Source organism: Sphaeramia orbicularis, chromosome 6, assembly GCF_902148855.1.
Source record: "Sphaeramia orbicularis chromosome 6, fSphaOr1.1, whole genome shotgun sequence".
In the NCBI taxonomy this organism is placed as follows: Eukaryota; Metazoa; Chordata; class Actinopteri; order Kurtiformes; family Apogonidae; genus Sphaeramia; species Sphaeramia orbicularis.
The window spans coordinates 31,136,926-31,422,851 of record NC_043962.1 but is presented as its reverse complement, the minus strand read 5'-3'; the positions used below and the strand labels follow the sequence as shown (position 1 = coordinate 31,422,851).

The 285,926-nt window shown below is 38.8% G+C and overlaps 20 protein-coding genes and 1 non-coding gene across 37 annotated transcripts in view; 12 read left to right on the top strand and 9 right to left on the bottom strand.

The window, feature by feature from the left end:
* Positions 1-85,509, top strand: part of syt7a (synaptotagmin VIIa) — an 89,658-nt gene extending 4,149 nt beyond the window's left edge. Inside the window, exons 2-9 of one of the 2 annotated variants that reach the window (XM_030135720.1) lie at positions 35,152-35,255; positions 45,062-45,141; positions 67,537-67,639; positions 69,858-70,125; positions 71,182-71,351; positions 72,302-72,416; positions 73,093-73,292; positions 75,020-85,509. In XM_030135720.1, coding sequence (XP_029991580.1) covers positions 35,152-35,255; positions 45,062-45,141; positions 67,537-67,639; positions 69,858-70,125; positions 71,182-71,351; positions 72,302-72,416; positions 73,093-73,292; positions 75,020-75,124 — 1,145 coding nt within the window. In that variant the 3' untranslated portion in view covers positions 75,125-85,509. Of the gene's footprint in view, positions 1-35,151; positions 35,256-45,061; positions 45,142-52,329; positions 53,493-56,645; positions 56,778-67,536; positions 67,640-69,857; positions 70,126-71,181; positions 71,352-72,301; positions 72,417-73,092; positions 73,293-75,019 lie in introns of those variants that run through there. The other variant, XM_030135719.1, reaches the window with a different exon arrangement.
* Positions 85,510-90,794: 5,285 nt separating this feature from the next.
* Positions 90,795-97,454, top strand: saxo4 (stabilizer of axonemal microtubules 4). Its single transcript, XM_030135757.1, has 11 exons — positions 90,795-91,421; positions 91,562-91,676; positions 93,962-94,124; positions 94,279-94,324; positions 94,729-94,832; positions 94,933-94,998; positions 95,079-95,162; positions 95,239-95,304; positions 95,401-95,492; positions 96,427-96,531; positions 96,609-97,454. Exons 1-11 carry the CDS (start codon positions 91,328-91,330, stop codon positions 96,625-96,627), a joined length of 954 nt encoding a protein of 317 aa, XP_029991617.1. The 5' UTR covers positions 90,795-91,327; the 3' UTR covers positions 96,628-97,454.
* Positions 97,455-98,865: 1,411 nt separating this feature from the next.
* Positions 98,866-101,153, bottom strand: lrrc10b (leucine rich repeat containing 10B). The gene has a single exon (XM_030135721.1). It carries the CDS (start codon positions 100,401-100,403, stop codon positions 99,204-99,206), a length of 1,200 nt encoding a protein of 399 aa, XP_029991581.1. The 5' UTR covers positions 100,404-101,153; the 3' UTR covers positions 98,866-99,203.
* A 4,719-nt stretch (positions 101,154-105,872) lies between these two features.
* fads2 (fatty acid desaturase 2) lies at positions 105,873-112,094 on the top strand. Its single transcript, XM_030135956.1, has 13 exons — positions 105,873-106,110; positions 106,633-106,907; positions 106,994-107,104; positions 107,410-107,607; positions 109,664-109,765; positions 109,849-109,974; positions 110,066-110,126; positions 110,206-110,282; positions 110,462-110,559; positions 110,815-110,911; positions 111,012-111,091; positions 111,400-111,525; positions 111,623-112,094. Exons 2-13 carry the CDS (start codon positions 106,698-106,700, stop codon positions 111,672-111,674), a joined length of 1,338 nt encoding a protein of 445 aa, XP_029991816.1. The 5' UTR covers positions 105,873-106,110; positions 106,633-106,697; the 3' UTR covers positions 111,675-112,094.
* On the bottom strand, positions 109,311-131,831 carry eps8l2 (EPS8 signaling adaptor L2). 6 transcript variants are annotated; one of them, XM_030135955.1, is made up of 19 exons: positions 131,723-131,831; positions 126,686-126,750; positions 125,292-125,453; positions 124,768-124,917; positions 123,374-123,453; positions 123,101-123,216; positions 122,537-122,607; positions 122,298-122,424; positions 120,613-120,701; positions 120,450-120,524; positions 119,101-119,249; positions 117,204-117,339; positions 117,093-117,127; positions 116,680-116,785; positions 116,392-116,504; positions 115,061-115,122; positions 114,793-114,967; positions 114,477-114,550; positions 109,311-109,324 (listed from the first exon to the last, which is right to left on the bottom strand). In XM_030135955.1, coding segments are annotated over exons 1-19 (1,881 nt in total). In that variant the 5' UTR covers positions 131,817-131,831; the 3' UTR covers positions 109,311-109,322. The 6 variants fall into 6 exon arrangements, with proteins under 6 accessions (XP_029991815.1, XP_029991810.1, XP_029991811.1 ...); XM_030135950.1 differs by lacking the exon at positions 109,311-109,324 and adding an exon at positions 112,155-113,121 and having other exon boundaries at positions 114,418-114,550; positions 115,061-115,118; positions 116,391-116,504; XM_030135951.1 differs by lacking the exon at positions 109,311-109,324 and adding an exon at positions 112,155-113,121 and having other exon boundaries at positions 114,418-114,550; positions 115,061-115,115; positions 116,391-116,504.
* A 5,235-nt stretch (positions 131,832-137,066) lies between these two features.
* On the bottom strand, positions 137,067-140,993 carry LOC115420591 (transmembrane protein 80-like). The gene is made up of 6 exons (XM_030135948.1): positions 140,965-140,993; positions 140,740-140,756; positions 140,532-140,625; positions 140,354-140,446; positions 138,871-139,072; positions 137,067-137,638 (listed from the first exon to the last, which is right to left on the bottom strand). Exons 1-6 carry the CDS (start codon positions 140,981-140,983, stop codon positions 137,626-137,628), a joined length of 438 nt encoding a protein of 145 aa, XP_029991808.1. The 5' UTR covers positions 140,984-140,993; the 3' UTR covers positions 137,067-137,625.
* A 3,222-nt stretch (positions 140,994-144,215) lies between these two features.
* myrf (myelin regulatory factor) lies at positions 144,216-164,813 on the top strand. Its single transcript, XM_030135947.1, is given in 28 exon segments — positions 144,216-144,875; positions 152,043-152,133; positions 152,272-152,559; positions 153,065-153,126; positions 153,637-153,859; positions 153,980-154,052; positions 154,054-154,078; positions 154,256-154,370; positions 155,154-155,349; positions 155,456-155,532; positions 155,630-155,740; positions 155,846-155,936; positions 157,177-157,377; positions 157,640-157,748; positions 157,957-158,066; positions 158,618-158,778; positions 158,881-158,953; positions 159,046-159,128; positions 159,229-159,297; positions 159,412-159,495; positions 159,715-159,782; positions 159,914-159,988; positions 160,071-160,301; positions 160,472-160,565; positions 161,261-161,317; positions 161,704-161,809; positions 162,440-162,514; positions 162,602-164,813. Coding segments are annotated over 28 exon segments (3,084 nt in total). The 5' UTR covers positions 144,216-144,829; the 3' UTR covers positions 162,692-164,813.
* Positions 164,814-165,948: 1,135 nt separating this feature from the next.
* On the top strand, positions 165,949-168,430 carry tmem258 (transmembrane protein 258). 2 transcript variants are annotated; one of them, XM_030136126.1, is made up of 4 exons: positions 165,949-166,064; positions 166,368-166,477; positions 168,055-168,183; positions 168,280-168,430. In XM_030136126.1, the coding sequence occupies exons 1-3, from the start codon at positions 166,062-166,064 to the stop codon at positions 168,179-168,181; spliced, it is 240 nt and encodes a 79-aa protein (XP_029991986.1). In that variant the 5' UTR covers positions 165,949-166,061; the 3' UTR covers positions 168,182-168,183; positions 168,280-168,430. The 2 variants fall into 2 exon arrangements, with proteins under 2 accessions (XP_029991986.1, XP_029991985.1); XM_030136125.1 differs by having other exon boundaries at positions 165,950-166,064; positions 168,267-168,430.
* An 840-nt stretch (positions 168,431-169,270) lies between these two features.
* tmem138 (transmembrane protein 138) lies at positions 169,271-170,651 on the bottom strand. The gene is made up of 4 exons (XM_030136124.1): positions 170,491-170,651; positions 169,841-170,012; positions 169,612-169,687; positions 169,271-169,505 (listed from the first exon to the last, which is right to left on the bottom strand). The coding sequence occupies exons 1-4, from the start codon at positions 170,616-170,618 to the stop codon at positions 169,393-169,395; spliced, it is 489 nt and encodes a 162-aa protein (XP_029991984.1). The 5' UTR covers positions 170,619-170,651; the 3' UTR covers positions 169,271-169,392.
* A 1,124-nt stretch (positions 170,652-171,775) lies between these two features.
* cracr2b (calcium release activated channel regulator 2B) lies at positions 171,776-182,044 on the top strand. Of its 4 annotated transcripts, none has more exons than XM_030136120.1 (18): positions 171,776-172,041; positions 174,014-174,270; positions 174,354-174,465; positions 174,565-174,712; positions 175,516-175,662; positions 175,779-175,869; positions 176,290-176,385; positions 176,471-176,658; positions 177,333-177,404; positions 177,562-177,616; positions 178,428-178,507; positions 178,599-178,719; positions 180,035-180,158; positions 180,254-180,335; positions 180,459-180,573; positions 180,822-180,929; positions 181,110-181,183; positions 181,744-182,044. In XM_030136120.1, exons 2-18 carry the CDS (start codon positions 174,016-174,018, stop codon positions 181,826-181,828), a joined length of 1,953 nt encoding a protein of 650 aa, XP_029991980.1. In that variant the 5' UTR covers positions 171,776-172,041; positions 174,014-174,015; the 3' UTR covers positions 181,829-182,044. The 4 variants fall into 4 exon arrangements, with proteins under 4 accessions (XP_029991980.1, XP_029991977.1, XP_029991979.1 ...); XM_030136117.1 differs by having other exon boundaries at positions 181,107-181,183; XM_030136119.1 differs by lacking the exon at positions 171,776-172,041 and adding an exon at positions 172,051-172,499 and having other exon boundaries at positions 181,107-181,183.
* A 66-nt stretch (positions 182,045-182,110) lies between these two features.
* cd151 (CD151 molecule) lies at positions 182,111-188,154 on the top strand. Of its 2 annotated transcripts, XM_030136121.1 has the most exons (9): positions 182,111-182,308; positions 183,255-183,339; positions 184,136-184,327; positions 184,958-185,032; positions 185,460-185,480; positions 186,342-186,446; positions 187,274-187,429; positions 187,512-187,598; positions 187,747-188,154. In XM_030136121.1, exons 2-9 carry the CDS (start codon positions 183,256-183,258, stop codon positions 187,804-187,806), a joined length of 780 nt encoding a protein of 259 aa, XP_029991981.1. In that variant the 5' UTR covers positions 182,111-182,308; position 183,255; the 3' UTR covers positions 187,807-188,154. The 2 variants fall into 2 exon arrangements, with proteins under 2 accessions (XP_029991981.1, XP_029991982.1); XM_030136122.1 differs by lacking the exon at positions 185,460-185,480.
* Positions 188,155-188,801: 647 nt separating this feature from the next.
* Positions 188,802-193,432, top strand: gatd1 (glutamine amidotransferase class 1 domain containing 1). Its single transcript, XM_030135800.1, has 7 exons — positions 188,802-188,987; positions 189,234-189,310; positions 191,933-192,038; positions 192,123-192,230; positions 192,317-192,408; positions 192,505-192,598; positions 192,952-193,432. The coding sequence occupies exons 1-7, from the start codon at positions 188,939-188,941 to the stop codon at positions 193,065-193,067; spliced, it is 642 nt and encodes a 213-aa protein (XP_029991660.1). The 5' UTR covers positions 188,802-188,938; the 3' UTR covers positions 193,068-193,432.
* Positions 193,349-196,735, bottom strand: chid1 (chitinase domain containing 1). The gene is made up of 12 exons (XM_030135799.1): positions 196,346-196,735; positions 195,972-196,115; positions 195,571-195,703; positions 195,434-195,478; positions 195,231-195,337; positions 195,080-195,141; positions 194,629-194,718; positions 194,444-194,545; positions 194,200-194,349; positions 194,037-194,117; positions 193,910-193,952; positions 193,349-193,795 (listed from the first exon to the last, which is right to left on the bottom strand). The coding sequence occupies exons 1-12, from the start codon at positions 196,448-196,450 to the stop codon at positions 193,697-193,699; spliced, it is 1,161 nt and encodes a 386-aa protein (XP_029991659.1). The 5' UTR covers positions 196,451-196,735; the 3' UTR covers positions 193,349-193,696.
* An 88-nt stretch (positions 196,736-196,823) lies between these two features.
* ighmbp2 (immunoglobulin mu DNA binding protein 2) lies at positions 196,824-203,005 on the top strand. Its single transcript, XM_030135786.1, has 16 exons — positions 196,824-196,977; positions 197,278-197,360; positions 197,859-198,028; positions 198,116-198,311; positions 198,401-198,498; positions 198,633-198,796; positions 198,889-199,089; positions 199,595-199,742; positions 199,835-200,009; positions 200,118-200,300; positions 200,387-200,505; positions 200,592-200,686; positions 201,138-201,261; positions 201,372-202,208; positions 202,284-202,483; positions 202,628-203,005. Exons 2-16 carry the CDS (start codon positions 197,284-197,286, stop codon positions 202,826-202,828), a joined length of 2,988 nt encoding a protein of 995 aa, XP_029991646.1. The 5' UTR covers positions 196,824-196,977; positions 197,278-197,283; the 3' UTR covers positions 202,829-203,005.
* Positions 203,004-205,856, bottom strand: LOC115420510 (zinc-binding protein A33-like). The gene is made up of 6 exons (XM_030135796.1): positions 205,382-205,856; positions 204,405-204,500; positions 203,982-204,212; positions 203,867-203,889; positions 203,664-203,782; positions 203,004-203,586 (listed from the first exon to the last, which is right to left on the bottom strand). The coding sequence occupies exons 1-6, from the start codon at positions 205,772-205,774 to the stop codon at positions 203,036-203,038; spliced, it is 1,413 nt and encodes a 470-aa protein (XP_029991656.1). The 5' UTR covers positions 205,775-205,856; the 3' UTR covers positions 203,004-203,035.
* A 1,547-nt stretch (positions 205,857-207,403) lies between these two features.
* rapsn (receptor-associated protein of the synapse, 43kD) lies at positions 207,404-213,372 on the bottom strand. The gene is made up of 8 exons (XM_030135797.1): positions 212,794-213,372; positions 211,785-212,123; positions 210,918-211,076; positions 210,209-210,307; positions 209,943-210,065; positions 209,790-209,843; positions 209,479-209,678; positions 207,404-209,262 (listed from the first exon to the last, which is right to left on the bottom strand). The coding sequence occupies exons 1-8, from the start codon at positions 212,983-212,985 to the stop codon at positions 209,190-209,192; spliced, it is 1,239 nt and encodes a 412-aa protein (XP_029991657.1). The 5' UTR covers positions 212,986-213,372; the 3' UTR covers positions 207,404-209,189.
* Positions 213,373-214,368: 996 nt separating this feature from the next.
* Positions 214,369-217,646, bottom strand: kbtbd4 (kelch repeat and BTB (POZ) domain containing 4). 3 transcript variants are annotated; one of them, XM_030135790.1, is made up of 5 exons: positions 217,551-217,646; positions 216,450-216,924; positions 216,215-216,356; positions 215,779-215,885; positions 214,369-215,674 (listed from the first exon to the last, which is right to left on the bottom strand). In XM_030135790.1, exons 2-5 carry the CDS (start codon positions 216,909-216,911, stop codon positions 214,814-214,816), a joined length of 1,572 nt encoding a protein of 523 aa, XP_029991650.1. In that variant the 5' UTR covers positions 216,912-216,924; positions 217,551-217,646; the 3' UTR covers positions 214,369-214,813. The 3 variants fall into 3 exon arrangements, with proteins under 3 accessions (XP_029991650.1, XP_029991652.1, XP_029991651.1); XM_030135792.1 differs by having other exon boundaries at positions 216,450-216,958; positions 217,551-217,578; XM_030135791.1 differs by lacking the exon at positions 217,551-217,646 and adding an exon at positions 217,166-217,535.
* A 586-nt stretch (positions 217,647-218,232) lies between these two features.
* Positions 218,233-219,310, top strand: LOC115420514 (protein FAM180A). The gene is made up of 3 exons (XM_030135801.1): positions 218,233-218,533; positions 218,669-218,742; positions 218,855-219,310. The coding sequence occupies exons 1-3, from the start codon at positions 218,467-218,469 to the stop codon at positions 219,200-219,202; spliced, it is 489 nt and encodes a 162-aa protein (XP_029991661.1). The 5' UTR covers positions 218,233-218,466; the 3' UTR covers positions 219,203-219,310.
* Positions 219,307-225,668, bottom strand: ddb2 (damage-specific DNA binding protein 2). Of its 3 annotated transcripts, none has more exons than XM_030135795.1 (11): positions 225,555-225,668; positions 225,324-225,456; positions 225,125-225,234; positions 223,289-223,480; positions 223,033-223,178; positions 221,794-221,893; positions 221,518-221,695; positions 221,266-221,411; positions 220,829-220,984; positions 219,824-219,869; positions 219,307-219,744 (listed from the first exon to the last, which is right to left on the bottom strand). In XM_030135795.1, exons 2-11 carry the CDS (start codon positions 225,448-225,450, stop codon positions 219,503-219,505), a joined length of 1,443 nt encoding a protein of 480 aa, XP_029991655.1. In that variant the 5' UTR covers positions 225,451-225,456; positions 225,555-225,668; the 3' UTR covers positions 219,307-219,502. The 3 variants fall into 3 exon arrangements, with proteins under 3 accessions (XP_029991655.1, XP_029991653.1, XP_029991654.1); XM_030135793.1 differs by lacking the exon at positions 223,033-223,178 and adding an exon at positions 222,722-222,888; XM_030135794.1 differs by lacking the exon at positions 223,033-223,178 and adding an exon at positions 222,722-222,888 and having other exon boundaries at positions 225,324-225,452; positions 225,555-225,646.
* Positions 225,669-228,028: 2,360 nt separating this feature from the next.
* kif23 (kinesin family member 23) lies at positions 228,029-237,231 on the top strand. Of its 2 annotated transcripts, XM_030135787.1 has the most exons (23): positions 228,029-228,102; positions 228,354-228,420; positions 228,615-228,743; positions 228,829-228,934; positions 229,304-229,440; positions 229,548-229,660; positions 229,766-229,936; positions 230,095-230,139; positions 230,708-230,820; positions 231,066-231,187; positions 231,326-231,428; positions 231,510-231,589; positions 231,673-231,792; positions 231,883-232,042; positions 233,514-233,675; positions 233,778-233,944; positions 234,042-234,215; positions 234,361-234,570; positions 235,626-235,859; positions 235,974-236,062; positions 236,157-236,235; positions 236,588-236,658; positions 236,749-237,231. In XM_030135787.1, exons 1-23 carry the CDS (start codon positions 228,089-228,091, stop codon positions 236,762-236,764), a joined length of 2,682 nt encoding a protein of 893 aa, XP_029991647.1. In that variant the 5' UTR covers positions 228,029-228,088; the 3' UTR covers positions 236,765-237,231. The 2 variants fall into 2 exon arrangements, with proteins under 2 accessions (XP_029991647.1, XP_029991648.1); XM_030135788.1 differs by lacking the exon at positions 230,095-230,139.
* LOC115421724 (Z30 small nucleolar RNA) lies at positions 230,874-230,970 on the top strand. The gene has a single exon (XR_003935739.1). It is a non-coding gene; the product is annotated as a Z30 small nucleolar RNA (small nucleolar RNA).
* Positions 237,232-285,926: the final 48,695 nt, after the last annotated feature.

Here is a 285,926-nt window from a genome sequence, read left to right as displayed (position 1 = left end):
ATTTGTGTCATTCCTGCTCAACTAATGAAGTCTTGGCAGCGACTGGTCATTATGGCTATATCATCGAATAACTCATTTTAACTTTGGCCATAAGCCCATTGACTAGAATTAAAGGGGTGGAGTTTATGACCTATACTGCAGCCAACCACCAAGGTGTGATCAAGATGTTTTGGCTTCGTTGTCATATACACCCATCTGGCTTTTTACGTGTACTATACCACTGAAGATGCTAAAGAAGTGATTTGTGTAACAGAAGAGCTTGCACTAATGGCTCCTTAAACAACAGTAAGAAACACTTTACATCTAATGGGCTGTAATGTTGCAGAGTTAAGGTTTGATTTATGTCTTGTACACTGTGGATTAGTTAAAATGATGAGTGCTCCACCCCAGTTCCTCCTGTATCTTAATTACTGATTATTGTTGATTGGATTTTTAGCACATTGTGTTTCTTTTTTTTTTTTTGCCATCACCAGCAAGTGTGAAAAATCTGTCAGGCAGGCGGCATCATCACCCCATGCACAAGAAGCAGCCCATCTTTACTAGAGAAATGTCTGTGCTGTTCAGAATTTGGACATTCATCTCTGTTCAGGCGTTGCAGCTGATGCCAGACACTGGAGGGTTTCTTTCCAGCCAAAATGCAATATAATTTTCAGCTTCTCAAACAGCAGGGGACCACTTAATGAAGAGCTTTCCAGCTTCTTCTATTGACAACTGTTTTGATAAACTGACTGTAAGACATTTGTTGGCTGAGGTTGATGCTTTTATTGATTGATTATTACACTGACACAGGATGTTTCAGGTACAGGTTAGGAGTTGGAGACATGTTCAGACAGGGAACCTGTGGTCGACTGACCTCATGTGTTATTCATGTAATCACCCTGATCTGTATAACTGACAACAAGAGGTGGGTCAGTGATACAACTTCATGGCATTTCTAAGTCGAGCACTGTGAGCCCAGGACATTTACCCATATTGCACAGTTCAGTCCAGTTCAGAATGATCAAAAGTGTTAAACGTGTACGTCCTCACATAATGAAGGAAGCAGAGCGGAGATTTACTTGTTTGCGTATGTGTATAAATAATTTTTCCTCTGTGTATTTCTTGACATTACGTTATCTTCCTACTTTGTCTGGTCCTGGTGGAGTCTGGAGACAGAGTTTGTGCATCAGGGACAAATTACCCTAAATTTATTTGATGTGTGGTCTTGTTCGCCACATGGCACACAACGCTATCTACAGCTTGAATATGATATATAGTAATAACACCAGGTTCACTGTTGATTTAGGACGGCACTGGCCTCGGACTTGGGCTTGAGTCCAAAGCGCTACCAATCTAAATGACTTAAGTCTGGCATTGGGAACCCATACTAATAGAGCTTCTAAGGTACGATTTCTGCTTTTGCCTTGAGGAAGATAGATGCGCAACTTAAAAAGCATATGCATCCTGTAACTGGTATACATTATTAAAGGAGGAGGAGGAAGGTGATTATAGAAGAAAATTAACTTTGTGCAGGTTTTTCTGTGCCCTCTGAGTGTCCAGCTCTCATTTTTGGCTTTTACAAAAATAATTGCTCCTTCATTGTTTTTTCCCATTGTTGTTGGCACTTTAATATGTAACAGTCAAATACATGCAATACATGCAAATTTCTACTGTGGTGATTAGAGTCTCAATAATCAGACTGAAGATAAAGATGTAATTCAATTTCGTCTGGATGAAAAGACTTTCATTACGTGCCAGGTTTTGACAGCTCTTGGTACTCTACCTGGGTGGCAGATGACCATTCTTGGTACGCATCAAAGGGTTTTAACTGCTAAGGAAATGAAATGGGAAATGGAGGGAATTTGCGGATGGTTTTTAACATGGTGTGAAGTGTAGTGTCAGCATAAGACTGTGAGTTCTTAACCTCTTTGTTATTATTGCCCTGTAGAAATTGATGATGTCCCTCTACTTCATGGCTGTTTTACTAATGTGGGATGAGAAATTATTTGGGGGAATTGCTGTGTCAGTATTGTAATGTCCATGCCTCTTAGAGCTAGATGAATTGAAAGTGCACTGAGAAAAAGGTATTGCTATGGGCTAAGCAGCTGCATTCAACAAGTCTACACTACTCTGATCAAAGTTAAAAGGAACACTACTAGAGATTTTCATTCATGATGTCCTTTAATTTATCTTTTTGTGCTGAATATTGTTTAAAGCACAATGACAGCTGCTTGGTATTCTGTTTTCCTGGGAGCTTGCTGTATTGATATCAGATGCAGAGTACCGTAGATGAAAATGTCATATTTTTACAGCAAAGCCTGAATTAGACATTTGATGCAGTCTGTGAGCATCAGATATGTGAACACAATCACTGCAGAGACCTTTGCATATGTAACATCCGTAAAGTGGCACAGGAATAGCTTAATTGTAGAGAGTGTTTAATCAGCCTGTTTGACATTTAATAGATCACTCAATCATGAGATTAAGTCTATTTAGACTTTCAATGGATAGTCAAACAGTTAACAGCTCCAATATGTTATACAGATGGAGGCTGTAAGCTAAGCCAATGCAAAATGCTCAAGGATCACTGGAGTCAGAGGAACAGGCTACAATGCTGTGAAGGAGGTAATTAGATGCTTTTGTAGGAACACCTGCAAAGAAGTGCAGAATTGGACCTGCTGTTTCACTGTTGCACTGAGGGAGCTCGTCATCTTCCTCAGTGCAACAGGAAGCTCTATCAGCTGATTAGAGAGGTCTAATCACACTTTGAAACGTCAAGTAATCTGCACGATAAAAAAGTATTTGATAAGAAAAGAAATAAAGAAATGATTCTATTTTTATTGATTAACCTTTAGCAAGGATATGGCAAAATGGATAAGAAAAATCATATCCCAGTAAGGTGATTCACAGTGTATGTTTCAGTATGTTTTCTGAAGTGGGTCAAACATTTTAGTTGCTGTCAGTAGGACTGTGCAACTCACACTTCTATTGACAATATTTTTCATCATTTGGATGGTGCTTTGTGCTCTTCCATATGGTTGGAGAAAAAAATTTGCATGAAGGCAACACAAACAATGTGGAGGAGAGCGAAAGTGACACAAAACAAAGAAATTCAGATCATGAATTGTTTGCATAGATGTGCCAAAAATGAAGAGAATGATCAAATGTGGGTATTTTAAACTTTTTCTTAACTAAATATACCATTGTATACTATATATACCATTACCCTCAAAGGAAATTATGTATACTGTGTTTGAAGATTTGCATATTTCCCACCTTTTGTTGTCAAATTATAATTAATGTGTACTTAAGAGGAAGGATGACACCAAAATTTGTAGAATTTTTACTAGATAGTGCAGTTTTGTTTTTTTTTTTACATTGCACATAGAACAAGTTGTGACACAGTGACTATATGAGATAGACTGTCCACCTCTACATGCAGCCTGCATGAAAGATCCTGTTTATGTAACATGAAATTAGATTCTGTGCTGGATATCAGAGGATTTGTAAACAAGCATAATTACTTTTTTGATGTATTGCATTAATTTGGTCTTTTTTATTGGATAAGAAGATTGTTTGTGTGCAATACAGCACATAAAACAGTATTTACAACATACTTGTTGAGTCTATGTAGTGCTGAAGTTATTGTATTCTCCCTCAGGTGACTGGATTGCAAAGGAAGGGGAGGTCTTTCCCTTCCTCTTTCTCTGCCATCTTCTGTCTCTTTTTCCTCTGTGTCTTGGGAAGAGAAAAAGGACTGTGCCGGTTAACATCAGCCAGCCAGGCAAGAGTGATAGAAAGCAAGAGGTAGAAAGGCAGACGATAGAGTGGAGGCGAGCGTGAAAAGATGGAGAGAGCAGGAGAGACAGAGGGAGAGGCAGAAGCAAAGAACAGGCCCTGGAGTGCTAGCCAGTCAAGGTCATACAGAGGAGAGGAGGCCCAGCTTGTATATGTCTATGTGTGTGTGTAGAGAGAGGAAACAGTGGGGATGGGAGGCCTACATAGTAGATGTAGAATAGAACGAGGGGCTGGTGACAGCGGATTGGTTTAGTCTGGGATGGCGGATTTTATGGGGAGGGATAAAGAAAAGAAGCAGAGCAGGGGAAGACAGAAAGCCAGAGATGAAAAGAGCTTGTAATATGGCTTCACTACACTGTCTTAATACTTGATATACTCTTCAGTCCTGTTTTCCTGACAGAAATGGAGCTTAATGAATGTGCAACTTTGAACATGCTTGACTGAAACGCAGATGTAGTGGCAGTACATTTATGATGTTATACACAGAATCATGGTATATATATATATATATATATATACCAGTATATATATTTATATATATATATATATATATATATATATATATATATATATATATATATATATATATATATATATATACATGAACATTTCAGTGTATTTTGTTGCATAACCGTCCAGTACCATCATGTTCATCTGTGTTCTCTCTGCAGTGTGCACTTAATGTGTTATTCCTCCTCACCACTCAGTGACCTCTGCTGTCTTGTTGCAGCTCTTACTGTCAATAGGTGCTGATGCATTTGAAAATTAAATGCGGAAACTTTGCAGGTGTGTCCTACCACCTTCTCCCCCTGTTCTGAAAGCAAAGAGACACCCTGAAAGAGACGCTAATCTCAGCCAAAGACCTTGCTCTAGTTTTGATTAGTAATAGAGAAAGAGAGAGTATTGCATAATGGATAGCCTGGTGCTTGTCATCTTAGGATCAAGTGTTTTGAAAGCGGGATTGTGGTTTGCTGAGAACATTCTTTATTCAGTTATCCCAGCTAGATGCAAGGAGTCACTTGGAAATGTGATCACTGCTGTCTCTTCAAACATATTAGCCCTGTTTGCATCTCACACCCTGGAGAGATTACATGTGTGGTTGTGAGTGTGGTTGTGCAGTTGCCATAGTGTCTGTATTCGAAGCACTAAGGTGCTGATGTGAAAGATCTGAGGAGGCTCCTGCACTTGCCGACATTATCTCTCCGGACCAAAGGTGTGTGGAGTGGTGATAAGGTATGATGACTTTTTGTTAGAAGGAGGTCAAGAGTTCACCTGTGGGGACCCTGAGGTCACTCCCAGCTCTTACTATTACACTATTAGACACAGGCTTAATGCATTCTTGTTCGATCTGCAGTGTGTCAATTGATGTAATTTTAATTTGAAGAAAAATGGCCTTTTACCAATTTGTCATTCTAAAACGCAATCAGCACCACTAATCCTCACATTAAACCTCTAGTGGTCATACAGTCATATTCAGTTTAAGACTCCCAGCAAATTCTTGGCAAATTATCCTGTTGACAGACATCATTACCAATTCAAAGCATAATTAATCTTTCCACACGATGATTTTACACAGATGAAGAGTAATAGCTTCCATAATAATGGCTTCTAAGCATTTTGCCAGCTGTAAATTGTAATTTTAAACAAGCCCTGTGGATCTGACCTGCATTATGTGCCACTGTACTTTTACATTTATCTGACAGCTGATGCAAACAGACAGGAAATGAGGGGAAAGAGAAGGGAATGTAACGAAGGTCTCTGATTGAAATTGCACAGGGATTCAATTTAGAACTGTGTGATTTGTCCAGAATCTCCTTATACTGGCCATTTTGTGGCAATGCATATCATGATATAGCCCATTTTCTTATTGATTTTTAAATTTTTTTTAAATGAAAAGCATATTGCTTATTAAATTTTGAATTATGTACTCAACAAATAAAAGGTCTCAATGCAAAATAAATGTAGGCTTAGAATGCCATTATGGTGAAAAGATATCAAAACAAAATCTGTAATATTCTCGTACAACAGAGCTGTTTGTGTTGTAGCAGCAAACAAAAATTAGTCTGTTATATTCCAATTTTTCAACAAAAAGAACACCCAGTTTAGGCACAAGCTCTTTTTTTTGTCTTGGCTGTTTGGGTGCAATGCATGCCCTGTGAAAGAACATAAATTGTTGTCCAAATGGTGCAAAGTTTTGCAATAAAAAGTGTGATTTCCAAAAAAAAGTTAATAAATGATAGAGTATAATGAGCCATTAGATGTTCTTCTTTCTTTAATATAGAATAGAATAGAATAGAATAGAATAGAATAGAATAGAATAGAATAGACAATACAAGCAAAAACACTTTCACAGTCACAGTCTGTCTGTTATCGTGGTGCAAAAATAAAAGAAAACAAATTGCTATAAAATCAGATGTGTAATGAATCAATTCCTGATTTAAACCTATGAGAAAAGAAAAAAGAATAAGAACAATACAATCAATAAATACATTGACAGTAAAAACACAGTACAACAAAGATAAAATTACTGAGTAATGATATAAAAAGTTCAAATAATTCCACTTAAAGTACCATATGAATGAGGCTCAAGACCTGTTAAACAAAGCTGATACATTATTTAGCAGTGCTATGGAAGCTGGGAGGAAAGACTTAATTTTGTATTTGCCTGCTCTGAAATGTTTCTTTAGTACTTTCTGGTTTCTTCAACTCTCACCCAGGAAAGAAAAATAAGCCTTGAAACAATATAATATTGATTTGACTTTTTTTTTTACAATAATTATTGACATAATTGACAATTGACACAATTAAAATGAATTTTTTTAAATATATATATTATTGATATTTTTACATGTTCTCCCTGTTTCTGTGTGGGTTCTCTCAGGGTACTCCGGCTTCCTCCCACCATCCAAAGACATGCACTGATAGGTTAATGGGTTAATCTAAATTGCCCATAGGTGTGAATGTGAGAGTGATTGATTGTTTTTCTGTATATGTCAGCCCTGCGATGAACTGGTGACATGTCCAGGGTGTACCCCACCTTCACCCATAAGTACCTGGGATAGGCTCCAGCGACCCTAGTGAGGATAAAGAGGGTTCAGATAAAGAATGAATGAATGAATGAATAATAATATTGATATTTGTTGTCAAGAAAAATAATGGTTCCATTTATAAGGCCAGTTTCAGATAAGTCTGAATTCTGATTTCTTGTTTTAAAAAATACAACAATATAGTGAAATAACCAAAACTGGAAAAAAGATGTAGTATGTCATGACTATTAGAAAGTGGCCATGATATACATTTTCTGGAATATCATACACTGACACAGTGCTAGCCTATTTAAAAGATGGTATAGGAAGATGTGTTAAAAAAAAAAAAAAAAAAATTGAAAATGTAGGTGTTGTCTAGAAAAATTAATATTTGAACAGAAGGTGTATCTCGCTTCTTCCCCCAGTACAACGTGTTCCACAACTTGGTGTGTGTGCTGGAGCATTAGTTTGTGTGTTGCTGCACCGTCTCTTGGTATTTAGCAAAAAGCGTGTGATTTTGTGTGAGCCACCCTGTATCTGGCAAGGTAGTCAGACTGACAGATTGGGCTGTGTGAGTGCCATCTCCTCAGCTTGGCTGCCTGTGTGTTTCTCCTTCTCCCTCTGTCTCATCTCCCTATTACCCTGCTTCAGTGGTGACCAGCAGGGCAAGGGATATTTTCCTTCATTCGCCTTATCTAACCTGCTCTATAGGTAGGCCCTCTCCTCGGATTAAGTCTAGTCACTGTTCCATAACTGTATGCTACAATACCTGATGGATCAGCCGTCCACGTCTGTCTCCCCTGTACTTAAGCCAAGACGGTAGCTTGAGTCAGTGTGAGGTTAAAATGCCGGGGATGGTTTAAACTCTATGTGTCCTTGCATTACTCTGTTCCATTAGAGCAGTTCTCACTTCGTGGCTGCATCAGGACCAGAAATACACCAATATATAGAGAACATGAAAGAAGACACAGTTGTTCCTGTAGAATTAAACACAGGGTGGATGGGTCAGGAACGGTTCACAAGACTTTTATTCATTCATTCATTCATTTTCTGAACCCGCTTTATCCTCACTAGGGTCACGGGGGTCGCTTGGAGCCTATCTCAGCTACATAGGGGCGAAGGCGGGGTACACCCTGGACAAAGTCGCAAGTTCATCGCAGGGCTGACAAACAATCACTCTCACATTCACACTTATGGGCAATTAAGATTAACCAATTAACCTATTAGTGCATGTCTTTGGATGGTGGGAGGAAGCTGGAGTACCCGAAGAGAACCCACGCAGACACGGGGAGAACATGCAAACTCCACACAGAAAGGTCCCGCCCCCGTCGACTGGTGTTGGAATCGAACCCAGGACCTTCTTGCTGTGAGGCATGAGTGCTAACCACTGCACCACCGTGTCGCCCTCACAAGCGGGTCGGTGCCGGAGCCCCCGTGTATCTGGCGGCTGTGCTGGAATATCTCACCTCTGAGATCCTGGATTTGGCAGGAAACGTTGCCCGCGACAACAAGAAGACCCACATCACAAGACTTTTAATGCTGTTAAAAATGCAATAACTAATGTAAAAAAAAATTATCGATGCATTAGCACATTACACATTACTTAATCAGAGTAAAGCACTCTTTTATCCCACCTCCATATACTGTAATGCAGGTATATTGGTCTATAACTGGACTTTCTATCTGTCATCATTATCTGTCATCTGACACATAAGTGGAAAACCTTTCAATATATTTCCAGTAAACCCGCTTAAGTTGATTGGTTGTGTTTGGAAAGGTTTCTTTTGCTCTTCTATCTGTTGTCTGTCTTGTCCATTTATCATCATTTGTTTTCAGCTGCCATTATATTATATTTTTTCGACATGTTGTTCACAGATTCAGCGTGCCTCTTTATGAAACTATTTGACTGTGACAGATCTAGAAAAGTTGAGATATGATGCCAAGAGGCATTCACTGGGTGGCAATGGAAGTCATTTTCTGGGAATCCCTGTTCTCCTGTACTATATACTGTATGTAAATGGAATCTGGGATGTCACCGATACCAAAAATTCAGGTATCGATACCGATACCACTAAAAGTGCATGATACCAAAGTCGATACCATGGTTAAGAAAAAAAAAAAAAAAAAAATCATAAGAACTAGGGCTGCATGATTAATCGATTTTAAATCGAAATCAGAATTTTTAATTAGGATGATTTTAAAAAAAATGGAAATTGTGAAATTGATTTCATCTCTCTCGTGCCTCCGGGCTACCGTGGGCTCTTCCTCCTATCTGTGAGAGCGGTCTTTCACAGAAGTCTGTGTAATGACCACGGACGTTAAATCTGTTAGTGAGCCCACAGTAGTGATACCAATGTAAGCCATGGCTTAACGCACGGATCCCGTAATTGAAATTTAACTGTATGGGGATCACTCATCTTACGTTGTCCCGGATCCATACAGTACTGTCTTCTTCTGATCCGGGTCCGGGTTTCGGGGTCAGCAGCCTCAGCAGAGGAGCCCAGACAGCCCTCTGCCCCACACACATCCACCAGCTCTGGGGATAGAATCCCTCCAGCGTGTCCTGGGTCGGTCTCTTCCATGCACAGGTCTCCCAATTTAAATAGAACCGCATGGGGATCACTCATATTCCATGCCATATTGGTCCACACACACACGACTGATGCCGGTCTCTGTCTTACATTGGTATCGCTTCTGGGCCCAGATACCCCAAAAAGGGAAAAAAAAAACAAAACTTTTTTTTTTAAATAATAAATTTAGTTCTCTTACTTGCTAAATTTTTCATTCACAAATGTAAGTTCTGTAACACAAAACCAAATATTGTTTATTTTTTGAAAGATGTGAACTTCATTTAAAGCTGTTAGATAAATCTGGAAGCAAAAAGGCTATAAAAACCATCAGTATTTGCTCTGATTTGGACATTGTATTGTAGTGTATTCCCCCTGGCAAACTTGCTGTTATTTTCTTGTTGTATACATTGTTTGTATACTCTACTTCATTCAATAAAGATTTATTGAAGAAAAAACAAAAACTTCTGTAGGTTCATCATGTGATACCATCACAGATTTGAGGTAGGGAGCAGTGGCTTGCATTATGGGCTGCTCACGAAAACGACATACTGACTTCTGTTGTCTTTTGTAGTTTTACGCAAAAATCGAAATCAAAAATCGAGTTTTTAGAGGAAAAAAAAATCAGTATTTAATTTTTTGCCAAAATTGTGCAGCTCTAATAAGAACCCATAAACTTAAATAAGAAATACTTCAAGTATTTGCATATAAATTAATATTTCTATTGCCTCTAACTGTCTCATCTGTCTGCATTGTCAGTCACAGTTTCCTGCTTTGAATGCACAGACATGATTGGCTGAGTGGTATCACATGGGATGGTTCTACAAGCATGCAATTGGTCTGTGTGTTCCCTCATCTACTCTACTGTAAGCTGCGCTGGAAGTGGAATAGAAGTGCTCCACCACTGGCTGTAGGTCCCACTATTTGTGACTACTGGTATAGTTTCTTGTTGTCAACATTTTATATCGCTGGTGGTCCGAACGGGCCGGGCTGTAAAAACTGCATCGGGCCATCGGACCAGTGCCAATGTTGAGCCCTGATGGTATCTCATGTCAAATTTTTGATGCTGAATAAACAGAACTCAACTTGAATTCTTTAAACAGATCTGGGTGCCTGTCTCGAAGGTGCTTTGCTAGTTTCGTGGTATCCCCACCCCTCTTCATTTGAATTCCACGGTGGCGGTCTTTACACAGTGGCTTATATGTGTCAGTAACCTCGTCGTGGTCGTCAACCTGAAATACTGCCACACGACTTTTGGCCCCTTTTTTGTCCATTAGACCAGGCAGAGTTTTAACTGTGGCTGTTGCCATTCTTTCATGAGTTGGTGTACCTGTTGCATGTGTACTGCCCCCATCAATTCCGAAAGAGTAGTAGCCTACTGATGGTATTGATTCTTAAAAAAAATGAGTATCGACTTTTTTTTTTTCATCATAGTATCGAATGGTATCCTTGTATCAGTTCTCATGACATCCCTAATGGATTCAACCAGACATGACTGAAACTATTACTTTTTACAACATATGCTGCATAAACGCACAACCCTCTCATATTACCTTACTTAGTCTGTTTGTAGAAGCTGTGTTTTAAGAACTCAAAAGCAAAGGGGCGAACTATGCTTTCAATATGCTAAGTCAATAAAACTAAGCTGACATTGATATTAAGTTCTACCGTGGGATATGTCATCTGACTTTATGGCTCCTGTTGAAAGTGCTGGACAACAAACTGGATTGACTAGTGCTCTGGTTTTAATTTCCCCTATGTTACATCATTTATGAAGTCAAGCAAACCTTACACACTGTTACCCATAAAGTTGGAATAATTTTGTTTTCAGACACATTCCTCTTTTTAGTCTTATTTATACACATCAGTAACCTTTGACTTTTCACCTCTGACCACGTGTAATGATTATATACAGAGTCTCAAGAATAAATCACATTATCAGTCATTTCATGAGAATAGATTTAAAAAAAATATTTCAGCTTCATCTGTAACTGTGTAGTAATCAAAACCTTAATTAAAAATGATCAAATTAAAATGTTTTTATATAATATGTATTCCTGATAGTAGAATAAGACCTACACCTACAGTATATAAAAGCAAAGTTATGCAAACAAACAAAATGAAACAGTGATACTTTGAACTAATAAACTTGGCTCTAAAGCTAACAGTTACTGAAACCATATATTGTATTTTAACCAGTACTTTACAGCATGTTATTTCACTCAAAATGTTGTTAGATTTCCAGTTCTGAAAGGTGTTCCTCTCAGATTTCATGACTGTCTTGCATTCTAGCATTTTACTGAAAACAATATATTCAGATGTAACCACAGTTTGATTCTTTAATTGAATTTTGTATTTTTTTTTCCCTCAGTAACTTGTAAAGAACTACAGTTACATTTATTTTGTCACTGGTCATGGATAAGATTCAACAGAATGATTGTGTGTGTCTGCATCTGTGGAGACTGAACACAAACTATTTGCACACACATGCTGTATAGACAGTAATACAAATGTAGATCTTCCGCTGTATCAGTATGCTCTAATTTTGCTCTATTCACGATCCTAATCAGTTTTTTTTTTTTTTTTTTTGTGGCAAATTGAGAAAGATAACATTTCAGTGGAAGCATTTACACAGTCATTACAGTTCACATCTGCTTTAGGTGTATGCAGCCATTTGGGTAAATAATGCATTTTAAATTGGGCACTTCTCATGCCTGCTATGCCCCACCAGAGTTGTATATGGAGAATGGGATGGAGGGAGCACAGGGGAGAGGAGGAGGAGCAGGAGGAGGAGCAGCCAGAACAGGGAGAGTAATGAGCCTAGGCAAGGGGGGACATATAACGTGGGAAAATATGACAAACACAAAAGAAACGCATAGTCCCACATCTTTAAACCCAAATATGGATTCACATAACGAGATGATTGAAAACCTGGAGGGTGACTGATCCCATGGAATAAGAGGGATAGGTTCATCAGATGAATATTTGGCTGACAAATTACCTGATAGGAGCACAAAACCTGTCCAGAATTAACATAGATCAGATTAGTGATATCAACAGCTGGGAGACTCGTGTTATTGTTCCATTTCCCTCCCGCTCCATCCCCAGAAATGCTTTGGATTACTGTTTTCGGTGCTCCTCTTGATTCCCCACCAGTCATCTAAGTTTTGCAGTCGCACGCTTATCATCCTGTGTTTGTCTTGGCAGCAGCGTGAATTGGTGCAGCTGGAAGAGCACAATGAATTGGATGCAAGTAATTGTGCATGCATGGGAGTGAGCTGAGAGAGCTCAGCCTTGGACTCAGTAGAGCTGAGACACACCAGATTGGGCTGGCTCGTCCAAGCAGTACATTTCTGATTGGTCTGGGCTACAAAGCTAAAATGTGCCTTTTGTGCCACTGGTCCATGCTGAAATCTTTCTCTCTTTCTCTTTTTTTCTCTTCACTCTCACACTAATGAACAGCAGTGCTTTTCTACATTACAGATCATATTTCATGAACGCAACATTCATTGATTAATGCCAACCGCCTTGAGACCCTTCTTAGTGATTATGGCTCTCAGGACTGGGAGGGGCCGTTGATACTCTTAATGAGTCATAAAAAGCGAGGAATTATACACTTGAATAGTCCTGATGTTGGGTGATATTTCAATATTTGGTCACTCACTCTTGGAGTCTATTTGCCCACAGAGTTGGCATATTCTCAAATGCCCTCAGACATGCATTTGCACATGTAAACAGAGAATTCTTGACTTTCCAGTCCCGTGGTGTGTTCATGCACTCAGGATATTTGGGTACAGGCAGGATCCAGCTGCACAGCCGCGAAAAACAAACACACAGGTCAAACAGAGAGCTCCCACAATGCACTGTGATTCAGCTCAGCTCACTCAACCACCAAAATAACCATGTTGATTACATAATCAAAACAAGAAGCTCGAATGCCAAAAACCACTATATGATAATTGTCATGCTATCATCCAGTGTGCATCCTGCCTGTGGTGATATTCCTTCCTGGGTGGTAATATTTGTGAGCTGCTATATAAGGCTGATTATGCTAAATTATGTTGTCTTATATATGATTACCCACTAGATAACAACAGTGACGGTCAGCACCCTCTTAACAAGATGATGGAAGTCTTGTTAATTGAGCTATCATAGAGAGATAATACATGCATAAGGCGTCATAGTATCATCCTCTCATACCATCTTTCCCTGGGGTATATCTGTTCCTCCCTGGTCTCTGAGTCCATTGCCCTCTAAAACACACTGCTTAATTACAGAGTAACAGGGGGAGGAGGTGAGGACAAAGTGGGAGAAAAGAGCAAAAGCCAGAAATAGGGAAGAGGCTTTAAGCGAGTAGCTAGAGGAAGTAAAATGAACAGCTGTGAGAGACTAATTCCAGATTGGGATAATGTTCATAATTAGGATTGTTTTAGAAGTAGCATTGCTTAAAATTACGGTTAATATTTGATGATCGCTGCACTCCCAAGATCCCCTACTGAACAGGCTCTGACTCTGAGGCAAACGCACAATGACTGCACATCAGACATGGCTGAGGGTTGACAGGCATGTGGCTCCCAGCCTCTTCTCACAATTTTCCTCCTTCTTAAAGCGCCTGACAAACCTCATTAAAGACTGTTCACGCAGCCTCTATTGACATGAGACATACCGAGAAAAGGCCATGTATAAAACATGAATCCCCCCAAGGTTACTGTATATGACGGAGCCTGTACGGGGATCTATAGTACTTCGTGCTGCATAAGCTTCCGCCTATAGTGTAAACCTAGTGGCATATATGATAAATGTATGGCATTTACTGTCAGTCCCTGTTGTACGGATGGAAGTGTCTGAGGTGTAAAAAATGACAGGCAGAGTTTTAATAACAGTGGAAATATTTTCATTCTGTGCTGACAGGTTTTGCACACGCCACTGTTTCAGTCAAATCCCATGCAGAGCCACATTCACCCCCTCTCCTTTACTCCTCTGAAATATTAATATAATGTAATAGGCTATTTGTATTAAATATTTAATTCTGTCCCATATTTGCATCTCATAAACGCTTGGTCAGTATTACTTTAGATCACCTTTGAAACTTGTAGGACTGGGGAAAAATTTGAATAGCAGAGCAGCAGCAGCAGAGAATGGTCGTCTGCACTGAAAGGCTTGGGGATGTTTAGGAAAAAAGCTTCCCGTGTCCTTTCGACTGTTCCATTTTCTTCTTCCTCTACTTCTAAACACAGCACACTTCCATCTGTCTCTCTCTGTTTATTACCCAATGTTTGCAGCAGCACTTTGTGTAATGTACTCCAGACAGGTTTGACAGCCTGGACATAGACCATAAAATACCTCCTGTTAGAGTATCATCTACCGAGAGATCACAAGCACAGGTACTTCGACTCTGGTAGGTTTAGGAGTAGAAAGAACAGAAAAAAAATGACTAGAAGATGCAAGGGCTGCAGGGAGTGAGTGGCAGGTGAAACCACTGAGAGATGGAAATGAGAGCTGAAGGATGAGTTATTTTAAAATGATTACTTCTCGAGGATGCACCACATGGCAAAGCTGTGGATAATTCCTCATAAAAAGTCGTTTAGTCTACATTTCTGAGATTATTCTTTCATGTAAGTTATACTGAGATTTTTATAGAACATTTACACCACTGAAAGGGTGTAAAGTTGAATATAAAAACCATGCAGTGAATGTTCTGTTTTTTCTGAGTTTCCTTTCCTCAGTTTCTATGGTGAAGTTTATTAGTGGGTATATGGGGCCACATGACCTTTGTGGGGCTGACCTGAGATTGTTAATGTGCAGTGGCAGTGAAGGAGAGCAACATAAGTGGTTGCATATTGTATTGTTGGTTCAGTGGTTTGAAACATGTGAGCAAGGTTGGTGGCTGTGATTTTGTAGCATTAGAATGAAGTATTCTCGTCCAGGTGGCCACAAAGGTCTGCAAGCGTCCTTGAGATGTAAATTTCATCATCTGTCTGTTCTCTGTGGTTTATACTAACTGTCCAGCTGCTGCCCAAAACTTCTGTCAGTGTAGACTCTTTTTGGTCAAAGAAACAAGGCAACGAATGTGACATGTTGTCATATGCAGGCACCCAGTGTAGTGGAAACGTGCATTTCTTAACGATGCCTTTAGAATTCAATGCACTACTTCAGTGCTACTTTGAAATGCATGCAGCTGAAGCCACTTTGTCATTCAAAGAAAGGAATCAACTATGTTTTAGTGACAGAACAGTTATCTAAGTTGCATTTGAGTCTAGTGGGAATTCATTTTAACTGTAAACAAAATGCCTTTACATATCAGGGATGTGACAAATAAATATCATGAAAATACAAAGGACTTTGCCAGCAAATATTTTGCATCAGAACTATTTTATTGGTTTGGATGCAAATTGATGACAATTGTAACACTTTTTCACTATAAACTCTGAATAGATTTGTATCTTCAAAAACAGGTAGATTCATTACATTGTCTGTGGCTCTAATGTCTTATAATACTTACACTTGTCTGTATGCAGCACCCTGGTAAAAAACGACACTGTGGCTCCTCTATTATGGACTTATGATATAATGTTCAAATTACACAAGCCACTCACCACCCTGATAGCCCAGTTATTTGGTGATGCTACTCCACATGTTGCCCTTCAGTTTATTTCCTGACAACAAAATGCATCTTGGATGATCGCACCACAAGTACGCAGATCTTAATTCAGGTGTAATTGCATCCAAATAGCTTTGAGGATCTCGTGGGATGCAGTTGCTCTTGGTGCATTCAGAGTTAGTCAGTGATGCATGTGAGTACATACTCAATGCAGTGTGAAACAAGTGGCTCCTTGACTACATGCCAAGGGCTGTGGGGTCAGCTTCAACACCGCAGAAGCATATAGCATGACAAGTTGTTTGTTTATGGCAGGCAACTAGCACAATGTTTTGAAGTAATTTCATGATGGGAGGTACCAAAGAGTTCTGTGGCTGAGCACAAATGGAGTTTAATGTTGAGCAGTGGTTTTGAAAAGACAAAACCTAATGTGAGCCAGGAAGAAATGTAGTCACTTTAGACACTTTCTGATGCCAAGTGTGATTTGCAGTAGGAACTCATAGCAGTGTAGACACATTCTGGATACAGTGGGTCTGAAAAGGGCATAAAACACATCTGACAGGAATATTGGCCACCAGCCACAACAATAAGGCCAAGTATGGTTGGGTAGAATCATTGCCAGCTGAAAAAGGTTATTATAATATGCAACATAAAACACTGTTTGTTCTAATCAACCCACTTGGCAATCATCACTGTCAGTAACGATGTGCAAAAAGATTCACAGTTGTTTTGAGGGAGGAAAATTAGTGATATGAGTAATGAGTAATCCGTGTCTAGTCCTTTTTGGCTTTGCAGAGGAAAGCAGGCTAATGAAAAGCCTTGAGCATCTGTAGGCCTGCATACCCATGCTCACTCACTGCCTTCCTCCAGCCAGGCTGCACATCCACAGCCAGCCACACTTGTGGTCTCCTTTTCCCCCTCCCCAGCCTTCAGCCTGCCAGCACCCAACTAGCACAGCCTGGAGGTAGGGCATACTGGCAGTCCTCTCTGTTAGATTTTTTTTACTTGGTCTGGACTAATCCTATTTTGGGTGCTGCTTTTTGAGCAAAGGTTTGCACAGTCTCTCAAGCCCAGATGCGGGAATGGAGTGACACTTCAGACCCCTCCCCCACACATTATTACATCATCTGTTTATGACCACTCAACCATCCAACCATACATCACCCAGAAACGCTGTGGAAGTGGCACTTGTCATTTCACCAGTCACTGGAGACAAGGGTACGAGGGTCTAGAAAGGAAGCACAATTGCACGTTGCTGTGTGCCACGCTCCCCCATGTTTCTCCTTAGTTTTTTCCCTTGTCTTGGGTTCCATTTTCCACAACTGTCAGCCTACACAGAAATCCTCCAGAACAACCTGGTGAATCACCCTGCATCCCTGTCTTAACACAGCACACATTATAACAAATACACAAATAAGCATGAACACACAGACATACACATACTTTCCCATAAAACATACATTTCTATGCATCATTTGTGTTATGTATGGTGTTGTGCTTACTTTGTTATATGTTATGAGCATTAGTTAACTCTAAGAGATTATGCCAGAGTCTTCCACTGGCTTGTGAATGGCTGCTCATTTTAAAATAGATGCGGTGTGTTTAGTCACAAAATGTCCCTAAAGCGCTTAAGGGTTTCATACTGTAATATTTATATCTCTTTTCTGTCTTAATTTCATTATTTCGCTCTGTGCACAGTACCATGGATGTGAAGGTTTGGACAAATCTATGATCCAAGCTATTCACTCATCTGTGCCCAGTCCAAATGAGGCTAAATAGAATTTAACCACATGCATAAACAGAGATATTTGTGGAATAATATGTTGAGGACAGCATTTCATTAACACAGCTAAATCCTCTAAATCGGTTACTGATCTTACAGGATAGTTGGAGACAGTTCCTGGATAGCTTTGTGTTCTCAAGAGCTTCACAATTGGCTTAAAGGTCAGGTTGCATACAAATCACACAACCGCCCTGTTTGTCCTTTTAGTCATTTAACAGATCTGGTTGAGACGCGGGGCTGAGAAGCTGCCTCAACAGCGTTCGTTATTCTTCGCCTACCCCATCTGGCCCATTACACATGACGAGAGTTATGCCTCTTTTGAGGAGAGTTAATAAATCAAGCTACGATCGGGTTAGTTCTGCTGTTTTGTTTTCCATTACAATCATAATAAATAATGCCTGTAATGCCAGTGAGAGTGTTCTTGGCACAGTAGTTTGGATGTGCACAGGTCAGTAATGTAAGCTCTCGAGAGGGCACAGAGCAAAATGAGAAAATGATGGAAAACAACACATTTAATCACATGTTTGTACTTTGGAGACTTTGATGCTCATTATTTCCCTGACAAAGAGGCGTGAGAACAGATTCCTAGTAATAATTTAAATCTCTTCTCTTTTAACTCACTTCCTCTATTATTTCCCCCCTCAACTACTCCTGAAATAGTTAGCCAAATAACAAGCTTGTTATGATGGTAGGGTGATAATGTCAAGTAGGTGTGAGAGCTCCGTGTGTGTCACTCTGCTTAATGGCAGCAACCAAACCATTTATTCAGCACTGCCGCCAGCCAGATGGAAAACTTTACTGCATTGGTTGCCGGGACAAACACTGACATCCTGCATGATATCGCAGGTACTTTAACCATTACTGCTCTGAGATAATATTGACAGCAGCAATGACCCTGCTGTGTGTGTGCTGTGTGTACATCGAAAACAGTTACTATTAGTATGTGTGTTCATAAGAAGTAAGACATGCTATTAGAGTATGAAGCTAAGCTAAAATGTCCTCAGGTGCTGTGTAATTGAGTTAATGCAGGAGGAAAATTACAGACTGCTCCCTGCAGAAGCGTAGGCCACAAGGACCTGTAGCTGTGGAAAACTATATTTCCCATGAGCCCTTGACTGTTTCCTGCTGTGAATGAGCAGCTGCATGGTGTCGTCAATAAGTCTCAGTCTGCTGGGTACTACCCAGCTGTAAATTGTTGACAGTTATACAAGCAAACACATGAATGAGCAGAGGAGTAACAGACAGAGGTGGCCGGCAAAGATGACCCTGTGCTCAGGAAGAACAACTTGTGTTGATATAAAACTGCCTGTCTGCAAAATGAAAACATCACTAAAGAAAGTATGCCACACATTAAATTCCATCATTAATTATTAAATGTACTTTTTGGAAGAAATCCACTTTTGATCCAGAAGTATGATATACACTAAGATGTACAGTAGATGTTATAGGATGCTTTTCATTACTTTAATTTACCCTTGCTTTGACATTGGCTGATTCTAATGAGAGTTATTTTCTGTGGTGTCTGTCCAGCTGGAGTCTAAAAGCAGAGGGGTATTTAAATCTTCTCCTGACATAGAGCCAATGCAGTGGTGTCCCTGGGGCCTCCACTCAGTCCACTGCACTCAACAGGACAGATCACTCCACCGTGTGCAGCTTTGCCGTTAATGCACAGATGCTGACAAAAAAGGTCACCTGGGGAAAAAGGTGGCCACAAGAGAGATGCGTTTCTTTTCCGTCCAATGAAATAGTAACCACTGAACAAATATAATGCACCCACTGCCTGCAGTCTATTCTCCTTCTGCAGTGCTATGATAATATAAATTACAGATCGGCAGCCTGTTGCACAAAAACAACACCAGTCACATTATCTCCTTTTAAGTAACCTTTCACTGTCCCTCGTTTACCTGTCACAGCTGTACTTCCTCCGCTTGTCAGTTCTCCTGACACTGCTTCTGAGAACATTGTGGTCACATGTGAGGGAGACAGAGCAGTCAGCTGATGTTAGAGCCCTGCGCAAAACTGTTTTCTTCATCCTGTTTCTGCCCTGCTGGATTTTTGACCATTACCAGCCCCTTCCACAATGTGTGTATCCACTTCCACCTACAGAGTCAGTCTTGCATTCAACAGGGAAAACTTGTTTTACTGTGTAGCAATAAAATGATGCAAACCTGTCAGTAACAAAATTACTTTCCAGTGTAGATGCCTTCATCACACACCTATGAATTACAGTGTCTCTAGTGGATTATGTACCCCTTTTTGAGATGAAAATTATTTAAGATTTTTTTTTAGATTTTGTTTTAGAACTTGTATTGGTGGTTATTTTGCTGTTGCACTTCCTTGTATTTTTTAAACAGTCAATATGTGTAATTATACATGTTTATGTAGAGGTCGATCGATAGTTTGGTGCTAGGACTGGGTGATATTGCTAAAAAAATAACCTTGATTATCATTTCAGTTACTTCCATGATTCATGATTTTAACTGATTTTTTTCTGTTCATATGAACTTGAGACAAAACGTGACATGACACATATAACTGGAGCAACTTATTCATTATATATGTGTCATAGCAAGCAAACAAGTTGCATTTTGCATTCGTGATGAGCAAGAAATGTCTGTAGAGGAAGAGTATTGATTCTGCGATTTAAGATGTTATTCAGAGTTTTCAGAAAGTAAAAACAAAACTAATTTGATATAATGCCCAGCCAAGACAAAAGCTGACTGCCAATTATTCAGCCAATATTATCTCTGCCCAAAAATGTTGACAATGAAAATGCATTATGCATATCTTAGATTAATTATCTTTACCTTATTTGAAACTGGATTGAAATTAACTTGAAATCAAAGTAAACACCTAAATATATAAATCTAAATCACTGAACCAGTCACAAACATGAAGAACATGAAGCTTACCAAAACAAATCTATAGGTTAACCCATTTTATTCTTTTTTCTAAAAGTAAGTGTTTCTTTTCTATTGCGATTGCTCCTCTGCATTTTGATTTTGGCTGTCAAAAATATTGTACCATTATGCATAACTGAAAACTTTATCAGTTCTTTTGCAGCACAGTTTCCAACTCCATCTGTCAAATATAGGGAAAGTTCGAATGAGTCACCACTTAAGGAGCTGCAGCCTATGTGGATTTTTGTGGTGCCAGAGTGTGTTGCAGTGTCTCGGCTTGGCAAATTGACACAAATATTAGGGCTATGCCATACTTTCAGGATCACAAAGTATATATATAGCATAAATCCTGGGATCCACAGTTTATTTTTAGACCACCTGCTCTCACCTGCAGCAAGGTTAAAACCACCTGCTCCTGTGAGATTTGTGTCCCCAATCCTATTGTAGCCAATGGTATGAGTTATTCTGAAGAAAGAGAGTACCACTTAGGCACAGACATCTATAGGCAGACATACAGACTAAAGGAAAGACAGACAGGTGGCATCAGGTTATGTGAGGTTTGTCTTGTAGTGGCTTTTTATGTAGTCTAAAGGGAGATTACTCGGGCTGGGTTGTGGCCGAGTCAATACTCACACCTCTCGCTGGAGGCTATGGTTTGCTGTGTTCTGGGTTTTTACTGCCTGGTGTGTCCAGACAGGTAATAAAACGCTTTTTACAAGCAGTCCTTAATTGAATGAAAAAGGCAAAGGTAGGGGCCTCCAGGTAGCCATGAATCTAAATTAATTCATTTATGACAAACTGGAGTCTGGATGACATTTTCACATGAACTCAGTGTGTGTGTGTGTGTGTGTGTGTGCGTGTGCGTGTGTGTGTGTGTGTGTGTGTGTGTGTGCGCACGCGTGTGTGTGTTCTGGTTGTAAATAATCACGTAAACGTCTTAAACTAAGCTCATTGTGCAGTTGCATGGTGTTTGATGAGATTTTATAAAAACCGTAGCGGAGATGCTGAGACTAGGCTGCTTCACTGTCATTTGACTGTCATTTAGCTGTCATTCAATTAAAGTTGCACTTGTCCTGCCAATACTTTAATTACACCCTCAATAATTGTTTTCCCTTTTTTATGCTGTGAGAATATTTAAGCTAATATCTCATTTGAAGGGGCACAGAATGGGCCAAGATTCAAAAGAAGTAAGCACAGACACACACTTATAAACACTCACATATAAACACACATACAATAAATGCATGCAACTCTGCCCTGTATCCTTAGGCAAATACAATTGACTTTGACTTGGATTAGATTTTATAATGCCACCCACATAATACATCTAGAGCATCAGAGACCTCTTTGTCTTGGTTGATGTCACCAGCAGTGAGCTGATGATGTGGGCAGATGGGGACTGTAGGCCTGTATGCATATGCACAAGCTTCACAAATTGCTCCTCAATAGCATTACAGTTGAGTCCCTCTTCCCTCACTCCCACTCTGCTTTTTCCTGCACTTTCTTGGTTTCCTAACATCCCTAAAGCGCATGTGTTCCCACTCATGTCACTGCGCTTAAGCTGTGTCAAGTGGAAGAATATATGTGTATTAGTGAATGTGTTGGCATTTTTGAGGTTTTTTGTGCATGCACTCTTTAAAACACAACTTTCAACACAGATGCTAAAGGGGATGCAGTGATAAAGTACAAGTTACTGAGGAGCAGAAAAGCCACTGAGAGTGAACATTGAGAGGGTGTATGAAGAGAAAAAGAGATGTGTCAAATAGAGTGATGTGCACAATATACAGAACATGACAATTACCATTCTGAGCATTGATGCCTATTGGAAAAACACTGAAAGTAGAAAATATGACCTTTGCAGCATTCACTAATTGGAGTACTAATGGACATGATGATTTGGCGGTAAAGCAGGAGAAATGAGGGAAGATGGGCAGTAAAAAAATTCAATGAAATGTTGTTTTATTGCAACTGTACGCCTGTTTTTAACAGATAAATTAGGCTATATATAGGCAATTTAATGCCACTGAACCTGGAATAATGTTAGTCAAGGTTGACTTAGTTTACGGCTCGCAAGCTCATTACAGAGATGGACAGTAGTCTACATCCAGAGTATCAACAGTCACCATGTGGACTTAAGTCAATAAAGTCAAGGACATCAGCGGGACCAGTGAGTAATAGGTTGTCTGTAACCGACTGAAGCAGCTATCACCTCTTAAAGCTGTGGGGCCACAAAGGAGATGATCAGTCAGCTTGATCGGGTTTCCGGCATATATAACGGTCATTTGTCTCGCACTGGTAGGTTTGTTGCAAAGTGGAAGAAGAAAGGTTAAAGGGGAAGGTTGTTCTGCTATGACGATTATGGGTCCTCTATAACAAGTGATATACTGACCATAAATCTGAAGGGTTTTTTTAAACCCAAGCTTGTCATTTTCCATACGTCGCAGTCAAAGTTCGAGGTTGCTTACAAACAGCGGTAGCCGCTGAAATGACATCCAAGCTGGCAGATGATGAGCCACCTTTTAAAGTACAGCGTTAAAGCCATTCTCTGATGTATGACTGTAATCAGTTATTACTGTAGGTTTGACGTGAGGGAGGGGTGCTTACAGATTGGAAAACAAGTTGGGTGGTTTGAAGGTTAGGAAGGTAAATAGCTGTGGTAAATGCGTAGAGTCCTTCTCGTGGCTTTAATATGAAAGACATCCATTTCAATCAGGCCAGTTAATTCAGACGTTCTGAGGCAGAGCTGAAGGAGCGAATTATAGAAACTGTGATAGATTATGTGATAGATCATTCATACTGTGTAAAATCCTTATCAGCAGGAGAACAAGGAACCAAAATGTTATCTTTATCACTCATTCAATCAGAATTAAAATGAGATTATTTTCATTGACCTCCTACTGAGAATATTACAGTCTGATGTGTTGATTTCAGTCTCTGAAAGCTTGCATTTCACAATATTTGTAAAATGTACATAGTTTCCAAAAGGGTGTTATTACGGCTCATACTTGTCACATAAATATGTCTAAAGTGAAAGGTGCCCTGGTTCTTTTCTTTAAATGGAAAGCCAAAAGAAATGTTTATATTCTGTGAAATTACAACATATTAAAATTTATAGAAAATTAATATTGCATTTTAAGATATTCAGTATCAGTGATCAGATTAGTCAATTTCAGAGATGATCCATCCATATGCTTCTTTTGGGAGAAGAAACATGTAAATTTTGATGTGTTTTAGAAAATGAATACCCTGTCTATTCACATAGAATGAGGAAATGTTTTCTGCTTGAATTTACTGACATTATTCCATGGTTCTGATGTCAAAACTCACCACTAACAGATATCTGTTGAAAGATACCATGTTGTGAAAGAAAAAAATGTTTCTTACTGTTGCTGTCATGTCATCTGTCTCATGATCTTTTCAGATGTCACTTTTTTGAAGGATTTATGTTTGCTGTTTCAGTGACTATCCATGCTCTATTGCAACATGAGCTTTCTAAATTTGCAACCAAAACAATTTCTGTCATTTCTTTTGTTTAGACATTACAGATTATACTTGATTTGCATGGGCTTAAGGTCACAGACGAGCTGTGGTTTTACAAATTAACAGACGTTCACAGGTAATGGACCCATGCAAATAGGGCCTAATATGGATATTTTTCTTAACAGGCATTTTCCCCTTACAGTATTTTCACAGCAGAAATATAATTAACTGCTCTTCCTTTTGAACAGTGTAACTGGGAGAGAAAAGACTGCACTAACAGGTGACAGGCTTTAGTCTGTTATGAAGCTGTAGCCTTGACATGTTAAGTGACAAAAAGTTACTGCAGGTAATCGGGACATGTTCATACATACAAAGCAACAACAATCATATGCAAACTGGGGTGTGATACCATCGATTTCCATTTATACATAGATACACACAGTCAGCCACCTTTTTAATATACAGTTTGGAAATTATTCCCTGATATACTGTATAACTAATTGATTATTAATGTAAATTAATCACATCTTATAAATCTTCACTTTGGAAGGCATTTAAAACACATTGACATTAACATATGTAGGAAAAGCCCAAAGAATATCAAATATGTGTATTAGTGGAGATAAGGCATAAGTTGAAATCATTAAGAGAGGAAATTTAACTTCGATATTTTGTTAATATCTATAAAAAAATAGTAATGAAAATTTTTTATTAACAAATGTTCTTTTATCAGTATGCTTCTGTCTGTCCACTGATGTAACAATTTATACACGAAGCACATGAGCATTTCTTAATAATACACACACAAAAAAAAACATGGACTAAAAATATCATGCCCCTCACATGAGCAATATTTTTGCGGTTATCTCTCTTTTCTGTTTTTCTCTTGGAAGAAAAATAAAAATAAATAAATTAAAAAATCACCAGGGTGTAAGAATGCTGTAATTCCATGTGGAAAAGACATAATGTAATTTAATGGGGAAGCTTAGCAGCATTGTGCTGTACATTGCCATAAAACTCAGATTAGTACTCATTATGGACAAGCTTTTACGGCACTTTTGAATAAGAGCAGAGTAAGCATAAGCTTGTCAGACGCTATGTTGAGCCAAAATAACAGCATGGGCTGGATGTGTCCTCCTGGTCTACAGGTCACAGACAGACATAAGACATCATTCAGACAGAGCTGATTTTGTAGACACATCATGTAACACTCTGCAAGTATGACAAATAAATAAAATATTCAGTAATCACAATATGCAGCCAAAAGCTACTGAGTCTTTTTACTGGGATGAGGCTGCTGGTAGTTCTTTCATAGAATTACTATTATTGGATTGATAAGAAAACAGTGCTTCACACATTGATTTGCTTTTCACATCATTTGTGTTGATGCTGTAGTTAATGGTACTTAAATAATATCATTTTCTGCATCCATATGTATTATTAATATATCGGTGATATATTTCGAGGTACTGTGCTATAAAAATTCATGGCTATTGCACTGTGCACCATTGCTTAGCAAAAGTGTTGAAAAAAATCACCCTTCAGTGCAGTTTTTTTCTCTCCCAGACATATTGTTCAAAAGGAAGAACGGTTTATTTATTTATTGGAGCGTGACCTTTTTCCCCTTAATTACTCCCTTACATAGGAGAGGAAAGCTTATTTATTGAAACTGAGACTTACCAACTCCATTTAAGAAAGGTAGCATTCACACAACCAAAAACAACCTTCTGTTTTGCTTCTTTAAGGATCATTGTAACTGATCACATTAACTGTGCAATAATGTACTGTGGAACTGTGATATTTTCTGAGATGGTTATCCTACTGCGAAAATCTCACACTGCTGCAACACTAATTAAGGGCTCATGAATATACATACATTGTTTATTTACCCAAAAATCAGAACAAAGAAATCTCAAACTAGTATTTAAAATATTCTCATAGCCACAGTTCACTTGCTCTCCAAGTGTCCAGATCTTGTAAGTTTTATGGATGATTCACCCATGCACTGTCAGAGGTGCTAATAAGAAGATAGGTGCTATGCCATGATAGGTGACACCAGGCGAGTGTCATATGACATCTTACTGGTCCGACTCAAGCCTGTCACTGGGCTGAGATGGATTTTATCCCTCATCCAAGAGCAGACAGGACGTGGGTGGCAGTCCTCTTACTCTCCCTGTGAAACGGCCTCTGTGACAGCACAGCAGTGCAGCAGCTGAGCCACAGGGAGCACATAGGGACAGAACAGGCAAAGCTCTCTGTAGCCTACAGGGGATGCAATAGACACTCAGTCTCACCACAGGTGCTCTCCACCTGTCAAAATCTCACCAGTTGCTCTTCACATCCCTGTGAGTTGCAGCACATGGGGTCGTACGGTCCACTGTGGGGCAGGATTCACATGTGGTTAAAGGACCATATCACTGTTTTTTTCATTGTGCATCTACTTAACAGTGCCAATATTTTTAAGCTGACACATTGACTTTAAAAACCATTACATATTTTAATGGAACATTATTTGCAATCTAAATTAGGAACTCTCTTCTTTTTAGTGTTAATGGTTTGGTGGTAACAATTACCATATTTTGTATGCACACGATATACAGGCTGGAATCCATGGATTCCCTCTTTTTTCAGTATTAGGCTTAGGCTTTTGATGTGTTGAAGTGTTGGTGGTTAGCACTGACATATAAGATGTGAAAGTTCTTGGAGTACAAAGTATCAAAAATAAAGCATAAGCACGCCTCAGTGAATCTTCCCCCTGAGAGCTGATTAAGTCCAACCACATTTAGACCATTTTGAAGATAGGAAGCTTTTAGATAATGAGCTGACCATGACTTGACATGCCCCTGAGCTTTAAAACACCCAAATTGTATGAGCCACTATATAAACCAGGTATTAGAGATCTAAAATAAGAACTATTCTGCAGCTGTAAATCAATTTATCAAGGGATTAATGACAATGATATAATAGTATTCTGCAACATTTTAGGAACATACACACAGCAGTAGTATCTTTGTCCAAATAGCTTTGCTTACATTGATTTCTGAATGAAATAGAAATCTGTCAAGCATCATTTATATTTTTAATAACACATCTGTCTCAAGCAAAAGTCCATTTAGCCTTGCAAAGTGGGTGGTTTTACACCACAGCTAAAAGGCTAAAATGTGTCGAAACACCTTTTAGTATTTTGTAAATGCTGGAGCCACCTCTGGAGCCCACTTTCACCGAAATGTCACCTCATCAGTTTATATCACAATGATATTATTCACTTGGAAGCATTGTTATTTACTGCATCCATAATCTGCCTCTTGAATCAATTTTACAGTTGTCCCACACAAATTACTTTCTGCGCCTGAACAAAGTCAGAATATTTAGCTCCAAAGACTCTCAATGTATATGCTGTTTACCTCCTTCCTTTCTTTTGTCTTGAGAAATACCTAGAAAACAAAAGCAATAAACTGCGGTGTTGAATTGAGCCATGAAGGTAGATAGAAGCAATTTAAAGCCTCTGTGTCACACTATCTCACAAAAAGTAAATAACATATTTCTGTGTCACACAGATTCTGCCACTGAGGGACAGACAGTAAAGACATCTGAGTGACATCTGAGGATTAGCCTAACAGCAGCTGTAGCCATAAAGAAGGCAGAACTGGGGCTTCATGACAAGGAGGGGCCACTTTGAAGTGGCGATTAGGCTGTGAGCTTTGCACCCAGAGCTTTTGAGGCACTGCCCTCTCCACCTCACTCTGAGCATAAAGATGTGGTGTGGCAGCTTTGCTGACTGGACACTGCTCCAGTTCCGCCTGTCCAATTAGCAATTTCTTCTACCCCTGAGGACTGGTCCCTTTCTGCTTGGCTTAACTCACTGCATGTGGGCCAGATCACCTACATGCACTGTACCACAATGTGCAGGAGGCTAATGCATGTTGTACTCAATGCTGCTATGCACTCAGAGGGCTCTGAACTTTGCTATCTGATGTTTACTGCAACTTCTGTCTGCTTTTCCTTTTAATGTCCACATTTAACCTGCGGCCTGTCTTTTGTAGTCCTCTTCAGTAAAAGTAAGCTCATTTAAACCACCATGGCCACCAGTCAGTACTCCAACACATTGTGCCATTTATTCTGTCTTTTATGTGCATATAAAACTGATAGCCACTGAAATCAAAAACAAACAAATGACTTTCAAGTTCAAGAGTGCTCCAACTTCTAACGGCTGCTGATCAAAGGGTTCAATGGCTTGTTTTGCTCGCTTGTCAGTTTTACAGAGTGGGACCATTTTAGATGTGCCTCATCAACCCTCAATTTTAAATGCTTTTCAATCTCTAACTAGTTAAAATAATGTTGGTATTGCAATATGCTCATGGCAGCATTAAGTGTATCTGTTTCCTATTCACCACAAATACTGTTTTATCTTTCACCTTCACAACATGTCACCTGTGAGACAAATCAGGTAAAACACTGTTTTCTTGACATGGAAAAATAGATTGAATTTCTCCACTGCTGTGATAGTTGTATGCGGACCAGGCTTCTCTTACTCTAATGATGCTTCTGTTTCTCCACAGCTGTCCTGCATTAGATTTGCATATCTCCCTAATACCTAAACACATTGCATATGCCCCTTTTATATCTTCGTTCTGCTGGCATATTGAATCTCTGAAGCTTCCAAAAAAGTTATATTCCATTAAATGTGAAACAGAATTCTGCTGCCCATTACCTAGTGCACATAGTGACCTCTTTGGATGCTGCATTTTATTTGGGAGGATTTTTCCTCCCTCAGCTCTCATGATTGACACAGATCATAAACCATACCACCCTCCACACCACCCCTGACCTTCAGAAAGAACACAGGAAGTAGAAGTCCTGCATCAGCCTCTGGCTTTCACAGATTCACTAGACTCTCCAAGCCCTTCAAAATCACATCATCCATCAGTGTGCCTCTTAGCACTATACAGCTACAGTCATGGATGCCCTTATCTGGAAACCATTTCAGCTGTCCATGCTTTAAAATCCATAGCTACCACTGCTGTTATTGTGGAATCTAATGGACTCAACTTTATTGACCTCTATATAAATATACAGCAGCAGAGTGTATGCCGTGTCTCTATTTCTAGACGTCTATGAATAGAGATATTCATCATTCAGGGGCTAGCTGTATTTCACTGACCCTCTCATGGCCAGGAGGGCTGTGGATGGCCTCTTGCAGTTACCAGTTTCTTTGACTGTTGATAAATAAATGTAGGACACTTGTAACAACTATTGTGCTTATTATATCTTACCCATCATGATCAGTCAGGTCGGATTGAGTCGTTTCCAGTTTAGGCACCTGCTGATATCAAGATATAAAATCATTGTGTGAGATGGTTAAGGTGTTGAGGATACTAATCCCTAAAGTCATGGGTGCAAGGGCAAGTATCTGATAGTCAACAGGAGAGTGGAGAGTTTAATTCAGTTGTGTCCTTACCACAAGTGACTTCTACCTGTTGGTGTAATTGGGTCTATATAACAGACAGAATGAGGTTTAGAAAACCTTATGTCAAACTGAGCAAAGCTGAGTTTCAGAAAGAGGCTGGGGTTATATCAGGGGATCTGATGCTTCAGGTAAGCTGGGGACTAGAGCAGGACAGACAGTGGAGATTGAAGACTGAATCAGGTAAGTAGGGAACCAGAAGAGGGGAGGGCTGCTCATAGTGAAGGACCGGAGTTTGTTCTGAAAAAGTCAGCTGAGTTGTAGCTGATCTGGCAATCAGAGGGCCGGATAAGGCAGAACAAGACTGAACAAAACTAGAAGATGTAGCCTGAAGGTTGGTCAAGCAGGTGGGCAGCTGATGCACAGTTCAGAAAAGTAACAAATTAAACACAATAGGCATGAGACTGGCAGATGGCTAGTCGAGCAGGCAGGATGCTGGTCCAGAGGCAAGTGTTGTGGAGCGCATATGGCAGGTTAGCAGCAATTGGTGCACATGTAACATGTGATAATGGATGAACAAAGCGGTTTTTGAACAGACAGGGGGATGGTCATTACAGAGGTAGGAATGGGAATCAAGAATTACTCACACAAATTGTGGAACTGTATCCTTGTAAGAATCTCCAACACGTTTTATTGCTTTCAGCGTGTTTTTTTCTGACTAAAGCTTGGTAACTCTGTACATTGCACACAGATTATGCAATGGCCCTGCCTCCTCCTTGTGTCAAAGCAGGTGTCAATGTTTATAACTTCGACAAGAGGATGAAGTAGACCACTGCTCCTGGTCATGAGAACAGAAAAAAGTGAGAGTGAATTACGGCAACAATAATCAGGTAAACTTGTGGTCTCTCCTCTCAACTGGATGTCAGCAGATAACAGTAACATTAGGGTGATGTGCTGCCTGCAGTACATTTCTGTCTAATCAGTCTGTTTGCTAACAGTTTGGCAAGACCTATCTGACTTTGTGCCCGATTAGAGACTAAAATACAGCTTATTTATTTTGTTTAATAAAGGTCACAACATTTCGGAATTTGTATGCATTTGTGCAAAATGAAATTTATGTCAACTTGCTCAAATTCATCATCAGCTTGCATAAAATCAATCACTTTAAAGCATATAGTGCCAATCGTACCTTTCATTATTATGTTTACATTGCATTCCCAAAGCTAACTGGATGGTATTGGGAGGATTGGGCCAATTACCAGGCTAGTAATGAATACTTAAACTATTGAGACCCAGAGAGAAAGAAATACTATGGCATTGATGCTGCCTTCATATACTCTTTCACACAAGTATCTGATTGGGAATTACTAAAGTGATCAATGAAGAGTCAACTGATAAGCAAAGTCAATAACAGCATTGGTACCAATAGGGTCTTATTGATTTTCATCGTTATACACAAGTGAGATGCTCACTGGAACAAAGTGGTGAGAAGTGGACAAGAAGTAGGTCAGAATAAAAGCAGGTCAGCAGCTCAGAAGGACATTCAGGATCCATCATACCAGGTGAGGATCAGGTTAAGAGAAGTTTGAGTGTTGGTTTGGTGCTAAGAGAACCACCCGGACCAGAACGAGAGGAGGCAACAGACAGGGGACATAGGTGAAAGGTCAGCAGGCAGAATACAGACAGACAAACCAGGTCAGGAGCAGACAGAAGACAGGTCGGGATACAGCAACTGGTCGCTGATCAGACTGACAACAGGCAACAGTCCGAGGGCAAGAGTTCAGCGATGGGAAAATACTGGCAGAGAATAATCAGGTTGGAGTTTGACACACTGGCATAAAACGACCTGGCAAAGGTGAGAGGCTGGTTTAGATGTTGATGACTGATGAGATGCAGGTGAGAGAAACAGGTGGAGCTGGTTTCTGGAAAGAGAACTGCAGACCGAGGGGAGTGGTTAGGGGGTGGGCATTCCCAATCTCTGGACTCACAGACTTTGAGGAGTGTGTTCCTGCTGTGCATGAGGACTTAGGGCTGTCCCACTCTCAAAATGTCAAGTGCATGAGGACACTTATGCAGCCTTTTACAAAGTCCACACAATTTCAGACGTTCCTGAGGGACTTACCCATAGGTCACCTTTGTATGAATGTGCTTTTCCTACTCCAAACCGAGCATGAATGGCGAACAGAAATGAAAAAGGATGTGTACCTGTAAGTGACGTAGCATTGAACTACTCACTATTGTGGTCATTTGTTGCATGTTTATAGAGACGTTGGGGCAATTTATCAACTTGAGTCACTGGATTCTGACAACAGCCTAAATCATAAAACTGACACTATGGTTTGTTTCGTGCTTAACAAAAGTTCCAAATGCAGCCTGCATCCCAGTGCACTTTGACACAGACCCAGGATTTCTTTCTTGACAAAAACATTCACAATCAAGCTAAGTGGTACCATAACAGTGGTCATCAAGTCATTGTGTAAATCTAGGGTTTCTGACAACATTTATGACCGTGGATATGTCTAGATGAGCGGCACATTTCTCACAAGAACCAGCTTTCATTTTAAATATACATAAGGACTTTAATAATACAAACAATACAGTTGCTGCAGCCAAAACAAGGAAGAATAGAGACAACAAACTGCCCAGAGTGTGAATGTAAGTGAGTATTCCTCTCAGCATCACATCTTTTAGGCATGAGTGGATCTGACTGTAATAAATGTGTGTATTCCATTAAATTAATGAGGTGCTCAGGTGCATTTTTATGGCATGTAAGACAGTTTAAGCCTTATTCTGTAAAGAGTCCAAGAGTGAGTGTAGATTAAATACCAAAAGTGATTTCCTACCTCTAGGTTTACGTCTAATCCCCTGAGGTCAATGAGTCCAAGACGTTTGTGCTTTAAGTGCCTGTCAGTCTCTGTTATTATTATTATTATTATTATTATTATTATTATTATTATTATTATTATTATTATTATAATATACACTGAGTTTTTGTTGTTTTTTTTTACACATGGGATCTTGTAAGAGAAATGGTTGACAAGAAGCAGTAGGCAGTGCCTGCATACATTATAATTTGTTATCTACTATCCTTAACAATGTGATGTTCAAGATAACATAACAAGTGGAGAAGCAATCAACTATCAATAATCAACGATTTTTGAATAATGTTTTTGACTGATTAGAAGTGTTAATCATTCATAACCCTGAAAAAAAAAATATCAAGCTTTAATTTTTTGAGCAGCCCCAGTTGTTTGTATTATCACTCACCGCACATTTGGATACAACGCTGTGTTCATGGCTTTCTTAACTAACTAAAATGTATAAGCAGTGACTTTCAAACACATACATAAAAATTTGAACAGCGGTCAACGGCAAGAGGCAAATAATTTTTTCATGCAGTTTGAATTGTGTTACTGTTTACACATATGATGTTTTTCTATTTAATATGTAACTTTACAAATCAAGAAAGGCGCACTTCATGGAAAGATAGCAAAGTAACATCTGCCATTATGTGAAACAGCTCAGTGGACTGCATTTATGGCCACATGTGACATAGATCACCAACACCAAAAGTGCATCGTGTGTAAATATTGACATAATTCAATGGGGTCAAACACTTTTTTTTTTTTTTCCAATGGAGTCCAATGGAGTACAACAGGAAGGGGTGGGACTTTGCCTTTTTCTTGAAGATGTATCTTTCTTTTCCTTTTTCTATTTAAATCTTGATGTGTTGTGTCCAGGCAGTATGTACTGTTCCGATTGTTCCTCCTCTCAGCCTTTTCAGCCTCTCAAGAAGTCAAACACTTCAGTATTATCACTTCATATGGGTGACGTCAATTCTGCGAGGGTTTAGTGATTATTAGACCCTAGGGTGGAGTCAGCAGGTAACACAGGGAACAGAGATTAATCATGACAGTTGCTTTAGTACCTCAATGGGAAGAAAGGCTGTAGGAATTATACTTAAATCTCTCTGTGCCTCTTAGCTCATGTACAAACCTCTGCAGACTCATCTTGAAGATAAAACCAAACACACTTTAGAAATGTAAAAAAGGTTTTTAATAGGAAATTACATTGTTATCCATAACACAACTAACTGCAGATGTTTGTGCTTATCTAACCTAATCACAAAATGCCTACACAACCCATATGCTTATATATAAGTTCACCATTGCAGGGATTGAGACTCAGCACATTTCAAAGTTTACTCACCTCCATCTCCGTGTGAAGTCTCCATCGATGCCTTGGCTTTCATTTTCAGAACATGTGCACAGTTTAATTCTTTTTTGGCACAGTCACACACCAGTATCTGTGATCTCATTGGATTTTTAAGGATTGCTGAGCAGCCAAATTTCTAATAATAAAAAATATGCGTCATCATATTTTTGCCAATAGAGTGTGCTCTTATATACGTGCTTGCTCTTTTCTGACTGCCAGTGGCCTCAGGTGGTACATTGACTTCAAAACAGCAGTGGAAGCTGAGGAAAGTCTGTGGAATACAATGCTGTCCCTATTCTGATTTTTTTTCTTATGAAGCAAGTTTGCTCACCGCTGTTCCTTCTTCTCGAGCTAGGCTCTTCCCAGAGGACATGGTGAGGTGGAGAATAAAGCAAAGACATGATGGAGGAGTGAGATGAAAAGGCCAGTTGTGACAAGTAAAGGAAGGGAAAGAGACAGCAATTGGGGAGAAGACAAACCCAGTTGTTGAAAAGAAAGCATGGGTGTTTGTCAGTCTTTGTCACTCAGCGGTGTGAAAATGCATTCTGACACCCGTTTATCGCTGTATATTTAGGAATCAGAATTGTTCGAAGGAAATCATGAATTTGAATACATTAGCATCTTTCCCACTGTGCAAATATCAAAGCTCAATGAGGCTTTATATCCTTGTCCTCAAAGTGAAGGCCATTGAATTGTGCAAATGTGGAGAACTTGTGATCTAAAACAGAGTGCTGTATCTACTAGGCTAGGACTAGATCTACTTATTTAGCATCATACTCAGCATGTGCACAGACGAGGACTCACAGGTGCATATGTGAAATTTCTCCACCTTTCTCATACACAAACACAAGCAGCAATAGATGATGTTTTTTTATGACTCTCTTCCAGAACCACCTCTCTCACTGGGCATCTACTGATACCCATTAATCATGAGCTCTCTTGTATTGTCAGCTCAGCCTCCCCGCCCCCCCACCCTCCCCCCTCTTCCCTTCACTTTCAGCCTGTCAGTTAACAAGCTGTGACACCATGACAGTGATGTGTGTGCAGCTGAGTGATGCCTGGCTGCAGCTCTTATTGGAAAGGTATTGAAATGCTCCGGCACGAAGAGGGTAGTGATGAGATTGTATTTCTCAGCTTCTTATGACAGAATGTAAAAATGGCAGCTCAGGCTGGCTATTCAATTAAAGGGACCTGTTTTGTTTGGGCTTACCCCTTTTGACAATGTGATTTACTGTGGCATGTATTCTGTACAATCACCGCCATAGCAAAAATCATGTTTTTTTGTTTTTTTTTACACATCATATATAAAATAAATTCATGCATGCAAAAAAAACAACCATCACTCACACTGTATTTTTTCTCTTTCTGCTTCCCTGTATATGTGTGTGTTTGTGTGCACAGGCTCAGTGTCCCTCAGTGTGTTCCTGGTCTCCTTAGCAGTGACAGTGTGTGCTGTTTGGCTGGTGGCTCTTTGTGGCGTCTGTGGTTGGTGTCAACGCAAGCTGGTGAGTTTACACACACACACTAACACACACATTAACAGATATACTGTAGCTTCCAGTCACATTTGTCACCATCATAACATGCTTTATTAATCTGAGAGCCTTAATAATTACTATCTGCTGTGAGTTTACTAGAAAAAGACACAACAATCCATGCAAATATTGTGAAAATTTGCGCAAATATTATCAGGATTCTTGCTGAACTGAGAATTTCTGTTACAAGACGCATTACTGTAGAGAAAGTGAGGCCACTGTGAAATCAGTGACCACAGTCCAGACTAATTCATCTCCCAGACAGAAGCAGTACAACATGAATAAATTGTGCTGATACAGCATCAGTAGAAGTCCACTCTTTGAGGAGAAACAGAACACAGATCAAGCACACTGACCTCTGATAGAGGGCATGTCATTGTGATTATGGGGTATGAAATGTGATTGATTAAAGGGAGGGAACCACTCATTAGGCAGACAGAGCTCTACAGCTGAGGGCTACTTCACTTGACTGATTTTTTTTAGATTTGCATGCCTTTAAAGTAATTGATTTCTGATTCATCCTGTACTTGTACAACCAAGGAACACCAGTCACCTGTTTCAAGTTTAATGTTGTGGCACAAACTCGGACTTATTGTAAGTCGCCGCTGCACTGCTGTGGAATAGCCGCTGCGCTGCTGTGAAATGTCCTGGATGGCAGGGTTTGGCGTTAGAGTAGAATGTGTTCACCACGTGCCTTTCAACACAGGGCCATTTACTAGACACACTGGTAAGGTGACTACGTAGATTACTCAGTGATATCATTACAATGTATATGAACCGGGGGTAAATGGTCTGTGCTGAAATGGGACTGTGGTACAACATGGTCCCTCCATTGTTTGCTTCACTGGAACATCCTGTTATATTTGATATTCCACTTTAAAGTAAATGGAGCAGTGAATGACTGCGAGTTTCCTGCTGTGGATGTAGGTAGTTCTGCTGCCAGCACCTTGGGAAGTCCCTGAGGTCCTCTCTGGAATAGTGCTGTAAATGGATCTTATTTCCATCCTGTGACAGAGCTTCGCTGCAGCCACAGAGCTGGGATGACTTGGGATACGGTGGCAATCTATTGGCCTTATGACGCTGCTGAGACCAAAGTCAGTCATATCCTCATAGATATGTTGATCTGCTGTTTTTGCCTTATTTTCCCGTCACGGCTCACTCATCTCTGTGGGGTTGGGAGTGTCACAGAGTGTCATTAAGATGTTAATTAGGGCTTATGTAGTTTTAGACCACTTACTTTGGGGAAAATGTCAGTTACCCACTGGTGTGAAGCCACATTAAACACTGCTGCTTAATGTACAAAATAATAAAGTGTGACTGAGATAAGTGGCAGCCATTCCTGCGATAATGAATGTGTTAATAGTGCTTTGGCTCAGGTTGGAGCCAAACTTTTGCTTAAATCCAGTGACAAGAAAAAGTATGTGAACCCTTTCAAATATTCATTGGCCAAGCTGATGCAGTTCTGTGAGGAAGAGGGGTCTGAAATGTCCCTGGACATTGTGCAGATCTGATCAACAGCTACCAAATATGCTTTTTTAAGGTTATTGCTGCCAAACGAGGTTCAAACAGTTGTTAAATTCAAGGGTTCACTTACTTTTTCTGGCAGTACTGTGAGTGTAAAATAGGTGTGCACCATAAAGACTTGAAATATCATTGCTATCATTTCTAATTTATTCTTATTATTTGTCTGGCGGGCGACACGGTGGTGCAGTGGATAGCACTGTCGCCTCACAGCAAGAAGGTCCTGGGTTCGATTTCAACCAGGGACCTTTCTGTGTGGAGTTTGCATGTTCTCCCCCTGTTTGCGTGGGTTCTCTTCGGGTACTTCCTCCCACCATCCAAACACATGCACTGGTAGGGGGTGTGTATTGGCAAGAATCTGGCGATACGATACAAATCACAATACTAGGATCACAATACGATATGTCATGATATATCAAGATATATCATGATACCGTTAAAAAGGCAACTTTCTATTCGTTTTGTTTCTTTTTTAAAAGATTATTTCCTGGAAGAATGGAATTACACAAGAAATATGCACAAATACTAAACATGTTTTTATTTGATCACAACAGGATCTAATGCTATATCACAAAATGTTCCTGCGTTAAAACTTAAATGATGTTTTACAGACATTACAGTTTAAGATCCTGTTCAAATGTTCATATTCTGTTAGTTCAGAACTAACATCAGAACATTATTTTTGTGCAGTCCCAACAAAGGAACTAAAATTATTTAATAATAGTGTTAAATAATAATAAATAAAATACCAACAAAAAAGAAAAACAAAAAAACAAAAATGAACCTCCACAATATCTGCATTTGAATAAATACCTAAAAATATTGATACAGTACTTTTTAATGTCGGTACAGTATTGTGAAATGAAATATCACGATACATTGCAGAACAGATATTTTCTTACACCCCTATGCACTGGTAGGTTAAATTGTCTATAGGTGTGAATGTGAGAGTGACAGGTTGTTCATCTCTATATGTCGGTGACTCGTCCAGGGTGTACCCCGCCTTCACTCATAGGTGGCTGGGATGGGCTCCAGCACCCACCACAACCTTAGTGAGGATAAAGCAGGTTTAGAGGATGAATGAATGAATGATTGTGGGGTAATAAGTCACGCACATTCTCTTTGTCTATACTGGTGACATAGGCTGCGTTCAGACAGCAGGTCTTAATGCACAATTTGGATTTTTTGGTGAAATACTATTTTTTTGTGTGCTCATTCATATTACACACTAAATGCGACTTCTATCAGTTTTGAATATAAACTGAATGCGACCGTGAAGTGACCCGCATGCGCAAAAGAGGTCCTGACATAATATGTGACTATGCAGGCATGCACTGTGCTTACGTAACTAACACTCCTGGGATGCAGAATTATGTCGTTTGTCCCATTTCACTGATGTAAAGGTCAGATAAATGCGACCTGGCTGTTCAGACTGAAGTTGCACTGCAAAATATCAGATTCATATTGGATTTAGGACCACATATAAAAGTGGCCTGGGTTGGATTAAAAAAATTGGATTTGTGCTGTTGAAACTTTCTCTAACAGCTCGGATACAGGTCACATATGGGCAAAAAAATCGGATTTGGGCCACATTTGCCTGCAGTCTGAATGTAGCCTTAAATGCAGAATAGACCGATTTTTGACCAATTTATGCAGAAAACTGGGAAATGTCAAAGGGTTCACATACTTTTTCTTGCCATTACTGTGTATTGAAAATGTCTCGTCATTTGATTTCAGATTTCAGTACCTAAGGAGTGCTTCTCCTCAGCAGTAGTGCCTTCAGCATGTATGCATGATTTTTATAAACCTTTGTTAAGGATATTGTGTTAACAAACAACTTACATTTGTGGAAACCAGGTTTAGTTTTGTAAAACTGATTTGTGTGAAAAGGATTGACCCACTGTGTTCATAACATGCTGTGGTAAATACAGTAGGATACTTCGAGGTAAATAGATGCTTTTATTATATAAAATGCGAAAGAGCTGAAAAAATTATTTATACTTTTATTTTTGTTAAACTGAGAAGTTTTATTTTGCACAACATTGTTCAGAAGACAAAGGCAGCAATCAGTATTGGCACCGATCTTATTAGTAATAATAATTTCGTCACATTTTGTCATCATCTTCAATGGTGTACTAATTTCTATACTGTATGTGACTAATAATGACTGAAGCTCCTCAGCTATACAATCTAAAAAAGTCATGTTATAGAAAGTGTTTCTCCTCAGTTCCCTTGATGTGTTTATTTGAGTTGTTTTTCATGGTAGCATTTTATTCCCTGAACACTTGATTAAAATATACATAAAGTGTAATTTGCATAAACAAGGTTACTTTCAACTCATACATGAAGGTTCTCATTATAGATGCATGATATACTGTATATTCAAGCATGCAGGGTTTCTCAACACAAAAAAAACCCTTTTCATTAAGTAAAATATATGCAGTAAATGCTCTTTTTTAAGCAGAGTTACCACAGGGAAGTCCATGTCTAAAACTTTCATTTTTGATATTTCCGAGTGTAGTCTTTGACAGTGTCAGCTTTCATAAGAACAAATGTTTGCCTGAAGCTTCACGTGTCAGTTGCGAGTGGGCCCATGCCAGTTTTGGTTATGATTCATAGGTTAATAGACAAGACATTTGGGTGAGTGTTGCTTTCGGTGTTTTAGCTTTGGCAACCAGTGCAATGGATTTTATTTTAAAAGTCCTCATGTGCAGTCATCCTGAAGCCTTCCTCCTGCTTGGCTTTCTGTTATCTGAGCCCCCTGGAAATACTGCGTACTGAATGCTATCAACTCTTTCTGCTGTCTGCTAAGTATGTTTGCTTACTGCTGTTTATAGATGTGTCAGCATGAAATTTCAGAATATGTGATGAACCAATAAAAATGAATTCACACTTTCACTGACAGGTTTTTACAGCAGATGATCTGCTATGTTTCAACTGTGATTTTGTACAGATTTGTTTCTTTTTTACTGTCTATTATAATAATGCTTTCTGCAGTGAATAATTCTAAACATAGGTGGTAACAATAACAACAATAAAACCAGCCAAAATATGATAAGTCACATGGTTATTTAGCTCTTGGGACTGAGGACTTTCAGCAGGTTGGCATGTTCGGGTTGGGTGGGATTTTCAGATACCGTATTAGAGGTGGTGCTGCTAACATCTGTTTGAGCAGCAGTTGCTGTTTGGCATTCAGAATCCCTCTGCCTGTTCCTGTGAGCCCTGTGCTGTTTGATCCGTGACATAGTTGTGAGTAGAGCTGAGATTGGACCTGACCAGATTCACAGCCTGATTCAGTCCCTGTTGGACTTTTATCAACAACTGTCAGCATTTTGGTTGCATTAACTGCGAATTAGGAGTTTGAACTCAGAGAATGACAGTAATTACGCCAATCAGAGGAGGGAAAAGATGTGGAAGTCAATAATTAAAGAAATTCAGAGAAAGTTGTCACCGTTATGAGTACTATTATAAAGGAATGTAAAAACTGGATATGATGTTGCTTTAGCACCATGACCTGTCACGTTTAAGTGACAAACAGATTTGTCATTATGTCTTGTTGTTATTTATGTACATTTAAACATCTGTATGCTTCTTGATGTTGTTGAAAACTACAGAAAAACACAGGTGAAAAAATTGTTTTGACATGCTAAAAACTAATGATTACTTGATAATTTAGCAGCGGACAACCGTTTTAATAGTGCACTCCTCTCTAATTATGGTGTGATGTGGGTAATATTGAGCGAGCATGTAGGCTCTTGCTGCCTGCTAATTCACAGCAAACAAACACAGCTGGGTGTTGGAAGGCAGTGCACTGCCAACTGAGACAGAGAGAGTGGTAGTTTCACTCTGTCTCCTCATGTCTGGATTCTTCAAGAAAACCCTGAGCATCACCCAAGGCAGCTTTTTCTCACTCATCTCCTCCACCAGTCTACAGTTATGTCATTTTGAACATGCTCAGCTGGGGGTTTGACTGAAAAAGTGCTGGCGGATCGTTATTTATTATTTATTTTTTTTAATTTCTTTGTCCAAGTCGCGGCTTGCTGCAGTTTGAGTATGTCTCATAATTGGTTCATCATATTGGCGGGACACGAGGCTCAGAGCCAGACACTGCTGAATACTGTAATTGTGTGAAACCCTTTGTTGTGTGACGGCTGGTTATATTAGACTTAAGTATTTTCAAGGGTATTTGAGTGGGGGTTGAGAGGGAAATTGCTGGCTCTTTTTATTAGTTCGTTTTAACCGTCCTTTGGGGTATTTAGCTGATTTTCTTTATTGTCTCTAGCCTGATGCCCTGTTGAGCATTGGCATATCCATCACCATGGATCCCTGCAGCCCCTGCACCTATGAACAAAAAAGTGTTTGTTATCCACTCTTGTGAATGAGCTGAAGGAGAGGTGATGGATCTGAAGAAGTGTACATCTTTGTGTGTGGGAGTGTGTCTTTTGTGCACACAGTCACACATAGAAATGAGGACTGCAGGGCTCGATGTCCATTGAGGAGTCCTTCCTTGTTTTCACATCCAATCCAGTTGGGACCTACTGTCACTCATTGTTTTTCTCAGTTCACTATTCACACCTGTCCTTCCCAACCCCCCATCTCCTTGTCTCACCAGACATCCTGCACTGTCCTTGTTTTCTCTCCTTCTACTTGCCTATGTTTTTTTTTTTTTTTTTTTTAATTTAAATTTGATTTCTATTTTCAGCTCTCATCCCTGTTTCTGTGTTGGACTCTTGCTCGTCCTCTATGTCTTCCCACCTTCCTGAAAATTTTACGAAATCATTGAATGATACATGAGTTTCCTTTGATTGTTTGTCTGACAGAAATTCAGACAGTTTACTCTCCCAGAAATTGCCATGCAAGAGAACAGTGTTTTATGTTGTTTGTGTGCTAATGTTCCTTTTCTGAGGAAAAATAATCTACTGCTGAGCATGTTTTGAATATGATAGGTCATACTGTGTATTCATCAAGTATGTCGTGCAATGATAACAGCATTGTACAAAGAAATGCCTTAAGCAAACAATGAAATATCAAGAATGATGTCTAAGCTGAGAACATATTGTCAGTAAACAGACGTCCATGTTTTAAAAGAGACTTTACCTGGAAGTCAGAATATAAATCAGCAACACACATCCCTTAAGCTGTTGTTTAACTAGACATTTCTGTCAAATCTGTGTTTATTCATTTCCTGATCTTTCTATCTCAGGTGAATGCTGATTATACAATAGATCAGCAGCTTTGGTTCTTTGTGTGTGATAGATATCACTTTTGCTGGGTATTATTATTGTGGGCTTTATCATTTTAGCTCAGCAGTGTTATTGTCAACTCTGGTTTGTAACAGGTCCAACAATGTCCAAAGCCACAAAATCAAACATGTGGTCTACAGTTTGAAATGATATCTCTATTGTTTAGGCTATGTGGAGTCTCTGTTTGCCTGAAGCTCAGCACTGTGGCATAATTTGCATTTCTATAAGCTCCTGCTATTTATAACACTTGCACAATAATATAGATCTGAGTCAGTTGAGAGTCTGTCAGAAATTCAGAAATATCCTCTGGCTGAGTCTCCTTATTTTCATCTTAGAGCTTTGCTTATCTTTGTATTAACAAGGCCAGATTTTAATATTAGTTGTTTTATAAGCAAGCCATATGCTGCTCAGCTCAGGTTTCTGCTTACATCAGACAAGTGATTAAACAGGTTTTTTACAGGCACTTCTGAAAAAAAATTGTAGTGCTCATACCCATAAGGTTTTGATCCAGCTGCTACTAATAAATGTCAGGTGTTACGTACTGACTGTTCATTGGGCTCATTAATCTAGTTCTTGACTGGCCTTAAATGGTGAACTGAGGCCAGTCCACGTACCCACATAGATTAACTTCTGATCTTATCAGGCTTCAATTAAAAATGGGGAGGGGTTGGTGTTCTCCTATAGTTGGCTGTCTAAAGATGGTTGACAAATTAAAGGAAAAGTCAGTGGGAGTGTTCTCTTACAGGATGACATTTTCCCCAACTATAGGGCACGAGGGGCCACTGAATGGTAATGAAAATTATGTGACTCATAGGCTGTGGCCGTCATAGTCACCAAATTTTAACCTAGGGGAATACCTATGGGAGATATTGGACCATCATCATCAAAACACTGCATGAGGTGTTCCTCCCTCTAGTAGAGTGTACACACTAAAGCTGTTCTGGAGGCATGGACCAACATCTTACTGAGACTCACTGGGCTGAATCCACAACAAGCTGACTGTACCTGCTAATTATGTACTATTTGTGTCTGCAATCTGCTTTATTTTAAAGACCTATTCACAAAACATTTTGCACAAATGATTGATGTTGATAATGATTTACTGGAGTAAACATGCCCATATACTTTGCACCTCAGTGCCATTTGCCATATTTTTGTAGTTAAATTTCAGATGTTACAGATGTGTCACTGCATTTCAGCACATGGGTTAGCACATAGGGAAAACTGCAGAAACTGCAAAAACTCTCAAATTGTGCTTTGTAATGAGTTAAAACATGCACACACAGATCTCTCCACAATCACAAACTGCTGCTATGATATTTTGCATCTATAATACATTCTACTGAAATGTCCATACACTCCAACTATTAATGTAATTCAGTCTGAAACAAGTTTGATTAATATCTTACTCCTGATTTTTTTTTTTTTTTTTTTCTCAGTCAATGATTGGATCTTAGCAGAAACATTAGTGTGTGTCATGGCATTTCCATACTCAGACATTTACACATGGTGCAGCAGCTGTAACCACATTAACGCCACATCAGTCAGGATCTGACAGTTATTAATGTTGTGTGTTCTGCAACTGTTACGCCGTGGGATTGTAGGATAATGAGGTTATATGTATATGCACTAACACTGTGATCATCTGTGCTTTTATTATGCATGTCCATCCAATATCTAACTTAAGATTTCACACTTGACATCATTAAACATTCATTCAGTATCATTCATGGTTTACACATCTGGCAGCAGAGTCTGCAGAGAATTCCACCCATTGTCTGTCCTTTGTAAATTACATGCTATATTTTTGTTGTATTTGCACAATTATTGCTTTTCCACAATGTCTTTTTCCACCTACATACAAACAAGCCAATGTGAGATTTGTTTCCTGAACTTAGTTTTCTATGTTCTCAATTTGTTACAATAGGATAAACACAAAAATGCTGTTTTGAATATTATTTGTTGTGTGCTATTAATCTCTTTTATATGTTGTATTTAATGAGCTAATTTGTATTACTATAGTTGTTCTTCGTGATAATAGGGGAAGAAACAGAGAAGAAACTTTTTTATAAAATACATTTGAAAATTAGCAAAACCAAACCCAATGTGAGCCAAAAACTTTGAATATCTAGATATGATATGATTTGTCACTTTCAGGTCAGGAAGTAGAACTCCGGTTGTATCTGAAAAGACATGATATGAAGGCTTCTGACATGAGTGAAGTAGAAACATGGATGCTGCTTAGCCCCATGCATAATCAGAGTCCAACCTGGGATCTCCAATTTGTAGATCCATGCTCAGCCCCCCACAAACAAGCCTGCGACAGGATCTTGCGCTACAGCCAAGCTGAGATCCAATTTTACAGGCCAAGCCATGGTGGCAGCTCAGTGTGTTTTCCTCCTACTCGTTTTCTGCAATGGAGAATCCTACCCTGTCCTCGATGTATCAGAGCATCACTTTCAGGGAAGAATGCATGTTTTTTTTGGGCAAAGGGCAGCTTTAAACTGATCCTCCTCTGTCCCACTTGTAGCGAAGTGTCAATAGAGATTACCTGCATTGTGACACATGTGAAACACCTTTAACTGTAATGAGCTTTTCCAGTAGAATGCGCCCAGCAGACCTCACTTTTCCAAGCCTTTAAATTGCTATTATTTCCATGGTTACAGCAGGTCATGCTCTAGCTATTTAAAATCAGGCTGGTGCAGGACTTTCTAGAGGCTTCTCTCCAGTACCCAGCGGATTACCTTAAAGAGGCAATTGCCATGTAAATTTCAGGGTGGTGCGAATGATAATCATAGGCAGAAATGGCTCTCCAGAGCAGATTTGATTTGACTTTGATGAGTGTAATCAGGAGACCATCAGGTAAAGACTGATGGCACAGTGTTCCTGAGATAATATGAGAGGCATTTACACTTGAAATTAGTATAGCAAAAACAGCTTCAAAGGACAAGTCTAAGCTAACCTTTTGTTGCTCTGCTTTCTCTGCTGTCGCCTCTCTCTGCTTGGCTAAAGGGGAAGAGGAATAAGCCAGGAGTGGAAACAGCAGACACTCCAGACTCGGCACGTGGGCGAGGGGAGAAGAAAGCCATCAAGTAAGTGCCTGGTAACTAGTTGGGGTAGAATAATCTGGTAATAAAGACTCAGATTTGAGTCCTTTGGAAACATACGCCATAAAAACAAGGCAGAAAATGTAGCCTGTTGTTTATCTTGAAGAGTACACGTTCTGCAAGACAATGTTCTCCCAGACAATAAATGAAAGGTTAGTGATTTAATCAGGATATGATTAAATCTGCATTATCTTACCTGTAAATCTTTTGGCTGGAGAAGTGTCCTCCACCTATCTTACGGGTTGTGAGATAGGTCTCCCTAAGTGCTGGCCTTTAGCCACTCCTCTGTACTTAAAACAGTCCGGTCTTACATAAAGAAAGAGGGACTTGTGCTCTATTTAGAAAGCGATTTTGTAGTGAAATTATCGGAGGGTAAATGTTTGGCAGGATTGTGATCTAACATTTCTTACAGGGATCAAACTAAGATTAAGGTATTTTCTGCTCTTGATGAAACAAGACTATAGGTCAGCATCAGAAAATGTCAGCTTTGTAATGCTAAGCATAATATGTTATTCCACAAAATGCCTCTGTTAACCTACTCATTTTTTCTTCTATAGCCTGCTGTTGTCTCAGCTATTTTGGCAATGCCCATGTTTACTTTTGTTTTGTGTACTGACAATATAAGCACTACAGATTTGTGAATGTATTCTGACATGGGTCCCGCAGTCTGTTAATTTTTGCATTTTCTTTCTCACTGGCCACAGCAGCATCGGTGTGCTCTGTTTATCATTTCAGCTTCCAACTCCTCTCTGTGCATTGCTTTTCTCTCCTGCTCTGTCCCTGTGCTACAGCTACGACCACTGCGTGTGACTTGTATGACATTAGTGATTCTGCTCACCTTTTCCTCCTCTTCTTTGACTGTGTGCGATTTATCTCTCTGCCTTGTGTCTTATGCACTCATGTGTTTTTCACTGCTCACGCCAAGGATGGAGGCCAGACTTCTTAATGTTTACTCAAATGTGTTTGATCAGTGGTGCTGTGCTAGATGATCAGAATGTAATCTCATGCTGTTTGTATTCATCAGATTATGATTATTCCTCTTTTCTTGCTGCCTCTCTATCTATCTGTGTCTTTGCTACAGCACATGGCTTTATAACAAGTTTTTGTGAATGCCTTTTTCCCCCAGGCTGGCCCTTTTTTTTTATTTTATTTCTAAATCAAACCTATGGTGTTTATTAGAAAAATAAAAGACATTAATCTGGGCCTGTTTTGGCTCCAACTCTCATTAATACAGCCTCTTCCTCAATCCAAGCCCTGGCATCATCACTGGTTGGTTGGTGCCGAGGCTATCCATAGTTGTGTTGCTCTGACCTGTCTCTCTCTTTGGCCACAGTGATCTAGACAGAGACTTTTGGAATAACAATGACAGCAGCACAGTGCAGCAGAGGTGGAGCTCCTATCCTCCCAAGGAGTTCGTACTAAACATTTCTCCCTATGCCCCATATGGAGATCCTCGCCTCACACTCAAGTGAGTCTTGGTCTAAGGCTGGTAAGAGACTTCCCACCGAGCAGGGCTGTAATGAGGCAGGGGCACCCCCACTTCCCTTCCCTTCCCTTCCCTTCCCTTCTCTTCCCTTCCCTTCCCTTCCCTTCCCTTCCCTTCCCTTCCCTTCCCTTCCCTTCCCTTCCCTTCCCTTCCCTTCCCTTCCCTTCCCTTCCCTTCCCTTCCCTTCCCTTCCCTTCCCCCTTCCTTTTCTTTCCTTTTTGTCTTTTCCCTCTTATCCCCACCATCCGTTTCCTTGCTGCACACTCACCAAATTGGACATTTGGACATGGATGTTATAATGGCTGACAGCTAATTAAATCCACCTAGTTTCATAATCTTGAGCATTATTTACTCCTCGGGACAAAATTTTCTCATGAGTTAGTTTAGATACTTAGCCAAAGGCTTTCTGAAAAATCCATTCCACAAATGCCATAGTGATGGAATATATATACACGGAGTGCACATTTCTGCACTTATTATTGTTGTATAATGCGATTTTCATCAACAATACTAATAACGACAACAACAATAACAACCCACCCAATGTTAGCACACCGGAGGGCACAAATGGTTACTAATGATTACTCATAATCTGCTTGGGAAATGTGAGTGTAGGAAATGTCACACACGCACATTACCGCATCCCCACGACAGTCATTGGACTATTAATGCAGCGGCAAAACAGCAGAGCCATGTATGTCCCTCAGGCTAATTTCTGCTGTTACTGTTCACGTCCTGTCACCTTTTAATGAATACACAGGCACATGTTCAACTCAGTTGCCCCCCTACTCCCTACAGCCCTGCTGGTCCCACTAACTTCTGACCTCTAACCTCTCACCTCTCTCCCATGGGCTGTAACCATGGAGACGGACAACCCTCGTAGCTCTCCTCTCCAAAAGATATACTTTAACCCTCATTCTCTGTTATCTGTTTTCCTCCCCGTCCTTTCAACTTGCTGTTGTTCTTGTTCTCGTGGAGGGTTGACCGTTAAACCAGGTTGCAGTGTGGTGCCAGTGTTCACCTGTGGTTTACATCCATCTGTGGCTTCTCTTTGACCCCCATCAGACTAATAACTAATGTGCCCTGTACTAACACTGTAGCACTTGAACTGTGTCATCATTTTGAGAGATAAGGTGTTTTACTTGATGCATTAAAAGTCATTTTTTCACTCACTTGGTACTTGAATCCAATAAAGCACTAGCAAGGTCAAACCCATCTCCCTCTGGGCACTGAGGGGGCTAAAAGCTTAGACATTCTGCTACCAGGCATCTGTCTGATAAACTGTCTAATAACTGGTCATCTTTAATAGACCTAGCTGTTGAGGACTGTGAGTTAAATTGCCTGGAGAAAGGAGGCAGCAGCGTGCTTATGAACGCAGTGGATATATGGATTACTGTCTGAAAACTCTGCCTCAAGATGATGGCTGCTGATCTCGAGAAAAAGGCTTTAGACCTGAGTGCTTCTGTCTTGAGAAGTTCATTTTTCACAAAACCCTTTCGATTGTAATTTATTGTCTATAAACCTGTTTTTTTTTCAGTAGGTCCTTTCTTCACATTTTTCTGTCCAGCAGTAGGAAATAGATTTCCCTCCGGTAAACAACTTATATTATCAGTTATGTTAGAACTTGTAAAGAAAAGCCTTAAAATAAAACACATTTTAACTAGAAGACATGGGGCTTGACCTCCTGATCAGTACCATATCATTAAGGCCAACAGACAGCTGGGGAATCACTTTTTGTTTGAGACGCTCTTGAGATCAGCAGCTTTCAATTTCTCAAATGACACCGGGCCTCATTTATCAAACAGGTTACCTACCCTGTACAATCAATCTCCACGTTTAAGGATTTATTGGATTTGAGATTCAACACTATAATTTTTCAGTGTTAACTCAATGTCAACAACAGTCTTGACAAATTCCTTGGAAAAATGGTTATAGTGTTTGACAGGCTATTTTCCAAATTAAACTATGGTGGATTAAATATAGTGCATGTTACACTTTATTTTATTTATCTAATGACCCAGATATGAAAAAGTAAAGGTATATTTCTTTATAAATCACTTTTGACTCGAAATCCTGCTAGAGTCAGATACCTCTTGTAAATGTTCTGGGGAATTTATGGCCCCTTTAATTTACGTGCTCCTACCTTTAATAAAGCGTAGAGACATTCACCTTGTGCTCAGCTCGATAAATGAGGCCTGTGTATCCTGTGCTGACCGTTGCTCCGGCAGTGTCATCCATGCTGTTGTTGTGATTGATGACTTATCTGAATGCACCACCAGGTCAATTGGTCAGAGTTAGATGTGAAAGGTGACCTTCAAGGGACGTGATGACAGTGTAGCATTCCCAAAATCTGCACTTACACACCAGACTACCATGTCTCCTGTGCCTTGTGTTTTGATTCTCCTGAAGCAAGAGCACTATGCATATTAATGAAATGTACTCATGTCACCAGAGGGCACTACTGTGCTTTATTTTTGATCATCACTGCTTTCAGACTACACATGACATTTCAAACCCAAAAGCAGTTTTTAAGTGGAAATTCTGACCACAGCTCCTAAGTTTCAGCACTAATTAATTTCTGTACTTTTATCTTTTATTAAAGCCAGCATGATTAGACTTCGTTTTTGATTTTTCGGTCCAGGTATTTTACTACCTCCTGTAATTATTTTTACTGTTATTGACTTTAAATGGTTATCAAATGAGAATCTTAAAGTATTATGTCTAAAAATAGAAAGTAATCAGTGTTTTGCAGGAAAAGATGCATTTATATTTAACCCAATGTCACTTTGGATGACTTTCGAAACGAATCGATTATTTTCTCATGAGGCACTCCAGTTCCCATTGCTTTAAGTTGCTATTGAATTGCAAATCTAAAGTCCCAAATGCCTAAATGAATGAGACAATGAACGCTAAATGACCAGTATCAACACAATGTTGCTACTAGTGAATGCTGGCAGCTGTAGAATCCACCCCCCCAGGCCCTCAGGAGTGACTTCTTGCTGGTTTTCCACCCTCCACAGGCTCCTCTTCCTCCCTGCTTTCCTCTCCCCACTCCTCTTTTTTCTCCCCACACTGGACTCCAGATCTTTTCATCTACATGCTTCTCAGTTGGCCTGGAAAACTAAACCTCCCCCTATGCACACTCTACTGATCTGTCTCACCTCTTTAGCCATGTGGTTGCTCAGTCTGTTTTCCTGTGTGTGTGTTGTGTCTGTTCTTCTCACACTCTTTGGTCTTTTTCTCCTCTGCCTGTTGTTATTCTCTTTCTCTACACCCTCTATCTACCGTGGGATCTGCACACACTGTCTCTTTCTCTTAGTGGGGCAGTGTCAGGGGGTCAGAAGGGGGCAGCAACTGGGCATGGGGATGAAGGGGGGGGTCCTTATCGCAGTGACAGCGTGAAGAGCATGGTGACAGAGGGAGTGAAGGCCGGGAGGTGGCAGACCGTCCAGGGCCACATGCAGTCCGGAGGATTGAGACCCAACAAGTGAGTTCAGATCCTGGCATCAAAAAGCAAACATTTAAGTCACAATTAGGCCTGTCACAATCATTACATAATTGCAAACAACAATATCACATAACAATAATTGTTTCCATCCAACAGAGAAGTTGAGTGAAATTTGCAAAAAGGCTTTATTGCAACTTCATGTTTGTTACCGCTGTTTGTTCTCTTTTAAAGACATCTTGCTGTACTTTCTTTTACTACGACTCAAGGGCACCTGAGTGGAGAATTATTGGTAGTATTAATCTATGTTCCAGTGTTCAGTGCAAATAAACCACTTGTTCTTTTGTATTGTGTGGTCGCTTGTGTCTTGTATTATACTGTATGGGTAAGTTTAATAATACACATTGTATTATTAATCTTGTAATACACATAGTATTATTAAACTTACCCATACAATATAATACTGGCTTAAAATTAACAAGAAAAAAAGATTGTTAATTCAAAACACTGTTATTTATATAACGGTTTATTGATAAAATCACTTTGTGCTGACCAATAAAATTTGTTTTCATTTACATCACAATAAGACCATGCACTGTAAATAACACAAAACACTGACTGAATCATAATGAATAACAAAAATCATTATATTTCCACATGCCATGCTTTTACACTCAGATAACTGAGTCATCTAACCTCAGAATAATTACCATTAGTTTGGTGGCAACTGCAAGTTTAGTTTATTTATTGCACATTATATTGCCACTGCAATATTGAACAATGTTATCGCACACTGCAGAGTTTCCTCATATTGTGTCGGCAGACCATCACTGTTTTTAGTGTCAAAATGTGTGTAAGTTTTTATTTCCGCAGCAGCTATGATTAGATGAATGAATCAGTTCTGAATAGAAACACAGAGGAAGGTCGGGCACAGCTTGGTGAAAACTTGAGCTAAAGTGTCAAGGTGAGCGTGTGGGCACATACTGAGGTGTGACGAAATGTGAACTCTTGCTGTGAGTTTATAACAATAGTTTCCCAAGCTGTATCACACTGACTCAAACCTTGAGCTGACACGGCCAGCCCAGCTGCACAGTATAGCAGACTGTTGGAATCTGCAGGAAAGTATGATTTATTTATGGGAGCAACTGGACTGCCTGCGAGTGTACTTTCAAAAATGTAACACCGAAATAGTCTCATTTTCTCACACTGACTGAAAGAATGCGTCATACCCTGCCAACCTTCTTCCTGATTACAATTTAGGCGAAAACTATGTTGGGCACTAACTACATGTATCCCACAGCCATGACGTATGCCATGATTTAGGGTCTATATTCAGCCTGTTGTAAACAAGGTAGTTAATTTTCAACTCCGCGATTTCTTGCACCTTCCTTTAGCACCTCATGCCTGTGATTTCTTCCTCCACAACACATTTACGTTCATCACTACCTCACTGCTCATTCCCTCCTTCTCTCCTCTCCTCTCCTCTTCTCATCTTTCTTTTTGCCCCCTGTCTATAATTGGAATCTATTTTCAGGCCGCTATAAGTGTCTGTGTCTCTTGTGTTTGTGTCTCGCACCCCATTTTCTGTCTCTCCTCCATCATCACCCTCTGCTCTTATCATTTCCATCTCACTATCTCCATCTTTGTGTCGCTGTATAAAGCCACACCTCTTATTCTCCTTTTCTTATGTATTTGCCCACAATCTGTCTCATTTCTACAAACCTTCCATTACCTTTTTGATCCTTTTCTGTGACAGCTAAACATGAAAGATATCATGCTAAAAGCATTATGTAAAATTGTGTTAGGTGAAGTGATGCAAAGCGGCGTAAGCTGCACTTAACTGATGTGAATAGCTCTCTCATGACCCAGTTCTGGAAGTCTGGGTTACACAGCGTTCCATGAGAGCGAAGGATATATTTAGTGAGAGGCAAAAATAAGAAAAAAATCATCACATGGAATACTGTAAACCCTCAAACAGTTTATGATGAATGCAAAAGCGATGACATTATAGTGGCATTGTGGAATGTGTCAAATGGTACATTTTTAAGAAATGTACTAGTTACACATCATTTATGAAGGGGAGGAGTGGAAAATGAGAGGGTGACAGAGGGAGGGAGTCATGCTGTAGGACTTGGTTGGCTGTTGGGATGTCTCTAGAGGGGCAGCATGTATTTAAAAGACGAAAAAGACTTAGAGTGAAACGAGGAGAGGCTGTCAGACATGGAAAAAGTTAACTGACGAAATGAGGATCTCTCATCAGACCAAAAAACCCTCACCAGGAAGGCCCGGAAGCTGCAAAACCGTGACCCCCACGCCTCGGCTCGGTCATGTGGCACATAGCCGCTCTACGCCTGTGCGGACAGTGCACATCCGACCTCTGCCCACACGAAACACACCCTCACGCAAACCACAAACTCAGACCGCACAGACACGCAAACTGCCTCCACATTTGACGCAGACGCACAGGGCGAGCTCACTGTGGGCATACTGCTGCTCCACACAGCCTTATGAGCACTACACTGCACACAGCGACCACTCAGGCTGCACCTTCTACTGCTATTTTTGCTATTGCTGTTACTGCTGCTGCCTCACGTTGATCTCTTTCTCTCTCCTCCTCCTCCTGTCTCCACCTCCCAACACTCCTCCCTCTACCTCTTTGCCGTCAAATACCACCCTTTCCACTTCCTCTCCCACCTCGCAATCATCTACTTCCTGTGTGGATGAACGTCATTGTATCAACCTGACTTCTGCTGCTGTGTCTCCCTCCTGCCCTGTGCCACCTTGTCTCATCTCTGATGATACTTCCCCTCTCTTCTATCCTGAAATCTCCACTTCTCAACAACTCACCTCTTCTTGCCACGGCTCCTCTCCCATATCTACTGTGTCTTCTCCTCCTTCCTCTTCTGCAACCACTGACTCCTTCCTCTCTCACCATCACCCTATTCTCTGCCGGCCGTGGCCTTCCTCACGTTCTCTTACCTCCCTACTCCTCTGCCCTCCCAGCTTTGGGGATCCAGTCTTATCCTATGCATCCACTTTGGAGCACATCCCCTCTCGGCCGCGGACGCTGCTTCGCCAGCAGAGTCTTCAGCAGCCTCTCATCCACCCTTCAGGTCCGGGTCTGGGCCATCCCCCCACCACATCTCAGAGTTTGGGACAGTTACACACTGCACCTGGCCAGCCTGTGGCAGGTGGGGGTGCTGGGAGAGGAGAGGGAGGTGGCAACAGTGGTGAGGGTGGGGGTACACGAGGCGGCCCCCAGGGTGTACGGGGCAGCCCAGCGGGAGCAGGTGCCTCTCGTTATAGGGGAGGAGGAACAGGAGGGCGCTCACGTGCCAATCCTGGCAGCTGGGATTACATGATGGACCAGATGAAGAGCCGTGGCCTGGACGTCAAGTCCTTCCTGTGAGTCTCCAACACTCCTTCGTACCTTTTTTCATCGTAGTCTTTTGTAATGCTTGCTTAGATTTTTGTAAAGTGTGTATCTGTGAAGTGTAGTATCCGCTCTATTTGTCTTTTATCTCTTGTTTTAATGTGTACTGATGTTTATTCAATAACCTTTATTTAACCAGGTAGGTCAATTGAGAACCAGTTCTCATCTACAATGATGACCTGTCTTAGAATCAAACTGTTTATGATATGTAAAGGTTTAAGTAATAACTAATGAATGATAACTAATCTGCTTTACCTTTGCTTATGTGAAATACCTCTTCCTTGGCTGTTTTTTGCTTTTACATCTGATATCCAGGGAAGGATATTAGTTTGATCAATAAGTAAGCACACAGTGTGGATGGTTTTTGTGTATGAGTGTTTCCAAAGCATGTTCTGGGTTTTTTGCACAATATTTAGTTATTACTTGTGTAGTAACATGTAGTAAATCCTGCTGTTTACAAGGTTAGACTGAAACTAGATGATGGGTAGATTATGACAGCTTAAAAATCTAATAAAAATGTTAATTAGGATGTGGTTATAAATGTATATAACCTGTCTTATAGTAGACAGTATGGGAGATGGATCAGCATTTTAGGCACTGATATTAAATAAGATCAATTTTTTTATTAGCTGTCTGATATGTTTATGTTCCTTTAAAATCTCAATTAATGCTGAATTAATGAGCACACAGTTAACATTACCATATGTGATCCATAGTACTCTTTCCATGATGAGTTTCTAGTTTTCAAACCTCATTGTTTAGTAGCCTGTTTAAAATGTGCTATTTCCTAGTCTCAAAGTGAAGGACATCATGCACATGAAATATGGCAAGGAAGTTAGGACATATTGTGGGCTATTTCTATCGCATTCTGTGATAAATTGTTCAATGTTTACGCTGAATGCTCTGCTAAACAGTAACATCTGTTTGGATGGCATTCAGCCTGTCTGCTGCAATTGTCTTTACAGGACAAAGCTAGTTGTGCTAGCTTATAATATTCATGAGATGGTGTCATGAAATGTCACAAGATATTTTATATTCACACCGCCCCACTCAATTACATGTTGTTATTTCTGAGCCATCCTTATAAATGATTGTTAAATATAAAACTTAGGAGACACACCAGTAGGCATAATCCATATTTCATGAGTATTTGGAACTAAAGTGACACCTTCTTTTTCTGGTATCACTGTAACTTTTATGCTAATAGCGAGGCTGTGTCTGCTGCTTGTGGTGCTAGGTTGCTGACATGTGTGTCAGCATGTGTTCATCACACAATCCACGTGTCAGTGTGCATCAGTATAAGAGCGAGGGTTAAGCAGCTGTGTGTAGATTTGTGTTAACCCTGAAGCATTGATCTTGTGTCACCAGTGCCATTACTTCCACAACATATTGTTACTTCAGGCCAGAAGACGATGGAGGTAGATGAGGGAAAGGACAGTGCCAAGGTACAACATGTGTTAAATGTCCCTTCACACGGAATTGCTTTAAAGGACCCGGGAACCATCACTTCTACTTTTTTATGTTCGTTAAAGCTTATCAGAGCATTTGACTATGACACGGCTAATGATTAAATGCCGCTGGCTAACAGTGATAGCGATGTAACATGTACAACCATCAAGGTCATGGAGAATCCTGCTCATAATTGTCAGCTATAGCACTCATCACTATAAATGTGATATTGAGGTCAGCGTTGTTGTATTTCGCTCTTTGCAACAGCAACACCTCATATGATTGATGACGGAGTGGTAACATAATAGACCTGACCCACTCTTCAAGCCAGTTAATTTCAATTTTGGCCAGATTCCCTGTCAGGGTGAATCATTGCTCACTGAATGTGTTGATGTCACTGACACAGATACGTAACCTTTTGAGCCATTTGATCAAATGGATCACTTCGAAGATTGGACTATATGCTTTTTGGCTGAAAATCAATACTTTATCCCTGTGTCATTAATGTCTGATCCCACTTTTGCTACAGGTTCTTTAACGTCCAGCTCATTGATTGAAGTGTTTTACCAGTATTCTTGTGTGTAAATGCCCATACTAAAGGGTGATGGGAGGAGAGTGATCCAATAAAAGCTGTACTTAACAGTATCGCTATGAGCTCCATACCATCATATTCTGTAACAGGGAGGTTATTTAACACAGCTTTATGGTGCGGCAAGAAAAGCTTTCATGAGCTTGTAAGGAAGATGAAATTGTGCAGTTTGGGGTGCTATCTTTTCACAGCTTGGCACCATATTTTCTTAGCAGAGGTAGGTGGCACAGTCAGACGCTTAAGCTATAGGAAAATAGGTGTGGGTGACAGGAAGGAGGGCATGATGAGGAGCTGAGCATTAAGAGTAGAGGATAGGGATGGAGAGGGGGAAAGGGGGAGGATTTGGAGAGCAGAATAGAGGAGATGAAATGAAGAGAGTGCAACAGAGAGTGAGGGAGCAGTGACCCAGAAAGCAGCGACACACACTGAGCACCTCAAGATACTGTGTCACTCAAATAGAAACAATTAGTCCAGATCTCCTTAATGAGGCTTAATTAAATCTTAACTCTGGAGAAAGATGGCAGGGTTGTTGGATGGGAAAGGTGAGTCTGGAGGGAAAGCAGAAGGCAGGTTGAATAAGTAGATAAATTGCCGTGTGTGTGCGTGCATGCAGATCTGTACATACCTTCTACATGTGTGGATGTGGAAGCCGGTGAATATCACATCCATTAACAATCACTGACTAATCACCTTAATTATTTGTTGTCTGTACAATTGTGAACACAGCCTGCACCTGTTGTCAGCACCACTTCATTAAAACATTACATTATTATTAATTCGGCCTTTCACTTAAAGCTTTCTCTTGAATATCCTTCCCTGGACAAAGTGTTTACTGCTGGGATGTCATGTATTCTTTATGACTCTCCTTATGACTGTTTTCTCTGTAACTGCCTCATATGTTTACTCTCTGACCGCCACCGCCGCCTCAACGCTCATGTCCTCGCTCTCACCTTAAATGACCTCTCTTTTCTTCTCTTCCCCCCTGCACCACACCTTCTTTATGTTCGATTCCCCTATCTCTCGCATCTTTTCTCGCCTCTCTCTCGAATCTCTGTTTCTGTCATATTTTGTTTGTTGGGGGAGCCAGTGAAGGGAAGCTGGTGGTCCTGGCTTTGGCCATTGGTGTGGCCGAGCAAGATGACTTTGCCAATATCCCTGACCTGCAGGAAACAGCGCAGGCAGCACCACCAGCCAATCAGGAACCCCCTCCTGAGAAGAGGTACCAGATGAAGTGTGAGAGCGCTTGTTGTGCGTGCGAGAGAGAATCGGGTCGCAAATGAAAGAATGCGAGGGATATGAATTCGAAGAAAAACAAGATGATGATTTCAGAATCCGGGCAGAGGAGAGTAGTTTTGTTTTGGAGTGTTTTCGTTGAGTCACAGCTCTTAAGAGCACTGAGCCGCAGACACGTTACCTGAAATAGCAGCATAGCTCTGTTTCTGAAATAAAAACGAGACTTGACTGTGGCACCAGATGTAGAAAAAAACGCTTGTAATGAGTAAAGAGATAAAGCACTTTGGATGTTAGCTGTAAAGCGGTAATGAGCTCATAAATCACGTTGGCGATATGCTCGCCTCCATCCACTCTAGTCCTTTTATTCTGCTTTTAGGGGTAAAACTTTGGCCAATCAAATAAAACAGTAGTTTCTCATGCCAGTGGTCTTTTCTTTTAACCATGATAATTATCTCCCCTATCACAATGTCATTCTTCTCCAGCATTTTCATCTCTATTTGTTTGTCTTTTCACTTCTGCCTTACAGAGACCTCCCATTGGTAATTGTTGTATTTTCTTTGTCTTTCCATGCTTTTATTATCCCACTTCTTTCTGCTCCTGTGTTCTTTTTTTTCTCCTGCTCATTAGCTTCCTTCAATCACCCTCTGCTGCTCTGAGAGTCCCGTCTCTGTAGCTCCACTGAGGGCCCAGAGAGCCTCCTCATTATTCCACAACATGTTAGTCACTTACATAAACATGCTGCTAAAAATAAACCTTTTCCTTGCCAGCCACCTTACACACTATAAGCCAAAATATTTCCACTGATCTATAAGGATGCACCACTCTCACTCGTATCTCCCTATCTCCCAAAATAATTGGTTTTGCATTCTGTTTTGAAACTGGAGGGATTTTTTCCTCCCATCGTACAGTTTAAGACTAACAAATGAGCACTGTGGCTTTGTCGTGTAAAACAAACAGCCTCCCTGAGCTTGAGTTGTTCATTTCAGCCACGGACGACGGATTGGATTTGTTTCCACAAACATGTAAGACCACAGAGCCAGAGTTACACCCTCCATTTGGTCCAGCCCTAGGCAGATACGACACACTTGATTTCCTCTGCAGTCCAATTAGGCCGTTTTAACCTCACTTTGATTCTGTGACAAATTGGAGACAATTTAGAGATACATAATGTGACACACACCTTAAAACAAAATGGCAGGGGAGGGTGAACAAATTGTGATTTACTCGTCACAGCAATTATTTCTCATTCACAAGTGTTTCATCAATTTGACACATGATTTAAAACTAGAGCTCTATTACAATACAGATGGTAACTGTTTTCCTATCGAGCCTGCACAGCTGCAGTTTGAGGCTGCACATGTGGGCAATTGAAAACATTTTAGTCATTTTTGTTGAGAAGTAAGCTTTGAACAAAGAGTCTCCCAAGTAGAACTGTGATGATTAATCAGGTAATCAGTGAGTTGACTGAACAAAATTTCACAACTGTTTTGGTAAATTCTATTCTATCATTATTGTCTACTCATTTTGGCCAATTTCCAACCCAGAAGTCCAAAGTTTGGGAGGCTGGATTTCTTGAAGGTGATGATTTGATGTGTTTCTTTAGCATATCGAATAGAGAATAGGATATCTTTGGATTTTGTATAATTTTAACACATATCCTATGACATGTTTAACTCATAAAGATCCAAACATCCACTGCCAACCAAAAGTATCTACTGATCTAAAATGTTTAATACCTGTTGATCCATTAATCCTATCAATACATGTAAATAATTGGTGTAAAATGCAGTTTGTTGTCTTTTCGTGGTCATCAGATATGACCCGTGTGGACGTTCAGAGGCTCCTGAGTGAACATAGAAACACTGCCATCTTTTGTAATATTGATTCATCAGTAAAATCCATTGAGTTTGATAAATGCCAGTAGATGGAGACACTTGTTTTCATATTCAATTAATATATTTTGTTGTAATGTTAGAATTTACTCTGAGTTCTTATAAACATCAGCATGATTAGTGAATTAAATATAGAAAATTTTCACTGAAAAATGCAAAATACAGAGGATAACATTATAATAAACGGTGACAAATTACTCAAGAATGGTTAAATAGGGAGAAAAACTGATTTGGGAACTGCCACAAAAGTAGCTCTGGGTCTCTATGAGTTAATGTTAGGATGCTAGTTAAATTGCTGTTGCTATAGAATAAATGGCTGATCAGTTAATTGTCAAAATAAATAGATTAAAAATTAGAAAATATTTTTAATACATAGACCATTTAATGCTTGGCTGATCATACAGCTTTAATCTGGGAAAATAAGCACCTCCACCTTTTTTTAATTGACAAAATTAACCTCCACAGCTACACATCAACAGCTAGTATAAGATATTTGTCTGCTGGTTTGTCTGCCTCATTTTAGTCTCTTGCCTCGAAGCATTCTTTGGCCTTTTCCAAAAATCAACATGGCGCCATAAGCATGAAAGTACAAATTTGGCTTTTGTGCACATCAAAAGTATTCATTTTGTCATCATCATTGTTCAGGATTAGTGTGGTGCTTGCAGAGCAACAGGAGATCAATTTGACCTGTAAATTGCTGCACACATTACATCTGGCTTTTCCAGCTTTTGTGTTCTCTTGGATACCTCCTTAAAGGTTTCTGAAATCTGCTAATAAAGGGTAGAACAAGCAGGAACCAAAGGCTGCTCAGTCCAGCACATGGGCAACAGCTGATTAACAGCGATTGAGTGCATTGTGGTATTTTCAAGATTACCATGAGTTTCATTTCATTTCTTTCAGTCAAAACAGCATGACTGGCAGCTTACAGTGTCTGAAAATGGAAACAATAGAGAAGGAAGTCAAGGAAAAAAGGGCTTTGAATGTCTCTTAGTGAGCTTGTGCCGGTCCCTCTCCTGTACCGTAAACTAATTCCACTTGAGCCACTTCTGGTTTTATTTATTTCACGATAAATTACAAAGGTATAAAGAATGATTTAGCCACACTTTAATTAGATGCTAAATATAGAAACTTCATCCACAGTGTATTAGCAATGCAAGGTGTAAGCTTGCTGGGAGTATATCATTCCCTGTGGTGTTAGTGCTGACTTCACAGATGTCTGACCATGATTTAATCAATCACACTCGTGGCATATTCCTCATTCTGAACGGGACTCTTGAGCTTGGCTTTCAGGTCAGAGACAAAGCTGTGCTTTCATCTATCTCCTGCTCTTCACACCCCCATGTTATGGCCTCATCATCACAGTGTGTATATTTACACCAAACACGTCCCTTATGTATTCATCAGTCATCTTCATTCCTGCATCCTTCATTTTAAAAGTCATGAATTTATACACTTGATTGGTCATATGAGCAACATGTCATCGGTGAGTTATTACAGCTAAACACTAAGCCTCTAATTTGGGTGGTTTATGTGACGTTAACATCAAAATGAAATATCAGTACTCATGATGAAAAGCAAAGTGCCCTTCATTAGTGAAATAACACTATACCTGGCTGTACATTTCAGTGATCTAAAGAATCTAGGGAATGTGGGAATGTGTTTAAAAAGTAATAACAGTCTCATTTACCTTATAGTGACTTTAAATGCATCACTGTAGACTGACCATAGTCGAAGGCAGGCCACACAAACACATTGTCATCCCCACTGGCCATGAGAAGGTGTTATAGTGCGTGATATTCATTACGTTCCTTCACTGACCTTGTGTGTGCGATCACTGGATAAAAGCGTGGTCATTTGTTTATGAAGTGAAGCAGGAGCAGGCTGACAGTTTGCTCCAGACTTGTCGGTACTGATGGAGTGATAGAGACTTTTCAAATCAAGGTTACACACTTTATGCGTCCTATTCAGGGGGAGACAGGGAGGGAATGTGGTACGATAGAATAGCAGAAAAACTGGCTCAGATTACAAAATTGTGGGTTGGTTTGATTCTGGGGCCACACATGCTGAGATGTTTATATCCCAAGCATCCATAGGTTGGATGTTAGACAGCTTAATTAGGATGTTTGAATGGCTTCTTAATGCCTCATTGGTTTTCACTGAAACAATTCAGTTGCGATTCAGTGAACCTATACTGTAGGTTCTCCTCGAGTGTTGCTATAAAGGGAAGCCATGATCCCAAGAGCTTTGAATCTAGATCTCTGTCTGAGCAGCAGGCAGATAACCCAATGAGGGTGGAGGTTTAGAGGAGGCGGGATATATAGTATCCCTGTGCCGCATTAACATTCAATCCACTTACTTGCCTGTGGTCTTTCAATTATTCATCCTCGCATGTTACATCATTTTTGTTTGAGCCAGTGGAGTTGTTTCTTGTTTTAGAATACATCTTCCAGATATTAATAGACATGGATGTATATTTCTCTGCCTCAAAGATGTGATGCACTCAGTGAGACACTGTCAGTGAGTGTCTGTTAATTGCCAAGTGGGCTATATAATATTGCTTCATAATTTATGAGCTTATTACATTGCTTAACCTGACATGAGAGGCAAAGACAAACACAGCAGATGGCGGTTATGACCTTTTACGGAAATCAATATAAATGTGTTTTTATTTAACGTCATAACTGTGTGTTTGTGCTTTAACTGCATTAGTCTGAGGAGGAGGAGTTCACAGTATGTGGTTTGAGGTTGGTGTATTCAACTACAATATATCTATAAATATGTGATCACTGTTAGATAATGCTATTTTTTAATCATGTAATTTCTTCAGCTTATAACACGTCATTTTTTAACGTATAAATTTCAGGTTGTATGTTATAGTCATAAAAAGCCTTCCTGTTTATTTCTGTGTGTGACTAATAAAAGTTGAAGAATTTGTTAACTTGAGGTCATGTGCAGACAACTATAAAAAGAGTGGTCAAGTAGGTCATGTAAATAATAGAATACGCTGCTTTTATAAGGTTTTATGATGCTGCAGAGGATATTAGTTGCATGTGTGTTTGTTCATAAACATGTAAATTGATTATGTTATGCTCTGCTAGTCTGACATAGTTCTCCTCTTGTGACAGGGGCTTTACAGGCCCGACTAATCAGCAGTCTTCAGGGGATCTGCTTAAGACCGTCCCTGAGGCTGTGGTTCCCTGTGGCCACCGACATCAGATGCATTCAGTTACATGTTAACACAGAGGGGAAGTAGATAGCACAAAGGCAGAAAAAAGGAATCACAGTAAGAGCAGAAGGGAGTGCTTTATATCCATCCATCCATATGTCAGGGGAGAATGAGAGAAAAAACACATAGTGCAAATCCATCCATCCTTCTAGAAGAGTAGTTATTGTGCTGTGCACATCATGCATTACGTGAGGCTGATGGCAGCACTTTAGCCAGCAGGTACATGCTGGTACACATGCTCATCTCATACATCCCAATAGATGGATGCTGGCTGGGGAGACGAGCTATTAGGAGCATTAACCTGGGATTCCTGTGTCAGAACAGAGCAGGTGGCACATCTGCAGCAGCCTCCACCTCAGAGGCAATCTTTGGATTTAATCAGGGTTCAAAACATTTGGAAGATGTGTGTTTGCAATTTTAATGGACTTTTGGCATGTTTTAATGATTTCAAATTGGTTAAATTCCCTGGAATGATATTGTTATTATTTTAATTGAGCTCTGAGATATGAATTCTAAATTGCAGAGAGGTTTGGGGGGTCATAAAGGGAGGTGGAGTTTTGAACTGCATAGACAATAAGATCTGCTTTGGATGTGGAAGTACAGTAATCATGTAGTTTCTTTACTTACACATATTTTAGGATTTGACTTGATACAGTTGATGAAAGCCCTGATGAAAAGTACCTGCGCGTAGGATGTCGTATTTGTTACATAATCACCTTATTGGAATTATTTGAGCCAGCTGCAATTATTTTGGATAATTGTGATAATTATCTCCGCTCAGCTGTATAAAAGCAACTGGATGAAATAGAGTTGTAATATTTTTTCACTATTTCCACATTATTCTACACCATTTGGTGAGATAGTTTGATTGGCACTCTTAATGAGAATGATCGTCTTCTTGTTGCACCCCCTTCCACATGGGGCTCAAGTTATTATACTGATAATCAACATTAGTTGTAGTTTCTTTATGTATTTCAGTAATATACTTTATATGTTTAATCTGCCCTGTGCAACATTATTTACAAAGATCTGTTGCCCATAAAGTTGGATAACAATATTTTTACCTCTTCTCATGAAATGATTGTGACAATATGATTTATTCTTGATAGATAAAGTGTAACTGGGACTCATTATACTTGGTCAAAGGTGATTACTGTAGTGTATAAGTAGGAATAAAAAGAGGAATGTGTGAAAACAAAATTATTCCAACTTTATGGTCAACAGTATATGGTTTGCTTGGCCTCATAAATGATGTAACATAGGGAAAATTACCAAGTTCATCCAGTACCAGTCCAGCACTATCAACAAGAACCATAAAGTCGGATGACTTATCCCACTGTGGAACTTGATACCGATGTTATCTTAGTTTTATGGACTTAGCATACTGAAAGCAGAGGAGTTCACCCTTTAGCATTTGTGTTCTTAAAAACTACTTCTAAAAACAGAATAATGATTGCACTAGGTCAAAGATAATCACTGATGTGTATAAATAGGAATAAAAATGGGAATGTCTCTGAAAACAACAGTATTCCCACTTTATGGACAACATTGTAATCTAGTGGTATAAAATGAACAAAATAAAAGATAATAAAATTTTTCATTACAATTATTAATATGACAATTCATCAACTTCTAGAATTTCATCATCATGACAGCCCTACCTGTCAATGTTGTCTTATACTTATTTTATGTAGCTTTTAATAGAACAAAAATAGAAATAAAGCAGTACTTAAAACATCATGACCAACGTATGGCAGCCGCTGAATTGCCCTGTTGTTGTTGGGGTTTTTTTCTGTTTCCATTTGGAGTTCAGTGAAACAAGCAGATACACAGAAGGCAACGTTTAGCACCCTCCCTGTTGCCTCTTCCTGAAGTGGGATTTCAGTAAATGATGCTGTTTTGGATTCATTTCCAGTTCCAGCGTACAGGAAGTAACTAGTTAACAACGAAAGCATCCATATTTATGTGCTGCAGCAGAATCTGTGTTTGTAGCCCGAGAAGTGAAGCAGCTGAGATGACTGTAGTGCGACGTACATGTGTTTCATGTGGATGATGAGTTATGTAAGCAGCAGCATGCTTCAGTGTTTCAGTGTATGATGCTGGGAAGTATGTTGTGGCCCCCGAAAAATGATAGATCTAGTGGATGGCTTTGAAATTGAGCATAAACATTGAAATACATCACTTCATGGTCATGGGCGAGCATGTTTGTTTGAGTGTGACATGTTTGCAGTGGGGTGGGGAGTCTGAGTGTCTGAAAAAAGGGTTGGGTTGGGCTTTCTTTCTCGCGTCTCTCTCCAGCCTAGAAGTGGAGTGTCTTTACCCCCCCTTCCCCCTCTTCGAGCTGCTGGCCCTCGGTCAGGTAACAAAACAGGATAGTATCACAGGACGGTGAAACCCAAAGTGGCCCCGCCTGCCTCCATATGTCTGTTCATGTGAATGTGTGTGTCTGCGAGGCTCTCACCCGTACCTGTCATATATCCTAAACCTTATCTTCTTTGTTCTCACTGTGTTTGCCTGTTTGCTGCACCCCTCTAAACACACCCTTCCCTGTGCCCACCCCCCACAACCTCCGGTCACACGTACCCTAAACCCCCACCCCCCCATATGTATGGTCTATGTTTCTAGAGCCGTTGCCATGCCAACAGCCCACTTTCTGTGCCTTAGATGTGGGAGAATCTGAACTCTAGTCCACTCTGCCTCCCACTGGATACTGTAGACAACTGCAGGCTTTAAAGCACCAATTCCCATCTCAACCCTCAAGGGGCCAGACAGAAAAAGCACTGGCACAAAAATCTAGCAGTTGTAGTGTTACCATCTGCCACAATTAATATTGCTTTTTTAGAAATCAAATAAACTGAAACAAAAATGTATTTTGAATTCAGCATGTACTGTATGATCTGGAGGAAATATTTTATTCTGTGCGATAAACCTGCAGCTCCAGCTGCAGTGTAAACAGCCTGGAGGCAGTGCAGAAGCAGAAGACCACCTCAGGTGCTGTAGAGCAGGGCTGGTAGAAAGGCCATTCCCCTGGCTGCGCTAGCTCTTTACCTGAGAATGCACTGAATCCCTGAATGAAGCATGAAGGAGAATGAATAATTGAAGGCGTTAACTCACCCATCGATAGTTGGGAGGTGGAGGAGGAGGGAGGTGCCCTGCTTCAAAACAATAAGTCTCTCTCCTTGCTTTAAACATCTTTTTATCTGATCCTCAGATCTCGGTTTAATGTTTTCCCCAGCCTTTTCCTCTCCTCTCAAACTCACTGCCTGCAGTTTAGAGTCTGTGCAAAACCAAACAGGCCCCTGAAAATGCAATTACCTCCCTTGGAAACTAATATAACTAACACCAATTGATGAATATTCCCTTCCCATTCTTGAAATGGTTAACATCCCTCCTTCCCCCCGTCTCGCTCTGGTTCCTTTGCTGGTTCAAGTGGTTGTCTGTTTGCTTGTCTTGTTTGCTTGCTTTTTCTGTCTGTCTATTTGTCAGTATATTTTATCCCAGTTCTGTCCTTGTCTTCTGCAAAAATGTACACATTATTGCATTCAACACCAATTCTCATCCAAATTTGCAGTTTAGAGTGCCCAGCAAGTACAAAGCGTACAACATACAGGACATTCTCCCAGTGAAAGCACTGAGGAGAATGCTGGCCAGACAGACAGACTTTCTATGGGCTCCTTGTTTCCTGCCTCTCCAAGGCATTGCCTTCACTCTCTGAGTGACACCTACTTGCATATGTCATATATGCACATGTAGCCAATGCCAGTATATGCTTTGGCCCTTGTGTCCCCAATCCACACTTTTAGAGTGTTGCTAAATGGTTGGAAAATCAGATTAGATTGAAACCTTTAAACCTTCTGGAGTTGAAAGATCATTTCTATCAATGCCCTCTTTTGTAACACTCTAAATGTGCACTTCCTATGTTCCTACTATTTGTCTCTTTTTGTGTTTCAAATGATACTCTACTTTTGTATGGTATGTTTCATCTATTATTTATTTGGAGCTCTCCATATAAAGAACAATTGCTCTTGCTCTCTTTCTCTTGGTGATCAACTGTATTTATTGTCTTTTTCTTTTCTTCTCTGTGCTCTTTTTCTCCCTTTAGCATGTTTGCCCCTTTGTCTCTGGTTAGAGATATTGTTTGTGCATAGCTCTTTATTTTTGTCTCTTATTCTTTATTCTTTGATACTTATCAGACTGACCAAACTAAGCCTCTCTTGTGTTTCCAGGCTTTCCTTCCTTCATTCCCTATCTTTTCTTGCAGCTCTGTTTTTCTCTCTAATGTGCTGGTGTTTGTAACAATCTCACTCTCTGTTTGGTTTGGTTTTCGTAACCTCACTGTTCATGCTATTAATACTTGCTATCTCTTCTAATACAGCTAAATAATTTATAGCCTGCTTATCTATTTCTTATTTTCCTTTTGAACCTTCTATCTTATCTAGAGTCTTTATAATTTTTGTTCACTGTTTGTCTGCAACTTCAACATCCTCTCTACATCATTTCTTTTCCGTTTCTCTGTTGTTCTTTTTCTTCGCTGTTTACTGTTTATTTATTGCCTAACATTATTTAAGTGTTCATTCTCTCCATGTGCCTTGAACAGTCATCTATGGAGTGTGTCCAATGTGTTACTGCATCATTTAATGTTGTTACATTGGCTTGGACTGTAGCTCTTTCTCGCTCTTGTTTCTTTCTCATGCTTTCTTCAATGTCATAGTATTTGTTCTCTTTTTAATTTCTTTCTTCTTTTGCTATTTTCGTTTCTTTACATTTTGTGATATTTCTTGTTTTTAAGATGTATGAACATAGAGGTTTTTCTCCCAGACTGTTTATCCCAGTGTTTTTAATGATCCTCATGTGAAGGAACTAAACTTAACACCTATTAACATTTGTACCTACGTACCAGCTCTGCCATGGGAGATCTCTGTTTTTATTTGATTTTTTTTTGCTTTTTGGATTGTTGATGCAGAATCCTAATAACTGAGAGATTTAAACACATAAACAGTTTATGAAACTGTTCAGCACCTGTAACATCAGCTGTCGTCTTAATTGTCTGTTCCTCTTTGTGTTGCTATATATGTCTGTCTTCTGTTTATAGTAATGTCATGTTGCTATACATGTCATTATACATGTGTGTCTTGTTTATGTCTTTCAAAAAGACTAAGGGTTGATCATGAATTATGTTGGGTTTGGAATGAATTATAATTTAGTGCTTCTCTTTTGTGTTCTCTCTGAAAATGTGTTTGTTTTCTGGGTGGAGGTAACTTTCTTGTTAGAAATATGGATGTTTGCCACACTGGACATATGTATAGTCATCTCAGACTCCAAGTTTCATCAAACATAACTCACCACATCAAATGCCTTCAGATGTAGCGGCTGTTAATCTTTCAAATCTTTGGCAGAATGTATTTGGCTTCGTTCATGGTAGTTAGAGAAAGCACAATCCACTTTGAAGTGACATCTATCCAGAGCAAACCTGGACTCAATTATCAGATAGGCAGTTTGTAGAACCAACCAGGCGGATGTTGGACTCCCTCTGTGCTCATACATTCTCTCTTTCTGGAGATGAGTTAGCTTCTCAGCTCATTTCTGCACTGGTTTTCCTCTGGTTCAACCTGTGCTTTTGCTTACAGGGGCAACAAGCCAGCTAACAGCCCCAAAGGTCAGCCCCCCGATGCTGACGGCCACTCCTCTGTTACTGACCTGGCTAATTCCCTCACTGGAGACATGGTGATGGTAAGACAATGTCCCACAACATATCGATCATTGTCACTGCTGCTGCTGAGTCAAAATGCACACCACAGAAATATATGATATGAACATTTCAGTCCACATGCATTTGTTATCTTTGGGCTTTTTTTTTTAAATATTTTGGATGGCTTTGGGCATGAATCAGCAGAACTTTTCTCCAATGCATGCCAGTGTCTTTAACTGGCACTCAACTGAAGTAACGGACACTGAAGGAAAATAATCATTATAAAATGTTCATTTACAGATTTATTCATTATTTACTCCTTATTCAATATCCAATATAGTCAAAGATACCTGATTTCCCACTGCATATTTTTTTCGGGGGGGCGGTATCAGCTGATTAAGCAACTACTCTGAGATGACATTAGTGCTACAGGAGTCACATACATGGATATTATTTTATATGTTACATATTTTACACAACAATCTGCTGAAGGTTTATTGCAAGATGAGAAGGCAACCATTGGACTAGCACAAGAATTATAAACACCATTCCTGTACTACTGCAATAAAATTTTCCACATTATATTCTGGTTTTTTTTTCCTTTATTAGTGCAGTGCAGACAGTGCAGAGAGACAGGAAAGATGGAGAGAGAATGAGGTGAAAGACAAACCCAGATCTCTGCAATAAAGCCTTGGGCTATGTGGGATGCACGCTACCAGATGAGCCACTGGGGTGCCCTAGTGTTTTATATAAATGAACGAAAAGTAGAACATGTTGAAATAGAGGAAAATAATAACATTTAATATCTCAGCAAACTATCATTTGTATGTAATTGTTAAAAACAGCCTGAAAGAAGCGCTGAAGTGTTGTCACATGACAGTACTCTGTGATATATATGAAGTACCCTTTGATTAGTTACAAGGAAAGAGAAGGTGTGTTAGATACATGATTGTATTTAGATGTGTTTGTTGCCTCTAATCCATAGTTCTTACATCATGTCATCTATTTTGACACCTTAGGTTTAGCCATTATGATTCAGTCCAGAGGGCGCATCCTCAATGATTCATGAGTTTGTTTAAGATCATAAGTTAAATACTTGTGAGATATGAATGAATAAACTTTACTTCTATAAACTGAGCCTCAACCTCATCTTCACAAAGAAGCTTTTTTTTTGCTGGTACAGATCCCTGGCTCCTAAATCTAAAGGAAATGAGAAAATCACAATAAAGCCAACAGCATGGGAATAAGTTCAAGTGTCCACATACTTTTGGCCATGTAGCGTAAGGTGTAATTGCTAGTCTTCAGGTACGTCTACTGCTGCTGAGTCATCCTCTATGCAAATGCCAGAGTAATTTGAGGCTGTGCATGGTTATATGAGACCCATAATAGAAAAAAAAAACCCACACTGGCAAGTTCCTACAGTGGCAATCAAGCGAAACAAGCCATCCAAGGTGACTCACACTGTTTGATAAATTAGATTTGGAATATTTCACACTTGCTCTGCCTGTCAGTTTTAAAGCTCTTATTGGCAAATGCTTGAGTGAGCGAATCTTTGCCACTTATGAACGTAGCCCGGGTCAAAAAAATAAAAAATAAATCAACAATTTCAGGTAATCCACAGAGAAAGTGTTTGCATTTTCAAGTGTCAGAAGAATCTTGTGCACAAAGGGGTCTTATGAACTGCTTGTTGTCTTATCTCCTTCAAATTCCTCAAATGCTCCCTTCAAATCTGTGCTATTGTTGCAGAAGGAGGAAAAAATGAATGGCAGAGACAGAAGGTAAAGCCACAGGGAAAAAAGAAAGAAATATAAAGACAGCTGAATGCCAACCTTGAGCTGTGCTGTGCTGTCCATGCCATCTATTTCTCTTTTGCTCTCTCTCTCTGACCACTGCTTTCTATCTGATAGTGGCCTTTTAGTGCACAGCAGTGATAAAGCAGTCAGAGTGGTTGTGAGGGAGACTGGGTGGTCTAAAGCTCCCCTATCTTTAATCTGAGCACCTCCTGGCTCTTAAGAACATTAGTAAGGAAATTAAACTCTCTCAGTCTTCTTAATGTCATACCAATCGCAGCGGCTTGCAAACGGCGTGACAAAAATGCTCAAAGCTCAGAATTCTCCTCCTATAACAGCTTTACTCAGTCAAGGTCTCTGTGCACGTGCTAAAGGCAGAGATGTGTGTGCCCTTGGATTGAACTTTTTTGTGTGACTGGATGTGTTTGTGTTACTTATATTTACATGATTACATTTTTCAATCCCGCAGCTGTCTCCAGGATCGGAGGATGATGATGGTGAAGGGCCCATCAGTGAGAAGCTGGGTCGGATCCAGTTCAGTATAGGCTACAGTTTCCAAAACACGACCCTCACCGTTAAAGTGCTCAGGGGTCAGGACCTCCCGGCCAAGGACTTCTCCGGAACTTCCGACCCCTTTGTCAAAATCTACCTGTTGCCTGACAAAAAGCACAAACTGGAGACCAAGGTCAAGAGGAAGAACCTCAATCCCCACTGGAATGAAACCTTCCTGTTTGAAGGTCTGTTTTCTCATCAGCTGATAACTGCTGTATTTTGTCATGCTGTCCAATCCTTTTAAACAGTCCTCAATACTTTGACATTTTGGTAAATATATTTGCTCTGTTCTTGCCTCAAGGGTAGACAAGATCAATAAGCTCTCCTGGTCAAGTAATAATGGACTACATAATGGCATGTGTAACCTGAAGTTGCCATTTATACATTCAGAATGTAGTACAGACTAAATAAATGAGATATAACTTTGTAACTGGTGTAATTCACAGGTACTGTTCAGCAGATTTTGGCAGATTTTTAGCTTGCCAGACTTGCTGTTTCAGTGTCTGTCTCTGATATTTGTGCAAAGCTTAGCTAACTGACTGCAGGCATTAGCTGCATACTTAATAAACAAGCAGGGAGAAATATTTTCTCATCAAATGTTGTTGCAAAAGACCAATAAGCATTTTCACCAAATGTCAAACTGCTCTTTTAATCAATGATGGTAACAGCAAAGGTATTTCTGCTAAAACGTTGTGAGGAATTGTAACAGCATGTGAGGTTTGAGAACATTTTTTGCATTGATAAAACCTGCAGGTCACACTGCTACAGAAATTACACACAGGCTTTGTTAGAAAATGATATTGTAGTAGTAGTTCAACTGTGGCTGTTCAGTGCCAGCTACACAGAGAGCAGCCAAGTGTCCCTGCCCTGTATGATCGAAATGTGTTCCATTATGATCATTGTGCTCAGATGACAGCACAGTGGTGAAAAAGTCAAAATAAATTTCTAAAAGCTCCAACTCTTGCCAGAATTAGAACAATAGACTTTGCTGTGGAAAACTGAATGACATAGGTCTTTGTGACTAGAACATAATGATCCCTCTCATCTGAGGGAGAGTTGGCTGGTCCTGCAGCTCTGAAATGCACTTTGACCTTTGCCAAATTCATCCCTTTTAGCATGGTACAGATTACACCGCTGCCCTCTCTGCACTGTCAAGAATTTGTTTCTCACTTGTGCAGTGTTTCAGTGTCCTGTAGCTGTCTGTAACTCACCCTGGTGTTATCTGTCCGTCTCCGTTTTAGGCTTCCCTTATGAGAAGGTCAGAGAGCGCACACTTTACCTTCAAGTGTTGGACTACGACCGCTTCAGTAGGAATGACCCCATTGGAGAGGTGTCAATCCCCCTTAATAAGGTGGAACTGGGCCAGATAAAGACCTTCTGGAAGGAGCTCAAACCCTGCAGTGATGGCAGTGTAAGAGAGCAGTATCAACTCTTTCATCGAGCCAAATTATGACAAACCAGTTATTTTTATTCTACAGGTCTTTTGCTGATGCTTTAGCAGCCTTAAAAACCTTAAAATAGCCCTTTACACCTAATGCAACTCACATTTGGACATCACCTGTGTTCAGCCTCTGCACAACCAGGCATTGAGACCACTATGCATTTATAACAATCTGAAAAAGGTCTTGATGTCCTCATTAAATCAAATTAGATTTGTATATATTTCTTGGAATGCATATCACCTATGCATCAATTAGTGAGTGGTGTTGTCAAAACCATCGAAACTGAGGGCAGACTGTATCAAGGCCAAGCCAAGACCAAGACCAGACTAGATACTCTGAAGGCAGTTTACAGAAACCAGGCTTTTCAAACATTACAGATTGATATGGTATAAGGGGCAGTAAGTAGGTAAAATTAAGCAAACTTGTAGCAAGATGTATCAAGAACTGACAAAAATAATTTACACCTGAAATAAAAGTATGAAAGATTATTTTCAAACCACAGTAATAATGTTAGCAATTAGAGCAGAAAATGCACTGGGAATTTAGTCACATCCCTACAGCTGTGGTCTGGGTCAGAGGTCCTAAATGCTTTTCAGCAGTTATGAGTCTTCACTCTGCTGGTATGAGTCGTTGCTCCACAGGTGGGCTTCCAGGAGACTCACACAAAATATCTAAAGCAAATGGCACTCTGCTACCCATTTCACTGGCATTTTAAAAGTCTGAAATGTGCGCTGTAAAATAAATATAACATGCAGAAACCCACTATAAGAAAAATCTTCCTAAAACAAGTTAGATGCATGATTTTAGTATGTGAATCACAACGTTGTCTAGTGAGCTGTAGGCTCACCTAACTTGTGAGTGATGTGAAGTTTGATAAAATCTGATGATTTACACTCCATTGTGTTTCTACGTTCCTCAGGGGAGACGAGGAGACCTGCTGGTGTCTCTCTGCTATAATCCCACAGCCAACACCATCACTGTGAACATCATCAAAGCACGCAATCTCAAAGCCATGGATATTGGGGGCACCTCAGGTAGAGATTCCTCCTTGTTTGTTTAGTCTTTACTTTATCTAACCCTTGCTCACCAGCCTGAAGCCCTTCTAATAACACTGGAAGCCTCGTGGCTCCACGTACAGCTCCGACTCAGTGTTCAAACATTCACTGCCCTGTTCGTGCAGAGGACGGCTGCTGTCTGGCCCCCAAGCTGCTCGCTGCACAGATAGCTGCAACAGCAAGGTGACATTACGTCAAGCCGCCCTCCCTGACCTCTCTCTTTTTTCTTCCTCCTTTTTCTGTATATCTATGAGGATCTACAGCCACCCAGCCAAATGTGTGTCAGCTCAGTCTGGTTCAAGTTGTTAAATTATCAGGTCTCATTGTGAGGCACTTTCTAAGGCATATTTTGTAAACCTACCACTTCTTGTACTTGGAAGAGCTGTGTCTGTTAGTATTACAGAATATGATAATGCTCCAGAACTGGTTGTACAAATCCCAGGCCCTATTTCCATAAATACTTCCTCATCTGTATATTTCCTAGCTCAGGGGATAAGTTGACCTTGAGCTCAAACTAGGTATCTGCTTCCCTGCTGCCTTCCGTGACTTTCACAATTAAGAGGGTAATTGCAAACATGACCCTGAGAATCACCTTTCATGGGGGTCTGCATCCTCCTTCTCCTGTAAACTCCTGCTCTCTTTGTCCACATTGTAGATCCCTATGTGAAGGTGTGGCTGATGCACAAGGACAAACGTGTAGAGAAGAAAAAGACGGTTGTGATGAAGCGCTGTCTGAACCCCATCTTCAACGAGTCCTTCCCTTTTGATGTGCCCGCCCATGTGCTGAGAGAGACCACCATCATCATCACTGTCATGGACAAGGACAGACTCAGCCGCAACGATGTTATTGGCAAGGTAACAGTTGATATTGCAGCAGGTTGCCCTGTTTGGGTTATTGAAGTCCATTTCATTAAAAAAAAATCATGCCATGAGGTCCATGGGATTGTATTTTTGTTTAGCTCTGGTTGAGCTGGTCATAAAATAGGACGTGGATGTGAAGATGTGGGCCTGTAACCCAGTTTGTTACTGTTTGGTAAAGGTGTGAAGTAAGATGTCAGATGTGATTGCCTAAATTTCATCTTGCCAACCTAATTAGATGTGCAGTGATTAACTGATTAACTACAAACTATTAATAATTAATGATAGGCCTGCAAGATTAGAAGAAAGTCTGCAATGTGCAATGACAGCTCAGTTAAAACCAGTTTTATTTATAGAGCAATAAGTCATAATATTAAATTATCTCAAGGCACTTGACAAAGTAAGGTCAAGACCTCACCATATTATACAGAGAAAAACCCAACAATTCCCGCAAGAGCAGCGACTTTATAACAGTGGGAAACAGTGGGAACAGACAGAATCAGGCTGAGGGTGGGCGGCCGCTGACAGTCAGAAACAGAGCAGACTGTGGACAACACAGTCAGACAGCATGCAGGTTGGAGGCCATTAAGTGCACTTCAGGAACATGCACCTCCAGAGCCGGAGATATCTGCAGAAAAACAACTCAGAGAGAGGACAGAGAGGAAAAATTACACAAATTACAGCATTGTTAACACTGCTGTGACAAACGAACCTCACAATAGTCACTAAATCTGACACCAATTACTCTGAGGGTAGTTGATGACGAGTAAGTGAGTATGAGGACATGACGTGTAAATAATATGTTTTATGTTTTTCATTGCGATTCAAACAGTCTTTTGCGATGTGTTCATAATGCATTCACATGTAATAATGATCTATGTCATATCTTTTTGTAACCTGAACACCTTCAAGTTTTGGATTTCTGGCTAACACATAAGCCAATCTAAACATACGACTTAGGTTAAAACAGACAATTTCTGCAATTTTCCTATACTTCTTTGACAAAATCATTTTTTTAAAAAAATGTGCAGGTTGATCAGCGCTGACACTTGAAGCATCTTTGGATTTAATAACCATAGGTGTAACAATTTCTTATGCCAGGTAAGTCCATAAAAAACAGTGACAACAGTTCAGCAGACTCTTCCTAATTGGTAATAATATGAAATATGTTCTCATGAGATATAGGACATATTCCATTTAACAGGAATTATGACTGGAAATGTACTGTAAGTAGTAGTAGTAGTAGAAAGACATTTAATACAGAGGAACGCTCAGAAGACTGGATGTATTACACAGGAAGCATTCAATGGAACGAGTTTGGAGAATGAAATGAGATTGAAGAATCTCGCTCCATTGTACAAACCCTATGCAGTGCAAATTTTTATTACTCAGTCATTGTGTAAGATGGAGGATAGAATGAGTGTAATTCTCCACAATTGTCTGAATAGAGTAAGAGCCTAACCTAAGGAAAACAAAGCAGCTGATGCATGTATGCACTTTGCTAAAGGAGACAGATGCAGGCAAAGGTGCAGTCAGCTGCACATCATGACTTGTGCCTGACCTCAGAAGTAAGAGTTAAGTTAGATTAAGACCTTTAGAAAGAAATATTTTAAATGTTAAACAGTAGGAGTCACAGGAAAGTGTTGCCAAACCAGCCAGTGTAGAGAACTGTCTTTATCTTTTTGTTCCTCTTCTCATTTGTTATAATTTCTCTCCCGTCTCAGATCTACCTATCGTGGAAGAGTGGACCGGCGGAGGTGAAGCACTGGAAAGACATGCTCGCTCGGCCGCGCACTAATGTCGCCCAGTGGCATGCTCTCAAGGCCTGATCGCACCACCCAGCTTCCTCCATGGCCCCTTCCTGTCTCCTTTTTCCCTCGTCCTCCCCCCACTTCTCGCTCCCGTCCTTATGCACAAGACTGACTTGCTGCCAGGCTGCGAAACACGGGTACAATTAGCCATCTGCTCTCTTAAACCTTTAAATTCTTCTCTTTCTTCCTTTCTTTCAAAACCTCGACTCCTCTCTTTTGCTCCCCCTCATACAGCTGTGTCTTAATTTCTTTGTCTCACCTCTTTGCCGATGGTCCCCCTGTTTCTGACTGTCTGTATGTCTGTCTGTCCTTATGCACTTTGCCTGTGGAGGTCTGATTTTTAGTGTCTTTGTTGACCCCTTTGGTTCAGAACTGCAATGCAGCCCTTGACAATTTTAAGGTGCCAGTCCCGTGGGATCACAGAGAAACTAAGTAAGGCGTAACTTATCTCATGTAATCCTATTATATGGCTATTCCAGGTACACAATACTATACATATGTACTGTATGTACATATACATATGAATATATTAGGTATATAGATTGGCAGAATTCCCCTTATACATACGACTAATATATAGTATGTTATTCATGGCCTGTCTGCTGTTTCCCATCTTTACTTAGTTTCTATTTTTTGGCTTGTCCTTGTCATTTGTCTCAAGTGTACTATATCCTCTGACCCATTTCAGTCCATTTCAGTGGTTTAATGTTCAGCTGAAGTTGTCTAAAGCAATCAATACTCAGTTTGTGATGAAACGAGCTGAACTCAGATGAAGTTGTTGATACTGCTGTCTTTTTCCCTCCTCTTTTTTCCTCTCTATACTCTTCTTTCTCTCTTTTTTCCTTATTGTTCCCTCCTTCTCTTCCTCTGGCACAATATTAGTGAATCCCTCCTTTCTGGAACCCTTCTTGTCGTCTGTGTGCTGTGGGTGCTGTGCTGTAGCTCCAACAAAAATAGAGATTATTAAAAAAAAATACGAACTGAACTTTCCGAAGCTGGGAAAGTGGGAACACAGAAACTGTATGAAATGGATCGCTCCTGATTTTTCCAGACAAAAAGCCTTGACGTGGAGAGAGAAAAAAGAAGATGAAAAAAAAAAAAATCCCCCATGATACGATGATGTCATTTTTCACAGCATCACCAACTGAGGAAACCAAATGAAAATCTTCTTCCAACAATTTTGAGATGAAAAAAGAAGCAAGTTTGTGCTGTTGGTGCACTTGCATTTGGTAGCTTGTGCACACCTCTGTGTATTTATTGATGCTTTGAATTCTCGGTGCTGCCCTGTGCTGTTGTTTTGCCCTGTTGTGCTGATGGGGGTCGATCTCTGAGACCTCCCCACCAGCTCTGACTGTATGCTGTTGCAGCGTTATGTGAGTTTGCTGCTGCTGTGCGCGTGCATGTGTGTGTGATCACAGGAGCAACACAATTCAGACTCGGCAGAAATCTTCTCTTTTCTCTTTCTCATCTTGCGCTCTTCTTGCTCTTCTTACTGCCATTGTTTCCCCATCCTCCTTTACTGCCCTGCCTTCTGAACGAGGGCATGGGGAAGTTCTCTCTGCACTTTTTGAAAATGTAATAACAATAATAATGGTGATGACAGTTTTGATGATGATTATAGTACTGAAGAAAATTAAGGGAGGAGTATCTGAAAGGGTGAGCAGCTGTAGGGGAGAAGCTACGTCTGCTCTGTGATGAGGAGAGGACATAGAGGATGGATGTAGGGCTCTCATCCTCCTTTTGTTCCTCTTTTTTTCTCCTTTTCTACCTGTGTATCGATATGTATGTGTCTGAGTATGTGTTGCGTGTGTTTCTATGTAGGCAGCCAGACTCCTGATAGCAAGCTGCTTGTGTCTAAAATGTCAGGATGGAGAGATCACACTCGTCTACTTGTCGCATGCAGGTCAGCCATTACAACAGTGTTATGCACAATGGGCCTCATGTAAGAACATTTTCAAATTTTTATGCAGTGTTATTCTGTCCTTTTTTCCGGTACAAGTGTTCAGAGTCTGAGTCACTCTACTTAATTGTGTAAACTTGTCACAGCTGGGTTAAAGCAGTGCATATCAAAGTACAGACTTTTTGCTGACAGGCAGCAGACAGATCCAGTGAAATGACTTTATTAACGAACAGGCTTTTAGGCAGTGGAAACAAATGGAACAAATGGAAGGAAGAACTTCTCCTGTGAGTTTTTACAAATCTTCTCTTTGAAAGGAATCAAAAAAAATTTAAAACAGTTGTTTCACGTGGTTGAGAAACCACAACATTGAAATAAGCGTTTGTTTCGCTGGGAACAAGGACTCTGCAATATGAAAATATATATCATGTGGCGATGGCAAATCCTATTTGGTATTGTGCATTATGGTTTATAATATTGTGTCACTTATGACAATCTTAATGTCGATGTTTTTCAACTTTTGGATGTCAATTTATGTTATTCCACTCAGATACAGCCAAGAGATTTGCAAGGAGGCCAGTCCCTACAAAACATAACAAGTACTTCTGAACAGGAATTGTTTACGTGTAAGTTACAAATAAAAAGACAGAAATGAAATCCATTGAAGTGTAAAATGCTTATTCTCAACCATTTTCTTAACTGAGTTAGCAAAGTTAAGTTGTCATGATATAACATTACATACGCTGTGATACAGGATTTTGGTCATGTATCCTATTGGAAACTGATTGAAGATAAGAGATGTGGCTGCAACAGTTATAAGACAAGTCTCACAGGTAAAAAAAAATATGATGAAATAACTGACAAAAGATCTAAAATCACATGTTGAAGTCAATTAAACTCCACCTCTCCATGAGGAGAAGTGAGGAGAGATTTGATCCTCAGCATAAAGTTTGTAAGATGGCTTATTCTGCTCCATTTTACACGTATTTTCATTGACAATTAGCCTAAGTTACGGTAGAATAGAAGGAGGTATTTAACACAGCTAAGCTTCAAATTCTGCTGTTAGAAATCAGATGACAGACGGTAATGAGAAGACTATTATAACATTAATGTCAGTCTACAGCTGCCAATGCTGTGCTATGGAGCACTGTAAATTATTGGATGAACTAACAAAAACATAGTGAATGCAACAAATTACTGTAAATTATTCATAGTTTAAGGAGGCATTTGAGAACAAATCCGATCATGTAAATGTTTCTTGCACGAGGCCCAGTGTTTGAATGAACAGCAAGCATGATCAGAGATCTTATTGAGTTTTCTGCTTCTGTAGATGATGGCAAACAATAGGTGGATATCTGAAAACAGTAAGACCTTTAACTTTACACTGACAAAAGGTAAGATATCAAAGCTTTCTCTGAGTGTTTGTGGCTGTTCACAGAAGCTATGAATGGCTGTGTATCACAGACAGTGGGTGTGATGTTAGATGATGGCCTGATCTGCGACTGTGAGATACTGTAAAAGCAGATTAGACATTATCTCTTTCCTGAGTGCTTGAGAGCACCACACAGTGTAGTGGTAGCTGCCCTGCCTGTCAGGAACATTCAGCTCAGCTCAATATTTCTGTAATGTAAATAAAACAGTCATAGAGCAGCATCGTGAATACTGTCAGCCATTAGGAGCTGCTCACACAGACGTCTACTCATTCTTAGTAATCTGCAATTGTCTCTGTGTGTTTTTTACTTTAACAATAGTATGTGAGGCGTTGTCTTGTCAGATTTTACTGCAGAAACTTCAGTTTATTTAAATATGAGATGACATGTCTCAACGTAATCACTTGCTTTTTGGAGGAGGCGTTGCTTCAGTTAACACAGTGTTTGTAGTTCCTACTGACGCTGGCCCCCATTAAAATCTGTGCCTAAACTGCTGTGTCCTGCAGCAGAGTTTATTTTTCTTCATGCAATAATGCGATTGTTTCTCATGCTTTTGTGTTTCTTTTGATTTTTAACACGAGACGGGTGAGGAATTGTGTTATTGCAGCCTAATTTGCACCAGGTTAGTCCTCTGTGGGCCAGTCTGGGCAGTACACTGTGTGCTTTTTGGGCAGTGTGTTTCGTGTGAGACTCGGTGCTGGCTGCTTTGATGCACTGATCCAGTCCAGCACCCTTCAGAACAATTGGCCAGCCGTGGAACAGGGCCCACTGTTTTGACAGCCACTGCCTGCAGTGTCACAGCACATTACACTCCCATTAGGTGGTCAGAAAGGAGCAAGATCTCCTTTCTCAGACCAGGGAAACACAGTCTTTTCAGAACACTTACTAAATGTTATTCAAAACACGGAGTGCTCTCATTAGTAACCGTGAGTATGATGGACAGGGATAAAGGTTCATCTGTCAAAATGAGGAAACTAATCAGATCGCACCGCTGCTGAAGCTGTGATTTCCAGACATGGTTTAAATGCGCAGGTGTGCAGGTGATGAGTCAACACAATACCTCTGCCATTTCCTTTCACTGAGATTACATGTTGCTCAAAGAGATAAATTACGATGCTACAGGGGTTTACAAAGCTTAGTCATCAGTGACCCTGTAAAGCGGATGATATAGCTTTATTTTTAGTAACATGCAGCACTGTGTGTGATGCTGCCCAGTCCTCGAAAGTAGACTGGAGGCGAAAAGGCTGCAGGGTTGGACTTTTAAAACCACTCAGTGCTTTTATTGCAGTTACACTTTTCTTTTAAGTGCAATTTAAATACACCCTACATATTATTTACAAAAAGTGTCATGAAACAATAAATCAGTAATAATTTTCTGATTAAGGACCTGACATTCATATGCAACACTTACTTGAGTTGTTCAGCCTTTAGCGTAAATAATAAAGACTATTCACAGCTAGAAACGTGGAAAAAAGTTTAAATACTGCCTCCACTTAAGTAGGATTTAGTTTGAAGGTCATATTTATCTTAGCAAACATGATGAATCAAGATATGTAATCCATCACAAGAATATCCAGAAACTTTCACACTCCATAAAATGACCACGAGCCCCAAACATTATGTTCTTTCATTGCCAGCAGTCAAACAGCAGTACCATTACAATGGATGGTAAGCTCTGAGCCAAACCATATAAAAGAGAAAGCAATTTCCAAATCCAACTTTTATTACACTGCCACCTGTCTCACACCTCTAAAGTTATTGCATTTTGTTGGCACAAACACTGTCAGCAATGACCTTCACAAGTGCAGTATAATGGTGCTGTAGATGCTCCCAGTCGAGATTTTTTCAGACTAACTCCATTTCGTCAACTTGCTCTGCTCAAGTACAGAGTCTTTCATCAATGCTTTGTTTCCTGACAGAGCCACCTGGTAGGTGCAGGTGTGGATATTTACTGTCTGATTACTAAAGTTTAATTCAAGATGTCAGACACAGCCAACACTGCCTTCAACTCTGCCACAGGATAAAGACTAAAAAAAAAAAAAAAAAAAGTACCCAATTTATTTGATATTCCTTTAATATCTGTTCAGTCTGGAGGCTATGAGAACACTTCTTAGTTTAATTATAATTCATTGGCTTTTCTGCAAGTCTTTAACATTACGTACAGCCAATTTGGGTTTGAGCCCAGTTATTTTAGCGAAATATGTATCAAATGGTTTGTTCCAATATTCATTCTAAATTTCTAATGCATTTAATTCCCAGATGATAAATCCTATTTGTTGAAGCCCCTGCTTTTCCACTGACACCAGGGTTTAGCATTCATGCCTTAGAGTAAAATATGTTAACGTTAAATTTTCATGATATCTAATGTACTATATTCATGTCTCTCAGGTAACATAAAAAATTCATTTTCACACTTCAATTTATCTAACTACCTGCAAAACTAATGACATTCCCATCAGCCAGAGCTGTATTTTGCATTTAGTGCTAATTAGCAAATGTTAATATGCTAACATGCCATATACAGACATTATATAAAAGACTAATATGGATTGAAAATGGAGGATTAAAATGAAGACATTAGAGTACAAGATAATTTATGAAACTTTTATCTTAAATGAGGTATAAGATAAATTATTGTTCCAAGCATGTTAGCATTCTAATATTAGCATTTAGCTCGTAGCAACACTGCCTGAGTATGAACTCCCAAAGCAGCCCAGCATGGTTGTATATTTAGCCTTGATATCAACCAGTATAGCCTACATATATATACTCAAGGAGAAGATCCCCTAATTTATCATCGTCACTGCCGCCTCCTCTTTTATGTTTACTTTGTAAATAACTGAAAGCTTTATTGGCTGAAGAGGTCACATCTATTAGCTAAGGGATTAGCAAGATATTCTTCTGAGTCCAATTATATTGTTTTTGTCCTTGTCATACTCTTAGTCCTTCCTTATTCTTCCACACTGATGGATATGGCTTTCTTAAGAAGAGCTTCAATGACTCACTCTGTTGGAAAGGTGCCTGCTTTGCTGTAATTTGTGCAATATTAAATTAAAGGTTCACTGTGCTTTATGTCATGAAAAACTTGAGGTGTGTGTGTGGATTAAGGTCAGGCTGCAATAATCTCATCCTGGAGGGACTGTAGTGCATGTTTTATTCTGCTGAATCACATTATGATGGCTGAGTCAGCCCAGGAGTCTTCTGGGTCACCTTTGTCATTTGTCCAGTCAGTCCCTGTGTGAGTGTCGCCCTGTGCAGACAGACCTTGCCTCCCCTAACTCACCCTTTCAATTGTTTTAAGCATCTGGTGAAAACCGATGTGACTTCTCCCAATCAGGGTTTAGGTAAGCATTATCTGAATGGTAACAAAATGAACATGAAAAACAATAATGAGTAATATTATCTTTTTCTTATGTTCACATTTGACTGTTGGTCAGTGTGTATGTATGTGTGTGCTTGTGTTCTTGTGTTTGGTTTATTTCTTTACAAAAACGTGATAAGAAAATCCTTCTGTTTTTGAGAACTTTATGTAAATATTGTTGTTGAAAATTAACATTTGTTGTACGCCGAGTTTTCATTTGTCACTTGAAATGATGAAGAAAACAATGATATTCATGATAAAAGTGGTGATGTTGATGATGCTGAAGCTCATTATACCTGCCCTTCTTGAATAAGGGCTTTTGATGTCCGCTGTATTTTTGTTGAAGATGTTGTGAGGTTGGGGCAAGAGAAACAAAGGGAAGGAGTGATACCCAACACACCCCAGGCCCACTGTAGCAACACTGCCACATATCTTTCACCCCACACCTTCAGGAAACAGACTGAGTGATATATTTATGTGGCACAAATTGTGAAGGCATTATTGTAGCCTGCGTTGTTTATGCCATAAATCATTTTTATATTTTTATTGCAAAAGTAACAGAATGTGTGAGAGGAGCGTTCACCTCCTTATGGACCCCGATCGTCCCCAGTCGCTTGGCATTGCTTCTCACCCTGCCTGCTCAAAGGCTTGGGGATTTACTGTAATGCCATTGTGTTAGATGGGATTGGCCCTGTACTGACACTGATGATGGCTTCCTCATTGAATTTGGAGTCATTATTGCTCAGCTGGAGGCTGTACATGTGAAGGGGAATGTATGGGAAGAACTGGATCTCAGCAGAAGGACTACACTGTCCATTTGACTCTGTGAAGATAATTTTCATGCTTTTGATCAAGCCTCTTACTTGGGGTTAGACTCATGATTAAGCACAACTGACTGCTATGAACTCGGCACATAATATACTTCTCTCTTGCTCAGTCAGATATTTGTAAGAACTTGCAAACTGCAGAACACCCGGCACGAAAAACCCAGATTAGCACAGGAGCCAAACTATAAACCACCATATGTCAGACTAAGTGAGAATAAGGGTTTTTAATCAAAAAAAAATGGGTGGAGAATATGGAATATCAATCTTTCCAAATGTCCAAAAAGTGCCCCGTGCCTTCTAAATATTTTCTGCCCAAATCTGCCAAAAATCCACAGGGCTGTAGTCCAGTTATTTTCATATACTTCCCCATTTTTCATATGCTGTAGACTAACATATCTGGCTGGGGCTGAGTACAGTGCAGGGACAGAGCTTATCAGGTTCATTTTACTTTTAGGACTGTCTCCAGCAGACTGGGACATGATATGGGGCAGCAGATACTCCCAGCAGCCGTCTGCAGGAAGGACAGTGGATACAGTCCTGTCTTCATATGTAATACCATCCTTTTTTGGGGAGTCAGAAAATAACCATGCATGCATGCACACAAGCTGTCATTTATTGATGCACTGAAAATAAATTTTGACTCCTTTCTCTGAGCCTGGATCCGTCGGTATATGTGTATTTTTCTTTCCTTGCCGGTTGTAAATAGACTTTGTGATTCAGTTAGAGCATTCTCTAACTCCTGCCATAATGTGGACATTTCTGATCAGGTAGGTAACAAGCAATACGACTAACTGATCTAACGCCATATTCACCGAAATATGACTTATCTAAGATGATGTGATACCTTGCATTTGGGATGTCGAGGGTAACACTCCTGTTTCTTCCTCCTTTTTCAACTTGCCATGACCCACCTCTTCAACAAAGAGTGCTCTAACTTAAAACACACAATTGTGATGTGTACAATCTAATTTATTGTATTTATTTATGTATTTTTGCCAACTTTGTATAGTGTATAAATATCTATAAATATATGAAAAAGACAGTACTGTATAGATTTTAGCTGCCTGGTAAGGTTAATAGTATATACTTGGTAGACTAAAAGAAAAAGCGTAGAGCTGTTCAAAAGCCAGTTATTGAGAAAATGCTTTCTGTAAAATCTGGTGCCACTGGCTTTTTTTTTATATTCTAGGTTTCGTTTCTGGTTTATTTTTTTAATTGGCCAGTGGGATCCAAAGTGTGTGTCGTTCTTCTTTTTGTCTGTTTGTTTGTTAATTGGTTTGTTTGTTGTTTTTTCTTGACCAAGACACAGCGAGGTTCTGGCAGCCAGGAGAGTGCATTGGAACGCAGACTGGGACCCTGTGCAGTAGTGTGTGTTAGGTGTGTGTCCGTCCATGGTAGTGATAGTGCTCTCTGTGCAGTGCCTCCCTCCGCCCTTCCCTCCTCCCTTCCCTCCTCCTCCTCCTCCTCTTTCTGATGTAGTTTGTCATGTGACGACGCAGTACGTGTTAAGGTGCAGGACGACTGTGTTAGCTGAAGCTGGCAGATGCCCGTGCTCTCTCTCTCTCTCTCTCTCCTCATGCCTACTCTGCTTCTTCATTACAAGGCTTCATTTTAATCCTCCACCAAGTATAGATTTCCACTTCCTCTGCTCGATTGTTCATTTACTCTCCCATTCAGCTGGTAATGCCTCACCACCAGAGTCTAATTTCCCTGTAATCCATGCTTTCTCATCTATCGGTGATTCTTTGTCCATTAGCAGCCACCACATTACTTTAGATCACCTTGTTTTCCCTGCGGAGCTCTGTGGACCAGCGAAGGATTTAGCACAAAGGAGAGGGCAGCCATGCACCTCATCCATGGTCATGCCTTCATGTTTGACCTCTGAGATGTTGTGAGCTGTGTTCTCGCCTCATAAACACTGAGTAGACGGGCAGCTGTCATCACGGCGCACAGAAACACAAAGCAGCCATATTCAGAAGATGAGCACAGACCTGTGACTTCCTCTATGTTGTGGTGGCTTCACTGTCACCCTGTTTGTAGCAAGAACAAGAGAATAGCCTTAAAGATTGGACCAACTACAAAAAAAAGTAGTGGGATTTGTGAATTTGTAGTGGACTATTATTACCTTCCCTTTCCCACACCAAATTTATTACTCGGTATTCAGATGTGTTGCTTGGTTGCTCTGTACATATCTGTGTAGTACTTCTGTTGATGTCCCTGTGTTAGGATAGTAACGGGTTCTTACTGGGCTGCCTCCACAGACGTCCTCATCCTCCTGTCCTGTCTCATTTCCTCAAAAAAACTTCAAACATTCCACCTTAACCAAGTAAGAAACATGTCAAATTTGATTCTACATAAACTGGGCGTTATACTGCAGAAGGGCTGAACTACAGACATTTCTGCTGGAGCCATGGTAATAATGAAGACATCTTGTCTGTGTTCACGTCCCTCTGAGACATTACGACCCTCACACAAGTCTCCCTGCTCCTCTGAACCTGCCCTCACACTGACCTCACCTGGCTCTGAGAGGTCATTGGGTCACCGACTGGTTTGAGGAGCCTTTGACCTCTGGGGATGGGGGGGTCAACGGGGGTGTGGTGGATGGTGAGGTGGTAGAGCCCTGGGAGGCAGCAGAGAGGCCTGTCCCTGTGGTCACATCCCGGTTCAGGAGGGAAAGGAGTGAGAACGTCTTTGAGGTCATGCCCAGTAGCACTTTGGTTTTGCGTTCCATGTTTTTTTAGCCTCTCCTGTTTTTTGGCCGAGCAGACTGTGATCTTATTGGTTGATTTTCTCGTTCTCCTCCACCCATCAGTGTTACAGAGTGTGTTGGGTGGGCGGAGCCATGGAGCTGAGCTCTGATTTTGTTCCATATTAAAGAATCATTTTTACTATAGTTGTGTGGAGAGATTTATTTATTATTCTCTTCGTTTTATTATTAAGGTCACTTATGCAACTGGTGATGTATGAAACAGCCAGACATTACACCCATTACTATAGTGTGTTACTGAGGAAAAAACACACATATTCAGAATAGAATAGAATAGAATAGAATAACTGTTGTGAAAGCACAAGATGCAGGAGAAAGGGTCAGACGGAAACTGATGATTTGCTGTGGCAATCCCCTAAAGGGAGCAACCAAAAGTAGTGGTAGAATAGAATTAGAATTGAATAGAGTACTATGTTGTCATTACATGTTATCAGTACAATGAAATTGCTTGTCTCACATAAAAAACTGTTCCATACACATCAACACACACACATTTACACATTCACTATCAATCAGTAGCTTATTATCATACATGTTAGCAATATTTTGGCTGTTTTAGTCATTATAAAGTACTTATTAATGCTTTATGCTGTATGAACATTTCTACAACTGTAAGGTCATTCCTAATTCCTAATTACCGAATATTGATTGTATGGGAAAGTCTTCTGAGATGGTGGTACTGATGGAAGTATATTATCAGAATTCATGAACAACAACTTTCTTCATTAAGCAATATTTAGGAAGTTAAAAAGGGAAAGCTAATGGTTGATGGTATATATGCAACAAACTAGGTCATTTAATTATATTAAGATTTATTTGAATTAAACAAGTATAGAAATGTAGAAATGTTGGGCCAAAAACAGTTAAACTTTATTTTCAGTGAAAATTGGCAGCTACAGTTCCAGTGCATTACAGGGTAGTTTGTTAGGAATGAGGTCAGGTGACTGGGAAGGCCATTCTATGACTGAAAACACTCTTGCTTACAATAATAATAATAATAACAATAATAATAATATTAATAAGTGGTGCCAGGGACAACAAACCTCACCCCTCACACGTATTGTATCTTATTTTGGCATCGATCCAGCTGATGTCATCATGTCTATGTGTGTGGTGATGTCAGTTTATCAATTGGCTCTATATATGTGCCAAGTTTGAAGTAAATTTAAACAAAATTGATGTTTTTATAGATGTGAAATTTTTCCCATTATAAGTAAATGGGAGAAGAAAAAAGATTTTATAAATTCATAAAAAAAATTGAACTTTGACCTACTTTTCCCCAAATGTAATCAAATCTATTCTGGGTCACTGGTGATCTATAATCCCAATTTGGTATAAATTCAACCAATTGTTTTGTTGCCACAGACATGTGACATTTTGGCCATTGTAAATAAATGAGATTGGAAAAAATTCACAAGAAATTTAAACTTTGACCTACTTTTCCCAAAATACAATGACATCTATTCTTGGTCACTGGCAAACTATAAACCAAATTTGTTATGAATTCAACAAATAGTTTTGCTGCTAGAGTGTTAACAACAAACAAACAAACAAACCGAACCAAAAACAATACCCCTTGCCTCTTCTTCGAGGGGCGTCGTAATAATAATACATTTTATTTAAAAGTATCTTTCATGGAACCCAAGGACACTGTACAGCAGGGGTCACCAAACCTGGTCCTCAAGATCTGCTATCCTGCATGTTTCCCTCTTCCAGTACACCTGACGGTTGTTATCAGGCTTCTGCAGAGCTTGATGATATGCTTATCATTTTGAATCAGGTGTGTTGGAAGAGGGATACATCTAAAACATGCAGGATAGTAGATCTCGAGGATCAGGGTTGGTGACCCCTTCTGTACAGCACAGGATAAAAAAACAATAAATAGAAAACAAAGGACAATAAATAAAATACAAGGAAAAAACAAGTGCAAGTAATGTATTATGAGTAAGATGTAAGGGAATTATTATGGTGGGCAATCTTGAACAGGTGAGTCTTGAATCTGGACTTGAAGGTGGAGAGGGAGTCACTATTTCGGATGGATGGTGGCAGAGAGCTGGGGCACAGAACGACTAAGGGCTCTGTTCCCCAATCCTTAAATAGCTGGTTTCAGGTGTATTTTGGTACCTTAAAATAAATTGTTGAAAATAAAGTGACTATTGGGCCACTCCTGATACCTCTTTAAAGCATCATCTCGCTGCCTGAATCCTCTCTAATGGGATTTATTGTTCTTCTTTTCAATCATAATTGAGTAGCCTGACATTGAAAAAGAGGATTTTAATTTGTCCATCATGTTCTAGTGTCATGTTTACGGGGAAAACAGCTAATTGATAAATAGGGTAAATAATCAAGACGTAATGAAAATAAAGTTTTGATGAAGTCCTTTCTTTCTGGTAACATGATTTCCTCAGCTTCAAGACTGTGCACATACTTGACATTATCTTTAGAAAATCTGTGGCTGTGCTTGAATTACACTCACATGCACACACGCTATAATTATACTACAGTATAAATAATTATAATCCATAATGACACCATCCTAATTTTCCATGTGCTGTGGTTTGCTGATAGACACAGTTATTTGCAAAGGTTGTTTTGCCTTTGAGAGCAATTAAAAATGTATGGTGGAAAGCATCTGCTTTGCGAGACACATTAGTCAGAATGAAGGTAAATTAATCACACAGCTACATGCTTCAATATGAAAGAATCATTTGTTCTATTTTCAAGCATGAAGACAGTTTCTCATGTACTTTAATTAGCTCTTGCACAGATACAGTTTGGTCGACTTCTGACATTTTATAGTTAGAATAGCTCAAGAGCTGTGCTTCAGTTTCAATCCATCAGCAGCATAATTCTTAACATTCATAGGCATTATTTGCAACAACAACATGAGTCAAATAGATTGTTTTTGTTTAATCTGCCTCTCACTAGCTACAGAATAGCCTGTCGAGCACATGTCAGGAGATGTACGCCTTTAGACTTTAATGTCTTTATTTTATGCCTGAATCCCCCTCTCCTCATCACAGTCTGCCTCCTTAGCATTACACGCACCAGAGCTGACTGAAACTCAAAATGGGAAAAGATGACAATGCAATTTAGTCCAAACCATCCGTACCAGATTTGCCTATTAAGTACAGAAGTCAAAAAGGAAGAAGGAGAGAGATAAGGCTCAGAACAGTGAGGCGGTGAAGCAGAGAGAGCACCTCTGAGACCTGACACACAAAGAAGGGTCTTAGCGCCTGAGCTGTCTCTTTATGTCTCTAAATATTAATTCCATGGTATTCTATGGCAGACATAGAAACAGGTTATTGAACTGACAGAGAAACCGCCGAGGAGAGTATCAGCTGCAGAGTTAGGCAGGAAGCAGGCACACAGACAAGCATCGAGCAAGCCAAGCTCCTGCAGACAAGGGCCGAGGTTTCATCCCTCCCTGAACTATAACAGACGGCTGCAGGCAAGCAGAGTGCATCATCTCAACGGGAGCCCCTTGCTTGCATCACCTATATCTATTTTTAGAACCACTGCACCCACCTTTTTTTTTTTGTCTTTTTTAGCTCCCTGCACAGTTAAAGTGTGATTTCAAGTGCAAACTGTTGAAGAGAGAGCAGTATTTCTTTATTTTCACTAATTTTTTAAAAGGGTGCTGCATTATAACTGATTCCAGTTATGCTGTATATGAATTATACAGATGCAGAAAGAAACACAGAGATGAACAAATACACATAGAGTCTGCAGGTTTTCATTTCAGACAAACTGGCAGCAGAAGTTCTCACTGATCAGCTCTTCCTTTGTGACTGAAGTTGCTGAAATGAGTGAAATCATCTGGTGTAATCTTTGACTGGAATGAAAATAGGCGATTGGTCTGCTCCTGCTGTATGTGAATTTATAATTAGAAATGCCAATAATGTGCACATTGTGTTTAAGAGAAAAGAAGCAGGAAATGAGAATGTCAGTTTCAATGATGCAGGCGTTTCCCTGTAGTTATTTTTCCGAGAAGATAATGAACAGTCCCAGGCTTGGCACGACAGCATGTCAAGCAAGAAAGGCTGTGGAACTGCAATACAGGCAACAGCTTGGTAAAGATAGGCACCGCCGACTGCCAGCGTTGGACAGATGGAGGAAAGAAGGGGAGCAAAAAGTGATGTGACAGAGGTGAAGATGCAGTGTGAGTCCAAGGAAATGAGATGAAAAGAGAAGGGGTAGGAAGTGAGAATTAAAGGAAAGGTGTGGAAATGATGTGACTATTATGAATTGTCAGTTTTGGTAATGTACTGAACCAAAGGGTGAACAGGCAGATGGAAAAACTCCAGTTGCATTATTCCACCGAGGAGAGTCCTTTTATACAGTAATTCAGGCTCCCACCAGATAATGAAACAGTGAAGAGAAATCATACTGTGTCTTCAGTGTTCATACTATTGAAGCTTTTAGATAAAATCAATCACTTTTAACCCTGTAATTTTATCTAAAAGACCTCTTTTTAGGAAGTTAATTAATATGAAAGTGTTTAAAGTCTGTGAGTAGAGAGGTGACAGTGACATCCACCTGTTTTTCTGGTATCCTAAATACACCATGACATAAATATGCTCAACTAAATATATGTGTACAGATTTATAGATAGTATGGAGGCATTTTACTCCAGCTAAATTCACAGGATGATGACTACCATCCTTGGCTGGACATTTTTATCAAGATGTCATACAAATTTCAAGCCATCCATCATTTTTACATAACCCTACATCTTTTCTGGGCTTGTCTGGAGTCAGAGTCACTGTAGCATCACAGTGCCATCCAGTGGCTACAAAGAGAAACTGTTCAGTCAAAAAAAAAGAAAAAAAAAAAAAGAGGCTGGTTCAATATAATAGCCATGCACTTAAATATATGAGATAGACATTCCATTCCACAAGTAAATTCCACAGTATCATTGATTGAGAAGGATAACAACTAAATATTGGTATTGATTAATGTTGAACAAAGTGCATATTTTATATTCATGTGCTTCTAATAAAGAATATTTGGTGGAATAATTAGACATAATCATAATTGTATGACAAATTACAGTGATTGTCTTTGAACTTGAAATATGTTTTCATGAGCATTAAACTTAATTTATCATTTTCCCAAAGTTTGCTGATGTCTCTGCACTCTCAGAAAATCAGTTAAATGTTGCTTAAAACACAGACACCAAAAGTTAAAATTATAAAGGTTGAAGCACAGACCTGATGTACAGTAGTAACATAAATGAAATACTGTCCTAAAGTGGTGTTAACTAGAACTAAAATATCTCTGAGCAAGTGCAGGCATATTTTTGTCAAATGCATGTCAGTTAAATGCGGGATAAAATGTAGCAGGAAAAGGAAACACACACATAATACAGTGGTGATAATTTAATGATTTGAACTACTGTTAAAAAGACAAAGCACAGGCCTGAGATGCAGTTAAAACATTAACCGGTGTTCAGTGTAAGGCTATTTTTCATTAGAGTCATTGTTCGGCTGTAATGCTCTGCCCTGGTGCTGAATCTCCTAGCAACAGTCACCTGTTTACCAATGAAAACACTGCAAGATGGAGAGAAAGGTGAACAAACAATCTGGAGTTGCAGGTGCATTTGGAGAGTAAGTGAAGCGTCTGCTGTGGGAGCTTTCTCGATTAATTTACATCAACTATAAATAAAAATAGCTATAAATGTAAGGCAGTGTTACTCAGAGCGTTTCTTTCCACTCAAATAGCATTTGATAAAGGGAGCATTCTTTTCGCTTATCTTATTATTTTTTTTTCCCAAAGACTGTAATCACTTTTTCAAAAAGCAATACTGTCACAGCTAAAACAAAAGAGTTACACCTTGTTTGTTGCTTTTATTTGTGGTTACAGCACAGTCCACATGCCCTACGGATTTTGCTATCCATCACTGTTGTCACTGAAGGTTTCCATTACAGCAGTCACAGATGGCTGAGCAGGGGAGGATAGTCATGCCAATTGTTGGAGCAACAGGCAACAGGGGACGACTAACCAGCAACACACTCAAACTCCACAACATTTGTAAGAAGGTTTCCTCTGGTGTGGGTACAAGATAAGAGGGAAAAGTTTGTTTCAAATATAATAACATGTTCATAAATACATTATCTTGATTAGGAGTCACATTCTATTAAGTAATAACAAAAAAACTTTGTTAAACGCAGGCAAGATGAGATTAACTCCTCCACTCCATCCCTCCAAGTCAGGCTTTACGTCAAACCAACGACCTGTTTTAAGTTACCGACCCAGTTTGGACCTCATTGACAACCCTCACTTTGGGTAAGTGGCAATTCAGAAATAGTGGAAGAAATGCTGAGACTATTTGTTAAAGCACAAGTACTGTGAACATAATGCACCACAAGTAAAGATTCTATAGACTATTGAAAAAAAAAGACAATGTAATTGTATCAGCAGTAAAATTTTGAAACATGTGACTCATGACATTATTTAGTAACAGAGTATACATACAGTTTCCACATCTCTATAGACACTGAAGTGCACTTGCTATTGCGGTAAGTAATACAGTGACATTTGATGACATTTTTGGTCAATGAAAGGTACTATTAAACTTCTGAACTAATGGCATTCTTGTGAGTCAGTGCAATTCATGCTAAAATGCGTAAACTAAATATTGACCTTACAATGAAACAATAACTTTAAGCGATTACATAATGCACCATGTTATAAAATTTTCATCATTAAAAGCACAGCTCATGTATTTTTCAAGAGCCCCCAAATTATGTAATAATCAATGACAAAACTCAGGGAACTTTATTACAAATTGTGTGGAGCCTGTTAATTGCAAAATATGAATATTATTGCATAATAAAATTAAAATTCATTACATTTTGCAGTGCTCTTATATACTGTCGCGGAAAAAATTGCAATTGGTTATGCAATCAAGTACTAACTCCTGTGTGTATCATGTGACTAAAACAGACAGAAAAGAAAACATGGAATGCCTAAAAGCACTGTTTTTGTCAGTACAATGCCATAGCTATTGATGTAAGAACTTAAGTGATTTTGGTTATTATAAAAAAAAACATGGAAAATAGCTAGATATCAGCTCTGAAATTAAACTCTTATGAGCTATTTTTGTTGTTATCATTATATTTGTCCAAACAAATGTACCTGCAGTTGTATCAGGCATAAAAATGAACAAGAAATTGAAGAAAACAAGGGTGATCTAGTAATTTTTCCGCACCTCTACTGTAAAACACCAGTGTGCAGTAAATAGTATGTTTATTTACAAAGTATAATACATGTTTTGATAAACACGACTATTGTGTTTAAGTTTAGGCTACTTCTATGTCACTCCTTCATATACTGTGGGGCAGTCAACTCTTTATTCAGAAAGTCAGACCTGTTTTCAGCTTGGTGACATTGCATTTTCCACCTAATCCACAAGGGGAACTTAGAGTAAGAGGGGAGTGGAGTAGAGAGTTTATTTAGCTTAAGAAGGAGGCAAATTTTTACAACACTTAATCTGTTCATTTATCTCAATCAGGAAGTGTGAAAGTAAAGTAGTAGTAGAAGTAAAAAGCTACTTACATTCTACCCCTGCAGCGCATCTGAGGACTGATTCTCTTGGAGCTAAGCTTTGGTACATGCTGACACATCTTCAAAATGAGTCCTCTTTATTACCTCTAATCTTCCCTGTCCATACATATACAGTAGTTGTGGACACTTTATGCAAAGGCGTTTTCATTTGAGCCTGCTGACTAGCCTTCTGCTCTGGTAGAAAGAACGGGAGCTGAGGTACTAATTAGAAATAGAATTTTCAATGCACAGTGAATAGTAAAATAAACGAATTATAAAAAAAACAAAAACAAAATAAAAAGTACACGTATGGAATAGATTTTATGTGTCCAGCCTGAGGAGGTGCAACAAAGCAGCCTGTACACGCCCGCAGTACAAAGCAAAAATGATTAAAATCACCTTTGTACATTCATCACCAGTGGACAGGGTTTTTTATTGATATTTTTTACCTCCACCTCAATACAACAGAAATGAATAATGTATGTGTTCTTGACGCTCATTACATAGAAAAATCTGATAGGAAAAAAGTAATCAGTACTGATTCTTCCAATGCCCCTGTTAATCCTGATAATAAACAGACCTGCTGTGAATATTTTTCCAAACAGTCCATAAAATAGATTTAGTGTTCACAGTTGTGGCTATTTTTATTTGTTTTGAAGCAGTTTTCCCTTTAGATGAAAGTTGAGAGGGTGCTGGAAGCAAGGGCAGATGATGGGGGAGTGACATGCAACAAAGGTCAGCCCAGTTACTTCTATTAATACTGTGAGCATCATGAATGAAACCCAGAGAGAGAAATCCCACAAACGGGAATTAAAGCCAGAGTTATCAGCAAGACTAGATAGCTCAAAGGTGAAAACAGTATATTTTATTTGAATGAAATAATCCTTTAATTACTTTAATCTTAACATAGGTTTCCATTCTTCTGCCTCATGTATTTCAATTATAAGTGAATATGTTGAGTGTATGGAAATTATAGTCTTCTGTGGTGGAATGTCAGATGTTTTGTGTTATGTTTGCATTTACAGACTCCTGTTATCTGACAGTTACATGTCTCAGACCAAACTGCATTACAGGCCTCAGATCCATTCTGATGGCTCAGAATATTTAGCAAAGGTCAATAACAAACCCACAGTGAGTGGCTTCCATCAATCAGGGACTCACCCAAAAGCAGCATCTTTGGAGGAGAAGGTAACCATTAATGACACAAACACAATGCATCATCATCATCATCATCATCATCATCATCATCATCATCATCATCATCATCATCATCATCATCATCATCATCATCATCATCCTCTATATGTAAGTTATATGTATTTACTATATCCTTCCTTTATAGACAGAACACCAAAGAGTATTCATTCCACATCCTCTCACCCCAACAGGTAAGAATAAAAGAAATAAAAACTGCAAAATCTTATCCAAACAATTATTATATTACATGAGAATAAGTGAATAACACACAGTTTACTGAAAGTGAATTACATGTGGCTCTCATAAATCAGCAAACTAATTTTATAGTTCATTGTGACTTTGTGTTAATTAGGGCCACTGGAAAAAAAACAGAATATTAAGGTCCAATGATTTTTAATTATTATTCTGAGGAAAAGACAGAGTTCCGAGATAAAAGTCAGAATTCTGACTTTTTCCTCAGAATTTTGACTTTTTTCTCAGAATAATAATAGAAAATATATATATTGGATTTTAATTGTTATTCAATTTTTTTCCTGTGGCCATAATCTTCTTGCACAGGGTTAATGGTATTTTTACACCTGTGAATTTTCTGTAGTGTCTCACCAGAACCATGTGACTCTGGGTCCAAAACAAGAAACGGGCTTTACTAAGGAAAAAGATCGTCAGTTTTACACTTTTCTGGATAAAACAAGCAGCATGGTTGGTTTGGTTTGATAGTTTTAAAATAAATAAGATGTTCACAGTTTCACTCTTTTCTTCTAAATTGTTTTTGTCTTTTCTACCACTCGCTGATGTTCAGGTGGAACCTCCCTGCACTCAGGACTCAGTAATGAAAAGTCACTTCTTGCCTCCATCGTCTCGTCAGGTTTGACCACTGTTTATCTAAGTGTTCTTTTTAAAAAACAAAACGCTGTTGTCATTTTATTTTCTGTGCTCGTATTTCAGGGAACTGTGGTGATACCAAGTGTGCGAGGCCATTCGTGTCGAGAAACAGGATTCTCCCGCTCCACTGCTCCTTTGGCCTGTCCGGTGAGTACAGACACCCCTCCCAGCTGTAGTATGTTTGAATACAACATCAACATCAGTCTCTCTGCTCTTCTGTCAGACCTCGCCCCTGCCCTCACCATGGACTAAAACTGCTGCACCAACTCTGAGGACCACTGGGAAAAAGGTACCTATGACTACACATTTCTGTATTAAAGTTTCTCCTTTGTGTTTGTACAGTCTGGACTCTTGTGATTTTTTTTGTCTGTGCATGTGTTTTCAGGAGCCCTCGGGGTTTCTTCATAATGCTCCAAACAATATTTTTCCTGTTACACCTTTTGGATCTTCACACTTTTTTACCCATTATCAGAACACGTAAGTGTATCAAACACTGAGATTATAGATTAGATCGTTTCAACTTTGAGGTTAAGCTGTTATGTTCCATAGACATTAACTATAAAGACCCAGTGCTACTTTTGTGGCAGTTCCCACAAAAATCTGTTTAACCTTTCTAAAGTGATTTATGACCATTTATTGTAATATTATCCTCTTTATTTTGTGTTTTTTCAGTGAAAATCAGGTATTTTCTCATATTTAATTCACTGATCATGAAGATGTTCATAAAAGCTCAGATTAAAGTTGAGGGTTATTATATTAAAAAGAGAGAAAACTGAAGAAATAGTGACTTTGGCTAGTGGCTTTGTATTACAGTTTAAACATTGTCACTGTCAAACATTGTGAATCCTTCATTTAACCCATAAAGACCCAGTGCTACTTTTGTGGTAGTTCCCAAATGAAGTTTTCTCTCTGTTTAAACTTTCTTAAATGATTTATTACCATTTATTATATTATCCTCTGAATTTTGCATTTTCACTGTAAATCATGTATTTTCCAGTATTTAATTACCTATGTTGAATTTAGATGTTCATAAATGCTCAGAGTAAATTTAGAGGTTATTATATCAGAACTTTTCAATAAAATATATCATTAACTGAACATAAACCAAGCGTCTCCATCCACTGTCATTGATCAAACTCCATGGGTTTTTATTGGTGAATCAATGTTGTAGAAGATGACAGGGTTTTCACCTTCACTACAGAGCCTCTGAACGTCCAAATGGGTCATATCTGATGACCCTGAAAAGATCACGAACTGTATTTACATCAGTTATTTATATGTATTGATAGGATTAGTGGTTCAACAGGTATTAGACAGTTATATCAGTAGATGCTTTTGGTTGACAGTGGATGTTTGGGTCTTTATGGGTTAAGCAGACAGGCCTCCAGTTAAAATATCTCATTATTTTTAGGTTTAGCCCTCATGTTGACCTCAGACAGTTAAGATCCAGCTACACTGGTGCAGGGATTATCAGCGCTAAAATGGATAACAGCTACAATCGTCGAGACATGGACAGGTATTCATATGTTTGACACATGCAGAATTATTATGTTAATGCTTCCTTTGACTTACATGATTGTTTTTATTTCCCAGGTTTATTTTCAGGGAATAAACCTTCACATACCCACAGAATAATGATGCTTGCATGGTTCCTCTACAAAAATAAACTCTGCAGTTTCTTGCCACCACATTAGTTTTGGTATTTCCTTTCTTGTAGAACAGACAGCCATTTTTAGGAGAACAAAACTGTGGAAGTGTTAGTCAGAAGTGTTGCAGTATTATATCCTTATAATCTGCAAAAGCTTCATCGCACTGTTGTCTGTTGCTTTACAAAAAGCCTGTCAAAAAGAGGCTAATTTTCAGCTCTTTGTGAAGTCTTTTTTGTTTGAGATGAAAAGCTGCCAGTCAGACGGCAAGTTGTGTGAAAGCCAAAGAGGGAGTGAAGAAGATGATGCATCGTTTTCAACCTACAGCTTCACTGTCACTGACCTACAGAGAATGAGAGGAGTGTAAACTAATGAACAAAAAAATTATACTCAGACAGAGTGTGGCACCCGTTCCCATGGACATCTGTGGTGTGTCACACTGTTCTGCCACCCACAGCTGCTGAATGATGGGCAGAGCACACACTAAGGAGGATCCTGTTTCCACTGGCTTCACTTTGTGTCATATAGTTCCAGGCAGAGGAGTTCTCAGAGGTTTAACATACTCAATATGTTAAACACACAGACTACATGTATGTCAAAACAAGAGATCCATAAAACCAGAATGCCTCTGAAGATTGACTGTTGTTTGCAAAGTCTAGCAAATAAATCATTTTTGTTTATCCACCTATGCTTTAAGCTTCCTGATGTCAACATTTCTTTTTCTTTTTCAATATTATCTTAGAGTAAGTAAGTAAAACTAAAGCATATAATTGGAAATACACGATAATCAACAATCGATGATGACTGAATAGATTACTTTAAAGCTGATCAACAGATAAGTAAACAGGAGCAAGAAAGAAAGAAAGAAAGAAAGAAAGAAAAATTCCTGGCTTACTGTCTGGATAATTATTCAAAACTGGTCTAAAATTTTTTAAAATAAAGTATCTGCCTTAGAGATTAAATGTTCTAAATCTTACATACTTTAATAAGATGCATTGTAAAACAAATGATAAAAGTGCTGTTTTGCTTATGTTTTCAATGAATATGATTAAGTGTTTTTACACATATATATGGGTTTATGTACATTTATACAATAATTCATAAATCTTTCTCAAGGAAAAACCTGACAAGTGAATGTATTGTAATGTTCAAACAGTGTTTTGAAGTAGATCTAGTAGCTCTGAGACAAACATTCCTTTTGAATAAAACCGATTCTCTCATTAATTCTCAGATATTCACATTTTTACCAAAGACTGTATCTTAGAAACTAGAGCCAACCAGCATTTTGACTTAATTTTTCTTTGTTAGTGTCTCAAACTTAGTAAAGTTTCACTGCATTTTACTTGCAGACCAGTGTAATGAATATGTGCATCACTATATTACTAATATGAACATAAATAGATCTGACATCTTTTGCCATATATATATAAAATGGTGAGTTCTACATGCAAAATCTAATTTTAGGAGAGACATCATCAGTTTCAGTCTGTTCTGAAACTGTTTCCAACGTGCAGACTCGAAACACTCTGCCACATGACTACGAGCATAAATATTTCAGCATTGGGATAAATATTTCACTCTTTCAATGAGATGTGAGAAAAAGATACGTGAAGGGAAAGAGGATTGGATTACACACAAGCCCCACATGAATAATGACTGCAGAGATGAGAGGAGAACATGGGCCGGGTGTGCTTCATGTTAGAGGTAGAAAAGGTGGAAGTCGCAGACAAAATGAAGTATACACAGGTTGTGAGATCCATGTAGGAATCTCTGACCTCCATGCAGCTTCTTTTTTTTTTAATGAAAACCTACTGCTTGGTGTTAGTCAGTATATTTCATCTTCAGAGTTTCCCTATGGACTCTCCTTTTATGGTGAGGCACCCCAGCTATTCATCCCTCAAATAATCTTCCTCGTCTCCCTCTATTTCTTGGCACTGACACTCACAGCACTGCTTACACAACAGTGACAAGGAGCGGGAGTTGTGTTTAGCATGTCATAAATATTTTGTAAATCTAAATCCAATACACACATTTACATGGTCTGTAAAAATAGCAATAAACTGAGCTAAGGTTCACTGGCGTATAACAGACGCTCACCATGATGTGTGAGAGAATGGAAATACTACAGAGGGTCAGTCACTAAAGGGTAGCTGCTGGTTCCCAATTAAATCATATTTCTCAAAGAATGATTGACACTGACTTCATCAGCTGAGTTAGTATTTAATAATGGAAGACGTGGTCTCCTGTGCACAAACAGAAAACAACTCTCTTGTTAAATCAGCCATACACACTGCACACACACAGACACACACTCCACCTGAGTCTTGCTTATTTGCTAATTTGCAGGTTATTGAGATGTCACAGATACTGTCAGTCCATAATATCATAATGCCCGGCTCATCCATTTTCACAGTTCACAAAAAATTATAAATAAGCAGCACAGATTTTTTTTGACTAGCTAATTTATCTGTAGATTATCTCTCATCTGCCTCCACCTGCCTGCCGATCATGTGGAGGTATGAGGCTAATTGTCATGCCACCTTCATGCTGTCTCCCCATCCTCGTACTCATAATCCAACTGAGCCCTCTCATACTCCAGCTCCTCTCCCTCATACTCAAATACCTCTCCCTCACATATCATCTCCTCTGTTTCATATTCAACACCCTCCTCATCATATTCAAGCTCAGCACCATCATACTCCATTAGAGGAGCATCCGCATCCACCTCCACAACCACCTCCTCCTCTTCTTTTGGAAGCTGGTTTTCCTCCTTCAGTTCTGCATCCTCTATAGTTACTGCAGCTTCATTTGCTGCTTTGCTTGAGTTGCTGTTCTTTAAGATGCCATGAATCACTGGCTCCTCTCCTGCCATAGCCAGCTCCTCGGCCTCCTGCTCTGCTGCTTTTCGCCGTCTCTCATTCCTGGCTTCACGTTGCTCCAAGAACTCTGCAGCGCCTTCCCCAACCACCAACACTTCCTCGCCCACCTTAGGAGGCGCATCCACTGGGTTATGGTCATAAGAGAACAGGCGCAAGGCTTTGAGACGCTTCAGGCTGGGAAACTCTGATATCTTATTACGGTCCAGGTCTAGTATCTCCAAACCCTGCATCCGCAGCAGGACTTTGGGGAAGGTCTCAAAGCGGTTCCCATAGAGCCATAATCCCCTCAAAGCCTCCATGCGCCACAGGTCTGGAGGCAGTGTCTTCAGCCGGTTGTCTCCTATCTGAAGAGACTTCAGGTAGGGCAGGTCATAGAGCTCTCGTGGAAATCTTTGGAAGTAGTTGCTCTCCACCCACAGGCATCGCAGGTTCTGCAGGTTACTCACCTCAGGAGGGAGGTTCATCAGCCGATTGCTGCCCAGGTACAGGCGAGTGAGGTTAGTGAGCTGACAGACGGCTGGAGGAACGTCCTCCATCTTGTTGAAGTCGAGGGCGAGGGTCCGCAGACCATGCAGCTGGGAGAGGCTGTCTGGCAAAGTGCGCAGGCTGTTTCCACAGACGTACAGCTTCTCCAAATGCATCAGACCATAAACACGGGAGGGTAACCGCTTAAATTTACGATAGCTCAAGTCCAAGACAGGATCTCCACTCTCCAGTAATTCCTCCACCCCCAACGGAAGCTCATCCTCAACCTCTTCCTCTTCTTTCTTCTTCTCTGCAAATTCTGCCTCCTCATCATCTTTCTCCTCCTTCTCCTTCTCCTCCTCTTCTTCTCCCTCTCCCTTGCTGGAGGAGCTGCCCATGCTATGCCCTTCACCCCCTGACTTCTGTGTGAGTCAGGACAGAGTCATTTGATGGCGTAGTCTTTGTGACAAGTTAACCCTCAGCCAGGGAGCTGCTGTTGTTTGGAGCTGTTGTTTTGTGGTTTAAACCACTGGGAGCCCCATCGGCTGCAAAGATCATAGTCCAAGCCACTTAATACTCCTGCAGCCATGCCACAACAGTTTATCAGGTGTCTCTTTGTCCTTTCATTGATTAATTAATCAATCAGAAAACTCAACAAGGAAACATCTACCAAACTGTGGAGTAATAGTAATGATAATAGTAGTAATAGTAATAATAATAGTAGTAATAATAGTAGTAATAGTAGTAATAATAGTGCTGCTGATAGTCGAGGTCAACACAGTACAGCTGAATTTTGGGCTGAAATTGAATTCTTTCTGTCCTTACCCTGTCCTCTCCTCTTTGACCCCCTCCAGGCTTTGAGGTCACCTGTTCACATTCTCCAATATCTTTGTCAGAACAGGAAAAAAAGTGGCAGTTTAGGATATTGAACTGTCCTTCTTCCAGCCGTTTGCCGGTGGATAAGCCCACAATGTGTGCGCTGCTCAGTGACCTGGCCAGCAGCCAAGAAAAACAGTTAATGGAAGCCTCTCCACTAGTTAATGCAGCTGCTCCCCATTACAGGCCGAGGCTCCAGAGTTATAATCCGAGCTGGAGAAATAATTGAACATTTTGGAAAATTGTTGCGCTGACACTGCTCCTGATGTTGGCTGGTTGTCTCCATCAGTGTGAAGGTTTACATTCAACTGCTGCTTCCCTCCCTCCCTCCCTCCCTCCCTCTGTAACTGGAACAGGGGCATTGACATCACATGGTCAAGTGAGTGAGTCTGTGTCGTGAATGTGAGTGTGTATGTGGGTGTGCTCAAAATAGTCTGTTAAACAACTTTTCCTGAACACAAAGTAAGAAGAAATGTTCTATACTTTAAACTCTATACACTTAAAAAAGTTTTCAGAGCTCATAGCCACTATATAAATATAAAATAAATATGTTAAATCAATACAAGATCAGTAACATCACAAGGTCTCCTGGACCTCCAAAGATGGTAATTCCAGTGTTGACATTAGACATTAGCTTTAACAGTTTTTATAGACCAATGAAAAGCTTTGACTTCTGCTTTGACACAGAACAGACACAAAATAACACAACTAACCTGTAAAACCATACCATTCCTTGTAGTCTAACACCTCTGTACAATATGAAAATGCATGAACTTTACTTATGTATCTTCAGTTTATGATAGTTTATACTTGAATTCTAGCATATTCCTTTCTTTTTATTTTATTGGAAAGCAGGTGCAGATCAACATGCCTGTCGCTGCAGACAAGAAATATAAACATACACACATACATGTGCCAAGACATTAACCAAGATATAAAAAACAAAAATAACAATAAATAAATAAATAAATAAATAACAATAGATATATGTATAAACACATTCACACGTATACATGTGTGCACCCTTGTACACTCTATATTTATGTTTCAGATACTCCTTTATTCCAAACACCATCAGACTGTACAACAGCAGGTTGGCTTGAATTACATCCTGCTCTGAGCAGTGTTTTTGCATCTGTCAACGTCACTTGCACATTTATAAAAGTCACCTACTGCATACTTGCTACTTTATCATTATTCTTGCTATTTTTGTCACTTTTAGTCACTTGAACAAATTTGTCTATATATGTATGTATATATGTGTGTGTGTGTGTGTGTGTGTGTGTATATATATATATATATATATATATATATATATATATACACACACACATTTTTTCCCCCTTTTTTATTTTTCTATTGTATTTGATGCATATTGTCTTGTGCTGCTCTGTACACATGAATTTCTCCCTTGGGGGATCAATAAAGTACATCTTATCTTATCTCATCTTATCTTATCTTATCTTATCTTATACACGTACATAACTTTAGTTTTGTTTATTTTGAATGTGTAACAACACAAAAATAATCCTACTTAGTCCTTATAAATGAAACAGATTATAAGAAAACAAAACAAAACAAAAAACCCAAACAAAAACCAAAAACATATACATATACATGAAAACAAAGTATGACTTCATTTGCATATTTGAAAAGGAGTGGGAGGAAGTATAATTTATTTAATCCCACAGTGGAGTGTCGTGGACATGTGAAACAGATAATCTGAGAATCAGTAGTGCATCATTACTGTGTACAATTGGCAGACACAAGTCATAACTAAAACAATAAAAGATAAAAGAAAAATAACACAGAACACCTGCATATTTTATAGCCTCTTTACCCTAACCAACCCCATCTCACAGATCTTTCTATAAATGTCATGACATGCTGGATATTTCAAATAAATACATAAAAATACAAAACAATAATAAATAGTTCAATCATAGCTTGAGCTACATTGAGTGCCTCCTTCCTAGCTTTGAGCACACACTGGCCTGCTCCATTCATCTTGGCAAAAGAGAGCTCCAGAGATAACATCTCTTTTACAGAGTAAGTCCATTGATGCACAGAGAGTGAGTGTATTGGTTGCCACCTATTCTAGCATATTTCAAATAAAATATTTTATGTATTAAATACAGATAAATTTAATTGATAGAGAGATAGGGGGTAAGCCATGACTTTTTTTTGTGGCGTTTGCATGTTCTGTTCATGTTTGCAGTTTTCTCCAGGTCCTCTTATTTCCACATCATCAAAAGATGTATCCTAGGTTAAGTCTCCTGTCTGTCTAGAGATGGCGTAGTGCTATACTGGCCACTTACAGGTCCTAATGTGGTGCCCTCTAGGCTGTAGAATGGGTTACATCCAGAGAATGAAATTCCAACAAGGAAAGTAAAGGTCAACTTGAATTTTTACTGAACTTTACAGGACTGCCTGAAGCTAAGATCTGAGTTGGTGCTTGCACAGTGTGCATTTGTAATTCATACCCATAAACCGACCAGTTAATCTTGTCCTGTTGTTCTTAGAAAAACGGTTCATGGGATCGTTATGCATACAGGATGTCTTTCTGACTCACTCTGACAAAACCAAGCATTCACAGTCATAGAAAGTGTGGTATCATGAACGTGGTATCATGAGGAGGAGCTAGCACCATGTGGCCTACCACAAGCATGGACAAGTCTAGTTCTGCCGCTTATTCCAGATAAGAACAAACTGGTATGAGAAATTTAAAAAATTAGCAACACAACAGCTGCAGCTGAAGGAGGGAAAGAAGTCTGGCTGAGTTCAATTGTGACATTAATGCTGTGCTTTTCATGGAGTGCATCGATTCACACCCTTTGTTGCACCATGCTTTTTCACAGTTTGAGCACATAAACATAAAAGGATTGTGGTTACACAACAGAGATGAGCAGGTAGCATTAGCATGATATGCTGTCATCCTGAAAAAGATGGTAGAATACATGAGGAATACATGATCAATTTAAGTCCAACTACCAATCTAAATAATATGATCTAAATATAATCTAAATAATATGCCTGAAGTAATTCATCATGTACTAGTGAAGATGAACTAATGATACACTCCTATTGTAATATATATAATTTACTCTTACTCTGCACCTTCAGCCAAAATTAGTCTAAACAAGCTGTTACTTCTACTGCTGGGCTGTTATACTGCCCAATTACTGCACACTCTCTTGTCTGACTGTTCACTCTCTGTATTCACACCTGATTTTTTAATTGCCTCCCTTCTGCAACCTCTAACTTATAACCTTTGGTGGAAATTGTATGTGTGTTCAGGCTGTAATTCCAGCCAATTATTAGCACTGATTATATGTTGATATAAATTATCTGCTTGCGATATACTTTTAGATATTATCCCTTAAGTTTAGCTGATAATGCTTCTGTAGCTACATTAGTGAATCTCCAGGACTTTTACACCTGATGGAGTATTTTCATTTGGATTTGAACCAAACAATCTTAATAATTTATCCAACACTGTAGCAGCAAAATATACTCAAACATTAATGGTTGCAGGACTTAGGATAGACTGATTCTTATAAAATTATTTAGCTGCCAGTTAAAATGAAACCACAGTACTGTGTGCATATATTGTAAAAGCAAAATATTCATATTGGAGGTTGGTTGGAGATTCTACTCTTGTCTGCCTTTGTTGAACACTTACTTTAATAAGTAAGTTGTCTAATTGGCATTGTTTTGTTGGTTCTGATACTGAAAAAAAGATTGGAAAACCTACTAGGGTCAGATGATGTGTGACGCTTCTTTCAGCCTGATGTGCTGTGGCAGAAGAAGCAGACAAACAGGGAGACGGGTGCATGCTGCTTGAGGATAATCCTGTCTGATATGCTGAGGGCCAAAAGAGCTGATTTGCAAATTTCTGCATCTCATTGAAACGACCCTGAAATGACACAATGGACTGTACGTAACAGACAGACAAGAGACCTCGGGGGGTAAATGGACATGACTGCTGAGGTGAATGTTTTGAATGTAGATGAAGCACTCTGTGACCCTACCAGCATGGGAAACATATGGAAAACAACAAACATGCAAAAACTGACACCAATAAATGTTGATATTAGCTGTAACTTCTTCACTGCTCACCAAAAGCGCCTTAATGAATAATTCAAGATCATTTTTGGATCATATCATACCATTGCTTTCTACATAATGACAATGTAACACAAAACAGGGACGATATCCTCTGTTACTTCCTCGGGGTTAAGTAAGGACAAGGATGGCACATTAAAGGAACATGTGTCCGCCATCTGCTGGAGGAGAAGGGTACTACAGTAGACTTTTTTCTTTTTCTTTTTTTTTTAACTGATAAATAAATATCAGGGTGATTTTCCAGTCTCTGTATTTTCAGCTGTGGTAAGATATGACATCACCTGAACTGCTGTGGTATTTTTATTTTTGCCTTTTTGATACAAACTTTATGGAGACTGGTTTGAGAAATGTGTTTTCATATTTCATAATTTCAGATAGATAGATAGATAGATAGATAGATAGATAGATAGATAGATAGATAGATAGATAGATAGAGAGGTGAATATATGAGTAGATATAATAAATAATAAAAGATACACTTTTTCCTTTGTATTATTCAACAACACAGCTGTAATACTGTAAACTGTATATAATTGAGCTACCCCTTTATGTTTACAGATTTTTAGATATAGGCTACATTATATTTATATCTATATTTACATTTATATATGTTTATCTTGTGTGTTGCGAATGGAATTTCTATTTTACTGATGGCTGCAGGTACAAAATTACATTTCAGTGTGCATTGCAACTGTAATATCAAAAGATATATAGATCGATAGATAACATTATATCCTCCAAACTAGCAACAGGTACATTACCCGAAGCTGTACTGAAATGACAGAGGAAACCCTGCAATGGGATGGTCTAAAACCGACGCGCTCCCGTTGACTCTTTCCGTATGAGCGCACAGACGACGCACCATTCAGATGGGCTGTTTATTGAGCCAATTGCAAATTTGCCAGTGGTCCAGGCTATACTGTACGCCGATTGGCCCAGAAACCCTCGAATGATCGGCTCGGAATTTGTAAAGACTGACTCAGTGACAGATTAGGGGAAAAGATGTTTGCTATAAAACATGGATTTGGACGGAACGGGAGATAAAGTGTGTCGATGTGTGAATGTGACCGGAGCTCGGGGACAATAACCAAAATTCTGAAGATTGTAAGTCTTAAATGTTTTTGCATCTTCCTCCAGCGGGCCTGCAGCCTGACTCCTGTTATCTGCTGTAATTGTTGACTTAATATTCCGATTTTTTTTTTTTAAGGCTGGCATTGGATTGTTACAGCTTGATGTGCGTCTTTCGTGCGTTATTTCATGCGTTTATTTGATCATTTATGGCTACGTGCTTATAAATTGCAACGCTACATACATCAAAAATCACTAAATTATCTGAAATCATGTGTTCTCTAAAGGCCTTATATTGGATTTATGAGTAACATGGGTACAGAAGAATGATCCAGACTCTTTAAAGGCCGGTTCTGTTTAGAACAATAGCGAGTTGTCGGATTTCACAATGAATAATTTGTGAAGATGTTGCCCTGCTCTTTGTTTTACTTCTCTTGTGTTACAATCACCTGGGTGGTTAAAGTATAGACAGCAACAGGTTAAAAACAGAGCTCTTCCTCTGCAGGTCTGCTCCTCTGTCTGCTCCTCTGGTGCTAAACTGACTCTTTTTACACCCAGGTGTCAAACTTTGTGGCTGGCTGGCCCTAAAGTGCGCAGGTGGATCCAGGCCAGAGACGGTGAGGATGGGCGGTGGAGGCCAGCTGACAGAGCCAGGAGAGCCCGGCACTGGAGGATCTGGTCGAGTTTTCACATGGGAAGAGGTGCAGAGACACAGTCACCGGAACGATCAATGGCTGGTGATCGATCGAAAGGTTTACAACGTCACTCAGTGGGCCAAGAGGCATCCAGGAGGCTTTCGGGTCATCAGTCACTATGCTGGGGAGGATGCAACAGTAAGTATGCATTTTATAATCTGTAACTGATTTTGCATTATTTATGACTAGATTACAAGCAGGATCTCCAATTTCTTTGTTTCTAGGAAGCATTTAAAGCTTTTCACCATGATGGCAAGTTTGCACAGAAGTTTCTGAGGCCTCTGCAAATTGGAGAACTGGCTGCCACAGAGCCCAGCCAGGACCACAACAAAAATGTAAGATGCATCTGAGATTTTTAGAGTGAAGCCTTATTTTCATCCAGCAGCTTTGGTTTCACTAGGTCACAGAGACACTTGTACCCAAACACCTGAGGACACAGTGCATTTAACTGATTTATTCATGAGTCTTACAGTGTTCAGGTACATCCCAGTTTGCAGTCACTCGTATTTCTTTAGCTCTTAGTTAACTCAACCTACTCTAATGATGTTTTCCTCTTCTTAATTCTCTCACTTGCAGCCCATAAAACTGTCTGTCACAGCTGTGGATCACTGTTTCCTCTCTTCCTGTTCTCTGCTCTCAGGCAGCAATCGTACAAGATTTCCACACTTTACGTGCACAAGCAGAGGATGACGGTCTGTTTCGAGTTCGGCCCATGTTCTTCTGCTTCTATCTCGGTCACATCCTGCTGCTGGAGGCCCTCGGATGGCTGACCGTCTGGGTGTGGGGGACCAGCTGGATGTTGACACTGCTGTGTTCAATCATTCTGGCCACTGCTCAGGTGACTGAAGCCTCAGTTACTGTTGTTTCAATACTACACTGTTGCCCATACAGTTGGAATAATTTTGTTTTCAGACAAATTCTTGTATTTATTCTATTAATACACATCTGTAAGAAAACAAACAAACAAAAAAAAAAGGATCTGAAACATGCTAAAATCAAATATAAGGAAAAGTTGAGCAGAGGGTACACTTGCCCTGCTTGGGAGGGAGTTAAATCTATCATGGACATGTGGTCCAAACAGTGTCCCATCTCTCTTGACCTCGAACTTGTTGATTTAAATATTTTTTATAATCATTTTAATATTCATGATTTTAATAGAAAACTGTCAGTATATAAAAACACACACAATAGCCAGGGATACACATCAGCAGCAATTTAGTTTTTAAACTTTTTAGGAGAGTGAAAGAGAGGATTGGTGGTCATCCTCTAAAGAGCTGTGCAAAACCATTGGTTGGAATTTTTTCCTCCATCTTCAGGAAGTCTCCTCATCTTCATAAGGTTCCTCACCTCTGGAAGGACTCCACAGTTGTACCGGTGCCAAAGACTGTGCGGCCCAAATCTCTCAATGATTTTGACCTGTAGCACTTACTACCCTGGTCATCAAGGTCTTTTAAAAAATTGTTAAAAATGAGATTATGGGACTGGCGACATGTCCTGGGTGTGGCCATAAGTAGCTGGGATAGGCTCCAGTGACCCCCGTGACCCTAGTGAGGATAAAGTGGGTTCAGAAAATGATTGAATGAATGAGATTATGGGTTTGATGCAGGACAAACTGGATACACTACAGTTTGCATATAGAGCTGGGGGTGGGGGGGTTGAAGATGCTGTATGCACCCTCTTCAGCATTGTACAGAGCCATCTGGACAGTGTGAGGAATTTTGCATGTTTGCTTTTTATTGACTTTTCCTCTGCTTTTAATTGCATACAACCTCACATGTTGTCACATGATGTTCTTTTATCGCTCCCCCCAGGGGTGCGTTCTCTCACCACTTTTATTTGTTTTATACACAAATGAGTGTCAGAGTCATCAGAGGGACGGATTCATCATTAGGTTTGCAGATGATTCTGTAACTGTGTCGCTGCTGAACAATGATGATACTGAGCATGGCCATGTGGTCAGTGCTTTTAGCGATTGGTGTGATTGTTCTTTCTTAGACATCGATGTCTCTAAAACAAAAAAATGATAACAGATTTTAGAGGGAAGCCTTCTTCTCTCCCCCTGCCCTTATCCATGGCCAGCCTGTGGAAGTTGTGGAAAATTACAAATATTTGGGGACAATTCTTGACCCCAAGCTAACATTTGATGCCCACATTGATACTGTTAGCACAAAGGCCCACCAGTGGATGCACTTTTATCAGAAGCTCCAAAGTTTTAATGTTGACTCTGTTTTTATGAAAATGTTTTGCTCTTGTTTTATTGAGTCTGTTCTAATGTTTTCTGTAATCTGCTAGTTTGGATCACTGTTAAAAATAAAAAAAACACCTGGAACACATTGTACGGGTGGACAGCAAGATTGCAGGCATAAACCTCCAGGAGCTTTCCTCCCTCTACAGAGTGAGAGGCAGACAGTAGTCATCCTCTGTCTGCTGAATACAAAATGCTGCCATCAGGACACAGATACAGTCTGCCCAGGTGCAGGATAAATAGACTGAAGAACTCATTCATACCTGTGTCCATTAGCCTTTTTAATAGTATTACATAACACTCTGTCCCTCTATGTGTTTTTTTTTTTTTTTTTTCATTTATTTGTGTGTGTGTGTAGATTATTAGATTGTGTTTTTTTATGTTTGATGTGCTGTTGGCTGTAAAATGAATTGCCCTTTGAGGATAATAAGTACACCTTGATCTTGAGTAATGACCTTTGACTAGTTACAATGATTTCATACTGAGTCCCTGTTACACTTAATCTATCAAGGTTAAATCACATTGTCACAATCATTTCATGAGAAGGGGTAAAAACATTTTATTAACCTTATGGGCAGCAGTGTATAATGTTATTGATATTCTTAAATAAATCTCAATATGTTTTTTTTTGCCCTATGTTCATCTCCAGATTCAGTCTTCATGGCTGCAACATGATTTTGGCCACAAGTCTGTCTTCAAGACGACTCACGGGAATCACATTATGCAGATGTTTATTATGGGCCACTTAAAGGTAATACATGTTTAAAAGATAGTACAGTCAAATGCTAGATTTAGTATGATATTTTAATACAGAAACTAATAACTATTTTTTAGGGAGCGTCTACCAACTGGTGGAATCATCGTCATTTCCAGCATCATGCTAAACCCAATGTCTTCAGTAAAGACCCTGATGTTAACATGCTGCATGTCTTTGTGGTTGGTGCCATTCAACCAGTGGAGGTCAGGAACAAAAAACTGAGATTTCAGGTTAATTAAATAGTGTGTAAACCTTTAACCCAGTCCTGCTAATCTGAACTCTGCTCTGTTACAGTATGGCATAAAAAAGATCAAATACATGCCCTATCATCGCCAGCACCAGTACTTCTTTTTTGGTATGTTTTTCATAGAGTTATTCAGAAATAGTAAAGCCATTAAAATATTACACTAGTGATCCTTTTATTTTTGTTGTAGTTGGAGCACCGTTGGTCCTTCCAGTTTACTTCCAACTTCAGATGATGCACTCTATGATTTACCGCCATCACTGGGTGGTAAGATTATCTTATCTTATCTTATCTTATCTTATCTTATCTTATCTTATCTTATCTTATCTTATCTTATCTTATCTTATCTTATCTTTAATCAGTCAGTAAAAATGTGGCATAAGTACATAGATGGGTTTCAGGTAATTATGTCTCTTGAAATGTAATGATTATATTTATCTTTACAGGAGCTAGTTTTGGCCATGACTTTCTATCTTCGGTACTTCTGCTGTTATTTACCCCTGTATGGTCTGTTTGGCACATTGGCACTCATCACTTTTGTCAGGTAAAAAAAAAACAGTGAAAGAGAATTAACTGAAAAACATTTTTTGCAACTAATTTAGTAAAATACATCTGCTTGATATTGCCTAAACATTAGATTTTAAGTGATTATGCATTTAAAATATAAGTTGATGCATTAAAGAAATATAAAAAGCTGTATGATAGTTATACAACAGTCAAATGATCACAAACATTCTGTCATATTTATACTTCATCAGCAAATTATTTAGTAATTCCACAAACTGGTGTACTTTTACAGGTTTCTGGAGAGTCACTGGTTTGTGTGGGTGACTCAGATGAATCATCTGCCAATGGACATAGATCATGAGGCGCACCAGGACTGGCTGACCATGCAGGTGCCTGTTTCACCTTAGTTTCATCAAATCACCTGCTGTGAAACTGAGTCACCTGTAGATGCTGCTGTTGTATTAACTCATCTGTACTTGTATGTTTTAGTTACATGCCACCTGTAATATTGAACAGTCCTCATTCAATGACTGGTTTAGTGGACACCTCAACTTCCAAATTGAACACCAGTAAGTCGTATCATTTACTCTTGGAAATTCTGTCCGAAACTCTGTATATTCAGCCAAATCTATGGCTGTCACAGTGATTACATTTGTCTTACCATTAAGAAATATTTTACTTATTTTTCCTGTTTATTTTAAGAAGTTGATTGTGCAAATGATTTGTTTTCCACTTAAATTTACTACACAATAGATAGAGAGGACAAGTATTTTTTATTGTTTTGTTTTTTTTTTCTGTGGGAACTATATTTGAAACTCCCACGACATATTCAAGCTGTTATCTAATCATCACCTTCTGTTCCTTCCTCCTGCTTAAGTTTGTTTCCCACAATGCCTCGCCACAACTACTATCTGGTGGCCCCGCTGGTTCAGGCGCTGTGTGAGAAACATGGGATTCCTTACCAGGTAAAGACGATGAGGCAGGGCCTGGCTGATGTGCTAAGGTAAGTGCAGAAAAACAATTGTAATATACATGTGTAACTCACTGTTAAGTCAGCTGTTGATAATCTCATGTTATTTTTGTATTTTTGTCTTTTTCAGGTCACTGAAAAACTCAGGGGAGCTTTGGCTTGACGCATATCTTCATAAATGAATAATTCCTGCACTGTGCATGAGATGAATGTTTTTCTCTTTCTCTACAACATGAATTGATTTGATCTATTTGGTTAAACAAAACAATTCATAGGTAATGATCATTTCTTATCATTGGTGTTAATATTGAGTCTTAGTGTCGTTTTTAGATGCTGTGAAACCTTTTTAAATTGCCTTACAGCATCATAAAGTTGTGTTATTAGTACAACTGTGAAACTGATTGTGAGATTTATAAAGTGACAATTTTTTCTCCCTTTTTCTATTGTGTGATACACTTTGAACAAAACATGAATATGTTTCCTCTGCAGCTGAGGGTTACAAAGTTCTACAATTATAATTTCTCTTTTAGACTCAAAATTGTCTTCTTTCACTGGAATTCTTTTTACATCTCATGATACAATAAAGAAGCTGTGCTGATTTTTTTCTGCACCTGTTGAGTCATTAATCAAGTGGAAAAACAAGAAAAATGTACATAAAAACATATCAAAGACTTACCAAGTTTATGGATTCATGTCCTTGTTAAACACTGTGTCCCTTAATATTTACAGTCCCTTTTCATACAAGGTCAACATACTCTCCAACATACTGTATGTTCATCATTTTTCTTGCATATCTTCGCAGTTAACACAGCAAAATACCATGCTGCAAAAAAAGTTACAATAATGACAGCATCTCACTATTGACAAGGACTTCATGCAGAATTATTTTAATTTTCTCAGTGGTGCGAGATTGCCAGAATGACCAAAATTCATAAAATTCTGATCAAAGTCACTGGGATTCTTTAATTACTGTCTACTAATGATGTGATACTAACTGTGATATTAAGCATGGTATTTCTGATAGCTGCGAGGAGGACACAGGGCATGTTTTATCATCAGTGGACCTGTAAACAGTTGTATGAAAATAATTGGCTATATATGAGAAAATGTGTTTTTAAGATTCTGGCACAGATTTGAATTGCAATAACTAACATCTAGTTTTTACCAAGCCAGTTAGTAAACAGCTGCTATATTGACAGAGTATAAACATCAACTACACTGTATGTACTGTACATAACATCTGGTACATGCATGTTGTGCATACACATGCACAGACACACATTCATACACACCATCCTGTACATATATTCATGTTTCTCCTTACATACATGTTTAAACAACAAATTAGAATGAAACAATGAAAATAAAAGCAAAAAATTAGACAAAACACTGAATATATGAAGTGATATAAAATAAATATAAAATTAATATTTGTACAACATCAATTACAGTGCACTACTGTAATTAACAGTAGTTTGATTTATGAAGTTGCTGCAGTTTGAAAGCAAGGATGAAAGAAAGCGTTGGGATGCATCGTTCTAGTCGACAGGTTCAGTCCTTGCTGCCAGAGTTGATCCTCTCTTGTCTTCGCCTCATGATCTCTTGCAGCTCTGAGTCCCCGTTGTTCTTCTGTAAATTAAAAATGAGAACTCATCTTTAAATTCCTTTCTTTGCTATCAGATAGTATGAAACTTTATTATTTATGTTCACACTTAGAATATTAAATTATGTAGAATCAAAGCGTATCTGCTAAATGGTAGGTACAGTAATATTTTTTATAGGGGTGGGGCTCTTTTGGAGCATGGGTGGGGAATGGGGGGTGGGGGTTGTTCTTGTTTGCATTGACTCATGTCTGTAACATATTTAGTTTGTACAGTTACAATAAAAAGACTGAGCAAAAAAAAATATTAAATTTTCACATCATGCTCCCTTGTGAGTGTCAATGTGACTGCAGTGTCAAAAAACACTCTTTAGACGTCACCTTCACTGGAACAGAACAGTACTGTTTTGATTCATGTCTCGGCGTGTGAGAAGAATAATTCCCACAAGGTGCTTCAGTTTTGATGAAACTGTGAGTGACTATTTGCAAACCTTTAGTTCTTACTACATCTGTCCTAAGTTATATGGGAGGCACGGTGGTGTAGTGGTTAGCACTGCCGTTCTATGGTGTGTTTGGCTATGGGGGTTTCCTGTATGTCCTCCACTTTCCCCCACTTTTACAAACAGGTACGTATAGGTTAATTCTACTGTTGGTGCCCCTGACCATGGTGCTGATGAAGATCTTGAGTTGGTCCCCGAGCATGTTCAATGGCAGCTCATTGCTCCTAATGTGCTAAGTGTTAATGCTAATATTAGGTACTGTGTGTGTATTAGGATTTCCCTATGGGGATAGTAAAGCAATTTAACCTTAACCTTCAAAAAAAGATGGCATTCAAAAATGTACTGTTTACCTTATAAGACAATGATGTTAATACAAGCAACATTTGTGTAGCTGATGGCCCTTGTGTTTTAGTCCACTTCATTTTTTTGATGTGAATTGTACTCCAAGAACATGGAAAACATTCCTACCTGAATATCTAAGATAAACATAGCTTTTATTGACTTTTAACTGATCTATATTTCAGCACTGGTCTGAAAACATGGCAGTTTGAGCTGCTGACTAATACTCAAGGACTTAAAGGTGTGCGTCTGTTGTCATGGCTTTGATACTGTGGCATTGATTACAGATGGGCCTTTTGACCATATTGTTTGCATCCTCTTTCAGATGCATTTTTCATCACATAGGGTGTGTCTAATAGCTGACAGCTGACACCAGCTCTTAACCTACATGTATTCATTCTGATATAGTTTTTTTTTTGCATGAATAAGCCACCATTGTCGAGTGTTTAAGCAGTTTGTGTGCACACAGACAGATACGTGACTGACCTCCAGCTGTTCTTTCTGCACAGTGATCTGAGAAAAGACTCGACCGCCTTCATCTCCACACACTGCCTTCAGTTCTTCTTTGTTGAGGGAAAACAGCTGAGCTCCAGTCAGGATCCCCAAACATTCAACCGTCCTGCACAACCATCACCATAAACACTTCATTCCTCTTTGATATGTACAAAAATAAATGTGGTATTTATTTCTATCATTCTATGGGATTTATGTATATCATTTAAATGAACAGAACTACATAAAAAAACAGTTCAAACCAAATGAAAAGCCCCATTTTCAAGTGTTTCTTAGAAGTGTTTCCAGGTTTTAATATTAACATGAGGTCAAAGGTGCAGAGTAGATGTTTTTGCTTATAAAACTTACGGTTTTGAGAGACCTTTTGAGCTCAGCCAAGCAGTGACCTGCTCAGGATTTGAGTCGTATGTGAGTGGTATTTGGGGGCCATTTCCACTTCGGTCCACACGAAATTTTTTGGTGTTGGGCTGAGTTTTGCTCTCAGTGATTTTCTTCAACAACTCGTCATTGACTTTCTCCATCTCTGCAGCACAGATACAGCAGCAGAAGTCATCAGGACAAAACTAAATACTTTTTAAAGGGGCTTCTAAAAGCCTATTTGTAAAACTTAACTCACTTTGGCCAGGAGTCAGGGAACCAGGAGGTGACGGCCTGTAATGCTGCTGCTGCTGCTGCTGCGCACACACACACACACACACACACACACACACACACACACAGGTCATGAGAAAACAAACACAGCTAGTATTATTCCAAAAACAGGTTTGTCTTTCACCTCTTTCTAGCTGATACATTTTTGCCCAGGAGCCAAAAGCAAAATATGTATGTGAAACTATCTCACACCAGGAAGAGCAGCCATAACATGAGCCTGTGCAGGGCATTGGTGAACGTGCATGAAGCCTGAACGCTTGGGAGGGAGGGTTCAGAACACATGCAGAAAGTTAACTGATCTAGGTTCAATCATTATATGATATAAGTCCAAAATTTCAACTGTTTATATTACAATTACCGTCTAATTTTCAGTGTAAATTTTTAGAAAGAGTAAAAAGAGCATTTAGATTAAAATGTTAAATAATTTTAATGTGAAAACACTTCTATGTGCTATAAAATAGCTTGTTTATTCATCTTGTTACTTATTTATCTATGGAAGATACCTTTATTATGACTTACTGAAACACTGTAGTAAATGTGTTATCTGTCAGTGAATCTTATGTGCAATTATCGTTTAGTTCTTTACTCATTGCTTTTTTCCCGGAAGCAACAAACACTATTATCTAGACAGTAATAAAGAAACCTTGACCTATCTCATAACCTTAAACTTAGTCATTGTCTATATTTCTCATAATGTATTCTAATAACCTTTTTCTTGGGCTTTTTCAATTAAAGTGAATATTATAGTGATACTGATAGACAGTATAAATAAAAGGATAAAATGTCACCACAGTGTAGCAGTGGACAAATAAGAACCTAAACAAATACTAAACATGGCTGCAGAACTAGGAACTGTTTTTCCTCCAGCGTACATGTGAGTACATCTAAATAAAAGGCTCTCACCTACATCCAAGCTGCATAGAGGAGAAAAACTATCTGCAGTTGAGGAACTCCAACAGCATTTGTCATATAGAAGAACTTATTTCACTCTAAATATAGACCAATGCATTTCAGCTAGTGAGGTCATGACCCTGTCGATGGCCGCTGTTGGAGTTTGTGACCTGCATGTACATCTGAGCTCCTGTTCTCACAGTTTTCCACTATAACTTAAATAATCTTATTTGGTTTGATATAAAGACAACAAAAGGTCTTAGAAATTAAAAAAAAAAAAAAAAAAATGTTAAAGAAATTATATTAAAATGCTGTATTTTTCCCTTAAGGATTCAGGAGGCATAATAGTAAAGTATTGGAAAAAAGGAAAGCTCTGCTGGTACTATTACAGTGCAGCAGCTCACCTGGTTGTAGATGCCTTCTGGCTCATCTACGACATCCAGTATGTTGAATGGTACATAACCAGTCTGCCCACTGCGATTCCTTAGTTTCCACCACTGTTTGTCATCCTCAATCACCTGTGAGACACATTTCACACCTCAATACCCAGAAGTGAATCCTGTAATTAAACCCCAGTTGCTGAGCCATCACCACAAACTATTGACCTAGATACAGCACCTACATTTAACCTCACAGTGGGTTGGGAACAGTCTGCATCATCCCTTACAGGAGAGAGACATATGTTGTTTTTACCTCAAGGACTTCATCTTGCAGCACTGACAACTCGTTGGCATTTCTTGCTACAAAGTGGTAGAGAATTTTGGCATATTTCCGAGTGTGGGGCATTCCATTGTATGATCTGTTAAGGCAAACATTATCCTCTTATTATATATTTTTTATGCTGTTTATGCACTGTGGCCCATAAAGTTGAAATAATTTTGATTTCAAACACATTGCTCTTTTTATTCCTATTTTAATCCCTTTTGACCAGGCACAATGACACATACTGAGTCCTAGTTACACTTTATCTGTCAAGAATAAATTGCATTGCCGCAATCATTTTATGGGAAGATGTAAAAATGTTTTATTCCAACTTTATTGGCAACAGTGTAGCATTCTGTGCTGTGTGGAAAAAACAGCAAAGTGGGAACAGATTTCATACTTACCCATTTGGAGAGCTTGAAGAATGAGTTCCATAATACTGTGAAAACAAAAAGTATTACATTTTGTATATATAGTAAATGTAATGGTGAACATATTTGCAGACAGAACCTTACACTCTCCCTCTGCTTCCCTGTCTCGGGTCCCTCTGTTTCCCATGGGGCAGTCCTGAACAGATCTGCCGGGGGCTCCCAGCCATTACGAAACTTGGGGAAGTAAGGAGGAGCACACTGATCCTTAGGCCACTCTGCTCTGCAGGAGGAGGAACAACAGAAAGGTCAAAATGATGACCTCTAAGACAGTGGTTTTCTGAAGGCGTCTTCAACTTCACAAAACATTGTCCTATAAATTGAAGAAATGTGCTTGTAAGTACCATTTTTTAAAGAATTATTACTGTTGTGGAAATATTGAAGTAGGAGATGGAAGAGAGTTGAACACTTTAAGTGTTTGTTATTGTCCTTTACTGCTTACAGAAACAGAGAAGAAGAATGTTGTTAGCTCAGTTGTTTGTGCTGCTGCTGCTAATAAATGACCAGAAAGCAGACAAACATGCCAGTTTTACTGTTGTGATGCTGATTTCCACCAAAGCGTAAGACAGTCTCCATTAGTCTCTGAAGTGGTTATGAGAAATGAGGAAAGAAATATGAATGCTACAGTGCTGTTTCATTTTTAAGAGTATATAGGGACCATTAGCACCAATAAAAACAAACTTAAGTTAGCTCTGGCCCAAAGAAACTCATTTACATAAATCAGGTAAATTTTTGATGAACACAACAAACTGCTCCTGCTGATGTTTAGTGGGTCCTTTGGAGATGTAGTTGGCATGGATAAATATTATCAAAAGTACTGGGCTTAAGTATTATGATGTGTTTCTTCCATGAAAATGATCATTTGTTCAGAGCTCTCTCCCAGTGATTTGAATAAGGATCCACAAGTTACACTATTTTACAGTTGAAGTACTTCCTCAAGCTTTACACGGATTCATCAGTACTATGCTAGTCTTATTACTATTCATTTTCTGAAACTGTTTAACATAAGACCAATTATTTCAAGTTCTAATGATTTCCTTTGTGGCTCTTTTTGAGTTTTTTTTAAATATATATTTTTTACCTATTGAATTTTTTTGCAGGAATTTTTTTTTTAAACTTAAATCAAGGTTTGGATGATAGGGGGAAAAAACCAAACTCCCAAATATACTTTTTTTTGAGCACGTTTAGAGCTGATTACAGGATTTTTTTTTTCTGCTTAATTTGCAGTAGCATTGTTTATGCCATACAATGTCATTTATTTCTGTCCAGACTTTATTTTAGACCAATTTCTCGAATTAAAGATGGGAGACTTGGAACACTGCATAAAGTCCTCTCCAGAACATCCCTAAGATTCTCCATTCAAGTCCGGACTCTGTGTTGGCCAATCCACTTGTGATACTAATGTCTTACAGCAGGGGTGGCCAACCCTGGTCCTGGAGAGCCACTATCCTGCATGTTTTAGATGTTTCCCTCTTCCAGCACACCTGACGGTCGTTATCAGGCTTCTGCAGAGTTTGATGATAGGCTTATCATTTGAATCAGGTGTGTTGGAAGAGGGACACATCTAAAACATGCAGGATAGTGGCTCTCCAGGACCAGGGTTGGCCACCCCTGTCTTACAGTCTCTAAACCACTCTTTAACAATGTGAGCCGGGAGAATCCTGGCATTGTCCAGTCTTTCTGTTCTCTTGTAAAGTGATGGTTGTTTTAAAAATGAGAAGCTCGTCACTGCATCAGTTAGAGTTAAAAAACTTGTTGCCACTGAAACATATTTATTCACATACTGGTTAAATCCAGATGTGAACCTTTGTTTGGACTTTCTCTGGTTTTTAAAGGCACCCACGAAAAATGTGTTATTTGGAAAATTGGGCATAAACAAAAAAAAGATGTGACTTATGGGGGTCACTGGCCCCTACAGGCTTTAAAAGCCACACTTGAAGTCCACTATTTGTACAGACAGAAGCCCTGTGAAATGTTCTTGTACCTGGGTTTTGTCCATCCGTCACCCAACAGCTCAAAGATGGTCATCTCTTTGGGCGTCAAATGTCCTCGCAGGAAGTCCACAGTGTCTTTGGACAGGTGAGGGGAGATTATCGAACGTGCCAGTTCAGGAGTGCCATAGCTCTGTAGTACCTGTGGACATACAATCGCAGAAAAAATTATTAGACCATAAAAAGTCATCAAAAACAATGGTTATGCAATCAAGTACTAACTCCTGTGTGTATCATGTGACTAAAACAGACAGAAAAGAAAACATGGAATGCCTAAAAGCACTGTTTTTGGCCGTACAATGCCATAGCTATTGACGTAAGAACTTAAGTGATTTTGGTTATTATCAAGAAAACATGGAAAATGTCTAGATATCAGCTCTGAAATTAAACTCTTATGAGGTATTTTTGTTGTTATCATCACATTTGTCCAAACAAATGTACCTTTAATTTTACCAGGCATTAAAATGAACAAGAAATGGAAGAAAACAAGGGTGGTCTAATAATTTTTTCTGCAACTGTATTTAGAAGTTTATGCAGAAATAGACAAACACTCTATTAACCTCACAGTGACTCACATTAGAGACAAATACAGAAGATATCCATTACAAAACAACTACATAAATAACTAATGCAGTTTGTGGACATGTGAAGAAAAAACCAAACCTGAACATCTATAATTGAATCCATTTCTTCTAAAACAGTTTTCTTTCATTCATAATAACATGTAAGGGATGTAGCATTTATAATTTGTATATTAAAATATTGATTTAACCCAGTAAGTGATTTCAATACTTGTCAGTTTTAGAAAAGATATTGGCTGTAGAGCCTCTCTTTAGTGTTATCTCAAACTTATCAAATAAATCTGTGCGAAGGTCATTGTTCCATGTCCACTTCAGCCTAATCACTGCTCTGTGTCTCTATTCAGCTGTATCAAAGGTGTGGCTGAGGATTGTGGCTTGGGAAACCAGCATTATGTAACCACGACTCCACCTGTGTCTCAACTGAAAGATGTGTTGCTTCAGTGTGGTAAGAGTTGAAGGTAAATGGGGTGTAGTGTCAAGAAATAAAGAAAAATAAAATAAAATAAAATAAAAACAGTAATAGGAATGTCACTGACAATAATCCAAATAATAAACATTTGTCATATCTGAAATTTAGAGTATCTAATCAAATATGGCTTCAGGGTAAGTCAACATTAAAGGTATCCTATGACACAGACAATGAACTGATGCTCATTTTCACTGTTGACATTTATAAAAATTCTCTTTCAGATGATGGCATCTCCTCTCCTCATTTATCCATTCACATACTTTGCAGACATCATATTTCCTGTTCTACTTACCAGCTCCAGAGGGCCAAAGAGGAAATGCACCAGCTCAGATGCATTTGGATTCTGTATGTGTTTCTTCAGTTTGGCCTGCAGGGGGCGCAGTGACAGACACGAGTGAGAGGATGATACAGAAAGGGCAGCTAAATGGGGAAGGTTAGGAGCTGTGATATCTCACCAAGAGGTTGAAGGCCAGCTTCAGTTTCTGCAGGCTATCAATGAACTCTTCTTCAGAGGGGGGCTTGGCGCGCAGGGTCAGCATGCCCTCTGCAAAGAACCAGAGCAGAGCAGAAACAATGACCACACGCAGACTCCTGGGTTACTACACAGCTTTACACAAACGACACAGGCTTCATTTTCTGGCCAGGGCTCAAAGTCACATCATATATTGGAAATTACATATATTTATATTTTTAAAATATGCATTAAAAGAAAACAGTCACCATAGCCAGAAAGTTACAGAAAAAAAAAAAACAAAAAACAAAAAAAAAACGTAAATCAAGGTTTCTCAACCAAAAAGTCCCTTAGTTCTCATAAAATGTTTGACTTTTCTAATTTTTATAAAATCAAATTAACTTAAACTTAAAGCTTCAATAGGCAATATTTTTCACATTAGTCTGCACTTTTCAGCATATTATACATTAAGTGGCCAGAGAGGAAAAAAGACTTCTGTGCCTTCACCTGGCTCTGTTTTCAAACTTTACAAAATCTAACCCAAGATGTGTTTTCCTTTACTTACACTGCTCTTTTATTAACTCACTTACACATTTATACCGCTGAATCCCTGGTACAAGAAAGGTCATTGTACGGGAATGCTTACTTTTATCTGATGACAATAACTTTTGACTTTTGACTGCAGAAACGGGGGAGTGAAAACATGATTGACAGTGATAAGAACCAATCACTGTTTCTGCGATATAGACTTTGTAGCTCATCAAAGAAGCACCATGGCAGCTCAACTATCACTGAGATTTCCTCTCTTGATTTCTGCAAAATGAAGCTTTAAGTTTTTTAAATTATTATTATTATTTATTAATATCAATGAATCAGTCTGAGAGATATTTGCCTTGTCTATGTTGTAAGTGACCCCAAAGTTGAGAAAGTGATTCTCTACATAGAGAGAATACACCACTCTGTCTGCGTAGTCAGGGACAACACATGTTTACCGTAGATTAGCTTTTCATCATAACAAAGGATGTGATAGTCCCTGACCAAGCACACAGAAAACATGTTTTAGAGTCATGTCATCTCACTGCACAAGGAACAATGTGTGAAAGTGTGTAAAAACACAGCATCACACCACTGCCACTGCTGGGCAATACAGCATTACTCAGCATCATGTATTAGTAATATTATTACTTTACATAGTAACAACCATCTGTATTTACTTCAGTTTACAAATAAGACTACTGTCTTAGTCTCTGTAAAAAACTGCATAGATTTGACTCATCTCATCTACTTTCTGTTTTTATTATCATGTAAAATTTAACGTTAGTTTTCCTTGTCTGATTTTTGTAGTTTTTTTTTCTTTTTCAGCCAATAACAATAACAAATGACATAAAAACTCAATACCTTTGTGTGATACATCAAACAGAACCACTACCAATTTTGTGGCTGTATTAAGAATCTAATGACTCAAAAGAACACTCTGAGGGAAGTAATAATATTACCTCAGTGATACCATGTGAGTAATGAGCATTGTATTAGTTAACAAGGAGACCCAAATAGGCCTTTACTACCACATATACATCTCTGGATTAGAGTCCCGGCCACAGGACACAAAGAGACACAAAGGCAGAGTGAGCAATATGAACATATTGTCACTGCAATCCTTCCACCACATCAGAAGAAAGGGAGACAGACCTGCTGGTCCTTTCTTCTTATTCTTCTTACTCTTGTTGCGCTGGTTGAGCTGGGCATAGGCCTCTGCTGCCTTTTGTAGGCGCGCCACAAAGATCTCTATGTCATCCAGGGCACAGTTAAGGATTTGCTGAGAGAGAGAAATGCTGTTGTTCAGTACTAGAACATGAGCATGTCATCATGAGACGGTGAATGAAACCATGTAATACCACGGCAAGTGTTAATGTGGAAAAAACACTCACCACATCCTTCTCAATGCGCTGGGCCAGGTTTTCGTGGGACTCAGTGTCATTTTGTCCAGACACTCGTCTCTCTGTATTCAAATACAAGCATTAATAAGCACATTTCCAATTTGACAATGTGTCACATTGGACCATTCACACACATTTACACACAGGTTGTACAGTCACTAGAGCAACATGGGGTTCCTTAACAGGGATGAAATCACATTCCAGTTAGTGGACGATACCACTCTACATGCAATGAATGTGTGCTACCCTGTGTACACAGCAAAGGGTTTCTGCCCCACTTATTGAGTTGTCTACACCTCAAAGTCTGCTTCTTTTCTAAACTACTAATACTACATAATCTCTCACAATGTTTGCTTTACTTGTTCTATCGTAATTCATTGATTTTATCTTGAACTCTGACTGAGCATATGCATCATTTATATTGATTTTTCCTGTTTTTTATTGACTTATTGGCTTTTATTTTTGGCTATATTCTTTTGCTTATGTCTTGTAAAGTCCTTTGGTCAGTTCATGTTGTTTTAGATATGCTATAGCAATAAATGTGACTTGAATTACCCTGTTGTTGTGATGTGCTTGTAGCTGCCACACGTCCTTTCGGAGCAGGAGCTGGCGACGGGCCCTTAGGGGGGAGGATGGTTTCTCTGTGACGCTTCATTTTTTCCTGGTTTACCCTGGACAAGACACCAACAAAACCTTAAATACCCCTACGTCAAATTCGCCAACCACTAAGTCACCTTCTTAAATGTGTACTTAACTACAGAAACGTTTGATTGTGTATATGTGTCTGCATGCATCTGTGCATAGAGCAGCAGCAGAAAATATTCTTACTTCAGTGTCTGAAGCCTCATTTTCTTTCCATGCTTGTTGTCCCCAATGGCACTGTCAATGTCTGCATGAACCATCTCAGCCTGGAGAAGAAGGGCAACGAGTCAAAAATAAATCAAAAGCAGCTTTTACAAATGCAATCATGGTCCAGATTCACTGCTAATCATGTCAGTTTTCCTAACTTGTAAATTTCCTGCACTAATTTTAAAATCTTCATAAAAGTGTATTGACAAATACTGTAAACCTACTGGTGTATGAGTGTGTGTGTGAATGGGTGAATGTGAGGCTTTGTAAAGCGCTTCGGGCAGCATAAAAGTATGAAAAAGCACTATATAAGTACCAACCATTTACCATATATGCATTATTGCCCATAATGTTGGAATAATTTTGTATTCAGACACCTTCTTCTGTTTTATTCCTACATATATACACATCAATAATCACCTTTGACCAGGTGTAATGATTACATACTGAGTCTCAGTTACAATTTATCTGTCAAGAATAAATCACAATGTCACAATAATTTCATGAGAAGAAGTATAAAAATATTTCATTCCACATTTATGGGCAAAAGTGTACATGGATGCTGTAGAATTGTAAAATCCTGTTCTAATTTTTCATTTTAGGTTTGCAATCAAGGTCTAACTGAAGTAACTGCATGAGATAGACCTTTTTTTTACTTTGAGCATCTGCTCCACAAAACTGGTTGCTGCAAAACTAATGAAGTAACAAACCAAACTTTTAATAATTACAGGCATTAGAATGGTCAGCTTCATAAACATGAACATTTCATTTAACACCTTTTATTGGTAGTTTAATATTGTCACCAAAGGTTTTGTCAACTAGAAATGGCTTTTCTAATGCTCACTTTAGAAATGCAAAATAACAAAATGGAATACATATGTACACATATGTATGGAATATGTATACCAAGTAGGTGGTGGTGAAACAAAATGCTTCAATATTTCAGATGAATCATCTGTTCTACACATTTTTCTTCACACTTCATCCTGAATGTCACATAAAATAATCTGAAAGTGCTGTGTTGTTATATGTAGGGCATGATCCACCCACTTTAGTTAATGATTGCAAACTGAAGTAGAATGACCTTTTTCTTTTGACTCAAAGCCACTTAGTATGAACAATAATCAGACAGTGTCTTTGGAGTGACAACTATAATATGACACTCCATCAAATATATAAGCCTAGTCTTCAGAATTGTTTGTGAGCAAGGTTACAAAAAGTGCAAAAGAACTCACACGAACACCTCTAACAGCTCTGATATCTGACCTAACGCACCTTAGATTTATGAATGGCATAAAACAAACCCAATCACGCACAGACAGTAACACATGCAAACTGAGCCGCCTGTTTGTGGCTTTCCAGTCAAAACCCACCTCCACCTCGTCACAGTGAAAGAAGTGAATGTCGGGTTTGTGTTGCTCTTTGTCTTGACACACGAGTAGCAGCACTGAGGGATAGCGTGTCTGATTCAGCACCGTCTGACACAGGTGGATGGTCGGGAGAGGAAAGTTCTCCAGTTCCTCCTGTGGAAGCACAACAGGATCAAAGTAAGAAGGTAGAACATGTAGGCAGAAATGTGAAAAACCCACTGTTTCATTGAGAAAAAGCAGGGAATCTTCAAAAATATATATGAGGGAGACAGGAAAATGTGGATAGGGACAATAATCATCATGTATAGCTATAAGCAGGTTCAAAATATTCCAAATAGATTTTTAGTTATATTGTATATACCAAAAAAATCTAAAACTGTATTTATGTGTCAATAAAAAATGTCAGTATTGCGATTGTGGCATGGTGACAAATCCTTAATTCAGAAGTTTTCAACTGTGACTATAACAGAAATGTATTCCTCTAATGATGTTACGATGAAACTGTGTGTACAGGTGAGGAGTTGTACCTGTGTGTCACAGTCCAGCAGCCTGACCGACTTGTCGGTGACCTGTAGGAGCATCTCCTGGGTCCAGATCTTGTCTTTTGAATCAAGGAGGACAAGTTTCTTGATGGCATCGTCCACCGTTGCAATGGACTCTGTCTTGTCCATAATAAACGTGGAGAGATGCTAAGGAGAAGCAGCCAGATATTAACCAAAGGCTGAATGGAAACTAGTAAAAGGAAGGTATGGCTTGGAAAGTGTTTACCTATAATTCAAAGTATTAAAGAATACTAGTGAACTCTGTATTAAATACGTCTGTTGGCTGTTGTATATTTTGCAGTGACCATTTCTTGTTTTATCAAATTGCACTATTACCGCGGTCATAACTCTGCCAACGTGGCTGTTATTGGTGATAACATGTTTGATAGTGGGTATGCAATAACACAGATCCTGTGAAAACACAGGGCATAGTTCATTACAATCAATTTCCCAGAGTATGTTTGTGAATTAATGCTCTTAATAATAAACTCACAGGGCTGAAATAAAGTGAGTTTATCAAGATAATCAAGATTGCCTTTTATTTTTTTGGGAAAAAACAACATGCTGTAACATACATGTCATATTCTGTGCTTTTATCTTGTTTTCCTCAAGTTTACTGCCATTTTTAAAGAATCTATAAGACTATTTCTAAGTATATTTTCAAGAGTAAGATCTCTTATTTGTAATCTCGACTTGCATTTAAGTATTTTTGTATATTTTTGCTTTCTTATTTTTAATAAAAACAAACATGACCAGTACCACACTGTTGCCCATAAAGTTGGAAAAATGTTGTTTTAAGACAATTTCCTGTTTTTATTCCTATTTATACACATCTGTAATCACCTTCGACCAGGAGTCCCAGTTACACTATATCTATCATGAATAAATCACATTGTCACAATCATTTCATGAGAAGAGGTAGAACTATTTTATTCCAACGTCATGGACAACAGTGTATTTTCAGGTTAAACTGATGGGATCACCTCAAATCTACACTTGACAGACAGGTAAACAGGTAACAACAGAAAACAGTAAAGATTAAAAATTACACAAAAAACACAAAATGTGTATCATTTTACTCTATTTATATATTATCAACATAATTCAGTTAATGATAAAACAAAGTATGATAAAATGATACTACATAGTATGGTATAGTGGTCTTGTAAACTTTATAACAGTATACCAATGAAGTTCATAACATTATTATTTGTATTTAACTTATTTCCAGAGTAACATTTAGAGTTAAATGCATCTCCCAGGCTTATCTATATAATCTGTCTGTCATTAAATAACATTCTATTTTTTTCTTAACTTCCAAAACACCGTTAATGCATAAAACTCACAAAACCCACATAACCCACAAATACAGCTCTTACCTCGACATGGTACTGTGACGTCTCATGCATAATAAAATTGGAGTTGGAGTATTTTTTCCTCTGTTCTGTTGATAAAAAAACAAAAATATGAAAAGTTAGCAAGGGAAAACCTTCTCATGATGCCTCTGTGTGTATATATATATATATATATATATATATATATATATATATATATATATATATATATATATATATATATATATAGGCAGCAGTGGCACCAACCTGAGGTCCACATGTTGAATGTATCAGTGAACAGATGAAAGCAGACTCCTAATGTACGAGCTAAAAAGATCAGCAGGGCAATAAGGAAGTGACAGGGACATGTAATATATCTGCAGTGTTTTATAGGACAACTGAATCCTTTTCATAGTATATTTAACAGTAAAGGTTAAAATAGTAGGGGAAAAGCTTTAGGGCACACAGAGTGTTTGTATTATTACATATTTGAAATAATTTTATTTAAACTGCGTCCTTCCAGGGGGCATGTCAATAGTAACGTACCTACCTGAGAGGTTAATTATTAAATATCATATCAAAGACTCTCTGTGACTTGATTTGCCCTCTCTTACATCTTGGTGAGGCTGACATTAAACCTGATTTGATCCACACAGAGATTTACCACAGGGTCAAAGATTATTGGCAACATAATGTGAATTGTCATATGTAGCATTGTATTCTGCAACAAAGTTTTAAATCACTGCAAACCTTTAGTGTTTGTATTTTACTTGATTAGTAATATGCAAACTATACATTAGTATAAATTCCTGTTATAACTTCCACAGTTATCTGTATCTAAATTACCCTTCTCAGTCTGCAAATGCAAATATATGCAGTTTACTGTATAATAATCTGAAGTTTTCATGTTTGAAAGCCCCCAAAACTTAAGCTTGTATAATGACTTAAACAATAAAAAACTGTGTTTTTTGATCAACTGACGATAAAAATTTTGAAGCTCGAACTGAGCAAATTTTATATACATTTTTCTAACATGATATAAGTTCAATTCAGTTGTTCAGTTCAGTTTGATTGCACTGATATTCATTTTTACATGCAAATGCTGTAGCTCCCTTTGTGACATCCCATTTTCAGAGCAGCATAATGTGTGCCAGTAGTTGAGACCATTGTTTTTAAACCGTTAAATGAGTGTGCCAGTGTGCTCACTGACCTATTTACCAGGTGAATAGTCGACAGGCAACAAGTACGGTTAAATGAGAACATGTTCCGATCAACTCCACTTCCAGTTCTCATATCAAGTCTCTCTCTGTCCCAAACCTTTTGAAGCCACACAGGATTTGTATCTTGGCTTTTCCATATACACATATGTACACATACAACACAAAGCCAGTACTGTTTGTGTTACACTTTAGGATGTGTGTCACAGCTCAACAGAACACTCCTTGTTTGATATCCACTTACAGATGATTTATTATTTCCAAGACCAAACAGTTCCCATTTTTCATAGTTTATATCATCAAAAGGTATTTAAATGAATTATTTTGTACCAATGTACGCATCATCACTGTCTAAATGATGCATTTGTTTGTCTGTCCTGTTCCTGCCATTTCCTCTAAGTTGATTCCTTCCTGCTCAGCTCCCCACAGGTGAAACACAAGCGTCATGTGCTGTCCTGAAAGTGGAGCTCACTTCATGTCTTATTAATGACTGACTTTTATGCCAATCAATTCACAGTGCTGCGACAGCTTGCAATAAGAGCCACTTAGTAGGCAGATGGGCAGATCCTCAGGACTCTCTAGAGTCAATGACCAGTGATAAACATGGCTGCCTGGCAGATGATCAAACCCATACAAGGCCCAGATCAATCAGACAACCCAACCTCCCAAATAACTGCTTCATCAGATTGCAAATGAGCTTGGATGTTTAACCTGGCATGACCCCAAAGCTAAAAACAGCAACCTTCGTTACAGTGACCTACAAATTTTAAACTATAAAACAGAAAAAGGGTATAAAAATTCTACACGACAAGTCCAACAACCCATATGACTCTAACAATAAGTAATTGTCTTGGCAGCAGCTCATGACCTGTTGTTTGTCTCTCTCTCTGAGTGCAGGGCACCCTTTGGATACGGAAGTATGCTGCTCTGTTCATAAACATTTGACCATATGTCATCAGATAATATTACACCCACACAATAAAGAATCAGATTCTAAGATAAACAGAGATGGTTATTAAATGGAATTATACTAAATACAGGAATACAGACATACATCATGTGATTGTCAAAAACAATTGAAGCTATGATGTCAGTAGATGACATATAAACAGACTTTTACAACTATGTAGCAGTTATCAAGCATTGCTACCTATTGAATCAATCTCAGAAATAGTTTACCTGGCAGAGACATGCTGCTCAATGAGAAACCTTCCAACAGATTCAGAAGCCACTGGATACTGTAAAGACCAAAGACGATGAGCCTAAAGTGACGCCTCTGCCCTGTCCTAAGGCTGCTGATAACAGATCAGATGGGAGGACCTGTCCTAGATTTGCATCACTTGCTGCTTCACTTATGAATGCTGTGGAGTTTTGCATAAATGTGTAGGAGCTGAGACTTCCTCTATTTGTTTATTCATCAAGTAGCGAACAGGGGTCGTATATCCATCCAAATATCTACAGCTGTCATGGATGATGAACTGCATTGTGTGTTACAGAGACACACCGATTAACTGGGTCACCTGTTTAATCAGCACTGATTGGTCAAAATCAGCACCACCTTGATTTTTTTAGGGTTAGTTTTATGTTTGGTTCCAAAGTTATTTTTTATTTACATGTCCGCACTTATACATTTTTGTTTTAAAGACATAGCTTTCACTACATTTACACCTTCTTGTAATATATGTAGATGGAATGAAACAGATACTTTTGGAAACAATGAGGCAAACACCTCTATTCGTTGCCTGACTGTGTCCGTCCCTGAACCCTTGCATCTCTGTCACATGAACCTTGCAGGAAGAAAACAAGACATCCTCCTTGACTACAAGCTGTTAGTTCAACATGGTTCCTGAATTACAGGTGACTTGTTGTCGCTGCTAGCTGCTGTTAAATTCTGCATTTTACTACTAACTACATCCACTGCAGGCATGCTGCTATATCAGCAATTTGCAACAATTAGGGAGTACAGTGGCATTATCAGCTCCGCCAGTCATGTGATGTGTTTCAGACATATTAGAGAGAATGGAATGTAAATTGGCTTGAGAGTCTGGTTTCGACCAGCTCTATATGTAAAGTGTCACGAGATAACTTTTGTTATGATTTGGTGCTATATAATTAAATTTGATTGATTGATTGATTGATAGAGAAAATGTCTGAAATTCTGATGTTTACATTGATAAAATGAAAATGTATTGATTATTGCCGATTATCCAGTTTCTAAAGAAGACAGTTAATGATCCATTTCTGATAATACTGACAAAATAATTGGCTATACACTTCTAGGCTATCATTATTCCAGCCTTTAAAATTCCACTGTTGTTCGATGTCTACTTTTGTGCCTCTCCACTTAGACAGGCAGGCTGCTATAATCCTGCAGCGAGGAGGTGGTGACCATCTGCCACACACGATGAGAGAAGCCAGTGAAACCCAGCATTGCCTCATCACACATACAGTGGGATACTTCAAGGGATGGGCTCAGTCACTGTGTCTCCTGCAGATACTTGGATAACTTAAAGTGCAAAAATGTTTCACAGATGACAAGGTGCACAGTCAGATACTTTGGGAACATCTTGCATCGCTAGAATACCATCATCTGTTATTTGAGGTGGTTCTAAATTTAGAACAGTACTGACATGCATAAAAAAGCAGCTTGTAATGTCATACTTCGATTTGAGTTTCTATCTGAACCTCTGATATGCTGCACAATGTCTATGTTGTGGAAGGAGGTGCTGGCAGTAACCAGTGAGCTAATGTCTGAGGCAGCACAGGGTGGACCAGAGCTGAAATAGAGTGGTAGAGTCCACCTTTCCCTTTCCACTTTTCAATGGTGTCTTTATTTACAGTACCTGCAAGACATGGGCATCCCCACCCTGTTCCAACCACACATTAAAAACAGGCACACCCTGCTAATGTAACCTGCATTTCAGTCATACAAACACACCCTATCACAAGTATGTAGAAGCAAAAATATAGTGTGGTGTCATGCCAGTGTCATTACAGTCTCAAATTGATGCACAAGAAATATATTATATGAGCACAAGAAGAGACAGTCCAGACGCACAAAAAGTTAATGCTCCTTTTAGTTGCCCTGCCTCCCTCCTGTGTCCCTCACGGCCCCTCTGCAGGACCTTGGCCCCCTGTTATCAGTGTGTATACTAGAGAGAGCACTGTGTTAATCCTCTGAGGCTGGGCAACTGCAGTAACATTCAGCAGAGTGAGTGTGCTGGATTTCCTGTTAAATTCATTTGCATAGTAAAATTGAATTTTGTTGTGATTTGATCTCGCAGCTCTGTCACCTTTAAGCTTGTAATGAAAATGAGGGATAAGGCTCGCATTAATGCACATATTCTGCTCCACATAAGATGTCAAAATGGATGAAACTTACATCACTTTTTAAATAAGGTAAACACTGTTGTTATCAGTAAAGTAGAGGAAGCATTTATGGTATCTGGGCAGTGTGTGGCACTGATTCACATTTATGATGTAATGAAGGATAATGAGACACTGTGCAGCAGTTTTGTATTTATGTTATTTTATAGTTTCTAGTAACAGACCTCTGTAGAGGAGGATAATGACATTTGGGTTCCATAGGGAATACTCCTACTAAAAGCAGAATTAATTGTTATTGGTTATGTATATAAACATTAGTAAGAAAGTACAGAAATAATGACATTCTTCATAACTATTCAGCATGCACAGCCTCCTAAATTATATGCTTGAAATAACTTGTTGACTCATGCCACAATAATAACAGGTAGTTACATTTGAAGGGCATGTAAAGGCAACATCCTGAAAACAGGCCAACAATAAAATATGATCACAACACCAACAGTGAACGTCCTCTAGACACTTCCACACAGTCACTTACCATACAGGGCCTTGGCGCTGAGCTTGCTGTCCGATCTGGCCACTCCACTGCAATGACAAGAAGGGGAGATGGGGTTACGCTGCGCTCTCTTCATCTTCTCCCCTTCACCTCTGGATGTCAGTGTTACAAACCCCCTGAAATTCTCACACTGTCGTTTCTCATCAACGCAAGTGCACAAAAACAAAAGTGATCTACGGAGAATTTGCGAGCAGCCTGGCAAGGACAGGGTGAGATTAGCCTGAGATTCTGAACATATGGACAAACCAGGGAGAGCGAGGGAGAGTGGAAAAGGGAGAGGGGGAGGTGGACGTAGGTGTGGGGCCTGGAGAGAGGCTGGAGCCAGGAACCCAGGCAAAGCAAACAATTCTCAACAGAGCTGCTCTGTGCCCAAGGTCCCTGACCCACACCACCTTCCACATACTGGGTTAGTGATTCTCTCACCTGCGTGACAGCAAACTAGGACAAAATTTACCAACACACAGAAAGATAAATATGTGAATGGAAGCAGGAGTGTAGGTGACACTCACTTGGATTGCCTCGAAAGAGGTCCCAGGACACTCATGGTTTACGACATCCACCTGAAAAAAGACAAAAAAAGGAGAGTTGCTAAAGAAAAAACAGCCACCATCTTTAAAACTCTAAGCTCTAATATGCAGTCCACTGTGTTTAGACATAAACAGATGCAGGTAGTAGAAACAGTATAGTAGTGAAGGAGTAGCCAGCCTGCTCTTCCACTGTGGAGAGCCAGGTGTTGGGCCTGTATGTCTGGTAGTCTCGAGAGGACTGATCTGAGACAATGGCAGACAGCAGGCTGATATGCACTGTGTAATTAGATCCATTCAGTTGATGACTATATCTGTAGCTGCAATTAATTAACTTAGTTTGACTTTACACTCAGCCATTATAACCATTTGATAATTACTGTGGCATCAAAGAAGACAAAGCATTGCAAAAGTGAAATGCAGCTAAATCTGAGTGGGAAAGCAGAGATGAAACACTCCCACATCTTTCATTCTAAGCTGAAAAACTTGTCAGTCAAGGCATGCACAGATGAGGTTATGTAACACTAAACACATACTGTATCACTACATGCTCAGTTGTGGACTATAATGAGCTCTTACACAACAGAGGGGGCTTTTGTTAAGTTCACTTTACAGTGACTTATGGAATTTCACTGCTGTGGTCAAATGAAATGATTGATAAGTGACAAGTTAAAAGCTAAAGAGTATTATATTTAACGTTTGTAAACCTAATCACCTTTCACCTTATGTGACTTTGAGACACAAAGGAGCCATGTATCTCTTTAAGCAAGCCGTTCAGTGTGTATAATTTATTGGAGCGCTCAGGATCCTGTATCACCACCAAGCATTTTAAGTGTTCTGCAAAAACAAACCAGCAGAAGGTAAGAAACAACCAAGTGTTGGCAATGTGGTGCTGGGCGAGCTTCTCACAACAGCTGTGATTTTTTTCCCCCTTCAAGTAAAATTTACCACTTCTACATGACAGTATTATGACAGTCATTTCTACACACCCTGCCTCACCCCCTTTAAGGTGTGTAAAACGGTTTTACACAAAGCAGTTTTACTCAAACTGCTTCTGCATATTGAACAGTGCTTCAACACTGTTCAAATCAAATCAAATTTTATTTATATAGTGCCAAATCATAACAAAAGTTATCTCATGACGCTTTACATATCGAGTTGGTCAAAACCAGACTCTAAACTGTTGCAGCCTCTCACAACAAGTCATAAACATAATAGGTCTCAGCGAATAATCTGAGATCTTCTGAAACATTAAGAGGCTGGACAATGACTACAACTTTCACAGCCAGAGCTGAATTTAATACCAGGCTGCATTAGTTCTCATTTGTTCCAACAGGGCCATACTGTATGTAACTTTATACCACCTGCTATAATTATCGGTTCCAACTAAATCTTACAGAGAAATGCAAATAAGGCAAAAACAGTATTTACTTTAGTCCAGTCAATCTGCACAAAAGGTAGACTTCCTCTTTCTGTTCTTATCTGCCTGGTCATCTTTTCTCCATGTGCTATTGTTCACGGTTTTGGCTATGATCCAGGTTTCAGGAGGGTGGTGAAGCCACAGCAGGACAGGCGTGGTGTCATGTGTTGTCAGCCTCATGGCAATAGGCCCTCTGCACACCTCTCCTAACTCAGGCTCAGGTGGATATTGTTCAGTAATGGCAACTCCCATTTTAGCGGTAATTATATGGTATTACAGCCTTAACGACACAATAAAAAAGCAGAAACTGAAGGATGCTTATCTTGGGCTTTCTTAAAGTTATGTGTCAGAAGAAAATCTAGGCTTTTTCAGAATTACTGATAAGATCCATGTGTTTTGGTTTTCTCCTAGAGGAATGAGGTTGGACAAGTGTCATACACACTGTGTTTTCTGTGACAACAAATCACTTCAGTGGAATGAAAGCAGCATTGATTACTTCAGTGCATGATCTCATATTCAGTCACAAAGTATCAGTCATATATCCTGTGTTGTTGCTTTTTCACATGGTGAAACTCCTTTTCCAACATACCATGAAAATGAGAGAATCATGAGAAGAGAAGTCTTTCTGAGCTTGTGCACAATCTAACTGACTTGACACCTGTAGATGAATACAACAACACATGTGGTAAATTCCTACAGCAGCTACAGCACCAAAACTACCTTAAGTGGCTGACTGAAAACCTTGTGCTCATACAAGCAACACATGAAGCACTTTACAAACTTTAGCAAAGAATAAGAAATGCTGACAACAAATTACTACTAGCAAATAAATAAATAAAAATAAATAAATAAATACATTCAGCATTTTTTCCTCAGTATTGTTTTCTTCCACCAAATCTTGCACGCACTGCTGTTAGGTGTAAGGTGACATAAATGATGGATTAAATAAGTCTGATAACTGTCACTTTTCAGTATTGTCACATTAGTTTCATTCTGTAATACAAAAATAACAAAGATTTGTAGGTATTGCTTACATAATGCCAAAAAACTTTTCTTTGACATAAGTAATCTGGACTTCGCCCTGAGCTCTGAGTAAGCACTTCTGTAGGAGATAACGGTTATCTGATTTTATGTATTTCATGCAATTCAGTCGTATGCCTGATTCACACTTCACAGGTTTATATTGAATTTACAGGTGCAGTTTGGAGTAATGTGCATGCTGCCTGTGTCTAAATCAGGGCACAGTGTCCTGAGAGCCAGCACAAAAAGAAATCAGGTCAGATTTCACCTGCAAGTTCCTTGTTTGTTAATACAAGTTTAATCTCACCCTCCTAACATGCTCACACAAACTCTTACTAAATTGACAGTGCTCTAACCACTTCTTACATATGTTGACAGTTGTTGATGTACTGCATAGCATGAGGTTGCTCCTAAAACTCTAGACCACAAATGAAAGCACAGAGGTAAATGTTGTAATTGAGGTTGTGGGTGACACAAGATGCAGTAACATGTACTTATCTGCACTTTCAACTTTAAAACTGAATATTACTCTGCAAGGAATGACACCAAAGGATGATGCTATGTCAGCTCTCCATCTATGACGCATCAGTGTATATTTTAATAATAATAAAAAAACAACAACTTCTGCCTGTACTCCTGCATGTTCTAGTGATGGGTTCAATGCAGAGGGTCAATTTCAGTGTGTGTTGCATGTTCATAAATAAACTATATACTGACAAAGTAAAGATTCTTCTTCTTGATCACAAATATTAATAATGTGCTATTAATATGAATATAGCCTTGAACACATTTACTAATTTCATAATAGCACCAACACACTTCATCATCAGCATCTACAAACACTTGGAACTGTTTACCTGAGATTGTGCTCAAGTTGAAAACAAAGGTGGGAACACTCAAATAACTTAAACCCCCACGTTAATAGTTTATAAGCATTATGTAAACGGTCATTAATGGTTTATAGCCCATTACAATAACTGTGTTTAAAGTACTTACTAATGGACTGTTTATCAGCCCTGCGTAAAGTGTTGGCACACAGGTATACACAGTTATGAGGTGTTATGGTGTAAGAGAAGAGGAAAAGAACAGCACACTAAAGACATAGGTTATAATAACTCACAACCGTTTTGTTTCCGGACGTGATGCTCAAGGTTGTAAACGTGGGTCAGATCCTGGAGCATCAGCCTGCCATCTCAGTCTGCGGCCGATAGGGACAATAAACTCCGCTAAAAAAAAATAGTAAAGTGGATATTTGTGCGTCTGGCTCAGAAAGAGAACCGATGAATCTCCAAATCTGTCCAACACAGACCAAAGTGTTTGTTGCTGGTTTCCAGACACAGGCACCGAGGAGGCAACGTGCAGGTGAGCAGATGATAGGTGACTCTACAGGTAACTCAGTCTGCAGGGGGCGGAGCTTCACCAACTCTTCACCACGGAGGCTTCTCGCGGTCTGGCCCACGCCACGGTGAGAGTTCACACACATGCATCTCACATACATGCATCTCAGACACCTCATCCACTTGCTGTGTGTGGGGTGAGCAAAACCCCAAACTGATGCAGCCTGATTTGCAAACACAGACTAATGCTCGTGCCACAGTCAAATCTCCAGATTATCTCACCACCAGGAAGCGTGTCCTGTAGGATCATCTAAAACTAATGCAAAGCACACTTCATATATGGCAATTAAAGGGGGTTTCAAAAATACTGTGCATAGGTTAGTCCCCCAGAGACAGATTCATCTATTTCTACAGGTTTCACTTTGTGCAGCTAAGTAGTGAGTGGTTTAAAGTAGATGGACTCAACAGGGTGAAATAAAGAAGAGCAGCGGTGTGGAACACTGCCCAGGTCTCAGTGACACAGGCTGCTAAGAATGACCACCCTTTGTCCAGCTGCAAAGAAAACCATTAGGATCATGCAGGTGCCCACTTCTGGTTATATTACTGTTTAAGAACAGCAATACAACTGTAATGTCTTAACAAAAAGAAACAGCAACAATTTGTCTAAAGAGGAAAAAAAAAAACCATGGAGTGTTGTCTGCACATGACTGGACCAGCAGAAACTGGTAAATATTCATGTTTCAGTGTTTGCTTGTTTGGCTGTTACTCAAGCATAGCTACTCTGAAATGTGATTTGTTGTGAAACGGGTTACTGTGGATACCTTTCTAATGGGTTTGATCATTAACTGAGGCTGTCACTGCTGAGAAATCACCCATTTGAAGAATGTGGGGACGTTTGGAGATTGTTACAAAACTGAACCATTTCTAAGCTCTTCACCTGAATACATAATCAATGGAGAGAGAAAAAAAACAAAACATATAAAAATAACGCTGAAAGTGTGAAAATAAAGTACAACGATTTTTATTATGGAATGTCATTTATAGATGACATTTAAGGTAAATGTCAGTTATAAATGATTTTGTTTATTTCTTTTTAAATTCAAGTGTGACCACACAGTCAGAGTCTTTAATCCATTTTACACATAAGAATGTCTCGAGTACCAAAATAAATGTTGTCACTATTTTTTTTTTACCAAAACAATTCTGCCCTCTACTGGTGAAAATACAAAAATTATGAAACTGTACAAAAATAATAAATATAAAAATATGGACTCAAAAATTTGTTTTGAACTTTACATATTACAAAAAGATACTGAAGAAAGCATGACACAGTTAGACACACACAAAAAAGCTTGACTTCAGCAAAGAAAAGTCACTCAGTTATCTGTGTTGTACTGATAAACTGTTGCTTTAAGAAACACCAGATTGGTTTAAAATTATAATTCTAAGTCTGTTTTTGCAGTCCTTATAAACAGTATTTACAAACACGTAAACTGTCCTGAGACAAGGTCCTTTATGCCTCCTGGTCATAGTAAGAAAGTGCAGGAAAATTGTGAATCCAGCAGTAACATCCAGTCGGCCTCTTCATGAATAGACGCTAAAGCATAAAAGGAGAGCAGTATAAACATTTGTTATTACATTAAACTGTAACTTAAAAAGATGAAATACATGAAATATGAAACTGTTTTAATTTAACCCTCAAAGACCTAAACAGCTGGCAGTGACCAACAGCATCTACCGATCTATAATGTTTAAAAATGACCAAGTGTTACAATGAACCACTAATCCTATCAATACATTAAAATAATTTAGGTGAAATAAATAAATCAGTGTCTCAGCTTTTCAGAGGGATCAGATATGACCTATTTTGATGTTAACAGACTCCATAGTGAACATGGAAACAGCTTCATGTTCTCCAACATTGACTGATTATAAAACCCATGTAGTTTGACACATGACAGTGGTTGTAGACACTTGTTTTTATATTCAGTTAATGATATATTTTGCTGAAAAAGTCATATTCTCTTCAGTTTTCAATATTTTGATATAATCACCTTTGCATTTACTTTGAGCTTGTGCAAATACCTACATCATCTGCAGCTGTATGAAAATACCTGATTTTTACTGAAAAATGCAAAATGCAGAGGATGATATAATAAATGGTGATGAATCATTTTGGAAAGGTTAAATGTAGAGAAAGAGTCATTTGGAAATCATCACAAAAGCAGTTCTAGGTCTTCAAGGATTAAACAATGTGGAGCTGTAAAAAAAAAAAAAAAAAAAAGTTTTGAAAAGCTTGAGCAGATTCAGAAGTCTACAATTGCCTTGATTTGTTAATGTACTTCTCTAATTAAGCACCTGAATAAACTATATCACCCTTTTCGGATTAAGAGAATGGATAATGTCTTGAATCTATCTTGAGAGGAAAATTTGAGGATGTGACGGCATTGTACGAGGTATACAGTATCACCTGAATGAAAGCCACTTGTATCAATAATTCAGACAAGTCCTAAAGGAAACCAGGGCTTATTTCATTCATGAACAAAAGCAAAGGCAAAGGGACAGAGCAGTGCGTCAGGCCTTTTACGACATAGGTAAAAGATGCTAATTATGCCTGCGTATCTTGTCAATCAAAATAAATGAAGCTTCAAATGTAGGACAGTCTCTTCATATGATAATGAAGCTTGGTATCTGCATTAGACAGCAGACATGTTAATTTACTGACCAGTCTATCATTTATGCAAACATACATACATATACATGTCACAGCTTTCTCAACTATAACAGTCAATAAGGTTCAATACAAAAAATAATGAAAGTGAAACTGACCTGGCTAGTCGAGCTAAAGTGCTGCAAGCCAAGACTCCACTTAAGCCGTACATAACAAGTAAGATACTGCTGAGGATTACATCTCCCCACATTACATAGGTCTGCCACACCAGGAAATAAACAGCCAGCACAATGGTGGTCCCTGTTGCGATGAGATTAGCAAAAAGATAGCCCTCGCTTTCTGTCAGGTTGCCCTTCACACCTGCAGACATGCAACAGAGACAAGAGGTCAAAGACAATGGAACAGTTTAATTTTAATGTTGACCCTCAATGACCTAAAAGTGACCAAAAGCATCTACTGATCTTAAATATTTAATACATTTTGGTCCACTAATCCTAATCCTAATCAATACATTTACACAATTAAAGTAAAATGCAGTTTCTCAGCTTTTTAGTGGCTTCTGATATGACCTATTTGGATGTTCAGATGGATTTGGATGGATCTGTAGAGAACATGGAAACACCATCATCTTCTGAAAGATTGATTTACCAATAAAACCCATGTTTGATAAATGACAGTGATTGGAGATGCTAAGTTTTACATTCAGTTAATGATATATTTTGCTGAAAAAGTAACTGTTTCTTCTTTGTTTTGATATAATCACCTTTTAATTTAGTCTGAGCCTGTATAAACATCTACATCATCAGTAAATTAATATTAATGCCGTGGCCATAGATGGCTGGATAGTCAACTGGAGTGTTGGCTTGCAACTGACGGGTCATTGATTCTATTCCCTGGACTGGCAGAGAGTTGTTGGCTGATGTGCCCTTGAGCAAGGCATTTAACACTCCCATTTTGCTCCCCGGGCCCCTGATATGGTGAGCCCACTGCTCCTAGCATGCAGTGTGTGTGAAATGCATGATCTAGTGATGGGTTAAAGGCAGAAGACAAATTTTGGTGTGTGGTGCATGTTGATGTGCGTGAACCCCTACTGACAAAAAACAACAATTCTATTCTATTCTATTCTATTCTATTCTATTCTATTCTATTCTATTCTATTCTATTCTATTCTATTCTAAGTAGCAAAACCACCATAAAAAAGCTTTTATCTTTAATGTCACTGTCTTTAAGAGCTTCTAAAAAGGATGCAAGTAAAAATTTCTTGGCTCATAAAGTAAACTGAAAATGGCTATTCATAATGATCTGAAAATTAAAAGCAGAAAACAAATGTAAAGCAGTGTGATAAAGAAAGAAAGGATTGCTGTTTGGTTGTCTTAAAACTCTGCATACGCATTAATTTGTCCAATCATCAGAAATTTGAAAACAACTGACACTTTGTATAGCTTTTTTTTTAATGTAAAACACTGAATTGCCTCTGTGTATGAAATATATCTAAATAAACTGGCCCTCCTTTGCCTTTCAACTGTAATGACAGGCACGTATCAAACACAATCCCTTATGATTGTGTAGCTTTTTAAACTTAACAAACCCTTGTCAGATTATAGGATAAGATCATGACTATTCCTTGTTCATTTATCTCACCACAGCAGAAGTGGATGCACTCCAGAGCAGCCATGAGGAACAGCAGACCGACATCACAGGCCAGAAGATCATCAGGATAAGACAGCACCAAACCTGTCACCAACACACACATTCACAGCCTCCATACAGGCACAGGTGTTGTATCATAGGAGTTTGAGGTTATACGTTCAACACTCACTTTTTTTAATGATCAAACCCAGAGTGAACAGGAAATAAAACACGAAGTATCCTACTGTCAGACTCAACAGGAGCTGGAAAGAGACGGACGGCAGCTGGACGTAAAGTTAAGGCATACAAACGAAAAGAGACGTCTCTGGTAAAATTCTAGCAAATGTGTTCTTTTTATTTTGTGTCTCAGATGTGTATAGAAATAGAAAAAAGGATACCACACTGCCCGACCTTCCTAGAGAGAGAGAGAGAAAGATGGAGAGTTTAACTTATTGTGCGTTATTCTTACTCTACGCGCATAAATATACAGAAACAAATTAAACAGAGAGAAAAGGACATATTTTTTTACATTACATTTTCTGTCAATTAAAAGAACAAAAGTATTTTTTTTTTGCTACAGACTCCATTGTTTCTGCAGGAACCATAGCAACGCGTACACCTACCTGGTCCGAGCATCGCCATTTTGATTTTTTCCTCTTCTTGTTCATTTCTGATCATAAAGGCAGACGTCTTCCCCTACTGGCCGGAAGAGGAACTGCAGCACATGTGCACACTTCTTCAGAAATAGTGGGAGTGAATGATGTGGGATGAGTACAAAATTACTCATTTTCACAGTTTAGTCAATGTGTATCGCAAAATTTGCCCATACTGTAATTATGGACAGAAACTAGTCTCAGAGTGGCTACAAATGTGTGACTTCTGCATGATCTACATCTGATAACTAAGATAATAATTAATGTGTAAACTGTTTGTGGGTCATTTATGGTGCTCAAAAATGCATTTACGATATGAAATACCAACCTATAGAAATCATATTCAAGCATATCATAAAAGAACACATAAAACAAAAACACATGAATATTTTATGCACAGATTTTTAATGTGAGCTTCACATATATGTCAATATCACTATAAGGTGCCTGTCAGACTTCAAATTATCAAAAAAAAAAAAAAAAAAAGATTTCCACTTAACTTTATGTTCAATGTGTTAAGTAGACTGTAGGCTGTTAGAAAAGCATGTTGGTCAAGCTTCCACATTTTTATACATTTTTTGTAAGCAGACAAAGTATAAGCAGACTTCAAAATATAAAACAAATATGTCCACCCTGTCACTGACAAATAACCTACATGTAAAAATAAGTGACAAGGTGGACAGTTTTGGCTAAAGTTAGTATTTAATGACCACATGTTAGACCTTGAGTTGGCAAAGTAGGTCATCTTTGGAGAGGACTGTGTAATGTTCAACAATTATATTTAGAATTTCTGACTTTAGTATTAAATGATATTTTGTGGTGACAGGGTGGACATGCTAAGCTTGACCACATCTAAATACAAACACAAATTATGACAATTTTCAAATGTAAATGTAAATACTAAATGGTCTTGTAAACTGTTTCCACCTCCAATGAAGACACTCAAAATGATGATGATGACATCAGTGATTGCAACAACCAGATTATTAAAGGGACGATTCCCCCAAAGGGTGAACAGCAATTTCAAGGACATGTGTAAAATGTTAAATATTATTATGAAAATAAAGTATAAATTATTAAAATGACTTGTTTTATTGACAAACTTGTTGAGTATAATGACAACATCTAAAAAGTATTTATTTTTTGCGTTTAAACACTTGTCAGTCTCATTAAAGTTAGAAGGGCAGTGTGAGGGATATGTACACATCATGTAGGCTACATTCCTTCAAAGAAAATTGTATAAAATAATCAAATCACGTTTCAAGAGGTTTAAAATTGCATTGATGTGTGTTTGTCCATTCATAACAAAAACAAACAAACAAACAAACAAACAAACAAAAACAGAACTTGACCCAAACCTTAATCCTCCAAATTACACACAAATACTTGTGCTGATTTTCAAATCTAATTTTGCTGCTTTAGATCAGGTAATAGATATTTGGACTATTTTGAGATTATTTTCTCTTTAAATTAATATTGCCCAGTGTAAGCTTACACATTCTTATTGAAAACAGCTAACAAAAAAATATGCCCAAAATATCTAGGGGACAGTTGAGGTTAAAGTTCCTATCACTAGCACTTGCTACGTTTTGTTTTCTATGTTTTGAGTGTGTTTAAGAAAGTAAGAATAAAGCATGCTGATGGTATGGGACACAAGTTTTTTGACATGTATAGGTTTATTTTGTTATATTTGTAAGTATATGGTTTATTTTGATGAGAAAACAAAATCAGCATCACTGTGGTGAAGAAATACATGGACTAATTTAACAACACACCAGGCAGTAACTTACCGACGTTCATCATCTACACTAGAATTTAAGGCCCTCACTGCCATGATATGCATTGCATGTATTTTACACCTGGTCAGATGCCCCCTAGTGGCCAGAAAGTGAACACCACTTTAAATTATGATCAAATGTACACCACATCTTTTATGGTGATAAGAAATAAAATACACACTAAAAACAAAAATAAACAGAAAAGTAATGTTTTAAGTATAGAGGAAATTGGCTGACTTTACATTTATCCATGTCATATCTCATATTACAAGTTAATCATCACTTTTAAGATGTTTTTTTTCCCCCCAAAACTAGAACTTAAGATGTACTTTTGTATCCAAATAGGCAAAAGATCCCAGTAATGCAACTGTGTGAACTGTTTTTTGTCCACACAACATGACTAAAGTAGCTACACAAACACAGTGCATACACACAAAGTTGAGATATGAGATAAGAAATGTAGAATATCGAAATGAACTGTTCTAACATAGCCAGCTGTTTCATTGTCCCCTGCAGCCTCTCTTTCTTGCTTGTCCTCCAAAACAATCTGCATAGTGTGGCTGAAATAACGGAGGCGTTGTTAGGGTTGAATGGAGGAAAAGCAGAAGTGGTGGAGGGGTGCAGAGGGAGATGCTCCAGCTGTGGGGGGACAAGACAACACAACAGCATCTCACATGTGGGTGAGGGGGGGTGGGCGTCAAGGCTGTGGGGGCTGCACACAGTGGCATTGTTATATGGGATGGTGGGGGGAGAATACAGCTGATAAGGAGAAATGGATCATTCCCTCAAATCCTCCCCTTGGGAAGCTGTGACAGAAAGCATTCCTGTGGCTGTATGCTGCTGGGGAATCCAAAAAGACCCATGAGGTTTTTTTTTAAAGTGACCATATATATCCCATCATGCATCAGCTATTGTTCAAACTGTACTTTGTGACGCCAGATCAAATAAAATCCATGAGTTTTCCAATGCACTCTCCTCTAGACCAGACCACATCCAATGTGTTTTTATTTATTTTTTATTTTTTCACTAATTTGTACTCATTTATATATAAAACTGCTTTCAGTCAGACCATTTAAAAAATCACAAATCTCACAGTTGCCACAGAAAAAAACCCCCACACAGTTATTAAAAAAAAAAGAAGTTCCAGTAGGGGTTAATAAAATGGAAAAACCCTTGAAAATGGAGGCGTCATGAAATAGATGACATATGAGAAGACAGAATCTGTTAAATTTAAAGCCTCTTTTTTAGACTTTTTTCAGGAAGAAGCATTGTTTTGGAGATGTAGAAGCAGTTTTTGTGGTTCGAATATGTTTAAAATGTATGTTTATGTATTTGATAAAACAGTCTTTGTGTAAGTGATAAACTGCGGGAGTCGCTGAGTTGAAATTAGGCCACAAGTTAAGGGTTCTCTAAATCATGTATTGAGCATCGTCGGCACATGCGTCCTGACAGAAACATGAAGTTCTTGTCCGAGGATCTTGCAGCAGCCTGGCGCACATCCCTCACCTGCCTCAGCTCCTCTCCTCCGATCTGAACACACATCCTGTGAGAGAGGGAGAGGCTAAGGAGGAAGAGAACCAACGAAAGGGAATCAACTTTTACGCACACTTCTTTAAAGACTTATTTATTGTGTTTTCCCCGTCGATTTTTGTGTTGTTTTTTTTACGCAGCCTCATGATTTTTTTCCCCACGAAGGCAAACCAAAGATTATTATGTTGTTTAAGGGAACTGGAGTGAAGGTGCGCAACAAGGGAAATTCTCCAACGTTCCTCTTTTATGGATATTTGTTGGCACATTAATTAAAAATCTACCAAGACTTTAATTGAAACGTGGTTTTTCACATCAGTGGAGGCGTTTGGCCATTAAAAAAAAACGTCAATCCAGTGCCAAGATCCTGAGCAGAGAAAGGAGTTATCCGTAAAAGGTGGATTTATGTAACTAAAACAACGAATTTAATCTGGATTCCGTTATGTATCTGTGAAAGTTTCCCCGATCCGAATTGATTTTGTTCGGAAAAGGGGAGACTTTAATGGATTTTTTATGTGGGACCCGCTAGGATGGACGTGGTAGATGAAACAGAAGCGTTACAGAGGTTTTTTGAAGGTAAGAAAGTCTCAGTTATTATAAATATAAATGTTAACACAGGTCATTATCAAATTTATTTAAGAGACCAATGATAGAAGTGTAGTTAAAGTTTTAGACTATTTGCAAAGAAAAAAATATAAAGTTATTTTTTATTTATACTTAATATACAGGGAACGCATGATATAATTGAAGTGCCAAAAACCGAATATCATGCATCATTTATGACAGGTGGTTGACATCACTAATAATAACTAGATTATGTCTGTTTCAATTGTGACTTTGGTTGAGTATTTCTTAAATTACTGCGTGCATTGCATTCTATTTTGTGTGTGAAGTTTTCGTTGGTTTCTCGTCTTAAAAGCAGAAATTGGGAGAAGGCACGGGTTAACGGGTGTAAGGAGCAAAAGTGCTGGTGATGGGTAACAGATCAAGTGAAAATGGGGAATCCTAAGGAAAAAAACGAGGTGGAAGAGGGTGGGGTTGCGGGTTGGAAGGGTGTAGGAATTCAAGTTAAGATAAATGGTGTGTTTTGCAAGGGTATACTGTGGCACAGTGTGTGCTTGTGACAGCCATGAGTGATGTGATTTCCACCAGTGATGTGGATGGGATCTTTATGAGGCACTAAACAAAACAAAATTCAGCCCAGAAAAGCATTTTATGTTTAACTCTGTGAAAATGAGTTTCTAAATCACCTTAAAAATGACAATGTGAGTTAAAGTCGTTGAAATTTAACTTAAAAGGTTATTTTTTACATTTGATGAAGGAGTTTACTGGCATCTCTTCTATTTTATTCTTACAATCTAACTGTCTAGCCCTAACCATGGGTGTACTTGGACTTTAATTAGTTCAGTGGATCAATTTTGATTTGAGAAAATTCCTGACCCTTGTTTCTTTATATTCCTGCAGTAAATGTTACATACAATAGGGAGTCACACTGTTACTATGTGAGGTATTTCACTTGTGATTTGCAGCGTGGAACAGAATTACCATTATGCTGTTATTGTTAGGTATTCAGCAGAAGCCAAGTGCATATAATAAGCTTTTATGTATAATAAGCTATCTGTTGAGAGGCTTAACACTTTATTTTAATATACACAGTGTTGACTTAAATATACACAGCCATCCATGACTGTCAGAGGTTCCCTGCCATTCTGACAGGAATTTAGTGTGTTTACATTCTTGCATTGGGAGTAAGAGAGATCTTCTGACTTTGGCTTTATTTCAGCCACTCTGCTAAAATGTCAACTTGTCCACAAGAAGTACAGGGTGCTGCCTCAGATGCTTTGTGCTGTAGTAGAGTAATTTGCGGCTGAACACATTCGATTTATATCTTTCAGTGTGTCAAACTATGGGGAGTAACAGATTTTCACATCATGGATAGAGGCATTGAAATAATTGACTTTAAATTGGCGACAAACATTACACACACATAAAAAACACTTTTCTCTGTAATGGATTTTGGCACTGGCAAACTGTGTTTTAATAGGATTAGTGAAATATGTATACATTCACACTAATGCACAGTGTACATTCCTGGCATAGCCCTGGTGGCTGTTAAAACACAACAAGGTGAGACTGGTGTTTCTCCTCAGTATTTGGCTCTCACCCTCTCTGACTCCATTAGAGTGACAGTGAGCAGACAGGGTGAGGAGGTGAGATAGCGCAGAGTCAGACTGGCCTGTTGAGAGAAACCCAGCTAAACCACCAACCCCCTCCCCAAAACTTGACCTTCTCCTCTCTGACTCACTTAGACAACAAACAGTCACTCACTCGTATTCACGCATGCACACATAATAGACACTGGCACTTATGGCTTTTGTGTTGAGTTACTTGAACTAGTGTCTCTTCCTAAATCAGCCAAACTTTTGCTGGGATTAAAATCTTCTTGTATAAGATTTTAGAGATTAGTGAAGGATAACGGGCACTCAGAGCTGCTTCTGGCTTTGTAATAAACCAGAGGACTGTTGTTACAAGAAAGAAAAAAATAACAAAAATAATAGAAAGCCTGGACCTCCACTCTTCATCTATTATGTTTTAATAAACCTAAAACTACTGCTACTAAATTTCCTCTTTTTTGACATTTTGTCCTATTGCTTATTTTATGTATTTGTTTACCATTCTAAATGGGTCTTGTGTGGCGGGGTTAAAGAAACTGAAAAAGAATTTTTCATGGATCTGCTCCAGAATTTTGGAGCTTTGTCATCGGCAGTTTTTGGTGTAGTCATCACGTAACTTCCTCAAAGGGCATAATAACAGTTTGGTAGAACTGCAACTGCCAAAAATAGTTTCAGACATATTCACACTCTACGTATCTGAACCCTCAGGTTGATTTATCACAATGTTGCCCCAACCTGCTTCAAAAAAAAAAAAAGAACAATTCGTCACTAGCATTACTGCATTATTTCAAAATTCCTATTAAGTCTTGCTGTACTCCCACGTTAAGTATGAATCACGAATGGGATCTTCAAGAACCTGAGTGAAACAGGCCAGAGTTTGGCTCAGTCCTCTGATTTACTGGTGTAAAGTTGAATTAGTGTATGGAGAGTATTGTTTTTGAGCAGCCAGGCATAAAGTTCTTACAAGTAGATTTTATTTGTCATTGTTGTTTCTCACTCCCATCCCTGTTTGCTGCCAACTGAGTAATCCTCATTCAGAGAAAGTTGTTTATAGTTGAGGGGGACTGTATATGACCTGTTACGTGTGTTATTAATTCTGACATCCATATTAAATGAGCTATTATACATTTGTATATAAGCAAAACCATAATACTTATTGGTGTTTTGTTCTGGAGACAGATCAATTACTCTTTTCAGTTGACTGTTGGTAGAGGCAGAACACAGTGCTGATACTGGTTTATCGCAGGCTTCTAAACTGGAAATTCCGGGGGGAAAGTAGTTTGTTTATTTCCTGTATCAGTTTATGGATTAATTACTTCAAGTTTGATTTTCATTGATTCAGGTTCATTTGTTTTGCTGTTTATTACTAATTTCAGATGTGCATAATGTATTTTCAGCATCAACATTTTTCGGAGGAGGGATAGGGATGATATCAGCCTCAACTATTTTTTATATCAGCTGTTGGTTGACCTCTTTTTCTATTAATTCACTCCATGAACCTACTCTGGTGTTTCCTTGATTCTGAGTCCTAAACATCTTATTTAGATTTTTCCTTGCGGTTTTTTTTTTTTTTTTTTTTTTTGTGCTTTCTGTAGTCCCCCCCTCCCTTCTTCATCTTCGCTCTTTGTGTCTTTTTCAGCCATGCTTTGTTATTCACTCTCGACCTAGCTCTAAAAGTCGACCTCACATTTGCAGTGTTTCGTTTTTTTTCCAGCCTTACTTCATGTCCCAGCCCCGGCCTTGTCACTCCTGTAATCTCCTGAGCCAGGTCTGTCGGTGCGACCAGTGCTTGTGTGCGACAAGGGCTGTGTGTGGTAGCCTGGTACAGCCCTTTCTCATGACTGGGGGAATAATCCTCATTATAACACTCTCACAGCCTTTCTCACACACTGACACACACATATACACAATATGCATTTGCACATAGGTATGCACACTCAGACACACACACACACTCAAACTTGTAACCCTGATCTGCAACTCTCAGGTCTGCAGAAGAAAGTCTTTTAGCCTCAGTAAGGAAACATGTGAAAAATAGAGAGGAATTGTCTTTCTCATCTTTTATTTCAGGTGCTTTCATCTCAAGGATATCAACATGCTTTGGCTACGTGCAGGTACTCTGCCCGTCTGTCTGCTCTTCTTCACTCTATTTGTAGTTTGTCAGACTCTACCTGATGAGGGGCTTTCTCTTTGTACTTGTTTCTAAATGGATCTTTGTTACCATTGTCTGTGCCTTGTAAACAGATAGAGTTCTAAATATCAAGAATATGCTGCTAACATTTCCTTCCAATTTCCGCTTATGATTTTTAATTTTTGTCTTTAACTTTGTGTTATTTGTATTCTGTTAATGCGATGCTTGCGTTCCTTGACTATGCAGCATTTTCTAAGACAGGAAGTATTTGCAAATTATTACGTAAGGACATTGCTAAAATATAATATGTTGTTTTCAACTGTTTTTGTCAGGATTCAACTTAAATACATAGTAAAGACAAGACAGATAAAATGAGAATATAGTTAAATCCAGGTTTCTTTGAAGAAGTTCCACCAAACTGGTAGATTAGTATTATATTATTATTGTGGGAAGCAACTTCAGTATAGTATGCCAAATGTTTCAGCAACTTCAATCTTCTCACACTTTTATAATCGTTGATTTTTTGTGTAACTGGTAAAAGGTATGTGTGTTCAATCGTAAAAGTATCTATCTACTGTGTGTACTGTATGTGTCTGAGTGTTGTGGGTGTGCAGGAAAGTTCATTCTGGTCTCACTGTTTGATAATCAGATGGACTTTGTTCCTCCTTAGTGAGTTAGTCTGTGTCTAATTATTAACACACACATATGTACACAGAAAATCTCAATTGGAGGCAAAAACTTGTGTGACTTCAATTTTTGTGTTACTTTAAAGTACTCGGTTTGGATAACATTTTAACTCTCTGAGAAGTAGATGAGATTTTACTCTGTCATTTAAAAAGAAAAATCTAAACTTGATTGAAAAATACAAGTTAAACCACATTTAATTCAAACAATTGGTCTTCTGTTTGTGTTCATTTTAGATTATTACTCTGCTGACAACCCAGGCATTGAAATGGTGGCATAACACACACTCTCATACACAAACATATACACAAACACACACACACACACACACGCACACACACCTACACACACACACACACACACACACACACACACGTGTGTGTATTAATGCGCACATACACACACACACTGCCCTCTCAGCCCCTAATCTCTCAAAAGGCCAGTCTGTATCGAAGTTAGACTGACAATCATTTCACTGTTCCTTGTTAAACACAGCTGGATGGAGAAAACATAGCGGACAGGGAAATTTACACATCCAGTTCACAGCAACTCAAACTTCACTTATTCTGTACATTTGTGGTTACAATAACTTGAGAAAATAAAATGATATTATTTCTTAACCACTATTTATTGTGTCAAAGCTCCACAACAGGTAAAAGAAATAGATTTTAGATCAGCTCTTCATTATCATCTTACACCAAAGCACCAAACTTAGAAGAATCTAAATAAAGCAGTGTCACTAAAAAGTAGGTTCACAGTCTCCACACTGAGATTTTAAACTTGTCTCCCGTTTTACAACAAATATAATTTCAAGTTGTTTTGTTTCTGACTTGTATGTTGTTTAGGATTTGTCCACTTTCTTTGCACAGCCCTCCCTCCCTGCAGTTTTAATTTCCCAACAGATTGCCACTCTGGATTTGGTATTCATGATATATTTTATTTCTCTGATACTATATTTCCTCTAACTATTGTTCCAGCCTTAACATAGTGCTGTAATGTTGTACATTTAATTTAATCTAATTTAATCTAATGGCTGTCAGTAATGAACCGCACATTACTAATATGATGTACTTCTTCAAAATTCTGCTGCGTTTTCCATATATCTAATTCTACATTTGTGACTTGGGCATACAGGGTCAAATGTTATATTATCTGTAAATATAGTAAATCAAATGTGAATGGGCCACAGTCTTACTTCTCTTTGACCCAAAAAATCGTCTTGATTCTACCTCTGTTTCACATTTGCTCCTCCAGTATCTTTGTCAGTTCTTTCCTCAGTTATTCCATCCTTGGACATTTTCTGTCTTTCTTACCCCAGCCCTCCTCACTCTCTGTCAACCTACCCTCCCCTATCCCTCCATCTCTCTATTTTTCGTTATCAGGCCTGCCAGCTTAAATTTACTGCCTTTTTGGGTGGGGTGCACATCTGGAGCTTATTTAAAGGGAACTATCCTGCTTTTCTCCCTTTGCGCTGGCATGTATTAAGAGACATTAACCATCTGTTTCTATCCAGTAAAGAATACTAGTCAGTGTAAACATGTTCAAATTGAAGATTTATTTAGTTAAACAATAAACCTTGTGGTAATCTTGGTCAAACTGGTTAGGAATTTTGTGATTGATGGTTGTAGATGTTGTTGTGTTGAATGGTAATGTGTGTTACTGTGACGTTGATGTTTCTGTTGGGTTTCAGATGGAGAGAGCAGCGTTAGTGGATGACAAAAAGAGGGAAAAAGGGATTTTTTCCTAATGCTAACAGAATTCCTCACATTCCCAACTGAGTAGCTGCTTAATCTATCAGAGAGAGAGTGTGTGTGTGTTTATGTATGTGTAAAACCAAGAGAAGGAATGGGGGGGTGGGGTGGGGGGTGACGGGGGGGCGGATGATTTGCCCACCCACTGTATACCAGGTCCTTATCCTCTACTTCACCCACTCTGTCCCACTCCCCCACTCTTCTTCCACTAGGTCCAACCAAATCTCCATCTCCGGTTCAGGACAACTAGTGACAGAGAAGCAACACTGAAGCTTAGCTTATATAAAGTGATTTACTCTTTTCTAAATATATGCATAAGAAAGTGCTTGTTCTACATTTTGGTGTTTTGAAGATTAAGTGGGGTCATGTGTTTGGGATTTATGAGGCTTTGGCTATCAAAGGGTGAAAATGACCCTGGGGTGAAATGAGGGGACGACAGGAAAATCTAATGAGATTTTTTTTTTTACGTTATATCATTATGTTAAAATTTTAATTCATCCAGCTTTTACATTGTGTTTATCTTTATAATCACATAGCCCACAAAGTTAATATAAAAAAGTAAGTACTGTTTTATATTAACTTTTTTGAAAGAATAGTTGAGGTAAAAGATGTGGACTGTGTAACCATTTAAGGACACTGAATCACCAGACACATTCTGTAATCTTACCTACTAACACATACTTAAAATGTTGGTCATTCATAACCTTAATATGAGGTTTCCTTTTCACGTGGCCTTCTAATCACATGCCCAGGAGAAGATCATGGAAAATAATTAAAAGTATTGATGTAGACTAATCAAGTTAACTGGAATAAAGAAAGATTAGGGAAGCAAGTAGAGTTTGTTTCAGGTTCTTTGATAAGTTGCAGGGAATTGTTACAACATAAGTTTATGTTGAAACTAAAGCTGATGTGGCAGAGTATAGAGTTGCTGAAAGATTCCCATTGCTAATTCCCAGATGCTCTCCGTCTCCCTTCTGTGATCCCAACCCTCCCTCTCCCACAGGTCATGATATTACCAGTTCTCTGGAGCCAGCCAACATCGACACCAGTATTCTGGAAGAGTACATCAGCAAGGAGGACGATAGCACTGACATGTCAGTAGGGACTCGAAGCCAACCCAGCAACGTCAAAACAACACGCACCAACCAAATCAGATCATGTCGTTACAGAAGAATTTGTCTTTTCTGATAAGGCTAATAGGCTAATCCCTTTTTTCGTTCTTTTTTTCCCAGCTGTTTCTCAGAGGTCCACAGCACCCCAGGACCAAATTACTCATCTCCCCAGACAGGAGTGCCTTCCTCTGTGGGGTTGGTGTGTGGTGTGAGTCCCCCTATTCCACTCCGGCAAGGAGCCCCTCCATCTGGGCCCCCTAACTGTCAGAACGCCTACCCCCCAGGTCCATCTCTGGGCCTCCGACACAACTACCCCTGCTTGGGACAACAGCAGCAACATCAACAACAACACCAGCATCAGCAGCAGGCTCACGTCAAACCTGAACACAGAGGCCACTACGCTCCAGGGTGAGACCAATACAAAGGAGTACTCATATGCAAGTACCAGAAAGATAAAACACAACCTAGCAAATGTGTAAAAGTGACATAAAGATGTTGGGGAGACATTCAATTAAATTTGTAACAGAAGTTGCAATATTTTTTGCATGCAAGGAAACCAGACACACACCCTCCTAAAGGGCCCATTATGCAATCAATACTTGATTAAACAACTTTTGTACAAATAAAGCATTAGCTTTTCATGAGTGGGAGGGAGACTGATAACAGACAGAGCCAAGAGTCAAATTACATCCTGAAAAAAATCCTGACGCACACAATCTTGTGCAAAGAACGTCTACACTAACACAAATCCCAAAGGAGTTTTTCTTCAGGAAATATGATGGCACTTTAGAAAGAACGTAGAAGAAAGGGCTCACCAACTTTAAACATGGTGCTTTCAAGGATTCCTTTCAATTCTTTACTCTGATATACCTTTATTTGTTAAAATGTAACCTAAATTTTTCTGTTTTTTTAGGACACTACCTGAGTCCCCCCCAGACTCCAGCTCAGAGCCGTACTCTCCGCAGCAGGTGAATGGTGAGTAACGTTCTTTTTCCTTAAATCAATATTGGTTACTCATCACTTTATTGTATTTCAACAAAGTAAAAAAAAAAAAAAAACAGGGCATTAACTAATATATAAAGTATAAGAGCAAAATAAAATAACCTAGGCTTTTTTTTTTTTGCATTTGCTGTACAGAGACTGACAGGAGATATATCTGTGATGTATTTTAACATTTTAGCAAAAAAGTGAACCAAAATAGTTTTCAAAATCATAATTTAGGTCTTGCTGCTCACACACCTGTGTACGTTGTGTCCATTAGTAAAAAGGTGTGGAAAGTGTTATCTGATGGGCAGTCCTCCAGTCTGAAACAATGGAAAATACCTTTGGACAAGGTTGGAGGAGAGTAGAACTCAGCGCAGTCTCACAAAATGAAATGCAAACCATATGGATTCATTATTATGAGCAACGAAAAGTAGCATTCAGTGTGGGCTCATATGTTTTTATATTTAAGAAAAAATTAATTGTTATGTAAATGTCTTTTAGATCCTCACATGATCAGGACCATGACACCAGAGAACATGTGTCACATGACTCCAACGCCGCCCCTCCCACCGCATGGGCACTATCCCAGCATGCATCGGGACATGTATCTGAAGCCTGAGCCCATGATCTCACAGTATCCTATTGGTCCAGCTACAAGTGGAAGTGGAGACATGCAGCAGACTCAGATGCTCCATCAGCTACTGCAGCATCCTCAGGGGCAGGAGTAAGTCATGAAGTCATACAAGAGAGAGGAAGGGAGGGAGGGTTGTGTGTCCACTTTGCAGGGAATAAGAGTAGTAAGTCACATGTGCAACTGCTGACTGTGTTTTATTTTGTGACACAGCGGGGATCCCTGTTCACAGGCCAAGAAGAGGAAACACTCTGACTCTCCAACAGCACCCTCAATTCCAAATCCTCACAGGTCTCATCAAACAAGAACCAGGTAGGCAGGCATCCTTCTCCTCCTGTCTTTCCTTCACCTCATCTACCTCGCGCTCACCTGGTCTTACCTAGTCTTTAACGCTCACACGTTCAAGACTTCTACAGAACAGATGTGGATATTCTTATCAGTCCTCAGTCTGAGCCATTAACTGTTTATTTCTCACTGTTTATGTAACAGGTTTAATGCAGGATGCAGACAACGCCTACTTGGATCCAAACTATCAGTGCATCAAATGGCAACCTCACCAGCAGAACAAGTGGACCCCACTTTATGACGCAAACTGCAAAGAGCTGTGGGTGGAATTTATTTCAGCGTACTCATTAATCTTGCGGTCTTTATTTTGGAACAAAGAAGAACTAAAAGCACTCTATGAGATATAGAAAGAAAGGAGTTATAATTGGTTAAATGGATAATCAACAAAGTATAAAAGGGGAGTGGGAATGGAATAGCAGGGTTGCAGAGGTCTAAAATTCCTCCGAGGTGAGCTGTGCGGGGACCGTGACGAGTGCAGGGTTTCGGCTTCGAAAGACAACATAAGGAGGGGGTAAAGGGAAAATTAGTGTAACCCTTCTAGGCTTTTGCAATGCCCAATAAAAAAAGAAGTATAACTAGGGAGGAAGGTTAAAATGAACTCACAAGACTTCCAGATATGTTATCATCACAACTGTTTGCGGTTTAATAGGACAGGGTGTTTCATTGATTTTAAGTTGGAGTAAGTCTTTCCAAAATTTTATCCTCAGTAAAGTAAAACAATGTACTGAGATGTCCAAAGGTCTCTACAGTGATCTCTGACAGCTTCTCATAAATAAATATGAATAATAACATAATAAATATTTGACCCCATCTAAACAAGTTTCTATTATGTAGGTATCAGTCTAGTCAAACTACCTCGTGAGCGAAATTGTTCTTTCCTGCTGTATTAATTGCATTATTACTTGTTCTCCAGCTGCGTGAGGAAATAAAATATGTAAAATCAGTGTTCACCTAGTGACAAATGGGACCAAAATCCCAATGATGTAATTCCTCTGTGGGGTGCACTTTTTTTACATTAATACTTTTCTTTTCTTGTCCTTAGTCCAATGCCAACCTACCGTGTTGATGCAGACAAAGGGTTCAACTTCTCCTTAGCTGATGATGCGTTTGTTTGCCAGAAGAAAAACCATTTCCAGGTCACAGTATACATAGGCATGCTGGGTGATCCTAAATACATCAAAACGAGTGATGGCCTGCAACCCATTGATTGTTTCTATCTGAAGCTCAATGGAGTGAAGGTGAGTTAAAGCAATATGGTGAATATAATTTATAAATTACCATACTGTTTGTTGGCTCAGCAGTACATTTAGTGTAATATATTATTATTTATCTCTGCATTGCAAGGTGGAGGCTATGAACCAGTCGATCAGTGTTGAGCAATCACAGTCTGACCGCAGCAAGAGACCCTTTAAGCCAGTGCTGTGAGTTTTTCATTAATGAAGAATCAGTATAAAGATGTAGCTGATATGTAAGGATGTAATTTTTTTGCATGATGTCTTTATGATTTGTCTCTCTCAGGGTTACTTTGCCCCCAGAGCAGGTCACCAAAGTCACAGTGGGACGACTCCACTTCAGTGAAACCACAGCAAATAATATGAGGAAGAAGGGCAAACCAAACCCTGACCAGAGGTAAAAGATATCCCATCATACCAAAACAAATCTGTTAAGTATTCATGCAGGTTTGTTTGTCTTAATCAGTACCCCCACCTGCTTCTGATGGTTTTCTTCTTGCAGGTATTTCATGCTTGTGGTGGCGCTGCAAGCTCAGTCCCACAGTCAGAGCTACACTGTGGCTGCTCATGTATCTGAGAGGATCATCGTCAGGGTAACGTCTGGCCATGTCTGTCTGCCTCCTACAACAATCATATTCAGTGTGAATGTGGCACTTTTCTTTTGAGCTATTGAATACATTTTTCTTCAAATGAAATTCACTGTGTTAACCCAAAGTGTTTTTCATTTCTTGTTTTTGATTTCTTTAAAGAGGTACTACACCTCTTTAAATCACAGTAGTTTAGCTATAAACTTAATGATAAGACTGTACAGTCATGAAACATCAATAATGATGCTAATACTAAAGTTTCTTAACAGATTCATGGGTTGAAAAATTCTCATGATACCACTTCCTGTTTCAAATCATCCTGAACCTTTCAAAGCCAATTCTGAAACAGAATTGATTGTTTGGGATTATGTAATGTAACTTTCCACTTTCCAGTATTAACACTTTTTAGCTAATGTTGTTTATAATGTCCTTTCAGCTAAGATACGCGTCTAAATAATTTTATTTTGTATTGCAATGATCCTCTGCATGCTCAACAAGTACCATAATAGCTTTGAGTGCAAAGCCTCATATTTCTTATTTACCCAGAGTATGGAATTACAATGTATAGTCCTAGATAATTACATGAGCAATGAAAGCACATGCACACAAAATTCTTTGTATTGACCCATAAAGACCCAAGCATTCACTGGTGACCAAAAGTACCTGTTGAACCATGAATCCTATCAATCCATGTAAATAATTGGTGTAAAATACTGTTTGTCATCTTTTCATGGTCATCAGATATGACCCACTTGGATGTTCAGAGGCTCCGTAGTTACCGTGGAAACACTGTCATCTTCTACAACATTAATTCACCAGTAAAACTCATGGAGTTGGATCAGTGACAGTGGATGGACACACTGGGTTTATGTTAAGTTAATGATAGATTTTACTGAAAAAGTTCTAAATTTAATATAAGTAATTAAATACTGGAAAATACATGATTTACAGCGAAAATGCAAAATATGGAGGATAATATTGTAATAAATGGTAACAAATCATTTAGGAAAGTTTAAATAGAGAGCAAAATTTATTTAGGTACTACCACAAAAGTAGCACTGGGTCTTTATGGGTTAAATCAAGGATTCACAATGTTTGACATTGACAATGTTTTAAACTGTAATACAGAGCCTACCCTTGGCGTCTTGTACCTGTATTAAAACAAAGCTGTATTTTTTTTGCTCATATTAATTTAATACCTGAACAACAGTACGTTTGTACCTTCTCCCTTTTTTCGTCACTTCAGGCATCCAACCCAGGCCAATTTGAGAGTGACAATGAGGTATTGTGGCAGCGTGGCCAGGTCCCAGACTCCGTCTACCACCATGGGAGAGTTGGCATCAACACTGACCGACCAGATGAGGCTCTGGTGGTTCATGGCAACCTGAAAGTCATGGGCTCAGTGGTGCATCCTTCGGACATCAGGGCCAAAGAAAATGTTCAGGAGGTCAGGGTTACCCTCAGTTTGTATATACATGGGTGTATGCTGGGGTTTGTGTGGCCCATCTGTATTGTCAATCCATATGACTCCTGTTCTTGTCATCATGAATCATCCAAATGTCCATATTAAGCTCAGCTTCCTGACTGTAATTTAACTTTGAGTGAGTCTTTTGTCTACCCATAATTCCTGGTGGAAGCATTTTCATTGCATCATATTGTCATACCACTAGCATCTACATGGGTGTCACTGTCACTCTGTCTGTGTGTAGGTGGACACAACAGACAATTTGAAACGGATTTCTCAGATGAGGCTGGTCCATTATCAATACAAGCCTGAGTTTGCTGCCACCGTGGGCATAGAAAACACTGCAGAGACTGGTAATAAACAGAGCAACCTCATAAATAACCTCAGTTCAACATTAAATGTTTAGCTCCATCATCTCATTTCTTTGTACGCTGTATATCATATTATCATCTTGATGTCTTAATATTGAATCTGTCTTGCTGTCTGTGTTTCCTTTGTTGCTATATGTGACACTACCTTTGCTGCTCTTTTTGACTGATCACCTGTAATCTTGTCCAACAGGAGTGATTGCCCAAGAAGTTCAGCAAATCTTGCCTGAAGCAGTGAAGGAAGGTGGTGATGTGATCTGTGCTAATGGAGAAACCATTCCCAACCTGTTAGTTGTAAACAAGGTAATAAACACAAAAATACATCAAAGTTATTATAGTTAAAGATGAAGATTTGCAGTGTAAAAAATGATCTGAACTGAAAACTGCAAAAACAATGGTTAATGGGAAAAGTACATAGAAATGAACAAAATAGAACAATAATTAAATTAAATTGCAGGAATTAATTATAATGATGGATGATAATGGTTCGTAAAATAAAACGACTTTGCAAATATAGGACCTATAAAATCAGGTGTCATTGGAATTCATGCATTCTTCCATCCAACAATTTTTCAGTTTATGTAAATCAAAGCTTTTCTCATGATGCCTGAAAAATAAAACATCCTAAATCTAACTAAACTAAGCTAAATCTGGCAAATGCATCAAAATAAAACTGAAACTAATTATGCACTCTTATATCCAACTAAAAAACTAAAATGAAAAACGAAACTGAATGACTAAATAAATTTAAAAATCAGTCAAAACTTTAATATATAATGTTGTCATATATAAGTGGAGCACACACAATGTCCATACACATAAGCAGCTCTGATTCCTCCTTCTGTTTCTAAAAGGAACGTATCTTCATGGAGAATGTGGGAGCTGTGAAGGAGCTATGTAAGCTTACAGACAACCTAGAGACTCGTATAGACGAACTGGAGCGCTGGAGCCGCAAACTGGCCAAGCTCCGCCGTCTTGACAGCATGAAGAGCACTGTGAGTGGAGGCACTGTCAGGTGAGACAAATGACCAGAAAAGGCCACAAAATTAGATTAGGCTGACTGGTATACCATCAGTTAAATGTATTTTTCACTGTATCTTTCATTTTCTCTTTGCAGTCAATCAGGGAGTTATTTCAGCAGAACAGGAAGCGGTCCACTCAAGAAGAAGACAGTCAAACCTGGGAGTAAGGTCTGTGGTAATGCTAATGTATTTAAAAAAGAGAGATTTTTTTTCTAGAGTGGGGGATGGAAAGCTTTATCTAATTTGTGTCTTTATTGTAGAACTCACCTCCAGATCAGGGATGCATCAGTCAGAGGTTCATGCAGGGAACCATCCTGGCGCTTGTCATTGTCATGGCCTTCAGGTTAGGAGACAAAAATGTGCTTACATATATATGTTGGGAAATCCAGAAACTTACTTTATTAGTGTATTGTTCTGACATGACATTTATTTGTTCCCTGTAGTGTCATTTCTATGTCCGTCCTTTATGTGCTCACTCTTCACCATAGAGGAGACGTCACAGAAAAAGATGGGTATGTGCTTTTAATAGTATCAGACACTTAAACTTTAGAGTAAAATAAATCACTTTTCCAGTTTCCTCCTTTAACTTCCTTCTATTTAATGTTATACGTTCCTGCCTTCTGTAGCTATGTTTCTCCGTGTGTTCTCTACATCTCTTGGATGCCCCTCTTCACTGCCACTGTTACTTTCTGTCCACCTATCTGCCCATGGTACGCCTTCTGCACCTTTGTTTCTTTTACTTACACTTTTCCGGTCTACTTCCTTAGTCTTATCTCTGATTGCTTAGCTGGGTGTTTCTTTTGAAATGTCTGAAAGGAGGTCATGAGTAACATACCCTTGAAATTCATTAGGCTATGATTAATGTTTTAATATCACTATGTTAAATATCACATGTCTAATGCCTTATATTCTGATGTGGACTGGGGCAGGACCAGAACTGCACTGGGAATCTCACGGAAGAGTCCGTTTACGCCATTGTCCACTACTCCAGCACCAGGTGAGCAGATCTGTAGGATCAAATTCAATTATGTTTAATGATTATTTATGTTTACCTCCTTAACTGGAACATTTAACTTACATATATGCCTAGACCTGATCCTATTCTGTTACCTTTTTATAATTTTGAAGCTTGCTGTTCAACCACAGTGATTAACAACCAATCAGCAACAGTTCTAACACTGAGTAACAACCAATCCACTGCAGGTAAGACAGCCACATGATAATTAGAGGTGTTCCTGTACCACATATTTGTCCTTGATGTTAATTATCATTCCCCCCCCCCCAGATTTAGCCAGCCCAGTTCCCACATCAGGCACAATAATTAAAAAGGCCAAGTCCAGACCGATGGACAAGGACAACCACAATAAAAACCGTCTAAGTCACACTTCAGCACCCTTTTACTTTGCCAAGTCCAAAAAACCTACGTCTGCAGACCAGGATGGAGTGGGAGCGACTAATCGTCTGCCCAGGAGTCAACAGCCAGCACCACGCAGACAGCGCAGTCTATACACTAAGGGTAAATCTACAAATAAAGCTCTCTCTCAGCACTTTCTTCATACACACAATATAGAGTCTGCAAACACAGTGAAGTATTTGTTTGCTCAAAGCAAACAGTTTGTCTGCCCACTGTACAAGGTAATGTTATGGGCACAGTTATTCAAAATGGTGCTTTTCTTACTTCTACAGGAGGAAGGCCAGCTCCCTTTCTGACAAGTCTACATATTGTGGAGACAAACCAAGAAATCACAGCACAAAGCTGTGCAACACCTGAAAGTTGCAGGTATTAACAGTACATAATAAATGACAGGTGCACCAGTCTTTATTTCTTTGTAGTTTTTATTTTAGCTTTGACCTACACAAATGGAATTAAAGAATACAGTATCTTGTTACAGTGTGTCTCCAGCAGATGTGATCTTATTTACAGTCATGGTCAAAACCAAGTTTTTTCTTTTCTTTTCTTTTCTTTTTTAAATTTCCATGTGTTTCAGATGCATGCACATATAGATAGATTTAGATACAGTGTTGAATAATTAAAAACAATATAGGTTTTAAAGAAATCCATTTGTGTCATTTCCAAAACTTTTGGCCACAGCTGTAGTGTTTCACTGAAAACTGTATCTCAATTTCAAACCTCCTAAAAACTTTCCAGATCTGGATTAGATGCAATTTCTCTGTCTACTGAATGATTCACATAAATTTCATGTTTATTTAATGAGTCCTTATTCAGTGAGAACATTTGCTGTGGGAAAAAAAGCCCTTCAACACTCCAAAACATTTGTAGAAGTCTTCTTCTTTTTCAAGTACATTATCACAGATTGTCAGCAGTATTTTCCACTTATGTCTTCAGGTTTTTCTCTTTAGTTTGCCAAACATATGTATGCTTTTAATAACCTTTGCACAGCTGTAGTTTTTTTATTCATGTATCTGTATGTTGATATGCCTACCTCTTCTTTTCTTTATGTTTTTGTACTGTAGCTACACAGTGTCACTCACTAGGAACAGGAACTCCTCACAAATCACTTTGCACATGACGTAAGTACAAACTCTACACACTCCACTTCACTGCACCAAATGACGTGGACAATGATATATTTTATTAGTATTTTTGCTAGTTTTAATGCGTTACTCTGCTAGCTTCACTTAAAGTCTTTCAAATAAAGTAAAATGCATCAATGTGCCACAGTAAATTAATGATGCAGTAAAACTTATTTGAAAAACTACTGAGGAAAACCCACCTGAAACTAATATGGTAACCTGTTTTAAACACAAAATGATGAACCAAACTTTTTTTTTTTACAGTTTCAAAACCTTCATTTTTTGAATATAATTAATTTGAGGATAATTTGAGGAAACTTGTATTGACATAGTTCCTCACATTAACACCTACAGAGAGAAAAAGCTGGTCTATTTCTTTGCAGGTCTTCAAACAGTGTGTGGGTTCGTCAATGTGGAGCCACCAAGGGACGTTTATGCCCCAACCACACAGAGGCAGAGGTGTACAGTGGACAGAGTACATCAACAAAGGTACTTAAGGTTATAATGAACTGTGATATACTCAGTGCCAATGAAAACGCAACACTTGAAGATTCTTATATTTTTTTAAATCGATGAGGATTTTTATCCCATAAGCTCTTTGGAGCCAGTTTCTTCATGCCTCTGTTGCATTCTGACTATGGTGGACGCATTGCATCCAAAACGGCGCGCCACCTGCCAAGCAGAGATTCCGGCCGCCAGGAGCCCCATAGCATGGCATCTTTGGTCACGTGTCAGTCTAGGCATCGCTGAGTTATTGCAAATGATTTTCGTGCTTTTCAGCTTGCCTTTATATACAGAACATGACCACTCCTTAACTGACCACAGTTCCTTAAGTTGAGCAGTTCATTGCTGAGCAATGAGAAAAACAAGTCTTATGAATGCAGACAAGTTCATTCAAGCGTGACAATAGCTCAACCCGTCTCAGGTTGTTAAGAAATTGTCTGGGATTATCTTATACAGGTGAAACTTAAACATATTGATGCAGCTCAGGAACAATAAAACACATTCAAGTGTTGCGTTTTCATTGGCACTGAGTATACAACGTATAATCATAACACACTGGTATGTATGTACATGGCCTGTATATTATCTTTATACTGTTTTTTTTTTTTCTCTAAGGGCACCCATCACCTGTGGCCAGTGCCAGTGATGTCGTTCCAGGACGTCACCTACCACTTCCGTGTCTCCCTGTCTGTGAGTAAATTACCATCTTTAGACTCCATGTGGTGATTTTGGTTGACCCGTTTAATGATCTTCATCTCTTATGCTCCCCATCGACAGAGTGAAGTGAGCTGTGACCACGAAGGAGAGAGAAAAGTGACCACTTCATACACTGACTACCATTTTCTCATTCAAAGCAGCTGTGTGTGAGGGGGAAGACGACGTGTCCCAGTGCCTTTTAGATACACTACACTTCCCCTTTGTGGTTCCATTTGTACCCTGTTGTGATATTATAGGGCTTTTGCCTTATTCTTGTACATTATTTTTAAGATGATTCATATGGAACAAACTTCATCATTTCATCTGCCCACCCCCCCCCTTCAGTACATATATGTATATGCATTAAGACATCTCTTTTTTTGCTGTGATCACTGGAGTTTTAATTGTGTTTTTTTTTTTTTTATTTCTGTCACTGAAAGTTTCATTTTTAGATTGCTGTAATCAACATCTATGTTGTCTCTTGTTAACTGTTATTGTGAAAGTAACATTCATGAGTTTATTATTCACTTAATTACTGATCACTGTTTTCTTTATGTAATATAAGCCATAATTACTTCTAAGACTTTTTTTTTTTTTTTTTTTTTTTTTTTTACTTTTATGAAGAATTCAACCCTCTAAATGAAGACCAGGCAAAGTGACATACTGTATACACTATGCACATTTTAGTTTTGTTTTTTAATACTACGAATCTTTACACTGAAACCACTACTAACTGAAAACAAAAACACTTTCAGTAGTTGCTTACACTGGAGATAAGATCATTTGCTACTGCTGAAGGCCTCAGTGAATGGTTGTAACTTGCATTGAAAATATACCTCAGTAGTGCACACTGGCAAATCGAGGGCCCCCACAGTGGCACATTGTGTTTGAGGCTGCTGCAGTCCACTAGACTGTCTACTGTCTCCTCACCCAGCCTCTGACTAAACACAGTACAGACAAGGAAACACTATGCAGTATTTGTATCTCAGTTGCTACACTGAAACATCAAATTGTTATATAAAGTCTTTAAGCATTGAGAAGCCATCATTATTACCCCTTAAATCACTGGAAGGGCTTTTGACAACCTTCAAGTCTTACTAATTCCAGCAGATTCACTGGATGTTGTGATTAAACTGGATAACTAACACACAACAAAAAAATAGAAAAATCACTGAAACTTTTGCTCACAAGTGTAGTACCGCTCAAAAGTCTTAGCATCTAATTGTGGAAGTGTAATATATTGAATATTGACAACATTTCAAGACAACACTGGAATAGCTCACACTGTATTTTGCTAACTGGACAGAATGCTGGCAAGGCAAAAATGGCATATCATTTAAGGTGCATGCTCAATCATTTATCTAAAATTATGTATCTCAACTTAGAGGCGTTTAATTAAATTTTGCAGCTTCATTGTAGCTTGATGACAAGAAAAGAGTCACAGTGACAAATAGACCAGAGAGATTAATGGAAAATATACACTGGATTCTTTCACTGATTTCTCTGGAAGATGTAACAATTTTCTACATTTACACCATGAAGAATTTGCAGACTAACAATTTTAATACAACAATCTGAACTGTTCACAGCCTTTATGTTCCATCATCTTTTCTATGGCCCCATTTTCCACCATAGTTTTGTTGCTTTAAATTCAAAAATGTCTGCATTCGATATCTTAAACTTTACATGGTTAATCAATATCAAATAGGAAACACAGCCATCAGATAAATGTTTATGGGATTTATAATAATATAAAGACACTGTACAATGCTTTCCATATAAATGTTATGACTTCAGTGAGTATAGTGTAGTTTAGTTTATTTATAAAGCACCAGCTTGCATAATGAAACCACTGTAGCACTTTTTGCACTGTATATATGAACTGCTTCTGCTCTCTCTTCAGTGCACACAAACTGGTTTCAATATACTCTGGTAGAATACATTACATGTAACTGTATAGCTTCATTTTGTTACTACCAATGCTCCCTCTGATGTGTTTTATTGTATTGTTTTTATAGTTCATATTTTTGTTGTTGTATTATCAGTAATATATATTAACTTTTAGGCATTGGCTCCCAGAAATTTTGATTAGCATGAACATCCACAGAGAAATACATTTCTATTCTTACCATTATTTCTAAGGTAAAAATGCAGTAACACTATGAGTCAAGTATTTTAATATCACTACCTTTATTTTTAGCCCACTTTATCATTACATGTTGAAAGCCGTTTGTCAAGAATATGCTGTAATACTATGAATGCATGCAGTAAATAAATTTGTAATTGACTTGTTTGTTGTGTTGGAATGTCTATGGGAGGGTCAACAGTGCTATGGTCAATATAGTCACAATTTAAATCACAATTAACATTATTAAAAAATCTAAAATAGTATTCATGTTTTACCAAAAGTAGTTACTATGAATATGCAATTTATGAATATTCTGGCTTTAACATTTCAAATTCAGTTTACAATGTTTTGATGCCTTTATGAATTTTTGGGAAACATTACATTTTTGTAATCTTTGTTTTTGAAATCCACAGTAATTCCAGCAAAACTGAGCAATGGAGAAAAGTAATGTTGCAGTTATATGAGGAAATTTTAAGCAGTAGTAAAAAAGATTAAAGTTGGAGGCTATGTATATATTAAAAATTAATATGTACGACCAATGGCAGATTTACTTACCAGCACCCTTGGTGCCACACCCCCTGTATGAACATGTAAAATGTTGAAAATTATATTATTGTACTTGCTAGGATTCAAACCCCAGTGTCCTACATTGTAGACTGGAGGATTACATGCTGAGCTATATGTCCACATGTATATAAGAGGGCAAATTTAATTTACCAAGGCTCTACTATCACTTGTATTGGAGGGGGTTCTATTGCGCATGCGTCATTTATTACAAAAGTCTATGTGGTAAAGGGAATTCAATCTAAACTAGACTGAACTAAACTAAAGTCTAATCATGAAGAGACAACATAGATTCAAGCAGCATTTGGGTCTGCATGAAAAACAAACAGGGAGCCACAGATAATATGTAATGTACTATTATACAGTACTTTGGTTCCAACAGTGGCCCCCACCATTCCCCTACGCCTCTCCCTTCCATTTTTTCTGGATCCGCCTCTGCGTACGATCTATAAAATTATGATGCAGTGACAAAAAATTACAACCACGGTTATAAATATTCAGTGTGTCCTTTAGATGGTGCCAAAGATGCACTTTGAAAATGTGCATTATTAGACCTCAGTTTAATCTTTCAGGTAAAAGCGTGCACTCTGCATGTATCCTTGTGCAGCCAAATTCTGTTAATAAATCAAGACCTTTTTGTCACATTATGTTTATTTATGTGGTTAGATTTAGGGACAGCGAAGCGGTTTCTAAAAATATGCAAGCGAGCGGAGGAGCCTGAAAAGCTAAACCGAGGGTTTACAAAGGAGTGAACGTATGTACGTACGTCACGAAACAGTCAGGAAGTAATAGGCAGTACGTGGCCTTTTTATCTTGGTCTACAGGAGCAGAAGCTGTGCTTCATACAAAATGGTAAAGTTACTGTTTATTTGTTGTGAAAATCCAAAAATTCTAAATAGTGTTGCAATGTTTTTGCTATGCGCTGTAAAACCCTTCACTTTTATCCATAAAATCTCTCGTATTCGCTGTAGTTCTGCAGTTAGCAGAGCAGCGTTAACGTTAGCCTCTGTTGACAAGCTCACTCATTTAATAATTTCAATCTAAACTGACTGTGTAGCTAGATTCAATGTATTAAAAGCAATGTAGTGGCTCTGAAAGAAAATGTTTCACACTACATTTTACGGTCTTTGTATCTTTCCTCTATTGTGACTCCAGGAACTCGAGGCTATGACCAGATACACCAGCCCGGTGAACCCGGCTGTGTTCCCACATCTGACGGTAGTCCTGCTGGCTATCGGCATGTTCTTCACCGCCTGGTTCTTCGTGTATCCTTTTAGGCATCTGCTTATGAGAAAATGGGTAATAGCTAAGACTAATATTGTAGAATAACTATTGACACAATTATTATTCGTGAAAGATCGCATCAGCACTTTTTCTTGTTGTGGCCCAATTTCATTCATTCGGTTTGTACTACTGTTGGTTATGGACAAGAATTTAAATAGTCAGCTGTTTCCCCCGGGAAAGTACTAGCCCCCACATGTTGAGTGCATTATTGAGTTAAAGGAGTAATTTAGATCTGTTACTCACCTGTCTATATGACTGAGTATTCAGTCATACAGACAGGTGAGAAAATAAAGGAAAAACTTGAATGGAGAGGTGTGGTCTCTAAGGATGATTATGCACCACCCACTGGGCACAAGGAATAAGTGTGTAGTGTGCAATAACCAGATCTTAACTTAACTGAACAACTGTGGAAGATTTTTAACGAGTGCGCTCCTCATCAAAACATCAAATGATAAAGTAGTTTTTGAAGATGTTCATTCATCCTTCCAGTAGAGGTTGCCCAACACCTTGCTTAGACACTTACGTTACCCTTTTCCTTTAATTTGTCTATAGTGTCATCAGCATTAAATGTGACAGAACCGACTGACAAAATTATATAGAAAGCACTGGGAAGAATCTGTCCTAATGATGGAAGCAGGAATACAATAAAATATTGACTAAAATCCAGGGGGATATTCTGTCCTGAGAGCGTAACTACCTTAACAATGTTTTAGTGTCTTCAGCTACATATGAACCTGATTTTACAGATTGCTACAAGGAAGCCTTCTTATAAATCAAACTCACATTTCTGGCATAGAAAGCAGTATCTCTTTGATTACCCCGCCCACCGAAGGGGAGGCAAGGGGCACTGTTTTTGTTTTCTTTTTTGTTTGTTAACACTCTAACAGTAAAACTATTGGTTGAATTCATACCAAATTGGGCTTATAGATTGCCAGTGACCCAGAATAGATGTTATTACATTTTGGGAAAAGTAGGTCAAAGTTCAAAGTTTTTATGAACTTATAAACTCCTTCTCTCCCCCAATTTACTTATAATAGGTCAAATGCCTGTAGCAGCAAAACTATTGGTTGAATTCATACCAAATTGGGTTTATAGTTTGCCAGTGACCCAGAATAGATGTGATTACATTTTGGGAAAAGCAGATCAAAGTTAAATTTTTAATGATTTCTCCCATTTACTTATAATGAGCGAAATTTCAAATGTCTATGAAGACATCAATTTTATTTCAGTTTACTTCAAACTTGGCACATAGAGGCAAATGATATACTGACATCACCACACGTATAGACATGATGACATCAGCTGGATCGATGCCAAAATAAGCTACAATATGTGCGAGAGGTGGGGTTTGTTGTGCCTGGCACCACTTGTTCAATTTTGTAACAATTCTGTGCTGGTTAAGTCTTTAAGTATAATGTGTGATTTAATTAATTACACTTTATAAGTAAAGGAGTGATATTAAACTTAAAATTGGAGTTCTATGAAGGACTTTTAGGTTTTAGAGTACAGATTTTGGCTGTTACACCTTTACACGAGTTAGTCCTTAATTGTCTGTCAGCTATGAGGTCACTTCAACAAAATACACCAGAGATGTTTACAAAGAGCTGCTGATCTCCCTTGTGGCTTCACTTTTCATGGGTTTTGGTGTGCTATTCCTACTCCTCTGGGTTGGCATCTATGTATGAAGGTAAATTTAAAATATATTAATCTTGTGAAAGTGTAAATACTGAAACTTTTTATTTGACATTGTTCCTTCTCCTTTTTTCATAGTTTTGGGATTCAGGTGACTGACACATGACACAACACATTCCAGTAGAACGGATAACATCACACAAGGAACTGGATTTCAAGATATGATTGGACTGCACTGACGATTTTGGGATCATATGGACTGTTTTTCTTTTCACAAGTAAAGAATAATTTGTACAACTTGGTGTCTTTTTTTGTTTGTTTAATAGCTACAGTAATTCAGGTATTTTTGTCTCTTTAATACCAGTATCAGTCTATGAACCCTTCATTACTAAACTCATAGAGATAAGCTGTGAAGTGCACAACAGCTTCACACGTATGTTGCTTAAAAATAGTTACTTAAAAACACACTTGAGCTCTATTTGTAGTGTTTACTAGTAGTACCTAAAACCTCAATCCCTGATTAATCTTTGTTAAAAATAGAGCAGTCTGGTTCACCTTGTCTAAAGGATAACACTAACTACCTGAGTGATGAAGGATTACACAAGGATTACAGAAGGATTATTTAATAAAAACCATGTGAACACACTTCAAAGATCCTCACTGAAAGACAAGTGATTTCGATGAATGTCAAATTTGGCTTGGAAAAAAACATGTAAACAACACATACTAATCTGATAAGGCAAATAAGAAACATTTCATCCTTTGCTGAGAGTAAAAAAAAACCTAATTTTTAACTATCCTATACTGTACAAAATATTCTACATGAAAATATATAAAAATGAACAGTCAATACCTGCCTCTTAAACACTAGTAATTTTTGGACTCAACATTTGTGACATTGTGTTGGATTGTTGTGTGCAACTCAAATGAATTTTCAAGGCCACATAGATTAATAAACTCAATCCTAATTAATACAATACCACACATGCCACCGGTGGCTGACTTGTGTGCCCTGCTGCTTGCTTGGCTATGGAGAGCCAGTAACCACCAGCCCTGTCTTCACCCTCTGTACCTGTTACTAGGTTGATATATATATATATATATATATATATATATATATATATATATATATATATATATACACAAGGTGTACAATATCATTAGCTTCTATCAAGTGTGATAGTGTCAAAAAAAAAGGAAATATGTAGAGTCCAAAATCCAGAATAGGGGTTCTCTTTTCTTGTGAAATCAGTCTGTCCTTTGTTTACTGCCGTGCTCTAGAGAAGGCATCACGCAGCCACAGAGAGTCTTCATACAGCCTTGGGTCTCCCATATATTCTGCTGTCCGTTTATATAAGTAGTAATATAATACTGCCGCTGTTGATAGAAAAAGAAAAACAGCTCTTCAGTAATGATTGACAATACAGTATTTGAAATATGTGGATTGTTATGGAACCTGAACATCTAGTAATCAACTATTTACCTGTTCTCTGGAAAACAAAGAGAGCTTGAAGGCCATCTGTCCAAACAAAACGGTCTGACTGAATCCATCTTAGATTCTGCAATATATATATGTATATATCTATGTAAGATCCAAATTGTTTGAATCAACATCAACTATACATTTTCCATTCAAGGATGACAGTATTTAAATGGTGGATTTTAATTGCACTGAGGTGATACGCAGGTTTTTGTTGGAGCTACAAACATACCAGCACCCAGCAGTGGAGGCAGATGCTCAGAGTCAGGTACAGTGCTGAAAAGATCAACAGAGCCCTGAATCTTTCCAGCAGTAGTGACACTAGGCCGACCTGGAACACGTATGTGTTGAACATCATCAGCAGGATGATAATCACACTGAACAAGATGGCAATGTCCTGGATGCTGCACAGAAAGATGTCAATGGTTTATTCCTTGTATTGTTTTATGATGCAGTAAAGAGTAACACCAAATAATTTCAATTCATCACTTAAAGGATTTGAAACAATTATTTGAATCATTATTCAACTAATGTCTGAAAGAGTGATCATTTTCTGAGTGTAAATATGTGAATCTCTGAGAACTACTCTTTGTGTTTGGCTTCAACAAATGGTTTTTGTCTATCCAAATTCTGAAATTCTTAATAATAAATATATTTTAACCAATCACTTTATAATTTACTGCTTTTTATGATATTAAGGATATGTTAAAAAATCTGATTTATAATCATGTGACATGAAATATATACTATTAAGTAAAGTGAAGAAAACGAAACAGATTTAGGATGAAAGCTGAGTAGTAAAATCTGTTATGGAAATAAAAATGAAAGAGTGAGAGACTGGTAAATCAATTCATCTTCTTAATGTGTAATTCACTGACTTACATGAAAAGCACAAGTTGGATGACAGGTGCTCCTCTTAGAAGTTCACTGAAGGAGTTCACAAAAAGGTCATAGACCAGCAGTGATAGCTGGATCAATAACACAAGAGAGTAGTTGCCGGTCTGGAGCATCTTCACGGGCTGATCTTGCAAACAAACAAGCTCTAAAGTTCTTGGTTTCTTCTCTGGTTCCTTATAACAACTTAACGCAGGTGGTGATGGTGGTTTTCAAGTCCTACATACTTCAGTGCAGTGCAAGGCAGTCATCTAGAAGTAGGTAGTAGTAGTGAATCCACAACTGGTTCCTTTTACTTAAGATAATCTTCACAACATTTGAAACCCCTGTCAAGAAACAGCATGCTAGATTGTAGGTTGTCCTCAGTGAAAACGAGTGTTGATGGTAACAGGTAGTCCAAGATGTGTTTGATGTTCTTAGAAGATGCATGTTGAAATCTTCATTTTGTAAAATCTCTTTCTCTTCTTATATCCTGTTACAGAGGACAGGGAGACGCTGTGAAACAACAGTTAAGTTAATTGAATTGTTTAGAAGGGTTTTTTTTTTTTTTTACCTTTTAGAAAGATTTGCTCAGATCTTCCCTCCATATCAGGCAGAGATCAAACAAATACCTACTACTTAGAAACATGTAGTAGGTTAGACTCCTTCAGATACCTAAATTAGTAGTAAACGAATCGACGTTTCTAAAATAGTCCAGTTGTGAAATGTCAAAGCTTGGATTAAGGACAAATCTCACTTCAGATCATCCAACATCTCTGTTTGGTTGTGTTCTCCCTTTCTCTACATCTATTCTTCTGCTCTAGCTGTGACGGTACTCCGTTATTTAGCCGTGAGATAATCTTGGAGACGGATAATACAGTAACTGTCTGTTTCACAATCTTATTTCCACCACTAATCACTCCGGTGGCACTGGGACAGCAACGCGGATTTCACTTTCAGGGAATTCCCTCCAGACAGTTGGCGGACACGTTTGTTTTGTAAACCATCAGCACAGCAGTAACAGCTTCTAACACTCATTATCCACTTTTTACTGACATATGTGTGTTAAGAAATAAAAATCACTCACCCCAAGTCAAGAGAGAAAAGTAAATCGCTCAAATTGTCACTTTTCCCACCCGAAAACAAAGCTTCTTCCCACTATAAATCGCGACCACCACTGCTTTTCAGCGGTAACCATGATGTATTTCCGTAAATTCCATGGTAACGGCAAATTCTACCGTAAAATGACTTATACGCCATCTCTGAACATTTCCTAAAAAACGCACCAACTTAATAAAAAAAACACAGTGTTTCTTGTCAAGTCTCGAGTTTGCGCTAAAAATCTCATGAAATTGATATTTTTGCTTCGGGAAAACAAAAATAATTAATTAAACGTTAGAGGATAAAACAACGAAGCTCATTTTGAAGACTATACTAAACATTACGGTAGAAGTGGACAGCACGGTGCGTACTGCCACCTACAGGCCGGTGTCGGTACTTCTGACTGGATTACCTCGAAGTGATCAAAGGTAGTGGACACCTGAGTCCAGTACACCGGAGGTAAGTCTTCTAAGTTACTACAAGTTGGCTAAATTAACATATTAACAGTTACGAGAGTCATTTAGAAAATAAATACAGTGTAAGTGTTTTAAGTTTTGTCCGTTATGGAAGGACGACAGCGAATTAACTGGTGTGAATGTGTCGGTATTTCTCAGTTTTAATAATAAATGTACCGCAGTATCATTGTGTGGGTTTTGGTTACCTCTGCCAGCAGTTTTCATATGTTGCAGTTTTCCCAGCTGCATTTGAGTGAAATTTAGAGCCTGTTATTGCCATGTACATGCTGTCTTTTCAAGTAATGTATTTACAACAACGTCAACCTGCATTTGGTCTTTTTTATCGTCCTTATTCATCATAAGTATGCGCCTCTGTTTTGTTGACTTCATGTTGTAAACTCACACTTTCACTTAATATTTTGCTCACCTGATACCACACACCGACCTTGCTCAGTGTGTAAGGTGTGTAAGTTTATTTGACCTTTGGCGTGGCTTGTTGGCAAATTCGGCGCTTGGTGAGAAACACAGAATCCTCAGCTTGCAGTGTTTACACAAGTCTCTTATCTGTGTATATCTCATGTGTTATAAGGAAGTTTTAAAGTCATTGATCATCAACATGATTTATCAGTTATTATCAGTGCATTCTTTAAGTCAGTGTTTTAACAGATAGTGTGAAATAAAGCATGGCTGGAAAGAGAGGAAGCATAGGAAATTCACATACTTTCACATAACACTGAGTCACATGTCAGTTCAATATGTACTTTAACATGATGAGCTTCCAAAAAACATTAAATTTCGTTTTTAAAATAAAATGTTTTATTCGTTTTTGCTGCTCTGAGGAATAAAACAGGTAATAAATCATAAATCACTCTTTTATGAGTGTTCATGAAAATACTGTGGCATGTTTTCCCATAGTTCTTAGAGTAAAATTTGTGTGCAATTGTGGTAGTTCTGACAATGCAAACAAGTGCAAATGTTTTATTTGCATCTCCTCTCCTGGCTTTCTGCCCTCGCCTCCACTTACGCAGTAACTTTCCTCACATGATGCCATCCTGTTTTCTACCCTCTCCACATCCTGGTCCATGATCTCAGACACTACAGTAGCACAGCAGCTGAAGTCATCCCCACTCTGAATAAACACTGAGGAGCAATGTGTGAAGCAACATGTTGATGTTTAACTTCAACTTAAGAACAGTTGTGTTTTGGACATGACAGTGTGAAATATTTTTTCTCTTTAATACGCCACCATTGGTCTATTAATTATAGGATTCTCCAGAAAGTAATAAAAGTGTAGACAAGTCTGACACCTGATCAGAGCAGCTGTAGATAATGTGTACAGTCACAGCTCAGTTTGGTTTACACTTTCTGTTTGACAAGGGAGGACCTGTAAGGCCTGGTTCTCAAAATATCTTACAACACCAGTGGAGAAGACCTAGTGTCTTTTCATTCATTCTTGTTGCAGTTCAGAAAAGGCAAATGAATGTTTCTGAGGATGCTTCAGAAAACTTTAGATTTGTTATCATTGTAAAATAAAATGTTTATTACCAAAACTTTTGACCCACCAATATACAGGATATTTCTTCATTGCAGATTGTCAGTTATTGAGGAGAGCAATAACTGATATTTGGAGTCAGTATACATTTTAGATGAAATGATACATTCTGGTGTTAGTTTCAACAATTTCATCACAAACATTTGTTGGAAAAGTTGGACAACTAAATAAGTGTTTTTTGTCATTAAGATGTTGATAAGCCTTTACATGTCATGGGTAATCAATCATATGGTGACTACAGAGCCAAATTAGTGCATTTATAAAGGACTTTATCAGAGCAAAAAATATGCAGATACAGATTATTGTAAAAATATAAATATTACATTAGGCAATAATCCATCAACCCGTGGAAACAAAAAAAACTTCACATAAAGCTAGTACTTAATGAAAAGCATGTATTCTAATTATTCACATCCCTTTTCAGTAATGTCAAAGTGGCTGAATGACGGGGAAGTTTTGGTGGGGCAGGGTAGTGGTGAGGCCGTGATGCTGAGCCCCAGATTACGGACTCTGCTACCCGGGAGCCCAAGATCAGGTCAGTTGCGAAGTCCACTGGCTTCCCCCAGTACCAGAGAGTCAGTGGCAGGAAATCCACAGGCAGAAGTCATGGGTAAAGCCAAGGAGCTGTTTGAGTTGTGTGACAAAGAGGGCAAAGGGTTCATCACAAAGAGGGATATGCAGGTAAGCAACAGAGAGACAATAACATATTATTTTAGACTCATTGCAGATTTAACCCTTCATCTTCATATCCACGCTCTAATCAGAGGCTACAAACAGAGGTACCGCTATCGCCTGAACAACTGGAGACGGTGTTTGAAAGTCTTGATCGAGAGAGCATTGGGTTCCTCACACCTGCTGAGTTCAACACAGGACTTGGTGAGTTTAGTTTGGTGATTATTCAAGAGCACAACATATTCTATCAGCAATGCTAGTGTTCATTCACAAAACTATTACTGTTCTCTGCTTGTGGTACAGGAGAGTTGGTGGGACTAGATGAAACAATGGAGCAAAGTCACAATGAGGAAGAAGACAATAATGACCAGGTGGAGTGGTTCCAGGACCCTGCCGCAAGCCGATTTGTTAACATACTGATGGAGCTGGGTGCTGACAAACTCTTTAAAGAGTAAGTTCTCTCAGGTGTATCCCAATTCTCTCCTACAGCCCACTCAAGTGGTGTCATCTTTGTCTTGGTTTTCTGGCAGAGGAAGTACATATTGCGAAGTATTCCTGAGAGTGGACACGCAGGCGATTTTTACATTATTCCCATTTAGTGAACAAAGCATTTGCATTAGCCTGCATATCATATTGAAATGTGTGCATGTTTGATAGAGCCTGAAGTAAGGCTGTGATGAGACATGTAGGAAAGTACAAGTGGTGAAAGCTTAAACATACAGTCACGGAAAAAATTATTAAACCAGCCCTTGTTTTCTTCAATTTCTTGGTCCTTTTAATGCCTGGTACAACTAAAGGTACATTTCTGCAGACAAATATAATGATAACAACAAAAATAGCTCATAAGAGTTTAATCTGAGAGCTGATATCTTGGCATTTTCCATGGTTTTCTTGATAATAACCAAAATCACTTAAGTTCTTACATCAATAGCTATGGCATTGTACTGACAAAAACAGTGCTTTTAGGCATTCCATGTTTTCTTTTCTGTCTGTTTTGGTCACATGATACACACAAGAGTTAGTACTGGTTTGTATAACCATTGTTTTTGATGACTTGATGGTCTAATAATTTTTTCCGCGACTGTATATTTCACAATCTTTTTAACACATCGAATATTTAGTGATTTGTTGATGCATCTGCAGATTATATGTATTTATTCGTAGGTCTTTATGGCTCTTCCAGTGATTGTGACCCATACACTAAAATTGCACTGTATGGGTAACAGTTGTGTGTTATGTCATGGTTTGTTTTAGCCAGCAGGAGCTCTGTACTTTGTGGTGTGACCTCCAGAGGGACAGACCAGAGCTGCTGAATGTCCTGGAGGGTGTCCTGGTCCACGCAGTGTCCCACTTACAGGACTCGATCCGAGACAGAGACAGTCTGGAACAGGCTCTGCGCAGGTGTCTGCCACCTCCCTCCGATCTACCTCTAGATCTCTAACACAAAATTTACATTCTGTTTGTTTTTGTTTTGTCATCTGTCAGGATACAGGTAACTTTGATTTGTTCTGTTTCAGACGAGAGCTTGAACATGATCGGGTTGTTCGGTCCATATATGAAGAAGTGGAAACCCAAGTCAGAGAGGAGAGAGAGAAATACTTAGCTCAGGTACTAGTTTTTACTTTATGGGTGTTTATGGTAGTTCAGGCAGGCAGATCTAGTCAGTCATTCAAAATCTTCACCCCATTAATGTCCTTTAGAGCTGAGCCAGTGTTTATTACTTTCCTCTGTACTGTGCTCACCACATTGCTCCTATTCATCAGCCTATTATTGATTTAAAATCATCTCCTCTACCTACTCGGCCTCCTCCTGCAGTAGTGAAGTTTTTTTCTTTTAATCTCGGACTTTGCTGTGGATTTTGTGATCTCTGGGGTTGCCTGTCTGTCATACTCACTCGAGTCACAATCACATATTATGCACACCTTATATCTAATATAAGTATCCTGCCTGAACTAATCTGATCTTTTTTGAAAGTACACAAATGTAATCACCATAATGGCATTTAACACATTTATTATGAAATCAAAGGACAGTATTAGACAGAAGCACAAAGGGCAACAACTTAAAGAGGAGCTACAGATCCGTGAGCAAGAGTTGGAGAACATGCTGACCAAACAGAAAGAGGTAGGTGTCCATGTAGTTCAGTTGTAATTCATGAATAGTGTCTTAGTTTAATGGGAAAGACAACAGGACTTGTCTTTGTGCTTAGCTGGAGAGCAGAATCCACCAGCTGAGTCATGAGCAGGCAAACATCAAGCAGCAGAATCAGCAGTTGCGGAGCCTCAATGCCCAGTTACAGGAGCAGGTGGAGAGCAGCAAAGAGCAGCTGCAGGCAGCTCTGGGTCAGCTCAGTCTGCTGCAGCTCAGTGCTGCCCAGGAACAAATGGCCAGACAGAGGTGAGTGGTAAAAACACTGGCAGCTGAAACAGTGTCACAAGCTCTATTGTTAAAACACTGCCTTTCTGTGAAGTATGACATTAATTATTTATTTCCAAGTGTGATAATGAATTTAAGTATGGCTTTTATTAAAAAAAAATGGGTATGAGCTTATGGGAATCATATGATCTGTCTGTTTCATTCCCATCAGAGTAGCTGCAGGCAATCATCTTCTTTTAGTCAAGAGCAAGTTTAACCAAAGCCATTGTAAAATCTGTTTAAATCTGTTTTTTCACAAATTAACCACAACAAAGTATTCCATATCCTCCATGACTGATATGTTTTGACAGTTTATTACCAAATGTTTAGTACACAGTGGATGCACTATTTAGTATTTACAGTAACACGAGGGTGTGTCTGGGACTGACTCAGTGTAAACTACTTTGCACATTTTCATTGTAATGAAGGAACATGTCATCCAGTGCATAAAGCTGACTGTGAGTTGTGTATTTAAGGTGTATGTTGACATCAATAAAGGGCCACAACACAGTGGAATTATCTGTATTAGACTTGGGTGACCCAGATAATACTCAGCTGGATTCAGTTATTCTTTTAATCTTTAAATGACTGTTTATTGACAACCAGAACTGAATGGAACCTCAGCTTTTGTCAATTTTTTGTTTGCCTCACTACAGGAATGTAATGAAAGTGTCAAGAAACATGCAGAAAGAGAAGGATAGTCTCTTAAGACAGCTGGAACTATTGAGGTACATCTTAACAGTAGATGAAAAGTTCAGCATTTGCATAAAATTTGTACTTAAATAGCAATGAATGTATTTTTTTGTATGTACTTTTTTATTAATTCACCCAAAAATTACAAACTAATGATAAATATGTGTAAATGTTGTCCTTTCTTTCTGTCAGGGACATGAACAAACGGCTACGAGATGAAAAAGATGCCCAGCAGTCTCAGAAGGGGGTTAGTCATAGACAGTCTGTACTTCCACCTCCTCTGCCATTAACTTATTACCTCAATGAAGACCTTTGCACACCATGGACACAGCAGATTTATCCGCCTTAAGCTAAGTCCCAGGGCGGTGTCATGCTCTATTTCATCCTCTGGACACTGGTTATTTGTGCAGGCTGCTGTTAGTGTTATTGATGGTTATTGATTGAACTTGTGTTAATGTCATTGACACATGGTTTACTTGTCAGCATGTATGTTTTGTGAGCATGTGGTCAGTTAACAGAAGGACTGAAGATTATCCTGTACTGTACCAACAGAAGAGTATTATGTTTATAAGTTATATTGTACATAGTTGTATTTATGCATAAGCTTCCTTAATATTTAAGTGTGTACCAGATCAATGGCACATTTTATTTTTTATCACATGTCTTGCGTTGGGTGCCTTAAATCAACGTCACTTGAGATAATGAACATATAGCACTTGTAACTGTAGCTTTATTTCTTTAAACTGAGCTTTCATGGAACAAGCTTGATAAAATATTTGTTTCTGAGCAACACATTTTGATTTTTCACTTTGTATGATTTTTATATTAAGTGTATTGCTGATAAATGGGTATGATGTTAAACTACTTTGCAGCAGAATAAATGTCATCATTTGACTGATTTCTTACTTTTCATTTGCACAGATTAAAGCCAACAGAATTACTACAGAGAGGACAATGTGGATTAATACTGCTTTTAAAACCAAAGCAACCATGTATCTACTATGAAAATCTTAATGCTCATTGTTTCTTCTGCCTCACTTTCCACAAACACCATTTAGAGTCCAAATGAGACTAAGAGATTGCAGAAGAAAGGGTCTATCATAGGTAACTACTTACAACAAGACAAGCCATTGAAAAGGTTTGTATGACCAGTCACTTTTATCATGTCTGTAATAATACGACAGATTGCCCAAGGAAGAAACTAATTTTGTGTATTTATTGGTTCTAAGACAGCTGAGCTTAACCCCTGAGTTGGAACTGGAGACAGAGACAGAGGTGACAAATTCCTCCAAGAGACACCAGCCTTCATATAAAGTCAGGTCTGAGAAAGTTGATCAGGCACTAACTCAGGTAGGGAAAATATCAAATCTACAGAAACAGACAAATTCCTCCCCAGATTATCCTGTTTTATTTCATAGGTTTGGGCCAATAACTTTAAAGCACTTTAGATTCAACAAGTGGTGCCAGGTACAACAAACCCCATCCCTCACACATATCGTAGCTGGTTTTGGCATTGATCCAGCTGATGTCATCATGTCTATGCGTGTGCATATCAATTGACTCTATATATGTCCCAAGTTTGAAGTAAAGTGAAACAAAACTGATGTTTTTATAGATGTTTGAAATTTTGTCCATTATAAGTAAATGTGAGAAATTTTTTTTTTTTTTTTTAAAAATCATAAAAATGTGAACTTTGACCTGCTTTTCCCAAAATGTAATGACATCTATTCTGGGTCACTGGCAATCTATAAACCCAATTCGGTATGAATTCAATCAATAGTTTTGCTGCAAGAGTGTTAACAAACAAACCGAACCAAAAACAATACCTCTTAAGGTAATAATAATTATTTTTCAAAAAGAGCAATATTCACAGTGCTGGGAATTAGGATCATACACACTCTTTGTTTTTACAGTCAGAAATATTAAACTTACGAAGTAGAATATCGATCATGATGTTCAAAGCAAAGAATTAGTAGTTACTATCTAATACTCAAAAAATGTTCTCTGAACATGGGGGGAGGGTGTCATATTACTTCTGAGCCTCTGAAAATTGAAGGACTATGTTTAAAATGGTTGCATTTCCTAAACAGTTGATGCAATAGTTTTTGTTGAACCTCTTGAAATAAAGCTAAACATCCACACTTAAATTACATCTTGATGATTTGATTTCAAATTCAGTAGGGTTGTGTACAGAGACAGAATTACCAAATCTTTGTCCATATACATAGATGTGTATATATATATATATATATATATATATATATATATATATATATATATATATATATGTGTGTGTGTGTGTGTGTGTGTGTGTAGATATATGCATCTATATACAAACACACAATAACTCATGGAGGAGGGTTGGGACTAAATAAGTGCTTATTACTACCCATTCCTTTTTTAACATTTAGAGAGTATATTTGTTGCTTTCTATTTGTGTCATATGTGAATTTTCTTTATTGTTTGAGTTCTCCTACCAACATGTTGAAAATTAATTACTAACTTTTCAATTGTCGATGCAGAAGCTAAAAAACAATACAGATAATGTAGAAAAATGAACTGCTGCACAGTAACAGAGGATGATTTACACAAATAACAGGCAGAGAGTTTAAAACAGAAAAAAAGTAAGACCTATTGGTAAATTTTGGTCCTTTTAACATTTTAGAGCAAAGGTGTCAGTCAGAGTGTGTTCAAGGTGGTATTCCTAGGTAACTCAGGAGTTGGTAAAAGCTCCTTCATCCAGCACTACTGCACAGGCCGCTTCTTCAGTAAAATGAATGCTACTGCGGGTAAGTACTTGGTTTAACCACTTTTTGTTATGATGATCAAAATACTATCAGGTCATTAAAGGGTATGATATGAAACCAGGGTTCTTTTCTTACAGGTATAGATTTTCAGATGAAGACTTTAACTCTGGGCTCCACCACCATCACTCTGCAGCTCTGGGACACTGCAGGGCAGGAGAGGTGGGACAGAGCAAAGCCTATTCCCATATTTACCACCTTTTCTCTTTGTGGATTTACAAATATCCCAGCTTATTTTGTAGAGTAGCGCTTTTTCTTATACCTTTTATACCGATTCTTTTTCAGGTTTCGTAGCATCACTGAGCAGTACTACCGTAAGGCTGACGGCATCCTTGCCATGTATGACATAACTCAACCCCTCTCCTTCACCGCAGTGAGAGGCTGGATAGATACTGTGAAGGTGAGAAGGCAGAGTTGAAAAATGTATGTTCTAAATACTCATGCAGAATTTTCATAATACAGCTCAACAGTCTTTTTTACTGACATGAATTCTGTTTGAGTGATAAGACCTGATTTATCCCTTTTTTATTCTTATCATATGTTTACACACACAAAATAATTATATACTTAAGTGTCAGGATGTGTTTGCTTAGTTTTAGAACTGAAATTGATAAGTGTGTACTCTAACTTGTTTTGCCTCCACCCCAGGAGAAGATGTGTGAAGGTGCAGTGCTAATGCTTCTGGGTAACAAGCTGGATCTCACAGACAGTGACAACAGAAAAGTGACAACAAGGGATGGTCAGAAACTGGCAGTGGTGAGGCTCATTTAAATATTCAAACTACCCTCTGCAGTAATTTGTCCACATTATCAGAAATAAAGATAGATAGAAGAAGATAACTGGGTTTTAAACAATGTTAAAAATATCTGTATATTTCTTTTTTTTTGGCTCTGTATATTTTATCTGTATATTTCGTCTTTTTTGCTCGTACAGCAGCACCAGGCTGTGTTTTATGAGTGCAGTGCCAAGACTGGACATAACATGGGGAAGGCGATGACTCATTTGGCTGAGTATGTCATGCATATTATCTACATAATGTATCTGCAGAGATTTTGCAATGCTAGAAGTAAATTGTACATACAGTTACAGAAAAAATTATTAGACCATCAAAAGTCATCAAAAACAAACTAACTCCTGTATGTATCATGTGACTAAAACACAGAAAAGAAAACATGGAATGCCTAAAAGCACCGTTTTTGGCAGAACAATGCCATAGCTATTGATGTAAGAACTTAAGTGATTTTGGTTATTATTAAGAGAACATGGAAAATGGCTAGATATCAGCTCTGAAATTAAACTTTGATGAGCTATTTTTTTGTCATTATATTTGTCCAAACAAATGTACCTTTAGTTGTACCAGGCATTAAAATGGACAAGAAATTGAAGAAAACAAGGGTGGTCTAATAATTTTTTCCGTGACTGTAGTTACCTGGAAAGTGATTGAAGTTCCTCATAAATTTTTATGATAAGGGGAAATGCAGCCAAATCAGTTGATGCAATTCGACTTTTATGATAGGCTTATGTGTTGTTTTCGATGCAAAATAAGTGAATCACCTTTTCTTACTTGTAGGTTGTTAATGGCCCAGAACACCCAACAATGTGGAGACGTACTTTTACTGACAGAGGACCCTCCTAAAAGCAGCTGCTGTACATAACCATAAGAGTGCTCTCATCCTGTTTACCTGACATGGTTTAGTAATGTTACATTTTGGTTGTTGCAACAGCTGGAGATTTGTTGGAAATGCCAACAACAGAAGGATAGATCAGGTCAAAACACAAACAGTGCCATTTTACTGTGAACAAGTTTACTACACCCTATCTGCGATGTGTTATGGATCATTTAATGCAACCAATAAATATATTTTTGATTATTTTGTGTCATTGTATTTTTCAATAAGCATGATAAGCCAGCTGGGGGCAGCCATGCACTTTATATAGCATTCAGAGGGGTGAGACAAACTGCTCTGCCAAAAGAGGACAGGCGCTCAGACGATCCAGTCTGAGTGTCAACCGAGAACTTACACTGTTGCAGTTAACCTTCACCGACAGCAGCACATTGACACTGGGGTTAGCGGGAGATTGGAAGACGTTACCCTGATAATCTGCATCCTTCGGGGCCCACCATCTAAAATCAGGTAGGAGTATTTCAGTCTCAGCGGAAAGGGAGAGGAGTTTTTCCATGACACAATGGTTTAAAAATAACTCTGAATGTGACTTCTTTAAGAGATTCTTTTTTCTCATAATCATATTTACTTATACACTATTTTGTCTCATGAGTAAAGTACAGGATTGCATATTCCATCAATGCTCCTATAGAGCTTTTTCTCATTTGTTTATTTCTTCATTAGGGGAGATGTTCAGTGCTAAGTTTATGTGACTATAAGTATCATATTTTATTATGCCCAGAATTAACTTTTCTTTAAATAGAAGCTGAAGGCAGCTCAGTTTAGGATATACATGTTGACTAATTCATAAAGTAAGAATTAAAAGTGAACAGTGAATCACTTGAGTGTGAGAAGATCAGGTTGAGTTACTGGGTGGGTGACACATACAGTATATCTGTCTGCTGCTTGGCATGTGACACGTGTAGTTAAGTATGTTTTCCCCACAACAGGTTTGATTTAATCAGTGAATTCTTTTCTGCAACTCTGAAATGCACTTTATATTATTTCATGTTCAACACATGTTGTGCGTAACATTAATGCATATAAAAAGCATATCCCTTATGACTCACTCAGACTGGATTGTACTTGTATATGAGCTCCAGCCAGTAAATGACATTTCACACTAAAGGTGGAACTAAACTATTTCACACTAAAAGAGGAAATTCCTTCATGTATACCTCGACTAACTAGTTTCAATCAGATAGAGAAGTGATTGGCTTTATCTTTGTCATGCAGGCAGGCAACACAGATGAAAATCTCACAAAAACACTGACACTCAGAGCACCTAAAGTTCATTTTACAGACAGATTCAGCTGTGCAATTTAATCTTCTCACAGAGACTAATTTAAGCTTTTGATGCCCTCTTTATTTTTACATCAACATACAGAGTAATCATGTGTCTTTTTTTTTTTTTCAGAATGGAAGCACGAGGTGAAAAAACACACACCTGTGGGACAATTTGCCTTAAATATCTACTCTTCTTATTTAATGTTCTATTCTGGGTAGGTTAAAATGTCATGTTTTCATCTCTCTACTAAGTATTGCACCAAATTACAGTCGCAGAAAAAAATTATTAGACCATCAACAGTTATCAAAAACAGTGGTTGTGCAATCAAGTACTAACTCCTGTGTGTATCATGTGACTAAAACAGACAGAAAAGAAAACATGGAATGCCTAAAAGCACTGCTTTTGTCAGTACAATGCCATAACTATTGATGTAAGAACTGAAGTGATTTTGGTTATTATCAAGAAAACCATGGAAAATGGCTAGATATCAGCTCTTAAATTAAAATCTTATTAGCTATTTTTGTTGTTATCATATTTGTCCAAACAAATGTACCTTTAGTTGTACCAGGTATTAAAATGAACAAGAAATTTAATAAAATAAGGGTGGTCTAATCATTTTTTCCATGACTGTATTAACACCATTAGTGGAACATATCAAGTATTATCCTTACTTTAAATATTTACTTTCCATTTGCATGAACAACACAGCTATTAAAACACCTAATTTTTCCCCACCTACGATAAATCCAAATAATACTGTAAGTTTGTTATACAGTTTTAATAAATGTCATATATTGTTTGCACTGGCATTCTGAATGTGTGATTTATGTTTATCAGAGAAGTGAGTGACAAACATATCTAGCTGCCTATCTTCTGAAGTTTAAGAATAGGGCGTTGTCATGGTTGCATCACTCTTGCTTTTTAGGAGTGACATTATAACTGGTATAAATTATGAGCTCCATTCCTGAGCATCTGGTTTGAGTTGAGTAGATAACGTTTTTTTCTGTCAGCTGGCAGGAGGAGCTGTACTGGCAGTGGGAGTCTGGACTCTGGTGGAGAAGAGCGACTACATCAGCTTACTCAACTCCAGCCTCTATTCAGCTTCAGCTTACATCCTGATAGTTGCTGGAGTCATTGTGATAATGACGGGAATAATCGGATGCTGCGCCACTCTGAAGGAGCTAAAGAGCCTGTTGATTGTGGTAATGTGCTTCTGTCACATAAGACACTCATTTATTTATAAATCAAAATTTTAATCCATGTCATGTAAATGAGGAAAGTCCTGTTTGTGTTCATACAACCTGGTCTAAATGTACACATATTCAAAGTTAATCCTTGCTGACCTTCTGTCTCGTCTTCCTGCATTTAGTGCAGCATGTTATGTCAGCATGGCATGACTGTCAGGTGTAACAGACAAAGTCACGCAGAGTGTGTCTTTAAGAGTTTAGATTTAGAGTGCAGCTCATGCCAGAGGAATGACGGGCATCACAAGCTGGTGCCTGGACTTAAGTGTGTTTGAGAGAGACAGACAGACAGACAGACAGACGGAGCATGAGAATTTAATACAGAAGCACAAACTGCACAAGCTCTGTGACGTTATGTCTATTTCAATATCCGCCCTGACCTTTGTTATGAATAACAAGACATGAATAATAGTGAATGACATGAATAATCAAGTGCATCAGTTGTTCTCTAGAGCATATTGTTCTTTTGGCTTATTCAGTTCATTCTTATTTAGGATATTTAGGCCACAGTTTAGACAAAAACTAGTTGAATATTTGCAGCTTGTCTTATTTGCTATGTTGTTCATTTTCCCTGTTTCTCCTTTATAGTATTTGATCCTGTTACTCTGTATTTTCCTGCTGGAAATAATAGCGGGTGTGATGGCCTACATTAACCACCAAGAGGTGAAAGATTTTCTTTCTGTTTACTTGTGTTTGCATGTAATTACAGACAGATAATTCTCCCATATGGTGCTGTTATTGTATGTAAACAATGACACTATTATTATCATCTGATATGTTGATATATTTATTAGCTACAATATTTTTACATTTTCCCCATCAATTATGAATCCCATCTCTATGTATGTTGATTTAATTATTTTCTGTGTTTATTTGTGTCACAACCTCTCTTCGTGTATTTCAACCCCACCTCTTTGTTTAATTCACCACCTCTAAAGTCTGTTGATCATGAAACAGAATCCTAAACTAGCACAGTTGCTGTACTTGCAGTTGTGAAATCCTCTCTTCATGCCTCTCTGTGCATGTTCTTCATTTGTCTTGTTTTTCCATCTTTCTCACACCTCTCTTTCTCCCCCTTCTCTCGCTCCAGTGTTTCCCTTTCTGCTACCAGGTAATCTGCTGCCAAATGTGTCTGTTTTATATCAAACTGTTTCTAAAACAGGGTGATATAAGATGGTTTGTTTTCAGTCTGTGCACATTATCAGTCAAGCAACAAATCAATTTTATTTCAAATGAATTTTAAGATTGCTCATGTGGAACAGGGAGTGTAGACAGAGGAGCCAAGTTCATATGTTTTGAGTTATGTGGGTATTGGACAGGTACAGTGGAATTTTACAGAGAAGGTAAAAAAAAAAACTTTATCAAAAGAATTTATTAACCCATAAAGACCCAAACAGCTACATGGTGACTAAAATTATCTACTCATCTGAAATGTATAATAACTCCTAAACTACAAAAATGATTAATCCATTTAAATAATTGGTGTGAAATGCTGTTTATCATCTTTTCATGGTCACCAGATATGATCCATGTGAACGTTCAGAGGCTTTGCAGTGAATGTGGAAACAACATCATCTTCCACAACACTGATTCACAATAAAACCCATGGAGCTCGATAAATGACAGTGGATGGAGAAACTTTGTTTATATTCAGTTAATGATATATTTTGTTGAAAAAGTCACGTTTTATCCAGTTTTTTCTTTTTCGCATATAATAACCCTGAACTTTAATATGAAGTTTTATGAGCATTTACATAATCAGTGAATTAAATGTAGGAAAATATGTGATTTTTGATGAAAAAACACAATATACAGAGGAAATTTTTTTATAATAAATGGTGATAAATCACTTAAGAAAGGTTCAATAAAGAGAATTTCAAAAGTAGCACTGGGTCTTTATGGGTTAAGGAGAGGTCTGTCAGTGATAGATGCACTTCTGAACAATCATTGAAGTGTTTTTTTTCTCTTACAGCTGGATGAGGAGCTCAGACAGAACCTGAAGGTGACCATGCAGCAGAAATACCAGCAGCCAGGGGAGGAAAGTGTCACACAGGCTGTGGACAGGCTTCAGCAAGAGGTGTGGAAGTGGAATATTTTATGTTAAATAAGATTAATTGTACAATCGGGGAACTATCCCCTCTACCAAGCTGACCATTTATATAACTGCAGTGGTAGAATGTAACAAGGTATTTTTCAATTGCTGTATGAAGTACAAATTGTACTTTATTGAGTGTTTCATTCTTGGTAGCTTTATGCTTCTTCCATGACACCTTGCAGGCAAATATGCATTTTACAGTCATTAATTTTCAGATTTTAATTTTTCATTCCCTTCTTTTCTAATGAAAACCAGGGATCGCCAAATGTGCTGACTTGACAAAACTGTTCCTTCTTCTTAAGTTAAATAAACACTCAAAACGCTCTTGGATTAGATGGAAAATACAGTGACACAAAACTGAAAACAGGCCTATTTTCTGAGGTCATGAAAAGATGACTTTTTAGAGATATATGTCTTCCACATGACAGTGATACTACAAACATAGGGTGAGCTTATAGAATATGATGCAAACAGAGCAACACTATTTGTGCACTGTACTCGAACTGGCTCAGCCTTAAATATCTATAGTAGTGAAATCAAACACACACATGCAATGAAACAGTAATATTAAACAAAAATATATAAATTAAAACACTGACAGGGACTACTTTACTGCATAGTCACTCTTCATACTTTAAGTAAATTTAACTGTTAATACATACCTAGTTTTACTAAAGTAAGGTTTACATGCAGAACTTTAATCTGTATTTTTACTGTAGCTTGATACTTTTTCTTAAGTAAAGTATCTGAATTCTACTTTGACTGTGTATGACTTAACATTATCATTTGTTTCATTTGAATTCTCTCAGTTTAAGTGCTGCGGCAGTAACAGCTCCTCAGACTGGTCAGACAGTATCTGGATCCAAGATCCACAGAATAAGCGACTTGTTCCTGATAGCTGCTGTAAAACCCCGAGTGACCTCTGTGGACAAAGAGACCACCCGTCCAACATCTACAAGGTGGAGGTAGGTAGAGCCTTTCAGTTACCTGATGTAAATATGAAATTGTGATAACACTGAATATATTTTCTATTTCATGTGCTTCTAGGGTGGCTGCATAATGAAATTAGAGGAGTTCATCCTAAATCAGCTGTATATTCTTGGTGCAGTGGGTATTGGTATTGCATTTCTACAGGTAATATCCCAACCACTGAAGTTAAAATACAAGTTAGAATGAATCAGTAATAAAATATTTTACAAAGTGCCAGGAGCCAAATTGTTAACAATACTACTTTCTGTGTGCTGTGTGGAACTAACAAATTCCTCATGTTTTTCTCTTTCAGCTTGTGGGGATGATGTTTACTTGCTGCCTTTATAGAAATTTGAAAGAAGATCCATACTGATTTTGAACACTCAAATATTGCAAATGTGTCACATCATATGCATTGCCAGATTTTTGGTTATTTTCACATCTGCAATTTACACACTTTTACATCCAGTTTGTTATCACAGTTTTAATTACACATACAGGACACTTGAGATGATTATGCTGCTGGACAGCAGTTCCTGTTCTGCATATTCCCTCGCATGCTTTCAGTTTTGTTCCTTTTACAAACATTCAATGGTGATACAATTTTAACCCATAAAGACCCAGTGCCACTTTTGTGTCAGTTCCCAAGTGCATTTTTCTCTCTATTTAACCTTTATCAACTAATTTATCACCATTTGTTCTCATATTATACTCTGTATTTTGCATTTTTAAGTATAAATCAGGTATTTTCCTATATTCAATGAGTTAATCATGTAGATGTTCATAAAAGCTCACATTAAAGTTGAGGGTTATTATATGAAAAATGGAAAACTGAAGGAAATGTGACTTTTTTTAGTAACATATATCATAAACTGAACTTAAACCAAGTATCTCCACCCACTGTCATTGATCCAACTCCGTGGGTTTTTACTGGTGACTCAATGTTGTAGAAGATGACAGTGTTTCCACGTTCACTACGGAGCCTCTGAATGTCCAAATGGGTCATATCTGATGACCATGAAAAGATGAGAAAAGTGTATTTTATACCAGTTACTTACATGTATTGATAGGATTAGTGGATCAACAGGTATTAACAGTTTAGATCAGTAGATGATTTTGGTTGTCGATGGATGGTTGGGTCTTTACGGGTTAAATAAAGAGGAAACACATAATCTAGGATACATCTGTTATTTTTTGTTTAAGTAGTCTCTTTTTTATGCCACAATTTATTTATCAAAATGAGTGAACAATGATATAAAATGATCGCTCTTTGAACGGCTAATAAAATTGTTTTCCATTCATGAACCTGTGTCCTATTTTATCCTGAATTACACCGGGCTTTTATTTTGAAATTACCCTACAGGATGTTGTTATCATGTGACTACAACTTCCTCTTCGTACTCCTGCTTGATTTCACCGATTTTTACCGAAAATTGCCAAGTTATTCGATTGAAAAAAAAAAGAAGTAAAATATTTGACGCAGGAGAAAAGTAGAGTTAAATGAAATGTCTGCGAAGCCAACTTGTTTGATAGTGGCGAGTGCCTCTCCTCAAGGTCGGATAATTCACTTATAATCCACAAACATACCATTGATTTTATCGTTTATTCATTTACTAAATACTGTGTAACATTGTGTTGTATGCATCATTTACATCAAACTGTTTAACATAGTATTTTTTTTTTTATTTTTTACGTTTGTAGCTCTGGCTATGGTCAAACCTAGTCTACAGCTGTCTAAATTACCGTTTCCTGTTGGAGATACTTGTTTTGTTTTATATTTAAGCGGATGTTTTCATTCAGGGGTGTCAGCAAAGTCATTCCACCAGTCCTTCAGCCTGTGCACCTCAGCCTTCAACCTCCAGACAGCAACACCTGGGGTAAGACTCTGAACAGCACTGAGACAAATTAAGATTTATGACCTGTAATTCATCAGTTAGTCCAGTACTGAGTGTTAATAATGATATCACATGAAAAAAAAACAAAACACAATTAAAAACAGATACTGCTTTAGTCACCATAATAGATAGTATTATATAAGATCCAGTGGTGGATGAGGTACTCAGATTCTTTATTTTATAAAATATACTAATATCATATTGAGAAATTGGCAAAAGTTCTGTCTTCAAAATATTTAAAGGTATAAAAATTGAGTAATAAAATGGTCCCTAGATGTTGAAGTTATGTTGTTTAAACTATTCATTTTAACTGCTAATATTAAACTAAACCAATAACTTACTATGTAACAATTCATTTTATCACAAACATTCAAAATCAAAGGCAACCACACTGTTGGTCATTAGGTCTGGGCGTATCAATCTAAATATCGGTAGTACTGATACCAAGATGAGTATCGGTAACAGATCAATATGATGATACATGATGAGATCCATACTTTTGTTGCAGTTTCTCTTCTATATGTCCAGCAACTTATGTGAATTCCCCCCAAGTCTGTCTGTCTGTGCAAACAGCGCACCCCTCTCTCTCTCTCTCTGCTGCTCTCTCAGGCACACTGTAACCCCCCCCCCCCACACACACACACACACACACACATACACACACACACACACACACACAAACACACTTTGTCAGAGAACGGAGAGACAGAGCACTGACTGAGTGCAGCCCGTGATGGCCGAGAGAAAGAGAAACGCTGTGTGGAGCTTATTCACTGCAGCTGACTGCATATGAAATTGCCATATGTGATGTGTACAATAAAGTCATTTGCCACTGTGGTAACACCACAAATTTAAAGGGGGAATTACTCTATTATTTTTATACTGATAAATAGTTTTATATTGTAGTTAGTTAATTAAAAAACATGTTTATTTGCCTAAAATCTTTGTCCTGTGTTTTATCATAATCATTATTAACTAACTAAAGGCAAAATCACAAAATTATTCAAAGATCATGACATTTCAAGTAAAAAGTATTGGTGATAGTAGCCCTGTATTTACTTGGTATCGGACTGATACCAAAATTCCCAGTATCACCCACCCTTATTGCTCATAAAGTTGGAATAAAGTATTTTTGTTCCTTCTCATGAAATGATTGTGACAATATGATGTATTCTTGATAGAGTGTAACTGGGATTTGGTATGTAATCATTGCACCAGGTCAAAGGTGATTACTGATGGGTATGAATAGGAGTAAAAAAGAGGAATGTGTCTGAAAACAAAATTATTCCTACTTTATGAGCAACAGTGTAATAAGCAAAAAGTAACTTAAGCTGTAAAGTAAAATGTCCCAGCAAAAAGTACAGTATTTGACTCTATGGTGTAGTGGAGTACAAGTATAAAGTACTTGTATAAAAGTACTTTCCACCAGTGAACAGCTTTAAGAAAAATCAAGACCATGCTACCAAACCTTTTGGTGTTCTCTTTGTGCTTGTGTCTCTTAATGACTTGATGTGAATGAGTTGATGTGGTTTTTATCAGGTTGCAATCGTACCAATAGTATGTCCCAGCACTATTACCAAAGCAATCTGGTGTGTTATATGGAACTTTAAGCTTTCCAAAGGGGTAGCACATACTCGAGATAGTTTGTTTTTAATTAGTTAGCTGTACTGCAGACATGGGCATCCATATTTGGCAGGAAAACTACTTTTGATATCCTTCCCCTTGCAGAGGTGCCAAGTAACACAAGTACAAATACTTTGTTACCTTACTTAAGTAGAAATTTTTGATATCTACACTTTACTTGAGTAAATATTTTTCGGCCAACTTTTTACTTCTACTTACGTTTTCACACAATTATCTGTACTTTCTACTCCTTACATTTTAAAAATAGCGTCGTTACTTCTATTTCATTTTGGCTTGTTTTTATTCCAGCTTGTCATTGTTCAAATTAAAAAAAACGATCCAGATAAATGGGACCATCCGGATAGAGTGAATTTGATTGTGGTTGGATGAGAAGTATGAACATATACCATTCCGACACCCTATTGGTTTGTACAAGATCCATTGCACTTGAATTTTTGCACCATTACAATACTTATATTCAACTAGTCATCATGTCCTCTGCTCCATGAAACACATGTTAATGCTCAGTAGGACACATATATGGTTCTTTAATATATTTGCATTGTACTAAAAAATGTGTTCATTTTCAGTGGGCATATATGCAGCTGAAACAGGCAGCCTGGTGCATCCCACATTTTTAAACAATAACATTAGTCATTATGGCCTTTAGAAAAACATTTTTTGGGGAGGTGGGGTAGTGCACTATAGGCCTCTGTGGCGCCGCCGAAGCTTTTGTCCTAATGGCATTTTTTTCCCTTACATGTACTTGAAACCAGTACTTTTACACTTTTACTTTAGTAAAAAGCTTGAGTTGATACATCAACTTCTACAGAAGTCTTTTTAAACCCTAGAATCTATACTTCTTAGTAATAAATGTGAATACTTTTGACACCTCTGTCCTTTTGGCATAGAAAACACTACGACCTCAGCATGTCATCTCTTACTCTGTTCAGAGATTATACTGTTTACTTTTAATTGTAGGGGAAGCCTATAGACTTTGTCGGAGTGGATGAAAGTACTGCCAGATGGGTGCAGGATTTTAATGTAAAGCCCTACGCAACACCAGCCAAACTTGAATCAATAGATGGTGAGCATACCTGTTTTTGTTAAAGGTCATTTTTAATGCCCACTGTTGTTTGGACTCTGCTCATGTCATGGTGACCCTTTTCAGGAGCTCGATATCAAGCGCTGCTCATTCCAGACTGTCCCGGAGCACTGAATGACCTGGCACATAGTGGTTCTCTGCACCGCATTCTCACACACTTTGTCTCCAACCAAAGTGAGTCTGAAGCTCATTAGAAGATTAAAAGTCTGTAACATATTCTGCATGTGTAGTGCAAATGATTTTTTTTTTTTTTGGTGCAGAGCCTGTGTGTGCTGTAGGCCAAGGGGTGTCGGCCCTTTGTTGTGCCACTGAGGGACAGAAGTGGATCTTCAGTGGCTACAGTTTAACAGGGGTTAGTGTTTCTCTAATGCACATGAGGGGGATATACCCTGATATATTAATATACAAGGTGATGTACAGTGTGTTAAGTAACCATTTTTGCTTAAAGCCCTCTGTGTTTGAACTGGTGCGGAGACCTGACTTTGCCAACCTGCCCTTGATTGTGGAGGACTTTGTGAAAGATAGTGGTGGATCCTACACAGGTGAGCCTCCCACATTAGCTGACACATACCTGAATTATATCCTCCTGAGACCCAGTAAACGTTCTGGCTTTTTTACATTAAATAATTGCCGTGATTGAAAACAGCAGGATGCAACAGTTTTTTTAGATAATTTTTTTTATTTTATTTATATTTTCTAGAGAATGTCCTTTGCAGTGGATGATGGTTGTGTTGTTTTGTTTAGTTTTTTTTTTTTAAGTAAAGCTGTGAAACTCTTGTCCCTTACAAAAGACAAAAATGCATTGCTGGGTCTCAGAAGGATGTGGCATTACACCCTTTTTCAAGTTCTTCTAAAGCCTAAACAAAACTCTACATTCTTCCTTTTTTTTTTTCAGCAAGCCAAGAAGATGCAGTGCACGTCGTCATAGACAAACACCTAATTACTGGTCAGAATATGCAGTCGACCTCACTCGCTGTAAATAATCTAATCCTGCTTTGTAGCACCAAGTAAAAACATCTTTACAGCACTGATGCTTAAGTTTAACAACTGCTATTTCACATTTATATTCATGTCATTAAACAAAAATTCATATTGGAAGAAGCTTGGTCCAAATATATGCTCATACAACTTCATTATGTGTTAATGTGAAAATTATAAACCCATGAAAACACACAATCAAAATGTCTTAGAAAATGACATGAAATAAAACTTGTGGCACATGAATCCCTTCATTCAGCTTTATACATATTGATGATCATGCACCCTCTGTTGTTAAATCAACATGTTATTACTGCACTCTGACTGAAATGTACACTTTTTTTTGGCTTTTTTTTTTACTGTGACATCAGAGTAAATGAATAAAACATACTGAAGTACCTGTTGTTTACTGTTTTAAAATCAACAAATCCATTGCTTTCATGTCAACAAGATTTCTCCAAACTTTTGACCCCATCCAGCAGCTGCCCAAGTTGAATATTAACCAAACTGTTTCAAAGGCTCATTTCGGTGTTCATTTCAGTTGTTTAGCAAAGGAAAAGAAAACCTGCATACATCACTTAAATTTTTGGTGCACCATGATCGAGAATAAAAACAAAATACATGTGCTGATGAACCAATGTCCACTGCTTCAAGTCCAGCTCTCACAGGAGGTCATAGAAATAATCCAGGCCTTGTCCTAGTTCCCACAAGGAAATCCCAGTCCCCAGTTCAGTAGCTAAAGAGATCCTCAGGTACATGGACTGTAAAATAATGAAAAAAAGGTTTATCTTCACATTAGTGCAAAAACATGTATGTTTGTGACGTAAATGGTAAATTGAAAACAGATAAATACTGTGAAGTGTGAAGAACTTTACCTTTAATGAAGGATAGTATACCACATGCTTAACGGCATTGTTTCTGAAATAAAAAGGGACAGATGCTTTTAAACAGTTGCTGTTTAAAGCCAATATTTCTTCATGTAAGACACTATACTATCACTACCTCTTGTAACTGAAATAATGCTCAGCTGAATATTCATCCCAGAGTAGTTTTGGTCTGTGTTCTCGCAAAATCTCAATGTACCTGAAGGAAATGAGTTACATTAGTGAAATCAGTTGTGGTTAAAATGGAAATATTCGAGAAGTATCACAGTACAGTACATTACCTGACACCTAGAATCGGCTCTGTTCCCTGATTTGCAAAATCAAGGCCGTATAAGTTGAGTCCAAGCAGAATCTTTTGCCTCCACTGAGTAGTAGGTGCGAGCTGGAGGACACAGTCTCTTACCCAGGGCAAGGGAGAGCTCGGACCTGATCTACAAAAAAAACAAAAAACAAAAAAAAAAAAAAAAAGCTTAAGAAAATAAACACTCATGCCACTGGATCTATGTTAGAATACAAGACCCTCACCTTGAACCACTGGAGTAGTCGTACGTCATGAGGCTGAATCCATCAACTGCCGGAGCCAACTGCTCAAACTCCTCCCTGCCAAACATACCCGGCTGTCCCGAACTCATGAAAAGAAACCACAGTTAACTGTCTAGTAATTATTTTTAACATTTTACACAGAGTAAAAGAAAATGTATTGAATTTACCTGGTGACAGCAGGTGGAATGACAAGGATGCAGTCCAGTCTTTTCGTCTTTAAAGTCTCACATATGTGTTTTATTAAATGGACGAGCTCCCTGTTTGGCAAAGATTATATTCAGTATGTCAGAAACTTGAAGCATCTCAGAAAAATACAAAGAAAGTATGTATTATTAATAGAGGAAAGAAAATATATCAAATCGCGAGGCCATGAATAATCACGTCTAGTTTTAATGCACTGCAGAAGGATTTCTGTTTCACCTTTATGATATTTACAGACTATTTATAGTCACACAGATATTGCTATTGAATAGATACCAGTTAGGTGCAGCCCTTTTAAAGCAGTGTAAAGAGTTCAGGTGTAATTGACTGCTTAGATTAACTGAGCACTGAAAAGGCCATTTGAGGCAAGCTAAGATTCACACCTCTATTAACTATCGTGTCTTTAGACTGACTTACTTTCTTTTGTTGCCTCCAAGCTGACTCCACAGCTCCAAAGTAAACCCATCAAATCCTTCAGTCTGCAAGGTCACAGCTTCATTAGTCAGAGGTAGGACAAACACAATACTGATTCAAGTTAAAGACTAAACACTTAGCGGTGCTTTATTACCTTAGCAACATCCAACAGCTCACTTGCCAGCTCCTCAATTTCATCTTCACTGGCCAGCACACTCATGTAATCCTGATAAGACCATCCATCGAATAACAGTCGAGGCACTAAGAATAAAGACAGAATACAGATAATGGAGCACAACAGAAAACACTCACTGATCTGAGCTGTAGTGAGCACTGTGTTGGATGGCATTCACTCACCTATCTTGACTTTCTTGTTAGACTTGCGTACAGCTTTGACCCAGCCTGAAAACAAACAGATTTTCTAAATCTTACAAGCATAACAAGAGGTGATGCACAGCTAAACAAAGGACTTTGGGCTTTGGTCAGACATCTACCTGGATCATGGTCGTGGAGTCCAGTGACGTCAAATGTTTCAGGTCCCCGTCTGCGAAGCTGAAGCCACACTGGTGACACTGAGGTTAGTTTGGAGCCAAACATCTTCGCAATGTCATAGCCATGGGAGTTCCACTGCAGATTGTGGAAAAAAATGTGAATTACAACAAAGAAATGCAACTTTAAAGGATAAAACCTAAACAATAAAACTCAAAATGTACAGTAACTACTACTACTACTGTATAATTACTTGAAATCAACCCTTTCCATGGAAGACATCAATGCAAAAAAAAAAAAAAAAAATCTTGTAGTTTTTTGCTTGAGTGAAAACTAGAACTGATCTTTGAGTTTTGTAGTGAAATGAGGTTGTAGTTTTAGTAGCTGTGCTGTTTTTTAAACTTACAGGTGTAACATATCCGAGCACTTGTCCTTGAAATCCTTTCTTGATATGAGCAGAGTATCTCTTTTCTTCCTTGACTATGTCTTTCCAATGCGTGTCTGACACAACAAGGCCTCTGTCCAACACAGACAACTCTGCTGGAGTTGTCTAAACAGTGGAATCAAAGAGAGGACAAAAGCACAGTTTTAGAAACAGACAACACACACCATGACAGATAAGGACAGAGGGGGACTTCCTGATCCTGGACAGCACAGATGAGGGAGTCCTGCAGTATGTCAGACCAGATACGATGTAGACAAGGCAGATTTTATGTCAGACTTTGTGGCCTGACAGTAAACAGCTTATTCCATCTCAAGGTAAGACCAGAAGTTACTCACCTCAGCCTCAGCTTTGTGCGACTTCTTTGCATCAGTTTTAGAAAGTGTTGCACTGACCAACCAGCAGCATGAGATGGCCTGTAACAGCACAACCGTCGTTCTCATTTCCAAAAAGGCGCAAAAATGAGTCGTACAGCTGTAAATAAAAATGGGTTAGCTCAGGTCTGCAGCTTTGCAGTGCAAGTGCTTCCTTCCTTCCTGACTGAGATGTTGCTGATAATAAACCAACATGTCCTGCAGAGATCTAAGCCTCACACACAGCAACGAGCCCAAACGGCCCCGTGCATCCTGCTACAACAGATGTAACCTGGATTTATAATTAAAAATATCGCTTTGATTCAGCTTGATTGACAACTCAGCTCAACGTGTTTCTGGAGCGTCAACGTAGCACAGCGACTTCCGGTTTGAGCTTTTCCAAATAAAAGTTTCCTGTGACAAGCAGAGAGTCATCCGAGGCGGTAGGTGGCAGCAGCTAGTGACAGGAGAGGCTAAACACAAGCAAAGAAGGCTGCATGACTACTGTAATTCTCCCGGTGTAAATATGTTGACATGACAAATATTTCCTGAATTAATCTTGATTTTCTGGCGTCTGTTCTTTCGGTTTTTACTAGCAACTATTTCCACATTAATGGGTAAGCGTAAGCACTGTTTGCTAACTCCGCGCAAGCTAAGCTAAAGTGACTCAGTTGAGTTTGTTTAATAAGCTAACATGGGAATATTACTGTAAATCAGCTCTATAGCACTTAAGATATATTTGCCTGGTTTTTCTTCACATGCTACATCACGACGAAAAGGAGACCATTTAGACTGGTCCTTTTCAATACATTTAAACGGGTCAAATGTAGTCGCCTGGTGTCAATGTTAACTTTTTGTAGGTTGTGTGTAGCTGAAACTGAGTGACATGATGTTTGGGTCTGATGATCTTTTTGCAGTGAGTCATGGCTGTTGAACAGTTTGTGTTTAAGACACTTGAGCTTCTACAGGAGGAGAGAGAGGCTGAAATAGCAGAGACAAGGTACGAGAAATTACACTTAGAATTTATAACAGAGGATGAGTGAAGCTTCTCCTGTTGCACCGTGTTAAATGAGTATTAAAATAGTTAGCTTGGATATTCTGGCTTTTATTCAAACAATTTAGGAAAAATCCTGGATCCAAAACTTCCAATAATACAAAGTAGTATTGTTTTAGACAACCATCATAGGGTTATTTTCTTTTTATACTCCTTTTGACAAGTAAACTGCCTTTAATCTCTTAACTTTTTATCTTGAGAGAGATTCTATTGTCTTTAACAAGGCATTTCCCCCCAGGAACTGTAACTCCAACAATGAATCTCTATTGTTATATCATGGTTATAATAATCAGCCTGCAAGTTTCAAATCAGTCTGACTTGATATAGAGGAGACTACTGATATTAAACATAATGAGGGCAAACCATCTTGTAGAAAAGCATGGATGCATCTAAAAAAGAAAAAATCTTGTCCCTATTAAATGACTCTCTTTACTTTTTCCACAGAATTTGGCAGGAAAATATATCTCTTAAGGATCTTCAAAATAAAGGAGTATGTTTGCTGAAACTGCAGATAGGGAGTCAGTCCACAGGCTTGTATGGCCGTACAGTTGTTGTTCTTGAGCCAAGAAAACATCTTGGTTTCTCTGTTCTTCCAAGCAACAACTTTGGACCTGGTGAGAAACTGAACATTTGATCTTAGATGTTTTGTTATTTTTATGTCACATTTTTCTTCATGTGTCATTTATGCATTTTTTCCCCAGGGGACATAGTTGGTTTGTATGATGTGGGTGGATGCAGTGCATCTTCTCAGATCAGCACAGGGATTGTGACGAGAGTCAGCCAGGCATCAATCAGTGTGGCTTTTGATGACTCAAAGGATGGCTTTAGTTTTGATACAGATGGTCTTTTTAACCTCTTAAAATTAGCCAATGATGTCACCTACAAACGAATGAAACAGTAAGTGAAATCTCAAATGTACAACTCTATAAAACATACATTTTGAAACTGTGAAATAACTTAATCTCTCTTTGTTTTTATGCCTGTAGTGCCTTGAATGCTTTAAATGGATACGGCAATGGTCCAGCTGCCAATCTGATAAATGTTCTGTTTGGAGATAGCAAACCTTCTACACAGTCACAGCGCTGTAAGTTTTATCTGACATATCTTGTTGAAAGTTATCCTATTTTTTCTTATGATTCTTAATTTATATTGTTATACAGTATACAATCTAAACAACACAACAAAATGGTTAATTTTGTGCTTCTCATATCTCATCAGATGAAATGGAATTCTTTAACCCAAACCTGGATGAATCCCAGAGAGATGCTGTGTCTTTTGCTTTGTCTCAGAGAGAACTAGCTGTGATTCATGGACCTCCAGGGACTGGGAAAACCACCACTGTGGTGGAGATCATCCTGCAGGCTGTCAAACAAGGCCAGAAGGTGGAGTGTTTTCAATGTGTATCTTTTCATATGTTTGCATAATCTCAGCATAGACAGGATTCTTTTCTTTACCGGTTTCTGTGTATGTGTAGGTCCTGTGCTGTGCCCCCTCTAATGTTGCTGTGGATAACTTAGTGGAGAGGTTAGCACAGTGCAAGGCCAAAGTCCTGAGGCTGGGTCACCCTGCCAGACTGCTGGAGTCGATACAGAAACATTCACTGGATGCCATCCTCGCTCAGAGTGACAATGCAAACATCATTTCTGACATTCGTAAAGACATGGATAAGGCTTTTGTAAGTCTGTTGGCGTGTACCTCTGTTAATGTTTTATCTAAAATTAGTTTCTGCAGGTCCTTAAGAAGTAAAGTCTAAAATCCAAAAATCTAAATCTTAAAATGTCTGAAATATGATTTTGACTGGTCTTGAAAATATTTGGTTTTTATAAGATTCCTTTCATGTCAGTCTTGCTTTTCACTGCGTTTTGAGGAAAAATTGTATTGATCATGCATTAAAAAAAAATAAAATAAAAACTCTACAATAACATTACCATTAATGCAAGCTGCATTTTATCCAAACACACCAACCTAATATGCTGTAATGTGGTGTGAGGGCTAACACAATGTCCCAAATGCTACTCATGGAAGTAATATTTTGTAATTGATTCTCTTAATAGTAGGGGGTGAATGCAAGTTCAATAATATCTGGCTTGATAACAAAAAATAAATCTTAAGTGACTTTAAAAAGACTTACATTTAATCTTTTGAAACCCTAAAGGATTCTGATATTTTCTTTTGTCAAGATGGGAGTAAAGAAGATGCATGATAAAGGAGAGCGAGGCAACTTGAAAAGGGAAATTGGGGAGCTAAGAAAAGAGCTGAAAACCAGAGAAGCAGCAGCCATTACCCAGATCCTTAAAAGTGCTGATGTTGTGTTATCAACCAACACAGGTCAGTTATGTCCCCTTGTGAACAAAATAATGTCCTTAAGTACCGGCAGAGATGTAGAAATGCAATCAGAGCCCACTTGTCTGTGTCTGCAGGTGCTTGTGATGACGGCCCTCTGAAGTTCCTCCCAGCAGAACATTTTGATTGGGTGGTGATAGATGAATGCGCTCAGGCCCTGGAAAGCAGCTGCTGGATTGCCCTCCTCAGAGCACGTAAATGTATTCTGGCTGGAGACTACAAGCAATTGCCACCTACCATCAAATCACAAACGTAAAAAATACTTTTCCTCTTTTTATGCAGTGATCCCAGTTAAAAAAAAACTAAAATGTTCCTTTGTTATATGGTTTTTATGACTTTATCTATACATATCCCACACAGTGCTGCATCAAAAGGACTGTCTCTGAGTCTTATGGAGAGGCTTATTCAGATGTATGGGGACTCAGTGGTCCGTATGCTTACTGTCCAGTACCGCATGAACAGTGCCATCATGGAGTGGGCCTCCAAAGAGATGTACCAGGGCAGGCTAACAGCTCACAGCTCCGTCGAGAGACATTTACTGAAGTGAGAATCAACTTGGATGTCAAAAATGTTTCCTGCCTGCTCTTGAAGAACATCTTTTTAAAAATGACTGTCTTCCATCTAAATAGAGATATACCAGGAGTCGCCTGTGTAGAAGAGACCAGCACTCCGCTGCTACTAATTGACACTGCAGGCTGTGGTCTGACTGAAATGGAGGTTACAGATGAACAGTCCAAAGGCAATCAAGGTCTGACATATGTATTCAAAAAAAGCAAAGTAGTTTTGCAATTTTCTAGTGTCAGATCTAACTGTGTGTTTTTTTTCTATCCTCAGGTGAAGTAGACATTGTTGAAATCCACATAAAGGCTTTGACTGAAGCTGGAGTTAAAGCCAAAGATATAGCTGTTATCGCGCCATACAATTTACAAGTAAGTGATATATGTGAAGATCTAAAAAATCTAAACCATAGAGGTGGAACTTTACCATGTACTGTATAATGGGTAACTGCAAATATAGTTACCCATGAATTTGGAACAATTTGTTTTCAAACACATTCTTTTTATTCCTGTGTGTACACATCAGTAATCACCTTTTTGAGAATCAGTCACATTGTCACAATCATTTCATGAGAATAGGTAAACAATATTTTATTTCAACTTTATGGGCAACAGTGTAAAATCACTGTTTGACAATCTATGTTTTTGAAGACAACATGAGGGTTTGAATATCATTTTAAAAAGATAATTAAAACTTTTACATTAATGAATTTAAAAACCCCAAACAGAATTAAGAAAAAATAATGAAAATACACCCTGAGATGCATTAAAGTGCTGTGTCCAGTTCACGTAATGTGGTTTTATGTGTGTATTTTTTGTGAAGGTTGATCTGCTGCGTCAGAAACTTTCTGCAAGGCATCCAGAGCTGGAGATTAAGTCTGTAGATGGATTTCAGGGCAGAGAAAAAGAAGCTGTGGTGTTGTCATTAGTTCGGTCCAACAGAAAAGGTAAAACCCGGATGTAAAGTCCTGTCAGATTCTTCCGCAACATGCACATTATCAACTTTAATTGTTTATCATTTAACATACCCACGTATCTATTCATCGTCTTTTTTTAGGTGAAGTTGGATTTTTGGCAGAGGACAGAAGGATAAATGTGGCTGTTACTCGTGCTAGACGCCACATTGCTGTCGTGTGTGATACTCAAACTGTTCAGAATCACGTTTTCTTAAAGTCCCTCATCGGTCATATGACAGAGTTTGGTGAGGTCAGAACAGCATTTGAGTACATCCAAGACATCGTGCCACAGAATTACACCCGTGAGCTCAAAGACACAAAGGTTAATACGTCTAGCAGCTCTAAGTCGACCAAACAGAAGCCCAAGGACCAGCCCCCAAACAAGACCAAACAAGTGCAGAAGAAATCTACTGATGTGAGTAGTAAGGAAGGAACAGCTGGGACACATAAGCTTACAAAACCTGGAACAGCTCTAACAGAGAATGAAGAGAACAAGAACAGATATATAGAGATCAGAGAACAGGTTGAGAGCTTTCTGAAGAACTTAAATCAGAGTGAACTACAGTTTCCCCCTACGTTTAACTCTCACGATCGTCTGCTGGTGCACCAGATTGCTGAAGAGTTGGGCCTTGTGCATGAGAGCAAAGGTGAGGGCAAAGACAGATGCATCACTGTCTCCAGACCCCCGAGTTCAAGAGCAGCTGAGGAGCCAGCACGAGAGGAAAACAAAGAGGAAGAATCAGACCATAAAGGGAAAACTATGCCAAGTCCACTAAGAGAGCCAGCGGGTCAGTCTGCTGTAGATTTAAAAAGTTTACATTTGGAGCGAATGAAGAGGGAGCAACAGAAAAGGGAAGAAAATGCCCAACCAAAAAAACAACAGAACAGCATCCCATCAGGAGAGGCACAGTCTTCAAAGAAGTCCAAGTCTTCTAAAGGTTTGCCATAAAAACATCTAGTCTGTCTTCCTTTCAGAGTTTGTCAAGAGATCTATAACCTTTTTTGTTTTCTAGGAAAGAACCGAACCAAGGCAGGGGCATGCGACATCGCTGCTGCAGCTTCTCCAGATGGCGACTTCGACACACTCATCAGTGCTGTCATGAAGGCCGACAGTGTGTGCAGTTTTGTCAAGTGCAAGGCTTCTGTTCTAACGTTGGGCCAGCTTTGCCTGTTTTGCAATAGGCAATATTGTCTCAGTCATCACATACCAGAGGTAAAAGAAGAATAAACAGTCTGGTTTGTGTTGTTTATTTGGTCATATTATACAGTCATACTTTTTTTATAGCTAGATGTAAGGATTTGCTTTAAGGTTTAATGCTTTGTCCAAAAAGTTGATGATTTGTTCGCGTTTTTTTAGGTTCACGGCTGTGGAGATAAAGCCAAATCTCATGCTCGGATGAGAATAAGTAAAGAGGGTGTCCTTTATGCTGGGAGCGGGAAGAAGGACAAGTCCATGGACCCTAATAAGAAAGCCTATCTGCAGAGGAGGCTGGACTCTAAACTTAAAGACATGGCATCACAGAGGAAATCCAAAAGCAAAGAGAAGGACAGTCAATAATACCAAATTACTTTTAAAGTTTAATTCCCTCAAGTCGAAGAGATTTACTGTCATGTTTGAAAGAAAAAAACATTTGATCTTTTCGTGAACATCAGATTATTATCTTAATACTTAATTTAATTTGTAAAGTATGGATTAAATAATGTTGTTTTTGATCAGTAAATTCATACTTTGGTGCAAAACCCTGTGTGTTTACTATGTGTGAGTTTATTCTACGTCCACTCTTACTGTTTGAGGACAGATTTTTAGCGGACTGGATTTCTTCTCATCGTCGTATAGCCCAGGGGAGAAGTAAGGGAAAATTCTCTCAGTGAATTTGTCTTTGAATGTATATATTGTTGTTGAGTCGGCAGTGTTGATGAACACCACTTTTCCTTTGTCATAATCTAGCTCCACAGTTATCTTCTGTGGCTTCTGCTTTAACACCAGTTTGATGCGAGGCGAGGTCTGTGCCCAATATGAGTCTCCGTTGCTCAAGCTGATCACCCAGAAACCTTCGCTGGGGTTGAGAAAGATGGTACTCTTTCTTTTGATGGACTCTTGAGCTGCTCCGATGTACCAGTTTTTGCCTTGTCCAACTTCTACGGTCCAGCTGTGTTTTCCAGATGTGAAGCCGATCGCTCCAAGCACACACACACGACTGGTGCAGCGTTCAAGGTTGTCTGGTAGGAGCTTCTTACTGTTGTATTGCACACAGGTCAACTCTTCAGAGAACCTCAGGTTGGATTGGGCCGTGTTTGGATCCAGGGTAATGGGAGCTAAAAGTGAAAAAGTTCAGTACAGTGTCAGCACCCCAAAATAAACCTGAACTTTGAGGCTTTTTCTGCTTACTTACCACAATTGATGATTTTAGCCATGTTCTTCCAAACTCCAAACTTGAGTAACCCCAGATGCTTTGCAGAGTTGATCAGAATATCTCTAATACACTCTGGCTCTTGAATGTTGCATTTGATCCTGCAATGTATTAATATGATCAGACCATTGTCTAATGCAGACAACAATTACTGCTAATTTAGTCTGATAGTGGCGTATGCATACCTTTTCTTTGTCTGCTTGTATTCCTATTTCAAGAATGGAGGAAAAAATAAAATATTTCATTAATTAAATGTTTGGTGAAAGAAATCCTTATTTTTGTTCAAAAGCATGAACATACATGTAAAAATGTTAAATCATTTTCTCTGAGGCTCTTCTCAATATCACCGATGATGAAGGAAAGTTTATTGATCTGGTCCTCAATGTGCTTTAGTTTATCGCACATCACCCGGGTCTTAGTTTCTTTTTCTTGTTTCAATAAATTCAGCCTTCTGTTTTCCTCCTCCTGAAGAAACTGCCGTAACTTCTCAAACTCCTCCTTAATTGCCTTCTCATCTTGATTTGCTTGAGTCTGTAATAATGAGGAAGCTGGGTTTAATACCAGTAAACAGTAGGAATGTTTATTTGAAGTGGTGAGTCATGTTTCTCTTCAGACCAGAAGTACATTTAAAAGTGAATCACCTTTGTCTCTTCACCTCAGTAAATACTAAACTGTATTTATGATGTTCATAAGACTATAAAGAATTGATCTACAGACTTTTACCTGTATGTAGGTTTTGGTTTGTTCCCACTCCTGCTTTGTCTTGTTCAGTACTCTGAGCTTTTTCTTCAAGGGCTCCAACTTTGCTGAAATTTCTCCCTAAAATATTCACAATTGAAGTTAAAAACATCAAATTACACTGAAAACACAATTTTCTTGCTTGTTCTTAATTTAAGTTTTTCAATTAACCCTTTCATACATACTGGTCACTCCAGTGGACAGTTATTCTACAGCTGTTCTCTTGTATATTCATGGGTTTTAATGTTTTAGTTCCATATCAGCTGACACAGTGGATGCTCATGCACCATCCCATAGTACACTGACATTCATACCATTACTGTACCTGTATGTTCTTGATAAACCTGATCTGCAGTAACATGACTGAGGGTAAATCAAATGCTAGTTGTTATTGGGCTGTAATTAAAAGTTTTCTAAAAACCAAATTTTTTTTTTTTTTTATATTATTTCCATGAAGTGAGTGAGAACTAGTATTAGATAAAAGGTGAGAAAACATCAGACTACCTGCATCAAAAATGCTTTTGTTTCATAGTTTTCACAGTTTCTGATATTGCGTTTTAAATACATGTTTCTTTGCTTCAAAAATGAAACACATGGTGTCCAAATGAGTGGACATTTTTGTAACTCCGTGAAAAATAGGTTAATTAAAAAAAAAATTCAATGTCATTGTTTTTGTCATGCCTAAAGAGGAATAAAAACACTCAAGAAAAAAATCTTGACTAAGGTTCTCATAATTTATGCATCAAAGGGTTAAATATAGTCACATTTATCCTTTTAATCCAATACATTATAGTTGCATTATTTTTTGATCTAAACTGATACTTCTTAATATATATTTTACTACATCAGACTTAGCCAGTCCAATACCCTACCATATTTTGTTTGATCTTACAAATAACTGTGGTTCTTATAGTGTTGTAGTATGTGTGAACGTTATTTTCCTGTTTCTATTTTTACTCTACCTTTTTCTGTTGGGCTGCCTCTTCTACCGGGCAGCACTCATGAACCTTATGGTATTTTGAGGTTTTGCAGACAAGGCAGATGGGTTCTTCATCATTCTGACAAAAAATCCTCAGCTTCTCATTGTGTAAAACACAGACATCCTTGTTCTTCGTGGTCTTCAGTACTTGATATTCCTCTGCAGCTAATTTTAGTGCCAAATTGATAGGAGGCCTCCCAGGGACAGACACAGTGCCACACACCGGACATTCCCGACATCCTTTCCATTCCCAGAATTTCTGCAAACAAACTCGACAAATATTATGCCCACATTTTAAAAGAACAGGAAGGTTGTAAATCTCACTGCACTGAGGACAAAATAGGTCCTGTTCACAGAGTGGGCTTGTCGCTGCCATCGGACTGAGTGAGGCTTTACAGAAACATGTTCCTGTTTTTCAGGCATAGAAACTGTCGGCAGTACAAGTCAGAATGCTTGATAAACTAGTAAGACTGGTTAAAGACACTGCTGGTAGATATTTGTTGAAACCCGTCATCTGTCATTGCCAAGTCATGGTCACTGTCACTGACAGACAGTAACTTTCAGCTTTAACCCATAAAGTCCCAAACCTCCACTGGTGACAAATTATCTACTGATGTAAACTGTTTAATACCTGTTGAGCCACTAATCCTATCAATACATGTAAATAATTGGTGTAAAATGCAGTTTGTCATCTTTTCATGGACATCAGATAGAACCCATTTGGACATTCAGAGGCTCCGTAGTGAACGTGGAAACACTGTCATCTTCTACAACAGTGGTACTCAAACTTTCTACAGTGGAGTACCCCCTGAAATATGCTTTTTTTAGCCAAGTACCCCCAACTCTCACGTCAGCATTTTTGATTGAAAAAAATTAGGCAGAATTTGTTCCTGTGCCAAAGGTGTCTGCTTATATTCTCAAAACTTTGTAAGCAAACAACATATATTTAACTGTAATATATATATTTGAAAAAATTATTTTTTAAAGTAAATTTTGTGTGTAAAATATAAAATATGAAGTAAAAAGTGCTCTCTTTCATTGATAAGGAAAAATAAAGTGGTCGTTAATTAATAAATGAACCTTTCATCAACAAAAAATAACTACTTAGCTACTCAAACTCATTTTTGAATAATATGAAATAGAAATGTTCTTAAAATGTTACCAAAGCTTAAACAAGATGTTTGAGAATAAAATTATGATATGAAAGTATTTATTGTGTTTTATATTTCAGCATTAATTCTCATTGTTTATTTTGTAATTGGTACATGATGACTTATTTAATGTATTTTTCCCCAAAAAATTTCAAGTACCCCCCTGGGCTTCTTCCAAGTACCCCTGGGGGTATGTGTACCCCACTTTGGGAACCCCTGTTCTAGAACACTGATTCACCAGTAAAACCCATGGAGTTGGACCAATGACAGTGGATGAAGACACTGGGTTTATGTTCAATTAATGATATGTTTTGTTGAAAAAGTCACTTTTTATTCCGTTTTCCATTTTGATATCCTCCTGAGACCCAGGAAAGTGAAAATTTTATCTTTTTTACATTAAACAATTGTCTTGATTGGAAACTGCATAATGCAACAGTTTTTTTTTCAATGGAATGTCCTTTGCAATGGGTAGTTTTTTTTTTTGTTTTTTTTTAAATAAAACTGAAACTTTTGTCCCCTACAGAGGACAAAAATGCATTGCTGGGTCTCAGGAGGATATAGCTACCTTTGCATATACTTTGACCTTTAATGAACATCTAAATTAAATATAGTACTCATAAATGTAGGAAAATACATGATTTACAGTGAAAAATCCAAAATGCAGAGGATAATAGTATAACAAATGGTGATAAATCACTTAAGAAAGGTTAAATAGAGATAAAAAAAATCAATTGGGAATTGACTCCAAAGTAGGAGACTTTAGGAGTTAAATTGGAAAAGTATGAGATTGTGAAAACATGAAAACACAAAATGGAAACAATTCAGTTTCATTGCACTTTATTTCTATATTGAAATTTATTCATATTTAACACAGTAACATGTTTTGACTCTGGTGCATACAATGCATTTTAATCAGTCTCTACATGATTAAATTCATGGTTATATCAACAGGATGTCTAGAAAAACATAACATGGTATTTAAATGTGTAGTTTTACTGCATTAATCCTCTGAGGAGGGCAAAAGATTGAGGCATTTCAGAGGTAGTTAAAACTGTTAGAGATAAGCGGCTGCACTGTCAGATACGGCAAACAGAACCGAGGATAAATTGTCTAAACACTTAAGATAATATCTATGCTCTAGAGATTGAAGATTAAGTCTGTACTAAAAACTGACAATGATCGTTAAACAAAAACCTTACAGTAAGTGCTTGTGCAGAAAATGTGTTGCTTTTGGCACAATTTCACAGCTGCTTTTCATTTTACACCTCAAGTTTGTGAAAAAAGTAAGAAGACCACCTCTTGGCTTTGATTATACCAAAAGTTTGTTGAAACAGTTTTTTCCCTTTTGTCACTGTTAAATCAAACAAGTAATATTTAAAACTGAGCACTTTACCAAACTACATCTACAGTCTCACTTAAAGGAAATTATTGATAAGGGGCTATTATACACTAAACCTTATGCAGGTCATAATCATTTTGATTAGGCATATGCTCACAATGAAAATGCTGGGGAATAGGGAAAAGCCACCATCCAGCTTATTGCTTGGCATGGTATGGCACATGTAACATGCAACACTGGACTGGCTTAGCTCTCTTTTATCTCAAAACACAGTGTTTTGTCTTTCTCCCATAAATCCCCTTCCACATTACTAAACATGACTTTGCAAATAAGCTCACACTTGATTTGTTTCTCCAATACATTCCTATGTACATATAATAAATATGAAAACCATTTATCGTTTTTCAGCTTTTTAAAATCAATATTTGACAAATATGAAATTGGTCAGAAAGGTCTCTTGCCCAATAGATTTCTTTATGCAGATGTCAGACTAAAAATAACATTTCCAGAAATGGATAGAAAAGGAATTTCTATGTTTAACACAATGTGTGTTGATCCTGCTCCTTAATCTCTGTGAGTAAGGAAGAAAAATACAGCTGCATGTACCTGTTTTGTAAAGACATACTAGTTTTAAACTGTTAAGAGATTTTAGTTAGTTGTAGGTTTTACAAAACACTTCAAATAAATCAAACTGATTTTCATGAAAACAGTATGTACACAAATACATTAATAAATATAATAAATTGGTTAAATTCAGTAATGGCTCTGTGTTCTGTAAAATGATATGATCTGAAATCAGACAAAAATATGGTGTAAATGTTGGAATTAAACAACCAAACCATGTAAATAAAAATAAAATATATCAGAGATATCACTGAATCTTCATTTTCATTTGTTCGTTACATCTTTCTTTTACAATGCACGTCTAATGCATATGTGTATATAGCAAATAGACAGGGGCTCCATATTCCTTTCTGCTTGAATTCTGCATCAAATGGCCTGTTATCAGAGACAAAACAGGACTTCCTCTTCAGCTTATATTGAAATGTAACTGTGGCAGTTTAACCCCCTCAGTCAGCTGTCACTCACAGACTGCTCTCTGCAAATAATCACATCCTCAGAGCCACACTCTGTAACACTTGGCTCACTTCAGTTTCCTCTGCAAAGAGCAGTGACGTATTACTCCTCAAACATCTTCAGCGCATCCTGAGGCTGCCTGCTTCTCTCAGATCAGTCAGGAGCCTGTGAGGCTTCATCATGCTGTGTCTGGCAGATCCAACGCACAAACACAGTCTTAACAATCACACAAATCCAGGCTTCATGGAGGACTTGAAGCACTTAGGACAACCCTTTGTCCCATTTGTCTCCAAACACCTGAGAAGACAGAAAACCTCAGTGTCAGCAGTGTGTCATTATCAGTGCTGACTGAAATGGAAACAGGAAACATATCAAAGACTTTCTCTGATGTCTAAGGAAAACCACATCTGACAAGGTGAGCGTGGATTAAATCTGTCATCCATGGTTAAATTTACTTATATACAGTGAGCATTTCTAAATATATCTGAGAGCATACACTGTTACAACACCTACTTGAGATGGAAAATGTGGGAACAGGGTAAGGCCTGCAGCTTTTGGTCCCTGTCCCCGATGCTCTCCCCACACATCCCACAGTAGAGCTCCAGCTCCTCGACACACTGCAGAAACTTCACCACCTGCTCTCTGAGCTCCTCCTGCTGCCCCCGGCTTCGGTAAATCCCCTCACACAGGCAGTGCACCTTCAGAGTACACAGCTAAAATATGAGCATAAATGCAAACATCATTAGCAGGACACGGAGAGGCTCTGTGCAGGTCCTGGACAACACAAAAAAGTGTTTTGTGGTCTGCAGAGATTAAAAAAATACCTTGTTTCCTATTGCATCTGCCAGGTCCTGTGCTCGCTGCAAAGAGTCAAGAGCCTGAGAAAACAATAACATTCAACAGTTATGTTAAAAGACTGATACTGACTGATATGTTGAAGACACAAATATGTAACCAGAAGAGAAAATGAAAAGGACCTTGTCAAATTCTTTCTGCAGAAGCCAACACTTTGCAACACCCAGGTAGACGTATATTTGTCCGAGACGATTTCCAATCTCAGTCATGATGCCCAGTGCGGACTCGTAGCGAGGGAATGCTTTCTAAATGAAAGAAAAAGGAACAGTAAAGTTGACTGCATCACAGTCTAGGGTGATGGAGAGACAAAAATGAAACCCAATAGTTGCATCAGAGCTTAAACATAATTCTTGCACAAATCTCATTTGCACGAATAGTGACACCTTACATCAACGTCACGTCTGCAGCGATGTATGTCTGCAAAGTTTAGTAAGCACAGAGCCTGCAGAGGACGGTCACCATGCTGGAGTGCAATCTTCATAGACTCCTGTTCAAACACAGAGTAACACAAAATCAGAGAGTTGACAGTATCATACACAGTACTTAGATGTATTTAAACTGCAATTATGTCAGTTCATTTCAGTAAACCTCAATGATAGCTGAATGTGAGAACTTTCATCTTTTGGATTCCAATTGCACTCTGGTATTTGAAATATGACAGGATGTGTAAATTGTTTGGCTAAAAGTGTAAATGTGAAGCAAAGGCAACTGTAATAAATCTGAAATGCATCCTGCTGTCTTGTTACTATACTTTTGCACTCCAAGGCAATGACATCAAGTTATTTTTCACCCTCAGTACATAATTAGAACAGAGTGAGGACTAAAGTCGCCCTCTTCATTAACACTTTAAACCAGTGCCTCTGTGAGCATATTTTTGTCAAGGTCTAAGGCCTGGTACAACAGAACAACTGGTGCTTGCACCTGTCGGTAGTACAACATCTACTGTATCTGCAGCTCTGACATGAGAACAGCTAACGACATCAATGGACAGCAAGATAGAGAGGAAACAAAACTGTGACATTCTCTTAAGGTTATGTAAGTGTGCCTCTGGAGAAGAAGGACATAATCATGTGTTGAATAGGTATTAAAAAAAATACCTCGCAGCACTCCATGGCGTCTGGCAGGCGCTCCAGTTTCCTGTAGGCTACAGACATATGGTACTGGCTCATGGCACGATACTTGAGGCTCCAACCTTTTCCATAGTCATTGACCAGCTCAGCGGCTTTGCAGGGAAAGAACAGAGCTTTCTCATAGTCCTGTTGGCAGATGTGATTGATGAGTAGGACAAATCAAATTTAATTAATGCCCTTGAAAACACAGTGTCTATCAAACATCCTATTTCAGCACAACTTTACAAAAGTACTATATATTAACAAAACCTTTAAACAATATCTGTTTTTAGAAAATTTGTATTTGTGATGTTGAAGACTCCAGTATCATGAAATGTCCTGTTTTATAAAATAAAGTGACAGATGAGCGCATTCTTCAAACACCACTTCATCACAATCCCATTGAAACCAATCCTCCCCAGGAAGCTGAGGGATTACTCTTACAAATCTCTGATGTCAAGGGTACTACATAAGCCCCGGCCAACAGCCGACTCACTCCACCCTTGTGTTACAATGCCCAGTACTGCATGTGCTAACCATTGGTGTTTGATGGGATGCTCTGCAGTCTTACCATACTCTGTAAATACACTGGCAACATCAATATTGATTGCGTAATCAAATCACACGTGCAATTTATTCAAAGTCACCCAATTAAAATAGCTGGGAATCTGCAACCATCACTGAGTGGTTCAGATTTTTTGTAGGCTCTTATTCAGTTACCTGTTCATTAAAGAATGCTTTCAACGCTTTACAAATATCTGGTTACAGCAAACACTGAAATCATTACACTCAGCCTCTAGTTAGACTCAGACCTACCAAGTCCAGTATCTGATTAATGGCAGTATCTAGATGTACCTTCAGCTGCACATAGATGTTTCCCAGACTGCAGCAGACTCTGCACTCCAGCATCTTGTCATCATTGTTGTGCGCATAGCGCAGGGCCTTCTCGTAGCTCTCCAAAGCTTTCTGGAAGACACTGAGACCCAGGAACGCGTTGCCCATGCTGAGACATACCTGGCCATTGAGTTGTAGACTGACAGTGGTGCCCTGCATGTTTAAGCATGTCTTACAGTAGGAGACTGTTTTCTGGAAGTCGCACAGCTTCTCATTGCTGCGTGCTAAATTCAGGTAGCCCTCTGTCAGGTAGTCAGGGTCCTCCATTTCTCTGGCTGTGTCAATTTGATCAAGGGCATACTGCAGAGAAAGGGTTTAAGGTGATTATAAACTGATAGCCAAATTCATAATGGTGTTAAATTAAAACCTAAATAATAAAGAAAAAAAATCATCTCTGAAATGTCTTCAGAGGTACAAGACTTCTTTAGGGCTCCTTATTAAACTCTAGTTTAGAGAGAGTGAGAGCTGTTTGAGTAAAGATGATTATGTCAACAAGACACCCCACACTGATACTCAGGTTGCAGGGCACTTATTTACTCTGCATCGCATGGAAGCCACAAATTAACCCATGCGTCTCAAGATCACTGTAAATGGGACCAAGAAGATCGCCTTTGACCTCTCCCTGTTTAATAATAACTATTAAAATGCTGAAATGCTCTTTCACAATGATCTACGTCTATCGAGAGCAGACATGATGACAGTGGCCTCCAGTCTTTAGATCTACAACTTTAGTCACACACACTGCTGGTTACATAACACAAAATATGATCACACAGCATGTATAGATACATGTCACAGTATATACACATGCGAAAATATCTCAACAGAACTCAACTAAACCAAGTGACCACAAGGCTGTTGTTGAAACGATGATTCTTCAAAAAATGAAAACTATTTTCAGTACATACTGATTATATTCTACGGTTTTCTTTGTCTAACATTGTGTTTGTATGTGTGTTAAGAGTCTTACCTTGAGCATATCTTTATATTTTCCCATCTCTGAGTGAGCTGTGATCAGGCACCCCAAAACCCGAAACTTCCCTCCAGGATCTGAGGTCTTCTCCAGCACTTTTGTCCAGACATGCAGAGCTTTTTCTGTCTGATTGGACTGATACAACCTCAGGCCTTTCTCTATCTGCTGCTTGGTTTGGTCCTGGCCCATCTCTGGTGCAAGGCACTCATAAAAATATTCATTCGTTTAGGCCATGCAATTTCAGTGAGGCAGCAAGAAAGTAAATCCTTGCCATGCACAGTACAACTCCAAAGAAGATCCCTTGAAGACGATCCTCTGAGAGGTCAGTGCCAGAAGGCCTACCAGATCCCGCTCTCTCAGCTCCGGCTGTGCTGAGATGGAAAGGAAACTGGATCCACCAAAGTAAAATACACCAAGACCATTATCACCAATCGCTTCGTGGCGAGTTAAAGGGCCAGGAATAAATCTTCCCCATTTAACCCTGCAATGATCACATCTCACCATTAAGTGTTCAGAAATCCTCCCTCAGATTCCTATATGAAAAACGCCAAAGAAACACGTTTCCCAGCAAAGTGTTAGTAGCAATATCCCAGAATATCTGCTCCCTCCACACCCCAGCGAAAGGAATTCTCTGCACCCCTGTGTCCAACCCCCTCCACCTTCCTCCTACTGCTGGCGCTACAGCAGATGGCCTTGTCACTCTAGACCATGTGTCCCTTTAGGAATTCTGTTCTGCCCTCAGCAAGTACTCCCAAGGTCACTACAGCTCCTAGCGATCTACCTTCACACTGAACCCACTCTCTAACCACACACTGGTTTACAAAATTGTACATCACAAACATTTTTAGCCATTTAGAATGGACTGACCAGGTATGCACGAGTGAAAATGAAATTTAGAAGCTGTAAACAACTTTTATTAAAGTATCACATGTCAAATAGTGCATGTAGTGGTCATCAGCTCTTATTGGGAGTTCTTATGGAGGCGCATATGTGCCCCCAGAAACCCCCACCCCTCATCTCGGCGTCAGCAACTGATGCTTAGAATAGTTCACAAAGTCTGACATGTTACTGGGCTTGGGTTTCAGCTGCACAGCCTCCTGCAACATCAATGGGATCAAACTTTTGGCCTCTCTGTTGCAGCTTTCTCTCCTTCAACGCCCCTTTTACTCCCCAAGGACACAAACAGGCACCTTTACCACCTCACCATTCACAAGATGCATTACCAGTTCAAAGATAAAAATATGGTTACAAGTTATGTTTTTGTTTAGCTTTCAATAGCTACACAGCAACTAAGTACCATTTCTAAATGCATCACTATATAATTGCAAGAATGAAAGATCTTAAATCCCTGGTAATAAACATAGTATTAATAGTAAGATATAGTTAATGCATACAGGGTCAACCATAAATATCAAAACAAACAGTGACAGCTTGCAGCTATGTGATATATTTGACATTTCTGTTAACAGTTTAACTTAAGGAACACTTACATTGTACATCAAAAATACAATCTCAAAACAAGACAAAGTGAAAACTTGAAAAGTTAGAAAACTTCCTGTATTATGATGTTTATAAGCACTGACTTAAAATCTGAGATTTGAGGGTATTTAACTTACAACATCATGTTACACTTATTTACTTCTCATATATTGAAGGATGGTTTATGTCAAGTGTTTTTTTTTTTTTTTTAAACACTGAAGCTGTTCGTGCGTCTCATTAAACAAGCAGTGCACAGGAAACAAAGTTGATTAATTCACTGATTACAGCATCACCACAAACTGTTTAACTTCTCAGCTAAGAGATCCACAATGACACACTGTAGTACAACACACAGCTCTAAGGTTTCTACTGGTCTGGTGGTGAAGTCAGAATGGAATGAATGACACAGAAACCAGCTGAGTAAATACATTTAGAACAGATATCCTCTTAGATGTCTAAACAGTGAAGTCATAGTGATTTATCCAACAGTCTTCCCTGATTCTCTCTGTGGCGAGTGTTTTGACATCCATAGGATATTTTAGGCTAAAACAAACTGCCAGTTTGTGAGGAGGATTTTTATTCCTCTGATAACAGAGACGACAGATGTGGCAGGGTTAAACTTTAATGTGTTTGCATCACCTTTCTTACATTTGTCCCTGAAGACATATATGCAGCCATTACAACTAGCCACCTTCCACAGGGAAGGAACGCAGCTCCACACCTCAGGGAAGCGCAGGCGGGTGAAACTCTCCAGGAGAGGGTTGTAGCAAACTAAGGAGTCTCCTTCTGCTACAATGAAGATCACATCCATGTGGACTGCAGCGTGCATACACCCTGCAAATGGCAGCATGTATGGTTTGATCTGGCACTTCTGCGAGGAGGTGTCGAAGCACTGAATGAGTCGGGATGGCTTCGTAAAAAAATCCATATCATTCTCCTCCCCACCAAGCAGGTAGATGGTTCCACCCAGGTTCACACCAGCAGCACCAGACACTGCAGTGTCCAGCTGGCTAGTTTCTGTCCACATGTTGTCCTTGACTGTGTAGTAAATGACAGCATTGGAGAGGGTGTCCTGTAACGTCTTACCACCTAGTGAGTAGATAGCGTCCTCAGTGTAGACAGAGACCATGGTGTGGTGGAGGCGGTCTCTGGGCAGTGGGGCACAGCGCTCCCAGTCCATCGTGTGCATGTTGCACTTCCACATACGGCGGGGGATCGACCCTCCAACCACATACAGGTCCCCTCCATGCTTACAGGCTGCAGTGATCTGATGACATAAACTGTTCTGGCCACTAACACTGATCGCATCATCCTCATCACAGTGTAGTGACACAGCAAGAGAATGTGTTCGCGTTTCCTCTTTACCAATTAGATAGATATGTACATTCTCACCAATTTCCTGTGGATGACAGAAAAGTAATAAGATACATAAATAATCCAGCAAACATGAAATAAGTCAGTCATCTTCAAAATCCTTTCCAGCTCAAGACAAACAAGTATTACCTTAAGATTTTCTTGAAGGATGCAAGAAAACTCTTCTCTCTCCACTTTGTTGTGGTTTATCCATGACTCAATGGCCACTGTTGGATTCTGGGAGCTTGGAACACCATCTGAACACAAATAAGCACAAGGGACAAATTAATAAAATAAATGTTAAAGGCTCAGCACTACCACAGTATGTTTCACTGTTTTAGGTTGTCTATAAAAATGTGTAATCTATGTAATGGAAAACCTTTCTGTATCAGTTTTGTGGATGAACACTGAATGCACATCTGCTTTTGTTATATCCATAGCCTTCTCAGAAAAAAACACTTGTTTCCTGTTAAATTCGTAAAAAAAAACAACTAAACAAAAACTTTTGCGACCGCTGTGTGACATGCAGAAAAATCAGTGGTGACAACAGGATTATGTATGAAGATGAAACAGGAGATTGTGTTACCTTTGATGATGTCCAGAAGCAGACAGAGAGGTAGATTAACAAATTCCTCTGTCTGATGCAGTTGAGCCAAGTGGATTTTAGCACAGTGCTTGGCTGCAGTGTACAACTCCTGGTCACTGTGTCTGTCTGCAAGCCACATCACCTGCACAAAAACAGGTAATTATAGTAACACTGACATAACATAATTATCACTGAGTAGCAGAGACCATGAGACTGAAGAAAAACAGTGAATAACCTGCAGGCAATTTTTGACCTCCACAGTCCGTGAGAGGAAACGGGAGCACTCCTCAAACAGCGCAGTCAGCTGGTACATGTCTGCCATCTCATAGGTGTCTTGCAGCTCTTCTACCCTCAGCTTAATGGTACCATGGTAAATGTAGTCTATGAGCAACTGAAAAACAGTAGCACTGACATCTTTCAGCTCAATAGCACGGTTGTGGGACTCTTTAAGATTGGAGGTGAACATGGAGCGAAAGAAGCTGCTCTGTGCTGAGAGAACAAGTCGGTGTAGGTGAAATTCTTTGCTGTCAACGGTGATGGTAACATCAGCAAACAGGCCATCCTCCAGGCACAGGTCCATGATGCTCTTCACCACCCTGCTGGAATGGGAGCGGTCGGTGAAGGTGTATCCCAAGAAGTAGTTCTCCTCTCCCATGGAGCCCCCAACACTGAGGCCCCCCTCCTCACTGGACTCCATGTCTGCTGCTCTCCTGAAAGTCACCAATTGTATCCTTTTAGTCTCTCCTGCCATTAAATCGAGAAGAGCTTGATAATAAGTTACTGGATCAGCATATTGTTAAGCTTAAAACTTTAGAAAATGGTAAATGGCTTACTGTGATAATGTATTTTTACATTAGTGCCACTTTGCAGTGTGTTTCTTTCACATACTCTCGCATATATGCACACACCAGTGGCACCACTCAGAAGTGTGTTTCACTTAGTATTATATACCTGGGAAAACACTTCTACTAAGTTAAAATTGGCGATCCTCTCACAGTGGCAGCGTTAAGTGTCGAAGATGCTTTTCGAGTGCTGAATTATTGAATTATGACATCTGTAAATGCATTGACTTCACTGTGTAGCTTCACTTCGTACTAAATAATAGCGGTAACAAAGGTAACTCGCAGATTCAATCATTTTTTAACATAAACAGTTGGTGATTCACTATTACTTTGCCACGCTAACGTTAGCAGGGTTGTGTTGTGGGTGGCGTTAGCACCTCTGCAGCTAACCGGCTAACTGTTAATTTAAATGTGATAGATGGACGTAGTTTCACTAATGAGATAAAAGCTGGGTCGACATGATTTAAATAAATAGTACTAACAAATATGGTTACCTTTATCTTCTCTACTTTATCATTCAGTAGCCACTGAACTGTAGACCGGAAGTAAATAAACTTTTTCTTCGGTGAACCAAGAAACGGTTTGTTGGTTCCAACTCGCACTACTGCCTCTTTGTGGTACAGTTTGGTTTTACAGCTGTCGTTTGAAAACGCTGTCTCTCCTCCACATGTAAATCATACTTACTAGGTCTATTTGTAAAACGCTCAGTTAGTGTTTATTTAATCTGTACCGCCTACTGAGTTACTTTTTTTCATTGTTTTAATCACTGTTCATGCTTGCTGCTTAATGGACGCCATTTTATTGACAGTATTATATATTCTTATATTCTATAGAGATGGAATGTGTGCATGAATTAATGAAGTATTTGTATTCAAGGGACACATATATACAGTATGTGTCTCTAGTGGTTTTAGGGGTATTTAAATGGGACACATCAAGAGTCAAAAGACAACACTTTAGGTGACCTCTGTAATCTGAATGAGCTCTTCCATCCTGAGGTATATAAATCAATGCACTGACATTGTAGAATATTTTCTTGCAAAGGGAATTTTTTGCATTAGAGCAACCAGCATTCATGGATTTTATAGAAAATGTCCCAAATCTCTTCAGCATATGAAGGACTCATACCTTTAAAATTAATCAACCATTTATTCCCAAAGCAATGTGGCTATTTAAAAGTTGTGCTTGACTTTTTCCACTATATAGATGTGAAGTGAATCAGAAGAAGTGGGATTCAGTAAAAGTACTATTTTTGCCAACTGGCTTTAAGTCCTCTTTTTCCAAGGAGGAAAAATGTTTGGTATTCAGCCTGAGTTTCCTTCTGCGTAGACTCACACAAGTCAGTGAGCAAATGGAGAGGTGAGAAGGATGCGGTGATATCTGTCTGCAAAAATCAAGCTGGGATTTAACATGAAATTACATCTTAAAATCTGCCTCCAGGTCATGGTATGGCTTTGCTTTGACCAAGTGCTGTATGGTAAGTTTAATGAAAATAAATCTTCTAAAAGAGCTGTGATGAGAATATACATTTTGAAGATTATGTAATGATCTAACTGTAAAGAGTTATAAGTGGTGAGTAGTGGTTTTAATATTAGTATTTTTCTGATTGTAGATGTGGCTGCAGGCAGAAGTACAACTCCTCAAAAAGCGGGCTTATCTCTTTCTCATGCAAACCTGATGTTTGAGGTATGTTCCTCCTTTTGTGTCAAAAGAAGCGATTGTGTGGAAAAATAACTCAAAATTGTACTTGCAAAATAAGGATTATATATTTCTTTGTATGTTTCTTTCATGTATACAGTTCTTGCTTGGCGGGGTGGAAATCGACCAAGATAATAACATAATCCTGCTTGATGAGGAACTGGCATCAATGAGGGCAGGACGGTCTTTCCTGTCTCAGATAAATGATGATATTCCCAGAAGTCGTAGCGCCATGGCACAGATGATGACTGAACTCCAGAGTCAAAGGAGGAAATCACTAACTCAGGCTGAGTTTGACAGTGTTCTTCTGAGTATGGTGTACTCTGCTCACCAGGCCTGGCACCAAGAGGGAGAAGAGGAACGGCAGGCCTGGGGCGGACTGCTCCTCCAACTGGCAAATGTCACACTCCATGAACTACGTGGACAATATTTTATCAGTTATGCATAATCAGTCTACTGCCAGTGTGTACAAGATAAACGTATAAATAAACAATTTGGAGGTAAAATATCTGTGAAATGTGTACTGCATCTGTGAAATAAAAAAGCATCACATCCTTAACAAGAGAACATTTTTATTTCAATACAGTAGAAAAACATCAGTGAGAACCTGTTATATTAACTTGGTTTACAAAATATAAGAATGGAAAAATCTTTTAAAAGTTACAGGAATCCCTGAAGTCAACAACCCAGAAACAAAGACATATACAATATACATACAACTTTTCAATATCCTGATGATATTTACAGTTTAATTCTTCTTCAGCTGAGTTTTACTGTGTTTACTCTTGGTCTTGGTCTCAGATTCTTCCAGAGAGGCCAGTTTTTTCTTGAGTTTTGCATCCATAGCGGGACCTCTCCTGTCCCTGCTGGAGCGCTGCTGACTCCTCCGCTGGCCTCTGAGGCTGTCCACTGAGGTTGTGGTTTCCTCCTGTAGTTTGTGCCGATCATTGATCAGTGACTCATTTCTATCCCAGACCAGCACGGTTACACCTGTGAGTGAACGAGAAACACTGAGTGACACTGTCAGTGTTGTTATGACACCTATTTCCAGCACATGGGAAGAACTCACCCATCCCAGATCCAATCACATCTCCACTGGGATTAAATTTGTTGATCTGCAATAAGGAAAGTTTAAAGACTGTTAAAGTTTTCCCGCTGCAGCATATAACTTCTGTAAGATGTTTGACCATTAGCATGGAATCATGGGAGCTGTTTTCACCACCACTGTTATTAAACTTGATTTGAAGTGACTCATGTTCATGTTAAAGCCTTAGTCTCATTATTAGTTTTGTTATTTCATGGTGATGAAACAGTAAAAATTAACATTACACAAACCATAATGGCAGGGTCAGGGTTGAACAGGCATTACACTAAATGCAACTACAAATTTCTCGTAATCTGAGCACAATTTGGTACATTTGCTAAAAAGTAAACGCAAGTCAGCAAAATATACACTGCCTGGCCAAAAAAAAGTCACAAATGCAATATTTCACTGCACCACCTTTGGTTTTGATTACAGAAGACATTCACTGTAACATCTTTTTTGTCACATAATACTTATGTAGTGTCACAATAAGGGTCATAATATTTTTTTCATCCATAGTTGCATTAATTTTTGATTATTGATGGAGAATCAGACCGCTGCATCAAGTGTTCATCACATCCAAAATTAGATTCTGGACTTTACGGTGGTTAATCCGTGTGTGAAAATGATGTCTCATTCTCCCTTCACTATTCTGTCACAAACCTGATGACCCTGATCAATCCTGGCATTGTCCAATCTCTTTGACATTAAAGACACGAGAGGGTACTTACTACATCACTTAGAGTTAAATAACTTGTTACAGCTGAAACATTATTAACCGCTGCAGTACTTACTGATGGAAGGATCTGAACTATTTGCTTAGTTAAATCCAGTGAAAGCCTCCTGTAGTCAAAACCAAAGGTGGTGCAGTGAAATATTGCATGTGCAACTTATTTTTTGGCCAGGCAGTGTATAACTTACGTTGGTTAGGTAGGTTCATTTTTAGATAATTTACACTGGAAAAGTTGGATATCATAGGTACAAACTCACAGATTTGATTCCTGAAACAGTAGGATCTTGTAACTGACAAACAAGCTCTGCTGAGTTTGAGTCAAATACGTCAATGGTTCTCTGATCACCAGGACAAATGCGGTCGTCAGGGTAACGTCCAGCCACAATCAGATCATACACCGGGTGCCACGTAGCCTACAATGGACAAATGAAGCACAAATTTTCACCTTTATTCTTGACAACTGAACAGAGTAATTGACAAGAATTACACTTATCAGTAGTATTAGGAGTATCATTTCTTTTTAACCATGCAAAATTCTACCTGGTATTTTTGAGGCTGTACATCTTTGTAAAGTACGTCATGATATTAACAAGTGATCTGGTTGGCCTTGCATCAAGTTTTAACCGATGTGAGTGTTAAATGTATGGTCCCTGTTGCTGCAGACTTCAGTAACTCATATGATGCAGTCACAAACCTTGATGGGTGTGAGATGCTGGAACTGTCTATGTGGATGCTGGATGATATGTAGAGGCTTTGACCAATCAGACGAGGAGTAAACCCGGATCTGATCATACTGATCTGTGGTGAGCAACTTGGAGCAGTCCAATGGATTGAAATAGGCTGAGAGGAAATGACACATTTGTATCAAGAGTTTTCACTTTAAACAAAATTCAACACAATCAAAAGAGTCTTAACAAATACAAGGACGTAAATGTTTTTCTGTTACCTGAGTTCACAGCTTTCTCATGAGGCATATTGTGGAGGAAGTTTGTCTTGTCCTTAATGTTTCTGAGGTCCCAAAGTTTCACCGTGTGGTCAACTGAGGCCGTAGCCAAGAGCCAATCACAACGGGGGTTGAACTCTGCATGAGTCACTTTGGCTTTGTGCAATTTATCACTGAAAATCTACAATGTTAATACGGAACAAAATTATTAACGAATGAAACATAACCAACTCCAAAAAAGGAAGAATGATTCCACTATGTGTAGAACATTTAACACACCTTTTGGCCATCCAAGCTCAGCAGTGACAGTTGTCCTGTATTGTCTCCAGTCACAAGCATCTGTCGACTTACAGACACATCTACACAGCAAAACCAGTAACTGTAAGAGAGAAGTGAGTTTAATAGATATGAACAATAAGAGGAAACACGAACAAAGCTAAGAGATGACTTAAGTGTTTTACTTTATAACAACAAATCTATGGATCGCCTCACCCAAAATGCCATTATTCTTTACTTTTGGCTTCATTTGTTTTTAAATGCTATGATTAAAGTATTTAAGAAGTTACAAATTTTTTTCCTCCAAATTCAGTTTTATGTCAATTAGCCTGTAAAGATCCAGTGCTACTGAATTAATTTTTCTCTCTATTTACCCTTTCATAAGTGATTAATCGCCATTTATTACAATATTATCCACTATATTTTGCATTTTTTTCAGTGACAATCAGGTATTTTCCTACATGTAATTCACTGATCATGTACATTAATCATCATGCTGATATTACATTTGAAGGTTATATGAAAAACAGAGAAAACTTATTGTAACTTTTTCAACAATATCCATCATTAACTGCACATAAACCAAGTGTCTCCATCTATTGTCATTTATCTACATGGGTTTTACTGGTGAATCAATGTTGTAGAAGATGACGGTGTTTTCACATTCACTGTGGAACCTCTAAACGTCCAAATAGGTAATATCTGGTGTCAATAACAAGATGACAAACTGCATTTTACACCAATTATTTACATGTATTGATAGGATTAGTGGATCAACAGGTATTAAACATTTTAGATCAGTAGATGGTTTGGGTCACCAGAGGCTGTTTGGGTCTTTATGGGTTAAACATTAGCAACATGTTTTAATAACATCCTGCAGAAATCAGCTCATCCATCTATCTCTCATCTCACATCAGTCTTCTTTTCTCACCAAACATTGTGGTGGTCGTGGCCACAGTCTTGAGTTCTGGACAGAACAGTGGGTGCTTTGCCCTCAAAGCTGTGCAGGGTCAGTATACCCTCACCGGAGGCCACATAGACTTTAGAAAAGTCCGTTGGACAAAACTTCATCCCTCCGATAAAGTCTCCTGGTCCGTTCTGTGCATAGAAACACAAACACAGACCTATCACAGGGCTGTACACTTCCACAAATCATTAAACCGAAATGGGGCCACCTGATAAGAAGACTGATGCTAGACTGATCTGGCTGAAAACTCCTCCAGATTTTAACTTCAGTCTTACTTCAGTGTGTCTGTGCAGGCAAACACTGTTAGGGTTCTCCCATTGAAATCTCGGAGTGCTGTTGCGCCCCCCATAGATGAAGTGAACAGCTGAGTGGGATTTAACGGGTTAAACTTCATGTCTGTAACTGAGTCTCCAGCCCCCGTCTAAGCAAAAACCAAAGTGTAACATCACAACTTAAATGACATGAATAGAAATTAAAGCCTCTTCTTAACGCCAACAAAAAACATGTGCAGTCGGTCACATGGGAACTCACCCCTTGAATAAAAGTCGTCTTTGTTGGTACCTCAAAGTCCCACAGATAAATGTCACCACCTTTGGATCCCGCAGCCAGAGTGGTGTGATGAGTGGGATGCCACTCCAGACAAGTGACTCTGCGGTCGAAGGGGCTGGTGGCTCCGTGGAAATGATAAGATGACAGGGAGCGAACAAAAGGCTCCTGGAGACACTGTGAGAGACACGAGAGTGTGATGTGGAGCTACTCCTTGTCATACAAAAGACACATTTTCATGATTAACCAGATTCTACCCAGATCTTTTTATACTTCTAAATTATTATGTATAGTGTTTCCTCTTGTGTTGCATTTTTTACTCATGTTTGCTGTGGTACTGTATTTTTATTGTATGTGTGTCATGCTGCTGCTACAATGTAATTTCCCAGTTTGGCATAAATAAAGTACACCTACCTACCTACAACACACCAAACACATCTACTGTATCAAACCTCACAAAGAAAGTGACTAGACTTCTATTGCAGCTGTAGTAACAGAAAAAGAGTAGTAAGAGAAAAAGAGTTCTGTTTATTCTTTTCACATCATCAATATAAGATTTGTGTTTAATTGTGTGCAAAAGTGTTGTAAGACAGAGGCATCGTTAAGGTGCTGTAAACTGACTAAACACTGCCTAATAACGGCTTAACTTATTCATGTTGCTATTTACTGCTCCTCCATACTATTTATGTGCATTAGTATCCAATATCAGCTAACACCAAGCACTGAATATGCCAATTTCTAGGATAATGCTGAAAGAGAAATTTTTCTCCATTGGAATTTTGGACTTTCACACATGAAAGTACATAATTTTAACAAGATGCTTGGTTAAATGCTTGGAGAGAGGATCCCCCCCTCCTTCTCATCTGAGGGGACACCGTGGAGAGGGTCAGTGACTTCAGATTCCTGGGTACATACATTTCTCAGGACCTCACATGGGGCACTAACACCAGTGCCCTGGTGAAAAAGACACGGCAGCGTCTGTACTTTTTAAGGTCACTAAGAAGGGTCAACCTGTCCCAGGAACTGCTGCTGTCCTTCTATAGATGTTCTGTGGAGAGCATCCTTACCCACAACATCTTAGTGTGGTATAGGAGTAGCTCTCAGGCTGACAAGAAGGCTCTGGAAAGAGTCAGGAAGTCAGCCCAGAGCATCATAGGAGTCCAGCTGTCCTCTCTGTCAGACATCTATAACACCAGGTGTCTGCGCAGGGCCAGAAGCATCACCCTCGACGGTTCACATCCCAGACACAGCCTGTTCTCACTGTTGCCCTCAGGGAGGAGGTACAGGTCCATCCAGGCCCGCACCTCCAGATTTAGCAGTACGTTTTATCCAAGTGCAATATGGGTACTGAACACATTGCAATGACAACACCTCAAAAAAGGACATATATTTAACATATATCCATAGTTTTCAGCCAGAGTCAAAGTGCAATATATACTTATCTCTACTGTTTCTTAGTTGGTGACATGCCTGTTTTTATTCTGTATATATACACTTACACTTTTCTTTTATTCTTCTTTTAAACTGTTTTGCACTATGCACCACTAGAGAGTTGTCTCTTTTAATTTCGTTGTACATATGTATAATGACAATAAAGGCATTCTATTCTATGACCTGAAAAGCTGAATAATGAAATGGCTGCGGGAGAAATTAGCAGAATAAGTAATTTTACACAAAAAGCACGTCATATTTGTTTCACATCATTTCTTACAAATCCTGGAAAACACCTTTTAACATATTATGTAGCTTTGTGGGAGTGACATTTATTTTTAGATATCACCATAGATAGATAGATAGATAGACAGATAGATAGATTTTCACCTGTCTCATTTGTGAGTGAAGACTTTGTCCCAGAGTGCTCTTGTAAATGTAGTGCACGATGCTCCCATGCCCACCCCTCTTCTGGACATCTGCAGACCTGAAAAAAGGCCCTGCACCCAGAGGTTTACAATCAGCTGTGACGACATGAACATTTCCTGGACAGTGTCATTGTGCTAAAGGTCCTTTAAAGCCTACACACCTGGTGCCTCTGCATCTTTCTTTTGTCGTAGTTTTTTGGAGAGAGTTGGTCCAGGTTTGTCCCCAGCTCTTTTCTGCACTTTACCTTTAGATTCAGATGCATCGGACTTCGGCGGTCCGTTTTTCATTTCTTCCTGTATAAACAACAACAGATACGAAGGTGACAGACGAAGCATTTAGGTCCACATTAAAGTATTTGTCCGGAACAGTAGGGGTACTAAATGCTGCTTACCTGTAAAAGTCGGTGCTAAGTCCCACTGTAAGAGCTAGTATATTTTTGCAGAACAGCCACTCACACACGTGTATTTTTAATGGCAGAAAATGTGTTTTGTAACTTGCATGTGTGTTGCGGCTTTTGAACGGTAGGTGTCAGTGTTAACCCTTAATGACCGCCATGTTTAGAGTTCAGATAGGACTACAAACTTTCGTCATATTGAAGAAAAACTAAAAAATAATTCTAATATATCATTCCAAAAAGATATTACAACATTAACCTGTGGTATATCTCACTGGAATAGGTTGGTAGATGATATACCATGGAAAAAGGTCTGGCTTCTCCCGAACAGATATCTGTTTACCAATAAAGTTAAAGAAATATCCTTTAAACTCATTCAGAAATTATATCCTGCTAAATCTTATATTAAAAATACATTTAAGAAAGATATTGATATAAACTGTAGCCTTTGTAATGAATGTCCTGAAACTGTTGTTCATTTATTTTGGCAGGCCCTACTGTTTAAAGTTTTTGGCAAAAACTTTGTGATTTTATTCATAATAACATTGAAAGACATTTTATGTTGTTTTGGAGGAATGTATTGTTTGGCCTATTTGAAAGTAGCTTGCTCATAAGTGAATCTCTATACCTGATAAATCTTTTAATTTTAATGTCAAAATTTCACATTCATTGTTGTAAATACTTGGCTAAAAAGCCAGACTTTACTGCATTTTTTAATAATTTCAAACAATACATTCTCTCAATTAAATACTCGGAAAAGTGAAAGGCAATCAAAATTGTTGAAATCTGTACTTCCCTTAGTGTATTCATCTGATCTCTGAACTTTGACACCCTGAGTATAAATTGGTATACTTCTTTCTCTTTTTCCTATCTTTTCTATCCTCTTTTTCTTCTGTCCTTTCTTTCTATACATGATTATAAGTAAGCACTTATATAATGTCTTTTATTGCAAATGTTTTTCTTTTGTATATTGAACTTGAAAAAAAGAAGCTATTTTTGTATTGTAAACTATGCTGTTCTAAATAATAATAATAATTTAAAAAATTACAATATAAAAAAAATTCTAATTTATCATCACACATATCTTCAATGTTATTGATAATGAAATAATATATTTACTTACACTATAGTAAAGTTATTGACATTTCATAAGTCTATTAAAAGTGTATTTTAAATATGCTAAAGCCCAACTGTATTGTAAGGTAACCCATTTAAATTCCCTCTTGTTGATCAAAGAATAATTATGATAAATATTTGATGATTATTTCTGTCATATTTCATGTTTTAATTCTATTTGTTATCAGGCAACCCACAAATCTTTTATTTATTATTTTTTGTCTCTGCCATAAAAAGCTTGTCAGCAGAAAGGCAGAAACATGTCTAGATACTGAAATAGTATCTGTAGCATTCGTAGTACCAGAATTTGATGTTAAATTTGCCTAAAGAATAACAGGTCATCTTTCAGTGTTTTCAGTAGAACTTATAGCAATCATAATGGCACTGCAATGGGTGGAACAAACTAAGCCAATAAGAGCAATAATATGTACAGACTCATTATCAGCTTTGGAAAATCTCAAATCAGGTCATTTAAGTGACAAGAATGATCTAGTCTGTGAAATATTTGTTATGTTATTTTAAATTTAAAGTATTTGAACACATCTTAGATTTGTTTGGGTGCGAGCTCATGTGGGACTGGAGGGAAATGAGCTGGCAGACAAATATGCTAAACAAGCCCTGAGAATGGAAAATCATTTCATAGAAAAGTTGGCAAAGCAGAATCTAACTCAATAATTAAGAATGAGATTATGAAGATGTGGGAAGATCAGTGGAACAAAGAAAAAAAAGGAAGACAACTTTTCTTTATCAAACCATACGTTGGTTTGTGGCACTGGGGCAGCAGGTGTAGAAAAGAAGAGACAATACTTACAAGGCTCAGATTAGGACACATTGGATTAAATAAAACACTGCTCTTAACAGGAAAACATGAGACAGGAAAATGTGACTGCTGTAATATTTCTGAGACAGTAAAACATGTTCTTATGAATTGCATAAAATACAAAAGGGAAAGAAGCAATATGAGGAGGAAAATAGAGGACTTGGGAGAATCATTCAGTGTAAAAGATATTCTAAGCAAATCTTCAGAATGTAGAGTAATTAAGTATCTTTTTGAGTATTTAAAAGCTACTAAGATTAGTAACAGAATGTAAGGTATTTTTTTGTATTTTTGTATTTATTTATTTTTAATTTGTATTTATTTTTCTACATATAAAACAATGTAACTTGTATTGTAAGCCGTGGATCCGGATGTGAAGATCATTCACATCCGGAGGGTGGCGGAAATGTACTACTGAAGTTTGCAACCGCCGTTAGAAAAACAAAGAAGAAGAAGGAAGACACACGTGTTAATGGTTCTGAACTCCTATTGGCTGGAGCTGTGCCGTTTTGAAACTGTCCTGTGATTTGGGGAGGAGGGAAAGTTCAAATTGTAGTATCAGGAAGGAACGGTAAAACCAGAGACACAACAAGTTACAATGAACCGACAGATGTAAGTAAACCTTACTTCTTAAACTATAGAACCGAAAACACGTGTAATAAAAGTGTTATGCTAATATTCAATAGTTTGATACTGTGTTAAAATGTGACTACGGTGTCATTAGCTTACAGTTAGCTTAGCGAACTGGGGCTGAAAACCAGAATTACCCGGTGTCTTTGTTTACCCGTCGCTGCTACTTTAAGTAAAGCCTAAAGTTAGCAATGAACTGTGCCGATTAAATGTAAAATACCACTGTTTTCCAGGAAGGGCAAAACCCCTCGCAGGCATCCTCCAAAGAAACCTCCCAACAGCCAAAAAGACCCAGTTGGGGTGAGTGTCACAGAAAACTACGCTATGATAGCTAAACATTTAGCTACCACGGAACTCGTGAACGTGATGAGCAACTCTGTCCAACAGTGGCTGTATTCTACAGGTGTTAGCTAACGTTTGAAAAAGATTGACCATGAATAGTTGAGTCTACAAGTCTTCTTGCAATGACTGGTATTTTGCTGGTGTTTTCACAGGTGTATTGTCGTGTTCGACCCTTGGGTACGGAAAATGAGGAATGTTGCATTGAGGTAATCAGCAGCACCACCATTCAACTGCACGCCCCTGAAGGCTTCAAAACAAACAGAAATGGAGAGTACAAAGAGGTAATGCCGTTTTCCAGAAGCAAGCTGGATTTGTCATTTGTGCTGTAAATGTTTTCATTCTTGATATTTTCCTCTTGCTTCTCAGACACAGTATTCATTCAAAAAAGTCTTTGGAGTCTCAGTATCACAGACGGAGCTCTTTGATTTTGTGGCAAAACCTCTTGTTGATGACCTCATCAGTGGAAAAAATGGTAAGTGAATATCCATCTCCAAAGACAAGATAGACTGCATATGTAATCCAAAATTAAAAGTCGTCTGTCTGATATGCCCCTGTTCTGTGGCACGTTTCTGTCCAACATTTAACAAACTTCCCACAGCCATGAAATACTGGGAAAAGTGATCAAATTAAGTTAAATCATTTTAAAGATGAAAGCGTAGACCCCTGTTTGTTGCCTGTCAGTGCCTTTTTGCATAATTTCCGTTTTACATAACTGCAATATTTAGAAAATGGTGTAGACACACCAAAAATATATATTTATTGATCATGAGATTATCTGTAAAAAATATCTGGGAAGCCTGTCAGGCACTTTTGCAAGCCTCATACTCTTTTGTTGGTGCAGGTCTGCTCTTTACATATGGAGTCACAGGAAGTGGAAAGACATTCACCATGACTGGCTCTCCAGGACAGGGGGGACTGTTACCACGCTCTCTTGACATGATTTTCAACAGTATAGGACCTTACCAGGCCAAAAGATACGTAAGTGTTGTTCAGAAATGATTTATTCCTACATAAAGTTTTATATTGGTTACTTTGATAAAATTTCAGCTTATTTTTTTTCCAATAACATGCCTCCTGTTTTGCAGGTTTTTAAAACAGATGATAAAAATGGCATGGAAGTCCAGAATGACGTTGATGCTTTGTTGGAACGGCAGAAACGAGAAAATAACTTGCCTGTTCCTAAAACGCCTTCCTCTAGGTGAGTCTGGAAAAAAATACTATCTACAACAGTAACTAGGAAAAATCACTTACTCACTATTACACTGCTTCAGTGTAGATATGTAACCTGCTTTTCTGGTTTTAGACAAAAGGTTGATCCTGAAATTGCTGACATGGTAAAGCAAGAGGAGGCTTATAAAGCTGATGGTGTGGATGAAGACAGCAGTTACAGTGTCTTTGTGTCCTACATTGAGATCTACAACAACTACATCTATGATCTTCTCGAGGAAACTCCAGATGATGCCATCAAGCCAAAGTGAGTTCAGGAAATATGAAGAGCAAGAAATGTAATGTTGTACATGTGGAAAACATTGAGAACAATGAGTTATAATGAATTGAATATTCCATTTTTTAGAATTTATTCTTTATGGCAGAGTAGTTGGAAGACAAAATTACTGTCTTTTCTTTTACTAGGTGGAATGGTGGAGGCACACCCATGCGCCAGAACACTGAGTTCATGTATGTGACCAGTGAACGCTCATACATACATCAGAGTAGTCTGCTGATTGAGTAGACTGTAGATTGTAAAAAGAACCTTGTCAGTACTGGGGACAGTTTTTAAAAAAAAAATCAGGCCAGTGTGATATCAAATATGTAAATGCTTTAAAATTTGCAGAATTATCCTTTAAATCTGAATTTGTTATATGAAGTCACTGATATAAGTATAAACAAGTATCCATTGTCAGATTTGGTGTATTACACTTTTAATTGGTACAAAGGAAAATGTTGCATTTAATACTCAAAAGTGGCAGATGTGCAAATTGAAGAAGTATGTCTCCACTGGTGACAAGTGTTCCTTTGGTCCAAAATTTAAAGATTTTTTTAAGACAGTATCCCTTTGCTTCTTTGTTATGCCACATGTTGCTAATCCTGTTTGTTGCTTTGTATGGCGCTTTTACAGATTTTTAACTGATTAAGCTTTTTCTTTGGCTGGAATCAAGCAATACTATCCCCCATCCATATATTTGTTACCCCACATTCTTGAACAGAAAATACAATGCCTGAAACTTTTACTTTCTCACCATAGACCACCTCAGTCCAAAATCCTCAGAGAGGATCAGAATCACAATATGTATGTGGCTGGTTGTATGGAGGTGGAAGTCAAGTCTGCTGAGGAGGCATTTCAAGTGTTTTGGAGAGGTAAGATGTGCATTTTATCATTCAAAAATCAAACATGAATATAGCGTGGGGCACTGCACTGATGATTGTAGATATTAATGACCTGGCATTGCTGGCCTCCGGGTCAGCTCTGGCCAGGAAATGACCTCCGTTAATCTTCTCTCTGAGCATTTCATAATGATGTGTGAAGGATCAGTCAGGTTTTGTGTTTTAAAAATGGGTTGGTGTAAAAGGTGCAATGTTTTGTTTTGTTTTTTTCTCCCCAGGCCAAAAGAAGAGGAAGGTGGCCAATACTCGGCTGAACAGAGAGTCCAGCCGCTCCCACAGCGTCTTCATCATTAAACTGGCTCAGGCCCCTCTGGATGCAGATGGGGACAACATCCTCCAGGTCAGCTGAAGCTGAAACTGAAACCTGACTTCCATTCCCAGTGTTGGTGCAGTTTTGTGTACTGATAGTTGGATGACCTGTGAGTTAGTTTTAACTTTGAAGTCTTTTGTAAAGTATGCTCTGAACTTGTTTTATTAGGACAAAAACCAGGTGACTGTCAGTCAGCTTTGCCTGGTAGACCTGGCTGGAAGTGAGCGCACCGGTAGGACAGGAGCAGAGGGCAACCGCATACGCGAAGCAGGTTATTTACCCAGCATCAAGCTTTAATTTAACTTTGAAGCTTATGTGATTTAACATACTAAAATAACACTTTAACTTCCAGGTAACATTAATCAGTCTCTGTTGACTCTACGGACGTGTATTGAGGTACTTAGGGAAAACCAAATGTGTGGCACAAACAAGGTATGCTGTGTCGAAAGTTAAGCCAATCTCTATTGTTATGTTCAATGACCTGTTTGGATAATGCAGGGTTTTTTTTCTTTTAGATGGTTCCCTACAGAGATTCCAAAGTAACCCATCTGTTTAAAAATTACTTTGATGGAGAGGGCAAAGTCAAAATGATCGTCTGTGTCAATCCCAAGGCTGATGACTATGAGGAAACCCTGGTAAATTAGAACACACCTGCTGTGTCCCTTTCTGAATGAATTAAACCAAAGTCCTTTTTGTCTGATGCATCATTTGCTCTGATTGTCCAGCTGGTGATGCGGTTTGCAGAAATGACCCAGGAGGTGGAGGTGGCTCGACCAATGGACAGGCCCATCTGTGGCTTTACACCAGGACGCCGCCACAGAAACCAGGCTTTCAAGGAGGAGCTGTCTCGCAAGCTGGAGGAGCGTGGTGGTCCAGTAGACAGAGGTAACAGTCCTATTGTCTTCAGTGCTGCGTAGCTTGTCCAGTCTGTATCATGTATTAAAAACATTAATTTTATATCATATTTAATGAAAGCTATGATCAGTCAAGGGTTTGCTTAGCTACACAAAATAATATAATGTATTAATATGCATGAAATAAGCACAGAATGTAAAAAAAAAAAAAATACTGTGCTGTAAATAAATATTTAAAGAAAATGGATTTGTCAGCAGCTTTTACACTGCTTCCTTTCAGAAGAGATCTGCCTTTAGTGGAATCACATCCTTGCAAAAGTGGATTGTTAAACCATTTGTAATGCTGCAAAGAGTAAATTGTGGATAATTGTAAAGACAAAACCGTTCTGCCGTAGAAAGGCATGTACAGTTAGGACTTAATTTCCAAGTCTATATAACACTGCTGACCAGGAGGAACATTACATAATGTACTGCACTGCATATTTAAACATTGAACAGTTGTACAGCAACTCTACAACTCCTTACGTGATATATGATGTATACATGGTAGCACTATTATTTTATTATGATTTTAAGACAAGGCCCTTTTTTGTTTCTCGAAGTGGCTACTGGCAGTACTGTGGCACGAAATATTGGTTTGTCTATTACCACAGAGCCATTCAGCGCCCTCGTTATATCATGTCTTGGCTAGTAACTTGTTACATCCCAAAAAGTACCAAGGCAATCAGAGAACAAATAGGTGGGACTTGGAGACAGCGGAGATTTAGCTCAGTCGGTAATGTTTCGGACTGCAACACTGAAGACTTGTGTTTGATTCCTGGCCGAAGGAGCATTTTAGTAGCTGGTGGGTAAAATCCAACATTGATATAAATCAGCTACTGGGACAACGTTCAGAGTGCAGAATTTGAAACACAGCACTCAATACACTGGACTGACACAGAACTGAGAAGTCACATGGCACACTGCCGCATATAACATGTAGCTCCACCCACTTTTTCCAGCCTAAATCTCACTGACTGCACAGAACAAAGAACACCATAAAACAACATAGAGGATTTAGAACTATAATTCCTTTTCTGTACTACATACTACTACGAATTTGTCATTTCTTCCATCAATTGCCACAGTACTGTGGTAGCAAAATGCACAAAAGAATGCACTGAAGTATATGCCATATATGACCACAGTACTATGGCAACAAGAGGCTAATGAGTTCATGTAACAGTATCCATACTTGGCTCTAGTACAAATGCTAACATTTGATTGGCTCTGTGGTAATAGACAAACAGATATTTCGTGCCACAGTACTGTGGCAATAGCCATTGGCTTTTTGAAAAAAAAAAAATATATATATATATATTTATTTATTATTATTATTATTATTTTTTTTTTTTTTTAACAAATTTTTATGGAAATATTTATGTTTGTACATCTATAGAATTAACATCTTGTAAATTCCCCAATGCAGGTTTAGAAGTCTGGTTTTCTCTATGTTCCCGCAGACATGCCCTTGGTTGTGGACAACCTTGTGTACAGCCTGCCACCCCTTCCCTCCTGTGAGCTGACAGACCCTCATGATGACATCACACTGCCCAGACTGATCGAAGCCCTGCAGAATAGACACAGGATTCGGCAGATGATGATAGACGGATGTCTCAATTTAGGTTGTTGTTGTATTCCAAGTCATTTCTCACCTCTTGCTATAATATTTAGTTTATTTAGTCACTGTTTCCTTATCTGATGTTTCTGTCTTTGTGTCATTTCAGCCAATGTGATAAAATCCAAGTTTCAAGAACTGGACAGCAACCTTATTACCAGAGATAACTTTATTCATGAGCAAAACGGCAAACTGTTTGAAAAAGACAAAGTCATCCAGAACAACAAGAGTGAGATTGAACGGTTGGAGAAGAAAACTAGGATGCAAGAACATAAAGTAAGAAACCAAAAATGTTAAGATCTTTTGGTGATTTCTTTCATTAGATGTGTTGGCGTCTTTCTAAAATTTCCTGATCTAAAATGGTCTGTCACAGATTGACATCCTGCAGAAAGCCACTAAAATCTATGAGGATGACAAGCGTTCACTTCAGCATGAGCTGGAAACCAGAGATCAAAGACTGCACAGAGAGCAATCAGAAAAGAGACGCATGGAGCAGCGCATGCAGGGCGTGGTATCAGACACACAGCTCAGATGGGAGAAAGAATGTGTGAGTCATCTGATAAATCTAACCAAATGAATTTAGGTTTCCTTTTTTTTTTTTTTTTTAAACTGTTGTTATACATTTGTCATTAATTGGGGACAGTTGTACAGTTACTGTTGCCTAAATATAAACTACACATCTTGCTGTGCAGGAAAGACGTGTTAATGCAATGCAGCTGGAGATGCAAAACAAGCTCTGGGTGAAAGACGAGAAGCTGAAGCAGCTCAAGGCCATTGTGACAGAGAGCAAGACACCAGGTCGTCCTGAACCTCCACCACGTCAAACACAGCCAAAGCGTCCTTCCAGAGAGGAAAAGCGATCAGCCCCTGCAAAGAGATCTGCCTCACCCTCGCCTCTTCCTGTATGTTAGAGCACCTTCCCACATCCTGGTTCATTTACTGTGTCAGCTAAAACTAAACATTACTGGAATGGAATTTAAGAGAGTTCTTCCCTTCTTAGTGTGTAAAATCATATATTAACCTAACTACAGTTGTAACATAATACGTAACAAGAAGGGAACTCTGAGAATGAGTGCCTCTGTTAAGGTCTCAGTCCTGTAATTCAATCTAATGCCCCATTATTCCACAATGTAAAAGATTTTTTAAAATCTAGCTTTCTAATGGACCAACTCCAAAATTCACTGGGGAAAATGTATTGTCCTTGACCTACTCCCCACCTTTCTACCAGATTTCATTAGAAAAAGATTAGGTTTTGTGTAACCCTGGTGACACACGTGATAACAAAAAGTCTTTGTAGTAGGTAATAATACATGTAATGTACATTATAGGATTTTATTGTGAATATTTACTAGAAGAAATTACAACTTGTTAGTTTAAAGCATATCAGCATATAAAGCATCTCCAAAGGAAGACAACCAACATGCCACATATTTATCTCACATGAACATTTTCACATTCACAGCTGACATTAACACTTACAATCTCCTGCTATACTGACTAGTACCAAATGCCCTGCCCATAGATAGTTTGTAGATGTAAACATTTTCATTATGTAACTTTACTTTTTTCACTCTGAAACAGAAAAGTATGGAGTTGATATTATTACAATAGTTATGTTACTGGTCTGACCCACTTCAGATTAAATTGGGCTTTATGTTGCCCCTGAACTAAAATAACTTTGATACCCTTGATTGTTAATATCTTCAGTGTAATGTTTGCATTTCACAAATTCATCTCACAGACAGGATTGGACCCTTTGGCGGGCTGGTTTTAGCCTGTGGGCCGTATGCTTGACACCCCTGTTCTAGACTATATAAGATCCTGCAAGCCAGAATAATGTTAGCTACTAAACGGTTGCATATCAGTTGTCTCTGTCAGGATTTTATGTAATGGATATAAATATCTTTTCTCTCTTGTGCCTGTTTTCATTCCTTCCTGGTTCTGTTGGTCTGAGTAGACTTCAACACCTGTCAGACCGCTGCATCGCCGTTCCCGTTCTGCTGGTGGAGAGAAGTGGGTGGACCACAAGCCCACCACTAATGTGGATTTGGGGACAGTTTTGCAGCCCGTCATCCCTAATGCTATTCAAGTTTCTGCCCCCAATGAGAAGGCCCTGTCCAAGTGTGACAGATATGTGTTAACGCACCAGGAAGTGGCCTCTGATGGTGAGATACAGACCAAACTCATCAAGGTAAATACACTAAAGCAGGACGCTGAACATTTCGAAACATTTCTGTATTTGCTAGCAAGTGTGATGTCTGTTAAATAGGGCTTTCAGCTAATATCTAATACGTTATTTTTTCAGGGTGAGGTGATTAAAACAAGAGGTGGTGGACAGGCTGTTCAGTTCACCGACATTGAGACACTAAGACAGGAGATAACCACAGTCCCAAGGTAGTGGGAAAATCACACTGTGATTTGCTACTGATTAACCATAAGATGTTACAGTGTTAATTTTTTCTCCCTTTCACTACGCTTGTTTCTACAGCCGCAAAAGAAGGTCTTCAGAAGGCAAACCTACTAATGGAGATGGATCGGATGGCACTTGGACTGATGTGGAGACAAGGGTAGGATTTCATTTAGGCAATGTCTCAAACTCATGTTGTAAGAGACAAATAGATCTGAGTTTAGTTGTATTTTAATTGGTAGTTCACTTCAAAGAAACAAAAAAAAAAAAAAAAACTGGATTTTTGGCAATTACTTATGTAAATAAGTAATAATTTGGTTTAGCCTGTCTACATAGTGTTGGATATAGTTTTGTCCTTCAAAAATCACTGTATGACTCAGTACAAACACTGCAGGCATTGATGACGGTGTAAGGAAGGTTTATTAATTTAGTTGTCTCAGTTGGCATCATTTTTCAGATTTACTTATGAAGATTTCGGTGTCTTTAAGGACTTTATCATTAAATCTTCTCAGTGCTCTGTTGCTTTGGAGATGAGGGCTGGATCAAACATGGGTCCTGGATTCGAGGGTCATGGGATCACAAAGTAAGCTGCTTTTATCAAATTACACCTGTGAATCATATTTTGTTTGTTCTACACATTGGTAATATTAAACTAGCTGTTTTATTGTTTCAGGCGCAGAAAACCATAAAGCAGCGTTCCGCTGTTCCAGTGATCACTCCTTCTATCCTAATCATGCTGTTGTGCAATATATCTGAACTTTTTATATTTAAACAGATTTCATGCTTTTTATATATGCAAAAGTGTGTATACAAGGGTCACCAAAGCTGTTTTGTAAAATATTTTATATGCTGTATCTGAATCTATAGAAAATCATGTTTGATGGCAAATAGTTACTGTGGTCTTGCTGCTGAAAAAAATGGCATTTGCACATTTGTGTGTAATATAGTTACATTTGTTACTCGGCACATGAGTCATTAGATGTCAGTGAAGCTGCCACTATCTGGATTTTATCTGCTGCATAACCTTTCATGTTGAGCTTCATCATGTGGAGATTTTGCATAAACTCTTATCTTTTCTTGCATATAATAAAATTTGCTTCTACCACTGACAAATTGATCATGCTGCCTTCATTATACTCGGTAATAAATTTCCTTAAAAGCATCAATTTGTAAGGAGAAGAAAATCTTAATTAGAACTTTCAATACAGTACCTAATATTCAAAGGAACCAGCACCTGATGAATTTGTGACTGTCTAAATTTAGTCAAATGGCACCTTTCAAGAGTAGAGTGTTCAGTCCAACAAAGTAGAATATCAGAAGTACGATAAGGTAGCAAGATGAAGTAAAGAGCTAGTAGGAGAGGAGGGGCAGAGTGTACTACTGTGGACTGTGGTATGCTGCACAGTAAATGTGTTAATGTGAGGTACAGACAAACAGAAAAGTACTCATTGACTCATATGAAATTTTACAGTATATGCAGCCTCTTGATTTTCTTTACTGATGATACTGATGCATTACTGTTTTAATGGTGCAGATGTGGCCTACATACTCTATGCACTGTTGTAAAATCCATAAAAAGTAAATGCATATTACAAACTGAACCATATTAAAGTAAATAGTGGGACTACAACTGAGTTAAAGTATAAATCAAATTAAAGCATGTAAATTTAACATTTTATACTAGATTATTTCATGTGCTTTCTGTCCAAAACCTTAACTGATTTCATCCAGCTGTTCATTATGAGTAAACTAAAATAAATATGAACTACAGAATAGATAAATGAAAGATTAGGATATGTGCTTAAAAATGCCTTTTGGGAAACATGCCATGGTTGCTTAGTGTCCAGCAATTATTCAGAAATAAATATAAAGTAGTATTTTATGCTGCTTTAGTACTGTGTGGCGTCACTGCTTGAGTAAATGTTCTATTGTGAACACTAGATGTCAGCACAGGGCAGCAGTAAAACATTTTCTACCAGAGTTCAGCAGCTCTGCAGTGTTCAATGAGAGGCTCAGCACACTACTATAGTACGAACTCCCTCTCTGCTCTACAAGTGGCCATGCTCACATTATGGCGCTCCTGGAAGGTCACATTTATACAGCTGTGTGATCAGCTTGTGAATTTTGACATCTTTGCAGGTGTTGGAGATAATCATGTGCTTCTTAAATATCAAATTAGCAATAATTATATGTCAACAGCACTGTTGTAAAGACAGCCTGTCCATTTATTTTAAAATGATGCTTGAAGACAGACATGATGTTGAGTTAGAGCTTTGGGCGATTCTGTGCCAAGAGTCTTCCAATATTCTCTGTCATATAAACAAAGTCTGCTTTCAATTACTTTGTGAAATTGCTTTTCTGTGCTCATGCTTGATTAGATATTCATTATGTTAAACAAGACACCTTGTATATAAATCCATATTAAATTAGTCTGGTTGGCTGCCTTCAGGCTGAGTCTGCTGGGTATTAGACATTAAAAAGTCTGCCTTTAGTATTGTGCGCTTGGTTTAAGACAGTTTGGGAACTTGGTCATAACCCAACTGTGTTATTACTTTTGGCGATGATAAAGAAGCGAATATATTGTAAATAATTGATTACACAACAACTGTGATCCATTTCAAACGGTACAAGAAAGCCCTAAGCTTAACACACTTGGAAAAACTAGGACATAATGAAGCGTCAGTGCCTGGGTTTACCATCTCTTACTGGCTAAACATCACCAGTCTAATGAGCAGCTGAATCTAGCGGTACAGTCCTCTACACTTGGAGTAGACAATTGAAATCTCATCTACTACCAGTCTGGCTGGGTTTCAATTGGAAAGCGCTGGAGAGTGACTAACATGGAGCCTCTTGGAGAGGGTCAAGAGCCCAGAGCAACCAGTGGCCATTAAATTCGCTCCTATGAGATATTGAGTGCTTTGCTTTTTGACCAGGCTCTGTTTGATGTGCTGCACCACACTATTAAACCCCAGCTCCTCACTGCAGCCCTCCACAACCAAGTGGCATGAGCATAGACAGATATTATTATTAAAGTCCTGTCGACCTCCTGATCAACGTTGTCAGTTTCAAAAAGGCGCTTGAGGGGAATAAACAAACTGCACACATAGGCCAAGAATAAGCATAAACTAGCCTTTAGAGACAACAACCATTCATGCAACAGTATTACAAGAATACATCATTCTGCATTTCAGAGCTTCAAGCGTATGATTATGCATTATGCTTATCCGTGTTATTAAACTTGCTGGAGGGAATTCTGATGTTCTACTTGAATACACACAGTCAATTAGACCATCTCAGTTTTAAAAGAGCAAGCCTAATTGCAATGTTTTATTGACTCTTTGCTTGAATGACTCTGATAAAGAGGTCTTAAGCTGCCTTTTGGCGCACGCAGGATGAAATAATTTTCACACCAATCTATGATGCTGATGAGGACCATTCATAATACTGTAGTTCAAGATGTTAATGTCCACTAAATCGGTAATGGCGAGTGAATTAGTCATTTGATCAATTGAAAGAAAAAAATACCCAGCCTCCTCATGATAGTTTTTTTCTCTGTGGTCATGAAAAAATTACTAAATTGTCATCAATATTTTTTTTTCCCTTTCATTAGTCAAAGTCCAGTTGCCTCAGCTTTAGGGAAATGAATAAAATGAAGAATTGTGTAAATAATAATGTTATTGATCAATAGCAAAAGTAACCATAATATACCAAGAATCTTAGAATCTTATTTGGATACAACGCTTTGCAAATCCCAACTTAGCTAACTGTTTTGTCTCACTTAGAAATCGCAAAAAGAATGCAATTTTAATCCATGTGATAGAGTTTTGATATTTTGCTTTGACGTACTTGACTTGAGCAGCAGGTTCATGACCTCTTCCTTCTTACATGATTAACACTCTGTACTGAATCAGGCTGTGAAAACTGGGCATGAGTTTAAATAGGTGTGATGGAAGTGCAACCCTAGCCACCAGGAGTCTATACTTGGCCATACAGAGCATCTGAAGAATGACAGCAGTTTCAGTTGCTTCCAAAGTTGTATCATAACTGAATGGTTGCTGATTTGAAGGGCATGTCGAAGCAAGCACCGCAATCTCAGCCGCAGCTGTCTTTAAACCATAACCTATTACAAGGTTTTCTGCCTTTCCTCAGTGGCAACAATAACAGTCTCTGACAATGAAAGTCAATTAGTGGGAAACGCAAGTAAATACTGTATGAGAGCAACCAAGGCTCAGAGCAGGGCCTGTACATGCATCACGTCTTCATATGTCAAGGATGTGGCCGCCTGCCAGCTAAATGTGTTGGGTCTGAAAGATATGCGAATGCAGATGAGTGCTGACAGCCAGTCAATTGTCATTCAGGCCTTCTCCCAGCCACTTGGGACTCATCTGACTTTTTTCCGCAAGGCTTCTCTTCACTGCTTGCTCACCTCATGTTTTTCTGTCTTAATGCATACTAACACACACACACAGCGGAGGCATGTGCTGCCGTGTTCAGTGTTAATAAAAAGTAAAAGCTGCTACGCTCTCGTCTGCTGGTGTGGTTGTGATGAGCAGATGGGTCAAAGAGTCACATACTCAGAGAAACTCCCAGAGGTAAAGTTTGGTTTTTCAGCTGTTTAGATGAGAATTGCCCTGACCCTTAAGTGCATGTGGTTAGTGGTTCAGAACACCTCATCCCATCTGCTGCCTCCTCCTGCTCTGCTTTTAGTTCTATATATCACATAATTACTCCATTCTGACTCCATCAGATGTCTGCATCTTGCTGATCTGTATTCTTACTTCATACAGATGACTTTTTCCGAAGATGCCTGGGACAGATATTAAATCACTATTCATTTTATGTTCAAGTTCAGTTTGTACTGAGGAATCCATTTGTTCTCTGACTTCTTGTTGTGGTTACACATCAGCAGCGAGAGACTTGACCTTTGACATGAGCAATTCGAGACATGACTGATTTGTCACTGAAAATATTGAAAGCCATTGTTGTGTAGGCTTATTATGGCCAAATTGGTCTGAATAGTGTTTTTTCCTCCTTGTCTTTGTTCTTGGCAGTCGACTAAGTGCTTGCAGCTGTCAGTTGAGTGCATTCTCCTTGCCCAGTATATGTGGCTTGGCTGCACTTTAGCTGGCTGTGTCCTTACTGTGGTGACAGTCTGCCATGACTGATTTCCGTTGACTCACTTTCTTTATAACCACAAATGTGTCCCTCACAGAAAAGTCGGACTGCTTTTTACAAGTGGTTGATCTCATCTAGTTAACGCTGTGCTGTAAGCGGACTGTGCGTGCAGTTGGCTGATTATTTAAGCAGTGCTCCAAGCAGTTTACTGATGAAATGAAAGAAGAGGAGATGCCAGAAATGATTGCACTGACAATGGTACAATTCAGCATGATGTAGGATGACTAAATGCTATTTGGATGTGGCTGGGGTTGACTCAACTTTCTCACATTGAATGAATCTTCCTGTTTCAATTCTGCAAGTACAAAGAAGAAATACGTGTTAAAAACACCTTATTAAGCTGCTAAACTGATATCTTTCAGCCATTGTTTGCCACAGAGAGGAGGAGACTGGTATTTGAAATCTTTGTCCTGCCAATGCTTTCATGCAAATTAGTCACACTGGAACCAGCTTATCTGTGAACAATCATAGGTGGCATTTGGAAGAGGGTGAAATAGCACCACATGATTTTCATATCTGCATAAAGCTCAGTCAGGTCCCTACACACAAACTCCCACGCAAAAGCAAACACAAAAGCCTCTTTGAACACACACATCAGCTGTTTATCTTAAAATAGTCTGCTAAAATGCTGCTCTTATCCAGTGCCTTGCACATTGCACTTTGTAAATGGAAAGCAATTACACACGGTGCATTAAGGAGTTGTTATTTAATTCATTAGATATGGCTAAGTTGCAAAGTTCATTCATTCTAATAGAGCAGCAACTTTTATCACACAAGGCCAGGTATGAGTATAAAGGCTCAGATTACAGCATCCATGTGCACAAATAAGATTAGAGCACTGGCCGTGGCTGCTGTTGACAAGGTGAATGGGACAGTTGTTCCAAAAAGCAAAAACACTGAATGCATGTGGGTTCATTTAATTCACAAAGCATGCTATTTTCATGGTGTGTTTATCCTCCTGATTAATGGCCGCCCAGGTTTGCATTTGAACATTACCTGAGGAACACATCTGCATCAGGCTTACTGGATACTAATGATCCAGTGCATGCCTAATAAACTGAAGTGAGAATTCAAATGAGGCTCAACCTGCCTGCGAGGCTAGCTTAAGCAAACACCAGGACAGCTGGCAGAGAAATCATTGTGACTAATGGTCTCAGTGTGAGACAGGAGCACGGCTGTGGGTGGTTGTTTTACCATGCTAAGAAGAACAGACTTTGTTTGTCTTTCTATAGCATACAGCGTGACTGTGTGATTCTGGAAGTGTTGGCTTTGTTTTTGTTTGCTTTGCTTTTCCTCAGCTTTATCTTGCCACTGTGCTGTGATACCAGAAACTATCAAAGATGTGTTTGGTTTACCATTTTCCTCCTGAGAATAAGGTGACCTTATAAAAGGAGAATGTATCGATGCATTCAGTTGGTGCCGGACAAACGGTAGTCTTTTTATGCTGTATATAATGCAGTTTTGACTTAATTTGGATTCTGCTCTGGCTCCTCCACTGTGGTAAACATAATGCTCTGTGACCTGTCCTCAGGGCAAATGATCTGATTTGCTCTTCCTTGTCTTTTACTCGTAATCACATCTACCTCAGAGCTGGAAAATGGTTGTGCAGCTGTCATAACTGAAGCACAGTGCGGTGTGATGGGAGTGCATGTTTTTGCTATTATCTATTCTATCTGAGCCAGAACAGAATACTAAACCTCCACTGCATCCCTCTTTCTCACAGACCGCTGCATGATCAATACCCACATCAAAGGCTCTGCGGAGATAGCAGGATTCTTTGAAGCGTGTTTGTGGAGCTGGATTTGCTGAGCTAACACGGTCCACACAGAACCCCCTTGAATAAGCTTGTTTGGCTAGTATCCTCTCTGTTTGTAGAAGAACTGAGTGGATTCTAATGCAGAACAGACAAGGCCTCTCCCTTGTCTTTTTCCTCCCTTTGAGCAACTAAATGCATCCGTATTGCCAGTGCTTTTTGCTCATCTGACATACGCTTCATTGCATGCCAGCTCAAATATTTATCTAATATCAAATTGGCTGTAACATTTTGGAAGCACTGAAATGCCAGGAAATATTTCTCATCGAGGACACAAAATAACTTGCATCATGTTTCGCAGTGCCAAGTGCAAATATGTCGGGTAATTACTGACTGAAATGAGATGGAGCGTAGACAGCAGCAGTATTGTTATGTGCTTACCTTGTGTTGTGACTCGAACAGGGAGGCAAGAATTTCCAACAGTGATTAGTCTGCACTCAAAACACGACCTGTGTCCCCAGAAAGCTATTAACTATTTACAAAAGTGCTTTCCTTCTCCTAAATGGGAAAACAGTGCATTTGGGAGTTTGTGTGCTAAGTGGGTATAGCAAAAGTGGGGGTGGAGGTTCATCCACAGTAAACACTAAAGCACATAACTCCTGCCAGCTACTCTGAGAGAGTCAGCAGCTCTGTAAACGATGGAGCAGGGACACTCAGACCATCAAGGATGAGAAGACCTTTCATATAAATTACAGAGTAAACCACATCGGTGCTGCCTCTGGCTTTTTAAATTCACATATTGTTGAATCTTTTGGTTAGTAATTGCACTATTTGGCATTTGCACTGCCAAGGTTCGACTCTAGTCAGCTCAGCTGTGGCTCATTTGAAAGTGAAATGTGGGAAAATGCTGACATCTCTTTCTGTTCTCTCCTAACACCAGGGGCACCACTGCATTTGCATCTCTGTCTCTCTCTCAATCTCCCTTTCTTTCTCATTTACATTATGTATAGTTCATTTAGCTTACATGACCGAGTGAATACATAACCCAGGGCAATTCAAAATACCATGAGGGCCTGTAGGGATAAAATGAAACCACATAAGCAGAAAGATTGCTGCACCGCCTTACGCTGAAGCCTTTTATTCAGCTCTTCTTCTTTTATGTGGTTGACAAATATGGCCTGGCTTGACCCCGATGACTGGACAAGGCAAAGTGTATCTGTTAAATACAGTGAGCGGTGATTTATACACAGGATGAGCATTTAACAGCAACACTAAAGTGAGAAAGTATGTGAGACGTGTATGAAAGACGGAGAGATAAAGTGAGTAGGTCTACATGAGGTGAGTAGTCAAGAAGGTTTGCTTATCTTTGTGTTCTTTGCATGTGTGTTTTATGGTTGGGCAGAGCTGTTAACATTATAGCTGCAATGTGTAACTAAAGATAAGAATTTAATACCTGCATTCAGATTAAAAACCTGCTTTGGCAAACAACACAAGCTTTCATTTGTACTGCCAACAAGTTTGACGACACTTTGTTTCACATCGCAGTCACACAAATGACACAATGGCCTCAGTGACAAGCCAGTTTTACAACTTTGGGCACTCAATGAGCTTAATGACAGAAAAACCACATAAACAAAGCTTTGCTCACACAGAAAAACAACGCAACATGTCTTCACAAGAAGATGTTTCACAAGTGGCTGTTATTGTGTATGGGCGGTAAAAGTCACAGAGTGAGAAAACATTTGTGTCGGGACCAGATTGTGAGCTCCACCTCTGCACCCTCGACTGGCTGACAATCTCCTGCTCTGCTTTACATTAGCACCACAGCTCCAGCCCGGACAGGTCCACGGCTGTTATCTCAATGATGTTCTAATTCTAGTCAAACAGTCCTGTGTTTGACTCAATAGAGGCAGTGTTAGTCAGGAGAGTCAATATTAGCAGAGCACACACAGAGCAGGGCTGGTGTTAGAGACAGAGAGTTATGTGTGTGGTGATGGGGGTGTGTGCGACAGGATACATGGTTAAGTGTGCTCTGTTAGTGAACCTTGACCGCCCGGTGAAGTATAAATAATAAAGACAATAAGAAACGGGAAGAAAGCAAACCCCTGCTTACTTTTGGTCCATTGGCTTCCGAGTTTGACAAGAGTGACATTTCTTTTCTCGCCTGGTTTTTATGTGAATGTGATTGCTAGACATCAGAGTTCCTGCCTTGGTTCTCTGCGGCCTCTCGTTTTCGTCTCTCAGCTGGCTGTGCACTCGAGCCTGGACTTGCTGACAGTACTACATGAACAGCTCAACACTTCAGCTGAAGGTTTTCCTCTTGAAGGAGAGTTTCAGTTTATTTAAGGTCAAACAGCTGCCAATATCAACAGCCTGATTATGATATAGTCGCTACCAGATTGCATGACTACTACATTAATTCTTCCATTCAGTAAATACAGTGAGTGTGAATAACAATGCCATTAACTGTGATTTCTCCACATAAAGCAAGCAGTGGCACAAAGCATATTTGTGGAATGAATAAAGCTTTAATTACAGAGGGCAGCTGAATAATGTTTGAGTTTTGCTTCATTTGCAATTATGAAGTAAGAGGAAATTATAAACCCATCAGCTTGCAGCACCTTCTGTTTGCTCAGGATTCAACAGCCATTTAACCAACAGGAGAGTTTGGAACAAACATAAAAATATTGAGTTCCTGCATTTTCCAATCTCAGTTAAATTACAAGACTGATTTAGGAAGTGGACTAACAATATCCTGTTATTAATCAACATGGTTATCATATCACCATCCCTCATTTTTAGAGCCCTGACAGCTTAAGACTCTCATCTCCAACCTGATGATCGCAAGCCCTGAAGAACTTCCCATGGAAAAAGTAAAAAATACTGCCACACAAGTCTTTATTTGATTTTTTCCTTTGAAATACGGCACATTTTAACCTCCACATATGTAGCCTGTGATGACAAACAGGTCCTGCTCAGCTTAAACAGTGTCAAACACCTCAAAGGTTTGCAATCTAAATGACGGTGTCCCAAACACTAAAAAGAAATGAAAAATCCACTGTGGTGTTTTCAGTGGGTTAAAATGGAAGGACTGCTGCTGTATGAAGACGTCACATATTTTTATGATTTAATCACAATACAACAAAAGAATACGAATCACTGTTTTTATTTTATAACTGTATTTGCTCATTTTGTAACATATTTACACAAAAAACAAATCTTGTGTCAAATCTAATCTTATCTTTTGACAGATGTTTGCTTATTGCCATGGAAATTCCATTGCTCATCAGTCTAATAAGAAACATCCCTGAAGTTTATTGTCAGGACTTTGATTTTGCTAATTTAGTAATGAATGTTTATTTTAAATGCATTTCTTGACAAACCTGACATCTTAAATATTGTTCTTGTCAGTTTGTTATGAGCCTTAAATTATCATGTAATCATGAAATTTAGTTATAGTAGCAAAAACAAACAATCCAACAAACAAATAAATGAAACCAATGAAGTTGTGTTAAGGATGGATTAAATATGAGCTATCCTTCTAGTTTGTTATGGTGTCATTCAACATCACATTAAAACTTTGATGAACAGGTTTAGTTAAAAACTCTATGAAACAGAATAAAGAAAATAAGCATGAACTTGAATGAAGACAGGACTAACTGTGGTGCTATTATATTCAGAGACAGAACTAAAACTCTGATCCTTTACTTAAGTTACAGTAGAAATAAAGAATGTAGACATATTCCAAACAAAAGTAAGTCTTTATTGTTATTATTATTATTATATCAGTAATGAATGAATACTTAATGTTGTAGTTTGTCAGTGTGGTTGATAACATATAGACCAATGGTTCTCAAAGTTTTTACAGTGGAGTACCTTCTGAAATATACTTTTTTAGCCAAGTACCCCCAACTCTCACTTCAACATTTTTGATTGAAAAAAATTAGGTAAAATTTCTTCCTGTGCATGTGGTGGACTAAAAAATACAAGTACAATACAAAATAAAGTATGTTAGTTAAGATAAGTACAGCACCTGAGTAAATGTACTTAGTTACATTCCACTGCTGGTAATATTAAAGTGCATTAGTTTTAGCTGGAGTGTAAAACATACACAATGCCTCTTGTTCCATGAAAATAAGAGTACATAGCAACAGCTTCCACACATTGAGCTAAGCCCCTGCAGCAGCTGTGATAGTAGCAAACATCAGTCATGTTTGACTGAGCCTGTGGCCTTGTTAGCAGTAATAACTAGTGTAAACAAACACCAGCCCTGTATTTTAAGGTCATCACAAACATCAACCAAAACCTCCCAGTCAGCACAACAGGGCAGCTCTGATGTGGCAGCGCACTCCTCCTATTTAAATCTGCTGACATGAGAAAAAGCAACATTAGCTAATGCACTACTTAAAGACCATAATCGCTCTTTCCCCTACTGTTAATGAATGCTAATTAGAAGTCTGGAGCAGTTTCTGGCGTGTGCTGGCTGCTCCTCTAATGTGCCGTATTGTTCCTCTCCTCGCTCCAGCTCAGCACTAATGCTGCTGTGCCAGCTATTAAAGTCAGATAAGCTATCCATCTTTAGCATTGCCAGCCAAAAAGCCACTAATAGCTTAGCCACAAAATTGTTAATTTCCATGGTTTCCTTTCCTTGTTTGAGTGTTCCGTCTCTGGTAAATGTGTGCAGTGTATAAAATGGGCAGATATTCCACAGTGTCACTCTGTCAGCCCTACTGTGCTGCACATGATCCATTTTCTTACCCACATTTAACAGCCCCGTCACCCCAAAACACTCTGTCAGAGAAACAGGCTGTTATATTTGCGTGGGCCTCTTTACAAAGCCTGTTTCAGCATGACACTCCATCATGGACACTACCGTGAAAGCCTACAGGCAAAAAACAGCACTCCCTCCATGATAAAAATGTCAGCAGTAGATTTGAGGAACCCATCTGAAAATGTGGGCTGCACAAATGTGATCTAATCCATGAAACAACTCAGCTATAATAAGGTTAATCACAACCACACTTTTAACGAGGATTAGGAGACATATTAGCTGCCATATTATCCTCATTCCAGCTTCCTGTTAATTTTACAAGTGATTTTAAGATCTGGCCATTATCCACTGCCAAATTATATAGACCACAAAGGATTTGAAGTGAAAGTTGAGTGCATGTTGAAATTGGGAGTACAGCAAAAATGATGTGTCTTGTTGCACTCATTTTAATGTTAGCAGCTTCTAAATTGAGTAAATAGCTTTAGTAATCATGCACTTGACAACAAACATACATCAAAGCCTTAGCCGTGGATTCAACTTTCGCAGGATATCTTTAATGGCGCAATGAATTTTAGCCTCAAAGCTTCAATGAGGCTGAACACGCAGAGATCCAATTCAGTTTAAGCACTAAAGATGATAAACACAGTCTAATTTTTCCTGCTTGTGGTCAGTATCGAATACAAAACCATGTTTTCATTTCATTCTTATCATTTTGTTTATTAATTTATTAATCCATAAAACACTTATTGACTTTTTTTTTTTTTTTTAACCTTGTTTTGGCTTTAAGTATTTGATTTTTATCTTTTTATGTTTTGTGCTTTTTTATATTCATTTTTTCACCTCTGAACTGAAACTCTGACAAAACAATCTCTCTTCAGGGTCTATATAGTTGCTGTTTTTATGCTTTTGGGGATTTTACCCAGGTGGAAACATAGATGTTTAAGTTTTCATTATTTTTACACATTTCCTTAGAGTATACAAAGATACTAGTCCTCATACGCATCAATACATCCACCGGACAGATTGTTTTGTAGCTGTAGTGTTCAGTGCTCTTTCTAAAATATTCAGTGCTATTTTAACATGACTGTCTCTTACTATAGATCGTCACTTGAAGTTGTGTCCCACATGATTTGCCAATATACAACACATCATGTTGACAGTATGACCACTGAATAAATTGATGACCTATATGGTTTCTGGTGAATGAAGGACATACTGTAGCATGTTGTATGTCCTTAATTAAATGTTAATATTTCTACTGAAATCCTCAATTGACATATAGTAAAGTTAGAAGAAATGTCTATAAAGAAAATAAATAAATAAATAAAACAACAAATCTTAACAAATCATGTCATCGCTAAAGTCAGCCTTGTGAGGCCAGGGTATAATTTGTGAGGTTCATCTTGAACACTTAAATGTGAGTGTATCAAAGTGTGAAATTCACTGAGGAATTCAGTAGCTGTTATTCAGACCAGCTGTTTTGAGGAAGTGCCCCCCAAAATACTTCATTTTCTCTAGAGACTGGTGCTAAAATACTTCCCCCACCATCCAGATGTCTAATTTTGACAACCTCTGTAGACACACATGTCCAGATCTTTCAGACAGAGGAATCTAGTTTCATGGATCTGAAACTAGATCCATGAAAGTCTCTTCAAGTTCTGTGACCAGGAGAATGTATGAGATGGGTCTTAGTGTTTTTTTGGTCGATTGAGCCCCTCAAGAATAATCTGATACATGAGCGGGTGTGAATTTCACAAGTCCAGATTTTTCATCCACACATAGATGAAACAGCCGCGTTTCAGAGTTAGGAAACCCAGGAAGTGATTAGTTTATAGAGCGTGCATGAGTTATGGTCTTGTGGTTCTGAAGCCATACCCTGCTCAGTGGCAGTGCAACGTGGGAAAAGTGAACTCTTAATGCTGTGCGACTGTATGGTTGTTCATCATGTTTTGTTTGACATGTACAAAAGTGAGGTTTGCCACTTCCCCTGACAGTCTGGTGTTACTCACACAAAGGCTGATAGATTTAACAGACCCCAGTGCTGCATACTATATTTCACAGGGAGAAAGATCTATGAGTCAATTAACAAAGAAATATCTAATATTCTCTCTGCATTGTTTGCAAAACATAATAATAACTTTATTTTTATAGATCAATACATTATCTTATGCTTTTAATTGTGACTGGATTGAATCATTCCAACCAAGCCAACCCCAATCTTAAAATAATCCCAAAATAATCTACTAAACTGTTTGAAAACAGAGATAAATTATTATTAATTAGCATCTAAAAGGTCTCTAAAAACACAGACAATTGACTAAAATCCCATTGTTTCATCATAGTATCACTGAAATCCAAGTAGTATCGGTTTCTCCATTTCACATGTTTCTGTTCCTTACGTCTCCAGTATCAGCACAAACTGCTGAGTCATTTTGGGGAAAAGTTTGTGTGAATAATCAACACATTTCTGAAATGTTCAGCCTCTCATATAGTTAATGGATTTAATTTACATTAGTAGGTATTGGTTTACTGTATTGTTTTCAAATAGAATCAAGTGCAGGAAATTCCATGATTCACCCCCTTTTTTTCCTGAAAAAATGCATTAGTTTTCCAGCCTAGTTGTTTTTATCTCAACATGTGGTTTACCTGTAATTAGAGTGAGATGGTCTGATGGTAGAGCGGTTAAAGGCGCTGACCATGAACCGCAACAGTCGTGGATCGATTCTTACTCTCAGTGACCTTTGTTGTATGTCATTGCCTATCTCTGTAATCTTGTTTCTTGTCACCTCTACACCTTTCATTACCCAATAAATTATAATCTGCATTTATTCTATACAACAGATAAAAAAACAGAGGAAAAATCCTCTAAACTGATGTGGGAAACAATCTTAAAATGCTGAGCCTGTCTTAGCACACCCTTAGTCTTGTTTTTAATGAACATGCCATTACTCATCCAGCCTTTATTAAATATTAATATGGCAGAAATAATAATGTGTCTATCTAAAACATGCCACTGTGCAGACTATGTTGGCATGAAAACAAAAAAACGTACTCCACATTGACAGAAGTGCTATTATTGCGTACAAGGGTGAAGCGTCACACTCGCTCTCAGCGCCGCCTCAGGCTCTGTGACCTTCTGTCATCATGCTCCCTCCTTTCATCTCCTCAGATGTGTGATTGTGGTGTACTTCTTGACTGTGATTACATTATAAACAAAGAAGCAACCATCAACCATCAAACATCACTCACTAATCCATACAGTATGTCATGCACTAATAATTAGGCAGTTTGACGGACAAAAGATGACAAACAACTATGCACAAGCTGAACTGATAACGTTAAACTGCTTTATTTGAACATGTGGATGTTTGTGCCTTCAGGCTCTCGTATCTTTTTTAACTGTTGTGAATAATTGTCTTGTGCAATTGTAAATCATCTTAAGAACCAAAAGCTATTGAAAGCTGTGTCATAGATGACCAAAAACCTAAGGAACTCTCACTTATTGTCAAACTTATAACACACAAAAAAATCCATGTATTTCATTTAAAAAGAGACATCTTCCAGGTTGTGATTGGCATATAGCTGAAACACAACTAAACTACATAAGTTCTGATGTGTATTCAAATGTAACTCTTAAGTGGGTCACGACCGGTGGGTGTTAAGATGTTAATCTCTAAGATCTGAGCCTTACACCAGCTATTTTTGTTGAGTTTCTGTCCAGGCTGGAGAGACTCCGAAGAGTGTCTATCTATTGCAACAGCTCTTAAATTATAAACCTGACACTGTGGGTCAAATACCACAGAACACTTGACAAACTGTTTGCTCCTCCTATAAAAGAAATAGTATCTAGACATCCTGTAATTGTCAGTGGTTTACCCGAAATGTGCCTACAGGGCGGGGTGGTAACAGTGTGTGGATTGACAAGTGGTTGAGCGGTTAGGTGTATGTCATTCAGTTCCTTCCTCAATCCCAGATCAGTGGAGCTGTTGACTCTCACAGATATCCCTTTCTCCACCCTCCACTGCACTGACACTGCCACTAACAAACAACTTAACAGGCTGTGGAATGTGGCTCAACACTAAAGCAGAGAGAGAACAGGTCTTAATGAACCACAAACAGCCGCAGGACTCTGGGGCGCCAGCACCTCATATAACAGTGACTATTATTATTATTATCATTCCTTCTTTTGCTCTATCATTTCTCAGATAGTATGCCTGTTGCCAAAACAACAGCTTGTTATCTGAGGAGTGATCAGCATGTGCTAGCGGAAGGTTTGCCCTGCTGAATTCTCACAACAGGCTTCACATTTGGGTGAAGTGCTGCAGGTGTGAGCATTCCTTTGCAAGCTGTGGAGGAATGGAAAGATTGTCCTGTGAATGAGGGTAGGAAACAACTGCACCTTTGAGGCTCAAGATGGCAGAGATAAAGATTACCTGTGAACCAAAGGTCAGACACAAACAATCTCTGCTTCATCTAGTTTATCTTTCTCTAGCTTCACTGCAGACATGCTGCTCTTTGATATGACCTCTGACAAGGATAATCCAAGACCTTGTTACACCTCTTTAAGACTTAATTGCTACCTGTCACAGGACAGGAATCTTCCTTCTTTTACAAGCTCATAATAGCCAAGAGCATCAGTGTTCTTTGTGGTGTAACTCATCAACCTAAAAGGGTGGATAAGTAATCTGGCAGATGAAAGATAAGGGGAAACTGTGTGAGTGAGTCAATGCAACCAAATACAGCAGTAGCTTGTGGTAAAATTCTTTGTGTTTTTCTGGGCGGTGCCATGCTGTGCCGTTTTGCCTTGAGCACAAAGGGAAGCTGTGGTGAAGCAAGTTTAAGCAGCGTGGAACCTGACGAAAGGTGTCCGGTGGTTTCCTGCCTTGCCTGCCAGGCAAATGGGAGGTGTCACATCCCCAGTGTCAGCCTCTCCCCACCCTGAATCCCTCCTCTGTTCACCCACAGAGTGACGGTGAGAGCAGCGAGCTCATCGCAGCATATCAAAGGTGAGTGATTTATATGGCAGCTGTTCCCCAGTGTGCTGCTCTGAATGCCCGTGCCCCATGTTCAACAGCTGACAAACACATGCTTTTTCTGTCACGGCCACATTTATGGCCTTGCACACAATTCTATTAGTGCAACCTCAACCATACAAGGATATAAAGAAGTTTTTATGACGCAGTTATCTCAGTCAATCAAGCAGGGTGACTGGCTCAGCAATGCACACACTGACGCAATGACGCAGACATCAGACTTAAAGAGCAAACTTTTCCAACAGCTGGCACATTTGACAAACTTTTATTTGTTGTTTTATTACTGTTTACATTCATCAATTATAAAACCTGTTTTTATATGATGTGTGAGCTCTTTAAAATGAGAGGGGGCTCAGAAGTAGTTTCTAGAGTTGTTTGATATTTGAGCCCTCTCCATTAACCCACAGCAGCACACTGGGAGAGTGTAACCTTATTTCACGCTGGCTCTCAAATAGTGCTGAGAATTTGTGAGGCAGTTAGTGGCCGTCATTAATAACGGCCTAGGCTGGGTTGACAGCTGCTGATTGGAATGAAGAGCTGCGCTACGGCAGACAGCTACAAATTTCCCCGACAGCCAGGTCTCCATTACCGGGCGTCAGCTGCCAAAACAGCAGTAATCAGAGAAGGAGAGGGGAGAGAAAACATGCTTTGTCGCTGCAGACACCTTCCTTTTCCTTCTGCTGTTAGAAAACAAACGCTCACACATGTACTGACACATATAACTGACTGTTTTCATGCACCAGACATGCAACTGTTGAACATCTGATTGATTCATCTGTTTGTGAGATGGCCATTATTATAAACAGATTGATCTTAGTGTCTGTCAGTTTATTTAGTCAGCCTATACAGGAAATACCATCCAGCAAAGTTTCTGGGTTATGTATTGACAACCTCACAAAAATTCAACTTTATTTTTTACTAATTATGTTGTTATACTTCTAACCTGCCCATAAAATGTTTTAGACAGGCATTATAACAAGTGCATCTGCAAACCGATGACCGATAAATATCTACTTCTATTTTATATACAGTTTTATTAAAGTTTTATGAGAAGTAAAAACAAGTTTTTTCAATTGTTCATTGACTGCAATGTCTGACTTCACATAATGTCAGTGCAGAGTTTGACACTATAAGGGTTTTCTTGCTGAAAAGAGAAACCTGCCCACTTCATATTTATTTATTTATTTAACATTTATTTTTCCAGGTAAGTTAGTTGAGAACTGAATCTCATTTACAATAATGACCTGGCCAAGAGACAGCATGCAAACAGAATGAGTAGCAGCACAGGTTGCATGTACAAACAACAGAACAGATTAAATATAAAACAAACAGAATGGAGAGCAATTTATGTAGCAGACCTACTAGCAGGATTTGTGAAATCATCAAAATTTTTGTGGTAATTTTAATCTGTTAGGGAATTTTTAATAGTGTGATATGTAAATCTGAAGTCGTTGAACAAAGATTGAAAGTGGAAACAGGAAATTTCTAGAAGATAAAATGTAGGTATTAACAAGGTGGAGAAGATATCAACTTTAGTATGAGAAAGACAAGACAAAGCCTCCAAATATTAATCAATGACAAGTAGTTGGATTATGTCTGATAACTAACTGACATGGGTGAATTCTTTAAGTTCTCACAGCACTTTTAAGGTCAGCTTAGATACGTTTTGTGGTCATAGTTAACAGAAAAGCATACTGACTTAAACAATGAGATGCAATATGTTTAATGGTCCAATTTTTACCATAGTTCTTGGATTTCAGTGATACTATGATGAAACAATGGGATTTTAGCCAGTTGCCTGTGTTTTTAGAAACATTTTAGATGCTGATTAATAATTCATCTCTGCTTTCAAACAATTTGATAAATTACTTTAGGATTATTTTAGGATTGAATTTGGCTGGGTTGGATATGATCCAATCCAGTCACTATTAACTCTTTAACCGCCAATACATTTTAAAAATTTTTAACCAATAGCTCAGTGTTTCACAAATGTTACCCTTAACCTTCACCAATGGTATCCTTGACCTAAGCAAATAGATGACGTGAGGACCCACTCTTTCTGTCAGTGCATAAATGCAGCCCTTCCATTACTGAATAAATGCTAGCAGGATACATAATCAAGGCAATTACAATCCCTTATGAGTGTTTGGCAAAAAAAAAAATGTTTTAAGAGACAGATTTGGAGAGTGATATAAAGTATTTGCTTTTTGGGAAGACAGCTGAAAGACTTAACATTATTCCCATATGTCTTTATTTCTCCCTCTTCCATCTTTGAACTTGTATCCAGGTACGTTTTAGGCAAAAATAAAGTGGAAAAATTCATTCTTTTGCAAGCTCAAAAAGATTTTAATGCTACTGTACTGTTATTCTGTGTGTAATTTCAGTGGCCCGAGTAACACAATACTACAATCAAAACTATTCATCCACATCATTTTCACAATAATAAGTCGTTTTCTACATGAATGGCTGCGAGGTTGAGGTGGTTGGTATGCGTGCACAGTTTCTTACAGGCATTTGCAAAGAAGACAAGGTCACATCATGATGATGACCTGAAACCAGCTGATCATGAAGCTGTTTTTGTATGTGATGAAGGCAGGCACAGCATTTTTTTTCAGTGGGAGGAGTAAAAGTGAAAGTCTGTGGCCTTGAACAGTTTGATCCCTGTAATGACAGAGGGCTTTGGTATGGGTCGACCTGTCAGCACCCTGCTTCCACTGATCCCTGGTGCTCCACACTGCAAAGCATGCAAATGTGAACATGGTTATTTGCAACAGTACTCCACACACTCAGCTTAGAAAAACCTCTGAGGGTGTGTCCCACTGTCTACAGATCTTGATATCTTGTATTAATTGAGACATGATGTGACAATGCAAGGACATAACACGAATTCACAGTACTGCTACAGCGTTTTTTATGGATCAAGCCGTTTGCCTGCTGTGGGTTCTGGAAAAAATATTTGGGCCACTTAATTTTAGCCAAAACTCTGTCAGCCCAAAAACAGATGCGGCAGCACATTAAAATGAATCATCCCTCAAACTTTCTCCTGGTGCTGTTCTTCACATAAACCACTGTGTGGTTGGAATACAGGACAGATTAGATATCAAGGCCGCATGGATTCAAGTGACACATGACTAAACAGTGATAGTTTATTTATTTTAGAGGCTCAGTGTCTCATCTTCATCCCACTGAATAAACAAACAAGCTCTGATCAGTCCACATACAGTGCACATGAACACATATGCATAACACTGCAGAGCTTTCACAGGAGGTGGCAGACAACCAAGAATGGGAGGCTTCATTTTATTGCTGCCTCTTCCTTGTCAGCTTTACTCCTGGCAGCAATAAAACACTCCATAATAAAAGGCACTATCCCAGAGACGCAGCAGGACTGCAGCTATAGATAATCCACTCAGCTCACAGAGCTAGCTCAGTGTTTGCATTTCTTGCCCCAGAATTCATTTTGTAGGTTTACTTCACCATCCTCTGGTTTTAAGTACAATGGAAAGAGGAGAGCTATAGCTTGTTGGATGTACACGAACAAAGCAATAATGCTGCCATTATATCTGTAAGTGGGAGAGCAAGCTGATTAATTAGCACCTTTATATTATCTAAACAAGACCTTTGGAGAGAAAATAAAATTAAACCTCCAGATGAATCTAATGAGGAGGCATCGCTGTCAGGATATAAATTAATATTTAATGTATTAGTTAATTCTTTTCTACAACACAGCCAGAATAAATCTAATATATTTTCAAAGGATATAAGGTAATGTAGTAAGGCATGAAAACAAAAAAGTAATATGTCACTCACAGGACACTGAACATTGTCCACGTGTTTCACTGAACCCTTTTGCTGCCTCTAAATCATTCACTGCAATTTATGTCCGTACTTGTAAATCCATGGTCAAGGTTACATGGAAGCATAGCAGAAATAGGCATGTGCCATCATAGCAACCACAATTCACACAATATTTACGACACAGGATGTCCCATCTGGAGCTGCTTCCTGTCTGCTGGCTCCCTGAGGACAGGCGGCCTGCAGCAAGTAGCACTTCTGGGGGACATCTGCTCTCCTTCTCTAGAACTAATGCAAAACAGTTACCCACTTCAGACGCAGAGATTCATCTCAGACACCACAGTTTGTCCCCAGATAATGCTGATATGATGTGAGGGGCTAATGGTTGTGTTGAACTAACAATCAGCGGAATACTGATCAGCGGAGCAACTATTTTACCGCACCCTTGGTTGGTTAAATTCCCCCTTCTCTTAAAAAATTTAGTGGGCTTTACTATTTGAGCTTCACTGTGTACTCATACAGAATGGTGTTTTTCACTATTACTTTCACTGCTTTCACTTGATTTCACTAAAATCAAGTTTAAGGTGAGTTTAAGGATTTGGTATCACAAATTTTCAGAATGTAGATTTATAGTATGCAGTTTTAAAAGGTGCATTGGTGAACCCTGAAGCATCAAGGCTCATATGCAGGTAAATGGACTTTTAGGTGAGGAGGTTTAATCAAGTTTTCAATGGCTCAACTTGAAATGAACAATATTTACATATTCATAGATTCCAGAGATGTTTTTCTCTTCTTTTTTAGGAGGTCTTCTGTAACATGGCTGGAGGGGATCTTTGTATTTTTCTAAACCAAAATGTGGGTATGTTACTAGTTTAAGCCTCTCAACTTTTAGGGTTTACTGCTAGATGTGATGGCAACTGGATATTAGGTGATAAACAAGTAATGTAAGTGAAAAAAAAGCACTTTAAATTCTCTTTGAGGAAGTTCAGGTAAACAATACTAATAATGTAATAATTTACTAAAATGCTAAACATAAGCTAGACAATATTAGAAAATAGTCAAAAATCAGGGCCATATTTTTACACATTTGGCAAAATCCAATTTACAATGATATGAAAGTAGCTGCAGCAAATTTCTGCTTTGCATTGCTTCACTTGAAAAATGACTAACATAATTAAGAGACAATCCAAATTGCTGTCAATTAGTTCCTGTTGATCAGCTACTGAAAATTCTCTGTGCCTAATAATGGGCAGCAAACTGTATAATCAACAAGTGCAGTGAGTTCATAGCAGCAGAACTGGCAGGTGTCACGCTGGATCACTGCACTGAAGCATCAAGGGACAGCGGATTATTTGTGCTATTGTGAGGGTGTGTGTGAATAACGCTGTCAGTAAAAAATATCTGCACATTTGTCGCCTTCTGATAACCTTCTTTTTATATCCTAATTCATGGGATTTGGAGGCCTGGGTATCAGATGGTAAAGGTAGGTGTGGCCTGAGGGACCAGACTCTAATACAGCAACAGCCCTGATTTAACACAGCGTGAAACTGCTGTTAGTCATAGATCGCCATGACAGCAACTCTCATTATCACTACCTGGATATGCATGGCATGGTTGTCAGAGCGACGCAGGCACAAGGGACAGACACACACCATCACTTCAAATCAGCCAAGAAATAGGATGTTTGATCGTTTTCACTAAATCTGATAGTAGTGTAGAAATTCAGCTGACTGCTGAACTTAATGGATGTTAAAGTAGAGATGCAGATTTCTTATGAAGGTTCAAGTAGAGAAACACAACTATTGTTAATTTTTCTTTTAAATGCAAAGAATAAAGGTGAGATAGTATGTGACAACAAAATTGATGTGATAGACATTTGCTTAGTTTTGGAACCTTCCAGACACTCAAATCCAACCAGCTTCTCATCCGTGAGTCCTTCTGTCAAGTGTTGCTGGGTTGCCAGTTCCTTTCTCCCCTGCTGCTCTGTGTGCTGAGGGCTCCAGGACTGCAGGTGCACCGCCTGTCTGCCCACTACAGGTGGGCCCACGAAAGCGAGCTCACATCTCACCCTCCTCTTGGCTCATTAAAACCTTCAGCTGTTCTTCTCCCTCCTCTCCCTCCTCTCTCCTCCCTCCTTCACCCTCATACTGCTGCTCACACTACGCTGATCACACCAATCAAGCTTTGATTTACAGTATTTACACCGTCCTCCTGTCCCCATTGTGGCTACAGGGAATCTGAGGAATGCCCCTCCCCTCCCTGCCCTCCGTGCAGCCAGCATCCTGCTAAATTTGAGCCAATCAGTGGTCGTGGGTGGAGTGCCAAGCCACAGAGCACTTCTACCCGTTGGCAGCCTTCCCTGTGGTGGCTCTGATCACAGCGCAGTGTTAACAACACGTGACCTGGCCCCGCAGCCCACAGTAATTGAGGTTACATCCCAGGCAATACCTTGATGAATAATTAAAAGGCCAGAAACAGAACTCAGAGTGACTTAGCCAGCGCCCTGGGGTCTAATAACGTGCTTGGACTGTATTAGGTAATCTATCCACTGGTGCCAGTTAGTGTCACACACACACTCACGTATAAACACACAACTGGGCCCAGATAAAGGCAACACAACAGTATCAGTCATTGTCAGGGCAGAGTGCTGGTTATGGCTCTGCAGGAACAACATGAGGAATTATTTCAGGGTGAGTTGTGGGCACTTATCTTGCCAGCAATGTGGAGAAAAACTGAAAATGCAGCAAAAATTCTGTTTGGTATTATGTGATATACAAGGATGTGAACTGTGTAATTATGAGGTACTTTAAATCATATTATGAACAAAAAAAAACTCGACTCCTGGACAATGGTATTCCATCAGAAAACACAGAAATAAAAAAGAAAAATGAAATGTCTGTGTGTATAAGTGTGTAAGTTTTTGTAACAGGAACTAGTTGGTGACCTTGACCATACTGAAACCTGAGTGTGGAAATACTAGCCCCATTTATAAGTTGCCATTAAGCCTGCAAAGGTGATAAAGATGTACCTCCATACCAGTACCAACTGTTAAAGCCACCAGCGTCATTGACAGAGTGACAGAGGTCATTCACACTATGCTAAAATATGGCTTGTTTTATGGACTGCAACCCTGAGTATAAGATTAGAAACTGCACATCTAACTGAATCATTTGCACAGACACCTCAGGAGAAAAACAAGGTAAAAGAAGAATAAATCTAATAAATAATATGTTATGCATAAATAGATAGATGGAATAAATAATATGAAAGTGCAATATTACAGATCCACTGAGGTACAGAGCCACCAAAGTAATTTTGTGCCAACAGATACATTCTGTGAGTCGGTGTACAGTCTCAGGAGTAAGAGCAAAATAATCACAGGATAAATGGCACTGGGCTGTAAAAAGCAGTGCTGTCGTCCACAAGGGCATACTAAATTAAAACCTAAATGACAGATTAGTATAGGAACTGCTGTGTATATACACAGTAACAAGCTGCTGTTTGCATGTTCTGTGAGTACAGTGTGTTACAGAGAGCAGAGTGGCCCTTTCCTTTGACAGGCCCCTGGATGTCACAGCTTCAGCAGTGAGCAGAGGGGAGCTGCCAGTGCAGAATAATTAAGACCTCTGTCGAAGTGACAGGGTCACTAGGAGGTATGCAGCATAGCAAAGCTCCTCTTCTCAGCTGCTTCCTCTGTGAGCTGTCACGGCCGCTGCGTATTTATAGCTGCATGGCGCAGCGCTCTCCTCTACCTCCCAGACAGATGTCACCTTCAAGCCACCATCTCTGGGGCTAAACACAATGTGTTCAGCAGCCTAACTAGCAGCACACACAAGCAATCAACGGAACAACAGCAATGTGAAGACAATATCAACGTCACTTCATTCACGCTGACTTTACCAGGCGGGTAGACAGCAGTGAGCCTCTCCCTTTGGACAAGACTTCTTTACATAACAGCATAAAGCAGACCTAGTCAGATACAGTTAGTCTGCAGTGTGCCTGTGGACAGTGACACAAAAACACTCCCAGTCAGGAGGGAAAGTAACAATATCGTAAGTTACGACGTCTTCCACCTTGGAACAATACTCCACATGAAGTGACACATTATTTAATAACTTAATAAAGTGCTGATGCTTTTTGGTGCAAGTATGAGAGTTTTAATTCCAGTCCATTAATAAGTAATATCTTTTGCTGCATTCTAATCATTGTGCTTGTAAACAAGGCAAACATGTCCTTGTAGCAGACAATAGAAAGATTTCCAACCTCATTTAAAATGCAACATAAAAATTTATTTAGAGAATAAACATGGTGAACAGTGAATATCTTGTGTGTGTGTGTGTAATGAAGCTGACTGTGTGTCTGTGCCTCAGATAAGGGACGACTAGGGGCCTCTGTAATGCAAGCCTGGCTAACTGAATGTGTTGACATAGCTTTAATTCAGCTTGATACCAGACACCAGTAGTCTGTCTGAGCCTCTGAGCACAGGGGGTGTTAACCTCTCAGAGATTCTCAAAATACACAAACACCAAGCATGACTGGCCAGGAGGGATTAAAATAACTTTTATGAGTGCCATGCTCATATACTGTCGTTTCCACACTTGCCTTCAGTCAGCAATATAAGTTATTCAAACATAGCAAAGGGCCAGTTTAATGATGAGTAAACCCTTTGGTTTAATGATCTATTAGACATGTTGTTGTAGATATGATTAGAAACACATTTAGCATGGCACAATGGCTCTGTTCAGAGAAGCAATAAACTTCAATTACAGTGTACAAACACATAAACATCTTGTACGGGTAACAGATGCAATTTATGACCACAGCTATGATTTGATCCTTTAACCTTAAACAGATTGCTAATGTGTCAGACTATCTGCCCAGTAGTGTGTTCTCAAGGCTTGGGTGACACAGCCCGAGCCTCTGGATGAAGTGTTGGTTACTCAATATGAGCATGTCTTGCAGGTCATAAGCCTGTCACTGCCAAAGTGGGTTTCTTTTACTGCCACAGTGGCGATAATCAGCTGATGCTGGCTGTCAGTCGGCGTGGCTATGGGACAGACAGGGGACAGGCTCAGAGGACACATGATCACCCTGCTGACAAGTATCCCTAACCCCAGCTGCTCCTGCGGCTCCTCTGTCATGTGGGAGAGCAGGGGGAGATGGGCTCAGAGGGGAGGTGGCAACAGGGCCCCGCTGAGAAGGGGAGAGGGAGAGAGTCTTATGAGAGCACAAATTTCAGCACCCCTACATTGCTGTGCACTCCACCCCTCTCAGCAGTCACTTCCCCTTTCCCTCTTGGGCTGCAGTCTTGCACCAAAGCCTCATGAGAGGAGGGCAGCGGCCGGACAGCAGGCTGCTGTAACCACAGGCCCCGGGATAAGCCAACAATCAGGTGCTACATTGTTTAAGAGCGTTAGCTCAGATTAGACTGTGATTGTGAAATGTCACGGTATCTTTCCAAATATATACATACATAAATATATAAATAGTATGCAGTGGTGAAAGTTAACTTGGTGCATAATGCTTAACTTCAGCGACAGATGGACTCATTTTGTTGCTGTGCACACTGAAATGGCTAAAATGCTACAATTATTTGTGACTTTTAAGTTTTAGTTACTGAAACAACAGTAGTAATTTCATGTACACTATTTGCTGACTCACATTATCAGCCATCAGCTATCCAAATGTTATAATTCTGATTTTCCCTTTATGCATCCAATATAAATGAAAACCTTTCAAAGCAACTGCACATTGAATTGTTTTCACATATGTTTATGATAGTACAATTTTATATATATATATATATATATATATATATATATATGTATATATGAATATAAATATATGTATGTGTGTGTGCGTGTGTGTGTGTGTGTGTGCGTGTGCGTGTGTGTATATATATTTAGGTGAACAGGAAAAACAAGCATCCCTCACATCCCCCAGTGTCTGTACTCAGTTGGCACTTTTCATTTGGATTCAGCAAAATGAAGTGTTGTATAATGTTCCCAGCTGTAAATAACCCTGCTGCATCTTAGATTTAAATATAGAGTTTGGTCCTGGTGCTCGGAAAGCTATGCATTGCCTTGAAAAGTTCAGGCCCATTAATTAGTGTAAACTTAACTGCGGCCCCTTATAGACATGGTGTACTTGCTGTGAGCTGGCCTCGACGCTGACATGCTCAAATGATCCTACATCAACACACATGCTGTTGGGTTCATCTGAAAGACCCGGGGCTGTGAGCACATGCTATCCCCAGGGGGGTTGACCCCTTCGGTTTTTGATTGGCAGGTAAATGGCTCAACCAGAATCTTCTTTCCAAGGAATGTGCTCGTGTCAGTCAGAGCAAAGAGCAGCTGGCAGGAGTAAAGACAGAAGATCAAGTCAGCTTTAAGTGTTAGAATAAGATCCTCACAGCTCTGTGTGCCATTTAACAGCACACCAGACTGTCTCACTTTAGACTCTCATTAGCAAACCAAGGACTTGTTATTGCAGTTCAGAGGGAATGCGTGCTCATGAACAAGATGCACTTTATTCACTACAACTTAAAGCTGTGATTACACTGATAGAGCTGCTGCATAAAAGAGGCACTTATTGAACACACAATGAGGTATGAAACACATTTTCATAAATAAAACTAATCACTAGTAAATCAAATTTGCCATTTCTCAACTCTTACCATTAGCTATCATTCACACAGTATCAGACTGAAATGTTATTCTGATGGCTCCAGATTCAATGCCAGCATTCTGCTGAGCTGCAGAAAGACACACATACGCTCACACATTCTCCGCCAATTGCGAGTGTAGAGGTGTTGAGTGTTGATGTATGCATATCCTCTCACATACAGCAGTTAAATTACCACTGAAGAGGCCTGAAGAGCACTGCTCTTAGACTCTAGCTACCTCATTCCCCCTTCAAAATGAATTAACACTCATGTCACCTCTGATTAAAAAAATAATTTAAGGAAGGTTTGTTATCACTTTTTTCATAATGAATTCTAAAAGGGAGCTCCCTGTAGTTCCACCTATAATTATCATTATATCCAGAAGGAGGGGTAATTCAGTCTGTGGACTGTGACCTTGAGCGGCCTGTTTATGAGCAGACTCAGCTTGGTAAGACAAAATATCACATAACCGATAACTGAACAGTATTTGTCTTATGGATATCTATGTCGAGTAACTGCACTTAAGACCCTCTGACTCTGACTGCAGCATCTTAGTCAGATAATCATTCGCTGCAGCACCACACTACCTTTGAGTAAACCCTTTTATCCTCAAATCCCCAAACTTTCCTTTAACCCTAATCTATCACCTCAGTTATCCTGCATGATTAATCGGAGGCCTTAAATAACCAAGGCAGGCTTGATTAATCGAAAGGGGTGAGGTGTTGAGATCTGGCCCTACACTGAATGTGCAGAGCCAGCACACGCCTCATACTTCTGTGGCCACTGCCATCTGTCTCCCAGTGGGACTTGCTCCTCCACAGCGCCCCTTACGACTATGCTACTACATTACTAACACATTTCTGACACATATAACACAGATGGTACAGGAAGTCTTGTGTTATGCACAACTAGCAGACTGTTATGAGCTGTGATTTGAAAGCTTAAATGACACCATAATGCTTCACTGACTAAGAATACCCTGAGATCATCAAAATTTCTGAGAAGTGATGCAAAAACTACTTTTACTTCTTACAGTATCACGAGAACTGACTTAGAGGAAAAACTATATGTTACTAATATTACCTGAGACTAGCACATGTTAACTTCTCTGCAAAGTGAGAGCAGGGTTAGTCTGCTAATGGTTCCTTTTGGGCAGTGGCCCTGATGGCAGACAGACAGGTCAGACAGGTGGCAAACATTTGGTTGTGGTAAATCTCTGTCTTCCTGGCAGAGAGCATACAAGACTCTCCAAGCTGCAGTAAATGTGAACTAACACTGTACGCCTTTCACTCTAAAGGTTAGACATGAAATCGCTCCATGGAGGATCAGAGAGAGTGGTTTGTTTAAACAAAGAGTCACATCTGTAGTATGGGTATGTAGAGATACGTTTTGTGTGTATTAAATGCATTTAAGTTCAAGCCTCTAATTTGTTTTAGCACTTCATACTAACGGTGACCTCATTCCCAATCACAATATTTAGCAATTAATTTCACTCTAAACAGCCATTAGCCAGGTGTGTGGAGGCAACATTAAACTTCTCTAAACAGCTCTTTTTCAGTGTCTAAACATAACTATATTCATCATTTTTTGTGTACACAGGAGGCTCTCAGAAAGTATGTGCACTTATTCCAATTTGCGGAGTTCAGTGAGATGCTGTCGGGTGGAGGATTTCACCTAGACACAGACATGTGGTCTTCCATCTAAAGTTTGGTTCAAGAACCAAGAATTTCAAGCTTGCTGAACATTTCAGTGCCAGATCCCCTTAGTTAGCTGATGAAGCTTTTCTCTATTTTTTACTGTGGACTCAGTATTTTAGTATGGCTTTGGGTCTTACATAAACACAAAGTACAGTCATTCTACTTGTATCTTATGTATGTCTGGGGTTTGATGCCTTAATACCAAGAGACCTGACCACTTGTCTTTGGTGCACGATTTACCAAGAAAAAATCCTTTGTCAGATTACTAGCATGTTAGCTAAAGGCACTGTAAATTTTCAAAACATTTTATAGTTAATATCAATGAAAATGCCATTAATTTTTCATACAAAGGCTGCAGCAGTATTTATAATGTATTTGTTTACAGCTTTTGTCAAGGACACTGAGGGGAAGCACTTTCTACTCCACCACCACGCACCAACTAAAAATCAAATATCTGATCAAAATATCCTTGGGAAATGCTTGCATTGATCTACCAAGGCTAGAATATTTAGGGGAGATCAATATACCAATATAAGGTCAAGACAGACTAAGACTGAGTCTGTAGATAACAGCACGATTACAGATAAAATAGAAAAACACCCTTTCTTAATACTTGATACTTACATTTGTAGGGGAGAAGACGACATACTATGAATTTAACCCGACTGATAGTCCTAGCTTTGTGTTAAAGTGGGGCTCTTAGATGTGTAGTGTTAAACTATATCATGTCAGTTCTTTACGTTCATCTTTGGAATTATTGGTTCATAGATTAATGATCCTTCCCCTGCCATTTTTTCTACATTCTGTAGGACATGTGAATCATAAAGAATGAGTTATGAGCATCTACTCCAACACTCAGGCTTTGACTTCAGTATTTTGTACAACTTGCTAATCAGAATATGCTGCAAAGGAGCAATGCCCTCAGTGCTGATGTAAGTCAGGATAAACATCCTAGTTTAATTAATAAGTAACAACTAAGAATATCTGATCTGGCATATAATGAAATTTATGTAATAATTATGGCTTGTTTCACACCTGACAGAAAGCTCTCAGTGTTTAGTGCAACATTTTCCACCTATCTGATAATGACACCACATTCTGCCCTAATGATATCATGAACAGTGGGGCTTATTATGGCTATTCATATAAGCAGAGCTTCTTCACTGCTGTCTTATTAATTACATACTAATGAAAACTGACAGATGCTCCTGGGCTGGATAGCAGCACATTATTAACACTGCCTTTCACATTTCAAAAGAGTAAACACAAGTTATCAGAATGTAGTTAGACTTCCTTTTTGTCTCGACAGTTGCCATTTTGGCTTTTCTGCACGACTAACCCTTTAAAGTCATCTGAAACAGAGTGCTTGTTTTTGTCTTCCTCACAGGACAGAACAAGGTCAGGTTCATTTTCCGTCTAATCTGTGGTTGCTTGCTCACAATGCCAATTATGAGATGAGCTAGAGTAGATACATAACCCGAGGCTCGTACCACTGACAACAGCTCAATTACACTCAGAGACGCTGATATGAAGTGTTGATTTATGAGAAGGTCATACAAAAGTGATTAAGATACTATTTTTATTCACATATTGCTTCAGTTAGTTAGCTGACACCAGGATTGCATTAAATAGCTGCTGATATGTGGCTATAATTGCAATGCAAACACGAGTGCATTTAATAACCTCCACTTGTGAAAGCAACAAAATATCCATTATTATACTCTTATGTGGTTGAAACCAATAATTATTTTCATCACTGCTAATCTGCTAAACAGTCTATTTTGATGAATAATGAATGAATTGCTTTGCCTATAAGATATTAGAAAATGAGCAACAATTTAGCTACCCAAAAACCTAAATACATCTAATTTTCAATTGGATATGATACATAAATGCATCACAGTTCATCTGAAAAATGACAACAATCGATTATTAAAATATGCAGATTGAATGTAGATGAACACATAAAACGTCAGGGCTTTTCTTTTCCTTCGGTGATATAATAATATCCAAATATTCCCACTGCTATCATCTTATCATTACATTGTTAAAGAGCGCTGCAGTTTAACTCACTTTTCATGGTCATTGTCTTATTTTTCATGGCAGGGGGAGGGCGTAAAGTAATAGGAACACTCTGTTAATTGGACCTCGAGTGAGGGTAACAATAAGCCATGCATGGTAAGATTTGCCTTGGAGAGCCGGGGTAAGGATTTGGAAGAAGAGGAGTTATAATTGGCTGTAAGATGAGGAGCTCAAGCCAGCTGTACACGTTCAGACTGTGACAGTGGACTGTTATTCCCCTCTTCTCGGTGAAAATGAGCTCAAGATTCGGAGCCTCGGGAGACATAATACATGTCACAGCCTACAATAATGGTTAATTTGAAATCATGTAGCACCCCTCTCTCTTACTGTCTGCCTCGTCTACCTCTTTCTATTTCACTTCCTCTTTCTTCCCCATCTCTCTCTCTCTCCCTGAAATAACCCATTCATCCTAAAAATGGTTTTCATCGTTTTTTTGCCTCCACCCCCAGCCCACCCCGTACGCCATTAGTCCCATCCCTCCATGCTCTAACGACCAAATGCATTTCCTAGATTTTCTCTATAGCAACCCTTATTATCCTGGAGCTAATGTTTTAAATTCAATTGCAACAATCCATATCCAGGCCAATTTACTGTCTCCTTTTTAAAGGCGGCCCTCCCAACACAAGCTTTAGAGAGCACGTCTGTGGAGCGAAGATAAAAGCTGCTGGCTCACCATATATACAAGCATACCATCCCAAAACAACACTGTGTTTGTTTGTAATATATTCACACAGAACATCCCAACAATGCAACACCTCCTCCTCCACATTTATAAAACACTAAAGCAAATGGGCTCAAAGCATGCATGCACTTCCTGACGCACATACATACATGAATGTACTCAAACACCCACACGTACACACACTCACATGACCTGTGTTGCTCACTTTCCAGCTGTAGGCAAACTGCAGCAGTGGCTATTAATGTTTCACAACATAGTGTATCTGTGTCTCTGTCTCAGTTTTTTTTCAAGGGCACACTGCCAGAGGGAAAGCGTGGGAGGGGTTTGGTGGAGGGTTGGGTGTTCAGACACAGACAATATTTCCCCCATCTCTCGTGCCTCAATGCTTCACTGCTCGCCAGACTCAATCACATGTGCGGTGTGCTTTCATGAATTAATAACGGGCACTTTGGAGGCCTGGCAGGAACATGGTGACCACACGCTGATGGAAGTTTAATGAGCAGCACGGGGACTGTGCTGCCATGGCACCGGCGGGTCTCTCAGCGCACTAGGCCATGTCCCTGGCCCTCCCCACAGAGCCACAGTGTTTGGGCTCTCATTACCTAGATAAATATATCTGCCCTCTGGATCAGCCCACAGGCCCTGCTTCCTCCTCCTACCCCCCAGGAGATGCTATCACAGCCCTGATTACACTGCCCTGCCCTTGGGACAATGGCTGGGCTAGAATCACAAGAACACAAACATCAGTCTCAATTCACTCTTCTGCTAAATATCAGGCCATCACAGCTGGGCTACAGCGTGACAGAGGTTCAGGGTTGTCCAGGCACAGACCACTGAGAGCTGTGACTGGAGTAAGGTTCAATGGTGTTTCCAATAGGCAATTATCTCAATCGGATCACATTTGGATTCAGGCAGTAGCACAGGGTAATTACGGAGGTCAGTAGCTAAGAGTGCCCCCCGCCCTCCTCCTCTTTCCCCGTGTCTATCTCCCTCTCCATGTCTTCCTCTCTTTCCTCCTTGCTATCCAGGCTCTCTGGGGACTGTCCGCTGATGAGTCTGAGATGCAACACACTCATTGATTTAACACCCGCCACAGGCATTGATTTGAAATGGCCGAGGTACCAGAGTGCAGAGCACCCTGCCCGTCCTAATGACTAGATCAAATGCATCACACCTCCTCAACTGGCCAGTCCAATACTGACTACAATCCAGCCCAAATACAATCATTCAACTAATTCCCTTTTGGATTCTCAAATTCATTCTCTCCTCCCTCTATACTTGAATTCATAAGATGTGATCTGATCGGTATCATGAATGAAAGGCTGCCGAGAAGGCTACAAAAATAGTTCCGAACATGACACACACTGTGCATTAATATATCATAGCAGTTTGTTGGTGCAATTTGTATTCAAAGAGCAACTGATGGCTTTGCAGGCAGATGTAATATGCACTTGTAATGAAATGGAAGGGCATCCTTGAATTCCCCGGTGTGGAGGGGTCTCTTCGTTTTCTTGCCTCTTGCACCTCTTGCTCTCATGTTTATATAACAGTATAGTCTCAATCATTCTCTCCAGCTGGTTGAAGGTTACCAGGGGCAAGAGGGGTAACAAATGGGCTCGGCGCACCATCTGAGAGCTAGCAGGCTGAAGGCTGGATAATGGCCTGTCATAATGGACAATATAGGCAGAACCCTCTTGAGACCAGGAAACCAAAGAACAAGTAGGCTGAATTATTCATGGTTACCATGGCGGCCCGCACAGCTGCATTACATTAGGCTCTTCATTAGCCGTGCTGTATTCTACAAAAAGCTTGAAACTAAAATATGACCAATATTTCCCATTGAGGGAAGACATTATCATAAGCTCTCAAGGGGGTTTATTCCTGCTTAAATGTGCCTGAGTGCTGACCTTCCTCACCACAGTAATAATGTGGTGGGGATTAAAATGTGATTCCATCCACGACAAGAGCTTCTCATGCTTATTCTAATGATGGCTGCACTGTGACAGCCCGGGCTCGTCTGACACTGCAGTCATTTCCCACTAATAAGACACTTAACACAGGGCCCCTCGCTCCTCTCCTCTCCCTCAATACTGCAATGAGGTAGACACAAGTAGCTGAAGTAAAATTGCACTCTGGGTTATATTTGCTTTTCACCTATGTACAAATCCATCTGTCATTCAGGAGATAATGTGTAGAGTGGTACAACACTGGCAATCTGTATCGCAAAAAGGTTGTACCCTTTCTGTATGCATGTATTGAAGGAATAAAGTAAGTTGAATTATTTTCTGGACAAACTAGATCTTAAAAAAGCCCTCTACGAATTTACAAGTGAGATTAGGTTGTATATCTCTATAGAGTTGTATGCTGGAATTTATGCCAATATTTTGTATATTTGTGTTTATGACACACAAGCCTTGGTTGTTTTCAGATTTCAAATTTGAACGTGTGTCACTGCCTTAAGGTATAGAAATTCTGTGAACATCGGTTATCAGTGCTCAACATGAAGCAGCATGACATTAGTGCATGATAGGTAAAGAGCCACTGATGCAAAAATTAATGTCTTGGATTTCCATGCTAATCTACTTCATAATAACCTCAGGATAGAACTCTACTCCCACAATAGTCAAAAGAAAATGAGACTGTTTTACATTTAATCAGTTTAAACCACCAAAATGTATTTTTGGCAGCTTGGACCGTGAAAAAACACAATTGTGGCATACTGTCAATCAAGTCGACATGGCAGTCCTGTTAGTCCTGTTTTTGTTCTCAGTGGCATTACTCGCTAAAGCAGTACAGGTACATATGGACTAAAAACCCAGAATACAAACAAAAAGAAAAAACTGGCTCCTGACCTGGATTTGACCTAAAATTTTGAATAAAAATAAAAAGGATTAATGGAATGGAATTCACATTATTCTAATGCTGAAATACAAAAATTAAAAAAAAAATCTTGCAGCTGAATATGTGCTGGAGTCTCATGTTATTCCATGAATCCATGTTATTGAGACATAAATCTGATTTCTAAGTATCAAACATAGTAGCAAAGCACAATTAATCAAATGACAATTTGATAACAGTCATCATGTATCCTCTAGTTTTCATAAACTAACTTTTTACGGGAGATTTTATTACATTACTCCTGTGTGTATGTGAGCAGTGTGAATCATCTCCTGGAAACAGAGGAAAGATGAATGCTGTAGCACGTCAGCAGTGCTGCTATTCCAGTCATTGACCGTTGCACACACAGTCCATCATTAATTCATAGAGGGCAGTCTGTCAGAACAGGGTGGCTCATGTTGGCCACTGTACCTCAGAACCTGCAGCTCAGTAACGGGCAAACAGCTGGGCAGACGGTTCAAAGAGTTGAATGGCCTGGTTAATCAAAATTACCTGTCAGGTCACTTTCAATGACCAGGACTTCATCATGTTGGAGCAGCAAAAAATGTTTATTTTATTATACAGTAGTTGAGAATTTTAGCAGCAGTAATAATTATTTATCACATAATCAGCCTGGGCACATGCAGACAAAAACGCAATATGGAAACACGCCACACACACATGATACATGCAGGCATTTATGCATGCATGACCTTCCACAGTTAAACAAATGCATAAGAGGAGACATACAAACCCATCCACATATTCAATCACACACATTAAACCACACACACAGAGTTAAGGATCCATTTTCAAGGGAAGCAAAATGATTAGCACTGCTGAAACATGAGTGGTTATTAAAAAGTCAATACATTGTCATTATAAGTGAAGATTGTTCCCTCAGAGTGAAGATATTGATCCATTCATGTGCTTACTGGTCATCGACCCAGCCAGTAATTTGCTCCCAAACAGATTTGAAATATGAGGTTTCTATCCTGTGATGACCTGTGTCTGTGTTACACTCACCTCGAGCTGTGGCCTACATCCACTCAGAAATGCCTCCAGCGATTCAATAAATTTTAAACATGGCTGAATTTACAATGCTGCATGAGTCAGAGGAACATAATACAGTGATGTTCTAATGCCTTAAGTGTTTGCTTTGTTGTTATGGACTTTTTCAGTGTACAAACTAAACATTTACTTGTTTTCCAAAACTATTCTTGACTCCACATTAAATCCCTTTTCTACTAGGACACTTAATGCTGCTGATGAAAACCGTGTGACATGATCAAACACCTCAAAGAAGCTACTCAAGTGATGTTCTGGTGCCATTTTTTTCTGCTGCATCCAAGATCAAAAACAAACTCTGAAGTATAAATACTTTCTAAGGCTTGCATCTGGTTACGCTTAACCAGTCTTAAGTTGCCTCAAATAAAAAAGTTGGATTCAAAACTTAGATCAGTATTAGATTATGTTCTTTAAATAGGACTACAACTGCAACCTGTGTAAATATGTTGACACGGAATTGCTTGAGGTTTTAGGAAATATGCTACATATGACAGATATTAAGCTAGAGCCAGTAGGAGATTACAATGAGCTAGCTGTTTACAGTCTCAACACTAAGCTAAGCTAACAGCCCATTGGCTCTCCATTCTGAGGGTACAGACAGACTGTATTGGTTTTGTCATGTTCTGAGCAAAAACAGCAAATAACCATATTTCCAAAATGTCAAACAATTCTTATATCTGTGCTATAAATATAATAAATTTATCATTTACTGATTTAAAAGTTTAGCAACAGGAAATTTTCTGCCCTAGAAAACAGTAAAACACAGTAAACACTTGTAATTTAGCAGCTAATGCGTATCTACCAAAACTAAACCCGCAGTGACTGACGGAAAACATTAGGTTTTTTATTTTTTCATAATTCCCTTTCAGCACATTGTAATTCAAGTGGTTTGAGAGGACATGAGCACAGACTTTGATATAACAAAGCCATGACACTTCCATAGACTCCCGTTGTAAAAAATGGCGGACGAAATATGGATCTACTTGCGGGTTATGGAGGGGCCGATAGCTCCAACACTGAGTGTTGCTGCATCTGAACACATGAACTTCTATTGCATGGCTCTGGACATGAGGCTTGGGCATCTACCCCTCCCTTGCATTTCCTAAGTGTAGAAAATCTACCACATGACTTTCTAAATCTGTCCAATTACAAGTGTTTTCAAATAGGATGGGTAGGTTTTAGATATGATTGACATCTGTAATCACCAATCACTAATCAGATTATGCTTGCCTTAACCTGGATGTGACTGTACTGCTCTTCACCATGTGGCCCTTCCCATATTTCAGCCCCTGCAGCCTGAATGACTACATTTTATTTAAGTACCCAAGGAAACAAGAATTCATGCTAGTATTGGTAAAATAGAAAAGTTTAATATTAAGTACCTATTATTGACTTTTACTGTTATTTTCCAGTTACACTAAAATATTTCCCATTAACGTAGTTTCAGCGTTATCCTTATTTTAACAGTCTGGTTGGACTTCTACTTTACTTTTAACTGAAAAGGTACTTGTTACCGCATTGCTTTTTTTCTCTCTTTTTTTTAAAAAATAGAACCTGTATTTAATTTGACAAAGTTTACGTTGTACATTAATTACATAAATTTCATACATATAAGGCACCACCCGGGAGTAGCATCGTATAAATATATATATATTTACACATACATATCTATACTTATGTACATGTATACTTGCATGTACACAAAATTAACTTACACTCACACATGTATGGTTTTTTTTTTTTTTTTTTTTTTAATGACCAAAGATTACATCAGTTGTCAGACAGAGTCTGAAGTCTGTCCAATATTCTTCTACGAAGACCTGTGCTTTTCCAGCTGTGATAATGTTATGGGATGCTCAGTGGTTATAGCTTAATATTCACTTCAGTATGCGTCTACTGATATTCTGTGACTTAAACATTAACAGAAAAGGATGATATCTAGGTAGGCATACAGAAATATCAGATTCAACAATCAAGTCTGTTTACTGAAAAAAAAAATGTATTCATCTTTGTATAATCAATTAGATAACATTACAATTTGATCAGAAAAAAAGAGTAGCCACCATTTGGTTTTGTTCAACAGATGTGTTGTCTTTTAAAACTCAGCAAAAAGGTCCCCAGGTTAGTGATCAAACAAATCCCTCTGTGAATCAAAGCAGTATGATTATCTGTGGACGTCCACCTCCTGTGTTTTCACACAGCCTCTATGACAGGCCTGTTTGTCTTTGAAACAATGCATTATTTAATTGGATATTATTTGGAGGGAAATCAAATGCAGTCCTTATCATAAGAGAGACCTTGAAGATTTATGTTTGCTTAATCCTTTGAATTTGTGTATGCTATGTGATTCAGCAATGCACTGGAGCAAAACCCAATCATTTGAAAAGAAAAAAATGCCCTCTTTAATATTTATAATCCCTTTTGAACAGTAAACTCCATCTGTAGTTTAAAGTGATGACTCATTCAAAGCATAATCTTAATCCTTTTTTACGCAGCTTAGTTCTGAAACCAAAGGGAACTGGGGGAAATTGAAAGCTGCCATCAATGCAATAAACCAGAATCAAATACAACCAGAAGGGCACATTTTAATTCTCATACAAGGGCACTAATGCTGTTCATCTGTGTCCCTCACTGCAAAGCAATGTATTGTTACACAAGCTGATGAAAAGAAATCCAGGATCTGTATATTAAAGCACCAAATTCTCAACAAACTTTCAAGAGTAATGAGGACAACACATCTTGACTTTCCTCAGACACCCGCTGACTTTCTCAACGTCACTCTCCCACTCTGACTTTTTTATATTATACAAAGAGCGCTGTACAGTTGAATCAGTTAATATGGATATCAGTTAATATGGATACAACTAAAGTTAACTTAAATTCACCTATGAACCTAAACTACACATCTGCTATATGTATTTATTATACTGATGATCAATCATTTCTTCAGTAAAATGCCAGAATATTTCAAGAAAAATGCTGGTTAGAATTAATCTCAGTACAGATAATGTGTTCAAAATGTATTCAACCAGCAATCCAAAACACAAAGATGTTTTTTTTAATGTAATTTATTTGGCTTTATTTTCATATTAATCTGTGGACATCAAATGGGTGCCAATGAAACACCTATCAACTCTTGTGTATGTATATATTTCTTATAGGGTCTAGATGTCTTTATTATATGAAAATATGCACTTATAAAGTATGTTCAAACTATATATTAAATCTATAAAAAATGGAGCAATTCTATACAGTGACATATGTCTTGTCCATACAAAATATATTATTAAGAAATGTGTCCATAAATATTACTAGCATTTAATTTATACCATTATACATCCAGAGGATGTATTGCTGTATAAGGTAATATACACAGCCGGGCCATAAAAACACTCTAACACACTCTAACATTTTTATTTGACTGTCTTTAGCTTTGATTATGACACCCATTAATTGTGACGTTATTTCAGTTAGCTTCTGTAGCATCCCAACATTTATTTACATCATTTTATGGACACATTGCTATGCCTAGACCTTACCAACTGAACCAACCCCAGATCATAACACTGCCCCCTTAGTCTTTTACTGTAGGCACTAGGCACGATGGGTAATCGCTTCATTTGCCTCTCTTCTTACAGATCACTCTGGAACAGGGACAATCTGGACTCACCAGAGCACATGACCTGTTCCCATTGAAACACAGTCCAGACTTTATGCTGTCTATCAAACTGATGGTGGTTTAAGAAATGAGAAACTACTCAGAACTTGTTGCAGCTGAAACATGTCAATCACTACAGTAATTATGAAGATAGGCTTTTAAATAGTTGCTTAATATATTTAATATGCCCAGTGTGTGTATGTGGCATCACTCCTAATACAAAGGCATGTCATACAACAAATTTCAATGTACCTATATTGATCTATTTTATGTCAGCAGTCAAGCTTATACCCCTCTTTGGAAACAATACACTAAAATACTTCTTAAAATTATTACTTTCATCATTTGACGAAGAACTATTGAAGAAATAAAACTCTTTTGTCCAACATACTGTACCTTCTCCAACCATTTAACCAGAGCCTAAAAGATTCATATATAAGATTCATGTGTGCTTTTTCATATCTTCACATGACTAGAGGTCTGACCAGTGACTGTATGAAGACGAGGTTTTCAGATCTCTGACTTACTAAAGACTTGTCTTGCATCCATATCCACACTACATCCTGATAGATCTGAGGTAGACTTCAGTTCACATAATGCATTACAATGTGTGTCTCAACTGACCACATGCCTGCTGAACATACAGATTGCCTTATGACCGACAATCATATTAAGCAGGTCTCAACGTTTTGTTATCCTTATCGGTATCTGTTTTCACTTAGCTTTGTGTTAAAATGAAAGGAAAGCTGGGAGTTATGGATGAGTTAATTAACAGTGAGCGCTCATCTCATTAGACAGTGAACAGCATCAGTGCTGAGTCTACAACATGCTGTCAGAGCTCTGATGACACATTCTTCCACAGACCTACTTCAGCAACTCTCTGTGTTTTTTGGCCTGTTTAGAGAAGACGACTATGTCATCGCAGTCACACATCATTACATCTCCATCTGTCTCTCACATCCTACATGATTCATAAGATGTCATTTAGTTTCAGTGAATAACTTAAATACTTCTTCCTCTTTTTAAAAAATTGTAAATGTTCTTTAGACTCCAAACTAAAAACCTTTTATTTATTATCAACTGGATCTAAATAGTTCAAGTCTTAAATAAAAGTCAGTATTAACCTTACTATGGACTGCATGTGAGGTGTTACTTCAAGGGTTGTATATAATGTGAACGCTACATTAATAAGAATTGAATATTTTCTTAGTAGAAAATACTGAATCACATTTTTTTTTTTTTTTCATAAAACTTCTAACGAATATATTACCAAACGGAAATGCAACTCTTCACCATCAAGACATGAAAAGCTCATGACCATACGTCCCATGGACAAAATGAACCAATGCTCTCAGTATGTCTTTTGCTGACGGAAAGGTATGATATAAATTGTGTGTGGACAGTAAATATTCTGAATGTAAATGCCTAGATCTCACACCATATACTGTATGTGCCACTGTAAAATTGACTTATACCTCCCTAAATAAAACTTTCAAGTAAACCTTGACACTATTTTCTTCTTTCTTACCTTGTTTGCTTGGTATAAAATGCTAAAATGATCAATCATGTATTTACTGTCAGTAGACTAGTGCTAAGATCAGAAATATTTATATTAAAAACATGAAAAATCACTCTTCATATTTGAAAAACAATTCATTTACACAAACAGAACATGTGTCTGCATTAATGCATCAGCTTTTCACTTATTTGCAATTTAAATTACTTACTGGAAGTTATTTTCTACTCAAGTTAGGAAAGCACAACTTAATCAGAACTTTTTAAAGAAATTCACAAATATTTTGTTATATGATATCTTACTACAATATAATTCATCTGTTCCAAACACAGTGAAGAAGTTGCATTTTAAATTTGACAATATCGCATATTGTGGCATCAAGCTACAGCTGCATTTCCATAGCACAATGCCATTACCATTTACATGTCTTAATAATTTAATGATTCTGGCAATTGGACATTAAATTTCGTATTTTCTAATCAGAAAACCACAGGAGCTTTCTCCATATTGGTTGAATACAGATCATTTGACAAATCATCCCCCCTCGCCAGCTTAATGTCTCGTGCATATTCATAGCTTTTTCAGATTTCCAATCAAAGTGGCTGGCAGGTCTCTGGTGTGAGATGCGCCTCTCACTCCTCTATGAATCATTCATGCTGTTTAGCTCACAGTTGTTTGGGTGCATCTGGCTCAGGGAGGTATGGGGTTGGCCAAATGGAGAGGCCACATGGCGGCTCCAGATGTTTTGCTTTTGTATATGCATAGCTCATCAAAAACAACAAGCAGTGCCACACTAGAGTCTCTGCCATCTGGGGGAGACCAGACAACAGCTTCTCATGTTCCCTGGTGAATCATTGGAGAGCTCTTTGAAAAGATATGAGTTATTTTCAGGCAACCCCCCCGATATAATATTCAGCAACTATGAGGTGAGAAGCACCTAGTCCCCTGCTGTTACTGTTCGGGCAGCAGGCTGCTAATTTAAAAACAAGTCATCTGCTAGAGGGCTTAGATTTAAATTAAAGCTAGCATCTGCCTGCTGAAGTGTCCTTGAGCAAGACAGCAAATCCCAACCAACTATACTGACAATGCTTTGTAGCTGATACGCATCCAACCTGCCTGTTTAAATAGTAAACAGATTTTGCTCATCGGGGACCATGGGGGGGAAAAAACTGTGAATGCTGTTCTAACTTGTCATTTAGTTTTTATTGAATGGCTTCACAGCATAAAACGATTAAAGTAAAATGCTTGAGAACAGAAGTTTACTTTTTCACAAAGTTTTTGAATTTCTGTCAAGTCGCATTATTCTGAGTGTAGCATGTACTGTTCTCTGCAGGCTCTTTGTGTCCAGACCCCTATGCACATCACTCCCATCCCCAGATCCCTGCCACTCTCAGTAAAATCATTATTTAGTCCTTTTGTAAGCAAGCAGTGTCCCAGATCACAAATTAATCTTTCATATGTTTCCAAGATCTAGCCTTCTGTAATCCCATCTGTATGAGACACAACAAAGCACAGCAAGAGAGCGCCTATGAATTATTCATTCATTTCTCATGAAAGGCTTTCGTTATGTCTGTCATGTTTCACTCTTGCAAGGAAAATCCATTGATCCTTGCCTTTTCTCTGACAACAAGAACAAACAAGCGACATCACATGGCTGTACATTTTCTCACACTCCAACACACAGATCTGAGAAATATGCATCGGCAGTAAGGCAATGTATAATATGCATACGTGCATAATGTGTATACACATTACAAATGCTCACTCACACATATTGTATGCACACCACATTAAACACATCTCCATGCTCTTAACTAATAGCTGCAAGTGCAACCTCAGGGAAAATGTTTGAATTAGAACACAGTGAGGAACAGTGGATTAAGTCACATGTGTCTTGCCAGTAATCATTTATCTCCAGTAGTATTATAATCTAATGGGCATGTCTTCTTTCTGACAGGTTGCCTTCATAATTCAGTGCAACAGAATAGAGAAAACAGCATTGTTAACAAGAAAAGGCTTTAAATCACAAGCATGGAGTACATTTCCTGTGAAATATTAATGTGGAAAGTGTGTTTGTGTACAAGGAACAAAGGGCAGAGTGTTGTACAGCAATGGGCTGACAGTGCTGCAGGCTCCACAGCCCGGGCTCTGCTTACTACAGCCATGGCACAGTGTGTACATATAAGGGGGGTTGGAGCATGGGGGAAAGAGAGAGGGTCATTTATAATGTATAGGCCTGGTGGAGCGTGAGGTGTTGGATCTGCTTGGGTTGTGTGCATAGCTCTGTGTGGCTGCTCTTCACCTCACTCTGAGCACTTGCCTTGTTTACTTTAAAAGCTTTCCTCCAGAGCCTTGTTTGGAAACTTGGGAGGTTGGACAGATAAGACAGATCCAATTCACTAATACCTCAATTTTTACAATGATGAGCCTATCACCTTACAAGATTAGAAGAAGGCACAACTCTCCCTTTGAAAGTCACACAGCCTTGTAAGTCCACATTAGTGTCTTGTTACCTGCAGTGTAATGAGGTTAGTCGGCGGGGTGCTCCAGTAATGCTCTTGGCTCTGAGGTCGGAGGAATCTGACTGGATCCTATTAAGAACAACACAGATGTTTTATCTCTATTCACAGCAAAGAAAAGCAGTTTAATAATCACAAGCATATAAAACTGCACATTAACAGTACGATGACTACTAATCCTTGTGCACCTGTGGCTTGTTCTATTCTTGTCACTCGTGCTTATTGCGTATCGCACTGCAGCTCTGATGTGACATGTTGCTCGTGCTGATTGTGTTTACTTGACTATGTAGATTATACAGCAGCTTGCAGGATAAGAGTGCTGTTGTTGGCCCAGGCCGCCTCCTCCCTGCCTGTCAGCGCCAAGCAGAGATGAGCTTGTGGCCCGTTCTGTCTGCTGTTAATCCTGCCTGTTCTGCTTTGTCAAAGCTGCTGTTTGAACAATGGAGCTGTCTTCTTGTCTGCTAATTTAGGAACAAACATTTGCCTGCGTTGCAAACAAGCTCTCCCAGGAAGTGCTATTAATAGGATAATTAAGCAGACGGTAATGAGCAGGATTACTGCTAATTATGACAAGATTTGTTTTGGCATTTGCCTGAGAGGCAGCGGAGTGTTAAAGTCTGCACAGGAGTTCATCACAGCACCGAGCGAGCAGGCACCTGAGTAAACAGACTGGGACTCACTGGGGGTATGGGTGTACTGCGTGTACATGTGCATATGTATGTATGTGAGTGCGTGTGTGTGTGTGTGTGTGTGTGTGTGTGTGTGTGTGTGTACTTGTGGGTAGATAGGTAGGGGCTGAGATAAACAGAGGGTAGGTTATAGCACAAGCACAACAATGCCAGAGGTACATGTACTGCAACAAGGTCAGTTCAGGCTGTTTGTGTGACTTTATGACCCTAAACTCAGTATACCTATAGATATATGGATATAGTAGCAAAAATTATTTTAAAAAGTACATTAATGACTGCATTGTTACTGTTAACTATTATTTGCTCTTTTACCGAATTGACAATGGCTGTCCACACGGAACCATTTTCTGTAAATAATAATATCCTTGGATGATTATAACATTTCATTGATTAAAACAGACAAATAACCAGAGAATACTTGCTGCAGCAGAGGAGACATTTGTGGAACATCTGTTTCTGCTTTCCTATCTGGAAAACAACTAACTGATTGCCATTGTCTTAATAATCTACAAGATTATGTACATTATATTATATATATTAACTTCAACTTGGCATCTTCATTCTAGGGCACATGTCAACATATAACACATGCAGTAGCTTAACTTCTTGTTCCATGTTGTAATGTCGTGATGACTGAGCAACCTCTGGAGCATATGTACAGGATGAATGACAGAGCTTAGAGTTACAGATCTGAGTCTACTAAATGGTGTTATGACATAGGGCAGGCAATCTAACTGTATTTATAATGAAATCATTATCTTATTTTTATTTAATCAGTAACAAATAAATTACATAAATTACCAATACAAATCACGCTTGTTCATGCATTTTTCCATGCAGGAGCAATTAAAAATGTGAACTGAGGAAATTCTTTTTGTTTTCTGATAGTTACTAAATATATGCTAAAATAACATTTATATGTAGTTTCTGTGCTCCTATACTGCAAAGAAAGAGGTCAAAAAGGCAAATCTTTTGTTTTATACAAGATTAAAAGTTTTATTTTTTTGTGTCTTACTGTATTACTAGAAACCGTAGTATCCTTGTTCCTTCACATGATAAGAGACTGAAACCTTAATTCACAAAATTCAATCAAAAACTGACAACAAACAAGCCTAGTTGAGGTAAAGGCGAATCTTAATGCGATTGTAGCTAAAGCTCAGACAGTGAGCCGCCTCCATTAAAGCATGCCACACGGCCCAGCAGCTCCAGATAAGACAGCTGAGTCTGGGATTTAGAGCTTTGGCTTATCGTCATCTTCACACCACTGTCTCACCAAGAGCAGAGAACATGGCCCCCAAATCCTCTGAGACTGTGAACCAAGTTTGTCTTTGGGTGTAGGTGCAGTCCAAATTGGAAATAGGTGTGTTAATGGGTTATAACTCTCAATTAGGATGTTGATCTCCTAGCCTCACCAAAACACACACCAGCTTTGGCACAGCAACAAGACTTTTCATTCTGAAGCAGAAGCTGGGATTATAGAGCGCAAGAGCTGTGTGGAGTACTGTTTCAGAAATAAAATTGCTTTTATTCCACCCAACATGTGTTCAGTGAGATTAAGGCATAATCTTACAACGTTTAATAAGAGCCCGTTTGTGGCCTTCCGGCTGAGGCAGGAAAAGTGGAGCATGCCTGCTCTACTTTAAATCCTGTTTATTGAATTATAAAGAACCTTAAAGGATCAGCAATGTGACTCATACATTTAAATATTTTATGGTGCTTTCACGTCAAAGAACATCTGCAAGTAAAGTACAGTGTTTAGAAAACTTTTTTGCCCCAACAATTTAATTTTCTAAATTTAGGAGAACTTAATTTACAAAAGACACACTGACGATTCAGGCGAGTGTGATATCAATTACAAAAGCTTTTTTGTAGAACATGCATAATGATCCATTTATGTAAGATTCAACATGGAATCGACAAAATGATAAAAATGCAGATTTGCCTCCACAACCTACATCCAAATCCTGCTATATTCTCAAACATAAGGCCATACTAGAAATCCCTAACCTCAATTTATGTAATCCAAAGCCCTTGCATGAACTTCAGCTTGAGCTCTGGCTTTCAAGAGGTATTTGGAAGTTAAAGTCTCAGATCAGATTTGGACAGATTAGAATTAAGAGTTGGAAGTCTGGGAGGGGTGGATATGAGGATTTGCACTGCTCCACGAGACGGCCTTGTCAGTGATAAGTTATACTGAGCCACGGGTAAGAGGATTGCCCAGACTAATCCGAATCAAAAGACATACCATGTGAATTACATCCCGAAACAGGTTCGCTTACAGAGATTAGGAGCCTGCATGTAAATCCTGTCATACTCTACTTGGCGCTGGAAGATGAGCCTGAAAGAACAAACACAAACATGTGCTTTGTACCCTGCTGCAACTGCTGGCACCAGGTCGCCTACCAAAACGGTCTGTTTCCTTGATTACAACTTTCTTTTTTCTATTCTTTAGAAGATTAGATGTCCATTGATGAGACTATCTAGGCCAGGCACTAATTATTCACACCACATCTAAGAAAGTGCCTTGCTGAGAGTTGAGAATAACCCTTCCCTGGTGAACTGACACCCACAGACACCCACATAGCAGGCAGCCCACCCTTCCCTTTCTCTATCTCACCATTCCTCCCTCCCACCATCACTAAGCTAAGCTCTAGTTCAATGAAGCATTTATTTCTCTTCCTGTTTGACATGGGTGATTCTATCAAGGCATCTGGCAGCAAGTGCTGTAATACAAGGCTTTCTGTTGAGACGTCAAAGAATGTTACTCTCTGTCGTAGTGAAAGAAAAAAATAGCTTACATTTTTCTCTTTTTTTCTGCAGAAGTACTGAACAAACAAGACTTGTATCCCTGGCCCAGAAATGCTTCAAAGAGCACATGTCTGCTGGGACTGGCTGTGAAATGTAGAGCAGTGTTGGCTGCTTAGCTTTGCATTTCAGCCAGAGCAAGCTCATAAGAGCACTGCAGAAATCTTTGCAGATCTGTAAACCAGGGAGAGTGGGGTATGAGGCACAACCTCTCTAACTGCAGCATCTACAGACAGTGGGAACACATTACTGCAACTTATAAAAGAAAAATCTGCAGATTCGTAACTTATCCACCACACACATATATCATACACACTGAACTGCATGCTTATTGCTGGGGGTAATAAGACACAGTGATCCCAGAAGCCACTGAGTAACACAGGGCCACAGGTACATGCTACTGATAAAAAGTGATGAATAATATCACACCTTAAAGATGGAATGAATCTGTTGGCCCCTCATGTGTACAACAGAGATATACTATGGTAATTACCTTACACATCAGGCCTTGTGAAAAATGCAGCAAAGCAAAGCTATTTTGTTGTAGATTGAATGGATGTAAATGCTTTAGGGCACAGTGTAAATGGAAAGCACTGAGACGAAAGCAGTAGGAGCCAGCATAAGAAAAACCATCAAGCAGTGGTGCAAAACTCTCTGCAGCGCTATGAAGCATGCCGAATAGAGGTCTCTTGCTGCAGTATAACGGCTCATAAAGCCGCAAATGGTATTTCCACTTCATTCAGTCTCAGGGCCAGGTTCCAAGCAGCTCCTCAACGATGGAATTGAACCCATTAGCGATCGATTAAAGAACCAGCAGGCAGTCACCACTCTGCCTGCGGGGAGGATGGGGTATGGTAGGAGTGGGGGCCCGTCGGCCAGCAGAGGCTCCAGAGGATTGAGGTTCAAATCTTTGTTTATGTAGAAATAGTGGCGAGCACTTTAACCTTGGATCGCCCCCTGTGGAGTGCATTAAGACAGCCGGATGGTGAGTGGGTAATGCTGTATCCAGTGAATGGGAGCTCATGAATGACAATGCATCATGTCACCGATACATAATGTACAACACATCCATGAGATAAAACAGGACCAAAAGGACACCTGTGATACTTGTCAGGTTACCACTTTGATAAGCATATTCATAAGCTCTATCCTCTGTTTGGATCATGAATGTTTACCCAAACCATGAGATATGAATGATGAACAATTTGACCTTTGGAAACAGATCAGAATTTCAATCAAGTGACCACCAACCAATCCATAAAACTATGTGAAAAAGGAAAGTAGAACTATATAATAACCTCAAGCATAAATCATCTTAAAGTGTCCTCTCTGAATTATCGCAAGTTCTTTTCGCACACTCCGAGCATGCGTATAGCAGGAGAGAAGAAAGCCTATAAAACACTTTTATTTATTATCGCTGCTCCTATATTATATATGCTCCATACATGACAGTCTGTCAGCTTTTATTCTTGGTGCCGACCTTTGTCTGCATGGTCCTCATAACTGACATTTTCAATTACACAGCAAACAACTTATCAATATGCATGGATTTCTCAGCCAATATCAGAGCAAACAGAGTCGTTTGGAGAGCTGAGTCTGTCAGGGGAAAGAAATAGGGCAGACATGTCAAGGTCAGGATTTTGTTAATGAGGGACGGGCCGCTGAATAATTGAATGGGCTGAGCAGTATCGACTGTTGAAGCAGAAGCGTTTAAAACGTTGGCGATCGTTAAGGAAAATCCTCCCAGCACTTTATGTTCCATGGCAGTAATTTATGCACGGGCATCCAAGCGGGTGCCCTATGGTTCACAGCACTGAATGCAGAAAGCAATGAGTGGATTAGCCAAGCACACTTTAGAAACAGCAGCCAAGCGTGCAAGTCATTCCTGTGGATGAAGTGATGGCTCTGGCAGTGCAATTATTCAGCTGTGCATTTAAATACGCAGACAAATGGCAACGAGAGAGGCGGTGAATGTCTGCTCTGTGTACCTTGCAGAAACATGGAAAAATAGCTAAACGTGAACAGAATGTCAAGGCTGAAAGTGATCAATCTGCAAATTATGTATCACACAAAGCACTCTTGCATATGAATAACGGCAGCAGCAGTGACAGAGGGTGATCCAGAGGAAGGGAAACATCACACATAATTGTATGCCGTGTACACTGTAAACAGGTGCTGGGAAAAAAATGATCTGTTGAATAAATCCTGCTAGACTGATCACATCAGCTGGTGTTGTTAGATTCCCTGGCAGACATGACTGTGATATTTAGCCACAGAAAACAAATTCTGATAATTGAGGAGCAGATGTAAATGCATGTAAACAAGCTAAGTAAGACTACTTTAGCCAAATGCCCCTTTGTTTTGAGCGCCATTTTTAATCTGCACCAAGAACTGCTCAAGCTGTTGTTGTTGCAGTAGCAACATACTGGAGCAGTTCACAGGCCTTAAGCCTCCACCCCTCTCTCCTGTCTCTAGGTTGGGAGCTTTGGGGAGCTTCTAATCCCTCTATGTAATTACTGCTCCCTGCAATGGCCAGACCATCTCTGTGTAAATCAGATTAGCTGACCTAAATCGCTCTCGTTTCTCTCTACCCCATCAAACAATTCCTTATCTACACCCAGAGAGCTAAACAACACACAGACACCACTCCTCCAACCTCCCGCCCCCCAAAGACACAGCCTGTTTATTTGATCAGTGCAGGAAAGCAAACAGTTTCTCCATGATACACAAACAGGCAAGGCTGGGCTGGCCCTGCTGGGTGGCCAGAGAGCAAAGGGAGGGCTGAGCTGCTGGTTGGGCTGAAGACATGTAGATAACCACCTCCATCACGTCCACAGCTTCCATACTGGGACATTAAAAGCAGAGGAGGCGAGGCAGACACATAACGCAGATGACAATGTTGCGCGGTAAATAAAGGTCACTGAACATGATAGAGATGTATTACTTCAGTCTGTGCTGCCTCCTTGCCTCCTTCCCATCCAATTTATTCCTCAGGTCATACATTTACAACTTTGAGAAAGGAGGAGGGGAGGGGGTATAGAGAGGAAATGCAGCTCTTCAGTGGGAA

Coding starts and splice junctions, on each gene's coding strand:
- gatd1 (XM_030135800.1), top strand. CDS start 188,939: ATGTCTGCGAAGCCAACTTGTTTGATAGTGGCGAGTGCCTCTCCTCAA. Junction 192,409..192,504: donor GTGGCTACAGTTTAACAGGG/GTTAGTGTTTCT, acceptor TTTTGCTTAAAG/CCCTCTGTGTTTGAACTGGT. Junction 192,599..192,951: donor TAGTGGTGGATCCTACACAG/GTGAGCCTCCCA, acceptor TTTTTTTTTCAG/CAAGCCAAGAAGATGCAGTG.
- eps8l2 (XM_030135949.1), bottom strand. CDS start 131,816: ATGAAGAGAGCGCAGCGTAACCCCATCTCCCCTTCTTGTCATTGCAGT. Junction 117,340..119,100: donor GACGGATGGACAAAACCCAG/GTACAAGAACAT, acceptor CTCCTCCTGCAG/AGCAGAGTGGCCTAAGGATC. Junction 116,505..116,679: donor TGCAAGATGAAGTCCTTGAG/GTAAAAACAACA, acceptor TGTGTCTCACAG/GTGATTGAGGATGACAAACA.
- fads2 (XM_030135956.1), top strand. CDS start 106,698: ATGGGCGGTGGAGGCCAGCTGACAGAGCCAGGAGAGCCCGGCACTGGA. Junction 110,283..110,461: donor TTTACCGCCATCACTGGGTG/GTAAGATTATCT, acceptor TTATCTTTACAG/GAGCTAGTTTTGGCCATGAC. Junction 111,092..111,399: donor AACTTCCAAATTGAACACCA/GTAAGTCGTATC, acceptor CTCCTGCTTAAG/TTTGTTTCCCACAATGCCTC.
- kbtbd4 (XM_030135790.1), bottom strand. CDS start 216,911: ATGGAGTCCAGTGAGGAGGGGGGCCTCAGTGTTGGGGGCTCCATGGGA. Junction 215,886..216,214: donor GCTTCTGGACATCATCAAAG/GTAACACAATCT, acceptor ATTTGTGTTCAG/ATGGTGTTCCAAGCTCCCAG. Junction 215,675..215,778: donor TCCTTCAAGAAAATCTTAAG/GTAATACTTGTT, acceptor TGTCATCCACAG/GAAATTGGTGAGAATGTACA.
- rapsn (XM_030135797.1), bottom strand. CDS start 212,985: ATGGGCCAGGACCAAACCAAGCAGCAGATAGAGAAAGGCCTGAGGTTG. Junction 210,066..210,208: donor GCTGCAGACGTGACGTTGAT/GTAAGGTGTCAC, acceptor TCTTTCATTTAG/AAAGCATTCCCTCGCTACGA. Junction 209,263..209,478: donor TCCCACATTTTCCATCTCAA/GTAGGTGTTGTA, acceptor CTGTCTTCTCAG/GTGTTTGGAGACAAATGGGA.
- LOC115420510 (XM_030135796.1), bottom strand. CDS start 205,774: ATGGCAGCGACAAGCCCACTCTGTGAACAGGACCTATTTTGTCCTCAG. Junction 204,501..205,381: donor AGGCAGCCCAACAGAAAAAG/GTAGAGTAAAAA, acceptor TGAATATTTTAG/GGAGAAATTTCAGCAAAGTT. Junction 203,890..203,981: donor ATGATTTAACATTTTTACAT/GTATGTTCATGC, acceptor TTCTTGAAATAG/GAATACAAGCAGACAAAGAA.
- ddb2 (XM_030135793.1), bottom strand. CDS start 225,450: ATGAAAAACGGACCGCCGAAGTCCGATGCATCTGAATCTAAAGGTAAA. Junction 221,894..222,721: donor CACGACCACCACAATGTTTG/GTGAGAAAAGAA, acceptor TCTCTCTTACAG/TTACTGGTTTTGCTGTGTAG. Junction 221,696..221,793: donor TGAGCTTGGATGGCCAAAAG/GTGTGTTAAATG, acceptor TTAACATTGTAG/ATTTTCAGTGATAAATTGCA.
- cracr2b (XM_030136117.1), top strand. CDS start 174,016: ATGTCAAAGTGGCTGAATGACGGGGAAGTTTTGGTGGGGCAGGGTAGT. Junction 176,386..176,470: donor TGCTGACCAAACAGAAAGAG/GTAGGTGTCCAT, acceptor CTTTGTGCTTAG/CTGGAGAGCAGAATCCACCA. Junction 180,930..181,106: donor ATGGTCAGAAACTGGCAGTG/GTGAGGCTCATT, acceptor TTGCTCGTACAG/CAGCACCAGGCTGTGTTTTA.
- saxo4 (XM_030135757.1), top strand. CDS start 91,328: ATGGCTGAGCAGGGGAGGATAGTCATGCCAATTGTTGGAGCAACAGGC. Junction 95,163..95,238: donor CTGCTCCTTTGGCCTGTCCG/GTGAGTACAGAC, acceptor CTCTTCTGTCAG/ACCTCGCCCCTGCCCTCACC. Junction 95,493..96,426: donor TTTACCCATTATCAGAACAC/GTAAGTGTATCA, acceptor CATTATTTTTAG/GTTTAGCCCTCATGTTGACC.
- LOC115420514 (XM_030135801.1), top strand. CDS start 218,467: ATGAAATTACATCTTAAAATCTGCCTCCAGGTCATGGTATGGCTTTGC. Junction 218,534..218,668: donor CTTTGACCAAGTGCTGTATG/GTAAGTTTAATG, acceptor TTCTGATTGTAG/ATGTGGCTGCAGGCAGAAGT. Junction 218,743..218,854: donor ATGCAAACCTGATGTTTGAG/GTATGTTCCTCC, acceptor TCATGTATACAG/TTCTTGCTTGGCGGGGTGGA.
- chid1 (XM_030135799.1), bottom strand. CDS start 196,450: ATGAGAACGACGGTTGTGCTGTTACAGGCCATCTCATGCTGCTGGTTG. Junction 194,118..194,199: donor GAGCCGATTCTAGGTGTCAG/GTAATGTACTGT, acceptor CATTTCCTTCAG/GTACATTGAGATTTTGCGAG. Junction 193,796..193,909: donor TATACTATCCTTCATTAAAG/GTAAAGTTCTTC, acceptor ATTATTTTACAG/TCCATGTACCTGAGGATCTC.
- tmem138 (XM_030136124.1), bottom strand. CDS start 170,618: ATGCTCCAGACCGGCAACTACTCTCTTGTGTTATTGATCCAGCTATCA. Junction 170,013..170,490: donor ATCCAACTTGTGCTTTTCAT/GTAAGTCAGTGA, acceptor CTTTCTGTGCAG/CATCCAGGACATTGCCATCT. Junction 169,688..169,840: donor GCCTCCACTGCTGGGTGCTG/GTATGTTTGTAG, acceptor TATATATTGCAG/AATCTAAGATGGATTCAGTC.
- cd151 (XM_030136121.1), top strand. CDS start 183,256: ATGGAAGCACGAGGTGAAAAAACACACACCTGTGGGACAATTTGCCTT. Junction 183,340..184,135: donor TATTTAATGTTCTATTCTGG/GTAGGTTAAAAT, acceptor TTTTTCTGTCAG/CTGGCAGGAGGAGCTGTACT. Junction 186,447..187,273: donor TGGACAGGCTTCAGCAAGAG/GTGTGGAAGTGG, acceptor GAATTCTCTCAG/TTTAAGTGCTGCGGCAGTAA.
- ighmbp2 (XM_030135786.1), top strand. CDS start 197,284: ATGGCTGTTGAACAGTTTGTGTTTAAGACACTTGAGCTTCTACAGGAG. Junction 198,029..198,115: donor AAGCAACAACTTTGGACCTG/GTGAGAAACTGA, acceptor TTTTTTCCCCAG/GGGACATAGTTGGTTTGTAT. Junction 200,301..200,386: donor GTCGAGAGACATTTACTGAA/GTGAGAATCAAC, acceptor CCATCTAAATAG/AGATATACCAGGAGTCGCCT.
- tmem258 (XM_030136126.1), top strand. Junction 166,478..168,054: donor TTCACCGCCTGGTTCTTCGT/GTATCCTTTTAG, acceptor ATTGTCTGTCAG/CTATGAGGTCACTTCAACAA.
- kif23 (XM_030135787.1), top strand. Junction 233,945..234,041: donor CTAGGATGCAAGAACATAAA/GTAAGAAACCAA, acceptor GGTCTGTCACAG/ATTGACATCCTGCAGAAAGC. Junction 234,216..234,360: donor TCAGATGGGAGAAAGAATGT/GTGAGTCATCTG, acceptor CTTGCTGTGCAG/GAAAGACGTGTTAATGCAAT.
- LOC115420591 (XM_030135948.1), bottom strand. Junction 140,447..140,531: donor GGGTTTGATCATTAAAAAAA/GTGAGTGTTGAA, acceptor TGTTGGTGACAG/GTTTGGTGCTGTCTTATCCT. Junction 139,073..140,353: donor GTGCATCCACTTCTGCTGTG/GTGAGATAAATG, acceptor GCATGTCTGCAG/GTGTGAAGGGCAACCTGACA.
- lrrc10b (XM_030135721.1), bottom strand. CDS start 100,403: ATGGGCAGCTCCTCCAGCAAGGGAGAGGGAGAAGAAGAGGAGGAGAAG.